Source organism: Artemia sp. Qi Xiang Cuo, chromosome 1 (genome assembly GCF_049724085.1).
Source record: "Artemia sp. Qi Xiang Cuo chromosome 1, ASM4972408v1, whole genome shotgun sequence".
NCBI lineage: Eukaryota > Metazoa > Arthropoda > Branchiopoda > Anostraca > Artemiidae > Artemia > Artemia sp. Qi Xiang Cuo.
In genome coordinates this window covers 24,953,509-25,240,481 of record NC_142794.1, presented here as the reverse complement: position 1 = coordinate 25,240,481, position 286,973 = coordinate 24,953,509, and the positions used below count along the sequence as shown (strand labels likewise).

At 35.0% G+C, this 286,973-nt stretch overlaps 5 protein-coding genes across 5 annotated transcripts; 3 read left to right on the top strand and 2 right to left on the bottom strand.

Annotated features, from left to right (window-relative positions):
• Positions 1-27,310: 27,310 nt before the first annotated feature.
• Positions 27,311-49,629, top strand: LOC148956151 (uncharacterized). Its single transcript, XM_089089461.1, has 2 exons — positions 27,311-27,366; positions 49,209-49,629. Exon 2 carries the CDS (start codon positions 49,213-49,215, stop codon positions 49,627-49,629), a length of 417 nt encoding a protein of 138 aa, XP_088945587.1. The 5' UTR covers positions 27,311-27,366; positions 49,209-49,212.
• Positions 49,630-70,274: 20,645 nt separating this feature from the next.
• LOC148956149 (uncharacterized) lies at positions 70,275-154,468 on the bottom strand. The gene is made up of 3 exons (XM_089096109.1): positions 154,356-154,468; positions 82,622-82,736; positions 70,275-71,264 (listed from the first exon to the last, which is right to left on the bottom strand). Exons 1-3 carry the CDS (start codon positions 154,436-154,438, stop codon positions 70,464-70,466), a joined length of 999 nt encoding a protein of 332 aa, XP_088952235.1. The 5' UTR covers positions 154,439-154,468; the 3' UTR covers positions 70,275-70,463.
• Positions 114,143-116,281, top strand: LOC148956150 (uncharacterized). The gene is made up of 2 exons (XM_089094164.1): positions 114,143-114,184; positions 115,564-116,281. Exons 1-2 carry the CDS (start codon positions 114,146-114,148, stop codon positions 115,825-115,827), a joined length of 303 nt encoding a protein of 100 aa, XP_088950290.1. The 5' UTR covers positions 114,143-114,145; the 3' UTR covers positions 115,828-116,281.
• Positions 154,469-159,189: 4,721 nt separating the features above from the next.
• Positions 159,190-285,987, top strand: Ocrl (Oculocerebrorenal syndrome of Lowe). Its single transcript, XM_089095911.1, is given in 16 exon segments — positions 159,190-159,327; positions 171,203-171,378; positions 181,624-181,746; positions 190,433-190,718; positions 199,942-200,112; positions 204,876-205,038; positions 214,052-214,221; positions 221,151-221,372; positions 224,922-225,057; positions 227,197-227,376; positions 246,371-246,467; positions 249,468-249,703; positions 269,226-269,326; positions 269,328-269,431; positions 273,769-274,008; positions 280,982-285,987. Coding segments are annotated over 16 exon segments (2,598 nt in total). The 5' UTR covers positions 159,190-159,280; the 3' UTR covers positions 281,128-285,987.
• Positions 251,985-260,520, bottom strand: LOC148956148 (uncharacterized). Its single transcript, XM_089095978.1, has 3 exons — positions 260,467-260,520; positions 253,696-254,060; positions 251,985-252,229 (listed from the first exon to the last, which is right to left on the bottom strand). The coding sequence occupies exons 2-3, from the start codon at positions 254,058-254,060 to the stop codon at positions 252,031-252,033; spliced, it is 564 nt and encodes a 187-aa protein (XP_088952104.1). The 5' UTR covers positions 260,467-260,520; the 3' UTR covers positions 251,985-252,030.
• Positions 285,988-286,973: the final 986 nt, after the last annotated feature.

Here is a 286,973-nt window from a genome sequence, read left to right as displayed (position 1 = left end):
CACGTAACCAGGGCCTTCGTAATTGGAACCTTCTTTTTTTGGGATATTTTTGGGAAGAAATTTACCTTATAATTTTTGTCTTCTTATGTTTTTATAAAAGTTCTCTTAGCCATAATTAGTACCATGCTGATGCACATCGAAGCTGAAGCATTACTAGTAAGTAGACATCTCAGTTTAAGTAACTGGTCGAGTTTTGCACTTGTATACTTTCGCAAAAGCTGGAAAAATATTTGGTCGTCATAATATCTGGGGCCACATAAGATTCATGTACCAACTTCAGTGTATGTTAAACCGAACTATATCTACTTCGTGAAATTGATTAATGTCTAGAATGTATTATGTAGCCTAATAGGAACAATAATAATAGAAAAACAAAATTATATTGGGCTGTCAATTTCCTGTGGCCACTCAAGACTCATGTAGCTCGATTCGAGTGTTTGTGAAATGGAACTAAGTCTGCTATGTGATGCTGAATGGTGTCTAGAAGATAAAATAGAATATATAGAAATAAAACTAAAAGAAATATTGACCATAGTGGGCAGTTATCTTAGCTGGGCCACTCAAGGTTTACCTGTATGTAGCTCGATTTGAGTGTTTTTGAAATTCAAATTTAATGATGCTTACTTCCGCATGTAGTAATACAGAACCCAATAAGTCTTTTTAGACGTGTTGTCATGTGGTATACCCTATTTTTTTCAGTATTTTATATACCTCCTTCTGCGATTATTCCCAATGCAATTGCTGCTAGAAATGAAGAAAGCTCTTTGCAACTTTTTCTTGGATGGCTGCATTCCCTGGAATGCTTGTACACCTGAATATTTATCAGACAGTCTTTTAGTTATTCTGTTTTTACCTTCCCCCCCCCCCCATTTCATTTATCTTACTTTCAGGGCTCCTCCAGATCCCAGTTTTTTATTCTTTTGTTTGGTAAAAACTCGTCACTTTCTTATTCATTTGAGGTGAAACGACCCTATCCATAACCCTCTAGTTTTTGGGACATTCCCGTCCCAAAATTCCCGCAACCCTCTAGTTTTACAACTCTCTAGCTATAACCCTCTAGTTTTGAACAAACAGCAATTGCATGAAAATACCCTCAAATTTTCTTGCTTCGTATGCTCTTATCTTCAGGAGTCAAATGTAAGATCAGGTTACCTTTTTTGAAATGTGGAAGAATATCTCTGCTCACTGTGTTCTGCTTCTTATAACTTAATATATTTCCCATACGATTTCTTTTAAGTCCCTTGGGAGATTATTTGAAAGCGTCTCTTGATTAAGGCCGCAACCAATGGAGGCTCTCTTTTGTAAGCCTCCACTTAAAATTAAATACATTTCTGGTTATTTAGCGGCTTTAAATGAACTGTGCACTTTCTGGTTAAAAAAAAAAAATATCTAAACCAATTTGATAAAAGCAATTTTTATAGAATAAATAGTAAAATAAAATAGATCAGGGAAACTAGAATTATTTCACAATTAACTTGAATAAAATGCTGCACACATAAATACAATTAGATGTTTTATGTATAGGGATTTATACACCAATTTTTTTTTTAGTAAGTCGAGCTTGGATAACGAGAACAAAGCAAAAACAAAGAGAACTGACGAAACAAAAGAAAGGCAAGAATCCCTAAAACCAAAACGGAAGAAAAAGCTGCCTTAGCAATTAACGTGTCGTCAATTGTGATCTCGAAGCCAATTATCATTACAAATAATTCAGTATTTGTTATTTTCGTTTGCAATACATAAAAAATATGTTTCTGGCAATTTAGCGGCTTTAAATGAACTTGAGACTATTTCTATCCTTGAGTTTGTCATAGATAGACATCTCGTAATAAAGATGTGCATGGTCATGAGTTTTAAGAAATTAGTTTGAAATTTTTATTGCACAAATTGTTCTTAAACACAGACAAATTATTACCGAGTAAACTTTGTTTTATTAATTAGTAAGATTAGTTCAACATTAATATAATGGGATAGGCTACGTGCAACAACTTTTTCAGTATATTTTTGGGAAGGAAAAAATCTTGGGTAGGGATTTGTTTAAAAACGATTTCTTGTGTATATTACTTGAAATTAGAAGTCTTCATTATAATATGACCGAAAAAGTATGATGTGTTATTATAGGCTGGATTATTTAATGTATATTTTTAAGTATATTTATCAGAACGAAAAAAATTCGAATAAAGATTAGTAAAAAAAAAATCAAAACAGTGCGATAGTTGTGGCCAAGCACAATTTACGTTTTTGTTTATATTGATATAAACGTTTTCCAGACAAAATTGGATTTTAAAGAGAAACTCAAGAAGCATGTTGAAACCTAAAACGAGCAGAAATAAAGTAATTTAATAAGTCAAACTTCTAACGAACAGGAATTAATATGTATAAACACATCATGCCTAAAAATTACAGATACTACTATAAATGAATAGATGATAAATTACAATTGAAAAATAATCAATTTAGACCTAAAACGAACGAAAATTACCACAAATAAAAGTAGGGCTTCCGCCTTATAAAGATCATATTGTCATCTGTGCTTCCATGCAGAAACCCTACTGGGGCTCGTAAAACTCGATGTTTAGAAGGATCAGAGACAACAAGTGATTAGCCCCCCCCCCTTTCTCTCTGCTGCTTTCGTCCATTTCAACATTTGAGGTTCACTTGGATTTTGCAGTACTCTCTACAAATTTTAATTCGACCTTCGAAGCCCTTTTTGAGATGTTGCAGGTATGCTAATTTGGCACTACATATTTACTCAATTTATAATTCATATTGTCTCAATTTACTCGCGATATAACCATGACTAGATTCAAAGTTCCATAGAGATTCACTGTGAATTTTTTTTAGGCAGATTGAAGACAAATTATTTCTTATCCCCTGTTCCCTACAAACCCTCCGTCAAGTCCAAGTTTGTGGTACAATGCCCAACCCCGACACTCCCAACCGTTCCTGAGGTATTGCGGATACTGTTTTTGAGTGAGCTGGGTAAACATAGTGTCTTCTTATTTACCTAGGTCCCCTTTGCTTAAGTCAAAATTCGAGATCCGGTTGGGCCCTCAATACATTCTGAAAATTTCTACTCATTTCCCAAAGCCATTCCTGAGATAGACACGCTATTTTGATAACTTCGGTGCATATTAAGTTTGTTTATTTACATTGCTAATTTATTGTGTATAGATTCTAGTCCCGGAGGAAGTTGTAGTGTCAAAATTTTTAGGCGGATTGAAAGAAAAACATAATATTAGCCCTCGTCCCTCTGCACTTTCTCCGAAAATTATAGGTCAACTTGGCGCTCCTCAACCATCCGTGAGAGTTTCAATTTTATCCCCAATCCGTTACCAAGATATTGTAGATAAGCTATTTTCATAACTGGTAACACGTAGTGTCTTTTGATTTATTTCTCTGATTAGTGGTGTATGAATTCTAAGGCCTACAAGAACTTATAGTGCTACAACGTTTAGGTAGATTGGAAGCATAAGATTTTAGCCCCAACCATGACCGAATATGCGCACTTGTTCTGCTAAAACCTATCTATGACTACTGGGTAATTTGGAAAATTTAATGCCATTCCCCCTGGGGCTTTGGAGCTCTAGTTAACCCCAGAGGCGTACTAGTTAGAGCTTTTTGACAGTTCTGAATCAAATGGCTATCTCGAAATTTTATCCGACATCGGGGTTACGAGGATGCAAAAAAGAGCACGGAAAGGGGATTGGTTACCCTCTAATCACTTTTGGCCTTGGAAAGAGCACTAGAACTTACTATTTTGGTTCTAATGGGTCCCTTTGCCAGTTCGTAAGACCACACCTTCCATACGAAGTGGCATGGGGGGAAAATAATAGTAATATATGGAAGGCACACAGCTCTTTCCTAAAGCAACGCTATTGCGTTTTCTGATGATGATTAATACTTGTAATTAATTTTATAAATTAAACGACACAGTGTTAACTTCTGGTTTATCGCCTAAGAAACGCAAAAATACTGGGAAAAAAGGTTAAAGCAAAACAAACTAAGCCAAATATACAATGCGAGAAAATAAAAATAAATAGTTTATGACCCTATTTCAGTGACTACTGATCATTGCACTATCTTGAAGAAGCGGATTTAATTTGAAATTGTTTAGCTGTTGTAGCAGTTTCAGGCTCTTCTGATTATTTTACCGTGTTTCTTAACGGTCGTATTTTACCGTGTATTTTAACGGTCTTATGTCAATTTTAAATTTTTAGTCAACATGCCTGAGACTCTAGCCAGGCATGCCTTTCCAAAAATTAACAAACAAGTATGTGTGGTATGTTAGCCGAGTTTGTGGTGAGTGATTTTAAGTGAGTGTTGTCGTGTGTTTGTACGAGGGATTAGTTAGAAGAACTTACAACTTTATGCGTCAATGATTTAACTATTCTATATAGTTCCTCAAGATCAGCCCCATCTGGAGGAAATTGAGGTGTAAAAAGACGTGATCCTTAATGTTAATTACAACAATTTTTGTTGCACAATTTGTGTAGGAAATGGAAATGTTGCAAATTTTTGGGATAAATACCGGACTGATGGACAAGGTTTGACAATTGGCCTAAATAGTAATTGTCATTCTGAATTTAGTCCGAATTAAGTACTAAATTGTTTGTCAGATACTTTTGATTTAAAAGTCGTTGAGTTTCTTTCGAATTGTTAGAGGTAAAAATAACGCCTTTTTTGGGGATCATTTAGAGATTACACTACTGAGGGGTCTTTAGCCCGTTTCTTTTTTTTTATTTGCTCCATGGCTATGATTGAAAACTGTCCAAGCACCGTAGCGATACGGTGCCAAACCACACAATAAATAGGCACGAGGCACTTTTAAGACATGTAACCTCGCCGTAGATTAAAAATCCAAAATAAATCCCCCAGTTGATTATAACAATTTACAAGAAACAACTTTAAAATATATAAATTACAAAAGAAAAAGAACAAATACAAAATACACCATTCAAAACAAAAAATCAAATTTTGTAGAAATAGAAACAACTTTTTGGAGGATTCTGAGCTGAAATGTACAAATATGATGTGTATAATTTACCTATGTATATCAAAACTATGTATTTCTGTTAATCTATAAATTCCTTCATTTATAAACTTATAAGTATTATGTATATATATATATATATATATATATATATATATATATATATATATATATATATATATATATATATATATATATATATATATATATATATATACGGTACATATTTGATTTCAAAATATTGTAAAAATTTTTGAATAATCAGTCATAAATGTATTTATTTACAAATTGTTATGCTATTCTATTTAATAAAGAAGTTTTCAATTTAAGGGAGGGAAATGTAGAATTTGTAGGTTTCCGAATAGAGAATTGAATGAAAACTTGGGTTAAAAGATGCACTATTACAAAACGTATTAGTGTTTTAAGTTGACAGCAGTTTGTTGATAATTGATGCAGCGATATATTTCAAGGGCGAGAGGTACCTATTCAACAATTCATTACTGATAATTCATAACCGGCTGTAAGAGCGAAATTCCTACAGTTAAATTTATTGAACGGTCGTTTTAATTTTGGGACTGCCCTATGCATGTGATGTACATTTGCCGAGTTTCAAAATGACCTTCGCGCCCCTAATCAAATTTTTGTCAATGTCTGAGACTCATAAACGAAAAAGAGCATTGAAAAGACATTATTGATTTCACCATTTGCAGGATCTTATCGAACTTTGTTGTTATATCAAATTTATCAAGTGATTTGGTTTGCTCTTTCCCCGTTCCAAGATTCTATTCCCGTCCCAAAATTCCCGCAACCCTCACCAGAGCTGGATTGATAGAATTAATTTCACGTGATGTCTCTCATATCGATTATGTCACCGTGAAAATTACAGCAGGCATTTTGGGAGGATGAAAGAATTTGGGCCCGTGCTCCTCCTCCTTGATATCTCGACTTTATAATTATTTGGTTCTATAGTATTTTTTTCCATGCAGTTTGTCACAGTGAACTTGTGACACGGCGGTCTCTAAATTTTTCTTTTTTCCTAGGGATTAGCTCAGCCCCTGACACATTTCGCAGGATTCGTTGTTATTCCAAGTTGTATTTTATTATGATTGATATATCTGTTTGAATTTTCTCTTTTTTAACTGTTTCCTTGAGAACAACATTTGGCGGAGATTTTAACACTGGTAAGAAACGGACCAAAAATCGAAACTCATCTCTTTTGTTTTCTTTCTTTGGCAAAAAGTACTTCCAAAAGACAATCGTCAGAGGGAATGGTCAAAATCAATTTAAACATTTTTAAGAAACCCCGCAAATGAATTTAAAATAGCATATTTGTGTAGTCCTTCCCGCCTTTTTTATTGTATTTGTGCTTCTTGCCCTTATTGCCTTTGTTGCCCTTTGTTTCTTGTTTGTTTCCAATTAATTTCATTCTAATATAAATCCATTATTAAATTATACGGCTTATGCAGCTGTGTTGGTTTTTGTCCGTTTTCTTTTATTTTTTAATTTTGGCTCCCTCCAATATTTCGAAAGGCTCTCTTTTAAGTAAATTTCTGTATATGTGACTGACTTATAAGTAGGAATATATGTTACGGTGAATGTCCCAAATCTGGTTACTGTTGACATTCACCGGTGAATGTTCAAAATTCCTTTTTCTCTGCTTCGATTCAATTAGCTTTGCTAGTCAGCTTTTCCAGTCTTATGCAACCTATGATGGTAAAAGTTAAGGTTAGGTTAGATTAGGTTAAGTCAGATTTGGCTAGGTTAAATTTGGTTCTAAGTATCGGAAATGGGTTAAAAACCTAACTTAAGCTAACCTAAACCAACCCAACCTTGTCTAACCTATCCTTCTATCATCATACCTTGCATTAAATTGAAAAAAATAACTGGTAACGGTGGATAAATCCAAGGAGAAAAAAAGGTATTTCGGACATTATACCGGTGAATGTCGACATTAACTATTTTGGGGACATTAATTGTAACATATATACCAGTAAGCCACATCCGGTTTTCCGTTTTCTTAAGGAAAGCTTCGCCAATCCCAATACCATCTACCAACTTATTTAAGAGGAATTTCCCTGGCTGATAAATTGCTAAGTCCAGTGGCATATTTTCGTTAGTAGTGTAAAGACCAACATTACTATCTGGGCTTTCTTTAAACACACAAACAATGACATAATGAGTTCTTTTATTCCTGTTTGTAATTCACGGCTAAACTCTTGCCAGACTTATAAGCAAAAGTAAGGAGAGATAGTTTTGATCTCCAAAAGTTCGAGCAACTTCAAGGAAACACTGACCATTTGCGTGAAGCAGAAAAATTGTTATGTCCCCTTGAGGAATTTTCTGACTTGTGACAAAAGATTGAGTTGCAAAACATCTTTAACTGTCTCTTTTTTCCTACTCTGGATTTGAGGTTCCATCTCGGTAGTGGAGATAACAATTCCTCTTTGCAATTTATCCTGATTCCCATAGAGGGAAATGAAGGGGAAATCCAATTCTTGCAATTTATAGATCAAGTGTGGGGTTATTTGAGAAAACAACTTGTTAGCCATGAAAATGTTCCGGGAAAATCGGTGCACCTATCTGATGACTGCGTTATATCTTATAAGGGATGAAACCAATAAGAAAGACTGTACCGACGCGGGGGGAGGGGGTGTTTTGTATATCTGATAATACCTTCTTTCCTATTGTTATGTCCCCTTGAGGAATTTTCTGACTTGTGACAAAAGATTGAGTTGCAAAACATCTTTAACTGTCTCTTTTTTCCTACTCTGGATTTGAGGTTCCATCTCGGTAGTGGAGATAACAATTCCTCTTTGCAATTTATCCTGATTCCCATAGAGGGAAATGAAGGGGAAATCCAATTCTTGCAATTTATAGATCAAGTGTGGGGTTATTTGAGAAAACAACTTGTTAGCCATGAAAATGTTCCGGGAAAATCGGTGCACCTATCTGATGACTGCGTTATATCTTATAAGGGATGAAACCAATAAGAAAGACTGTACCGACGCGGGGGGAGGGGGTGTTTTGTATATCTGATAATACCTTCTTTCCATTATTTTTAAAGAAGCTGATAGGAGATTGAGAGAGACAGAAAATTGAAGAAACTAAACAAGTTCAACGCACTTCCACGCTTATATGCTCCAGACCAATGAGCCATAATTTACCACTTTTACCATAATCTACCGTGAGCCAATCTTACGTCTAAAAAAGATGTGATATGATAAAGTTGTGTATATATGCTATTCTAAAAGCCCAAAGAGTCCGAGGGCCATGTTGTCACCGTTATATTTGAGAATTTTCAATTCAAACATCTCAATTATTTTCATGAAACTCAAAATAAATAAATACTATTTTCACTTGAAGCTTTCTTTTTTAAGACGTGATTTTTAGTTTTCACTTACTAAGGAGTTTTAAAGATTTTGGGCTTAAAAACTTCGGTTTATGGCTGTGAAGGCTGAAAAATCGATTGGGTATCTAAATCGTCTGCATAGAGTTTATTTAATGCTGATAATGGAATGAGCATCATTGATGAATATTTTAAACATTGTAGGGCCCTAAACACTTCCCTGGGGAACTCCACTCAAAACATGCACAGAGGAAGAAATAATTTGTTTACCAGAGTCATCAAATACTGGACATATTTCGATCGCAAATAAAGAAAATCAAGGATTCAGATTAGGGATTTCTCTTTAAGCTTGACTGCACGTAATTTAATTGCAAGTTGCTGGCGACAAACATTGTCAAAAATTAGTAGCCTTCTTAAGGCTTTGATGGATATTTGTTTTTCTCCCTATCTTACCTATGCAGGGTAAACTTGTGGTACCAGCTTATTTCAGTAAAACCGACGGTGAAACATCCAACAACAGATGTGTTTTTAAAATACAATAAACCCAAGTATGTAAACTATTTATGATTGTACTGCTCAGTAGACGCCTCCCCTAGGCCAATTAACGCGTCCCCAGGTGGCGATAGGGGAACGCCTTACAGATATATAATGTACCTTCAGAGGAAACACAAAACAAGGGCGGGTCTTGTCCCTGGGGGTCCATAAAAGAAATTGGCACACCTTTGCCTGGGGCCGTAAATACAGACTAAGGAGGAAGAAGGCGCCTCATATGTACACTCAAAGGGACCCACCGGTGTGTGCACACTTCCAGTGAATTACAAGCTTTCTCCCAGTAATGGGTTAAATTCCATGGTGATGCAGAACACCATCGTGGGATGATTTAATTGGGAGTTTTAGAAACTCATATCCCAGGGGTAGGAAGCATGAAATTAGGTGATATAGAATTTGTTTACTCAGGCAGGAAGGGGATAAATAGACAGGGAGTAGGGCTCATGATGAATAAGGAAGCAGCTAAGTCTTGTTTAGGCTGGGAAGGTATTAATAATAGAATACTATTGTCCATTTTATGACTAAAAAGTTCAGGGTATCAGTTATAGTAGTATATGCCCTTGTAGAACCGACTGACGGAGACACTAGTGACTCAGATGGATTTCACTTACAGTTACAGGAGCAAATAGACAGGGTCCCAGGTAGAAATATGGTTTATTTGGGGATTTGAACTTCCAGGTCAGTAGAACTAGGGATAGATGGTATCCTAGCCTTAGCCTATGTAAATTTGGTGTAGAAGAAGAAAACAGCGATGGTACAGACTGTTGCAATTTTGTAGGTAAAACTATGTAGTTATAACCTTAGTCATAAAATGGCCCATTAGTTAACATGGCATTCATGTGATAGTAAGACAGGAAATCTTATAGATTTTTTTATTGTAAACCGAAGACTGGCAGGATCTATACAAGATACTACGGTATATAAGAGTGCTGTTATTGATGTTAAAAGTAAAGATCGCCATCTGGTAGTATCTAGGGTTAATTTCATCTCCAGGATAAGAATTTGAGAGAAATGTTCCAGGAACAGTTGAATACTAAATTGGAGAGTTTAAAATTTGACAATGTGGAAGATGGATGGAATAATTTTAGGAAAACAATTTGTCAAGTTTCTGATGGTGTCTTATGAAAGAAAGTTAGAACCACAGTTGGGAATATTAGTGCAAAAGCTTCATGTTTAACAGAGAGGGGAAGGGGCTTGTACAAGAATTATCTGAGTCATAGATCATATTTAAACAAAAGGAATGTAAAGAAAGGGGAGAAAGCATTAAAATATGAACTAAGGAGATGTGAAGTGGAGGCCATGGATAAAATAGCCGAGGTTCTGGAAGTTGCAGCTAGACAGCATAATAGTAAAATATTGTACTGGCATGCTAACATATTGAGAGGTTGTAGTCAATCTGGTCTTGTCCAAGTTAAAGATACGATCGGGGCCACAATTAGTGATTAGGAATCGATTAAAGGTAGATGGGCAGAACATTTTGGGAATGTGCTAAACTGAGATAGAGTTGCAGGAAAAAAATATAGAGGAAAATGAAAAATTTTGTGATACGTTGGTTATGAAGGAAGTTTTGTTTTGTGATGAAAAATTAGCGACAGTACTGAAAGGATTAAAAAAGCGGATAGTGTGTAATAAAAGGATTAAGAAGGTGCGTATAGTGTGGTAAATTAGTTTCTTAAATATGGTGGCTCTGAGGTTAGAAATAAGTTACTGAAGATTATGAATATGATTTTTGAAAAAGGGGAAGTACCTAGCGATTTTAGGAAAACCTTAAGTAAACCATTATATTGAGAAAGATGATAAAAGTGAGTGTGGTAATTATCGAGGTTTTAGTCTGGTCTCTGTAGGTAGCAAATTGCTTAGTAAAATGATACTTTTTAGACTGAGAGATGCTGTAGACAAAGTTTTAAGAGCAGAACAGTGCGGTTTTGGAAAAGGTAGAGGATATGTCGACCAAATTTTCACTCTTTAGCAAAGGTTTTATCGTTGTATGGTATACCAGACAAATACATTAAAGTGATTAGTGCTATGTACGAGAAGAACACTGCTACGGTTAAGGTATAAAAGAAGGTTAGCAGCTGGTTTCGTATTAAATCAGGAGTTAAGCAGGGTTGTATCCCCCTTTATATGGATTATTTTGACGGATTTGTCTTGAAAAGCACAGGAAAGGCACGGAATCAAACGGAGAGGAAAAACTCCCCTGGACTTAGATTATGCTGATGATTTAAGCATCCTAGATGAAAGTGCAAGCAAAATAAATGAACTTTTAGAGGTTTTGCAAGTTCAGGGTGTTAGAATAGATTTCAAAATAAATGTTAAGAAGACTAAGTCACTAAGGTTAGGAACAAGTGAAGATAAAAGGTGACGTCAGTAAAGAAGAGATTGATCAGGTGGACAGCTTCACTTACCTTGGTAGCATTATTAGTAAAGACGGTGGGAGCAGTGAAGGCGTTAAAAGTAGAATAGCCAAGGTTCAGGCTGTTTTTTCACAGTTAAAAAAAGTTTGGAAGAATAAAAAGATAGGTCTGCAAACCAAGATTACAATATTAGAAGCTACAGTTGTGGCAATGGTCAAATATGGCTCTGAAACATGGGCGCTCCAAAATGCAGATGAAGATTTTCTATATGTTTTCCAGAGAAATGGTCTATGGATTGTTCTGGATACCCGGCTTACTGACCATATTTCAGACAGTAGGCTGTATGAAAAGTTTGGTACAATCCCGCTTTGTAGACCTATAGTTAAAGCATGGTTGCGGTGGCTAGTGTACAGTTTGCGGATTACTGTTTACAAAATATAGTAGATTGTCTATTTTGGTCAAGCGTCCAGGGCTTAAGAAAAGCAGGTCGTCCGCGTTTGGGGTGGGAGTGTGTCATAAAGAAATATTTAAAGGAAATGGGTACTTCCTGAGAGGGTATAAAGAGGAAGGTATGGAATAGAATGGGATGGAGGAGGAGCGTGCGTAATTGTGTCGGACTCAGACGGCTTGGTGGTGTGGTGAGTTGTTAGTAGCAGTAGTTTCTGGTACAAAATGGCAAACAACGCCTTTTCATTCTGGTATGATCTCCTAGGAACCGGTGTTTACCCTGCCTTCCCTCCTTGAAAAATACCCTCCGAAAAATACTCCCCGGAAAATCCCCTTCGCGGATAATATCTACTCGGAAAATACCCCTCCCTCCACCGAAAATACCCCCTGGATAATAATCACCCGGAAAATATCCCCCAGGAAAATACCCCTGCGAAAAAAAAACCCTCCCCACCACGGCTGGTTGGACTCCATTCACTTTCGATGTATAAAAAAAGGGGACTAGAACTCTCAATTTCTGATGAAGTAAGCACCCTCTGAAGTTTCTGCGACGATGAGGTTGAGGTAGGGATGGGTAAGGGACAGTCCCCCACCTATAGAGAATAAATTCTGCTCATTTTGGGGTTTATTATTACTCTTTACTTTTATAACAACACCGTAAACCAAAAATATTCCCAGAAATCAAGAAGGATTAACTATTAATTTCACATTTTGATGAGTTTTTTAAAGTTTCTTTACTCCCACCCCCTCCCCAAAAATACCACCCCTACCCCAAACAAAAGTCGTGGTTACGGCTCAGGGGATTATACATCAATTCCTATTTCCACCCTCCTCTCGTCTCTTCCTTAGAATTAATCATGTGTTTATCTGAAGGTTTAATGAGGGCTGGGATGTTTTGGCATAAAAATACACCCTTAAAGGTTTCCTCCTCCCTCCCTAACGACAAAACAATGAGAGAACCCCATTGTAGAGGTTTAAGTGCCTGTTAAGTTTTTTAATTTTTCCACTGCTTACAGATAGTATTTGTTATTGGAAAACATACGGACATTTTCTCGTGTGGAACTTTTCTGCAGGGGGGGGTTGTCTGGGGGAATTTTCAGTTAGAAGAAAATTTTTGGGAAGAATTTGCTTTCAGTGGGGATCAAATTGTCTGGCTAGATTTTCCGTTGAAAAATGTAGGTAATGTCCACAATCGTGCAAGGGTGCAAGGTGACACTTCCCTTCTTATTGTACGAAAATGTTCCTGGTATTTATTTCAACTTTTTAAATAAAAAAAACAAATTTTTTTTAACTGAAAGTAAGGAGCGACATCAAAACTTAAAACGAAGAGAAATTGTTCCGTATATGAAAGGGGCTGTCCCTTCCTCAAAGCCTCACTCTTTACGCTAAAGTTAGACTCTTTCTCACAACTTTTTTTAAAACAATAAAAAACTTTTTTAGAGTTTCGGTTACTATTGAGCCGGGTCGCTCCTTATTTGCAGTTCGTTACCTCGAACTGTTTGATTCTTTATTTAACTAAAGTGATTTGTTTCATAATGGAGTGGTCTATTATTAAGGAGGGGTGGTAGATCTTTTTGTAGGAAGGAGAGTAAAATACAAAAATGAGTACTTTTCAATGGCGTTAGTTTTCTAATAAGAAGGAAGGTGTCACCTTCCAGCATCTTTGTGGACATTAACCACAAGGAAAAGTCCTGCAAGACAATTTAATTCCCGCTGAAAATTTCCCCGGGACAATTCCACCGTAAGGCGAAAATAATTTCAATGATTTAAAGAACATGGAAACTTGAACTTGGAATGTAACGACGTCAAACAATAACTATCGTATCGACATTTTGACTGACGAATTCAGATGACTCGAACTGGATTTATTAGGAGTCTCAGAAACTCATATCCCATGGGTAGGAAGTATGAAATTAGGTTATATAGAATTTGTTTACTCAGGCAGGAAGGATGGGGTACATAGACAGGGAGTAGGACTCGTGATGAATAAGGAAGCTGCCAAGTCTTGCTTAGGCTGGGAAGGTATTAATAATGGAATATTAATCGCTCATTTTATGACTAAAAAGTTCAGGGTATCAGTCATAGTATTATATGCCCCTGTAGGACCGACTGACGGAGATCGTAGTGATTAAGATGAATTTTACTTACTGCTACCGGAGAAAATAAACAGTGCCCGAGGTATAAATCTAGTATTTTTATTGTTAGATTTTAACGCCCAGGTCTGTCGGAATAGGGATAGAGGGTATAATAGCCTAGGTAAAATTGGTGTACGAAATGAAAACAGTAGTGGCTACAGACGTTTGCAAATTTGTAGGTATAACAATTTAGTTATAACCAATACGGTGTTTGGTCATAAAATGGCTCATAAGTTAACATAGTATTCACCTGATGGTAAGACAGCCAACCTTATTGATTATGTTATTGTAAACCCAAGACTGGCAGGATCAATACAAGATACTAGGGTATACAGGAGTGCCGCTATTGATGTTAAAAGTAAAGATCACCATCTAGTAGTGTCAAGGGTTATTTAAAGTTGAAATATCGGAAGGGTAACTACCTCCCGGGAAGTTATGATGTTGGTAGACTCCAGGATAAGAATTTGAGAGACACTTTCCAGGAACAGTTGAATACTAAACTTGAGAGTTTAAAATTTGATAATGTGGAAGATGATTGGAATAAGTTTAGAAAAATAATTTGTAAAGTTGCTGAAGGTGTCTTAGGGAAGACAGCTAGAACTGCAGCTAAGAATATTAGTGAAAAGGCCTTATGTTCGATAGAAAGGAGAAAGGACTTGCACGAGAATTACCTTAGTGATAGATCATATGAAAACAAAAGGAATGTAAAGAAAGTGGAGAAAGTATTAAAATATGAACTAAGGAGGTGTGAAGTAGAGCCCATGGATAAAATTGCCAAGTATCTGGAAGTTGCAGCTAGACGGCATAATAGTAAAATATTGTACTGGCATGTTAACAAATTGAAAGGGAGCAGTCAATACGGACTTGGCACAGTTAAAGATAGGAATGGGGCCGCAATTAGCGATAAGGAAAAAACTGAAGAGAGATGGGCTGAACATTTTGAGAATTTGCTTAATCGAGATAGAGTTGAAGGAAGAGATATAGAGGAAAATAAAAAAGTTTGTGATACATTGGATGTGAAGGAAGATTTGTTTTGTGAGGAGAAATTAGCGATAGTACTAAAAGGACTAAAAAACAATAAGGCTCCAGGTGCTGATAGGGTGGTAAATGAGTTTCTTAAATATGGTGATTCTGAGGTTAGAAATAAGTTACTGAAGTTTATGAATATAATATTTGAAAAGGGGAAGTACCTAATGATTTTAGGAAAAAACCTTAATTAAGCCACTTTATAAGAAAGGTGATAAAAGTTGGTGTGGTAATTATCGAGTGATTAGTCTGGTCTCTGTTAGTAGTAAATTACTTAGTAATATGATACTTTTTAGACTGAGAGATGCCGTAGACAAAGCTTTAAAAGAAGAACAGTGCGGTTTTAGAAAAAGTAGAGGATGTGTCGATCAAATTTTCACTCTTAGGTTAATAATTGAGAAGTGCCTAAGTTTTCAAACATCGTTGGTCCTTAGTTTTATAGATTATGAGCAAGCGTTCGATTCTGTTGATAGAAGAGCTTTAGTAAAGGTTTTATCCTTGTATAGTATACCGGACAAATACATTAAAGTAATTAGTGCTATGCACAAGAATAATACTGCTGCGGTTAAGGTAGGAAATAAGGTAAGTAGCTGGGTTTGTATTAAATCAGCAGTTAAGCAGGGTTGTGTTCTATCCCCCTTTATATGGATTATTTTGGTAGTCTTTGTCGTGAGAAGTACAGGAAAGGCAATGGGAGACCATGGAATAGAATGGGGAGGAAAAATTCTCCTGGGCTTGGATTATGCTGATGTTTTAAGCATCCTAGATGAAAGTGTGAGCAAAATGAATGAAGTTTTGCGAGTTCAGGGTGCTAGAATTGGTTTGAAAATTAATGTTAAGAAGACTAAGTCACTAAGGCTAGGAATAAGTGAAGATGAAAAGGTGACGTTGGGTAATGAAAAGATTGATCAGGTGTACAGCTTCACTTACCTTGGTAGTATTATTAGTAAAGATTGTGGGATCAGTGAAAATGTCAAAAGTAGAATAGCCAAGGCTCAGGGTGTTTTTTCACAGTTAAAAAAAAGTTTGGAAGAAAAGGAAGATAAGTCTGCAATCCAAGATTAGAATATTAGAAGCTACAGTGATGACAGTGATCAAATATGGCTCTGAAGAATGGGCGCTCCGAAAAGCGGATGAAGATTTTCTAGATGTTTTCCAGAGAAATTGCTTAAGGAATGTTCTGGGTACCCGGCTGACTGACCGTATTTCAAACAATAGGCGTTTCGAAAACCGTGGTTCAATACCGCTCACTAGGGCTATAATGAAAGAAAGATTGAGGTGGCTAGGGCACGTTGTGGGGATGAAGGATGACAGATTGCCGAAAATTGTTGTTTTCGGCAAACCGTCTAGGGCTAAACAGAAAGAAAGTCGTCCTCGTCTGGGGTGGGAGGACGTCATAAAGAAAGATTTAAAGGAAATGGGAAGTTCATGAGCGGGTGTAAAAAGGGAGGCTTTGAATAGATTGGGATGGAGGAGGAGCATGCGTAGCTGTGTTGGCCTCAGGCAGCTTGGTGCTGCGGTGAGATGTTAGTAGTAGTAGCAGTATTCTCTCCATATGTAACATTGTGCATCCACAGAGGAAGAAAGACAAACAAGGCTGTATCCAGGGAGGTAGGGGGTTTGACCCCCCCCCCGCGAAATGTTTGTCTGACTGGTAAAAGGTAACACAAATGGAAAAATGGAACTTCGTCGACACCGAAGTTTTTTTTATGTAATCATTGAACTATTTTTAACAAAATGGATATCTCAAAATTTTTATCGGATGCATTTGGGAAAAAAGGCGCGGGGGGGGGTAGTTGCACTCCGATCACTTTTGGCTTTTAAAAAGCGCACTAGATCTCTCGATTTCCATTCAAATGAGCCTCCTCCGAAGTTTATGCGACATTCCTTCCATATGAAGTGCCTCTGGGAATAAATAAATTAATAAATAATAAGACATTGGAGCCGTATGGCCTTTACTTATGGCTTTAGGCAACGCTATAGCGTTGCCTCTGAAACACCTTTTGCCCGCTCTGGTTTGGAATGCAATTTCCACTAAGTTGAACGCATCAGCATAAAACCATAGCTGGTAAATTAAATTTAAAACTAGGCTTAGCCAGATTAGTATGTTTCAATGTTGTAGAATTTAAAACCCACCCTTGCTGGTTTTAAATTCTGGAAATAGGGAGGAAGGGGATGATATTTAGACCCTGGACCACAGGAACAGATCAAGGGGAAGGCGAGAATAAAGTCATCCCCCCTTGCCAAAAAATATAAACTTTATACACTAATTTTACTGGGTTCTTTTCGTATAAAATTAACCGAGCCAAAGCACGTTGCACCCACAATCTTATTTTATGTTTTTATTGTGTATAAACTTACCAAAATATAAAAATTGGCGTTCTAAGCAAAAACATCGTTAATTACTTTCAAAACCTTGAGCTTACCCCTTTCGGATGCAATCCTCTCACCCTCCACCTCAAAAGAAAGAACTTACTTTGGATCAATACCTGCTTGACTTCCCTTTATTTGGAAGAAATTTGCAATGTTACAACTTGAAGGGAAGGTGACAGGTATCTTCTTATTGATGAAAGAGGTCTTCCGAATAGTGTTTTGTTGTTTTTTAATTTTTCTAAATGTTAGAATTTCTTCACGTTGAAATCAAATTCTCTAGGGCCTTGATAACTTTTCTGCTTTAAATCAAAGAAGGTAATTAGTATACCCACAAAAAATATCGCTTAATTAACTCGGAGAAAATTCGGAAAATATAGTAAAACGTGTTCTATCGCAATATCGTGTTTTATTTAACATTATAATTTATCAAATGAAAATCATCTAAAACATAAATTATTCAAGCTGCGTGGTCACACTTTTAACGTCTTATATGTTTTAAATGTTTTTCAAACAATCACAAACCAGGTGCATGCACAGTAAGTAAGGTTTTCATTGCGGAAGCTATGACACAATTTATCATACTCCCTCAGAAATAGTATTTTTTAGCTTTCCTGTTTTAAATTATCCAGAAATATGGTGGATTAATGCAGAACATAATGAAGCTAACTAATTTATGATATTTATGATATTTATTTGCTCATATATGTGGCGTAAAGAGAAGAGTGTCGAGTCGGATTATTATATCGGTATTGTAATTTTTTCTCTATTTACCACAATCATTTTGCGAATCAAAGGCTAATTAGTTACATTTAGCTACAAATATTATTCTCTCCGTTGAAATTTAAACCGTTCTAATGGTTTGCGTTGCGCAGATACCCTTCTCCTGATTTACTGCCTTCGGTCGGGAGTGCAACGCGTGGTTGGGGACAAATCATCCGACGCTTCCCGTGTTTTTGTCTGGGTACCCATTTAGACCTGGGTCGACTCTGACTGCCATTCCAAACCAGCGCCACCCGGACTCGAACCCTTGTTATCAGGATTTCATTTCCAGTGCACTGGCCACCAGGACAGATACGTGGAAACATTAAGTTAAAATTTAATTGACGATATGCCAATCCGTCTCGGTCCAAATAACCGTCTTATTTGCTTATTTTTCAAAAAAAAATTCTGTTTTTGTTTGTTTCTAGCGTTTTGTTAATTTATCTTGTGTTTTGTGTTAATTGTTGTTATGTGTAAACCTCTGGTTAGTTCTTTATTTGCATGCCTTTTATATCGGCAGATGTAATGGTTTACGTAAATTCCAAAGATAGACGATAAACGTTGGTACATGGTCTTTATTAAATAACGTGAGAATACACATAGAGAAAATAAGGTAGCGCAAGAACAACTAGCTACGACGAAGGCGAAAGATGGAATGCCTTTAGAAATGAACCAAGAATGTAACTTTCCTGGAACAGAAGTTCCGGCTATTGGTTGTTCGACCATGCCTGGGAAATGGGCCCTTTCCCACGACTAGCTTTAGTCCCAAGATCCCCCCTGGACCGCTCTCGTTGACACATAAATGCCCAAATAACTAAGAAATGAGATACCCGGAAAAGCTTCTCGAAATGATGTTCTACATGCTTTACATATGTTTTATTTTTTTTTTCTTTTGTATTCCACTTTTTTCCCTTTTGTAAATGGGTAAGAAATAAATTATTATACCCACTGAAGATATCACCTGATTGACCCTGACTCTGCCCTCGACACTGGGGGGCTGAGTCGAACCCGCAGTTATTGTTACCTGAATTTTGGTTAAAATAGCTATCTCAAAATTCTGATCGGATGCATATGGGAAAAAAGGGCATGGGGGGGGGGGGCTAGTTACCCGGTCACTTCTTACTCTTAGAATGGCACTAGAACTTCCGATTTCCCATTGAATGAGCCCCCTCTGAAGTTTAGACGAAGTTTATCCCCTCTTCCCCTATGAAGTTTATCACTCCTTCCATATGAAGTGCCTTTGGGGAAAAAATCAATAATAATAAAATATTGAAGCTTTATGGGTTTTAATCTAGAACATGTTATAGAGTTGCCTCTGATTATTTTTAGGGATAAATGTGCCACTGCAAGAATTTTTTCTGAATATGACAGGTTGTAAAATTAGCCTTTTCATACTCCTAAACCGATTGGTCAATTTAGAATTAAATCTTAAACCAAAAATTCTTTCTAATGGGGAATATTACGCTAAGTATTATTAATCTTTGGATTTTTGTCCGATGGATCATATTAAGGTCCGATGGATCAAATAGGCCGAGCAGCAATTTGTAGTTGGTGTTTAGTTCTCAGGGAATTAAAAATATCGGTAATTTTCTTGTTCTTCACGCCTTTCTCTGTGAATCTTTGAAAAAAATAACTAAAAATAATTCCCATCGTGTTTTATTTTTGTTGCTTAGGTACCGCATGTTTGCGATTGTTTGAAACTACTGTTATAGACAATTAACCGTAACGTTTCTTGGTAATTAGAGCAAAGCTTATTTCCTTGATAAAAAGCCACGTGCCATACAGTTTTTGTCTTTCTGCCAACCACTTTGTATAGAAGGTGTAGTCGTAGAAACATCTAAAGGGGTTCTTTCGATCGGAAACTGAAAGTTCTAGTGATCTTTTTAAGGGGCAAAAGCGATAGAAGGCCAATAAGCCAGAACTCTTTTGTCCTGTTTTATCCTCATCAAACCCATCCCCCCATGGTATCAGATTAAAATGTTGATGCAGTCATTTTGCGCAGGAGCGTCGAAAGGCCTAATAAGTATGCCTTTGGGAGTTGACCTACCCCACAGTCCCTTCTCAATAAATTATGCATCTTTTTCAGTAAATAACGTATATGAGACGTTGTTCACAAAAAAGTTTAATAGAAAAGGACGACTGTGTTCATACTTGGCTGTCAGACCAGCTTGGAACTCTAAGGAACCATTCCTAAGGCTGTTATTTTCCAGAGTTACCCAAGAGTACATCCATGCAACGACAGTTACACCTTATTAAATAAAAGGACGTTATGTGTACCCGAGTTTGTAAGGAACGCTATCTACGGTGTCTTGGGAATGGCTTGAGAGATCAAGTTCAAAATTTCAGAGGTTGTGAGAGCTAGGAGGAGGATATGGTATCTTAAATTTTGAATTGAAGGACGGTCAGAGGAGTGCTAATTAGTTTTGTCTCAAATCTGCCTACAATTTTTGGCACTATAGCCACTGTGGAACTAAAATCTATTCCTGGTGAAGTAGCCAACTGAAACTTTTGGGGGTGTTTGGGGCCAGTTGGACTTTGAATTTTGACTTGAGGAAAGAGGAAGACGTGAACCCAAAGCTAGTGTGTGTATTTAGAATTCAGATTATGAAAAAGGCAATTCTACGATATCTCGGGAACGGGTTAGGGAGAGGGGCTTAGTTGTAACATTTAGAGGGCAGGAGGAAGTAGGCTGTAAATTTTTTGTTTAGGGGGTGAGGACCCTACCTAAAAATCTTGCACTATTAACCCCACTGGAAGTTTGAATTGATTAGTAGTGTAGGCATAAGGATAGGTACGAGGGTGGTACCCATATAGCTATAACAGTTTCAAGCAGACAATCTCCCCTTATAGCTATAACATTTTCAAGCAGACAGTCCCACCATATAGCTATAACAGTTACAAGCAGAGTGTCTCCCGTCATACAAGCAAACAGTACAATTACCGGATTCAACTACCATGAAAATTCGTGTTGATCTCTGTTCAAAGTGCGTGATGTTTCTGTTAAAAGTCGTGCGTGTTTTTCATGGTAGTGATTCGTTTCCTTTGTACTGTAGTAGTTTCCTATCTGCCTGCTACCTTTAATTGTTAGGTGTGGTTGATTTATGTTTAACCTTGAACACGGATATAAAAACTCTGACAATTTGTTATTTCCTCAGTTCAGAATTGCCATTTGAAATATAATGATGGATTCTAACAAGAGGAATATTGCTGAAAGCTAAACGCAAGAAGTAAGTTATTCTTTTAAATTCCGAATGGGTAAAAAAATTATCTCTAATACAATATTACTGGCGGTTTGTACAGACCCTATTATAGATAACAGATTCTTAAATATTTTTTGATCCTGGATCTCCAGAGGTCGGTAAAGAGCACTATCAAAACAAGAAAAAAAGTATGTAAACACTGCATTTAAATGGCTTGCGAGCTCAGCAAATGAGGTAAATCATACCTATTTTTTATTCCGGCCCAAAGTTCCCCACCCTCCACTATGCCACAATCGTCCACTCCCCACTCCACCACCATCAACCCCCTCCCTCCCCCCCCCCCCAACATTATTTTTTTAACTTTTTTTGTACATCTCTTAGAATGTCATGAAACACACTTAAAACACAAAAAATTCATATTTAATATTTTCCAAATTCAAAATGGGAATGATATAGATCTTTCGTTGAAATGCAAGAGTTGGAATATTTCAGTAGTGTTTTGTCATGGTTTACCTTGCCACAGTTACATTCTCTTGATTTTTCAAAGTTCATTTTGAATTTCTTTCATTGAAATGCAACAGTTGGAATATTTTAGTAGTGTCTTCTTATGGTTTACCATCTAACAGTTATAATCTCTTTATTTTTCAAAGTTCATTTTTGGATTTCTTTCGTTGAAATGCAAGAGTTTGAATATTCCAGTAGTGTTTTGTCATGGTTTACCATGTCACAGTTACATTCTCTTGATTTTTTAAATTTCATTTTGAATTTCTTTCATTGAAATGCAAGAGTTGGAATATTTAAGTAGTGTTTTGTCGTGGTTTACCTTGTCACAGTTACATTATCATGATTTTTCAAAGTTCATTTTGAATTTCTTTCCTTGAAATGCAAGAGTTTGAATATTTAAGTAGTGTATTTTAATGATTTACCTTGTCACATTTACATTTTCTTGATTTTTCAAAGTTTATTTTGGATTTCTTTGGTCGTAATGCAATAGTTGGAATATTTCAGAAGTGTTTTGTCTTGTTTTACCTTGTCACAGTTACATTTTCTTGATTTTTTTAAGTTCATTTTGAATTTCTTTCGTGAAATGCAAGAGTTGGAATATTTCAGTAGTGTTTTGTCGTGGTTTACCTTGTCACAGTGACATTCTCTTGATTTTTCAAAGTTCATCTTGAATTTCTTTCGTTGAAATGCAAGAGTTGGAATATTTCAGTAGTGTTTTGTTGTGCTTTACCTTGTCACAGTTACATTCTCTTGATTTTTCAAAGTTCAGTTTGGATTTCTTTCGTAAAATGCAAGAGTTGGAATATTTCAGTAGAGTTTTGTCATGGTTTACCATTTCACAGTTACATTCTCCTGATTTTTCAAAGTTCATTTTGAATTTTTTTCGTGAAATGCAAGAGTTGGAATATTTTAGTAGTGTTTTGTCATGGTTTACCTTGTCACAGTTACATTCTCTTGATTTTTCAAAGTTCATTTTGGATTTCTTTCATTGAAATGCATGAGTTGGAATATTTCAGTAGTGTTTTGTCATGGTTTACCTTGTCACAGTTACATTCTCTTGATTCTTTCAAAGTTCATTTTGGATTTCTTTCCTTGAAATGCAAGAGTTGGAACACACACACACAAACATACACACATGTTACCAAATTCCACATTATTGCACAGAAATACCAAAACCATAGGTTAGGTTAGCCTATGTACGCGCGCGTACATAGGCTAACCTAACCTATGGTTTTGGTATTTCTGTGCAATAATATGGAATTTGGTAACATGTGTGTATGTTTGTGTGTTTGTGTGTGTGTTCCAACTGCTTGCATTTCAAGATAATGAAATCCAAAATGAACTTTGAAAAATCAAAAGAATGTAACTGTGATAAGGTAAACCATGACAATACACTACTGAAATATTCCAACTCATGCATTTCAATGAAAGAAATCCAAAATGAACTTTGAAAAATCAAGAGAATGTAACTGTGACAAGGTAAACCATGACAAAATACTACTAAAATTTTCCAACTCTTCCATTTCACGAAAGAAATTCAAAATGAACTTTGAAAAATCAAGAGAATGTAACTGTGAAATGGTAAACCATGACAAAACACTACAAAAATATTCCAACTCTTGCATTTTACGAAAGAAATCCAAAATGAAATTTAAAAAATCAAGAGAATGTAACTGTGACAAGGTAAACCACAGCAAAACATTACTGAAATATTACTACTCTTACATTTCTACAAAAGAAATTCAAGATGAACTTCGAAAAATCAAGAGAATGTAACTCTGACAATGTAAACCACAACAAAGCACTACTTAAATATTCAAACACTTGCATTTCACGAAATAAATTCAAAATGAACTTTGAAAAAATCAAGAGAATGTAACTGTGACAAGGTAAACCACGACAAAAACACTACTGAAATATTCCAACTCTTGCATTTTAACGAAAGAAATCCAAAATGAGCTTTGAAAAATCAAGAGAATGTAACTGTGACAACGTAAACCACGACAAGACACTACTAAAATATTCCAACTCTTGCATTTCAATGAAAGAAATTCAAAATGAACTTTTAAAAATCATGAGAATGTAACTGTGACATGGTAAACCATGACAAAACACTACTGAAATATTCCAACTCTTGCATTTCAATGAAAGAAATTCAAAATGAACTTTGAAAAATCAAGAGAATGTAACTGTGACAAGGTAAACCACGACAAAACACTACTGAAATAATCCATCTCTTGCATTTCAATGAAAGAAATTCAAAATGAACTTTGAAAAATCAAGAGAATGTAACTGTGACAAGGTAAACCATGACAAAACACTACTAAAATATTCCAACTCTTGCATTTCACGAAAGAAATTCAAAATGAACTTTAAAAAATCAAGAGAATTTAACTGTGAAATGGTAAACCATGACAAAACACTACTGAAATATTTCAACTCTTGCATTTTACGAAAGAAATCCAAAATAACTTTGAAAAATCAAGAGAATGTAACTGTGACAAGGTAAAGCACGACAAAACACTACTGAAATATTCCAACTCTTGCATTTCAATGAAAGAAATTTAAAATGAACTTTGAAAAAATCAAGAGAATGTAACTGTGACATGGTAAACCATGACAAAACACTACTGAAATATTCCAACTGCTGCATTTCAACGAAAGAAATCCAAAATGAACTTTGAAAAATCAAGAGAATGTAACTGTGAGATGGAAACCACGAAAAAACACTACTGACATATTCTATATCGTGCATTTCAATTAAAGAAATTCAAAATGAACTTTGAAAAATCAAGAGAATGTAACTGTGGCAAGGCAAACCGTGTCAAAAAACTACTGAAATATTCCAAGTCTTGCATTTCAATGAAATAACTATATCATTCCCATTTTGAATTTGGAAAATATTAAATATGAATTTTTTGTGTTTTAGGTGTGTTTCATAACATTCTAAGAGATGAAAAAAAAAGTTCAAAAAAAAATTGGGGGGGGTGTGGGGTGGAGGGGGGTGGGGGTGGGGGTGGACGATTTTGGCATAGTGGAGGGTGGGGAACTTTGGGCCGGAATAAAAAATAGGTATGATTTACCTCATGTGCTAAGCTCGCAAGCCATTTAAATGCAGTGTTTACATACTTTTTTTTGTTTTGATACTGCTCTTTACCGACTTCTGGAGATCCAGGTTCAAAAAATATTTAACAATCTGTTAACTATAATGGGATCTGTATAAACCACCCGATAAATTTTATTAGAATTAATTTCTTTACCCACTAAGAATTTAAAAGAATAATTTACTTCTTGCGTGTAGCTTTTGTCAATATTCCTTTTGTTTGAATGCATCATTATATTTCAAATGCCAATTCTGAACTGAGGAAATAGCAAATTGTCAGAGTTTTTATATCCGTGTTCAAGGTTAAACATAAATCAACCACACCTAACAATTAAAGGTAGCAGACAGATAGGAAATTACTACAGCACAAAGGAAACGAATCACTACCATGAAAAATACGCACGACTTTTAACAGAAACATCACGCACTTTGAACAGAGATCAACACGAATTTTCCTGGTAGTTGAATCCGGTCATTGTACTGTCTGCTTGTATGACGGGAGACAGTCTGCTTGTAACTGTTATAGCTATATGGTGGGACTGTCTGCTTGAAACTGTTATATCTATAAGGGGAGACTGTCTGCTTGAAACTGTTATAGCTATATGGGTACCACCCTCGTACCTATCATTATACCTACACTACTACTTTGATTCATGTTTAAGTAGTTAAGTAAATCTAAAGACAGTGGGTGTATCGATCTTATCAAAGTAACATATCAGCAGTATCTAAGTGGGCGGTTGGTAAACGCCTAGTCTGATACTATTTTTCATTTTAATTTCTTGTTATTTTGGATTCCATTTCTCCATTCATAGTCCAATCTGTTCGTTTTGAGTTGGAATTATTATATGACGTTATTTTGGCTTCTTCTATGCTTTAGTATGGGTCTTGCCATGTCTTCAAATTTTTTGAAAAACTTTTATAATTCAAATAAAAATCAAATGACCTTTTTTGTATTCAACCATGTATAAACTACATATGGCACGTTTGTTGTTGTTTTACACTTCTTTTAATTCATCAAAATAAAAAAAGATAGGTAAGTGACATGGAGAAGAAGGTAAAAGTTATAAAATCTACAGGACTTGCCCCCTAGTTCCCCGTGCAGGCTTACTTGGTTTATCTATCAAATTCGAACGCACTTGTAGAGCCAAAGCTGATTCGACTGAATGCTGTAGAGATCTGAAGGATTGTTCCCACCTAAGAGCATTTGGCCTAAATCCACTCTCTGGTAATTCAGCCCTCTTGCAGGAAATATTTACATTGGTGTTCTGTTTCGCGCACCAAATCGGGGACGGCCAGGCTTTTGAACCTGGGTCATCTAGTATCTCATGATTTCTCTATAGTGTATTGTATTCTTCATATAACCTGTTCTTATCTTCATGCAACCCGTTCTTATTTTCATATAACCTGTCCTTATCTTCATATAACCTGGTTTTATTTTCCTCCCTACCCCTCTAAATAAATGGACTCTTCATACCAAGGTGAGCCTTGACAGATTGAAAATAATTCTATTGATACCCTGATGTTAACACTTTTCATTTTGAGACAACTGAGATATTACTATCCTGTCAAAAGATCCTGTAAAGTCCAACCTAGGATACATACATTCATATACAACAGGCATTCATGTACGTGTCTGCTACACAATTACACGGTAAATTGGGTAATAAATGTAAATCGTGTATTGTCCGTTTAGAAGGAAATTATTGTATATGCCGTGCTTTTCCCCTGTAGTCTGAAATACTAAAACTCCTGTGAAGTCCCATCCAGGATACAGACATTCTTGTACGTGTCTGCTACACAATTACACGGTATATTGGGTAATAAATGTAAATCGTGTATTGTCCGTTTAGAAGGAAATTGTTGTATATGACGTGCTTTTCCCCTGTAGTCTGAAATACTAAAACTCCTGTGAAGTCCCATCCAGGATACAGACATTCTTGTACGTGTCTGCTACACAGTTACACGGTAAATTGGGTAATAAATGTAAATCGTGTATTGTCCGTTTAGAAGGAAATCATTGTATATGCCGTGCTTTTCCCCTGTAGTCTGAAATACAAAAACTCCTGTGAAGTCCCATCCAGGATACAGACATTCTTGTACGTGTCTGCTACACAGTTACACGGTATATTGGGTAATAAATGTAAATCGTGTATTGTCCGTCTAGAAAGAAATTGTCGTATATGCCGTATTTTTTTCCCTGTAGTCTGAAATATTAAAACTTTTGTGAAGTCCCATCCAGGATACAGCCATTCATGTTTGCTTGTGTTGGATTCTATAATGTTTTTATCTAACTGTATATCAATATTATCTAATCAAACATGCATTTTAACATTCTGTTTGACATACTGCTTCCTGTAATAATGACCCACTTTTGGTTTGACCTCTAAAATAATTAAGACCACTTTGCTTATCCTGAAAAAAATGATTAATTCAAAAGGACAGGAACTTTTATATTAAACGCTCATCTACTTCTCTATAATACAAAATTAGTTGCGCAACAGTGTTCAATAAGAAGGACTCTATAGGAAAATCGTCCTGTTCATTGTGTCAAACAAGGGATTTTCAGTTTCCTGAGTAGTAAGTTCAATTTAGACCAGGATAGCCCTATACAAAAAAAAGCCCTATACAAAAACTGTACAATATACTATTAAAGCCCTATACAAAAAAAGACAAATACTAAAGAAAAATTACACTCCATTTAACATCCTTCTCATCAATACAAAATTTCTTACTGCCACAATATAACTAGGAGTCTTAGACCTAATTAACTCACAAATCAGCATGTCTTCCCCATTCTGGATAATTGATCCCCTTAAATTAGAGAGTTGCTTACAGCGGAGGAGGAAATAGCCCAACACATAATTATTCTTCCTACATCTCAAGAAACTACACTCGGCCTCCGGACCTTCCCTCATTGTCCTTACCATAAATCCTCAGATATTTCATGGACAATCCCAGCTTAAAATAAAACTCCTGTCCATAATTCTCTTTTACTTCCCTATACAAAGTAAGACTCCGGAGATTTATCCACAGCTGATTGCCATAGTTGCACTTCTTGGTCTTAAAGACTTGCACTAATTTTTTTTTATCTTCTGGCCCTTTTCCTTTCTCCTACGAACTTGAAAATCGATTCTCATCTAATATCCTTTTGATTTGTGCTGTCCATGATGTTTTGTTACACTGAAGGAGATGATCTTCATATGCTGCTCAGGACAGTCTTGTCTGGGGAAGTTTGAGGAGTCTTAACCAAAATTTGGTGACATGGGTGTATCTTTTCAATTTCAGGTTAAATATACCAAGATCACCTTTTAATACTAACGTATGTGTTGTATTCTGTAAGCCAAAAACTTGTTTATAATATTGAAGTTGAGAGGTTTCTAGTTGCTTTGCCGGCTGATACCCCCATATTTCTGATCCGTAATGTAGGATGTTTGCCTCCTTATATTTCAAAAAATGACTTTGAATTAATTTAGTATTGTCATTGAAGAATAGCCTTTTGGTATTTTCATTTTAAAAATCGAAAATACAACAAAATTCCCCCTTAGATTTTTGAAAAATTCGTTTTGCTCCGCCACGTTTCCGTGAATTGACGCCACTGAGCATAATAAGCAGGCAAAGACCAACTATAACAATTTTTTTTTAGTTTCGACCACAAGTAGCCTATCAGAAAAGATAAAACTCAATAAACATCAAACAGTTCGTGGTAACTAACTGTAAGTAAGGAACGACCCGGTTCAGTTGTTACCGAAACTCTAAAAAACGAAATTTTGATATCAATAGATACATCAAAAGAATCGGATTTTAATTTTGATTTCAAATATATAAGTTTCATCAAGTTTACCCCTACTCATCAAAAGTTACGCGCCTGAGAAAATTTTGCTGATTTTCGAAAAAAGGGGGAAAGACCCCTAAAAGTTATAGAACCTTAATGAAAATTACACCATCATATTCAGCGTATCAGAGAAACCCTACTTTAGAGGTTTCAAGCCTCTATCTACAAAAATGTGAAATTTTGCATTTCTTGCCGGAAGAACGATCACGGATGCGTTTTCTGTTGTTTTTTTGTTTTTTTTTTCTTTTTCCCAGAGGTGATCGTATCGACCCAGTTGTTATAAAATATCATGAGAGGGCTCATTGGAACGAAAATTAAAAGTTCTAGTGCCGTTTTTAATTGACAAAACAAATGGAGGGCAGCTAGGCCCCCTCCAACGCTCATTTTTTCCCAAAGTCATCTGATCAAAATTTTGAGATAGCTATTTTGTTCAGCATGGTCGAAAATATTATAACTATGTCTTTTAGGATGACTTAATCCCTCGAAGCCCCCAGGAGGAGGGCTGAAAGGTTGAAATATAGAATTGGTTATTGGGACCCAGCTCAATGGTAACCAAAACTAGAAAACGGTATTTTGATACAAATAGATACATCAAAAAAATCATATTTTAATGCTGATTTCACATATATAAGTTTCATCAAGTTTAATCGTCATATTCCGAATATGATAAATATGATATATTTATCATATTCCGCGTATCAGAGAACCCTACTGTAGAGGTTTCAAGCTCCTATCTATAATTAAATAAAAAAAACAAGTTTTTTTAACTGAAAGTAAGGAGCGACATTAAAACTTAAAACGAACAGAAATTATTCCGTATATGAAAGGGGCTGTCCCCTCCTCAACGCCTCGCTCTTTACGCTAAAGTTTTTTTATTGTTTAAAAAAATAGAGTTGTGAGAAAGTCAAACTTTAGCGTAAAGAGCGAGGCGTTGAGGAGGGGACAGCCCCCTTCATATACGGAATAATTTCTGTTCGTTTTAAGTTTTAACGTCGTTCCTTACTTTCAGTTAAAAAAACTTGTTTTTTTTATTTAATTTTTGAACGTTTTTGAATTAATGCAGGTTTTGATTTTGGCTCACCGTACAAGAATAATTAAAAAAAAATTTGCATATTATATTTGGTTAAATTGCTTTCTCGAAACTTGTTTAATTTTATTTAATAACGTTTTTATTAGTAATAAATATAATTAAATTATAATTAACTAACTTAAAGAAATTCTATATTAATAAATTTTTAAAAATTATATTATTGGGTTCGCCCCCTAGTCAATACCCTGCTCTTTAAACTATAGTTCGAATTTTTTTTCCAGTTCTTTAAAAATGACCTCTTAATCACAATCAGTTGATCAGTTGAAAAACTTGTTTTTTTTTATTTAATTCCTGATCTTTTTCTTTAATAATGCTGGGAAATCCGGCGCCCCCTTCATAGCAATGTCCCTTCCCCCATGAAAACTTCCTTCATGGAAAGATCCTTCCATATAGCCCCCGACCCTCTCCTTCCCCCACCTACCAGAAAAAATCTCCTCTGAAAAAGTCTGTATACTTCCCAATAACCAATACTATATGTTAACATTGAGTAAAGTTCATAACTTTCAGCCCTCCCCCTGGGGACTTTGGGGGATCAAGTCATCCTAAAAGACATTTTTATCATATTTTCGACCATGCTGAACAAAATGGCTATCTCAAAATTTTGATCGGGTGACTTTGGGAAAAAAATGAGCGTGGGAGGGGGCCTAGTTGCCCTCCATTTTTTTTGGTCACTTAAAAAGGGCACTAGAACTTTTAATTTCCGTTACAATGAGCCCTCCCACGATATTCTAGTACCACTGGGTCGATACGATCACCCCTGGGAAAAAAAAAACCAACAAACAAACAAACAAACAAATAAACACGCACCCGTGATCTTTCTTCTTGCAAAAAATACAAAATTCCACATTTTTGCAGATTGGAGGTTTAAACCTCTACAGTAGGGTTCTCTTATACGCTGAATATGATTGTGTGATTTTCATTAAGTTTCTATAACTTTTATGTTGTCTTTCCCCCTTTTTTTTAAAATCAGCAAAATTTTCTCAGGCGCGTAACTTTTGATGGGTAGCACTAAACTTGATGAAAATTATATATTTGAAATCAGCATTAAAATCTGATTCTTTTGATATATCTATTGGTATCAAAAACCCGTTTTCTAGAGTTTCGGTTACCATTGAGCCGGGTCGCTTATTTTTTGCCAGACGAAAGATCACGGGTGCGTGTTTATTTTTTTTTCCCAGGGGTGATCGCATTGACCCAGTGGTCCTAGAATATCGTGGGAGGGCTCATTGGAATGGAAACTAAAAGTTCTAGTGCCCTTTTTAAGTGACCAAAAAATGGGGGGCAACTAGGCCCCCTCCCACGCTCATTGTTTTCCCAAAGTCACCTGATCAAAATTTTGAGATAGCCATTTTATTCAGCATGTTCGAAAATATTATAAGTATGTCTTTTAGGATGACTTAATCCCCCGAAGTTCCCAGGAGGAGGGCTGAAAGTTATGAGTTTTACCCAATGTTAACATATAGTACTGGTTATTGGGAAGTATACAGTACAGACGTCTTCAGGGGAGATTTTTCCTGGTAGTGTGTGGGGGGGGGGGGGCTCGGGCAGGGAAGTACTCAGAGGGGGGGGCCTTCGGGAAAGCCCCCCCTTCCCGAAATCTCACGATTTTTTTCATTTTCCATAATTTTCTGATTTTTCTCACAGAATAATGGGTTTGAAGGATTTGCCCCTCCCCTGAAACAAATTGCCCCCCCCCCCCGAAACAAATTCCTGCGTACGTGCCTGGGGTCGGGGGTTATGTAGGAGGATCTTTCCACGAAGGAAGTTTTCATGGGGGAAGGGACATTGCAATGAAGGGGACGCCGGACATCCCAGCATTATTTAAAAAAAGATCAGAAATTAAATATAAAAAACAAGTTTTTCAACTGCAACAGCAGCAACATCAAAACTTTAAACGAACAGAAAATATTACATATATGATTGGGTTCACCCCTAGTCAATACATCACTCATTAAGCCAGAGATTTTTTAGTACTTTCATAAGAGCTATCTATTCTAATTAACGGCCTTTGTGATTAAGCGGCCATTTTTAAAGAATTGGAACAAAATTTGAACTTTTGCTTAAAGAGCAAGGTATTGACTAGGGGGTGAACCCCCTAATATATGTATTAAAAATATATGAATATAGAAGTTCGTTACGTAAGCTAATTCGTAAGTTACGTATATTTATTACTAATAAAAACGTTCGTAAATAACATGAAACAAGTTTCGAGAAAGCCATTTAACCTAATAAAATTAAATTAATATGAAAATTTTGTTTTAATTATTCATGTACTGTGAGCCAACTGTACTGTGATCAAAACCTGCATTTATTCAAAAACGTTCAAAAATTAAATAAATAAAAAACAAGTTTCTTTAACTGAAAGTAAGGAGCGACATTAAAGCTTAAAACGAAAAGAAATTATTCCATATATGAAAGGGGTTGTCCCCTCCTCAACGCCTTGCTCTTTACGCTAAAGTTTGACTTTCTCACAACTCTATTTTTTTTAAACAATAAAAAACTTTAGCGTAAAGAGCAAGGCGTTGAGGAGGGGACAGCCCCTTTCATATACGGAATAATTTCTGTTCGTTTTAAGTTTTAATGTCGCTCCTTACTTTCAGTTAAAAAAATTAGTTTTTTTTATTTAATCTTAAAAAGAGATCACATGGTTAGGCGCAACTAAATCATTAGCTGTTTTATCTCAAATAATGACAAAATAATTGCTTAGCTAATATGTTTTTTTTTTCAAAGGCATTTCAGTAATTTTAGATAGCTTCGAAGCCAGTGTACTTTTCAAAATATTTTAGGTTTGGCAAGACCCTACCCAAGATTTTTTTCGGGGCGGGGGGTTGGTTGCACAAAAAAAAAATCCAAAATGCATAAAAAATTTGTTTAAATCCATTTTTGTTACGTGTTTACGTGTCAGACAAAAATTTCGGGGGAGGGCAAACCCCCCTGGGTACAGTCTTGTGTTTTAGTATTCATTCGCTTGAACCTTTTACTTTAGCATGGATATTTTCTGAAAACAAAAAATGGCAAAAGACTCTTAGGCTATCCACCACTAAATAGTTTGTTAGAAGGCAATTTAGCCAAGTCCATGCTAAAACGTACTCAAGACCATTTTCCGGGGGTGAATCTCAAACATTTTTATTAGGGGGGGGGAAGAGGGGTCCAGATATGGATATTCAAGGGGCTTGGGGTATATAATAATTTTTTATCCAAATTATTGGGGGGGGGGGTTATGTACATAAGTTTCAAGCTGATCAAACACGGATTTTTTCCCTTTTTTTAATCTTTTTGGACAGTCCTCTTAGAACAGTCAAAATTATTTTCATGTTATTTTCACCTGCGTGAATTTAACACTCGGAGAGTGGATGCACCATCTCTGAATTTCAAAAGTTTTAACTATGATGACTCTTCTTACTAGACAAAATGATCCTTAATATGATCAAGTTTATTCCACGAAAGGACTCACGATGTTTTTTTCGCTAAACTACTGGCCTGCTAAACTATTTCAGTGTTTTGTTTCAGTCACAGTTAATTGTTTCCCCGAAGATTGAATTCAAGTTCGCCGAACCTTAGTACATCACTAGTTACGTCAATAGTGCAGGTTTCAAAAGTCATAACTGCTCTCTCTTTTGGTGCAATCCATGAGACCTGATATATTGATACGAATTATTATACTTTTCTTTCAGCCTGAATCCATAGCTCGGTTTTGATTCTACCTCAGTTTTCCGCATCATATGATGGTGCCTTGAGTAACTAATATTATTATTAATAAGGGCGAACGTGTAAAAATGAGCCAAGGCTCAGGCCTCAAAGGCTACTGCTGCGCTATTGGTGCCCATTTTGGGCGTAGTGTTTTGAGATAGGGCTTGCCTTTCTATTTTTTCCCTTTGCAGAATAGCCTTCCTTGGTAGTGATGTTCACCTTTGTTTTCCGCCATCCTGAGAGCCTGATACATCAGCTTCAGACCGACTTGGGTAGGCAACACTCGTCCCTGAAAAGATGTGGGAGTCACAAACCACTTGCTTGCCTTCAGTGACAACTGAAATTTGATCCTCAGAACCAGAAGCAGCAAGAGGATCTCTTTTTAAGCCTCAATGTTCCTAAAAATGTTTTCTTGTTCCAGGATCAGTGCTTCGTATGTCCAAAGGGGCTGACCCACCAGGGCCTGATTTTTGCATCCCTTACTAGCCTTTTCCATCAAATTAAATTAAAAAAAACAGGTTTTTTTTAACTGAAAGTAAGGAGCAATATTAAACCTTAAAACGAACAGAAATTAATACGTATATTATTGTGCTGCCCCCTCCTCAATATGTCACTCTTTACGCTAGAGTTTGACTTTTTGTTCCAATTATTTAAGAATAACTTTTAGAATAATAAGGTTGTTAAAAGTTCTAAGAAAACCTTAGCGCAAAGAGCGAGGTATTGAGGATAATATACGTAATAATTTCTGTTCGTTTGAAGTTTTAGTCTTGCTCCTTACTTTCAGTGGAAAACTTGTTTTTATTTAGTTAATATGGTCGTTTTTTAAATAATGCCAGGAAAACTGGCTCACTTTACAAGGAAAATTCTCATACCCCATGAAAAATCCTCCCACGTAATTCTCCCATCGGAAAAATCCCTCCGAAAAATATTTGTATACTTCCCAAAAACCAATACTATAATATGTAAACAATGGGCAAAGTTCATAGCTTGCAGCCCTTCCCCGGGGACTGTGGGGGGTCAAGTCATCCTGAAAGACATAGTTACTAAATCTTTCGATTATGCTGAAAAAATTGCTATCTAAAAAAATTTTGAGCAGGTGACTTTTGGGAAAAAGGGTCGTTGGAGAGCGGCTAGTTGCCCTCCGATATTTTTGGCCACTTAAAAAGGGCACTACAACTTTTAACTTCCGATCAAATGAGCCCTCTCTCCAACTTCACTGATTCACTGGTTTGATGCGATCACCCCTGGGAAAAACAAACAAACAAACACGCATCCGTTACTTTAGTAGAAGTGACCCTATTGATCGTGTCAGAACCACGTGGTTCTGTCAGCATTTTTAAAACTCCCACGCGAACACCATATATGGGCATAGAGTCCTTAGGGAGAACACGTGGTTAATGGGGTCAATGACCTCTTTTTCCAAGATCGATTTATTTGATGTTTCTATGTGTAATAGCTCCGGGACGAAGGTTGCACATGCGCATTGAATTCTAACGGGAACAATGTTATTGATCTAGGACTCGAGGGGGAAGTGAATTTCCGAGAAATTGATTGCGTAATCGAAGGGGAAATGAATTTCCGAGAACTTGATTGCGTAATCAAAGTGTGTCAACAACAACAACATCGACCTTGACATTCGCTGAGAGCGTGCACTTACAACAACATCGACCTTGGAACACCTGTGCAGTCGACCTCAATTCACCTATCGTGAATCAATAATTGCCCTTAGAAACAACAAATTAATTTCCCCTTCTTGACAGATCAATCAATCAATGACATCATCTGTCAGACTTTAAAAATTTCCGCCTAGAAACATTTCTTCAGGAATAGATCCATATCATTAATGTCATTGCCTCGGGAACAACTCTTTTGGTCGAACTCCAAAGGATATTAATAACCAAAGGCCATGGAAACAATTAGGCAAGAAACATCTTAGCGATGAATTGTTTTAGCGCACGAGAAGGTTTCCTATTAATTTGAAATGCGTTAGCACAGAGATGCCAATAACAAAGGAACACGCTGAATTTACGTTTAGTGATTATTTGGGCGAAACCGTTTTAGACAGGTTATGGAACTATTTCGGCGAAACAGATAGAGACATTTTAAAAGAAGATTTTTGAAGAGATTTTGGAGGAGGTTTTGAGTGTGGTCGTTATAATACACAAGTTTCATTTGAACAGTGTTGTGAGGTCCTCTAACCCAACCCCAAAGGGTTCAAATCCTCCTACCCCAACCCCAAAGGAAGCCCCCGGTCCTCAAAGCCCCCCAAACTCCCAAAGACCCTCCACCGGTGCCCCCAAAGGCCCACCCAGACCCCCAAATGCCATCCCCAGGCCCCAAATGTCCCCCAGGCTCCCAACTGTCCCCCCGGACACTCAAAGGCCCCCCAAGCTCCCAAAGGGCCACCGGCGCCCCAAAGGCCCACCCAGACCCCCAAAGGCCATCCCCGGGCCCCCCACAGGCCCATCGAGCTCCCGAAGGATCAACGGGATCCCAAAGGCCCTCCACCGGTCCCCAACTGCCCCAAATGCCCTCCCATGGTCCTCAAAGGTCCCCCGGGCTCCCAAAGGGCCACCGGTGCCCCAAAGGCCATCCACCGGTCCCCCGGCGCCCCAAATGCCCACCCACACCCCCAAATGCCAACTCCAGACCCCAAAGCCCCACCCAGTAGTGGTTGGTTTTGGTTTTCCTTGTCACAGTTACATTTTCTTGATTTTTCAAAGTTCATTCTGAATTTATTTCATTGAAATGCAAGAGTTGGAATATTTCAGTAGCGTTCGGTTGTGGTTTAACTTGTCAAAGTTACATTTTCTTGATTTTTCAAAGTTAATTTAGAATTTATTTAGTTGAAATGAAATATTTTTAATATTTAAGCATTTTTTTGTTTTGTTTTAAATTGTAACAGTTAAAATTTCTAGCTTTTTAAAAGTTAATTTTTAATTTCTTTAGTTGAAATGAAAGAGTTGGAATATTTCAGTAGTGTTTGGTCGTGGTTTACCTTGTCACAGTTACATTTTCTTGATTTTTCAAAGTTCATTTTGAATTTCTTTTGTTTAAATGCAAGATTTGGACTATTTCAGTAGCGTTCGGTTGTGGTGTACCTTGTCAAAGTTACATTTTCTTGATTTTTCAACGCTCATTTTGAATTTCCTTTGTTGAAATGCAAGAGTTGGAATATTTCAGTAGTGTTTGGTTGTGGTTTACCTTGTCACAGTTACATTTTCTTGATTTTTCAAAGATCATTTTGAATTTCCTTTGTTGAAATGCAAGAGTTGGACTATTTCAGTAGTGTTTGGTTGTGGTTTACCTTGTCACAGTTAAATTTTCTTGATTTTTCAAAGTTCATTTTGAATTTCTTTAGTTGAAATGTAATAGTTGGAATATTTCAGTAGTGTTTGGTTGTGGTTTACCTTGTCACAGTTACATTTTCTTGATTTTCCATATTTCATTTGAATTTCTTTTGTTGAAATGCAAGAGTTGGACTATTTCAGTAGCGTTCGGTTGTGGTTTACCTTGTCACAGTTACATTTTCTTGATTTTTCAAAGTTCATTTTGAATTTCTTTCGTTGAAAAGCAAGAGTTGGAATATTTCAGTAGTGTTTGCTTGTGGTTTACCTTGTCACAGTTACATTTTCTTGATTTTTCAAAGTTCATTTGAATTTCTTTCGTTGAAATGCAAGAGTTGGAATATTTCAGATGTGTTTGGTTATGGTTTACCTTGTCACAGTTACATTTTCTTGATTTTTCAAAGTTCATTTTGATTTTATTTCGTTGAAATGCAAGAGTTGGAATATTTCAGTAGTGTTTGGTCGTGGTGTACATTGTCACAGTTACCTTTTCTTGATTTTTCAAAGTTCATTTGAATTTCTTTCATTGAAATGCAAGAGTTGGAATATTTCAGTAGTGTCTGCTTATGGTTTACCTTGTCACAGTTACATTTTCATGATTATTCAAATCTCATTTTGAATTTCTTTCGTTGAAATGCAAGAGTTGGAATATTTCAGTAGTGTTTGGTAATGGTTTACCTTGTCACAGTTACATTTTCCTGATTTTTCAAAGTTCATTTTGAATTTCTTTCGTTGAAATGCAAGAGTTGGACTATTTCAGTAGTGTTTGGTTGTGGTTTACCTTGTCACAGTTACATTTTCATGATTTTTCAAAGCTCATTTCGAATTTCTTTCGTTGAAATGCAAGAGTTGGAATATTTCAGTAGTGTTTGGTTATGGTTTACCTTGTCACAGTTACATTTTCTTGATTTTTCAAAGCTCATTTCGAATTTCTTTCATTGAAATGCAAGAGTTGGACTATTTCAGTATCGTTTTTTTGTGGTTGAGCTGTTGAGTGTTATTTGTTCTTGTTTTTAATTTGTTCATGTTGTTTTTCTTTTGTTGAAATGCAAGAGTTGGAATATTTCAGTAGTGTTTGGTTATGGTTTACCTTGTCAAAGTTACATTTTCTTGATTTTTCAAAGTTCATTTTTAATTAATTAGTTTAAATTCAAGAGTTGGAAAAATTAAGTAGTGTTTGGGTATGGTTTACCTTGTCACAGTTAAATTTTCATGATTTTTCAAAGTTCATTTTGAATTTCTTCCGTTGAAATGCAAGAGTTGTAATATTTCAGTAGTGTTTGTTCGTGGTTTAACTTGTCACACTTACATTTTCTTGATTTTTCAAAGTTCATTTTGAATATCTTTTATTGAAATGCAAGAGTTGGAATCTTTCAGTAGTGTTTGGTTATGGTTTACCTTGTCACGGTTACATTTTCATGATTATTCAAAGTTCATTTTGAATTTCTTTCATTGAAATGCAAGAGTTGGACTATTTCAGTTGTGTTTGGTTATGGTTTACCTTGTCACAGTTACATTTTCCTGATTTTTCAAAGATCATATAGAATTTATTTCTTTGAATTGATAGAGTTGGAATATTTCAATAGTGTTTGGTTGTGGTTTACCTTGTCACAGTTACATTTTCATGATTTTTCAAAGCTGATTTTGAATTTCTTTCGTTGAAATGCAAGAGTTGGAATATTTCAGTAGTGTTCGGTTATGGTTTACCTTGTCACAGTTACATTTTCTTGATTTTTCAAAGCTCATTTCGAATTTCTTTCATTGAAATGCAAGAGTTGGAATATTTCAGTAGTGTTCGGTTGTGGTTTAACTTGTCACAGTTACATTTTCCTGATTTTTCAAAGTTCATTTTGAATTTCTTTTGTTGAAATGCAAGAGTTGGAATATTTCAGTAGTGTTTGGTTGTGGTTTACCTTGTCACAGTTACATTTTCTTGATTTTTCAAAGTTCATTTTGAATTTCTTTCGTTGAAATGCAAGAGTTGGAATATTTCAGTAGTGTTTGGCTGTGGTTTACATTGTCACAGTTACATTTTCTTGATTTTTAAAAGTTAATTTTAATTTCTTTCATTTAAATGCAATAGTTGTAATATTTAACAAGTGTTTGTTTGTGGTTTACATTGTAAAAGTTAAAATTTATATATATTTCAAAGTTAATTTTTAATTTATTTCGTTGAAATGAAAGAGTTTGAATATTTCAGTAGTGTTTGTTCGTTGTTTACCTTTTCACAGTTAAAATTTCTTTAAATTTCCAATCTAATTTTTAATTTCTTTAGTTGAAAATCAAGAGTTGTAATATTTAATTAGTTTTTTCTTTTCTTTTACATTTTCACAGTTAAATTTTATTTATTTGTCAAAGTTCAATTGAATTTATTTCGTTGAAATGCAAGAGTTTAAATATTTCAGTAGTGTTTGGTTATGGTTTACCTTGTCACGGTTACATCTTCTTGATTTTTCAAAGTTCATTTTGAATTTCTTTCGTTGAAATGCAAGAGTTGGAATATTTCAGTGGTGTTTGGTTATGGTTTACCTTGTCACAGTTACATTTTCCTGATTTTTCAAAGTTCATTTTTAATTTCTTTCGTTGAAGTGCAAGAGTTGGACTATTTCAGTAGTGTTTGGTTGTGGTTTACCTTGTCACAGGTACATTTTCTTGATTTTTCAAAGTTCATTTTGAATTTCTTTCCTTGAAAAGCAAGACTTGGAATATTTCAGTACTGTTTGGTTGTGGTTTACCTTGTCACAGTTGCATTTTCTTGATTTTTCAAAGTTAATTTTGAATTTCTTTCGTTGAAATGCAAGTTGGAATATTTCAGTAGTGTTTGGTTATGGTTTACCTTGTCACAGTCACATTTTCTTGATTTTTCAAAGTTCATTTTGAATTTCTTTCGTTGAAATGCAAGAGCTGGAATATTTCAGTAGTGTATGGTCGTGGTTTACCTTGTCACAGTTACATTTTCTTGATTTTTCAAAGTTCATTTTGAATTTCTTTCATTGAAATGCAAGAGTTGGAATATTTCAGTAGCGTTTGGATGGGGTTTACCTTGTCAAAGGTACATTTTCTTGACTTTTAAAAGCTCATTTGAATTTATTTAGTTGTAAAGCAAGAGTTTGAATATTTCAGTAGTGTTTACTTGTGGTTTACCTTGTCAAAGTTACATTTTCTTGATTTTTCAAAGTTAATTTTAATTTCTTTAATTGAAATGCAAGAGTTGGAATATTTCAGAAGTGTTTGGTTGTGGTTTACCTTGTCACAGGTACATTTTCTTGATTTTTCAAAGTTCATTTTGAATTTCTTTCTTTGAAATGCAAGAGTTGGAATATTTCAGTAGTGTTTGGTTGTGGTTTACCTTGTCAAAGTTACATTTTCTTGATTTTTCAAAGTTCATTTTAATTTCTTTAGTTGTAATTACATTGTTTGACTATTTAATTATCTTTAGGTTGTGGTTTAACTTTTCAAAGTTACATTTTCTTGATTTTTCAAATTTAATTTTGTTTTTCTATCGTTGACATGCACGAGTTGGAATATTTCAGTAGTGTTTGGTTGTGTTTTACCTTGTCAAAGTTACATTTTCTTGATTTTTCAAAGTTCATTTGAATTTCTTTCGTTGAAAAGCAAGAGTTGGAATATTTCAGTAGTGTTTGGTTGTGGTTTACATTGTCACAGTTACATTTTCTTTATTTGTCAATTTTCATTTGAAGGTGTTTCATGGTAACTCAAAAGTTGGTATAGTTCTGAATTGTGGTGGTGTTTATGTCCTTGCCCAAGTTACATTTTGTTTATTTTCAAATGTCATTTGATTTACGTTAGCTGTAATGATAGATTTGTACTGTTTAAGTAATGGTTCTACTTGGTTTAAAATTTAACATTTAAATTTTCTTTTTTTTTCTAATTTAATTTTGAATTTATTTCATTTAAATGCAAGAGTTGGAATATTTCACTAGTGTTTGGTTTTGGTTTAACTTGTCACAGTTACATTTTCATTATTATTCAAAGCTCATTTTGAATTTATTTAGTTGAAATGCAAGAGTTGGAATATTTCAGTAGTGTTTGCTTATGGTTTACCTTGTCACAAATACATTTTCCTGATTTTTCAAAGATATTTTTTAAGTTAATTCATTGAGAAGCAAGTGTTGGTACATTTATGTGGTTTTTGGTTTTGGTTTACCTTGTCACAGTTAGATGTTCTTGATTTTTCAAAGTTCATTTCTAATTTCTTTCATTGAATTTAACGAGTTGGAAGATTTCAGTGGTGTGTGGTTATGGTTCACCTTATTACAGTTACATTTTCTTTATTTTCAAATTAATTTTGAATTTATTTCATTGAAATGTATGAGTTGGAATATTTCACTAGAGTTTGGTTCTGGTTTACATTGCCACATTTACACACATGTATACACATGTACACACATGTGCTTATCATGAGTGCTCATGATAAGTTAACCTAACCTTTTCTGGTGAGTATGGTTAGGTTAGACTAGATTAAGTTAGGTTAGATTAGGTTAGGTTAGGTTAGCCCATGTACGCTTCACATAGGTTAGCTTAGGTTAGGTGAGAGACAGGCAAAAGTTAGGTGTATGATTAGGTTAGGTTAGGTTAGATTAGGTTAGGTTAAGTTAGGTTAGGCTAGGTTAGCCTACGTACGCGCATGTACGTAGGCTAACCTAGCCTAACCTAACTTAACCTAACCTAACTTAATCTAACCTAACCTAACCTAATCATACACCTAACTTTTTGCCTGTCTCTCACCTAACCTAAGCTAACCTAAGTGAATTGTACATGGGCTAACCTAACCTAACTTAACCTAACCTAACTTCATCTAGTCTAACCTAACCATACTCACCGGAAAAGGTTAGGTTAACTTATCATGAGCACTCATGATAAGCACATGTGTTTACATGTGCATACATGTGTGTAACTGTGGCAAGGTAAACCAGAACCAAACTCTAGTGAAATAGTCCAACTCATGCATGTCAATTAAAGAAATTCAAAAAGAATTTGAAAATCAAGAAAATGTAACTTTGATAAAGTAAACCATAACCAAACACTAGTGAAATATTCAAGATCTTGCATGTCAATGAATGCAATTTAAAATCCACATTTAAAAATCACGAAAATGTAAGTGTGAAAAGGTAAACCATAACCAAACACAACTGAAAGATTCCAACTCTTGCATTTCAACGAAAGAAATTCAAATGAACTTTGAAAAATCAAGAAAATGCAACTGTGACAAGGTAAACCATAAGAAAACACTCCTGAATTTGACAATCTCTGTAATTAAATAGAATTATATCCAAATGAAGTTAGAAAAATCTATATAATACATGTGTGACAAGGTAAACCATAAGTAAACACTATTGAAATATTCCGACTATTGAAATTCTACGACAGATATTCAAAATGAGCTTTGAAAAATCAAGAAAATGTAACTGTGATAAGGTAAACCATAACCAAACACCACTGAAATAGTCCAACTCTTGCATTTCAACGAAAGAAATTCTAAATTAACTTTGAAAAATCAAGAAAATGTAACTGTGACAAGGTATACCATAACCAAACACTACTGAAATATTCCAACTCTTGCATTTAAACGAAAGAAATTCAAAATGAACTTTGAAAAATCAATAAAATGTAACTGTGACAATGTAAACCAAAAGCAAACACTACTGAAATATTCCAACTCTTGCATTTCAAAGAAAGAAATTCAAATGATCTTTGAATAATCATGAAAATGTAACTGTGACAAGGTAAACCACAACCAAAAACTACTGAAATATTCCACCTCTTGCATTTCAAGGAAAGAAATTCAAAATGAACTTTGAAAAATCAAGAAAATGTAACTGTGACAAGGTAAACCACGACCAAACACTACTGAAATATTCCAACTATTTCATTTCAACAAAAGAAATTCAAAATGAACTTTGAAAAAACAAGAAAATTTAACTGTGACAAGTAAAACCAAAACAAAACAGTACGGAAATATTTCACCTCTTGAATTTAAATGAAAGAAATTCAAATGAACTTTGAAAAATCAAGAAAATGTAACTGTGACAAGGTAAAACACAAGCAAACACTACTGAAATAGTCCAACTCTTGCTTTTCAACTAAAGAAATTCAAAATGAACTTTTAAAAAACAAGAAAATTTAACTTTGACAAGGTAAACCACAACCAAACACTACTGAAATATTCCAACTCTTGCATTTCAACGATAGAAATTCAAAATGAACTTTGAAAAATCAAGAAAATGTAACTGTGAAAAGGTAAACCACAACAGACCGCTACTGAAATATTCCAACTTGCATTTCAACGAAAGAAATTCAAATGAACTTTGAAAAATCAAGAAAATGTAACTGTGACAAGGTAAACCACAACCAAACACTACTGAAATATTCCAACTCTTGCATTTCAACGAAAGAAATTCAAAATGAACTTTTAAAAATCAAGAAAATTTAACTGTTACAAGGTAAAACACAACCAAACACTTATGAAATATTCCAACTCTTGCATTTCAACGAATTAAATTCAAATTAACATTGAAAAATCAAGAAAATGTAACATTGACAAGGTAAACCAAAAACAAACACTACTGAAATATTCCAGCTCTTTCTTTTCAAATAAATAAATTCAAAAATGAACTTTGAAAAATCAAGAAAATGTAAATTTGACAAGGTAAACCATAACCAAACACTAGTGAAATATTCTAACTCTTGCATTTCAATGAAAGAAATTCAAAATGAAATTTTAAAAATCAAGAAAATTTATCTGTTACAAGTTAAAACACAATAAAACAATAATTAAATAGAAAAAAACTTGAAATAAAAATAAAGAAATTAAAAAATAACTATGAAAAATCAAGAAACTGTAACTTTGACAAGGAAAACCAAAACCAACCGCTACTGAAATATTCCACCTCTTGCATTTCAACGAAAGAAATTCAAAATGAACTTTGAAAAATCAAGAAAATGTAACTGTTACAAGGTAAACCACTACCATACACTAGTGAAATATTCCATCTCTTGCATTTCAACGAAAGAAATTCAAAATGAACTTTGAAAAATCAAGAAAATGTAACTGTGACAAGGTAAACCAAAACCATACACTACTGAAATATTCCAGCTCTCTCAATTCAACTAAATAAATTCAAAATTAAATATGAAACATCAAGTAACTGCAACTGCGATACGGTAACCAACAACCAAACACTACTGAAATATTCCTAAGTCTTTCTGTTCCAGAACAGAAATTCAAATGAAAATTGACAAATAATGACAATGTAAATTTGACACGGTACTCAACGACCAAACACTACTGAAATAGTCCAACTCTTGCAATTCAACGAAAGAAATTCAAAATGAACTTTGAAAAATCAGGAAAATGTAACTGTGACAAGGTAAACCAGAACCAAACACCACTGAAATATTCCAACTCTTGCATTTCAACGAAAGAAATTCAAAATGAACTTTGAAAAATCAAGAAACTGTAACTGTGATAAGGTAAACAATAACCAAACACTACTTAAATATTCCAACTCTTGCATTTCAAAGAAAGAAATTCAATTGAACTTTGAAAAATCAAGAAAATGTAACTGTGACAAGGTAAACCATAAGCAAACACTACTTAAATATTCCAACTCTTGATTTTCAACGAAAGAAATTCAAAATGATCTTTGAAAAATCATGATAATGTAGCTGTGACAAGGTAAACCACAACCAAACACTACTTAAATAGTCCAACTCTTGCATTTCAATGAAAGAAATTCAAAAATAAATTTTAATTTTAATGAAATTCTAAATGTGACACTGTAAAAAAAAAGAAAACACTACTGAACAATACAATATATTGCATTTAAATTAAATAAATTCAAAATGAACTTTGAAAAATCAAGAAAATTTAACTGTGACAAGGTAAACCACAGCCAAACACTACTGAAATATTCCAACTCTTGCTTTTCAACGAAAGAAATTCAAAATGTACTTTGAAAAATCAAGAAAATGTAACTGTGACAAGGTAAACCACAACCAAAAACTACTGAAATATTCCAACTCTTGCATTTCAACAAAAGAAATTCAAAATGAACTTTGAAAAATCAGGAAAATGTAACAGTGACAAGGTAAACCACAACCAAACACTACTGAAATATTCCAACTCTTGCATTTCAATGAAAGAAATTCGAAATGAGCTTTGAAAAATCAAGAAAATGTAACTGTGACAAGGTAAACCATAACCGAACACTACTGAAATATTCCAACTCTTGCATTTCAACGAAAGAAATTCTAAATGAACTTTGAAAAATCAAGAAAATTGAACTGTGACATGTTAAACCACAACCAATCACTACTGAAATATTCCAACTCTTGCTTTTCAACGAAAGAAATTCACATTGGGCTTTGAGAAATATGGAAATTTTCAATTTGAGAAGGTCAACCACAAGCAAACACTACTGAAATAGTCCAACTCTTGCATTTCAACGAAGGAAATTCAAATGAACTTTGAAAAATCTTGAAAATGTAACTGTGAAAAGGTAAACCATAAGCAAACACTACTGAAATAGTCCAACTCTTGCATTTCAACGAAAGAAATTCAAAATGAACTTTGAAAAATCAAGAAAATGTAACTGTGACAAGTTAAACCACGACCAAACACTACTGAAATATTCCAACTCTTGCATTTCAACGAAAGAAATTCAAAATGAACTTTGAAAAATCATGAAAATTTAACTTTGACAAGGTAAACCACAACCAAACACTACTGAAATAGTCCAACTCTTGCATTTCAACGAAAGAAATTCAAATGAACTTTGAAAAATCAAGAAAATGTAACTGTGACAAGGTAAACCACAACCAAACACTACTGAAATATTCCAACTCTTGCATTTCAACACAGGAAATTCAAAATGAACTTTGAAAAATCAATAAAATGTAACTTTGACAAGGTAAACCACAACCGAACGCTACTGAAATAGTCCAACTCTTGCATTTCAACAAAAGAAATTCAAATGAACTTTGGAAAATCAAGAAAATGTAACTGTGACAAGGTAAACCACAACCAAACACTACTGAAATATTCCAACTATTGCATTTCAACGAAAGAAATTCAAAATGAACTTTGAAAAATCAAGAAAATTTAACTGTGACAAGGTAAACCACAACCAAACACTACTGAAATAGTCCAACTCTTGCATTTCAACAAAGGAAATTCCAAATGAGCTTTGAAAAATCAAGAAGATGTAACTGTGACAAGGTAAACCAAAACCAAACACCACTTAAATATTCCAACTCTTGAATTTCAACAAAGGAAATTCAAAATGAGCTTTTAAAAATAAATAAAATTCAATTTTGAAAATGTAAACAACGAACGAACGCTAATGAAATAGTCAAACTATTTAATTTAAACAAAATAAATTAAAAATGATCTTTGAAAAATCAAGAAAATGTAATTGTGACAAGGTAAACCACGACCAAACACTACTGAAATATTCCAACACTTGCATTACAGCTAAAGAATTTAAATAATAAATTTTAATTATATAGAAAATGTAACTTTGACAAGTTATACCACAAACAAACACTACTGAAATATTCCAACTCTTTCTTTTCAAATAAAGAAATTCAAAATGAACATTGAAAAATCAAGAAAATGTAACTGTGACAAGGTAAACCACAACCGAACTCTACTGAAATATTCCAACTCTTGCATTTCAACGAAAGAAATTCAGAATGAACTTTGAAAAATCAAGAAAATGTAACTGTGACAAGGTAAACCACAACCAACCACTACTGGGTTGGGCTTTGGGGTCCGGAGATGGCATTTGGGGGTCTGGGTGGGCCTTTGGGGCGCCGGGGGACCGGTGGATGGCCTTTGGGGCACCGGTGGCCCTTTGGGAGCCCGGGGGACCTTTGAGGACCATGGGAGGGCATTTGGGGCAGTTGGGGACCGGTGGAGGGCCTTTGGGATCCCGTTGGTCCTTCGGGAGCTCGATGGGCCTTTGGGGACCGGGATGGCCTTTGGAGGTCTAGGTGGGCCTTTGGGGCACCAGTGGCCCTTTGGGAGCTGGGGGCCTTTGAGGGTCCGGGGGGCCAGTTGGGGGCCTGGGGGACATTTGGGGCCTGGGGATGGCCTTTGGGGGTCTGGGTGGGCCTTTGGGGGCACCGGTGGAGGGTCTTTGGGAGTTTGGGGGGCTTTGAGGACCGGGGGCTTCCTTCGGGGTTGGGGTAGGAGGATCGGAACCCTTTGGGGTTGGGTTAGAGGACCTCACAACACTGTTCAAATGAAACTTGTGTATTATAACGACCACACTCAAAACCTCCTCCAAAATCTCTTCAAAAATCTTCTTTTAAAATGTCTCTATCTGTTTCGCCGAAATAGTTCCATAACCTGTCTAAAACGGTTTCGCCCAAATAATCACTAAACGTAAATTCAGCGTGTTCCTTTGTTATTGGCATCTCTGTGCTAACGCATTTCAAATTAATAGGAAACCTTCTCGTGCGCTAAAACAATTCATCGCTAAGATGTTTCTTGCCTAATTGTTTCCATGGCCTTTGGTTATTAATATCCTTTGGAGTTCGACCAAAAGAGTTGTTCCCGAGGCAATGACATTAATGATATGGATCTATTCCTGGAGAAATGTTTCTAGGCGGAAATTTTTAAAGTCTGACAGATGATGTCATTGATTGATTGATCTGTCAAGAAGGGGAAATTAATTTGTTGTTTCTAAGGGGAATTATTGATTCACGATAGGTGAATTGAGGTCGACTGCACAGGTGTTCCAAGGTCGATGTTGTTGTAAGTGCACGCTCTCAGCGAATGTCAAGGTCGATGTTGTTGTTGTTGACACACTTTGATTACGCAATCAAGTTCTCGGAAATTCATTTCCCCTTCGATTACGCAATCAATTTCTCGGAAATTCACTTCCCCCTCGAGTCGTAGATCAATAACATTGTCCCCGTTAGAATTCAATGCGCATGTGCAACCTTCGTCCCGGAGCTATTACACATAGAAACATCAAATAAATCGACCTTGGAAAAAGAGGTCATTGACCCCATTAACCACGTGTTCTCCCTAAGGACTCTATGCCCATATATGGTGTTCGCGTGGGAGTTTTAAAAATGCTGACAGAACCACGTGGTTCTGACACGATCAATAGGGTCACTTCTACTTACTTTTCTGGCAAAAAAAAAAGCAAAATTTCACATTTTTGTAAATAGGAGCTTGAAACCTCTACAGTAGGGTTCTCTGAATCTTATGTTATTTTCATTAAGATTACTTGATGTTTTGGGGGTACTCCCCCCCCTTTCAAAAATTGGGCAAATTTTCTCAGGCTCGAAACTTTTGATAGTTAACATTAAACTTGATGAATTTTATATGTTTTCAGTAAACATCAAAATTCGATTCTTTTCATGTATCTATTGTTATCAAGACTCTGTTTTTTATAGTTTCGGTTACTATTGAGCTGGATCGCTCCTTAATTACAGTTCGTTACCATGAACTGTTGATATTAGCAATACATTCAACAATTGCACTTCCTCATGATTCGACACATGCCAGGACGGCCAGTGGCTAGAAGGTGACTGAAATAAGCAGTAGTAGCCTTTATTCATACTTTCAAGGGCAACACGAGAAGGATGCTACCACTATTCTTGAGCTTTGAGCTAGGAAAAATATCAATGTACAGTCATTACTTCTTTCTACACGAGTTTCAGCTTTTGTGATAAAACTATGACTCAGTTTCGCTATTCTTCGAACAAGTTGGTGAGGTAGTTATATTCTAATTCCCCAATTTTGACACCAAAAGTCTATCCCGTTTACCACAGTATCGAAATCTTTGTGAACATAATATATAATTTAATTGTTTCAGACACAGGTTCAGTTTTACATGGGGAGTGTGAAACATTGATTTTTGCTACAAAACAAATTCCTTAGAGAGAAATTTCTTCCTCCCTATTTACAGGTATATCTTTAACAATTACTTATAATCATCTGAGTATCTGTCAAATATTTTCAGAAGCCACGGTAAGTTTCGCCCTGCCCTTTTTTACCCTCTCTAATCAAATAGTGCTTTTGGCACCCCTTACGAAGAATATTTCTATTTTAACTAATTTTTTTATTTCATATTTTTCCGCTGGAATTCCATTTCATCTCCCTGATAATTCAAAGGCTTTTTCAACCAGCTTCTGAAATAGAAAGTGGGAGTACTGCATAACCCCCTCAGTACACACAAAAAAATTCTACCGAATTCCTTGTCTTTAGTTTTTCCATTCGTATTTTAAAAGAAATTAATTTAATGTATTAATTTTACTTTTTTGTTTAATCAATTCGTATTTTATAGATATAATAACTTAATTTAATATAAACAGTTCTGCTTTTCTTGCGAGATGTTTTGTGTTTAATCGTGTACAAAGATTAATTTTATCATTAACAATATATCATTACCATGGATCCTCATCGAACTTTGTAATTTAGGAAGATGTCCGCTGGAACCATGGAACTGCACGAAGCCGCTGATACCCCAGTCAGCTATATACCGATTATGGTCTTACCACCGTTTATTGACAATAGAAAACCCGCACACATTGTGATACCTCCGATAATGCCATTCTTTGAAAGTGTCGTTCCTTATATCCCACTCCTGATAGTTGGAGCCGCCGTTCTCGCTCTTGTTGTTGCTGGTGCAATTGCTGGAGTTGTTGCAGGATCTGTGAGGGTACTTATTGCCAAAAAAGAGAGAAAAATTGAAAGAAACCTTCGGAAGGAATATTTCAAAAGATATGGACTGTACAATGACATGCCTCTTGATGGAAGGTTTCATAGAGACGTTTTGATGCCCCTGGAAAATGGACAAGCGGAGCGTCTTATTCAACATTTACTTCAAACCATAGATTAATAGTGAGTAAGAAACATTTGTGATTTATTTATGAAAAACTAACTGGATTCAACTACCACTTGTAGTAATTATTTGGTTGTTCAACTACCAGGTGAACTGACCACCATTTCTTGACCATAGCAAACTAGGACTAGTAGTGATATGTCCCATAGTGCCACTTTGAACGATAAATAATAAATTTGTTATGATTTTTGAATGTTGCAATATTTATCTCAAATTTACGTTCAGTAAGCTCAAACCACTTAAATACGAACTTTAGTATGAATTGAATACTATTTGTAAAATATGTACTTAGTTTGTTTTGAGTTAAGACAGTCATACTGCGATCTAAACGGTTTTAATGCGTAACATGTGATTATTTAGAATCTTTTAATTAATAATTCCTAAATGATCATAAGTAGAAAGATTTACAATGTGTCTATATATATGAAGTGGCGGTAAAGGATGTTGGAGCGGTATTCATCAACCTTATGCGTCCTTAATTATGAACTTTGGTGGAAACCAAATCCTATTTCTGAAACATCTATTTATTACACTTCCATTTAGGAGTTCTATATTCAAATATTAACCTCATAGTCGTAATCAGCAACTTCACAAGTCCTTGAATAATAATTTTGATAAGTATGAACACTTTAGACAATATCTCCAAAATCAGTTTTGACTTTTGATTTCTATAAAGTAAACATTAGCCTCAGATTTATAATCAATAATCTCAAACTCCTGAAATACCAGCTTTGGTGAAAATTCAACACTGCTAGTAAAACATTTGCTTAATATATTCTGACTTTAAACAGATTTCATAATTTCAATCAGATGCGTTTGGTGAAAAGAAGGGTTGTCGGGGAGGGAAGGGAACTAAGATATCTAGAACTTCCAATTTTCAACCAAGTGAGCCTCTTCTAAAGTTAAACAACCATCACTTCCATATAAACCTTAAATGCCCCCGCGGCATAACTTACAACCATTGCCCCCAGGCTTTGGTGGTTTGTGTCAACCCCAACAACCTTGTTATATGATCTTTGGACTATTTTGACTGAAATAACTGTCTCAAAATTTCTGTTGGATGCGTTTCTGGGAAATACGATGTGTGTGTGTGGGGGGGGGGAGGGGTAGCTGCCCTCTTATCACTTTGACTCTTTAAAAAGGCACTAAAAATTATGATCACCAATCCAATGAATCCCCTCTGAAGTATGCACGACCACCCCTTTTATAAGAACCTAATATACCCCCAGGGCATAACTTACAACCCTTGCCCTGAGAACTGTGGGTGGTGGTGGTTTCCTCCTCCAAGACATAATTTCCGGACCCTTCAATTACAATGAAAAAAGTTACTATCTCCAAATTTTGATTGGAAGTCTTTGGAGAAATGATGAGCGTGGGGGGGGGGCTGGTTGCTCTAAAATCACTTTTTACTCTTAAAAGGGGTACCATAACTTCCAATTTCAAATCAAATGAGCCCCTACTAAAGTCTATACGACCATTCATTCCAGAAAAACCTTATATGCCCCAAGGGCATGACTTACAACCCTATCCCAAGGGCACCGGGGGCTGTGCCCACCCCAGAGGCATTGTTATATGTTCTTTGGACTACTTAGAGCAAAATCGCTATCTCACACTTTCAATCAGATTCATTTGGTGAAAAGAGGGTCAGTTGGGGGGGTAGGAGGGGGGTAACTGCCCTCTATCACCTTTGAATCTTAAAAGGGAACTGGAACTTCCAATTTCCAACCAAATGAGACTCATTTAAAGTTCATGTAACCAGTCCTTTCATAAAAACCTTAAATGCCACCGGGGCATAACTTACAGCCCTTACCTACGGACTCTGGGGGCTTGTATCAACCCCAAAAGCCTTCTCATATGATATTTGGACTATTTTAAATAAAATGGCTATCTAAAAATTTCTATTAGAAGCATTTCGGGAAAATACGACGTTTGGGAGGGGGAAGTAGCTGTTCTTTGACTCTTAAAAATGGCACTAGAGCTTCTGATTACCAATCCAATGAGCCCCCCTCCGAAGCTTCTACGACAATACTATCTATAAAAACCTTATATGCCCCAAGGGCATAACTTACAACCCTTGTACTGAGGGATGTGGGGGGGGGGTCGTCATCATCAAAGAAATAACTTCTGGACCTTTCAACTACGTTGAATACAATGGCTACATTAAAATTTTGATCGGATGTGTTTCGGGAAATGATGGGCTTGGGGGACCATTTGCCCTTCAATCACTTTTTACTATGAAAAAGGGCATTAATCCTCTGAATTTCCAATCGAATTAGCCCTTTTTGGAGTTTCTAAGACAACACTTTTTATAAGAACCTTATATGCCCCCTGGGCATAACTTACAACCCTTACACTGAGGGCTGTGTCTTGGGGGGGGGGGGTTGTCCTCCCCAAAGACATGATTTCCGGACCTTTCAACTACGTGGGACAAAATTACTAATCTCAAAATTTTGATCGGAAGTGTTTGAAGAAATGATGGACGTGGGGGGGGGGGGTATTTGTTCTTCGATCACTTTTGACTGTCAAAAAGGGCGCTAGCCCTTTCAATTTCCAACCGAATGAGCCCTCTCTGAAGTTTCTATGACAACTCCTTACATACGATGTGCCCTGGTCTAAAAAGATATAATAATAAATAATACATTGTGCCAACATCGTTCTTTACTTAACGCAATAGCGCTCCCTATGATATCCACAAAGACAATAAAATTGACAAACAGATCTTAGTCTAATCCAGGCGATGATACAAAGCGGGTTAGCAGAAATTTTGTTCAAATGGTCATTAAATACGAGTTTTGCATCCTACCTCTCTCAAACCCCTCAAAAGCTTTACAACTGTGTCATATAGATAAAAATCCAGAGGGATATAATATTACCAGTATCTTTGAAAAGATGCAGATAGAAAATTCAATTATTTACTAAATCTTCTACTTGAGTTGCATTATTTTTTTTTGCATCCAACACACAATAATTTCACTTAGAGTATAGTATCAAGAAAACGTGTACCAGAATAATCGCTTTTATTTATGTTTGCATTCTTGACCTTGCTATACAAACTTCCGTCAAAATCACATATTTTGATTCTACCAGAAGGCAGATTCTACCAGCTACTACTAACAACTCATCGTAGCACCAAGTCACCTAAGGCCAACACAGCTACGCACGATCCTCCTCCATCCAATCTATTCAAAGCCTCCCTCTTTTACCCTCCCAGGAAGTTCCCATTTCCGTTAAATCTTTCTTTTATGACATCCTCCCACCCTAACTGCGGATGACCTGCTTATTGTCTAGCCTTGGACGGTTGACCAAAAAGAACAATCTTCGACAATCTGTCATCCTTCATCCGCAGAACGTGTCCAAGCCACCTCAACCTTTCTCTCATTATAGCCCTAAAAAGCGGGATAGAACCACATTTTTCGTCCATCCTACTGCTTGAAATATGGTCAGTCAGCCGGGTACCCGGAACAATCCGTAGGCAATTTCATTGGAAAATATCTAGCAAATCGTAAACCGCTTTTCGTAGCGCCCATGCTTCAGAATCATATTTGACCACTTTACATTTGCGACGGAAACGGAAGTAATTTTTTCTATTGCATAGAACATTATATATATTTTTTAAATTCATGAAACTCGAAAATATATGAAAACATTCTTCCCAATTTAATTAGAATAGATATAAGCTTGGGGTAGATACTCTAGAAAACTGAAGCGCAGTTTCCAAAGTATTTCTGGAAGCGCCCATAGACGGACAATTTATAGGGAAAACTGAAAATATTAAAGAGGGAGAAGAAGGTATTTCTAAAAGGTTTAGATTTTACAGGCAGCTTTTAAATACTTTCCAAATGATTGGCTGTCTCATAATTTCAATTCCATGCAGGCATGGATCCAGAACCTTTATTTAGGCGGGGCGGCCGGGTTAGGAGGGAAAAGTGGGACATCACCTCTCCATCTAGAATTTTGCTCAAAATAGGTGTGTTAAACCCGGATTTACTATCGACGTAACGTAACGCGAGGGGAAGTTGAAACCAAGTGTTGTAATAGGTGTTTGTAAATTTTTGTGATTTCATCTTTTGTCCCTGCATTTAAGATCCATCCCAAATTCCAAAGCTTATATATGCAATATAGTGCACAAAAAAATCCTCATTCTTATGAACACGATAGTGACGTTAATTGGGTAGATTTTTCCTAAAATCCTTAAAAATCTAAAGGAAGAAAATCTTTATCGAGTTCGTTAATGACTAAAATAGGACTAAAATGGTAGAAATAGGAAGGACTTTTTCAGAAGAAGAAAATCCACTATTGCTCCTTTAGTGCAAGGGGTACACCATCCATTTAAATTTTTTAGAATGTTGGAGAGATTTACCTAAAATTTATGTTTGGACACTTTTTCAGTAGAACCACTTCTAAAGTCAGGGGTGGAAAAAAACATTGATTGAAGAAATAAAGAATATTTTGATTAGGCCAAAATCTATGTTTTGAGCTATGGGGCTAAAGGAGAAAAAATATCTCAGCTTCGTTATTTATTAGTAAAAGTGGATCAAACTTGTTTAGTTAAATAAAGTGTACAATTTCTATTTGGGACTATTTTTTACAACTATCTTAAAACTCAATGAGCCCAGTTTGTTTTTAAGCCGGTAAGAAGCAGCTAAATGATGCTAAAAAACTGTTGCTTATATCAATTAGCAAAATGAAGGGAAAGAGAAAGAGATAATGGTAGGCACATGCCGAGATGCGTCAAATTGGCCCGCCTGGGCCCTGGCAGCTTAAGTTAGCCACCGTTACTTTTAAAATGTGCACCTTACTTAAAACAATAGTTTTTCCTACTCCGGCTCCTTATTTACTGCAATCAAATGGCTGAATTCATTATTATTATTTGAAATGTAGGTCCTCCCGTTGGCCAAGCAGAAAAGGATTTTTTTCAGTTTTGTCTCTCTCATACTCACAGCAAATAGTTTATTGGTCAGAAGAATGACCCTGAAACGTTAGAAAATTACTAAGGTCAGTTTGGCCAGTCTTGTTCCTGAAACACTTTACGACGAAAGTTTTGAGAAATAACAGGTAGAGGCTGTTGAAATGTAACTTACTCTGCAGATGTCCACCCCACCCACAAATTGGTAATGCATTTTAAACTAATGTAATTTAAAAATCGTTTTAGAAATTATAGTATAAATAATCAAGAGAAATAAACTATAGATAAATAGTAACTACTTGCTTTACAAAGTAGAGATGAAACTTGAAAAATACTGAAACTCATTCGTCCCATCTCCTATTCCTTTTTCTGAATCCAGAAGTAAACATATAGACAACTATACTTCATTCTTTAATAATGTAAATAAAATGCAACTTACCATGGCAATCTCTCTCTAGCCTGATGTAAAACAAAACAAGATGCACAAACGATTAGCCCTACAGACCTACAGACAATTTGAAGTTTTTTTTCGCTTCTGGGGAGCACTGATAAGTGATACCAACGTTCACATTCTCATAACGAGCCATAACCAGGGTTGTCCCCCGGTGAGGAAAAAATCACTAGGTTTTAGTGATTTCTTGGTTGATTCAGTGATTTTCCTCAATAATCTATTGATTTATGTGGTGATTTAGTGATTTATTTGTTTAGGCAATATAAAAAATAACTAGAAATAGTGATAAATCACTAGACGTGGCAACCCTGGCCTTAACACCGTCCCCGTCCAATCTCCTTGCTCATAGTTTACCCTCCATTGGGTGTTTTCTCACTTCACATAACGTTTATTTTTATAACGTTTCGGTCTTGCGTTCATAACACCGACTTTTTATGAATAATTTTACTGTGTTTGATGAAATTTGAAAACGATGGATATTTTTCAGTTCTTATTTTTCGAATATAAATTCTTAATGCTCGATATTACAATTTAGGAAGGAGTCTTAATAATTTTGTTTGGGGGGGGGGGTGTAGGCAATCGCCCCCGTCAACCCTCCTTTGAGTCCGTGCTTGATTCCATGGCATGTGAAGTATTTGGCCAACATCGTTGTTTATGGCAGAAATTGCCACTATGTTGTGGTGCGGTCTTTTTGTGACTTTAAAAACTGACTAGAGTTATTTCATTTTTGTCCAAATGAGCCCTCTCAGGGTAGTTTGCAAGCTCTAGTTTGATGTGATTGGTCAAACTGGTCATGCTAAAACGTAATTTTCCTGAAGTTTCAAAATGAGAATTGTAAACCTCCAGGCAAGGTCGTATCCAGGCGGGATTCTATTGGTTATCAACCCCCCCCCCCCACCAGAAAAGAAAATTGTCCATCTTATAAAATAGCAACGAAAGTGATTTTTGATAAGTTTTTTGAAGTCTTTTTAGCCCCCCCCTCCCCAAGAAAATACCCCTTCCCCGAACAAAAACCTTAGATACACTCTTGTCTCCAGGTAAGAATCTAGATCAAGAAAAATCCACTAATTCCATGATTCGTTTTCTCTTGCATTTTGGACCTATTTGTGCTGACATCAGTATGAAAAGGGGTACCAGCCCCACGGAAACACCGTGCTGCCATCTACAATTTAGTTTAATGCCGACAGGGGACAATATATGGGCATAGACTCCTTAGGGGAAATGGACTTCCGAGAAATTGATTGCGTAATCGAAGGGGAAGTGGATTTCCCAGAAATTGATTGCGTAATCGAAGGGGAAGTGGATTTCCGAGAAATTGATTGCGTAATCGATTGGGAATTTTATTGATCCAATAACGGGAAACAGGATCACGTGTCTTCTTCTAAGCCAATGAGGGCTGGTTACATACTAGTGGGAGAGGATTGCGGAGAATACAAGGAAAGGAATTTTGCTACAGTTTTTTTTATTAGTCTGTGAATAGAATTTAAAGGAGTGAGAAGAACTGTTTGACTTTACTCATTTGGATATATATTTGTATTGTTGAAGAGAAGAATGTTTACCCTATTAGAAGTTGATAGTGGAGTTGGTAGCAATAATACAAGAGCACCAAACATTGCAGTGGAAATAACGAGAGGATCACGGCTTTGTCTGGAATGGGATGAAGTATATGCAAGATATGTGATATCCTTGAGCAAATTTAAAATGGAGGATCAATTATGTATTGATCTATAACTCGTGATGGGGCACCATATATAGGCATAGACTCCCTAGGGGAAATGGATTTCCGAGAAATTGATTGCGTAACCTAACCTAACCTCATGAGCTTATGACGGGACTCCATATATGGGCATAGAATCCCTAGGGGAAATGGATTTCTGAGAAATTGATTGCGTAACCTAACCTAACCTCCTGAACTCGTGACATGACCACGTGGTAGCACCATATATGGGCATAGACTCCCTAGGGGACATGGATTTCTGAGAAATTGATTTGTTGGTGTTCGTCCAGGAGAATTGTCTAGGGGGCGAAGTTTATTAATGTCTGATGGAGGATGTCAAGGTTGATTGATTTGTTCGTGTTCGTCCAGGAGAATTGTCTCCGGGCGAAGTTTATTAATGTCTGACGGATGATGTCAAGGTCGATTGATTTGTTGGTGTTCGTCCAGGAGAATTGTCTCCGGGCTAAGTTTATTAATGTCTGATGGATGATGTCAAGGTCGATTGATTTACTGGTGTTCGTCCAGGAGAATTGTCTCCGGGCGAAGTTTGCACATCCATATTAACGGTGGGGAGAATGTTTTGATCTTAGAGATGAAGAGATTAACGCGGGAAAGGGTTTCTTAGGAATTTCAAATGTGACAGCGCAGGGATGCCAAAACAAAAGAAACACGCAGAAATTATGTTTAGGGATTATTTGGGCGAAACCGTTCTGAGACATTTTAGAAGATGATTTAAGCGGAACCGTTTGAGGTATTTTAGAAGATGATTTAGAAGATGATTTGAGGGTGAAACTCTGTGGTCGTTATAATACACAAGTTCCATTTGAACAGTGTTGTGAGGTCCTCGACCCCAACACCAAGGACCCCGAAGGGCCCTCCAGTGCCCCTGGGCCCCCAAAGAGCCCTCCAAGTCGCCTTCACTCCCTACTTTCAGTTAAAAAAACTAGTGTTTTTATTTAATATATTAAAGGCCATAACAATATAGGTTCCGCATAAATCCTTTTACAGAATCAATTTAGTGAAATCGCGACATTTTGCTAGAAAAAAAAGTACATAAAAAATTTTCAGCTGAGGGGTTCAAACCCACGACCCCATATGGGGACCAGATCTTAAGTCTGGCGCCTTAACCACTCGGCCAACCTGACATGTTAACAATTCTTGATCCTATTAATATTGTAATTCAGTTTTGTTCATTTTCAATACAACAAAACAAGAAATAGCCTCATGCACTGCCCGTACCTTAATTTCGTCAAAAGCCTGAGGGAGGGGGTAAAGTTGGAGCCAATTTTCCCAAATCAAGTGAAAATAAGTAAAAAATAAAAACATAGTTTTAGCTTGGAGTCTTAGCTTAGAGTTTTTGTTGAAGTTCTAGTTTAGTTTTAGTTAAGAGTTTAGAGTTTTACCTTAGAGTCTTAGCTTAGAGTTTTAGTTTTTGTTGAAGTTTAGTTTAGTTAAGAGTTTAGAGTCTTAGCTTAGAGTTTTAGGCAGAGTTGAAGTTTACTTTAGTTTTAGTTAAGAGTTTTAGCTTAGAGTCTTAGCTTAGATTTTAGTTAGAGTTGAAGTTTAGTTTAGTTTTAGTTAGGAGTTTAGAGTTTTACCTTAGAGTCTTAGCTTAGACTTTTAGTTAGTGTTCTAGTTTAGTTTAGTTTTATTTAAAAGTTTAGAGTTTTACCTTAGGATCTTAGCTTAAAGTTTTAATTATAGTTGAAGCCTAGTATAGTTATAGTCTAGAGTTTAGAGTTTGTAGCCTAGCGCCTTATTTTAAAGTTTTAGTTGTATTTGAAGTTTTGCTTACTATTAGTTAAGATTTTAGATTCGTATACTGGACTCTTAGCTTAGAGTTTTTGTTGAAGTTTTAGTTCAGTTTAATTTTAGTTAAGAGTTTAGAGTTTTAGCTTAGAGTTATAGCTTAGAGATTTTGTCAGAGTTTAAGTTTAGTTTAGTTTTAGTTAAGAGTTTAGTGTTTTTAGCTTAGAGTCTTAACTTAGAGTTTTAGTTAGAGTTGAAGTTTATTTTAGTTATAGTTAAGAGTTTTAGCCTAAAGTCTTAGCTTAGACTTTTACCATAGAGTCTTAGCTTAGAGTTTTACTTAGAGTTGAAGTTTAGTTTAGTTATAGCTAAGAGTTTAGAGTCTTAGCTTAGAGTCTTAGCCTAGAGTTTTTGTTGAAGTTCTATTTTATTTTAGTTTTAGTTAAGAGTTTACAGTTTTAGCTTAGAGTCCTAGCTTAGATTTTTAGTCAGAGTTGAAGTTTAGTTTAGTTAAGAGTTTAGAGTTTTAGCTTAGAGTGTTAGCTTACAATTTTAGCTATATTAGAAGTTTAGTTTAGTTTTAGTTAAGACTTTAGAGTTTTACCTTAGAGTCTTAGCTTAGAGTTTTAGTTAGGGTTCTAGTTTAGTTTAGGTTTAGTTAAGAGTTTAGAGTTTTACATTATGTTCTTAGCTCATCGTTTTAGTTAGAGTTGAAGTTTAGTTTAGTTAGAGTTGAAGTTTAGTTTAGTTATTGTTAAGAGTTTAGAGTTTTTAGCTTAGAGTCTTAGCTTAGAGTTTTTGTTGAAGTTTAGTTTAGTTTTAGTTAAAGGTTTTACCTTAGAGTCTTAGCTTAGAGTTTTAGTCAGAGTTGAAGTTTGCTTTAGTTTTAGTTAAGAGCTTAGAGTCTTAGCTTAGATTTTTAGTTAGAGTTGAAGTTTAGTTTAGTTTTAGTTAGGACTTTAGAGTTTTACCTTAGAGTCTTAGCTTAGAGTTTTAGCTAGAGTTCTAGTTTAGTTTAGTTTTAGTTAAGAATTTAGAGTTTTACCTTAGAGTCTTAGATTAGAGTTTTATATAGAGTTGAAGTTTAGTTTAGTTATAATTAAGAGTTTAGAGTTTTTAGCTTAGAGTCTTAGCTTAGAGTTTTTTTAGAGTTCTTGTTAGTTTAGTTATAGTTAGGAGTTTGGAGTTTAACCTTATACTCTTAGCTTAGAGTTTTAGTTAGAATTGAAGTTTAGTTTAGAGTTTTTAACTTAGATTTTTTGTTTAATTTTTGGATTAGTTTAGATTTAGTTGTTTGTTTCGAGTTTCAGCCCAGAGTGGTAGCTCAAAATCTTAGCTGGAGTTGTCGTTTAGATTATATGTATTTAGTATCTAGTTGGCTTATATTATTGCTCTGTATAAGTGATTGTTCATGAGTTCTAGTTTACTTTTAGTTTAGAGTTTAAATTTTTATCTTAGAGTCTTAGCTTAGAGTTTTAGTTAGAGTTGAAGTTTAGTTTAGTTATAGCTAAGAATTTAGAGTTTTAGCTTAGAGTTTTAGTTAGAGTTGAAGTTTAGTTTAGTTAAGAGTTTAGAGTTTTAACCTAGAGTTTCGTTAGAGTTCTAGTTTAGTTTAGTTGTAGTTAAGAGTTTAGAGTTTTAGCTTAGAGTCTTAGCTTAGAGTTTTTGTTAGAGTTGGAGTTTAGTTTAGTTTTACTTTATAGTTTTAGCTTAGAGTCTTAGCTTAGAGTTTTAGTTAGAGTTGAAGTTTAGTTTAGTTTTGGTTAGGAGTTTTAGCCTGGATTTTTATCTTAGAGTTTTTGTTTGAGTTCTAGTTTAGTTTAGTTTTGGTTAAGAGTTTTAGCCTAGGGTCTTAGCTTAGAGTTTTACTTAGAGTTGAAGTTTAGTTTAGTTATAGTTAAGAGTTTAGAGTTTTTAGCTTAGACTCATAGCTTAGAGATTGAAGTTTAGTTTTAGTTAAGAGTTTTACCTTAGAGTTTTAGCCTAAAGTTTAGTTAGAATTGAAGTTAAGTTTAGTTATAGTTAATAATTTAAGAATTTTAGATTAGAATCTTAGCTTAAAGTTTTAGTCAGAGTTATAGTTTAGTTTACTTTAGTTAACAGTTTAGAGTTTTAGATTGGAGTTTAAAATTAGAGTTTAAGTTAGATTTTTGCCTTATTATAGTTATAGGTAATAGTTTAGACGTTTACTTTAGAGTATTAGATTAAATCTTCATTTAGATTTATAGTTCAGCCTATTTTTATTTAAGAGTTTAGAGCTTTATATTTGAGTCTAAGCTTAGAGTTTTGGTTACAGTTATAGTTTAGTTTAGTTAAGAGTTTAGAGTTTTACCTTAGAGACTTACCTTAGAATTTTAGCTAGGTTTGAAGTTTAGTTTAGTTATAGTTAAGAGTCCAGAGTTGCACCTTAGAGCGTTAGCTTAAGAATTTTTCCTAGAAGTAACAATTTTCTCGTTTACTAAAGCAACTTTTATGTCGGAAGTACCAAATTTTCCTTTCACACTAGCAAATTTTCTCATCAAAGTAACAATTTTTTCCTTAACACTAACAGAGTTTTAGTAACACTAACAATTTTCTCATCGAATCAACAACTTTTTCCTCAATACTAACAAACTTCTACTTAAAAATATCCAATTTTTCGTCACTGATAACACAATTTCTGCTAGAACTAGCAAGTTCTTCAGGAAAGATAACAAATTTTTCTTAGAAGTAGCGAATTTCTTCTAACAGCACCAAGTTTTCCGTCAAAGATAACAAATCTTCTCTTCGAAGTAACAACTTTTTCCTTAATACTAACAAACCTTTACCTAACACACCCCAGTTTCTCTTGGAAGTCACATTTTTCATAAGTGATAACACGTTTTCTGCTTGAGCTTGCAAGTTTTCTCTCAAAGATGCCAATTTTTTTCTTAGAAGTAGCAATTTTCATTATGATGACAAGTTATCTGTTAGAAATAACAAGTTTTAAGTCAAACATACCAAATTTTTCTTGGAATTTGCAATTTTTTCATTGATGATAAACAAAATGTCTGTCAGAAGTAGCAAGTTTTGCTTAACACTAACAAATCTTCGCATCGAAGTAACAACTTTTTTTTAATACTAATAAACTTTTACTTAACACTATCAAATTTCCCTTAGAAGTAACAGGTTTTTAACAAGTTTTCTTTCAAAGTTATCTTTCACTACGTTTAAATTAGGTTCATCTAACCTCCAAAACCATGTGTTAGGTTAAGTATAAATAAATATTAATAAATAAATAAAAACATTTCTCCATATTTAAGTGGTTTCTCTACATTTAAGTTAGGTTCATCTAACCTCCAAAACCATAGGTTAGATTAGGTATGAATAAATATTAATAAATAAATAGAAACATTTCATCATGTTTAAGTTAGGCTAGGTTAGGCTAGCTTATTATGAACGCTCATGATAAGCTAACCTATCCTAACTTAAATATGGTACAAAATTGACCTGGGGGGATTTTTCGGCGAGTATGGTTAGGTTAGGTTAGGCTAGATCAAGTTAGGTTAGGTCAGGCTAGGTTAGGTTAGTTTAGCTAAGTTACGTTACGTTAGCTAAGTTAGGTTAGCTAGTAAACATTTCTCCATATTTAAGTTAGGTTAAGTTAGGTTAGGTTAAATTAGTTTAGGCTAGGCTAACCTACGTACGCGCGTGTACGTAGGCTAACCTAACCTAACTTAACCTAACCTAACTTAATCTAGCCTAACCTAACCTAACTTAAACATGGAGAAATGTTTACTAGCTAACCTAACCTAACTTAGCTAACCTAACCTAACGTAACTTAGCTAACCTAACTTAACCTAACCTATTTCAATCTAGCCTAACCTAACCTTACCATAATCACAGGAAAATCCCCCCAGGTCGACTTTGTACCATGTTTAAGTTAGGTTAGGTTAGCTTATCATGAGCGTTCATGATAAGCTAACCTAATCTAGCCTAACTTAAACATGATGAAATTTTTCTATTTATTTATTAATATTAATCACACCTAACCTAACCTATGGTTTTGGAGGTTAGATGAACCTAGCTTAAATGTAGAGAAACCACTTAAAAATGGAGAAATGTTATATTGATTTATTAATATTTATTTATAATTAACCTAACATATGGTTTTGGAAGTTAGATGAACCTAACTTAAACGTAGTGAAAGCTAACTTTGACAAAAAACTTGTTAAAAACCTGTTACTTCTAAGGTAAATTTGATAGTGTTGCGTAAATGTTTGTTAGTATTAAGAAAAAGTTGTTGCTTCGATGAGAAGATTTGTAAGTGTTAAGCATAACTTGCTACTTCTGACCGAAATTTTTGTTATCATCAATGAAAAAATTGCTAATTCCAAGAAAAATTTGGTATGTTTGACTGAAAAGTTGTTATTTCGGTCAGATAACTTGTCATCACAACGAAAATTGTTATTTTTAATAAAAAAATTGGTATCTCTGAGAGAAAACTGGCTAGTTCAAGCAGAAAACGTGTTATCACTGATGAAAAATGTGACATCCAAGAAAAATTGGGGTGTGTTAAGTAAAAGTTTATTAGTATTAAGAAAAAATTGTTACTTCGAAAAGAAGATCTGTTATCTTTGACGGAAAATTTGGTACTGTTAGAAGAAATTCGCTATTTCTAAGAAAAATTTGTTATCTTTCCTGGACAACTTGCTAGTTCTAGCAGAAATTGTGTTATCAGTGACGAAAAATTGTTACTTTTAAGAAAGAATTGGTATCTTTGACAGAAAACTTGCTACTTCTGACAGAAAACTTGTTATCACAATCAAAAATTGTTATCACTGACGAAAAATTTGGTATCTTTGACATAAAACTTGTTAGTTCTAACAGAAAATTTGTTATCACTGACGAAAAATTGTTACTTCTAAGAGAAATTTGATGGCTGTATTTAAAACTCTTTTAGTGTTAAGGACAATTTTTTACTTTGATAAGAAAATTTGTAAGTGTTAAGGAAAACTTGCTACTTTTGACTGAAAACTTTTTATCATGAATGGAAAAAAATTATGCTTCTAAGAAAAATTGGATATTTTTAAGTAGAAGTTTGTTAGTATTGAGGCAAAAGTTGTTGATTCGATGAGAAAATTTGTTAGTGTTACTAAAACTCTGTTAGTGTCAAGGAAAAAATTATTACTTCGATGAAAAAATTTGTTAGTTTGAAAGGAATAATTGCTACTCCTGAAAGAAAACTTGCTCTCGTAAACGAAAAAATTGTTAATTTTAATAAAATTTCCGAAGCTAAGGCTCTAAGGTAAAACTCCAGACTCTCAACTATGACTAAACTAAAATTCAAACCTAGCTAAAACTCTAAACTCTTAACTAAAACTAAACTAAACTAGAACTCTAACTAAAACTCTAAGCTTAGAAACCAAGATAAAACTCTAAACTCTTAACTAAAAATAAACTAAACTAGAACTCTAAATAAAACTCTAAGCTAAGACTCTAAGGTAAAAGTCTAAACTCTTAACTAAAACTAAACTAAACTAGAACTCTAACTAAAACTCTAAGCTAAGACTCCAAGATAAAACTCTAAACTCTTAAACTAAAACTAAACTAAAGTAGAACTCTAACTTTAACTCTAAGGTAAAATTCTAAACTCTTAACTATAACTAAGCTTAACTTCAACTCTAACTAAAACTTTAGGCTAAAACTCTAAGTTAAAACTCTAAAATTTTAACTAAAACTAAACTAAACTTCAATCTCTAAGCTATGGCTCAAAGCAAAAACCTCTAAACTCTTAACTAAAACTAAACTAAACTTCAACTCTAAGCTAAGACTCTAGGCTAAAACTCTTAACCAAAACTAAACTAATCTAGAACTCTAACTAAAACTCTAAGCTAAAACTCTAAGCTGAAACTCTAAACTCTTAACTATAACTAAACTAAACTTCAACTCTAACTAAAACTTTGGGCTAAAACTCTAATGTAAAACTCTAAACTCTTAACTAAAACTTAACTAAACTTAAACTCTATCAAAAACTCTAAGCTAAAAACTCTAAACTCTTAACTATAACTAAACTTCAACTCTAACTAAACTCTAAGTTAAGACTCTAGGCTAAAACTCTTAACCTAAACTAAACTTCAACTCTAACTAAGACTCTAAGATAAAACTCTAAACTCTTAACTATAACTAAAATAAACTTCAACTATGACTAAAACTCTAAACTGAGACTCTAAGGTATAGCTCTTAACTAAAGCTAAACTAAACTAGAACTCTAACAAAAACTCTAAGCTAAGACTCTAGGCTCTAAACTCTTAACTAAACTAAACTAGAACTCTAACTAAAACTCTAAGCTCAGACTATAGGCTAAGACTCTAAACTCTAAACTATAACTAAAGTAAACTTCAATTCTAACTAAAACTCTAAGCTAAGACTCTAAGCTAAAACTATAAAGTAAAACTAAACTAAACTTCAACTCTAACAAAAACTCTAAACTAAGACTCTAAGCTAAAACTCTAAACTCTTAACAACAACTAAACTAAAATAGAACTCTAACGAAACTCTAGGCTAAAACTCTAAACTCTTAACTATAACTAAACTAAACTTCAACTCTAACTAAAACTCTAATCTAAGACTCTAGGCTAAAAACTCTAAACTCTTAACTATAACTAAATTAAACTAGAACTCTAACAGAAATCTAAGCTAAGACTCTAAGCTAAAACTACACAATCTTAACTAAAACTAAAGTAAACTTCAACTCTAACTAAAACTCTAAGCTAAGACTCTAAGCTAAGACTCTAAAATCTTAACTATAACAAAACTAAACTTCAACAAAAACTAAAACTCTAAGCTAAGACTCTAAGCTAAAACTCTAAACTCTTAACTAAAACTAAACTAGAACTTCAAAAAAAACTCTAAGCTAAGACTCCAAGCTAAAACTATGTTTTTAGTTTTTAGTTTTTACTTATTTTCACTTGATTTGGGAAGATTTGCTGCAACTTTACCCCCCCCCCCAGGCTTTTGACGAAATTAAGCAACTGGCAGCGTATGAGGCTATTTCTTGTTTTGTTAGATTGAAAAGGGACAAAACTGAATTACAATATGAATATGATCAAGAATTGTTTACAAGTCAGGTTGGCCGAGTGGTTAAGGCGCTAGAATTAAGATTTGGTCCCCATACGGGGTCGTGGGTTCGAACCCCACAGCTGACAATTTATTATGTACTTTTTTACTTGCATCATGTCTTGTGATTTCACTAAATAACTTCTGTAAAAGGATTTATGCAGAACCTAAATTGTTAGGCCCTTTAATAGATTATATAAAAAACTAGTTTTTTAACTAAAAGTAAGGAGTGACGGGGGCTCAGGGGGCCCAGGGGCACTTGGGGGCCCTTTCGGGTCTTTGGGGTTGGGGTAGAGAACCTCACACCACTGTTCAAACGGAACTTGTGTATTATAACGACCACAGAGTTTCACCCTCAAATCATCTTCTAAAATCATCTTCTAAAATACCTCAAACGGTTCCGCTTAAATCATCTTCTAAAATGTCTCAGAACGGTTTCGCCCCAATAATCCCTAAACGTAATTTCTATGTGTTCCTTTTGTTTTGGCATCCCTGCGCTGTCACATTTGAAATTCCTAAGAAACCCTTTCCCGTGTTAATCTCTTCATCTCTAAGATCAAAACATTCTCCCCACCGTTAATATGCATGTTCAAACTTCGCCCGGAGACAATTCTCCTGGACGAACACCAACAAATCAATCGACCTTGACATCATCCATCAGACATTAATAAACTTCGCCCGGAGACAATTCTCCTGGACGAACACCAACAAATCAATCAACCTTGACATCATCCGTCAGACATTAATAAACTTCGCCCAAAGACAATTCTCCTGGACGAACACCAACAAATCAATCAACCTTGACATCATCCATCAGACATTAATAAAATTTGCCCTGAGACAATTCTCCTGGACGAACACCAACAAATCAATTTCTCAGAAATCCATGTCCCCTAGGGAGTCTATGCCCATATATGGTGTTACCACGTGGTCATGTCACGAGCTCATGAGGTTAGGTTAGGTTACGCAATCATTTTCTCAGAAATCGATTTCCCCTAGGGAGTCTATGCCCATATATGGTGCCCCGTCACGAGCTGATGAGGTTAGGTTAGGCTACGCAATCAATTTCCCGGAAATCCATTTCCGCTAGGGAGTCTATGCCCATATATGGTGCCCCGTCACGAGTTATAGATCAATACATAATTGATCCTCCATTTTAAATTTGCTCAAGGATATCACATATCTTGCATATACTTCATCCCATTCCAGACAAAGCCGTGATCCTCTCGTGATTTCCACCGCAATGTTTGGTGCTCTTGTATTATTGCTACAAACTCCACTATCAACTTCTAATAGGGTAAACATTCCACTTATCATCAGCACAAATATATCCAAATGAGTAAAGTCAAACTGTTCTTCTCACTCCTTTGAATTCTATTCACAGACTAATAAAAAAACTATAGCAAAAATCCTTTCCTTATATTTTCTGCAATCCTCTCCCGCTAATATGTAATCAGCCCTCTGATTGGCTTAGAAGGAGAAACGTGATACTGTTTCCCTTTATCGGATCAATAAAATTCCCAATCGATTACGCAATCAATTTCTCGGAAATCCACTTCCCCTTCGATTACGCAATCAATTTCTCGAAAATCCACTTCCCCTTCGATTAAGCAATCAATTTCTCGGAAATCTATTTCTCCTAGGGAGTCTATGCCCATATATGGTGCCCTGTCGGCATTAAACTAAATTGTAGATGGCAGCACGGTTTTCTCGTGGGGCTGGTACCCCTTTTCCTACTGACATCACTTCATTGCATCAAAAAATTACACCTTACTGTGACTCAAACCATTTTGTCTCTTAAAACGGGCACTGGACATTTGAACCCTCTCCCAATATTCTATACCACTGCCTCGATACAATTACCGAGAGAAGAAATTATTTACCAAGACCTGTGTCTGAATTTTCTTTTTAGTCCCATAATATATTTTTTTAGATTTGAGTTAATTTTATGTCTTTCGCTAGTCGAAAGTGATAAAAAATGAACGGAAGAAATATTCACGCAATCGTCCAAACACCTAAAACAAGTTGATGATGCTATCTCCCTGTGAACTAATATCCTTAGTAAGAGAAGAGCGTCTTAATCAACTGGAAGAAATATCACGGAACAGCAAGGAAACCCTTTTTATTGTCTTGGCATCAAATCTTTGTTGATGATGCCAAGAAAAATGCCACTTTGAACTGTAAAATACAGCTTCAATTAACACCGAGATGAAAGCCTTCTTTCTAGGGAAATTAATGAACTCAGAAACTAAAGTAACACAGCTCTTATGCAAGAATTATGGGGTAAAAGCAAGCAACAGACACTGCCAGCTAACGCGGATGCAATATCAGGAAACTACAACATAAACCTTTACATTGCTAATTCGAAGGAAAATTCTAATTTGAATTGTATTATGCTGTTTTAGATATCACTGACATAAAATTCTTTTTTTGGAATTTTAAATGTCTATAAAGAATATAACGAAATAAAGAAATTTCTATATAGAAATTTATTTTAGTTATTTCTATAAAGAAATAACGTTTCTGTACTTACGAATGTTAATTTTCGGAGGGATTTTGAAGACCCTAATTTTCTATTGTGAGAAGTCTCCCCAAAAATTTCGGGATAGTGCAGGTACTGCAGCATTTTCTGAAGAGATCTAACATTTCGGCTACAGTAAACCAAAGGCCACGATAGAAATGTATCGAGTAATGGAAACACTGGAAGATGGGTCAGTGTTTTTTTTTTAAAACTACATAAAACCAATCGCTTATACAGGGAATTTTTCATTAGACATTCAGGATACGGTCTAGAATTTTGATACAGAAATTCCAATTTTCGGTTATTTGTTCGAGCGAGAAAAGATGATATATTGAATTCATGAAAAAAGAAGAACTCTAAATTTTCTTAGGAACCGATTAAGATTTGATTTTTCTTCTGAGTAAAAATGAATTTGGCTGGGGTTGGGTTTATATTCCTCTGCATATATCAGAAAACAATCATAAGTCTTACCACAAATCGGTCTCATTATTATTCCTTACGCTGAAAGTCCTGGGGAAAAAATGGATTTAGTTTTAGCTACTTAGCCTGAAAAGCGCGTATTTTTAAAGCTACTTTTACCTCAGAAGCAGGGATTTCTGTGCATAAGAATGAAGGGGAGGGGTAGGGACAATTGAGTTTGTCAAATTATCTTGTGGGGGGAGGGGAGGGACAATTTTGCTATTTATTTCTCAACGAAAATAAAAGAAAGGGATATTTTTAAATAAGAATGCCAAAAATCACATCCTCGAAATCAAGGGGGAGGATACACCCAAGGGGCGTTATTCGTGTCTCTTTGGCAGTTGACACGTTTGCTCTGAAGCCTTTGAAAAATGACAAAAGAGTATTTCAATTGTTGGAACCAGTCAAATGGCAGCATTAAGCCAACAGTTAACCAGTCTCACGGGTCAATTTCGGCGTGATTTTGGAGGGGGTAGTAAATTAGTAAGAACAGAAAAGTCAGGGCAATAGTTTTAAAAGAAACTTACGGAGAATTTGGAAAGAGCTCTGAATTCAAAAGGGTTAGAGGAACGTCTAATATGTAAATATAATTGAAATTTAACTATAGGCTATGCTTATTAATATAATAACATTTAAATATATATAAGTATTAAAATTTAGAAGAAATTTTTAATGAACGGTAAGTATGAAAATAATTTTTGGAATTTTCAGTCAAGTATAATTTTTCATTTTTCAATCGTCCATCATTACTTTGTCTTCTGCTTTGTATTGGGCTGCGATATTTTCTTGCTACGTGTATCCATAATTTTTTTTTGCTAAATACAGCCATAAGAGTACTGACTGATGATCACGCACTTGTCTCAACAAGAAAGCATTGTATTAAGCAAAATTAATACCCCTATAAGGATTTATTATATTTTAAATTTATTTTCAGATATTTTAGTTCTTAAAATCTGCCACCTCACTATTTTTGTATTGTTTTGTAATTTTGGCTTATCATCATAACCCAAAGGATAATTTTATTTCTGAGCCGTTACGTCACTGCCATTACCGTTACCGTTGAATTGTTACCGTTACCACTGAGCCGTTACCGTCGACTTAGAAATATCAAATGTGTCTATCCTTTTTAGATTTCAAAGGCCTCAATGCGTAAAACTGCATTGTCTCCTCGAGCCAAAAGACCAAACAGTATTTACAATTTTTAAACGTAGTTAGGATATATTTTTTTTTACCGTTTATATTTAATCTGTACGGTGAATGTACGATCTATTAAAACGGGTTTCATAGCCACAAAAACAAACAACGGGTGACAGAACGCATTGGACATGTATAATTTGGGCTACATGTTTCGGTCAGACGGTGTTGGGGTAAGGCTAGGCTAGGGTAAATTAGGTTAGGCTACTTTACCCCCACACCCCCTAATGTGTAAATATACAGCCCAAATTAGATTATTATATAAACTCAATTATTGTATTTTCATCATATTTTGGTATATTTCATTAGCATTAACCTAACTTCACTTCTCGAGTGTGTTCTGAATAATACAGGAGTACTAACCGGTACCAATCTGCCAATAAAAAAAAAAAATGAAAAAACAGCTCAACGAATTTATGAGTGTCTAGGGGCTTTGATTCAATTTTTCTTATCATTCTATTTATATTTTATTTTTTTCTCTTGACAAGTTGTAACACATCTGTAATTAAGCTAGGACAAAATTTTCTCTGCCTAGTCACTATTACTTTTCCCTTTTTTCTCTCTCTTTGTATATGTATCTATGTATTATCTATAACACTTCTTATTTAGCAAAATTAATAGAGAAATAAAATATTTCTTTAAAAGTCTAGTTTGTAAAAAGAATTAACCATTAAATTAAAAATAGCGATTGATAGTGTTTTTTAGCCACAGTGACTGCAAACATTTTAATTACAATCACCACACATATTCAGTGACTTTACAAAAGTTCATAGTTTGGCAAGTTGCCAGTATTAACACTCGTTATCATATCATGCTTAGAGCTTTTACTTCTTCGAGATCTCATTTGCCAATTTTGATCAAAGTTAGCTAAAAATTGACAATCACATGCTAGACTAATTGCAAGTAAAACTCCTTTCACAGATGAAATCACTTCAAATATAATCCAAACAGTTGGCAACCTTGTAACAACTGCAACCACTCCAAGAGTATTCACGATACAAACTAAAAGTTGAAGCTTTGAGGCAAGGAAAATATAGAGCCGTGATAAATTCGAGCTTGTTTTGGATATTGTCAAATTTCTAGCTCTCTTGGTTATAACATACGAGTCAATAAGCTCTTTCATAGTCATCATTGTCAATATATAGTTTGGCATAAGAAAAGCAGTAATAATTCCACTTTTGCTGTTTAAGAACCAACACTGTCCTGACTCATTCATAAACTGACCTTTGTGTTTATAAGCTAAGTTTGACTCAAACATTAAGGATACTCCTAGTGTAAGGAGGGGCAAGCCCCAACCAATTCCTACGGATTCTAGGTACTCTCTAGGGGTTTCTCTAGTCTCCATCACTTTCCTTATAATAGGGAGATGCGGAGAGTCTGGGGAAACAAATGATTTTGCATCTAAGGTCAGGATATGTGTGCCAGAACTTGATGCCACTGTGGTCACTGCTTTTTTCAAAGACTTGTGCAGCGTTCGAGCCATCAAGAAGACCCACGCAGTCTCTGCCATTCTTAAATATTGCTCTGCTAGTGCCAAGGCTATGCAGCACTCATTTAACTGAAAAGTAAAAATGAAATGTATTAAATATAAAAATAAACACACTGCAGCTGCACTAAGCTACGCTGAATTTAGATGCTGAAGTAGAACAAATAGACTACGTTTGGGTTTTTGGTGTAGAAACGTTGCACCTTGTTTTTGTTGGAAGTGCTTCTTCATCTTTGCCTAACATAAACTGAGTACGCTTGAATTTGTTCAATAAAAAATAGATCTTTAAATATACACTAAGAAATGGTGGAATATCTAATAATTGTGTTAAAGTATAGGAAAAGTCACAAAAACCTAAATTTAGAGTGGTAAAGGGGCCCTAGACTGTCCCTCTGTGGACGCTCCTTAAACAAGTACTTAAAATATATACCGCTAGACTAGGGTTTCAATGAAATATAGAATATTCTATAATATATTATTCAGTATAAACAAAAGAGGTCATAGCAGTATTGTTTTTAAATTAAATTATATTCAAAGACGAGCATAGATTAATTAAAAAAAAACTAAGTTTTTCCGAGGGAAGTAAAGAGCGAAGTTGAAACTTAAAAAAAAAAACTATTACTTCACAGCCTATCTAACATATATCAATAAAACTAATGCAAATAAATCAACCGATTATATTTCTATAGGTTTGTAGGATTACAAAAAACTAACGCTTTACTGAAAACAAAAAAGCCAAGTATAAAAACAATAATATTGATTTTGAAGTGAAAAGTAAATACGTAGCAGTGGCAGATCCAGGGGGGAGGCAAGGGGGTGCCCCCCTTAGCGTAGTCTAAAGTAGTGTAATTAACTTAATTAACTCAAGTTTGCGTTAATTTAACTTGTTCCTAACGCAAGTTTATCGCATCAACCTATTTTGCACCCCCCCCTAAAAAAAATTTGAATCAAACGATTTTGCCCCCCCCCCTAAAAAAATCTTGGATCCACCCCTGATACGTAGTCTCACACAAACTAATCTATAACGCTTTTCTCTGTCCTACAGGAGTTGTGGTATCAGTAACTTTCAGTATGCAATTAAAATCATCTTAAGAACTTGGCATAAAAATTAGAAGTTTAAAATCATTGCACCGCATATAAAATAATGGATTGATTTATCATTGATTTTAACATCTTGGTCTTATCTAGTATAGCTCAAAATGAAGAACATATCAACTGTAATATGAACTATGGAGATCCGACTATTTCTCTCTATAAAACGGAGAATTTTAAGTTGGGATACAAATTTTAAAGCGAGTCTGTTGTCCTAATAAGATTCCTTCACTTCGAACTTGTCTACAAAATAATCATGAAATGTCCTTTTCAGATCCAAAACAACAGTCAATCATTGAACTGAGCTCATTGTGCAGAAGTGATGCCAAATTAAAAGAAACAAATAAATAAAGCAACAATCGAAAAATATTTTACTTTTAAATTGTTAAAAGTGCCCTTAAAAGGTTTGCTTTTTCCGTACCAAAACTCTCATATTTTTTGTGTTTTCAGTAAAGCGCTAGTTTTCTGTAATTCTACAAACATAGAGAAATATCACCAGTTGATTTATCTGAATTAGGTTTATTGATATATGCTAGATAGGATGTGAATTAATAATTTTTATTCGTTTTAAGTTTCAACTTCGCTCCTTACTTCCCTCGGAAAACTTTGTTTTTTCAAATTATTATAATTAAAATCTATCAGCTATTTCGATGAGCTTTTTCGCTATTACATGGCTGGTTGAGTTTTATGTCTCATTGCTTAAAAATCCTGGTCCCAGTTACTTATTCGAATTGGGGGTAGAAAACTTTAATTGCCAACCGTTGACAATTAGGATTAAAAGGGTTTTCGGTCCCAGCTTGGGTGGCCATGGTATACACTCTGAATGAACAAAGATGTCTGTCCAGGATTAATTCTTTTTAATTGCCCACCAGTAATAGCTACACTGTGGACACTTCAGATTGTATTGGGAGGACGTTTTAAAATGGTTAGATTTTTAGGGAAGTGGCCAAAATTGATAGTCAAAATGGAAAGGAATACAGGAGGAGGGCTATTTGATCCATGAGATTTTTTCAGCTTCATGTGTGCGCTTAAATATCTAGGTCATGACTCTACATACCTTTTTATTTTCAGACATTAAGCTTCAGGGTTACGCATGTAGACATGTACAGAGACTCACTAAACAGTGACATGGAATTCCGTGCAAATAAATTTAAAACAGTTTCATAAAAAAAAAAATATTAAAGAATAATATTAAAACGAGCAGAAATCATCGTGTATATGAGGAGGATTTGCCCCCTCCTCTCTTTATACTGAAGCTTAACTTCTTGTCTTAAGACTTCAAGAACGAAGACAAGTAAATCGAATTGTAGAAAAGTTACGATTACCAATTGATATTTCCACTGCACTCATACATGTAATCAATAGAGCGCTTGTACAACTTTAATGTAAAGAGAGGGGTGGAATCTCCCTCATTCTAAAAATAATTTTGCTCGTTTTAAGTTTTAATGTTGCTTTGTACTTGCATTTGAAGAAAAAAACTTACTACTTAATTGGCTTTATCAATCGTATGTTTTGTATGGACTGGATGCATATTCAAAAACAAATACGTCATCGTGCTATTATTGTTTCTGAAACTGGGAATCTGAAGTTATCCAGTTATCAGAATCTGAAGTTATCTAGAGAATCTGAAGTAACCTAGTTATCAAATAGCTTTAAATTGACTGGCCATCTCAGAATTTTCTCTTGATTGCATTTTCACTTTAAATTTACTCTTTCGGGCAAAAGTTGTCGCAAATCACAAAGAAATGGCAGGAAACGTCACTTTACTGCGGCACGAACTCTTTCTCTGCAGTTTTATAGTATTAGTATTTATGTAAATATTTTAGTATTTTTTGAAGTTTATAGTTTGGGACACTTTTACCCCAAGAAGTATTTAAACATTCCTTACGTCACTGTATTATCACAGTCATCAAATAGACTACAGATTAAATTCTAAACTATTTCCTCATCAGTCCAAGTAGCATTAATCATTGAGTGGTCACTATAAGCAAATTACTGGTATTCAAAACATTACAAATTTCTCATCCTTTCAAAATAAAAACAATTTAAAATTATAGTTTACATCTTTTTGCATAAAACTTGTAAAATAATCAAAATCGTCTAAAAAAAAGGCGCTAGGACTTTTGATTTCTGTTTGAATGAGTTCCCTACAGGGGCGGATTCAGGATTTTTTTTAGGGAGGGGGGGGATGCAAAATAGGTTGATACGATAAACTTGCGTTAGGAGCAAGTTTAATTAACGCAAACTTGAGTTAATTAAGTAAATTACACTACTTTAGACTACACTAGGGGGGGATCCCCTCACCCCCCTGGATTTATTACTGGCTCCTTACCAATATACTAGGATTCCTGGTTGGGTACGGCCGCCCTGAGGGAAAATAAACTCTCTCTTTCTTTGTGTTTGATCAAGGAGTGGTAAAAGGCATTGATATGAATTTACAGTATAGGGACTTAAGTTCTTTAGTTCTAATAGTTCTTTCACACTACGCCGTAAAACCATTCACACTAGCTTAAGTTAAGACTTTATATTATGTTGCGTAATCTTACGAATCAAATTTTGTCGGTAGCTTAGTGAGTGCTAAGTAGACTCGAGCTCCAGTTAGATATTTACACTATGAAGATCTTACAAGATGGGATTTTTATATGAACAATTAATGAATTTTTTAAAAATCACAAAATTTTCCTAGAAAACTTTTCTGGTGGAATTATTTGACTACTCTTTCTAACGTATGCTTAAGAAATAGTGTGACTGGCCACAAATTATGGCGATTGTCGTTACAAACATAAGCCAATGGCATCAAAGCAGACTTTATAACAAAAAAGTAAAGGCAGTGGTCTTTTTTTCTGTGATTTGTGTTTACTATGGATCGAGTAATGTCTGCCTTGTTATATCTAAAATCAGATTAGAAAACATGTGGAATAATTTTTTTTCAGTTTCATAATTCATGGAAGCAGCTTTCATGCTTATTATATGCAGCAGAGCCTAGGCACAAAAAATAATGGAAAAGAAATGTCTATTGCTCATATCTATTGATTTTTCTGCAGACCTACGAAATTTAATGTCTGCTATGGACAAAAGAATGTAGTTACGGCATCTACAAAATACCAACGGAAAAAGCAAAATCCAATTAAAAACACAATATTCACCTTTTCCTTATAACATTTACCCCAAATAACCAGACGATTCTACTACAAATTCTAATTTTTGGTTCGACGTCAACGGGTCGTCATACCCAAATTTTGATACAAAATGATCTGCGCTTTCTTTCGTCTGTGGTATTGGACATTGGCACTTTTTATTACAAGGGTTTTGGAGCAAACCCTTAAAAGAAGAAACATTTTGGGAACCTTACTCGCCGGCAAAATAGAAAAAAGTTTTAAACATCTGCGAAACTCCAATCTTGTAACTGTGAACAAACCCTTGGACCAAACCCTTAAAAGAAGAAAAATTTTGAGAACCTTACTCGCCGGCAAAATAAAAAAAAAGTATTAAACATCTGCGAAACTCCAATCTTGTACCTGTGAACGATTAGGACGAAAAAAGTTACCGGGCTTTTGCGGTCATGTACTTGGACCATGTACAGGGTTTGTCCGAAAAGTAATAGGACTAATTTTCTTTCGCCACAACTGTACTTCGGAGCGTGCGCGCTCCGACTGGATTTGGTAGAATCCTTTCCTAGCTACCAAACGAGCTGCTGGTCAGTTGTCTCCCAGCACCTGAAAAGCCAGGATAAGCATTTTTGCGTGACGTGTTTTCTGTGAGTGGCGCAAGCCGAAAATGCAGCGTTCGCTAGAGCAGAGGTACGCGATTAAATTCTGTGTGAAACTCGGTAAATCTGCGACAGCGATGTTTGATATGATCAAGCAGGCTTACCCAGATGTTGCTCTAGCAAGAAATGCGGTTTCGGTGGTACCAGGCCTTTTGGGAGGATCGGGAAGAGGTCGCCAATGAAGACCGTGCTGGAAGACCTTCAACTTCGACAAAAACCGACAATGTGACTCGTTTGCGCAAAGTTTTGAACTCAAACTGTCAACTAAGTATTCGTTTAATTGTCAAAATGTTAAATTTACCAAAATCTGTCGTTCATGACATTGTGACGGTGCATTTGAACATACGCAAGTTGTGCGCTAAGATGGTCCCAAAAGTCCTCACTGACGACCAGAAATTGCGACGAGTGGAAGTGTGCCAAGAAAATTTGAACATTTGTGAAAGTGCCCCCCAATTTTTGCATAGCGTAATCACAGGTGACGAGTGCTGGATCTTTGATTATGATCCCGAGACAAAGCGGCAATCTTCTGAGTGGCACACGTTGGTGTCTCCTCTCCCAAAAAAGGCAAGAATGAGCAAATCCAAAGAGAAAACGATGCTCATTATCTTTTTTCACATCAAAGGCATCGTCCACCACGAATTTGTTCCTCCTTGACGAACCGTCAACGCCAAGTTTTATGTGGAAGTGCTCAAGAGACTCAAACGAAGGGTCAGTCGGGTCCGACAGACATCGCAGGCGACTGGAATTTGCACCACGACAACACCCTGGTTCATACCGTCTTTCTCGTGAACAGCTACCTGACCAAGGACAGCATCCCAACGCTTCCGCAGCCGCCCTACAGTCTAGATGTGGCCTCCGGACTTTTTTTTGTTTCCTCGCCTGAAAAGGCCGATGAAAGGTAAGTATTTTCAGGCGACAGAGGGGATCCAAGCAGCATGCACCGCGGCTCTCAAAGCTATTCCGGAGAATGCGTACCGTGACGCCTTCAATGCTTGGAAATCATGCTGGCAGCGCTGCATTGACGCAGAAGGAGCCTATTTTGAAAGTTTTTAAAGAATTGTAATGACTGGCTCAATATATGTTTTTAAATCGACTCAGTCCTATTACTTTCCGGACAAACCCTGCACTACTGAATTCAAAACGAAATCTGCAGATTTTTTTCGGTAAACTTCACATGGTTAATGGATTTTAAGAAGGATCTAGAGGGAACACTGGCGTTTTAGCAAGTTCGGAGTTATGTGCAGGCGTTGAAAACTGTAGCAAATAAGAAAGGATAAACTAAAAATGAGGAATCCAGAGATTTGTGTCACCGATCGATAAAACAGAGAGCTCTCACTTAGGACCTGCGTTAACACAGTGTTTTTTGTTGTTGTTATTTTTATTTTATTTTTTTTTGACAGAATACGCCTGCAGTTTGTTTTATTTACATTTATAATAAGGAAAACTTATAACAATAAAAAAACAAAACAAAAAAAACATTAAAATGTAGCATAAAGCATAAAATATACTTTTGAAAAAATAAAAAATAATACAAAAACGGGGGAAAACTTTTGATAGAAACAGTTGGCTATTGTTCCAGTATCAGCAGTATGGTTCGGATTTTTCAGTTTCATACCTCGAAATGGTTCTTCAATGGGAAAACAATAGCAAAGGAAAATAAAAGTTTAAAATATTAACAAAAACAAAATATATAAAATGTAAATAAAAAGAAAAGCGCAGAAAGTTTAGACTTAAACAAAACTTCTACAACAGGAATAAAAGGGATATTGAAGAAACATCTCTTTGTGGCAAAATTCCATTCACACTTGGAGTATTTGTTTTCAACGGGAAAACAAATTCCATACCAGAAATGGATACAAGGGGAACTTAGGCCTTGGAAACTTTGCGGCAAAATTCCGAAAGATTTGACAAAATTAAATATTGAAGTGGAAATTTGAAGAAGTCCTTCCCACATAAAAGAAACTGACATACCGGTACAGTGTACGATACAATCAAAATTTACCTCCATATTAAGAAAATTAAGCTGCTTTATAAGAAATTCTACCCATTTTATATTTGAATTTTTTTCCCTTCGTTTATATTTTAAATAAGATGTGGGAATAATGTTCGAAATTATTTTTCTTCATTTTTTTTCACTAAAATACCTTCATCAATACCAGTGAATTTAGTCAAAATAAAAAAAAACAACATACTAATCTTTAAGCGAAAACTAACAGTAAGTAGTCTAGTCGTTTAGTCAAAGGTTCGTGTAAAATTGGAAAAAAGTGTGAAAGTTGCTCTACAGGGGCAGTTTGATGTGCTTTTTTGAATAACACTGAGACACAAGTGATGTAACCACCTTAAGAGGGGGAAACAGGGGGTAAAATTCACCCAAAAGGGGGAAAAGCAAAAAAACATTCTTTTTCCCTGTATTAGCTTGATATTCCGTGTGTTTGCTTCAGAAATTGAAGCAAAGTAATGGAAAAGGTTCTTGGAGTGTCCCACTATCAAAGGGAGGGGTGGGGGGGATTGAAATCCACCTAACAGGGGGGAAACGGGAAATATTTGTTTTTACCTATTTCAAAAAGGTATTCGGTTTCTTTATTTAATCTTATATAGTCACTAATTTAATGCCATGGTGAAAGTGCTGAGGATGTCCTGGGAGGGGGGAAACAGAGTTAAATATTTCCCCCGGGGGAAATGCTAAAGAAGGGAAATTTCTGATCTGTTATCTCTAAGTTTGTTCTCGCCATTTTAGGGGGCATTCTCAAGATCGAGTGGTACAGTGTTATTTCCTAAATCCTGGATAGGGGAAAGATGGGAAACTGGGGGGGGGCAGGGGAAAATGCCAAACTGAGTTTCTTTTCAATTTTGGCTGCAGCGGTTATGATGACTCTACTGGGAGTAGGTGGCAAACACTGGACAAAGGAAACCGGGGATGACAGCTGTGACACGCGAAACTTGGCCTGCTCCCACCCCCTCCTCGTTTCCACTCCTTTAAGAGTCAAATGCACTACTATAACTTTCGTTTAAAGATATGATTTTAATCACTGAAAGAAGAGATAAAAAAAAGGTGAAAATAAGAAAAAAAAAAAGAAAAGTGGTACGCAGTTGGTGCCCTGGTTTAGCAGCCTATTCGTTGTTGGCGTCAGATCTGTAGCACACTCCATTACAGGCCCACAGATCAGTGCACGGTAGTGAAGTCTTCATGCACTTGCATGGTGGCTTGCAGGTTTTCTTCTAGCCACATTTGACCAGTTCTTTGCACGCCTTGGAAGCCTCGGGTAGCGTCGTCCAGACAGGATGCCACTCATCATTTACGAGCTTCCATCCAAATTCAGAGGAGGAAGGAGGATTCTGAACGGGGTGGGAGCAGTAGCAGTCGACGCAGACGACAAATCCAAGAATGCGTCAGTTGTATTAGGATAACTTCTCCAGATCTCAAAGGCTTTCTTCTTTCCAATGCCAGAAAAGGAAGATACTGTATCGCAGCCTGTAAACGCGTGGAAACCAGGCAAAGATTTTGACTTTTGGGGGCCAAGCGTATGATAAATTTCATGAGCTAAGATGATTCTGTGCTGCTGCTTCACACCAAATTTCACCCAGAGCTCAATAAGTGGGAGGTATGAGCAAGCGGCCACAGCTAGCACGAGCATATCTGTATCAACGGTTCCTATCATAACTTGTAGGTGACCAGACAGGTAACAGTGACAAACGTGGAGGATAATTCGCGTATCTGCCTCTTCATGATCGCAAGGGACCAAATAATCTTGAGCAGCTGACAACGAAGGCAAAACATCTGAATCCTTTGAGCTATAAACTTCTTTTACAAACAAATTCATGCTTGCCAAGCGGTCTGCTAACAGGAAGAACAGTTGCTATTTGTTTCCTTCGGTACGGAGGAAATCAGCCCAGTTTTGAGGGATGGGAGTCGATATTCTTAGGCTGACTTGCTGTCCAAAATCTCTCCCTTCTTTTTCTTCTTTCTTCGAGCTGCTTTTGATGTACCTTTCCCATATAACGACAATGCGACCGACCGTCTCTAGTTGGATATGAATATACGGTAGAAAAACTCTGTCCGAGTAATCTTTGAAAAATTTTCAGGAGCCGGGTGCAAGCATATAAACCAAAGCTGATCCATCGAATACTTTTCCACTAATTCGAGTAATAGTAGTTGGTATGTCCAGCAATTTTTCTAAACAATTTGTAAGGTAAGATTTTGCAGTTTTCCAAAGGGATCTGCTGTCAGACAGTGCAGGGGGAATGGACTGGTTCTCGTGATGGTTCGTCGATATTCTTAGGCTGACTCACTGTCCAAAATCTCTCCCTTCACTTTCTCCTTTCTTAAAGCTGCTTTTGATGTACCTGTCCCATATAACGTCGATCCGACGGACCGTCTCTAGTTGGATATGAATGTACGGTAGAAAAACTGTGTCCGAGTAATCTTTGAAAAATTTTCAGGAGCCAGGTGCAAGCATATGAACCAAGACTGATCCATCGAATACTTTTGCACTGATTCGAGTAATAGTAGTTGGTATGCCCAGCAATGCTTCTAAACAAGTTGTAAGGTAAGATTTTGCAGTTTTCCCAAGGGATCTGCTGTCGGACAGTGCAGGGGGAATGGGCTGGTTCTCGTGCTTAAAAAACTCGTTCATGTTGCCATCGCGAGACTGGCGGACAACGTACAATCTACCAAACAAAGAACAACTGTTTTTCAGACTAGAAATCTCTTTATTCACCTTTGACGGTTTCTTGGCTATCACACTTGTGAATAGTGGCAGGTTATTTTTCTTAATAGCATCTATGACTGGCGTGGAGCATTGTGTCAGTCGCACTTCGGTAAACTTTTTATATTGATCGAGTCCAGTTTTGTATGCTTTCTTGGCACTGTGTAGGCTACTATGTTACTGGGACTCACCGAAAACCTAGATGCCAAGCTTTGATGGATCACATCAGGTCCCGATGTTCAAAGTGCCGTTGAGGAGTATGAAGAGGGAGTTTTGAATTGAAGTTATCAGGTATTTTGCAATAGGTTGCATCAAGACGCTGGGTAATTGTAGACAGAGAAAAGCCAAGACAGATAGTCCAAGTAATTGAGAGGCAAATGTTTAAATGGCTGGGACCTTCATCGTTTCAAGGGTACGAAGGTCGTTTTCTGATTCAGCAAATGGAATGCCCCTTCCATCAATGAATTGATGGAAGTCCTGAACATGGCACATGAATCGTATCTGTAATTTTGGTGTGTCTTTATGATGCTTCAAGTTTTGTTCAGAAGAATGGTTTGTGAAACTTTCTTCATACTCCTCAACGGTACTTTGAAAATCGGGACCTGATGTGATCCATCAAAGCTTGGCATCTAGGTTTTCGGTGAGTCCAATCAAACCGGCTGTTCCTTTCATTTTCTCGTTGATCTGTTCATGCCCATGATCCATTGCCACGGAAGAAAAAAGTGTGTTTTGTCTTTCGAACTGTGTGATAACCTATGGGTACCTGAACTGCATTACAGTATTTCCTTAGCCCAAAAGGAGCCAGGTCAATAAGGCGTATTATCGACCTGAACTGGAGTAAGCAACGCTCGTTATCAGTAAAGAACCTAACTTACACAACTAGGATCGCCGTTAATATGGACTTTCAAATGTCAAAAGTACTAAGCACAAACTCTATGGAAGTATAATTTTTCAGCACAGATAGCGCCAAGCTTTTTCTTCAAGATGAGGTCAATGAGTCACAGAACCCCTATCCGAGTAAATTGATAAAATAACAATAAAGTCAATCTATACAGGGTAAAGACTTAGCTTTTCATCGTATAATCCGGTTCACATTTGTTTACGTACTAAACGATGAATCATCGCCGACTCAGTTTTTCGGTTCATCGACTCTTGCACCGAGGGCTACTGACTTCAGAAATATGGGTGAACGGAGAAACAGCAGTAATGTTTCTGGCATTGACAGTAATTCTTTTGGAATTTTTAAGGATACTGGAAATATTTTGTAAGGAAAAGATAAAAATCGAAGCCATTCGTGACCATTTTCGCCCCTTTGACCCCCCCCCCACCCGTAAGTTACTACGGCACTGCGGGAACTTTCCATTACTTTCTTCTTTTTTCCTATTCTAATATCCGAGAATAAAAACCGAATGTCGAGTTAAAAATTTCAAAATCAAGCATTTCTCATTTCCCCCTGCTGATTCAATTTCGCCCCCGCCCCCCCCAGGGTGTTGGAAAAATCCAAAGACTTTTTCTCTTCAGTTTATAATCTAATAACGAATATAATCACCAAATATTAAGCTGAAAAAGACAAAAAGATACTTTTTCGCATTTCCCCCTTTGGGTGAATTTTACCTAATGTTTTTCCCCCTTAGGATGGTCAGATCAATTGTGTTCCAGTCTCATTCGAAAGAACACATCAAACTGCATATGTGGACCAAGTTTTATACTTTTTTCCAAATTTGCACGAACAATCCTGTTTTACAGACTAAGTGACTAGAATAAAGTAGCGTGGTCCATCGACTCCGATTACCCAGAACAACTGTGAAAGTAGTCCATTTACAGCGTACATTTAACCAGAATTCTTTTGAAACCAGAATTACCTGTAAGTATCCTGCTCCACCGACACCAATTACATAGAACAATTGTGAAAGGAGTGCAGCTCCGAAAAAGTTCAGAATTGTGTTGCCTGTCACATCTTGACCATCAGAGAACAAACTGAAAAAGAAAACTATTTAAAACGGTTCTTTTATATTACTATTTCCTGCAAAAAATGATAAGATTATAAATACTTCTTAATATACACGCCTTGGTTCTGAAGCGAAAAATTAAATTTTTTAGACAAATTTTGTAAATTTTTAGACAAATTTTTAGACTGCTTGATTTTGTAATCCCTTAAAAACACATAGTTATTGGACTTCTCATCTATAATGAACTATCTAAAAATTTTGAGATAAGTTTTCTTAGGCTTGTTGCTTCGTATGGGTAAAATTAAACTTGATGAATCTTACATATCTGTTACATTTTTGGAACCTACATATTTGGAGCTTTCAACTATAATGAACAAAATGGCTATCTACAAACTTTGAGATAAGTTTTATTAGGCTTGTTACTTCGTATGGGTTAAATTAAACTTGATGAATCTTACATATCTGGAACATTTTTGGAACCTACATATTTGGAGCTTTCAACTATAATGAACAAAATGGCTATCTAAAAATTTTGAGATAAGTTTTATTAGGCTTGTTGCTTCGTATGGGTTAAATTAAACTTGATGAATCTTACATATCTGGAACATTTTTGGAACCTACATATTTGGAGCTTTCAACTATAATGAAGAAAATAGCTATCTAAATATTTATATCGGATGAATTTTGGGGAAAAGGGTGAGGAAGGGGGGGGGGGTATTAGCCTTCTAATTTTTTTGGTCACTTAAAATTGGGACTAGTACTTTTAATTTCCGGTCAAATGAGCCGTCTCCCAATCCATTAGGATCGTTGGTTCGATACGATCATTCCTGGGGGAAAAAAAGAAAAAACTAACAAACAAATAAACCCGTATCTTTCTTTAGCTAAATAAAACAACAAATTTCCCCATTTTTAAGGATGGGAGCTTGAAAACTCTACAATAGGGATGTCTGATACACTAAATCTGACGATACAATTTTCATTAAGGTTCCTTGACTTTTAGCTGGTGTTTCCCCCTATTTCAAGAATCAGGCAAGTTATTTTAAGCTTGTAGTTTTTGATGGGTAATATTAAGCTTAATGGATTTAACATATTAGGAACCAGTATAAAAAGCCTATTCTTTCGATATATCTATTCCTATCAAAATTCTGTTTTTTTTTAGCGTTGATCACTATTGGGCCAATTCACTCCTTACTTGAAGTTCGTTGCCAGGGATTGTTTGATATATTGTTACCAGAACTCGTTTTTTCTTACAATTTTTGATTACTATTAGCATTTGTTGCTCCTTCCCCACATTTCTTATCGCGAACTGTAAATATATAAAAAACAAATATAGAATGTAATATTTCCAATCAAACGTCGATAAAACTGCGATAAGTCCTTGGCAACACTTACCTCCCCCTATCGGGATGTTCCCTGACAGCCAACATGAATACCCTCTACCTATTTATATTTTTGTCTGCGAGCATATGAACATAATAGTCTTTTTGGCTACTTAAAAAGAGCACTAGCATTTTTCATCGGTAGTAAGCTTGTATGAGATTTGACGGGTGACTGCGTAATTTGTCTTATCTCTAGCATGTACATGAATACGCTACAGTTACACGTGCACATTGCAAAAAAGCGAGCAAATCTTTTATACCTATAAAGTGGTCAAACATGTTTTGAGAGTATAGTCGAGATTGTATAACACAACCAGACTGGATATTGCTATATATTTCAAACTTACATGGAATTACACAAGAATATGCACTACAGTTTCACGTGCACATTTTAAAAAGCTGGCAAACCTATAAAGTGGTCAAACATGTTTTGAGAGTATAATTGCGATTATATAACACAACCAGAGTGGTTTTTGAGGCAACATCCGTTTTTTAGGGCCAATCAGTGACAGCGGAGGTTGCTCCATATACGATAACTTGATTGGTGATTGGATACAAATAAAAAGGAGTGATTTTCATTCGTCCTTGACATTTTTTATATGATAGCCATGCATTACGATTAAATTTCCATAATGTTTTAACATACCAAGGATAATACATTAAATATTATTGACTTTGAAGCTATGGCTACTTCGATTTATAATGTGAGTACAGTTTAGTAAATTTTCTTAATTTATTTCCAAATAAAATCATTTTACCATTCCTCCAGTAAATTCACATTTTAGGGGGCATAGCCCTCCCTCCAAGACTACACACTCTACAATATGATGATCAAAGTCGCTAGAAAGCCTAAAATACGCTCTTTTTACCATTATGTAACTCACATCTCCCCCCACCCCTCTGTTTACAAGTTTAATTCATTAGAAATAATTCTTTTCGTTCAAAAAATTTCATTTTCCCCTTCATTTTTTAAAATGCGTTTTCTTTATCGGCTTAAATAGAACCATCTGTGTTTATAATCCATGTTACAAAAAGGGTCAGTTTTGGAACCAGACTTCACACGCTTCTCTTATCGCCATGGATTAATGCCACATGTGATTAAGGACACATTGAAAAAGAAATTCTTTTTTGATTAAATTAGACGCAATTAAATCTTTTGAAATGCAACGTACAAGTGATGTTCGAGCTATGTTGTAAATTGAAAATAGGGTATAACTTTATCGTATACTAAAAAGTGGATATTAAAATCGTTAAATAGAGAATACAATACTAAACTCAGAATTGATATACAACCAAATCGTATTCAAAGTATTTTCTTGGGAAGAAATTTAAGTTTTGTATTAATTTTGGATTTTAGCTCGTCTTTAACAAACTTAGTCATAGCTTGTTTAAACTGTGAAAAAAAAATAAATAGAGCGATACAAATATCAGAATCGACTCTAGAGGACAAATTATATTATGGGAAGATGTTTTTGAAATTCCCCTTCCCCCCAAACTCAAAATTTTCCAAAATTTTACTTTAAAAGCTTTTTTAAATATTTCTAAAGCACTAATTGATAGAGTGCTACAAATATCAGAATTGACTTCAGAGGATAATTTATATTATGGGAAGATGTTTTTGAAATCCCCCTTCCCCCCAAACTCAAAATTTTACTTTAGAAGCTTTTTTAAGTATTTCTAAAGCGCTAAGACATAGAGCGTTACAAACATCAGAATCAACGTTAGAGGGAAATTTATCTGTAAAAGAGGAGTCATTATTTCCATACTAAATTTTTCTTCTTTTTTAAGGAGGAGGATTCCTACAATTACTCTCCCCCTGAAAAGAGAGCAAGATGGAACGATGCCACATTGATGCAAGCTGCAAGGCCTTCCATCATAAGATATGCATGTTCCATTACACATGCTCTGGACCAGTCAATGACCACACAACTTTTAAATCCAGGAGCCTCTCACGCCAGTGTCAGCTCTGCGCAAACCTCTATGCAACCTGGCAGAAAATTGAAAAGAGAGTGGATGGTTTCTCATAATGCATCAGTCCCGTCTACTCAAGATCGTGAGGTCACCCCCTTCATGTTTTGCCAGGAGCTTCAGGCATACAAATGCAGTCTGAATTTGGAAATGTGAGTATTTTACCCCTACCTTCTATCTTATTACAGAAATATCTACCTATTTCCGTCTAACTTTATTTTTAGTCGTTTCTTTTCGCCATTTTTTTTCAATACACTAAGAGTGTGTCTCAGAGATATTAAAATATAAATCCCCCGCCCCAACCATTGTTTTAAATTTTTCTGCTCCCCTCAGAGATAGCTGAATACAATGTAATTTTTTTTATTGTGAAAGAAAGCACTCTTTTGCTTCTTTCTGAACTTTCTGGGGGCGGGGGGGGTGGAGACAAGTATTTACTTAAATAAGGCTAGGAGGGGGAAATTGAGTTTTGAGGATGGGGTGAAAAATGGCACTTATTTAATATCAGGCTAAACATCTGACTTGAAATGCTTCAGCATAAATAGGGGATTGCGTCTTTCTGAACTTTCTGGGGAGGGGTGGAGGCAAGTATTTAGTTTAGATAATGCTAGGAGGAATTAAGTGTTGTGGGTAGGGTGGAAAAGTGAAAATGGTTTTTTAACTTTATAAAATTGTTGTTATTTCACATAGAAAATAAACCTTTTTTTCTATAGATTAATGAATTAGCAGCGCCATCTTCGTCAGATCATGAAGCATCCACTTTTAGTGGACCTGAACCAATCCTCGCACCACCAATGGAGCTTAGAGATGAGCCTACATTAGTTCTAGAAAATATGGAGTGGCATAGGGGTTTTCTAAAAGATTGTTTTGGGGACATGGCCAGCCTTGACGATTTAACTTGTGACATTGACATGGTGGAGGACCCGGAATGGACAGATAGATTTATGCCAGAGCATTTAGGCGTTCTTAGTAGTAGTACTGCATCTGAACCAGGTCCTCATAAAGAAATTCCGTCACAGGACAATACAGGCTGGCGTGATCAGCTATCCCCAAACACCCTGGAATACATACTAACAGGCTTAGAGGATTTCATGCCACCTCCATCCTATGCAATTGAACAGACTGGGGGTGGTTCTATTGACAATTCTATGTCACCCCCCACCATTCTGGTTAATGATACAACTAGTAGTAGTAGTAATAACAATATAGCAACATCACCAGTATCCGCACTTCCAGATTTTTTTCTTTCCAACTCTGCCTTGCACCATACAAAGGTCTACAGTGCCAAATTCGGTGACCCCTTTAACTCTTTAGTGTCAGGGGATATAATAACAGATCCCCTGGCCATTACACATTTATATACTAATAAAATTCGAGCCATTCTTGAACAACAGATGGGGGTGTGGGCTGTGGGGGTCAGTTTAAAAGCATCAATAGCACTAAAAATATTTTTTTAATGAAAATGCGAGCGAGCTGTATTCGAAATACTTGCACACAGAGATGCTGGCAATTCGCCCGCATTTATCAAATTATGAGGAGGTTTTTCTAAATTGGGTTAAAAGCATTCAAACTAAGTGGGAAAATTATAACGAGGGGGGTAGTGGGTCGGTGGTTTTATTTATTGAAAGTTTAAACGTTAATATTTGCAGATTTAAAAGGAATTTTATTTTAAGAGGGGGAGCGGGGTATATTGAATTAAAATATCATTCAGATTTAGAGGGATGTCAGGGAATACAACGAATCTGTTTCGATACGAGGCTACAGTGTTTCAAGTATGCATTTTAATTGCTGCATACAGACCCCTGCGCGATAATGCATCTAAGAAAAAGTTGGATAAATTAGCATTTAATGGTAGGGAGGGTTTAAAGTTCCCCATAGATTTTAATTGTTTAAATGATCAATTTTCCGTGACACTCAAAGGAATAGATATTTTCAAGCGGGCTAATGCATATTTAAAGGTTGGTGTCCCAGTGTTACAGTATGAAACCGAATTTGAGGAGGACCACCGTTCCGATAAGAAGGGCGTATTATTTCCAGTTAGGGCTCCTTCAATTGAATCAGTGGAACATTGGGTGTGGCTTCTATACAAGCCACCCACAGAGCCTGATTCAATTGGACATTTTATTCCAATTACTGATATTAGTAGGGTTTTGGGGGAGGGTAAAAAGTGGGGTGGTGTGTGTTATTACTGTCCAACATGCCTCTCAAGATTTTGCTCTGATTTAAAGTTAAATCATCACATGAAACACTTTAAATGACAAGAACACCATCCCGTCGAAATGGTATGTAGAGATAGAGAGATATCACGTTTTGAGAATTTCTAAAAGAAGTATTCGCAGGGCAATAAGATTGCTTTAGCTTGCCAAATGAAACTGACAGACATGTACTATTCGTCAAATCCAAATCGTTTGAAAATAGATGAAGCCATAGGGGTCTCTTACGTTCCCACGCAGCGAGATTCCAATAATACCATGCAAGTGCTGGATGTAGTTGAGATGTTGGGTGACGGTGAAGACTGCATGAGCTCGGCATTGGTCAGTCTAATCAAAACAGTGAACAGTGCAAGTTCTTGCCTTCGTTACACAAACTATCCTATGCTCCTATCACCAGATGACAGATTGGCCATTAAAAATCGTAAAATATGTTGGGTTTGCAAGGGGGAATTTGATGATTGTGTTGGGACGGGAGGGAGGAGAAAAGTGATTGACCATGATCATTTATAGCAGGAAATTGCCCCGGATGGAGTAACTTTGGAGAAGTAGCACATTAGTCGTGCAATTTAAACGTGAGACAACAATATTTAGTTTCGGTTTTTATACACAATTCGAATTACGACCTAAAGCTTGTTCTACCGGTGTCGGCCCGTATTGTCAAGGGTGGAGTTGTAGATGACACATGGATAGATGGTTCTTTTTCATATAATATCATACCCAAATCATCAGAGAAGCTACTGCTGCTAGAATTCATGTGGAAAACAGTTGACAAGGGTAACACGTGCCTGAATAAAATCTGTTTCTTAGACTCATTCAGTTTCTTCCCCAAATCCTTCTGTCAATTGATTCAGGTACAGAAAAGTGACAATTTTGATAGCTTCCTCCTCCTCAAACAGCGCTTCCCCGATGATGAAATGTATGATATATTAACGTGTAAGGGTATATATCCATATGATTATTACAACTCTGGCTCGAGGCTAGATGAGGTGTCATTACCGCCCATTGAATCTTTTTACAATTCTCTTACTGAGAGTAAGTGCACCACTAGCGAGATACAAATTTGCTAAGAGGGTTTGGGCAAAAGGTGGATGTAAAAATGGGTGGGATTATTGTAAACTATACTTGGCCAGTGACGTACTCACTCTTCTGGACATTGTGTGCAAAAATACGGATAGCGTCCCCCTCCTCAAACAGCGCTTCCCCGATGATGAAATGTATGATTTATTAACGTGTAAGGGTATATATACATATGATTATTACAACTCTGGATCGAGGCTAGATGAGTTGTCATTACCGCCCATTAAAGCTTTTTACAATTCTCTCACTGAGAGTGAGTGCACAACTAGCGACTACGAATTTGCTAAGAGCGTTTGGGCAAAGGGCGGATGTAGAAATGGGTGGGATTATTGTAAACTATACTTGGCCAGTGACGTACTCACTCTTTTGGACATTGTGTGCAAGAATACGGATAAAATCTCTGGGGAATTTGGGTTGTATTTAGTTTATTATTTTTCCACTTCTCATCTGGTGATGGACTTGATACTTAAAATCAGCAAAGAGGAAATAGGTCTGATCACCGACGTAGATCAGCATCTGTTTGTAGAGAGATCAATGAGGTGTGGGTATGTTTTTCACGGGAACCGTATCATGAAAACTGATCTGACCGGACAGCCCACCGATGAAAAGTCGGACGCAGTTTTTTTGAATATGAAGTCTCTTTACCCATCGGCAATGTCTCACTACTGTTTGCCGTGTGGCAATTTTAAATGGCTTGGCAATCCGTGTGCTTCGAATTTCCCCGACATTGCTAGTGTTGAGGAGAATGGGGCACAGGGATGGTTTTTTGAAATTGACGGTGAAATATCCATGGAAATCCATGACTCGGTAAAAGACTTTGTTTTTCCGTACATAAATAGAATAGTGGGTAGGGACTCTCTGAGCCCCTACAATGTATCTTTAGTAGAGGATTGGAGTATACACTGGATACCTTCAAAACAAAAACTAATTGCTGACCACAACCCGAAACAGAATATCATTGATCATCACGTGCTATTGAAATAGATGGTGTCCAACGGTTTCAAGGTCACAAAGATTTAAAGAGCCCTCCAATTTGATCAAAAGCCTTACATGAAGACGTTTATTGACACCTTTGTCAGTAAGCGTTCACAAGCGAAAACGAAAGTTGAAAAAGAAGTCTATAAACTCATTTTGAACTCAGCTTTCGGTAAATTATGCGAGAGCATACGAAACAGAAGTCGATGTTACATTGTAACCAATCCCAAAGATTGTGCTCAAATCATTGCAGATCCAAACTTCACATCGTTCACAATCATAGACTCTGATATGGTGCTCCTACATCGCAAGAAAAGAAACATTGTTTTAAATAAAAATATTGCAGGCGGGAGTGCAATAACTGAAATATCTAAGAAGCTATGTTTTCATTTTATTATAATGTATGCAAGGTACAGTGGCCGATTGAGGGACAACTTCATGTGTACTACGGAGACACTGATTCACTCCTGTTAAAAGTCAAAACTGAAAATCTATAGAATGATTTGGAAAATAGCGAGTATATTAACTCACGAATAGACTACACTAATTGGGATGAATCCCGCTACCCAGAGCTAGTGAAACCCCAGGCCCCAAATCAATTGTTAATGCTAAAATCTGAAACGGGTAGCAATCTGATATCCAGTTGTGTGTTTCCTGGACCGAAGGTATACTGTGTGGAAACGCACAAAAAGGATATCAAACAAGTTTGAAAGGGGGTACCTACACAATTTGTAAAAAATAATTTCGACATGAGTGCGTATAGAAACTGTGTGGAACGTAGTTTAGTCCCGAGAGCGAAAGTCATGGCGATTCGTTCTTTACAATTTAAAAAATACACCGTTAGAGTTGAGAAAAGCGCCATTTCGGCTATATCGGACAAAGTATATGTACTTGAGGATGGTGTGAAGGTAATACCACACGGTCATTATTTAAATTCAGACCTAGTTGAATTTATAGAGTAAATAAAACAACTCGGTCTACAAAAATTAACTTAAATTCATAAAAAAAAGTACAAATTGGGTGGGAGGGTTTTTTTTGGGTAATGGGTATTTTTAAATTCTTTTTTTTCTTTATCACAAACAATTTTCAATGTTTGTTCAAGGAGATCAATTTCTTTTATTTAATGCCCCCCTCCGCTCCCCCCGGCCCGCCGTAGCGGGCCCCGCGTCCCGGCCAGCGGCGCTGCGCTTCCCGGCCCGCCACAGCGGCTGCCCCCCAGGGGGGGGGACCCCATTTCAAATTTAAAATGCTGTAAATAAAAGTGATATTATTATTTTAAGTGTGTGTGCATATTCTAATAAATGATGAATTTTTATAAATAAATAAAAAAAAAGTGTATTTATTAAAGTGCTTTTTTTTCTAGTGTTTATGTAAATGTTGTATTTTTTATTATAAATAAATTAAAAAAAAGAGTATTTTTTCATGTTTAATTTGCTTTTTTCATGTTCAATGTAGTATTTTTTAAGTGTTGTTACTTTTATGTGTATAATAAAAGAAAATATGATTCTTTATTCGTCTTCTTCTCATTATTCTTGAACGGAGTAGTAGTAATAGGGAAATTATTTAGTCATTAGACAGCCATAGTCTACAGTTAGTTGTCTAGGTGAACTGTTGAAGGGTTTTCAATTAAATTTATTAAAATTTAAAACAAAATTCAGATCGTTTCTGTGTGGACCGTCAATCTCAGGCAAAACAACACTCTCAACTAAAATCTGGCTGAATCTATTGAACAACGGTCCCAGGAAATGCTACAACTGTTCACTGTTTGCTCTCATCATGAACAAATTTCCGTTACTCTGGTTCTGCACAATCTCTATCATCAGAGCAAATGTATGCGAACACTTGCATTGCACTGTATCTACTATATCATCTACAGAGTTGCTCGTTATTCTAGCTCGCTAATAACTTTCAATAAACAAATATACCCCGGCGCCCCTAAATTTCTGCTCTCAGCATACAATCAGGCAACTAATAAACCCTACGGCTATATCCTATTGGTTCTTAATCAAAATACACCCGAGGATATGCGTGTAGATATTTTTGAAAATGAAATTACAGTATATCTCCCCGTGAACAGCAAAAAAGGCTATTAGTTGCTATCATGACACTGAAGAAACAACATGAAAATAGACATTTATTTTCAGTTCTAAGCAGTTCAAAACCCCCGCTTAGAAAAGCCAGACTCAAACATGTTATTGATAGTTATTTCATTGATATAATATCTGGACTTTGTTTAAATTTAATTGTGTTCAATGTTGAACTGAATGAAGTATCTGAGAAGAGGGAAAAGAAGCATTTTTTCATTGCACATAAAGTGTCCTGTTAAAAGAATGGAAATAATTTTAAAAGGAAACGTCTTCTTCAAGCGGGCAGTAGCTTTTTCACGCTTTTACTGACGATAATTGAAGGACTTGTAAACAGTTTTCTCTAGAGAATGGCGAAACCCTATAAATTGACTCCAATAGAACTCGCTTTCTCACCCGTGGAAAACTTTGAGGGCAATCTGAGTAAATTCCTTAACAACGAGAATATTGAGGATGATAAAAAACTGCTTTTACATCAAGATAAACTTCGCCGAGTGGACAAACAAAAGCCCTATCTTGCGAAGGCCAGTGGTATTCTGCTGGAGTGGTATTCTGCTGGTATTCTCCTCAGGATTCTGCTGGAACAAAATTAAAGACGGAATATTTGGATTCATTTGTGTCAAAAATTGGAAATCTAATGCCCCACTAATATCGTGAACAAAGTAAACGACTCCTAACTTATCTCATGGAAAGTGGTCAAGATCATATTCAAGTTGATGGCAATGGGAAAGGGATTATAATTCAGGGCAAGATCAATAATCTACTTGATTTTATCTATGATATGGTTACAAATCGTAAAGGACTATTATCATTTGACGCTCATCTATATAACTTTCTAAATACATTAAACTTCCCCAAAAGCCTTATTAGCAATAGACAAATTCAAAAAAAATTAAATGAACATGCACCATCATCATCAACAACACCATTAAAATATGAAGAGGAAGAAGAAGAAGAAGATTTTAAATCAATCTTGAAAATACTAGCACACCTAGTGGAAACTTGACAATGGTGGTGAGGAGCAGGAGCAAACCATTGATAGCTAGACAAAAGCGAAAACGTATCAAGTCACCATCAACCCCATCATCAACCATAACTAGTACACAAAAGGGTAGCGGACGTTACACTACGTGTTTACGTTCAAATTGTCTGAAGTTCTGAAAAGTGTCTATGGAAATATAGGTGAAGCGGGTAAATATTGGTGCAGCTCCCAAACTAATTTTTCCAAAGCCATTCGTGCTTACACAAATGCGTACATGGCTATCCAAAAAATGAATCCAGTTACAAGGTGCATAGAAATCATAGACTTCGTGCTAATAATTATCGAAAAACTAAAGCCTTCTTCCCATTGCATATAATGCAAGCAGATCTCCTAACTCTAAATGAGATTCAAAGACGTCACAATACACAGTACAAGTACATTCTACTTGCAATCAGTGTTTATAGTCGTTATGCATATGTAACTCCATTGCGGTCAAAGAGAGGCGTTGAAGTTGCTCAGGCCGTTGAAAGTATTCTCGAACAGGATTCGTATAAAAAAATTCAAACAGATCGCGGTAGGGAATTTGTTAATATCCATGTTGAAAAAATACTAGCGAAATATAATACACTGCTCTATGATAGTCATAGTCCTATAAAGGCTGCATTGGCCGAACGATTAAAAAGAACTATTCGACTTTTAATTTCAAGATATTGTACATTGAAAAATACACTTGTTTTTAGTCATGATTTAGATAAAATCATGTTGATTTATAATCAACGACCTATCGATCGTTATCGAAATCAACACGAACGGAAGTTTATAATTTTGATGCTGATACAATTGAAACTTCTCTTAAACTATATTGCAGTGAATCGATTGTCAAGAAGAAGAAAAAATTCAATGTTGGTGATACTGTTTGAATTAATAGAACAACTAATGTTTTTGAAAAGGGGAATTACTTATGGTCCACAGAACTTTTTAAAGTAGCAAAAATCCTAGACACTAAACCTATAACTTATCGTTTGCACGATACCAAAGATGAAGAGATTCTCGGTGGCTTTTATGACTATGAACTACAAAAAGTTAAAAATAATAGTGAAATATGTCAAATTGAAAAGATATTAAAGACTCTTACTCGCAGGGGAAAGAAACAGTTACTTATTCGTTGGCTAGGATACAACTCTGATTTTGATTCTTGGAACGGTGTTGAAGATATTGACAATGCCCAATGATTTTTATGTAACATTTATGTACAACGTCTCCGATCCTCTCTACAATGACTTGAATAAACAAATGATTTTTGGACAAAACTCTCCCCCGCCATCAAATTCGATGATGGTGTGTATGAAGTGGCTCTTGTTGACTGTATTCTCAAAAATACCTATGACATCCTGAGAAAGGATCGTGTGTATGATATAAAAGTTATACCATTCGATTGGTCACTCTTTGTCGAGTATGAATGGGTTGAAGCACTTAAATCTAGCGATATCCAAATGTCAAATTGAAATATATTGAATACGATAATATGACAGATTTGTGTCTTACAATCAATAGAAAAATCTCATATCGCAGGAATAGTACATTCCATTTTAATTATTCATTGGAACACGATAGGATTTACATTACCTCACCTGTTGACACTGAAATAATTATTCTCAATGATAATCTGAGAGACGTTCTTGGCTTTAAACAGAATATGATCAATGGGGAAAACGCTGGCACCGTTTACGGGATGGATCAAGTTATTTTTGCTGATTATCCACCTGGTTTTGCCTCGAAATCTTGCATATTTCTCTATGCATCCTTTGTGGAAACATCGAGAGTTGGTAATTCAAATGTCCCCCTCCTTCGTGTTCTTGAACGAAAAAAAACTCATGAACTTCTTCATCACTATAATATAAAGCATATTCAGTATGTTCCTGTAAACACTTCGTATTTGGAACTCTGACAGTTAATACTAAGAAGTGAATTAGGTGATCCTCAAGCAATAACAAAAGGTTAGCAGTGACTACATGTCATTTTCGACCCATTGTCGGCCACACCAGCACCTAAAATGAACAATAGAAGAATTCCATTTGTCTGTCCAGATATCGATTGCCATGTTGGTGCTCTGAGTCTACGTCAAATATGTAATGGATTGGACAACTACAAGGGGCGTACTTCAATGTCTGGCTATGGTCTTGGTAGCTGGCTTGCTAGGCTATTTCGTTCTGCACTACCCCTTGCCCGAAAATATCTTGTACCTGCTGCATCAAATTTCGCAGCCTCAACACTACAGGACTGGGGGTTGAGCAAGAATTTCAAGGAGAGTGTTAAGGAAAATATTAGATCTTCAGCAAGAGCCGTTGGTGAGGAATTAAAATCTCAGCAAAATGGAAAGTGCTTGAAAAGGATGCTTGCGCGCCATTCGCTCATCAGTCTCTATCCAACTAGGAAGTAAATAACAACACCAAGCACTTTAATAAAGAAAACAAGGAAGACAAATAAGCAGAAGAAGAAAAAGAAAAAGATTTTTCCACGCAAGGAAGGTTCTTTCCATTAATTTAATTTATCTCCCACCCAGGGAATCTAATCCGTTAGTTATTTCCTAATTGAATCTATTCAATGCTGAAAATATTGATGTCAGTGTCAAGTATGGCTACTATGAACAATTTCATCCCCAGCAACCCCTCTCGGAAAACATACATTTTCAAATATTTTCCAATGAAGACTATTTCATTGATTTGTCATCAACATTTATTGATTTAAATGTTGAGGTGAAAAAAAAGTCAGATAATACAGCTCCAACTGTCGCCGATGGTCTCTCCTACGAAAACTGTATTCTAGACAATCTGTTCAAACAAATTAATGTATTTATTAATGGTACATTGGTGAGCACTAGCAATAATTTATCCAACTATGCAAGCTACATAAAATTTATGATGATGACAGCAAAGGCATACAAGGAGTTGAGAGGACAATCATTGGGCTATGAATATCGATCAGGTGTTGATACTGACGGCGAGTTGACTACTGCAGTGAGCCAGGAGTATCATCTGGTTGGAAAATTAAATCATGAAATATTCAATATATCCCAATGGTTACCCCCCAATGTCAAAATTGACATAAAGTTACAACTGGCCCCATCGAATTTCATTTTGAGAAAAACACTTCCTGCAGCACACGATGCAAATGTTATTATCACATCGGCAATTCTCCACGTTCAAAAACAACAGGTTATGAGCTCTGTTGTTTGGCAGTGGAAAAGCTAAGAGCCAATGCCAACAACATTAAACTTCTTGTCCCCCATACAATCACCAATCAACGTCACATTGCCACCGGCTCTCGTAGCTGTTCATCGATTCATCATTTATCAATGCAGAAATCCCATCAAAATTGGATTTGGCCTTTTTGAAGAGTGGCAGTGCCGTTGGGTCCTGGACTGAATCCCCCCACGATTTTAATTTTTTTGGTCTATCTAGCCTTGCGTGCAAAGTGAATGGTATCCCACTATACACTCTATCATTTGACAAAAAATCCAATAGAACTCTGTACAAGTTGACCATGCAATCCCTAGATCTTGACTCTCAACTATTTGAAAATGGAATAACCGATTCAATGTTTTCAAAAAATCATGGGGTAAATGTTTTGGACTTGTCGGGGACTCAGGATATGAGCATAGTAAGAACAGGGAATGTACGTTTAGAGTGTACATTTGCCGATGCTTTGACTGAGAGTATCACGCTAATATAATTGAGTCAATTGGAAACCTATTGGGAAATCACACCCGACGGCAGTGTTCTACTAGACCTAGCACCATGAACACAAACCAAATAATCAACGTATTTAGTATGGATTCATACATGTCCCAGTACAAGTCCTATTGCATACCATCGGACTTCATTGAAAAAATTGCAAGTTTTACCAATACCCTAATCATTGTTAATAGCAGTCCATCAACTTTTAAGACAGGCCATTGGCTATGCATCTTTCAAACAGCGAAGAATATTGAATTTTTTGATCCTCTTGGCCTATCGTATAAATTCTACACTCCATACTGAATGACTTTCTAGTGTAAAATATACTTACAAGCGTGTTTAATTTTGATTTTAGTGCCCTACGAATAAAACTTTCTAAAAATGTATGTGAATTTGTTTATTAATAAATGAAAAAAATGTATACACATGATAAAAAACGACTTTTCTACCCTTTAGATTCCATCTTCGACTAGGTATAGGTATTTGTCGACAACAACTAATACAGGTAGATTTTCTTAATTCACAATATACTGATCCTGATGTGCTGCAATGTCAGGGTCACATTTTCTACAGTAGAGTGTAACTTCGCTCTTGTCATATCTCTTTGTATAGTCAATGTTACTATTCTCATTCATTCTATAGAATTCACATGTTTCAATTTGTTTATTTGAAGCAATGTCACAAACAGTGTCCTCAAGTGGCGAATCACATTCCTTCACAGCCAAATAAAAATCAGTGGGCTTATAATCGTAGTAGTCATTGTTTTCACAACGATGACGTAGAAACCATATTCTTTTGTTATTCCAACAGTTGAATCGCTGACCCGTATCCTCCTCTCAGAACAATCTAAAACCACGACGATACCAATCTCGTAGCAATGAACTAAAATCACGCTTAGGATTCTTTCCAATCATACCGGGATATGTATTCTCCCACTGATTACATTTATCATAATGGCAATTCGAGCATAGGTGACCTCTAGGATAAGAGTCACACACTTCTTCAAGACAGGAATTACAACCTTTAATTTGTATAGCATATCCTTTATGCGATTTACACAGGTTGCATAATCTACACTTTTCATCATTTTCATCAATCATTGTGCAATTCTCACATGATGACCAGCTGCCCAGTGTGTACATACATAGTGGACATGCATGGAACATTTTTTCATGTGTTGACACTCTCACTGCCACAATGAAACTGAGCTAGCAACAACAACAAATTGAGTGGGATAGAGAGAGAGAGAGAAAGAGGAGTAAATCATCCTTGAACACCATCTTTCTCATGAAAAAAAGTCCTAAATTTCTAAACTAGTGTTTAAAAGCATATCCACAATATCATTTTGCCGTGTCATGATTAATATATCAATAAATTTTGTAAATGCATTTGGACCACGACGTAGAAGCTTCATGCAGTAGTCTAATGATGGAGAATCAGCTCTCATTATATCGACAATTATTTCTTGAGAAAATATCTTCCTTTGAATAGATAATTCCATAAAATCATCATCTAGAATCAAACATTTTTCCATAGGCACTAGATTCCCCATGATTCACTCTTTATCAAATCTATCCATTTTTTTTAGTCCTAACACTCTCACAACCAACTTCAGACTAACCAGAATTTTTTTTTCTACTCTAAAAAATATACGCTAGTCTACTATAGAAAGAAAAATACCTTTGATTTAGAAACAATCGTATTGAGCATAATTACAACAATAATATTCACTGATGCATTTTGTTCTCATCAATATATTTCACTAGTGCATCTAATGCTGCCTGCAGTCTATTTATATGCACAATATTCAGTTTCGCAGCAAAACATAATTGCTCCTCCAGCTTAAATTTGCTTAATGATATCACGTATCTATCATACATATCGTCCCATTCAAGGCATAGTCTACAGCCTCCGGTTTTTCCACAGCCACATTTGGTACTTGTATATCTTTGCTGCTGCTGCCGGCTCCACCATCAATCTCCAATAGTGTAAATGCTCCACACATTTCCTCTACTAATATCCTCTCAAATAAACTATTCTCTCTGAATTCAATTCTCTTACTAATATGAATTGCAATGAAAATCAGTCCTTTTATTTGAATTCAATCACCAATCACAGTTATCGTAAATAGAGTAACCTCCGCTCTCCCTGATTGACCCTAAAAAATGGCTGTTGCCTCAAAAACCAGTCTGGTTGTGTTATACATCCATAAGCATAGTTTCAAAACGTGTTGGGTCACTTTATAGGTATAAAAGATTTGCTCGATTTTTTGCAATGTGCACGTGTAACTGTACCGTATATTCATGTACATGCTAGAGATAAGAAAAATTATGCAGGCACCCGTGAAATCTCATACAAGCTTACTACTTTCATCTCCGCTAGAATCAGCCCTCTCTCGATTTTCTACGACTTTTGGTTCGATAGTGTACCTCTGAAAAAACGACAACAAATAAACATACGGCCACAACTTTGTTTTTGAACTGCTTAGATTTTACAAGGATCTTTTACCGTCTTGGGTGTGTTTTCCCCCCCCCTTTTTTTTAGAAAATCAGGTGACTTTTATTCAGGCTTTTAGTTTTTGATGTGAAGTTTCAAACTTCATGAACCTTAATTATTTGGAATCACTATAAAAAAATCAATTCTTTTCATGCAAGTGTTCTTATCTCCCGATCCAATATTTTGTCTATCTATTAAATCTTTATCTTCAAAATTACAGCCCAGCCCCCCTCCCTTCCCTCCCCTCCAATGCCTCGAAGTAACCCTCTTCTACATATAAAATTTGCCGATTTTGTTCGTGCATTATTTTTTGTGCTTATGAATTGATGTTAAATTTAGCCAGCAAAGGCAACGTAATACAAATAAAACAATTTCGTTTAGGAATTCTGGAGAATTCCTCCAGTGTAAAATTTTCTCTGGAAAGCTCATCCCCGGAAACTTTGTTCCCTGTGAAAAATCATCACCTTGTAAAATCCCCAAAGCGGAAAATTCCCCCCCCACTCCACAAAAAAGGTGATACACTTCCCAATAACAAATGCAGCATATAAATAATGGTTAAATTTTGCAATTTACAGCCCTTTCCCTAGGGGCTGTAGGGGGTCACCCCGAAGGCATAGTTATTGAACTTTTCAACAATTAACAGAAAAATGGCAGACGAATTTGGGAAAAAGAGGCGTGGGAGGGGGGCTAGCTGTCGACCAATATTTTTAGTCACTTAGTAAAGGCACTAGAACTTTGTTTTCCGATCGATTGAGCCCTCTCCCAATCTTCTAGGATAATTTGTTTGATAAGATCGCCCCTGGGGAACACAAACAAAAAAACACCCAAAAACAAACAAATAAACCCGCACCGGGGATCTTTCTTCTGGCCAAAAATAAAGAATTCCATATTTTTATATTTAGGACCTTGAAACCTCGCCAGTAGGGCTCTATTATATGCTGAATCTGATGGTAAAATTTTCATGTAGATCGCTCGATGTTTTGGGGGTGTTTCCTCCCTTTTTGAAAAACAGGCAAATTTTTCAGGCTCACAACTTTTGATTGGCAATACTAAACTTAATGAATTTCATATATCTCGAATCAGCTTCAATTCTTTTTATGTATATACTGTTATCAAAATTCTATTTTTTAGAGTTTCGGTTACTATTGAATCGTGTCGCTCATTACTTGCAGATCGTTACCACGAACTGTTTGATCTATGAGATTTTATGAATTCTTCTATGAGACCATACTTCCCAATTGGATATTGACATTTTCAATTAGTTATATAAGGTTCAAATAATTTTAATAATAGACAAAACTTTAAGCGCAAACATATCATAACATTCCAAGCACACACTTCAGGTTTTTATCATCTTCCGGGATGATAAGGAGAATTCTTGGAATTACCTTTATTTGTTTGTGAAATATGCCTTTGGATACAAGCGGCGAGGCGAAGAATACCCATCACGTGATAACTGATATAAAAGTTTGATGGTGTGTTAGTTAGTATCTCAGTTCCATAGAGACACTTGATTAGTTTACATTTTTTCAAGTTGGAAAAAACCTTCAAATATTTAAAAAACGAGTGGTTTTACAATTGCAGCTTGATGGAGTTGACAGTGAGGATATGAAGACAAAAGCTCTCAATGCAGCTATTGAAATTGGAAAGGATTGCCGACTAACATTTGAGTTGGATGAGATGTTTGGTAGATATGTTATATCATTGAGTAAATTTAAGTCCGAAGAACAATTATGTTTCGCCGCTAAAGTAAATATAATGCATAAATTGACACTACAACATGGATTGAAAGCAATCATGAAGCACATTGAGGAAAATGGATTGACTTACCTCATGAGAAAAGAGTGAAAATATATTCTTTTATTATGTTTTTGACAATACAAATTTTATTATAATGATTTGTTTTGGGTTAGATATTTTAGTTGATCGCTTACTCTTCTCTCTCTAAGGCAACCTATAGGCGATGAGAGTTTGCACAAAGTAGAAACTTGCAAATATTAGTTTAGTCTATAATCGGTAGTGGTAGTGTCAAGAACAAAAATGGATGGACTTGGAAAAGTGTTTGAATCTAAATGATTAATTTCAGATGTTAACTGTACAAAATAAGATATTCTCTAAAAAAGCACTTGAAATTATCACGGAAGATGATTCTCCATCTTTGGACTACTGTATGGGGCTTTTACGTTGCGGTCCAAATGCATTTACTCAGTTTGTTGATACATTACTTGAAACAAAACAAAAAAATATTGTTATTTTGCTTTTAAACACTACTTAGAAATTTGTTTAAGACGGACATTTTGTAAGAAAACAAGAAATAAGTCGAATAGGTTTTGTGATATTACTCGATTACTCTTCCTTCTCCTAGAAGATATTCTTTTAATCGATCGTGATTCAGTTTTTTTTTGTAGGGAGACGGACAACATTGAAATAATGTTCTACATATATTCAACATGTTTATATACAATGGGCAACTGGTCTTCATGTGAGAACTGCACTAAAGTTGATGACTATAATGAAAAGTGTAGCTTATGCAATCCATGTAAATTGCATAGAGGATGTGCTATACAAATTAAGGATTGCAATTCCTGTTTTGAAGAGGCTTGTGACTCTCACCCTAAGGGATATCTATGCTCTAATTGTCCCTATGATAAGTATGATCAATGGGAAAGTGCTTACCCTGGCATAATTGGGAAAAACCCTAAACGTGATTTCAGTTTATTTATAAGGGATTTGTATTGTCGTGAATTTAAATTGTTTTGGGAAAAAGAATTCGGAGCACGTTTCAATTATAAAAACATCAAGAGATTATGTTTTCTACGTCATTGTTGTTAGGACAATGGTATTTATGATTATAAACCTACTGATTTTCATTTGGCTGTTACAGAAAGTTATTCTTCATATGAGAATATCGTGTGCGACATTACTTCAAATAGTCAGACGGAAAAATGTGAATTTTACAATATGAATAATAATAGTATCATTGACTTCACAAATAGATTTAATAAAAATGAAGTTACATTATATATTGAAAAATTTTACCCTGACTTTGCACGCCAGGATTAGTACAAGTTGAATCCCGATCTGTCACCACTAATCGTTGTCGACGACGATGAACTAAATGCCAAAGAAGAATAAGAAATCTAACCGATGAAAACAAAAGACTTTTTATAGTAAATACATAATATATATATATATATATATATATATATATATATATATATATATATATATATATATATATATATATATATATTATTATTAAAAAAAAATTTACAAACATTATTAAAAAATTATATTCTTAGGGCAATAAAACTATATTATACAGGTAGGAGATGATATTTTTGATATTTTCTACTATGAAGTCATTCAATCGAGAATTGTATACATAAATGTCAAGAAATTCACTGTAAGTATAGTCACGACATCGAAAAAGCAAATACAGTAATTCATGAAAATCACAGCTTTTGGTTGATAAATCTTGTACTCTTCCGATTTTGAATAATTGTTTTCCCACTTCTTTCAAGGAAGTTTTTGATGAGAGGTGTGTAGAACGCATATGGTAGACTAAGAGGATCAAAAAATTCTATATTTTTCGCTTTCTGAAAAATACATAGATAATGCCCCATCTGCACAGTCGATGGATTACTATTAACAATGATAATGATATTGTTAGTAATATCAATATGTTCAAGGAAATCCAAGGGTATGGAATAGGATTTAAATTCGGACATGTATTGATCCAAGTTAAATACATCAATTATTTGATTGGTTCATGGTAAAAGGTCTAATAGAAAACTCCCGTTCCGGGTAATTTCCCAATAGGTTTCAAATTGATTAAGTAAGATTAATGTTACACTCCCCATCAATGACTTGGAAAAGGTACACTCTAAACTTATAGTGCCCGCTCGGAAAATACTCATATCTTGAGCACCAGACAGATCATAAACAATGATACCGTGACTTTTTGCGAACATTGCTTCGGCTATACCATTTCCATATAGTTTTTTACTTTTTGTGATCAGTGAGTTTTACATTGACTGATATCTCCCAGTAGGCCTTATGTTTGTTGACTCGTCGAAGTGCATTTTGAAGCAACTTAATTTTTCATCGTCGGCTATAGTCTCATTGTTAATGCATTTTTTAAGGTTGTCCTCAAAATCTTCCTTCTGCGAAAGGGCGACTTCAATTGGAGTCAATTTGTATAGTTTTGCCATCAAAACTGTTTCTAAGTCCTGCAATCATCGGAAGTAAAAGTATAAAGAAGTTACGACCCACTTGAAGAAGTTGTTTTCTTTTAAAAGCGTTTCCTTTATTTTGCTTCCTTCTGCTAGGGCATGTACAAGTAAACGATGTTGCTTTGTCTGCTGCTTAACGCCTTCTGACAGTTGGACATTGCCTTCAGTAAAATTTAAACAAAGTTCTGTTATGAGATCAATCAATTGTCTATCATTACCATGTTTGAGTATGGCCTTCCTGACCCGTGGTTTTGAATTACCTAGGACGGTGAATAATTTTGGTGTTCATGTAGTTTCTTCAGTGTCCTGATTGCAACTAATGATCTTTTTTGCTGTTCACCGGTGGATATACGATAACTTCATTGCCAAAAATCAGTGACTACACGTCAATCCTGCGGTGTGTTCTGATACAGGTCCAGTATAATGTAACCATAGGGCTTATTGGTAGCCTGATTGTATGCCGAGAGTAGAAGTCTGGGTTCACCCGGATACACTTGTCTTTTTAAAGTTATTAGAGAGCTGGAATAACAAACAATCCTGTAGATGATGTAGTAGATACAATTCAAAGCAAGTGTTCTCATACACTTGCTCTGATGAAAGATAGTATGTAGAGATAGGGTTAAGGAAATCCGTTGATGATGAGATCAGAACTTGAACAATTTTAGTATCTCCTGAGATCCTTCTTAAATGGATTCAGCTAAATCATCAATAATCAACCAAGAGTTTGGCTCATTACTATTAAAAATTTAAAGTCCCTCTATGATGTTCGTGTCTGGGGCAATAGTTTATATTTTTTTCGTATGATTATTGCCAAACACTGTACCAATAGTAAATATTTTTTGTATGTTCGAAAAATATTTTATTTAAATTTTGAATTATTTTCGTTAAAAGTGTCGTTTTGCCAGAGAGTGATGGTCCACAAAGAAAGGACCGGAATGGAGTTTTAAATTTATTCATAGTCCCTTGCATCAATGTCAAAATACAACTGACTGTAGAATGCATCTGTCCCTTGAATAGATAATGATAATTCCCTAATATGATTCGAGAACAATAAATTTTCAAAGAATAATACATGTTTAAAAAAAATAAAAGGGACTACAAAAAATAAATTCAAAACAATAATACATGTTTTTTATTTACCATAAAAAGGTACTATACAAAGAAGTACTTATAATACTTAGAAAGAGGCCCCTGGAAGGACACGGCAGTCACCGGTGGCGGCCCACCAGAGGCCTCCACAACTATAATTATCCATAATTATCAGGGGACTCCACAAATCCATCATCAAGAAAAAAAAATCTTCAAATGCAAATTCATCCCGTCGTCTTTTCGGGTGATTTATATCAGTATACAATGTCTTTTATTGCTATAAGTATATTTAGTGTCATTTTAAGACACGAAAAAAAGTTGAAAATTTTCAGTTCAATTAAAAAAACTAAGTAAAAAAACGTCACTACGAACATTTTTTCTTATAGAAAAAATCACGACTGACATATTTATATCATCCTCATTTTGTACTTTTAAAATATCACAGGTTTTTTTCTGTAAGTATGATTTTAAGACATGAAAATAAATTGAGAAATTTTAGTCCAATAAAAAATAGGCCAAAAACAAATATCACTACGACCATTATTTTTGTAATAGAAGAAATTACGACTGACATATTTATATCACCCTCATTTTTCACTTCTAAAATATCACAGGTGGTTATTTTTGCTATAAGTATATTTGATGTGATTATAAGACATGGAAAAATCTGAAAAAAACAATCTATGTAAAAAAAAGTACCCCCACCCTTGAAAAGTTAACCCCCAACCCAAACCCCTTTCCCTCTGAGGGTTATAGAGCCCTGTCATGTTCATTACGATGCTATGTCCTTTTCTCGTTCACAGCCAGAAATAAAATTAATGGGGGAATGGACCCTGTCAGACTCCTAATACATGTTCTACTATTATTCATGTTAAGGCTAGGGTTCAATAATAGCCCATGGACCGAATAAAAAAGTATAAGAATAACTAGTAGGGAGATTTCTTTTTAAAACTAATGATTACATATAATGTCCAAAAACATAAAATTCAGCAAATGCTCTTCTTAGCCATCCCCCTGAAAAGTCCAGGTTCATATATTTTACAGACTGAATTCAGTAGCTCAATAAAGGCTAGTAAGTCGCGGTGATTTTAAAACCATACATACAATTCACTAACTAAAGGGGATAGTAAATGTCATTTGATAAATCGAAACTGAGTAAAAAAAAGTTCCCATGCGCTAAGCATACAATGAAGTATATCACTTACCTCGTGTTTATTGCACTCCTCATCACGATTCCTTTTATTGGACATGTTGATGGATATACTTCGTTTCATCTACTGAATATAAGCTAGACGAGCATTCTTTTATATTAAAATCTTTGGCTCAGATTACTATGCGCCCCGTTAAAGTAATATCATTGTTACAGAAAAAATACATTTTACAAGAATTCCTTATCAAAGTGGAAGTTGAGATAAGATTGTATATGCGCTTGTAGGTTGGGATAGGGCCCCCGTTGAATAGATTGGAGAGTTTCGTCGGAGAATAAATGTTTCCGAAAAAATGTTAGATCTTGTTGAGGGACTAGCATCTCCAATAGCAACTGGCCACTCGGAATGTTATGATATTTGTGCGCTCAGAATGATAAACTATTGTGGGGTACTGGGTGCTCGGAATAACAGGGGTACTGGGCGCTCGGACGCATTAATACAATACGACTAACATTTTCCTGACTCTCTATCCTAAGTCATAATGAATCAAAATATTAATAAAGCAACTACTTAAGACAGAAATTTATTTAAATAAACTAAACATAATTTATAAGGAAATAAATTTGAGACTTATGTTGCCCGTATCTATTTGTGACGTCTGATAACAGTTCTAAACTGTTTATAGTCTTTGATAGGCCTGACACCTGAATCTGGGCTACAATTTTTTCTCTGTTACATCTTTTTCAAACTTCTGTTTCAACATCAAATCTTCATACGCGTACAGACTTGGTCTGTCATAATTTTCTAAGTCCCATAGAAAAGCTAGGCACTTTTAGAAAACAATTTTTCTGAAATTTCCTATTTTCATTCCAATAAGAATATCCTTCTCCTTTTGATGATTGAGAAATAATAGGGAGCATTGGGAAATAAGAACATTAAATATTTCTTTATAATCCCGTCTTCCAGGAGATTCGCTCCATTTCATCTTCTTTGCAGTTCTTCTTTCCTTTTAATGATATTCTTACAGTTCAGTTGTTAGCTCTTAAGGATCTTATTAATTTAGAAATGGAAAAAAAGTATAGAGAGAAAAATATACAAAGTATTTTTTTCACCTATATTATAGGTTTCTTAACCGCTGCCTGAACTTTTAAACCTCTCACTGCTATAGTTAGATATACTTGTGCAAAGGATTGGACTAAGAAGGGAGCCACAGATCCAAAAACTCTCAAGGCTTCATAAATATTTACTTTGTTTGAAAGGGATAGAAATGAGGAATCAATCTGTCATGACCTCCACTAACGTTTTTGCCATTTTTTGGTCGGAATTTTTGGGGACTTTTTATCTCATAAAAATTTTGCTTTTGGCTTTGGTTTTTATGATAAAGTTTTTATGATAACCGTGGTCATACAAAAAAAAATCAACCTTGGCACAAGGTTCAAAAAAAATCAACCTTGAAACACAACAAAACACTAAACAGAAGAAAGCTTGCCGAGATATAATAAATAAACACAAAGTTTCTTCAAATCGAACAGTTCGTGTTAACGAACAGTAAGTAAGAAGCGACTCGAGACTCTAAAAAAACAGAATTTTAATATCAATAGATAAATCAAAAGAATTGTTTTTTTGTGCTGATTTCAAATATATAAAATTCAGAAAGACAGTGATGTCTTTCGTTTCTTATCTGAGTAGAGACTGATGAGTGATGAGGTGTTCCTCGACCATTTTAAATCTTTTCCACTTTGTCGTGATTTCAATAACTCACCAAGGGATCGTGCGCTGGACCTGAGATATTGTGAAACACTTTTTTTTAAATCTATACCAAACCCCCTCCCAGAAACTAGCCCCTCCCAGGTACCTTTTTCTCCAACGTCGTCCGATCAAGATTTTGAGATAACCAATTTATTCAGCAGAGTTGAATGATCCAAGATCTATGCCTTTAGAGATAACACGACCTCCCCCCTGCCCGTGGGGAAAGGGTTGTAAGTTATGAAACTTGCCCATTGATTGAGTATAGTATTTGTTATTGGGAAGCATAGAGATGTTTCTCGAAGGGGGGGGATTTTTGGCTTGCGGCGAGAATTTACTGGAATCATTTTGCATGGGGAGGAAACATCTGAGGGTAAACTTTCTAGGGGAAATTTTTACAGTGGGGGGTATTTGAAAGAATTCCTACACATAATTCTTTTATTTGTCTTACTTTCTCGTTGACAGCTGAATTTTGCCCGTTGAAATGTTCTGGGCTAAATTTTCAATGGGTTTGGATTTCCGAGAAAAACTTCCACGGAAATTTCCGAAGTGATTGGAAAAACGATTAGAATTTAAAGTCTTTTTCAAATGAAAGTATGCTAAGGAGAATTTTCTAGGCTGAATCGTCCGTAAGAAATTTTACGAGGGGGGATATTCAGTGAGGATGGAATAGTCCTGAGGGAATTTTAAGGGAGGGTATACTTACGTGGGAGGAACTTTCCACAGAGTAGTTCCCCATGAGGGAAGGGAATTTGTCTTGGAGGATAAGTCATATTTACCTGTATTATTTGAAGAACGATAAGCAATAAAATAAAACAAGTTTTTCAACTGAAAGTAAGGATTGGCATTAAAACTCAAAACAAACAGAAATTATTCCATATATGAAGGGGGTTGCTCCCCCTCCTCAATATCTTGATCTTTACGCTAATGTTTAACTGTGTGTCCATTTTATTTAAGAAAGAGTCCTGAAACACAAGTAATTAGAATTATTTTAGTACAGTCTATTTATTATTAGTTTTATTTTGTTTGGAATACGGAGGTGACCTGGACCCTGGACCTCTTTTCCCTCCTTTTAACAACTCCTGTTAACATCCCTACATCCTAACCATGCCTCTTCCCAGATGTGGATGTTGCTAAAGGAGAGTTTTAGCAAAAGATCCTCTAGCTGCAACAGTTTTGGACCATCTAAAACCATTCTTGTATTTTAACAACAACATGAAACGTAAGTAGATTCCATATCAGAGTGGATGGTCCAAATGAAAATGGATGGTCCAGAGTGGATGGTCCAAATAGTAATGAAAAAACAAACCATCTCAAATAAATAGATTAGTCATTTCTTCGGACTAAAATTAAAAACTTTGGAATTTAACCCGTTCTCCGCAGCAGAATGTTTTTTTAAGCATTCAATATGCTTAAAAAAAATAGTTTTTTATTGTTTTCAAAATAAAGTTGTGAGACAGAGTCAAATTTTAGCGTAAAGAGCGATGCGCTGAGGAAGGGACAGTCCCTTTCTTATACGGAATAATTTCTGTTCGTTTTAAGTTTTAATGTCACTCCTTACTTTTAGTTTGAAAAAAAAAATTGTTTAATTACTGACCGTTTTTGAATTAATGCAGCTTTGATTTAGGCTCACCGTACATGAATAATTAAAAGAAAATTTGTATATGAGTTTTACTTTTTTTTGGCTAAATGGCTTTCTCGAATTTTTGACCTAACGTAACTTACAAATTAACTTAAATAACGAACTTCTGTATTCATATATTGTTATTACGTATATTAGGGGATGCGCCCCCTAGTCAATACCTCGTTCTTTACGTTAAAGTTCAAATTATGTTCCAATTCTTTAAAAAGGACCTCTAAATCACAGAGGCCGTTAATTATAATAAATAGCTCTGATGAAAATACAAAAAAAAAACTTAAGCGTAAAAAGCGACGTAATGACAAGGGGGTGAACCTAATCATATACGTAATAATTTCTGTTGGTTTTAAGTTTTAATGTTGCTCCTTACTTTCAGTTGAAGAAATTGTCTTTTTTTTAATTTAATTTCTGATCATTTTTTTTTAAATACTGCTGGGAAATCCGGTGCCCCCTTCGCAGCAGTGTCCCTTCTCCCGTGAAAACTTCCACAATGGGAAGATCCTCCCACGTAACAACCGACCGCCCCCCCCCAAAAATTCCAGAAAAAATCCCCCTGGAAAGTTCTGTATACTTCCCAATAACCAATACTATATGTAAACATTGGGGAAAGTTCATAGCTTTCAGACCTCCCGGGGACTGTGGGGGATTAAGTCACCCTCAAAGACATGGTTATTTCATTTTTCGAACACGCTGAACAAAATGGCTATCTCAAAATTTTAATCGGGTGACTTGGAGAAAAATGAGCGTGGGAGGGGGCCTATTTGCCATCCATTTTTTGATAACCTAAAAAGGGCACTAGAACTTTTAATTTCCGTTAGAATGAGCCCTCCCATGATTTTCTAAGACCACTTGGTTAATACGATTACCCCTGGGAAAGAAAAACAAAAAAACAACAACAAACAAACACGCATCCGTGATGTTTCTTCTGGCAAAAAATACCGTTTTAAACATTCAGTATGCTTAAAAAAAAGAAAAAATTATTGTTTCAAAAATGAAGTTGTGAGACAGAGTCAAATTTTAGCGTAAAAAGCGAGGCGTTGAGGAAGGGACAGTCCCTTTCTTATACGGAATAATTTCTGTTTGTTTTAAGTTTTAATGTCACTCCTTCCTTTCAGTTAAAAAAAACTTTTTTGTTTAATTTCTGAACCTTTTTGAATTAATTTCTGAACCTTTGCAGCTTTGGTTTATGCTCAGCGTACCTGAATAATTAAAACGAAATTTCCTTATTAATTTTACTTTTTTTTGGCTAAATGGCTTTCTCAAAATTTTGATCTGACATAACTTACGAATTAACTTACGTAACGAACTTCTATGTTCGTAAGTTTTTATTACGCATATTAGGGGATGCGCCCCCTAGTCAATACCTCTTTAACCTAGTCAACCCTTACGTTAAAGTTCAAATATTGTTCCAATTCCTTAAGAATGACCCCTTAATCACAAAATCCGTTAATAAGAATAAATAGCTCTGATGAAAGTACAAAAAAAAACTTTAGCGTAAAGAGTGAGGTACTGACTAGGGGACGAACCCAAACATACACGTAATAATTTCTGTTGGTTTTAAGTTTTAATATTGCTCCTTACTTTCAGTTGAAGAAAATATTTTTTTAAATTTAATTTCTGATCTTTTTTTTAAATAATTCTGGGAAATCCGGCACCCTCTTCATAGCAGTGTCCCTTCCCCCGTGAAAACTTCCTCAATGGAAAGATCCTGTCACGTGAACCCGATCGATCCTCACCCTAAATTCCAGAAAAAATCCCCCTGAAAAGTTCTGTATACTTTCCAATAAGCAATACTATATGTAAACATTGGGCAAAGTTCATAACTTTCAGCCCTCCCCCCGGGGACTGTGGGAGATTAAGTCACCCTCAAAGACATAGTTATTGTATTTTTCGAACATGCTGAACACAATGGCTATCTTGAAATTTTGATCGGGTGACTTGGAGAAAAATGAACGAGGGAGGAGGCCTATTTACCTTTCATTTTTTGGTCATTTAAAAAGAGCACTAGAACTTTGAATTTCCTTTCGAATAAGCCCTCCCGTGGTTTTCTAGAACCACTTGGTCGATACGATCATCCCTGGAAAAAAAAAAACAACGAATAAACACTCATCTGTGATCTTTCTTCTGGCAAAAAATACAAAATTCCACATTTTTGCAGATAGGAGCTTGTAACTTTTGTGGTAGGGTTCTCTGATGCGCTGAATCTGATGGTGTGATTTTCATGAGGGTTCTATGACTTTTAGACGGTGCCCCTCCCCCCTTTTTCAAAAGTAAGGTAAATTTTCCCAGGCGCGTAACTTTTGATGGGTAAAACTAAAATTGATGAAACTTTTGTATTTGAAATCAGCATAAAAATCTGATTTTTTTGATGCATCGATTGGTTTCGAAATATCGTTTTTTAGAGTTTCGGTTACTATTGAGCCGGGTTGCTCCTTACTTACAACTCGTTACCACGAACTGTTTGATTTAGCTGAACCTACTCATTTTCAAGTTAGATTGTGTTCAAATACATTTATCATGGTCCTATCCACGTGATCGGGTTTGCAGCCTCTTGGATACTAACACGGATTTGTCAGGCTGGAACCCGACATTAAATTATAATCTTAAACATATCCTGTCAATGCTCGGTAATCCTGGGAATCGCGGAGGAAACAAGAGCGGCATTAGAAGTGCACAAACACAAACAACAGCAAAGAAAATTAATCTAGGCCACTTTGATATGAAGAACAAGGTTATGTCCAGTGAGGAGTTTTTATGATGACTGTCTTAAAAAAAAGTTCTCATTCCAGGTAACTTCTTGTATCTCATATAAAGAAAAGGGGGCGTGGCCTTCGTAATTACATATGACCACATCAAAAGCCTGGAAACCAGTTAGCTACCCTTTCATTGGGTCCTTGTCAATATCTAGCTGACCCTAGTCATTTTAAAATTCGATTGGGTACAAATATATTTGTCCTCGTTTCATCCGTCTGTTGGGTTTGCAACATCCCGGATACTAGTGATGATTTGTCCGGTTGAAAACAACTTAAATGTTGATGTTGTATTTGAATCTGTCGAAGTATTCACAACCGATAAGAGAAATAGTTTGACAATTATTTTGCACTGTTTTCTATTTTTGTTAACATGGTGAAACTTTATTAAATTCTTAACCCATATTTGTTCTAACCGTAATATCTCTTTCTCTTTTATTTGAGCACTAGGAAATATTTGGATCTTAGGGAATTTTTCATTTCGAATTGTATATTATTGATAAGGAATGTCTGACGTAAGATACGAATATTAATGAAATAATATGCCACTGTAAAACTCCGTCGGGAGAGAACATTTTAGATTGTTGGTCCATGGAAGAGGCTCCCATCCGAAGGCGTGGACACCCCTAGGGGAAAAAAATTACAATACTGGTTTAGATGGATGATAACTGCAACAAATCGATATTTATATATATTGATAAAAAAATCGTTCCAAAAACGAAATTCTTGAAAGAAAAGTAAAGAGGCAAATTAGACTTAAGACGAACAAAAATAAATTCTATAATAATTTAAACTCAAAACGAGCAGAAATTCCTCTTAAAGATTAAATAAAACCCAAAATGAACAGAAATTAAATCAACAATCATAGCAAACAAACATACAAAAGCCATTTATATAATGAAAAAATAAATTTTAAAACGAGTAAAGCTTAAATTTAATATTCAAATCAAATTTTAAACTAACAAAAGACACGAAAACAAGAGTTTGGCTGCTGCCCCCTTCCCCCTCCCCTAACTGTAAAAGTCTAAAACATACTACGTCATTTAAGTTTTATTGAAAGCTATGTACCTATGTCTTGTGCAGTCCTTGGAAAGAACTAATAAATTAAACTAAATATTTGATGTATGATGATATTCACTGCAGAAAGCACACCAATTCGAAATTTTATTTAACTGTAATTTTATTCTCAGTGTTGTAAGTCCGAAAGAAAATATTTGTAGTACATTTAGTTTTCAGTAAAAACGCAAATTACGCAGTAGGCTTTAGACTTTTGCAGTTAGGGAAGCGGGAAGGACGTAATAGACAAACTTCTTGTTTATAGTAATTTTTTTTCGTTTGAAGCTCGATTTGCATATTCAATTTAAGTATTACTTGTTTTGAGATTTATTTATTCATTTATAATAGCACCTGTTGTATGTTTGTTTACTACTATTGGTTATTTAATGTCTGTTCGTTTTGAGTTTTATTTCTTCTTTAATAGTAATTTCTGGTTGTTTTGAGTTTGAATTATTATAGGAGGTTAGTTCTGGGGGTCTTAAGTTTAAAAATAGTTTTACTTTTCTTTAAAAAACTTCTTTTTCGGAAGTTTTGTTTAATTAATTTTTGTTCGTTTTTAATTGGTTATTTAGTTCACTACAGTAGAGGGAGGGGTGATATTTCTAACTGGAATGACGTCAGACCAGTTTTTACAACCACACGCCCATCTCTAGGTTAATCAGAGAGCTATAATACTAACCGAAGTGACATCAGACCTGACTTCCAGGAATTTTAGCATGGATTTGAGTAAATAGCCTATGATGGAAATCAAATTACGTGATTCTGTTTAGATACGGTTTCATCTTGGGACATTGAGTAAGTGGATTATACTTTTTGCTTACTGTAACAGTTCCTTTTAATCTATTAAACAATAAACACCAAATAATATGGAGAATATTGAAGATATTATTAACCAATTGTATACCGTGAGTTTATTTTTTAAATAATTAATTGAGATATTTCGGTACTGTTGCATTATATGGAGACTTCTTAAAAAGTCAAGTTTAATTAATAAAATAAAAAATGGCATGAATAATGGTTTAGAAACAAATTCTGGGGATATATATATATATATATATATATATATATATATATATATATATATATATATATATATATATATATATATATATATATATATATATATATATATATATATATATATATATATATACATATATATATATATATATATATATATATATTTGCACATTGTGGGAGGTGGGAGGGTAAAGCATAGCTTATATTAAATGCAACCATGGTAGCATTTTTCTTTGAAAATATTAATTTATTTGGGGTTTATCAGATAATTTATATAAGTATCTGATTATAAGCCTATATGTTGGAACTGTGTTATCAAGCCTTTATATCTACATACCCCTTGTTTCAAGAGTTTATAACATTTTGATGGTTATATTAAGGACCCTTAGCCTATCTAGCTAGCTAACAATGAAATATATCCCTTTTAATTCTAGGCTATAGCCTTTTCTGTTTTTAAAACATATTTCTATAATATCTACAGGATTTTATGCTATATTAAGGCTTCTTTTTTGTTTCATTCTGTTCTAAAAGGCTTTTCTGAAGGAAATTAGGTACTTGTGCATTATATCCGACACACGAAACAAGTCAAGTTTGATTAATGCTAATGAAATAAAAAGGCTGAAAATATAGTAGTTTAGAAACAAATTTGGGATATATATTTACACATTCGGGATGATAGGTGAAGCTTAGCATATATTCTAAGTTTCGCCTAATTATAGTGATTCAATGTTGTTGAATTTAAAACCAGCCATTGCCCATATGAAACCTGTTTACATTCTAGAAATTAAGCCAAAGACATTTGCCCCTATTGTGATAATAACTCTCTGGCCTGGTTTAACATCCCGTTTCCACATTTTTTGCAGATTCCATCCAAAATTTATTTGAACTGTTAATGAATGTATTACATAAATATGTTATAAATATGTGTTAAAATGATAGGGAGTGGGGAGTGGTTTTTTTCAACGATAAAAATATTTAGCTAAACTAGCATCCTTTTGATTATAAATATAGTGTAAGAATATAGTGTATAGTGTATATCCCCTCACCCAATATAGTGTAATCCCCCCACCCCACAAAGTGTAAGCAAAAGGAATTTTATATCATTTTCGTGTCAAAATATTCAAATAAATACCGTATTTTTGGCTATGCATGATGCTTATTGAGACAGGAAGGTCAAATTTTTAGGGAAGGGACATAATGCTTGTTGAAATTATGATTTTTAAGAATTGTTTATTTGGAAACTAAAATATAATTTATATTTAAGGGACCTGTGGCAAAGAACCCAAAGCTAACAACTTCCGCTCATAAAAACCAAATGGAGACACTGCCCATAAGACCAACGGTTATAATGTACGCAGGTTCGAGCACACAAGACGGGAATGCACAATGTGTGCAAGAACTTACCAGTACTTCTGTGCCGACTTCACAAATCAAGCATGTACAACATAACCTTCTGTGTTATGAACCATCAATGCAAAGCGAAAATAAAAGTTACATTTTATCTTTTCGCTTCTTCCCGTTTTCTTAATTATTACTTTTTTTAATTTTATTTTCTTACATAAAAAAAAACTTTCGCTTTTCTCCATTTTCTTGATTATTATTTTTTAGTTATTTTTCTTACATAAAGAAAAAAAGCTTTAACTTCTCCCCGTTTTCTTGATTATTACTAAACAACAATTATGTGTTTGTGTGGGGATGCTATGACATCTACACCCCATTGAACATAGCTCGTAAGTTATGCAATTTGCAATAGTTTTAAGAATATATTTTATTACAGTGGGAAAGGTGATGTGGTAGAGGGGGCAAATAAGATCCTGGGTTTTCCAGAGTATTAAGATGAAACTTTCAGGGAATTTTGGACAAAATTAGAGCTTACTATGGTCATTTAGGTTGTAAATATGATATAACTGTAATACATAGGGGGTATTAAATTCAAACTTTCAGGATATATATAGAGTGGTTAGGGGGACAGTGAACTAACCAAATGACACTATACGCGCAAAGATAGTTATATTGCTACTGCTTCTGCTGCTACTACTGCTAGAACTACTACTACTACTACTACTACTAAGCGTGTTTTTTTATTATAGTGCATATGTTTTAAATGATATGAAAATATAGTTCGCTAATAATCCAATTTTAGACTCTTTTAAAAATAGGGTTATTTAGACACTTTGAAAATAAGCTATTTTCGTTATAATTTAGAACGGATGACATGTCGTCACTACCTTCTCCCCCACCTCAAATATAAAGCCAAGGACTACACGACCTCATTGACGAGACATCTTTAATTGAACCGCCAATGGAGTTTCGCGACAATCAGGTCACTGAAAATCCAGATATCAAAAAAGTGATCTTGAAGGTTACAGTAAATTCTTAGAGACGTGTTTTTGTGATGGTAGTGATAATTTAGACGATATACATTCTAACATTATTGATGACCCTGAATGGTCAGAAAACTTTTTAAGACAATATTTACAGTGATGTACACTCTAGCAAAGTTGAACAAAGCAAAGAAGTAGTTCAGTTCAACCAGATGAAGGTGCGTTAGAGGGTCCTAACACCACAAGGATTTTAGATAATTTTACAAGTGAGTTAAATAAGATCCCTCCCCCCACAGATTTGATTGACATAACCCCATTTCAACCAAATTTATTTGAAGAAGAAAATAAATTTGGTTGCCCTGATTCACATAGTCCTAACATACTAGAGGCTATGTTAAGCGAACTGGGGGATTTCACTCCACACACCAACCCTAATGCTGAGGTTGAACAGAATGGTGGGGGAGGTGATGGTAGTGGTGACGATGATATATAATTGTCACTAACACTACCCGAATTTCAGCTAACAAATTCAATCTTGAATACGATAGATGTTTTCACAGCGATATTTGGCGATCCTTTTAATACACTCACGGCGGGGAATATTGTGACTGACCCAATAAATATTATACATACATACGCGGAGAAGATTCGAGCGCTTCTTGAAAACCAAATTTGAGCGTTGGGGGTGAGACAGCATAAAGGCCTCAATAGCTTTAAAGATATTCTATTTAAATGAAAATCACAGTGAATTCTACTATCATTATGTTCACACTGAAATAATAGTTCTTCACCCACATTTGGGAATGAGAATGTTTTCATGGAATGGGTGGGCAATGTTGTTACTCATTTGGACAATTATAATGAGAAGGGTAGTGGTTCTGTGGTCTTATTTGTTGAAAATTTAAGTGTAAATATATGTAAATTAAAAAACGATTTTATTTTAAGAAGGGGCATTGGGATGAGGGTATTTTTTAAAATATAGTCCCGATTTAGAAAGGTGCAAGGGCGTGCAAAGAATTGGTTTCGAAACAGGCAAAAAGTGTTTAATGTACGCATTTCTTACGGTGGCTTTCCAACCTTTACAAGATAAAGCGACTAAGAGAAATTTGGAACATTGGGCCGTACTTGGGAAAGAGGGGTCAGATTTCCCCTGAGTAGATTTCACTTGCTTAACAGACAAATTTCCTGTAACACTCAAAGGAATAGACATTTTTGAACGGGCAAACGCTCATTTAAAGATTCGTGTTACAATGCTACAATATGAAACGGAATTTGAAGGGGGAGTGCGTACTAATACAAAGGGGGTGATATTTCCAGTAAGAGCTCCGCCGATTGAATCAGTGAAGCACTGGGTTAGGCTGTTGTACACACCACCTACTGAACCAGATTCAATTGAACATTTTAATCCAATAACGGATATTAGTAGAGTTCTGAGAAGGGGTAAGAATCTAGGGGTACGTTATTATTGTCCAATCTGTTTTTCCCAAATTTGTAGTGATTTAAAGCTACAGAATGACAGGAAACACTGCAAACGACACGGTTATCAATCTTTGGAGACAGTTGCCGGTGACCGGGTAAATTTACTGTTTGGAAATTTCTAGAATACACTTATACAGAGTGATAAAACTAGTTTAGACTGTGAGGCTAAGCTCACAGATTTGAGCGATCCACAAAATTTGAATCGCATCAGAGAACATCAATCTATTGCAGTCTCATACGCCCACTCCCTAAAAGACTTCAGTAACACTATGCGCCTGTTAGAAATAGTTAAGACATTGGACGAGAATGATTGTATGGTCACAGCATTGACAAAATTAATCGTCACAGTGAATAAGACAATCTCCCGGTTGCGGCACACACATTATCCCATGATTCCATCGCAAGAGGATCGCTTGGCAATTAAAAATAAGAAAATATCTTGGGTATGTAAGGGGGAATTTGAAGAAGGGACCAAGGAGAAAGAGACTAGGGGAAAGTAGACTAAGGGGGAAGGGGACAGTCCGAAACCACGATCATTTATGGCAGGAAATATTATCAAGAGATAACAACTTTCGTGGCGTAGCACATCAATTGTGCAATGTAAATTTAAGTCAACAGTACTTTATACCGGTTTTCATCCACAATTCAAATTTTGATTTGAAAAATATTTTACCTGCATTGGCACGTATGCACAGGGAGAGAGTTGCAGAAAGCCCCTGGGTAGATAACACATTTACATATAATATTATACCCAAATCAGCTGAGAAGTTGTTGCTTTTAGAATTCAAGTGGCAAACATTGGATAATGGGCATACTTGTTCGATTAAAATCGGTTTTTTAAATTCATACAGTTTTTTCCCAAATCTCTTAGCCAATTAATCCCAGTGCAGAAAAGTTACAATTTTGATAGTTTTCCTCTGCTTAAACAACGCTTTCCTGACAATGAAACATATGATTTACTAACTTGTAAAGGCATATATGCATATGATTGTTACAACTCTATCGCAAGGCTAAGTGAGGAGAAACTTCCCCCCATTGAATTATTCTATAATTAACTTACCGATAATAAGTGCACTGTCGATGACGTTGAATTTGCAAAGAGGGTATGGGTTAAGGAGAACTGTAAAAATGGATGAGACTATTTTAAAATATACTTGGCAAGTGGTTTGTTAACTCTTTTAGATATTGTCTGCAAGAACACAGACCAAATCTATTCGGAATTCAGCTTGGACATTGGCTATTGTTTTTCAACACCACGCTTGGTGATGGATTTAATTCTAAAAATCAATAGGGAAGAAATAGGTTTATCACCGATGTGGATCAACACTTATATGTAGAAAGATCTATGAGTGGGGATATGTTTTTCAAGGGTTCCACGTTGTGACAACTGATCCAACTGGACAGAACTCTATCAATGGTGTAAAGCCAAATGCTGTTTTTCTAGACATGAATTCTCTCTACCCTTCGGCAATTTCTCACTACAGTTTACCATGTGGCAATTACAAAGGGCTTGAAAATTCTTTTGCCATAGATTTCCCCAATATTCAACCTGTCGATAAAAATGGTCCCTTAGGATGGTGTGTTGAAATTGACGGCCACTTACCAATGGAGCTCCACGACTCCGTAAAGGATTTTGTTTTTCCTTGTGTAAATAGACCTGTGATCAAGGACCCTTTGATTCCATACAATTTGTCTTTGTTCGAAGATATGGGTTTGCATTGGACGACCTCCAAGCAAAAACTAATTGCAGATCTGGAACCGAAATAGAATGTCGTTGTTCACATTGTACTATTGCAGTGGATGGTGACCAATGGTTTCAGGGTTACAAAGATACACAGAGTCCTGCAATTCGATCAGAAACCCTATTTAAAAACTTTTATTGACAAATTTGTTAGTAAATGTTCACAGGCAAAAAGTAGAGTTGAAAAAGAAATCTATAAACTTATTTTAAATTCAGCCTTTGGGAAAATGTGTGAAAGCGTGCGAAACAGGTCTCGTTGTGACTTCGTAGCTTGCCCCCAGGAATGCGCCCTAATTGTTGGCGACCCCAACTTTACAACATTCACTGTCATAGACTCAAATATGGTTCTTCTAGACAAAAAAAGAGACATTTCGTTGTTAATAAAAATATCATCGGGGGGGGGGGAGGAGTTCAGTAGTGGAAATTTCCAAAAAACTCATTTTGCCATTCTTTTACAACGTATGTAAGGCACAACGGTCAAGGGAGGGGGAAATCTAAGTGTACTATCGAGATACAGATTCACTCCTATTAAAATTTAAAACAGAGTATTTATTGAAAGTTTTAGAAAATGGTGCACACATTAGCTCTCGTATGGATTTTACGAATTGGGATGGGAGCATCTATCCTGAGTTGGTGAAACGCCAAGCCCCCAATCAACTGTTAACGTTTAAATCTGAGACGGGGAGCGATTTAATATCCAATGGGTTGTTTCCCGGTCCGAAAGTATACTGTGTGGAAATACACAATAAGGATACAAAAAAAAACATGCAAAGGGGTACCTAAACACTTTTTAAAAAATAATTTTGACATGAATGTCTACAGAAACTGTGTGGAAAGTAGTTTAGTCCCAAGAGCAAAAGTAATAGCATTTCGTTCTCTACAGTTTAAGAACTATACTGTTAGAGTAGACAAAAAATTCCATGCCTTGCATTTCCGATAAGGTCTATGTACGTGAGGAAGGTGTAAGGGTACTCCCAGATGGTCACTACCGTATTTCAGATCGAGTTGAATGTATGGAGTATAGAAAACAACTCGGTCTGGATAAATTAACTTAAATAAAAAAATACCACTACTTGGTGGGTGTACGGGACGGACAACAATTTCCCTATAATATACATTCCATTTGTTAATATCGTCATCATCATCATCAGCAGCAGCATAATTTAACTTTTGTTATTGGATACAAGACAGAGTTTTTTTTCCGGGCCCGCCGAAGCAGGCCAACCCCCGGGCTTTCCAGCCCGGCCACCGGGAGTTGGGAGGTCCAATCCCAGCCCGGCCGGCCACCGGGTAGAGGTTGGGGGTGAGGGGTCCAACCCCGGCCCGGCCTGGCCTCCGTCCCCGGGGGATTCTCATCTTTTAATTGTCGTAAATATTTTATATTCTATTCTCTTAGCATATAAATGTGCAACTGTGCTACTGATATTATTTGTATGAAATATTTAAAATACTTGTTGTTGTTGTAAAAAAAAGTGTTGCCAATAAAAGAAAAATATAATTCTTAATCTGTTTTCTTCTGTTCTCTTGCTATTGTCTTTGTTGATTGTTGTACAAAAGTGTTGCTAATAAAAGAAAATATGATTCTTAATTTGATGTTGTTTTTTGTTGTTGTTGCTATTGAATATCGTACTAGGTAGACTGCTTTAGGCTAGGGGGAAATAATTATTATTTATTCATTAGACAAGTATGGTTTACAGTTAGTTGTAGTCCAACTGCATCAACAGCAGTATGTATCAATTTGAAACACCATTCAGATCATTTCTCTGTAATTCGTCAATGTCGGGGAAAACGAAACTTTTAGCTAAAATAATTAAAAATTGTAATAAAATGTTTTTGGAAAAACAGAAAAAAATTTACTTTTTTGATATTATTTGGCAGGAGTCATATGATCAAATAAAAACTATTGTTGCTGGTACAGCTATGCCAATACAATTCATACGAGTACTTGATGTTTTCAATAGTATTGAGCTAAACTCTTGGCTGATTATTGATGATTTAGCTGAATCCATTGAACAATGGTCTCAGGAAATGCTACATCTGTTTACTGTTCGCTCACATCATGAACACATTTCCAAAACCCTAGTTCTACACAATCTGTTTCATCAGAGCAAGTATATGAGAACCCTCGCCTTTAACTGCACCTACTATATTATCTACCGGGAGGTTCGTGATTCAAGTTCTCTAATGACTCTCAATAACAAATATATCCCGGTGCTCCAAAATTTCTACTTTCAGCGTACAGTCAGGCAACAAATAAACCCTACGACTAAATTCTACTGGATCTTAGTCAGAATACATCCGAGAATTTGCGTGTAGATATTTTCGACAATGAAATTACAGTATATCTTACGTTGAACAGTAGAAAAGGCTATTAGTTGCCATTATGACACTGAAGAAACAATACGAAAATAGATACTTATTTTCCGTTCTAAGCACTTCAAAACCACCACTTAGGAAGGTCATACTCATACATGATGTTGACAAAGAATTTATTAATCTAATATCCGAAAGTTTTTTTAATTTAACCGAGGGCAATGTGTAGTATCCAGAAGGTATTAGACAACAGACAAAGCAACATTGTTCCACTGAACGTGCCTTGGCTTGCAAAAACAAAGGAAAAATTTTTTAAAGAGAATGTCTTCTTCAAGCAGGCGGTAGCTTTTTTACACTTTTACTGCCAATAATCGTAGGACTTGTAAACAGTTTTCTCTAGATGGCTAAACCCTACAAATTGACCTCAATAGAACTCTTCCTTTCACCAATTGAACACTTTGAGGACAATCTAAGCAAAATCATTAATGATGAAAATATAGCCGATGATAAAAAGCTAGTTTGACTTCGAGATGCACTTCGTCGCCTGGACAAACATAAACCCTATCGTGAGAGACCCCTAAATGAAAGTGTCATTGATCCACCCCCCAAAAAAAACATCTCTTCAAGATTCTACAAACACAACAACAACACTAGAATCAAAGGAGGAGGAATTGAATTCAATAGTGAAAACTATTGGAAACCTACTGCCACACAAACATCGTGAACAGAGTAAAAGAGTATTAACATATGTCATGTTGGAAAGTGATTATCGTCAAGTTCAAGTTGACAGCATAGGGAAACGAATTATAATTCAGGTAAAAAGTTATATTCTACTTTATTTCATTTGTGATATTGTTACAAATCGTAAAAAACTTTTATCATTTGACAATAATCTATACAACTTTCTAAATACATCCAACTTCCCCAAAAGTCTTATTGGCAATAAGCAAATTCTAAAGAAATCAAAGGAATATAGTAGTGCTGCCAGTCCTCTAACAGCAACATCTATAACAACACCATTTAAAAAAGAAGAATAAGAAGAATGAGATTTTAAATCAATCTTGGAAAATACTAGCACTCCTAGCAGTAGCAGCAGCAATGATTTGATAACACCAACGGTGGCTGCTAGGCAAAAGCGAAGACGAATTGATATCGATTCACCTTCACAAGCACCATCCCCCAGTGTGCAAAGAGGACATGACACTGCATGTTTGCGTTCAAATTGGATAAAATTTAAAAACATGTGTATGAAAATATTGGTGAAATGGGAAGTCTAGGCTTCCCCACAAGACTTTCTAAAGTCACCGTTGTCAGTGGTGGTGTCAACACTTTAAAAAATCTAGAAAATGAGCCGAGTTACACTCTACATCGAAATCATAGGATTCGTTGCAAACAATATCGAGAAACTAATACCTTTTCCCACTGCATATAATGTGAGCAGATCTTTTAACTCTAGATGAGACGACTTCAAAGACGACACAATACACCCTACAAATACATTCTAGGGAAAATCAGTGTTTTTAGTCTCTATGCATATGCTATTCCATTTAGATCAAACGGAGGCGTTGAAATTGCTCAGACTTTAGAAAGTATTCTTGAACAAGATTGATATAGAAAAATTCAAATTGATCGTGGTAGCGAATTTGTTATCCCACATGTGGAAAAGGTTCTATTGGAATATAATACAAAGCACTATCATTGTTATAGTCCAATAAAGGCTGCATTGGCTAAACGATTGATAAGAACGATTCGACTTCTAATTTCGAGATATTGTACACTGAAACATATTGCTGCTTTTATTCATGATTTAGATAAAATCATGCAAATATATAATCAGCGCCCTCATCGATCTCTGTCCAATTTTATCCCTCAGGAAGTTCATCACAGTAGTTTATTTCACACTTTTCTTAAACAATATTCCAGTGGAAAAAAAAATTTTGTGAAGAAAAAATTCAGTGTTAGCGATACTGTTCAAATTAATAGAACTGCTAATATTTTTGAAAAGTGGAATTATTTATGGTCCACTGAATTTTTAAAGTGTCAAAAATTCTAGACACCAAACCCATAACATATCGTCTGCGAGACACCAAATATGATGCGATTCTCGGCGGTTTTTATGATTATGAACTACAAAAAGTTAGAAACAGTAGTGAAATTTATCAAATTGAAAATATATTTAAGAGTCGTACTCGCAGGGACAAGAGACAGTTGCTTGTTTGTTGACTAGGATACAACTCTGATTTTGCTTCTTGGTTTGCAGTTGAAGACATTAACAATCCCAATGATTTCTATGTGACATTCATGTCCAAAGTACCTGATCCACTCTACAATAATTTCAATAAAACAAGTGATTTTTGGACGAAAATCTCTCCCACCATCAAATTCGACGGCGCGTATGAAGTGGCTCATGTCGAATGTATTCTCAAAAATACTTATTATATCCTGAGAAAAGATCAAGATCACATATATGATATAAAAATTAGACCCCATGATTGGCCACCACCCATTAGCGATCAACATAAAATTCAAAAGATCAATTGGATGGAATATCCATATAATGTATTACTATACAAGGAACTCACTTGTATATATGATTTGTGCCGTACCAAAATAAAAGAATTTCCGCTCGTAAAAAGGAGCCTTTCATTCCAACTATTCAAAAGAAGAGGGCAATATCTAAATTAGTTCACACATTGCCAATGAAAAGGTTATTCTAAATGATAATCTAAAAGATGTTCTTGGCTTTAAACTCAATATAATCAATGGTAAAAGTGCCGGAAACACTAATGTTATTTTTGCCTGCCTGCCTGCCTTCTCCTCGGACACTAGCATATTTCTTTATGCTTCATTTGTTGAGAAATCCAGAGTTGGCAATAGTAATTCTCCCCTCCTACGAGTTCTTGAACGAAAAACCAGTCAAGATCATATTCATCATTACAATATAAAGCATCTTCGCTATATCCCTGTAAACGCTTCCTATTTGGAACTCTGTCAGTTAACACTAAGAACTGAATCAGCTGATCTTCTAGCAATATCAAAAGGTTTGGCTGTGATTACATGTCATTTTCGACCGATCGTTGTCGGTGCCCAATAACAAGATGTCTGATAGAAAAGTGGTATTTGTTTGTCCTGATATCGACTGCTGTGTTGCTATTCTTGATCCAAGACAACAGGACAATGGAATGGACTATTACAAAGGTCGTTCATCAATGTCTGGATATCGTCTTGGCAGTTGGTTTTCTAAGCTGTTTCGCTCTGCACTACCTCTGGCTAAAAGTTATATTTTCTAAAAGTTAAAAGTTATAACATCATTTGTCGGATATGTCAGATAAAATTGATAGAATCTAAGTATCAGAGTGAATAAATGCATTATCAACATTCTTTGTCGGGTATGTCGAATAATATTGACAAAATCTAAGTATCAGAGTCATTAAATTCTATATCAACATCCTTTTCTCGGATACATGGGATAAAATTGACAAAATCTATGTGTCAGAGTGAATAATTTTTTTAACAACACCTTTTGTGAGATAGGCCTACATCGAATATAATTGACAAAATCTAAGTATCAGAGTGAATAAATTCTTTATCAACACCCTTTGTCCGGTATATCGAATAAAACTGACAAAATCTAAGTATCAGATTGATTAAATTCTATATCAACATCCCTTTTTCGAATACATGGGATAAAATTGACCAAATCTAATTTGCAGAGTGAATAATTTTTTTACCAATATCTTTTGTCACATGAAAAGAAAACAATTTACAAAATGTAAATATCAGAGTGAGTATATTTTTTTTATCAGCATCCTTTGTCAGATACATCAAAAATAATTGAAAAATTTAGGTATAAGATTAAACAAATCCTTTATCAGCATCCTTTGTCGGATATGTCGGATAAAATTGACACAAAACAAGTGTCAGGGTGAATAAATTTTTTCATCAACATCCTCTGTCAGATACATCGGATAAAATTGACAAAATCTAAGTATCAGATTGAATAAATGCTTTATCTACATCATTTGTCAAATATCTTGGATAAAATTCACACAATCTAAGTATCAGAATGAATAAATGTATTATCAACATCCTTTGTCGGATATGTCGGATAAAATTTATAAAATCTAAGTATCAGATTGAATAAATGCTTTATCTACATCATTTGTCGGATATCTCAGATAAAATTGACAAATTCTAATTATCATATTAATTAAATTCTATATAAACATCTCTTTCTGGCATACATGGGATAAAATTAACAAAATCTAAGCATCAGCGTAAATAAATGCTTTATCAATATCCTTTAAATGCATTATCAACATCATTTGTCGGGTATATCGGATAAAATTGAAAAAAATCTAAGTATCAGATTGATTAAATTCTATATCAACACCCCTTTCTCGAATAAATTGGAAAAAATTAACAAAATCTAAGTATCATAGTGAATAATTTTTTATAAACATCTTTTGTCAGATACAACGAACATAATTGAAAAAATCTAGATATCAGAGTGAATAAATGCTTTATCAGCATCCTTTGTCGGATATGTTGGGTAAAATTGACAAAATCTAAGTGTCGGAGTAAATGATTTTTTTTATCAAAAAAAAACATCCGACATATCCAACAAAGGATGCTGACAAAGCATTTATTCACTCTGATACTTATATTTTGTCAATTATATTTGATGTATCTGACAAATGATGTTGATAAAAGAAAATATATTCACTCTGATATTTAGTTTTTGTAAATTATTTTCATTTTATCTGAAAAGATATTGGTAGAAAAAATTTATTCACTCTGGCCCTTATATTTTGTTTATTTTAGCCCACGTATTTGAGAAAGGGATGTTGATATAGAATTTAATAAAGATAACACATATATTTTTTCAATTTTATGTGATATACCGGACAAAGGATGTTAATAAAGCATTTATTCACTCTGATACTTAGACTTTGTCAATTATATTCGATGTTTCTGGCAAAAGATGTTGATAAAAAAATTATTCACTCTGACACATAGATTTGTCAATATTTATGGCATGCATCCGAGAAAAGGATGTTGATATAGAATTTAATCACTCTGATACTTAGATTTTATCAATTTTATCCGACATATCTGACAAATGATGTTGATAAAGCATTTATTCAATCTGTTACTTTGATTTTGTCAATTTTATCCGATGTATCTGACAGAGGATGTTCATAAGAAAAATTATTCACTCTAACACTTAGATTTTGTCAACTTTATCCGACATATCCGACAAAGGATGTTAGTAAAGCATTTATTCACTCTGACACTTATATTTTGTCAATTATATTTACTGTATCTGACAAAAGATGTTGATAAAAATAATTTATTCACTCTAACACTTAGATTTTGTCAATTTTATCACATGTATTCGAGAAATTGATGTTCATATAGTTTTTAATCAATCTGATACTTAGATTTTGTCATTTTTATCCGATATACCCGACAAATGATGTTGATACTGCGTTAAAAGGATGTTAATAAAGCATCTATTCACTCTGATACTTAGATTTTGTCAATTTTATCCCATGTATACGAGAAAGAGATGTTGATATAGAATTTAATCACTCTTATACTTAGATTTTGTCAATTTTATCCGACATATCCGACAAAGGATGTTGATAATGAATTTATTCAATCTGATACTTAGATTTTGTTAATTTTATCTGACATATCCGACAAATGATGTTGATAAGGCATTTATTCAACCGGATACTTAGATTTTGTCAATTTTAACCGATGTATATGACTGAGGATGTTGATAAAAAAGATTTACTCACTATAACACTTAGATTTTTTCAATTTTATCCGACATTTCCGACAAAGGATGCTGATGAAGCATTTAATCACTGTGATACTTAGATTTTGTCAATTATATTTGATGTATCTGACAAAATATTTTGATAAGAAAAATTATTCACTCTTACACTTAGATTTTGTCAATTTTACCCAACATATCCGACAAAGGATGCTGATAAAGCATTTATTCACTCTGATATATCGATTTTTTCAATTATATTCGTTGTATCTGACAAAAGATGTTTATAAAAAATTATTCACTCTGATACGTAAATTATTCAATTGTATTTGATGTATCTGACAAATGATGTTGACAAAAGAAAGTATATTCACTCTGATATTTAGATTTTATAAATTGTATTCGTTGTATTTGACAAAAGATGTTGATAGAAAAAATTTATTCACTCTGACCCTTAGATTTTGTCAATTTTAGCCCATGTATTGGAGAGAGGGATGCTGATATATAATTTAATAAATCTAACGCTTAGATTTTGTCAATTTTATCTGATGTACCCGACAAAGGATGTTGATAAAGCATTTATTCACTCTGATACTTAGATTTTGTCAATTATATTCGATGTATCTGACAAAAGATGTTGATAAAAAAATTATTCACTCTGACACATAGATTTGTCAATATTTATGGCATGCATCCGAGAAAAGGATGTTGATATAGAATTTAATGACTCTGATACTTAGATTTTTTCAATTTTATCCAACATATCTGGCAAATGATGTTGATAAAGAATCATTCAATCTGTTACTTTGATTTTATCAATTTTATCCGATGTATCTGACAGAGGATGTTCATAAAAAAAAAATTATTCACTCTGACACTTAGATTTTGTCAATTTTATCCGACATGCCCGACAAACGAAGCTGATAAAGCATTTATTCACTCTATAGATTTTATATTTGATAAAGCATTTATTCACTCTATATTTAGATTTTGTCAATTATATTCGTTGTATCTGACAAAAGATGTTGACAAAAATAATTTATTCACTCTGACATATAGATTTTGTCAATTTTAACCCATTAATTCGAGAAAAGGATGTTGATATAGAATTTAATCAATCTTATACTTAGATTTTGTCAATTTTATCCGATATACACGACAAATGATGTTGATAATGCATTTAAAGGATGTTGATAAAGTGTTTATTCACTCTGAGACTTAGATTTTTTTCAATTTTATCCCATGTTCAGAGAAAGAGATGTTCATATAGAATTTAATCAATCTGATACTTAGATTTTGTCAATTGTATCTGACATATCCGACAAAGCATGTTAATAATGAATTTATTCACTCTGATACTTAGATTTTGTCAATTTTATTCGAGATATCCGACAATTGATGCTGATAAGGCATTTATTCAATCTGATACTTAGATTTCGTCAATTTTATCCGATGTATCTGACAGAGGATGTTGATAAAAAATTTATTCACTCTGACACTTATATTTTGTCAATTTTATCCGACATATCGGACAAAGGATGCTGATAAAGCATTTATTCACTCTGATACTTAGATTTTGTCAACTACATTTGATGTATCTGACAAAATATGTTGATAAAAAAATTATTCACTCTGACACTTAGATTTTTTCAATTTTATCCAACATATCCAACAAAGGATGCTGATAAAGCACAAAGGATGTTGATAATGAATTTATTCACTCTGAAACTTAAATTTTGTCAATTTTATCCGAGATGTCCGAAAAATGATGTAGACTAAGCATCTATTCAATCTGATACTTAGATTTTGTCAATTTTATCCGATGTGTCTGAAAGAGGATGTTGATGAAAAAATTTATCCACGCTAACACTTAGTTTTTGTCAATTTTATCCTACATCTCCGACAAAGGATGTTGATAATGAATTTATTCACACTGAAACTTAGATTTTGTCAATTTTATCCAATGTATCTGACAGAAGATGTTCGTGAAAAAAGATTATTCACTCTAACACTTATATTTTGTCAATTTTATACGACATATCGACAAATGATGCTGATAAAGCTTTTATTCATTCTGATACTTAGATTTTTTCAATTATATTTGATGTATCTGACAAAAGATGTTGATAAAAAGAATTTATTCGGTCTAACATTGAGGTTTTTTCAATTTTATCTAACATATCTGGCAGAGGCTGGTGAAAAAGTCTTTATTCGCTCTGATATTTAGATTTTATCAATTATATTCGTTGTATCTGACGAAAGATGTTGATAAAAAAATTTATTCATTCTGACACTTAGATTTTGTCAATTTTATCCCATGTAATCGAGAAAAGGATGCAGATATAGAATTTAATCAATCTGATACTTAGATTTAGTCAATTTTATCCGATATACACGACAAATGATGTTGATAATGCATTTAAAGGATGTTGATAAAGCATTTATTCACGCTGATACTTAGATTTTTTCAATTTTATCCCATGTATCAGAGAAAGAGATGTTGATATAGAATTTAGTCACTCTGATACTTATATTTTGTCACTTTTATCCGACTTATCCGACAAAGGATGTTGATATAGAATTTAATCACTCTGATACTTAGATTTTATCAATTTTATCTGACATATCCGACAAATGATGTTGATAAAGCGTTTATTTAATCTGTTACTTTGATTTTGTCAATTTTATCATATCTATCTGACTCAGGATGTTGACGAAAACAATTTATTTACTCCAACCCTTATATTTTGTCAACGTTATCAAACATACCCGACAAAGGATGCTAGTAAAGCATTTATTAATTCTTCTATATATATTTTGTGAATTACATTTTAAGTATCTGACAAAAGATGTTGATAAAAAAAATGTATTCACTCTGACACTTAGATTTTTTCAATTTTATACAACATATCTGACAAAGGATGCTGATAAAGCATTTATTCACTCTGATATTTAGATTTTATCAATTATATTCGTTTTATCTGACGAAAGATGTTGGTAAAAAATATATTCACTTTGGCACTTAGATTTGTTTCAATTTTAACCCATGTATTCGAGAAAAGGATGTTGATATAAAATTTAATCAATCTGATACTTAGATTTTGTCAATTTTATCCGATATACACGACAAAAGATGTTGATAATGCATTTAAAGGATGTAGATAAAGCATTTACTCACTCTGATACTTAGACTTTGTGAATTATATTTGATGTATCTGACAAAAGATGTTGATAAAAAATTATTTACTCTGACACATACATTTTGTCAATATTTATCCCATGTATCAGAGAAAGAGATGTTGATATAGAATTTAATTACTCTGATACTTAGATTTTGTCAATTTTATCCGACATACCCAACAAAGGATGTTGATAGATAATTTATTCACTCTGATACTTAGATTTTGTCAATTTTATCCGACATACCCGACAAATAATGTTGTTAAAGCATTTATTCAGTCTGATACTTAGATTTTTTCAATTTTATCCGATGTATCTGACAGAAGATGTTCATAAGAAAAATTATTCACTCTAACACTTAGATTTTGTCAATTTTATCCGACATGCCCGACAGACGAAGCTGATAAAGCATTTATTCACTCTGATATTCAGATTTTGTCAATTATATTCGTTGTATCTGACAAAAGATGTTGACAAAAATAATTTATTCACTCTGACATATAGATTTTGTCAATTTTAACCCATTAATTCGAGAAAAGGATGTTGATATAGAATTTAATCAATCTTATACTTAGATTTTGTCAATTTTATCCGATATACACGACAAATGATGTTGATAATGCATTTAAAGGATGTTGATAAAGTGTTTATTCACTCTGAGACTTAGATTTTTTTCAATTTTATCCCATGTTCAGAGAAAGAGATGTTCATATAGAATTTAATCACTCTGATACTTATATTTTGTCATTTTTATCCGATATATCCGACAAAGGATTTTGATGATTAATTTATTAACTCTGAAACTTAGATTTTGTCATTTTTGTTCGACATATCCAACAAAAGATGTTGATAAAGCATTTATTCAATCTGATACTTAGATTTCGTCAATTTTATCTGATATATCTGACTGAGGATGTTGATAAACAAAATTTATTCACTCTAACACTTAGATTTTGTCAATTGTATCCGACATATTGGACAAAGGGTGCTATTAAAGCATTTATTCACTCTGATACTTAGATTTTGTCAACTACATTTGATGTATCTGACAAAATATGTTGATAAAAAAATTATTCACTCTGACACTTAGATTTTTTCAATTTTATCCAACATATCCAACAAAGGATGCTGATAAAGCACAAAGGATGTTGATAATGAATTTATTCACTCTGAAACTTAAATTTTGTCAATTTTATCCGAGATGTCCGAAAAATGATGTAGACTAAGCATCTATTCAATCTGATACTTAGATTTTGTCAATTTTATCCGATGTGTCTGAAAGAGGATGTTGATGAAAAAATTTATCCACGCTAACACTTAGATTTGGTCAATTTTATCCGAAATCCCGACAAAGGATGTTGATAATGAATTTATTCACACTGAAACTTAGATTTTGTCAATTTCATCCGAGATATCCGCCAAATGATGTTGATGAAGCATTTATTCGATCTGATATTTATATTTTGTCATTTTTATCCGATGTATCTGACAGAGGATGTTGATGATAAAAATTATCTACTCTAACACTTAATTTTTGTCAATTTTATCCGACATATCCGACAAAGGATGCTGATAAAGTACTTATTCACTCTTATATTTAGATTTTGTCAATTATATTCGTTGTATCTGACAAAATATGTTTATAAAAAAATTTATTCACTCGGACACTTAGATTTTTCAGTTTTATCCCATGTATTCGAGAAAGGGGCGTTGATATAGAATTTAATCAATCTGATACTTAGATTATGTCAATTTTATCCGATATATCCAACAAATGATGTTGATAATGTATTTAGAGGATATTGATAAAACATTTATTAACTCTGATTCTCAGATTTTGTCAATTTTATCCCATGTATCCCAGAAAGAGATGGTGATATAGAATTTAATCCCTCTGATACTTTGATTTTATCAATTTTATGCGAAATATCCGACAAAGGATGTTGATAATAAATTTATTCACTCTGATTCTTAGATTTTGTCAATTTTATCCGAGATATCCGACAAATGATTTAGATAAAGCATTTATTCAATATGATACTTAGATTTTGTCAATTTTTTCAGACATATCTGACAAAGGATGTTGATAATGAATTTATTCACTCTGATACTTATATTTTGTCAATTTTATCCAAGATATCTGACAAATGATTTAGATAAAGCATTTATTCAATCTGATATTTAGATTTTGTCAATTATATTCGTGGTATCTGAAAAAAGATGTTGATAAAAATAAATTTATTCGCTCTGTCGCTTAAATTTTGTCAAATGTATCCCATGTATTCGAGAAAGGGATGTTGATATAGAATTTAATCAATCTGATACTTGATTTTCGCAATGTTATCTGATATAGCCGACAAAGGATGTTGATACAGGATTTATTCACTCTGATACTTAGATTTTGTCAATTACATTTGATGTATCTGACAAAATATGTTGGTAAAAAAATTATTCACTCTGACACATAGATTTTTGTCAATTTTATCCCATGTATCCGAGAAAAGGATGTTGGTATAGAATTTAATGACTCTGATACTTAGATTTTGTCAATTTTATTCAAAATATCCGACAAAGGATGTTGATAATGCATTTATTCACTCTGATACTTATATTTTGTAAATTTTATCCGACATATCTGACAAATATTTTGGTAAAGCATTTATGCCATCTGTTTCTTAGATCTTGTCAATTTTATCCGACATATTCGACAAAGGATTTTGATAATGAATTTATTCACTCTGAAACTTAGATTTTGTCAATTTTATCCGAGATATCTCACGAATGATGTAGACATAGCATCTATTCAATCTGATACTTAGATTTTGTCAATTTTATCCGATGTATCTGAGAGAGGATGCTGATGAAAAAATTTATCCACTCTAACACTTAGTTTTTGTCAATTTTATCCTACATATCCGACAAAGGATGTTGATAATGAATTTATTCACTCTGAAACTTAGATTTTGTCAATTTTATCCAAGATATCGGACAAATGATTTAGATAAAGCATTTATTCAATCTGATATTTAGATTTTGTCAATTTTATCTGATGTATCTGACAAAGGATTTTGATTAAAAAATTTATCCACTCTAGCACTTAGTTTTTGTCAATTTTATCCGACATATCTGACAAAGGATGCTGATAAAGCATTTTTTCACTCTGATACTTAAATTTTGTCAATTATATTAGATGTATCTGACAAAGGATGTTGATTAAAAAAATATATATTCACTCTGATATTTAGATTTTGTCAATTGTATTCGTTGTATGTGACGAAAGATATTGATAAAAAAATTATTCACTCTGACACTTAAATTTTGTCAATTTTATTCCATGTATTCGAGAAAGGGATGTTGATATAGAATTTAATCAATCTGATACTTGATTTTGTCAATTTTATCCGATATACCCGACAAAGGATGTTGATAAAGCATTTATTCACTCTGATACTTAGACTTAGTCAATTATATTCGATGTATATGACAAAAGATGTTGGTAAAAAATTAATTCACTCTGACACTTATATTTTGTCAATTTTATCCCATGTATCCGAGAAAAGGATGTTGGTATAGAATTTAATGACTCTGATACTTAGATTTTGTCAATTTTATTCAAAATATCCGACAAAGGATGTTGATAATGCATTTATTCACTCTGATATTTATACTTTGTAAATTTTATCCGACATATCTGACAAATGATTTTGATAAAGCATTTATGCAATCTGTTTCTTTTGATTTTGTCAATTTTATCCGATTTATCTGACAGAGGATGTTCACAAAAAAAGTTATTAACTCTAACACTTAGATTTTGTCAATTTTATCCGACATATCCGACAAAGGATGCTGATAAAGCATTTCTTCACTCTGATACTTAGATTGTGTCAATTATATTTAATATATCTGACAAAAGATGTTGTTAAAAATAATTTATTCACACTGACACTTACATTTTGGCAATTTTATCCAACATATCCGACAGAAGATGCTGATAAAGCTTTTATTCACTCTGATATTTAGATTTTGTCAATTATATTCGTTGTATCTGACAAAAGATGTTGATAAAAAAATTTATTCACTCTGACACCTAGATTTTGTCTATTTTATCCCATGTATTCGAGAAAAGGATGTTGATATAGAATTTATTCAATCTGATACTTAGATTGTGTCAATTTTATCCGACATATCCGACAAATGTTGTTGATAATGCATTTAAAGGATGTTGATAAAGCTTTTATTCACTCTGATAGTGAGATTTTGTCAATTTTATCCCATGTATCCCAGAGAGAGATGTTGATATAGAATTTAATCACTCTGATACTTATATTTTGTCAATTTTATCCGACATATCCGACAAATGATGTTGATAAAGCATTTATTCAATCTGATACTTGGATTTTGTCAATTTTATCCGATGTATCTTATTGAGGATTTTGATGGAAAAAAACTTATTCACCATAACACTTAGATTTTGTCAACTTTATCCGACATATCTGACAAAGGATGCTGATAAAGCATTTATTCACTCTGATACTTAGATTTGTCAATTATATTTGATTTATCTGACAAAATATGTCGATAAAAGAAATTGATTCACTCCGACACTTAGATTTTGTAAATTTTATCCAACATATCCGAAAAAGAATGCTGATAAAGCATTTATTTACACTGATATTTAGATTTTGTCAATTATATTCATTGTATTTAACAAAAGATGTTAATAAAGAAATTTGTTCATTCTGACACTTAGATATTGTCAATTTTATCCCATGAATCAGAGAATGGGATGTCGAAATAGAATTTAATCAATCTGATACTTAAATTTTGTCAATTTTATCCGATATATCCGACAAATGATATTGATAATTGATTTAAAGGATATTGATGAAGTATTTATTCACTCTGATACACAGATATTGTCAATTTTATCCCATGTATTCGAAAAAGGGGTGTTGATATAGAATTTAATCAATCTGATACTTAGATTTTTCAATTTTATCCGATATATCCGACAAATGATATTGATAATTGATTTAAAGGATATTGATGAAGTATTTATTCACTCTGATACTTAGATTTTGTCAATTTTATCTGATATATCCGACAAAGGATGTTGATAATGAATTTATTCACTCTGATACTTAGATATTGTCAATTTTATCCGAGATATCCGACAAATGATGTAGATAAAGTATTGATTCAATTTGATACTTAGATTTTGTCAATTTTCTCCGACGTACCCGACTAAAGATGTTGATAAAGAATTTATTGGCTTTGATACTTAGATTTTGTGAATGTTATCCGATGTATCCAACAAAGGATGTTGATAAAGAATTTATTCAGTCTGATACTTAGATTTTGACAATGTTATCCGACATATCTGACAAAGGATGCTGATTAAGAATTTATTTAATCTGATACATTGATTTCGTCAATTTTCTCTAACGTACCCGACAAAAGATGTTGATAAAGAATTTATTCATTCTAACACATAGATTTTGTCGTTGTTATCCAACGTATCCGACAAATGATGTCGATAAAAAAAAGTTGAATAATTTCGAAGTCCAAAAAAAATTTAGTTCATTAAAAAAAGTGCTACTTAAAACAATATTTTTCTAATAGCAAAAGTCACGAGCAACATCTTTATATCATTCTTATTTTGAATTTTGAAAATATTAAATGTGATTTTTTATGTTTTATGTATGTTACGTCATTCTAAGAGATGTAAAAAAAAGTTGTAAGAATATATCATGTTAAAAAATCATAAAAAATAAGTTGAAAAAAAACTTCAAAAAAAGTATAAGGAAAGTATAAAGAATAGGGGGGAGGGGGGGGGGGGGCAAATAAGTTGGAGGGAGGGGCCCCTTGCAGGTTGGGGATATGGGACCCTTGGAGGTTGAGGTCCCTGGTGGTTAGGGTCATTGGTGCTTATGATATTTGACGGTTCATATTCATATACACCTCACCACTTGATTTGCAAGGATTTCTAAGGGTTGTTCTGAATTTCAATATTAAAATTCTTTTCTTGACATCGACATCTCTATTATTATCAACTTTTTAGTATACTATAACGTTATACCATATTTTATATTGACAACACTGTTCAAACGGTACTTGTGCATTATAAATTCAAATTCAAATTAATTAATTTATTTAACATAAAAAAATACAAACAAATTTACAGCGGCCATCTATAAAAACCCGAAGATTTGTTTACGATGGCTGCAAATCCATTATTATAAAGCTCTACATCCACATAAAAACTATCTCTTTACGGGGAAAAATCAGCACTTGAACTGAATCAACATAAAGAACATCTCCTACTCTAAAAGGATTACACTCTAGAAATCGCAAGTGAGAAATATCAAACATCATCCTTAAAACATACACTCGAAAAAAAAAAAAAAAAGAAAAAAAAAAAAGAGATACATCTAACTAAATCAACTATGACAAAATCAATAAGTATAAGCTAGGCTATAGAGCCGACTCCGTGTGCTTTGGCTGAGTAATTTCACGAAAATGCGACCAATATCTGTCCAAAGAATTTTCAAACCAAACATTAATCAAATTCAAAAATCTAATCATTCAGATTATAACCCAAAAGGTAACGCTTCAATCTACTCTTGAGCTGGCCTACATTATCAACTTGTCTAATAGCATCCGGGAGGGAATTCCACACCCCCGGTCCCGCAAAATGAGGCAGAAATGCAGCACGTTGAGTATTCCGGAGCTCCGATGCAAGGTCATTCGCATTTCTAGTCTCATAACAGTGATAAGATGAGTTAGCTTTAAAAATTTCCCAAAATACCTCCGGTGAACACTTATTCAAACACTTATTATACAGAACTCATCGGTGATATAAAGCTTAGTCACCTCACAGGGCCACTTTATCATTGTTAACCATTCCCGTAGATTGATGCTATTCCAAATTTATAATAAATTGACTATGAGTTAACAACCCCTTCAGGGCTACCTTAACTATGATATTTGACGGTTCACATTCATATACACCTCACCACTTGATTTGCAAGGATTTCTAAGGGTTGTTCTGAATTTCAATATTAAAATTCTTTTCTTGACATCGACATCTCTATTATTATCAACTTTTTAGTATACTATAACGTTATACCATATTTTATATTGACAACACTGTTCAAACGGTACTTGTGCATTATACAGAACTCATCGGTGATATAAAGCTTAGTCACCTCACAGGGCCACTTTATCATCGTTAACCATTCCCGTAGATTGATGCTATTGCAAATTTATAATAAAATGACTATGAGTTAACAACCCCTTCAGGGCTACCTTAACTGGTAACCAGTTTAACCCTTTTTTTACCACCTTCATACAATCCGATCACTAATTAGGATCATTCTCAACCCTATCATTCAATCCACAATTAAGATCGTTCATAAAGTCCAATTCGCAAATGCTATACCTTTTTCACAAATATAGTTATTTTCTAGGTAAATGTTACAAATTTTCATCATTCATAGTTCTGTAATTATTCCATGATGCATTCTTAACCAAACCGATGAAATGCCTTTAAGCTAGAGGTTATCAAACTCTTTGACAGGTTTTGTTCATTCAACTTTATACGCTTCGGTGGTTCCTATACGTCTCTGCAAACTATAATAGAGGCTGACCAAGATAAAGGTCGTTCAACCTCAAGCGTGCCGTAGCGGATGACCTAGATAAAGTTCATTCAACTTGATACGCTTCAGTGGTTCCTAGTGTTTCCATAGAAGTATAATAGAGAATGACTTAGATAAAGATCGTTCAAGCTCAAGAGTGCCCTAGGGAATGACCTTGATAAAGTTCATTCAACTTGATACGCTTCGGTGGTTCCTATACGTCTCTGCAAAGTATAATAGAGTCTGACCTAGATAAAGATCGTTCAACCTCAAGAGTGCCCTAGAGGATGACCTAGATAAAGTTCATTCAACTTGATACGTTTTAGTGGTTCCTATACGTCTCTGCAGAGTATAATAGAGGCTGACCTAGATATAGGTCGTTCAACCTCAAGAGTGCCCTAGAAATGACCTAGATAAAGTTCATTCAACTTGATACGCTACAGTGGTTCCTATGGCCTCTATAGAAGTATAATAGAGAATGACCTAGATAAAGTTCGTTCAACCTCAAGAGTGCCCTAGGGAATGACCTTGATAAAGTTCATTCAACTTGATACGCTTCACTGGTTCCTATACTTCCCCGCAAAATGGAACCTCAATAGAGAATGACCAAGATAAAGGTCGTTCAACCTCAAGAGTGCCCTAGGGAATGGCCTTGATAAAGTTCATTCAACTTGATATGCTTCAGTGGTTCCTATATGTCCCGGCAAAGTATAAGGTCACATTCTAGTCACTCCGGTTAGAAATAGCACCCCTCCCTCTACTCACTATAGCCTGTACTTCAGGGGGGGGGGGTATTTACATTAATTATCTCATTCACACAGAAGTACCTAATTGATTTTTTTTTTACTTTTCTTCGAAAAACCTCTTTTTCGGAAAGTTTACTTTTCATTAATTTCTGTTCCTTTTTTTGCCAAAATATTAGTTTTGGTTACTGTAATGCATATTTCCCCAGTTTTTCATGTCTTTAGCGCAAGAATTAAAATATATAATCCTAATTTAATAGCTGTGATGATTGGCTATTGATTTATTTCAATACCGGCCTTAACATTCTCTGGAACTTTCAACTAAATACCATCAGCCGTTCCTGGGATATTTCCGATACGTCCATCTGACCCTTAGCCGCTCCTAATATGGATTTAAGTTTAATATGGCTCTTTACTTTTCTTTGATAAACATCTTTTTCGGGAAGTTTTTTTTAATTAATTTCCATTGGTTTTGATTACCAAAGTTTCAAATTTTTCAATATTTCCTTATCAAAGTTTCATCAAAGTGTCAAGACATCAAAGTGATGTTTTTCAGCATTAAAGTTTCAAAGTTTAACATCCCCTTCAAAATTCCCCGAAAGTAGTCTCGAGTAGATAAAGTAGCAGTTGCAAGCAGTCACGATCGCAGGTTGTCGCATTTGGAAGTAGTTACAGTTTCAGTCGCAGCCGATTTCATTTGCAGCCCAAGTAATAGCAGTAGTGGTACTAGACCTGAAAATTTCATGTTAATACCTTTACCCGTTCCTAAGATATTGCAGACATGCATTTTTGACATCTTGGAAGCAGATAGCTTCTTCTAATTTAGCTCAACATTTCCCAAGATTTTGCTTCAATACCCTTAGCCTTTGTGGACACAACCAGGGTCAAATATTCCCGTCTTTCCCGATAATAAATCCTGCACGTTAAAAATGGACAAAGTGCAAAATTTACATTTCTTGCCCAGGAGGCATTGTGGGTATGGGATCCCCAGAGACGTAGAAATTTGACATTGTCACTATTCCTAAGAAAATGCCTTTTTTTGCTATTAGTGTTAAGAGGAGGATCCGAAAGTACAAAAGAGGAAGGGGAGTGGCCCCTTGTTCCATTTTCAACATCCCTCTCAAGATGCCTTTAAATTTTCAACTTAATAACTATAGCCGTTCGTTGTGTCCTTTTGACAACCCTACTGCATAAAGCGTTCTTTGATTTTGTTTGACATCTCCCTCAGCAGTGTTTAAAAATTTTACCTAATATTCTTAGCCTTTCTATTTACTTATTCATTTATATTCTAAACAGTCACTACAAAAAAGCAAGAAGACGGAGTACAAAATAATACAAACGAAAGAAGAGAAAAGAAAGAAAAATTGCAGGACAAATATTTAAAGAAACTACATCGACACTACTACCACAGGAGGGACAACTACTCGTGAAACAGCATTGCGTTACAATTATCGATCTGATTTTGAACGACCTGACATGATTTGTAACTTTATAACGAAGGCAAATGCATAAATTACATTTCTCCCTTTCTCAATAGCCAGCCTTGTATATAAACAACGGGCAACTTATATAACTCATACCTTTTTCTCCAGGTGCTGTGGAGGTTGCCTCACTTACCTCATCCCTGGAGGTAAAGTTATTTGACTTTTCGACTATTTTGATCAGATATCATTGAGAGGAGGGCAGCTAAAAAGGGAATTGGACTGGTTGCCAATTGATCCCCTTTTAACGTCCTCTTCAAAATGCCCTGAAATTTTAAACTTAATACCCTCAGATGTCCCTGTAATATTGCAAATACAGCTCTTTTAATAAGCAGGATGTAGCCTACATAGTATCTTTAAATTTAGTTTAACATGCCCCTTAACATTCACCAAGGTTTCACCTAAATACCTTTAGCCTTTTCGAACACACATAAAATTAAAAATTCCCTCTTTTCCTAATGATAAATCCTGCATGTAAAAAAGGTCAAATTGCATGCTTTACAATCCTTGCGATGGGAATCTGGGAGTATTACATCACCTGGGGCGTCATTACTGAACCTTTTGCTGTTTTGAACAAAATCGCTTTTTCAAAATTTTTATCAGTGATGAGGGAAGGAAGCATCTGAAAAGGGCAAGGGGGCTGGTTGCTTTTTAATAGCTCTTCAATATCTGCCTCAATATCCCCTGAAATGTTAAACTTAATACCATCTGTCGTTCCTTAGTTATTGGTTATACATCCATCTGATAACACTAGCAGGTACCCAGTGTGTTTTATTATGTTTTGCATCCCGTTCCAAACCCTGGGAGGTCCTGTCATCCCCATAGGCATAAGCATTCGAGCTTCTGACTATTTAGAACAAGGTAACTATTTCTAAATTTTCATCAAATATTTTTGGAGGGAGTGCAACTAAAAAGGGTGAAGGAAGGGGCCGATGGCCCTCCGAAAACTTTTAATATCCCTCTTAACATGTCCTGAAAGTTTCAACCTAATACCCTCAATATTGCAGATGCTCCTTTTCGATGAATTGGATGCACATATTGCCAATTGATTTAGCTTAACATACTCATCAATACCCTCTAAAGTTTTATCTTATTACCCTTAGCCTTTTCGGATGAAATATGAAATATCTTCCTTTTTGCTAATGATAAATTTTGCATGTAAACAATGGACAAATTGTATAATTTAGGCTGCAATCCTTATCTCGGGGCTATGGGGGTTATGGCATCCCTGGGAGTATAGCTATTAAGTCTTTCGACTAGTTTGAACAAAACGAATATTAAAAATTTTCCATTCGTTTTGAGCAGATGGGGGCAACTAAAAAGGGTAAGGTGAGGGGCTGGCTGTCCTCCAATCTCTTCAACATCACCTTAACATACCTTGAAAGTTTAAGCTTAATTCCCTCAGTTGTTCTTTAGATATTATTAGTATTCCCTTTTCACAACCAAAACGCACACAGTGTGTTTTGATTGTGTTTGGCATATCTCTCAATATTTCCTTAAAGTTTCACATTAATACCCTAAGCCCTTTTTGGAAACCCGGGATCGAACATGCCCTCTTGTCAAATAAATTTTCTTATATGTTATCAATAAGCAGCTTGCATAACTTATAGCCCATACCTCGGATTCGGGGGAGTGTCAACCCCAGAGGCATAATTATTTAACCTTTGGACTATTTTGAGAAAAATTGCAATCTTCAAATTTACATCTGACGCGTTTGAGGGAAAAGGGCATGGAAGGAGGGGAGACTGATTGCATTCCGATCTTTTTTTATTCTAAAAAGAGCACTAAACTTTTTATTTTCAATCGAATGACCCTCCTCCAAAGTTTACACGACCATCCCTTCAATAAAAATCTGTTATGTTAAAAATAAGCAACTTACATAAGTTACAGCCCTTGACCCTGGACTAGGGGATCAACCCTGGAAAAATTGTTATTTGACCCTCCGACGGTTTTGAACAAAACGGCTATCTCAAAATGTTGATCGGATGTGTTTTGGGAGAAAGGGCATGGGGGAAGGGTGGAGGTGTCGTGGCTTGTTGCCCTCCAGTCATTTTCTACTCTTAAAAAGGGAACTAGAACTTTCAATTTCTAATCAAATGAGCCTCTTCCATAATTTATACGACTACCTATTCCACAAGAACCTTACCTATTAACAATGGACGGCTTACATAGCTTACAGCCCTTGCCCCGCGGGCTTGGGAGTGTCAAATCCGGAAGTAGTTATTTTTGACTTTTTGACTATTTTGAATAAAATAGATATCTAAGAATGCTTATTGGATGCATTCGGAGAAAAAGGCCATGTGGGGGAGGGGGGCTTCCGATCACTTCGGACTCTTAAAAAGGGAACTAGAACTTTCAATTTCTAATCAAATGAGCCTCTTCCATAATTTATACGACTACCTATTCCACAAGAACCTTACCTATTAACAATGGACGGCTTACATAGCTTACAGCCCTTGCCCCGCGGGCTTGGGAGTGTCAAATCCGGAAGTAGTTATTTTTGACTTTTTGACTATTTTGAATAAAATAGATATCTAAGAATGCTTATTGGATGCATTCGGAGAAAAAGGCCATGTGGGGGAGGGGGCTTCCGATCACTTCGGACTCTTAAAAAGGGAACTAGAACTTTCTATTTTGTTTTGCCAAATGTATTAAATAAAACCAGGTATGCGACAAGTCGGTTCCCAAATTTAAGCACTATAAGCCATATAGAAATATCAAACAGTTCGTGGTAACAAACTGTAAGTAGGGAGCGACTCGGCCGAAAAATTAACCCAACCTCTAAAAAACGCCTTTGCGCTTCAAATTGGTTCTTTATATTGATTCAAAATATATAAGATTCAGTAAATTTATTGTTACCCATCCAAAGCTACGAGACTGTAAAAATTCTCCTGATTTTCAAAAAAGGGGCAAATAAACCCAAAAAGTCAAACGATCTTTATGAAGATCATCCCAACAGGCCCAGTATATCAGAAAACCTAACTCTATAGGTTTTAAGCTTTTATCAATGAAACTATTAAAATTTTGTAAGTTTGTCTGAAGAAAAATCCCGGATGCGTTTCTATTTGTTATATTTTTTTTCCGGTACTTTTGTCTTATAGCCACCCCACTCAAGATCTTGTATTGCGGAAATGACACAATATCCGGTTTTCGTGGTCTTTATACCAGACGATATTAGCTTCAGCTCGGTGGGAAACTACATCCTATATTTTAATTAAATATTTAGTTGGTATTTTGGTTAGGTTAGGTTATATTAGGTTAGTTTAGGCTACGTATTCAATGTAATGCGTTCTGGACGGCCCCCTCCCCATAATTCTTTGTTGTAGTTTTCATAATTTTATTGATAAAGTATTAAATTTTCATCCTATTTTGTTTTATTTCATTAGCATTAACCAAACTTCACTTTTCGACAGAATTGAGTGTGGTGGCTATAAGACACAAGTATCTTTTTCCTAAGGGTGAACTTACCGAAATATTGGGCCTAGAAGATCGAGATAGTGCTCATTCGAACCAAAATTAAAAGTTCTAGTGTCATTTTTAAATGATCAAAAAGATTGGAAGGCTACTAACCCCTATCCCACGGCCCTAAGTTAAAAAAGACGTCCGATCGAAATTTTGAGATAGTCATTTGGCGCAACATAGTTGAAAAGCCCAATAACTCTGCCTCAGAAGGTAACATGACAACCCATGACCCCGGGATATGGGATGTAAGCTATGCAGTTTGATTGAGGAGTGGGTATCCCCACTCATATACGTAATAATTTCGGTTCATTTAAATTTTAATGTTTCTCCTCGCTTTCAGTTTATAAAACTTTTTTTTAAATCATATCCCAACAGAATTCATCGACGAGAATTTATTTTTAAAGTTTAAAAGAGGTTCAAAAGACTTCAATACGGATATCGCCAAAATTAAAGGCATTGTGAGCTTTTGAGTACTGACACCAAAGCAAACAGAATAAAATGCAACCACGTGAGCTTGAAAAATATACCACTATATTTTTTTATCTTTTGGAAAGCAGCGATACGCTGAGGTTTATTAACTTTCAATTTCTGTTGCAATTTTTCGAAACTACCCATTCTTATCATCTATGCCGATAGTATTTGGCTAGCTGAGTTTATACCTAGGCATTTAGGACCTTACTTTAGATAAAAAAAAATGAAACGAAAAGTAAATAACCCTGTTTACCGTACAAAATAGCCCTTTTCCGTCTGCTTTGACGGACTGATTCGTTTTTTACGTATCTTGATACATCCTATATTAATACACATGGTACAGTCCCAAACTTGACTGAAATCCGGTGGAAAAAGTTTTTGAGATGCCAGTGTTTAAACATTGCCTTGTTCATAAGTTTCCAAAATACGTCCATTTTCATTTAATACGAACATTGTCCGGAGAAGAAACTTATCCTATTAAATTCATGTTGGCTCCAGGAGACATCCGTTCTTGACTTAATAAAGAGGATTTATAATACTTAGGCTGGGGGAAACTCCCTCTACTGTTTCATTAAAAGCACCTTTAGTGTTAAAACCAAGTTGTGAATTTTTAATGTTTTTTTTTCTTTTAAACATATCGAACAAAGTATGTGAAAGACATCACTTATGTAGCCATCAAGACGGCTTATACCCCCCTCCCCCCAACAAAATAATTGTAAACAATTAGAAAAAATTCGTATTCTTTTTCATGTAACGGCTGTGAATTGACATTCAAAACTCTTAGAAACCCATTTTTCCTTACAAGTTCGCCAATTAAAAATTCGTATTCTTTTTCATGTAACGGCTGTGAATTGACATTAAAAACTCTCAGAAACCCATTTTTCCTTACAAGTTCGCCATTTGGGGGGGGGGGATGGTAGCAAGAAGTTTTAATTATAATCTTTGTGTAAAAGGCAACGTTACGCTAACAGAGTTGTGACGCTAATATTTTCCTGAACAAATTAGTTCTCCTACACACTCTCAATACGCTTCTTATTACTTGGGAGTCTGTTGAACGGAGCTGTCCCTCTTTGAGAAGAATAAAACATGATTGAGAAATAAAATGACAGAAGATATCCTCACTGAAACTGCCCTTACTTTGTCTAGCAAAACAAACAAAAATTCATAAGAAAATCTGGCAATCTACCCAGTTCTCCATCCAAAGATCCTGCATCCACCAGGGTTAAAAACATCGGGGGAAAGAATACAGAATGTACTTATAAAACCTAAAAAGGCTGCTTGGATCTTGAATTCGAAGCATAACCTTAGTCAACAACAATTTAAGGAAAATATGGTTAGACTATGTTGTATTTCTGGTTGCTGTTGAGTTTTTCTAATCTTTTAATTCCATTTTGGGTACAGTCAGAATAGTAAGTAAGTAAGTTTTATTGCACTAAAAGCCCTAGGGCCATGGTAATGCAAAACAAAAAGGAAATTCTCTTTAGAATTCTCTTTAGAATTCTCTTTAGTATATACTTCTCTTTAGAAGTATATACGTCAGATCTGACGTATATACTTCTGCTGACATATTTCAAGGTTGCATGTAAAAATAAAACGCAGGATGATATTTTGTAGTATAAACATTATAAAGATGTACTTACTTCTTCAGTACGTGCAGCCAAAAAGCTCTATTTTTTGCGTCGAATTGATGAGTGTAAGGGGAACTTGAAAGGTCTGGATTGTAGTTAATGGAGCTCTGTCCCGCAAGAAACTCAAACAGTCCCCCGATGTCATTACAGGAAAGCTGATGGATCTTTTGTGGGTAAAAATTGTTTCAGCAAATACCTTCAATTCGTATTTCACAACTCTTCCTTCGGTTCCCATTCAAACTAAGAGTAGATTAAGTAGTTTTCCCATAGCAGAAAAGTCATTTCTCCTTTCCTCTTGCCGTGATATTGAAATTTATAGCATTATTTCTCAGCTTCCAAGTAGCCGTTCAGTTGATGGTTTTGGTTTGAGCAATAATGTTCTTGAAAAAATTGGCTAGTTTGTTTCTAATCCTATATCACACAAAACTAACCTCTCTCTTTCTTCTGGTGTTTTCCCTCATTTATCTAAAGTTGCTAGTGCTGTACCTTTGCATAAAAAAGGTGATTCATCTCTAATTTCAAACTGTAGACTCATTTCTCTTCTTCCTGTCATTTCTAAGGTTTTTGAAAATGGTAGTGTATCGTAGACTCTCTTCCTTTGTATTTAGTACTAATACGACTGCAGGAAATTCTCTCATAACTAACCGTCAGTATGGTTTTCGTCCCGCTTTCTCTACCTTGTATGCGCTTTCAGATGCAACAAAGTTTGTGCGTGTTAATCTGGACAAGGGATTGTGTGTTTTGGGTCTATTTCTTGACTTTTCAAAGGCCTTTGATATGGTTGACCACTCTGTTCTTTTGTCCAAACTATCTTTATTTGGAGTGCATGGAGTCCCACTAGAATGGTTAAGGTCTTATCGGTCAGGGAGGTCTCAGTATGTTTCGGTTAATGATACTCCTTCCACCCCTTTGTCTATATTGAAGGGTGTCCCACAAGGCTCTGTGCTTGGACGACTTTTGTTCTTAATTTTCATTAATGACCTTGTTGATGGTCTTCATCCCCTTGTCCACCCTATTTTCTTTGCTGACGACAGTAACTTTTTCATTGCTGCAGTGGACCTGCCATCTGCCACTTCCCTAGCTCAAGGTCTTCTTGATAAAGTAAAAGATTGGTGCTGGTCAAATGGTATGACTCTCAACAGCCGTAAAAGTGCTATTGTACACTTCAGGACCCCTTATCGTATGAGAAACGTAAGGGAGCCAATCATCCTTACTTATGGGAATGATGTTATACCGCAAACTGCTATGGTGAAATTTATTGTTATGTATCTTGACTGTTTTTTGTCTTTTAAACCTCATATAACTCACACCCGTTCCCTCATCCTCCGCCAGTCTTCAATGTTGTACCGGGCTAACTCATTTCTTCCCCCAGTTGTTATGCTTTCTCTTTATTATGCTTTCATTTTTCCTTACATTTCTTATTGCTGCTCTGTCTGGGGTAATACTAATAAATCTCTTCTCTGCTCACTTCAAAGAGCCCAAAATAGGGCAGTGAAGGCTACTTTTCTTTTCCCTTGGCTTTACCCTTCCTCTGATCTTTATAATGATATTGGAATAGCTCCGCTGGATCGTATTGTGGGTAAAATTAATCTTTATTTAGTACATTCTGCTTTTCTAGGTACACTTCCGCCGCCTCTGCAGCAGTTTTTTTCACGGACAGGCTCAGGTAGGTACTCTATTATTTTACGTAGTTCTTCTCGTAGACTTATTTTACCCAAACGATCATCTACAGCAGCCCAAATGTATCCTGTTTATAAATCAATTCTATTAGGGAATTCCATCCCTCGGGATGTCCCTCTATTTCTGTTTGCAAAGGCAGTTTTATGTCGGGTCTTTCCAGTTCAGTAATTTTTCTCTCCTTTGTTTATTTTCCCTGTTTTCTCTTTTCCTATTGTCTCTCCTTTTTGGTATTTTTTCCCAACTGATATCTCCTGTCTTTCCTGTTTCTCTACTTTTTTTGGTTTCTATTTGTCGTTATTATAATATATTTCTTTTACTGTATGCTAGTGTTTATTCTCTTTCATCTTTATTTCATATGTATTGTTTGATTTAGGGTATTATTTGTGGTTCTCTTAGTGCTTTATTATTGTGTTGTAATGTCCACAACAAGCCAAGCTTCTTGTGTTGAATAACTTTTTTACGTTTGTAATAGTGTTTTAGTATTAATAAAATGATTGATTGACTGAATTGTACTGTTGATGATGTTTCGTTACAATTAATGAGGAGAGTCTAATGTACAGCTCGGGCATGTCTAGTCTGGGGAAGTTTTAGGATTTTGAACCAAAAACTCCTTTACAATGTTGAAGCTGAAGAGTTTCCAGTCCCTTTGCCGACCATAATCCTGAATCATAGTAAACATTTATTCTGTTTTGCTAAGGTAGTTATTAGCACATTGCTGAAGTCGTGAAAAAAAATTCTTTAGTTTTACCGATTCTTGTGCTTTGTCAATAATAATAATTCAGTGCAACATTAGTCTAAGATTTTGGGATCAATTTAGCCTCTTTGGGGCAGGAGAAAGGTGGTCTTCAAGTTCATTTCATCAACAAATTAACTAAAAGCGGACATTTAATTCTAATGTTGGGGGAAAAAAAAGTTAGGATTACATATGCACCTCTCTAGAATCTATGCCTGATCTGAGCTCTGTTAGGAGTGGGATAAACCTTTATTTTAGGGTATTTGTAGCTTAAATTTAATTTTTAACATCAGTTCTTACATTTAATTTTTGTAGTTCTTAACAGGAACAAAAACGTAATTCGATTTTTATTTATTTTTTTTATTGAAGAAAGCTTTCATAAAGTTAATTTTTTGGAAAAGGGATTAATAGTCTTACAAATTACAAATTCCTTTATTAATACAAATTTCTACATTAATATTAATATAAACATTATGTACTAACATGTTAGTATTACATATTAGTGATAATGAGCCAAATTACAAACCACTTTTGTCTGAAAAATTGACCTAAAACTTCAACAGAGGAGGTAAAATCTTGCTTAGACCATTATAGGATAGAAACATTTCTTAGGGAGGATTTAAAACTATTTCTTCTAAGAATACGCATGACGGTCCTTATAATTTTCGGTTGAACTCAGACACAAGTCTCAATAAGATTCATTCTTAATTTCCAGCTCTAGTCAGTTACCATTGCTTCTAAACAGGTTTTTGAAACTACCGAGGTTTGATGTTATTAGTGTAATCAAGGAAAATAAACACGAAAAAGGAAAAGGCAATAACTATCAAGGAAAATAAACACACAATTATGCTGGGTCGTTTTTTTATATGTATTTTTGTTACTTTTGTACGAGTTGGACATATTTCCTTTTTTTTGGGGGGGGGGGGTGTAACGTCCGTTCCATGAATGTGTTACAATTCTGTGAATGCCCATTACAATTTACCAATAATCTTCCTTGAGCTCCTTCCGTGTGACCCCGTGACAATCTTTCTCAAAGATTCTCCAGAGGTTTATTTAAAGACGAGCACTATTCTTATGCCTCCTTATGCATCAAAACTGCTTTACTTTTGCTATAAATATTGCTTGTTAATTTATTTTCATTGCAGTATCAAACAGTTCGTGGTACCGAACTGTAAGTAAGGAGCCATGCGGCTCAATAGTAACCAAACTCTAAGAAACAGAGTCTTGATAACAATAGATATGCTTGCATCAAAATAATTGAATGTTGATGCTTATACAGAATATGTAAAACTCGCCAAATTTAATGGACCCATTAAAAGTTACGAGCCTTAGAAATTTTGCCAAATTTTGGAAAAAAGCGGGAAGCACCCCCAAAACATCAGGTGATCTTAATGAAAATAATTCCATCAGATTCAACCCACCAGAGAACCCTACTGTACAGTTTTAAAGCTCATATGTACAAAAATGTGGAATTTTGCAATTTTTTTTTGCCAGAAGAAAGATCACAGATGCGTGTTTATTTGTTTGTTTTTTTTGTTTGTTTTTTTCAGGGGTGATCATTTCAAACCAGTGATTGTAAATGATCAGGAGAGGGCTCATTTGATCGGAAATCAAAAGCTATAGTGCCCCCTTAAGTGTCCCCAAATATTGGAGGGCAGCTAGCCCCCTCCCACGCTCAGTTTTTGCCCAAGCTCACCCGATCAAAACTTTGAGATAGCCATTTTGTTCAGTATAGTCAAAGAATCTAGTATCTATGTCTTCGAGGATAACTTATCCCCCACAGTCCCCGGGGGAAGGGCTGCAAGTTATGAACTTAGCCCATTGTTTACATATAGTGTTCGTTTTTGGGAAGTATACCGACATTTTCGTGGGGAGTGGGAGTATTTTTCCATGGAGGTATTTTTCATGAAGGAAGGGAATTTTCCATGGAGGGGGAGCCGGATTTCCCAACAATATTTAAAAAACGATCAAAAATTAAATAAAAAACAAGTTTTTCAATTGAAAGTAAGGAGCAACATTAAAACTTAAAACGAACAGAAATTATTACATATATGAGGGGGGTCGCCCCCTCGTCAATACCTCGCTCTTTACACTAAATATTTTTTTAAGTACTTTTAAAAGAGCTATTTATTCTAATTAAACAGCCTTTGTGATTCAGGAGTCATTCTTAAAGAATTGGGACAAAACTCGAAATTTAGCGTAAAGAGCGAGGTATTTACGAGGGTACCCCCCTCACATAAGTAATAATTTCTGTTCGTTTTAAATTTTAGTGTTGCTCCTTACTTTCAGTTGAAAAAACTTCTTCTTTTTTTTTTAATAATCGGTGAAGATTTTCGCACCACCAGGAACAATGGGCGTAAGTGGATACCTAATTTAGAAGTGGTGCTAAAACTAAAAGCTATATTCAAAAGGGGGAAGAGGTTTCTTCACATTTCATAATTTATATGCTGTATAAAAACGTCACAGAAACTTCAACAATTACACCAATAGGTTTTGAAAGTAGAAGATTTTCATTTTTTGATTACTTCTTTCGTCGAAAGCAAAATTGACTATTAAGACAGCAGAATTTTATTTTGTAGCGCATAGAAGGGGCTTCAACCGCCCAAAACAACTCCACATTATTATTACGTTTGTTTGTTCCCACTCCAGGGAACAAACATATTGGATTTAGAGAGCATAAAAGGCAGACATGTCTTGAATGTTAAAAACATTTGAACAAACAAAAACTTTTCAAAGTAACAATCTCGGAATGTTAAAGGCCATGAGCAAAAAATAAAACTTTTCGTTGCCAATAATCTAATATAGTAGATCTAATATCGCGATTCGGTCTCCCTGATTTACGGGAAAAAGTGACTGTGCTTGCGGGAAAGTCGTTGCTGTCTGCATGTATTACTACGCACCATAACTTACGTCGTTTTATGTAAATAATTGTTAAGTGTGCGAGTTTGCTTTTTTTTTTCTTTTTTTTTGTTCTTGATGTACTCCGCTTCTTTTTTATAGTGGGTAATAAATAAATTATTATTGTTATTATAACAATGAGGCTAATAAGAGTTGAATATTTATTTTCATTGCGATGGTATTCCAGTTTTCCCTGGGGGACAAACTGTCCAGACTTTTCTGGGAGGGGGAAACAAAGCAGAAAGTTTCAAATTGTACCTATTTAAAAAAACTTGTGCTAGTATTTCTTTTTCATTCGTATAATTTCTAGAAATAATTGTATCAAACCCGCCTTCTCGAAATACAAACGGGTCGCTTATTCTAAAAGGGAAAATTAAGAGGTAGCAAAATGCACTAGCTGTGGCTTTGACGAACCTCGAACCAACTGAAGTTTGTGAAGGTGGGTAAAGGGGAGCAAAAACTCTAGTAGGATTTTAGCTCTATTCTATTCTCTTTTTTTTAATTTGGTCCCCAGGCGTGGAAAATATGAGAATTTTTTTCCTGCGTTTTTCCTCATCGGAGGCAAGCATGAAGCGACTATAGTAAACAAAATATGTTTGCTCTGATGACTTTATATTTTTGGTTCTCGGGGATATGGAGGAGGTAGAAGTAGCACATAAGCGGATATTTGTTCCTGGTTTTCTTTCATTTATACTATGAATTTGTTCCAAGTAAAACGGTTTGTAAAAGCAATGATTTCATCGGTATCAAACTATCATGAAATAAACAGTCAGCATCCCAGATTTTAAAACTTTTTAAATTTCCTGGGTGTCGAAGCTAGCAATCTGAAACCCTGAATTTTATATCCATCACAGGAGGGAGATTTCAAGGGGGAATCTTCAGAGGAGGGAATATTCCGGGAGAGAATTTTCCGGGGGGAAACGCCGGCCTCCCGATAAAACCTAGAGTAATGAATATCCAAATGAGTTAGCCCTTATATTTCCCATAAGGGAATCCTTGATTGAAATAATAGAATAAACTGTGATGGAAAGGATACACAATATCCTGGTCAGCTTGAGCGCCATACGGTGTTTTCACTGTCCCAAAATGTACCCAAAAGAGAATTGGGCTCTCCAAAATCTCCCCGAAAACTAATGTCTGTAAATACACGATTACTAATGCAAAACGGAGATTATTAATTTTCGGTACTGGAAAATCCGGAGAAATTCGGGGAAACCCTAATTATTCGGGTATAGTTGAAGCAATGATATCATTAAACAATGTTGTAACACACTGATGAGTCTACCCAATAAATTCTGAATATTTTCCTTGTAATTGACATCATCTTGAATATCCCGTAGATTGTAAATCCTCGTATTATCCAATCAATTTTTACACTAGCCCGTAGATTTGTTTTTAGGTGAATGATACTTATAAGTTAGTAGCACCAGCGATTATACGGTACTTTCTTTTCTACGAAATAAATATAGGCTACGGAATAAACAAAACAGTTTTCCAAAGAAACTTCTAATTATATGCTGTTATATGACTGCTTATTTAGTTATTATTTATGACTTTAGGCACAGATATTAAAAGCTCCAGGGAGTTTTCGGTCCTTTGCAATATAGTCACTGGTAATTGTAAAATTAAACGAAACACACCCAAGAAGTGAAGTTAGGTTAATCCTAATGAAATATTACCTTCATATAACCTTTAGTTTATAAGACAACATAATTTGGGTTATATATTTGCACACTAGGGGGGGGGGGGGTAAAGTATTGAGACTGCGCCCCTAGTCAACACCCCCCTCCCCTAATGTGCAATTATATCGCACAAATTATATAAGTCCAATGTATTCTATCACCCGTCACTTGTCTTTGTGGCTATGAAACCGGTTTTCTGATATCTAACCGAAGCATAATTCTTGAGTGTGTTTCGTTTAATTAACAAGTACCTGGTTACTTTTCACTATTTGCAAGACGACAATCATGTTCTCTATTTACTAATCTCAATACTTCGACGCGTTTTTGCTTTGATCCCATCGGTTATCGGGCTTTCTAACCTACAAGCTAGAAGGGCTTCCTTTTTTTGACCCACCCTTCTTTTGTAACTAATCCTCAGGTCGAGCCGGATAAGCAATCTATTGAGGATAGTAACGTAGAGGATAAATTTATTAATTCGGTTAGTTCCAGATGTGATTTTGACCTTCAATTTTTAACATGTATTTTTTATTAGCTTTTTCAAAATATGAGCTAGTTAAGCATCGAGTGCTTCCACTATCTCCGAATTTTTAGAATTGTCCCCAAATTTCACGGAAAGAAAGTGTGGTTCTCGGAAATCTTAACTTTTACAAAGATACAAACATCAAGATGAAATGCACATCCTAAATTTCTATAAGATTATTTTTTGTGAATATCTCGAAGAACAAAATATTTTCCGGGGCAAACTCAGGGAAACCCTGAAAAACTCAGAAGTAGTAGTTGCACTGTAAACAACACACGACTCGTTTAGAGTTGACCCACCTGTGTAAGATTAATGCGACTGAAATTCCAACAATTGAACAACTACCAATGACAAGTAGAAACACTGTTTGGACACTATCCATGTTTTAATTATTCTTCCTACATGTCACCCCGATTCCGTCCATAGAACTGTTTAAAAGCTCAAAGCATTTGTTTCTCTTTATATAATCCGTTCTCCTGATCAGTAATATCCGTGATTTTGCGTAGAAAAATAATGTGAAATTACAGCTTGATCGATGGGTTTACCTAAATGTATATTTTTGCAATTTTACTGTCTTCCAAAATTTGGAAAGTTAAGAAATACCTTGTTTAAAAAAAAACTGGTGCATTCTGGAACTGTATCATGCGAGTATCTCTCTTAAGTATTAAATTAAAAAAATAAAAGTTTTTCTTTCCAAACGAAATTAAAGAGTGATGTTAATACTTAAAACGAATAATTATTATTGCGTATATGCCCACCACCTCTTCTCAACCCCCAACTATTTACGGTAAAATCTTTAAGTCATATACTAAAAATATTCGTGAGTTTGTGTGACCAATTCATGTGCACGAGACAAATGGTTTGAATTAAAATCAAGTTGCCATCAAGCCATGGCTAATTGGAGAAAAAGCCAAGACAGATAGTCTGAGTGAGAGTCAAAGCTGGCCTAAGGCTTTTTTCACGATTGTACAAAAATGATGTCCGTTTCACTTGTTGATAGATAGTCTATCATCCATCCATCATAGGGCAGAACTAAAGTAGATAGTCATAGAACAAAGGGATGATCGAGATTTTTGGGTTGACTCACGATCGACAATTTCCAATGGACTTGTATGCAAACCGGTGACTGAATTTGCTTGGACTCACAGGCGAACAAGTGACCTAGTCCTAATAGACTTGCCCGCTTAGATTCTCTGGCGGAATACCGTGTTATAGGATTAACACACGACCGACAAGTCCCCTGGACATGCAGGTAAACGGGCAGACATCTGAACTTAAAATTGTTCTGTTCAAAGTGAATGCATATTAGAGCCTTTCCATTCATGAAAAATTGCAAGAATATTTTCTGTTTTATTCTAACCACTTTTGCTCTACAGCAGTCAGGGGACAAAAAGTCAAACTCTAGCTCAAAGAATTTCCAATAAGGTTTTATTGTGCTTTGAAAATACTTCTTATTCTGGATGCACGGCCCTTTTGATGGGCAGTCATTCTCGAAGAAATAGGACAGAAAGTTAAACTTTAGCGTAAAAAGCGGGGGATGAGGATGGGACAGCCCATCTCATATGAGAAACAAATTTCTGTGAGTTTTAGTATCACCAGGACCGAATTTAAATCTTTGGTGCCCCTAGGTCCAAGCGTTTTGGCGTCCCTAGGCCAAAGCAATTTTGTTCGGGGAGACACCGATATTTCCCGGAAAATTCGGGGATAGCGGAAGCCCTGAACAGAAGGCAACTGATGAGTGGTGAGCCAAAAGTAATGCAAGCGAGAGGTGATACCGAGCTCTTAGCTGCCATTCTTGGGAGACATCTTGACAGTTTATAAGCGACTATGGAATTCCTGTGTAGTTTAAAAAAATCACTTTTCTGTGAATAGGCAACACAGCAACAAAGTGCACCTGGCACTTTGGACGATGAATCACATCAGTTCAGTTCTTGTTTAGAAAAAAATCACTTAGTAGTTTTTTTTGCACCCCTCGGCATTGTGAGCCCCTAGGCCCGGGCCTACTGGCCCTCTGCGTAAATCCTGGCCTGAATATCACCCTTGAATTTCATTTTATTTTTTTTATTTTTAGTAGCACATTCAAGGTTGGGTGAGAACTACTGCCCATATCAAACCTGACTATTATCAAAATTTGACTTTTGCACAGCAGTGCTTAAAAAAAAGTCATTTAATGTGTCTGCCCATATATATATATATATATATATATATATATATATATATATATATATATATATATATATATATATATATATATATATATATATATATATATATATATATATATATATATATATATATATATATATATATATATATATATATATATATATATATATATATATATATATATATATATATATATATATATATATATATATATATATATATATATATATATATATATATATATATATATATATATATATATATATATCGATAAATAAAAGTTCAAATAGGGATAAAATCCTTGTAATAGACAGTGATGATGATAACAGTGATAGAAATTCACAAAATACCAGATATTTCGGTCACATATACAGTGACCGTCCTTGTATATGTGACCGAAATATCTGGTATTTTGTGAATTTCTATCACTGTTATCATCATCACTGTCTATTAAAAGGATTTTATCCCTATTTGAACTTTTATTTATCGTCATGGAAAGGCAGTGTGGTCTCCGAAATTATCTATATATATATATATATGGGCAGACACATTAAATGACTTTTTTTTTTTAGAAGCACTGCTGTGCAAAAGTCAAATTTTGATAATAGTCAGGTTTGATAGGGCGGATATATATATATATATATATATATATATATATATATATATATATATATATATATATATATATATATATATATATATATATATATATGTATATATATAATAAAGTCAATATGCAGGGATTACAAATTCTAATAAAATCATTCCATTTGTCATTGTCTAAGAACCTTGACAGAAGGCTTTCAGCCACCCATCCGCTGTTGGAAAAGAACTCTAAAGTATAACGTGAAGGCCGCAGTGAAGTCTGTTTTTATTCGTTAATTGCCAACTAATAGTGGCATGAATTTTGCAGTATTTATCAAGCTTTTTTATAACTTGTCAGCGTTCTGCCATTTCCTGCCATAAAGCATCAATTTCTTCTCAAAGAGGATCAAATTGCTCGTAAATACAAATTAAAAGATAGCTGATTTATTTTTCTTAGCCTATAAACCTCTGCGTAAAAAAAAGAAGATAATCACCTTTTTTTAGGGTTAACATCCATATCTTTATCTATTTATAACTTTGTTCTGCCAAGGCTATCAGGCTGCCATCGGATCTCAGAGACCCTGTCTTGATAACTCTATCGTAAAGGGTATATGGCACCTTCTCGAGTGGGATACGAGACATCAATTCCATCAGAAATGAAAGTCGAAGGCAAAGATGAAAGGATAGGAGCAATACATAACTTAAAAATAGTTGGAGAAAGCACACCACCTTGACGGACCCCACACCGAAAAAACACCTTTGAATCAGAAACTACTCCATTACATTTTACCCGAATAAAAGAGTTAGAATACCAGTACCGTAACAAAACAACAATAGAAAGGTTAATATTATTGGAAAAAAGTGAATAGAGTGCATGTGAGTGGACTATACTATCGAAAGCTTTCGAAAGATCAAGAGCACAGATATGAAGAGAAGATTTATTATTAACAGATTGCAACAGGAGGGAAGCTAGAACACGAAGTGGCGTCCTGACATCCCAGCCTTTTTTGAAAGCCAAATTGGTTTTCACCAAAATTAACACTTTCTGAAATGAAAGGGAGAAGAATATATTCAAAAATTTTGCTAAGATTGCACGAAACAGTAATTGGTCGATAAGAACTACACTCTGACGAAGTTTTTCCACGCTTCAAAACCGAGGTGACTGTGCCACAGAGAAAACTGTTGGGAACCATAGAAGTAGATGAACACGTATGAAACAATAGATAAAGGTAATCTATAAGACTTGAGCAAGCTACTTTCAAATGAGGAGAATAAATTCTGTCTTGACCAGCAGAGCTAGGATTTAATGTTCTTAACTGCTTAAACAATGTCAACAGTGGGAACCGCTTATGCATTACTCTGAGAAATACGACTAGGCAAACACGACTCAAGAAGATTACTAAAAAGCTTTTCAACTTCCCGGTTCGCCTTGCCGAAAATATCATTATAATACGATACCCAAGTATGAACTGCTATAGGACTTTCAGAAAAATCACTACTAAGCTTATCCAAATTCAGAACATGAGACCACTCCTTTCTCGACGCAGGAAAATCAAAACCAGATACCCTAGATTGCCGTAAACGTTTTTTATAAGCACGCTTGGTACTTTGCTTCAGATCAAAGACAACTCCTCGATTCGGCCTCGATTGGTATGTGTAAGCTACTTATAATTTGTTGGTCAGTTCAACTAAAGTCAACTAACTTAGATTATTTAAGTTACCCATACAATTTCGATTAAGTCAACTACAATCAACTACCATAGTTCAGGGTCAAAAGCACTTCATGTCCATATTATACAAGTGTACAACGAAATAATTTTAAGCAGTACAAATAAAAGTGGTACCTAACAATATATGTTTTTCTTCCGCGACGAAGTAAAAGCCCATGTTTTAAAACATTCGGATTTGTGACAAACTAGATATAAAAGTGCTGTTCCACTAACTCTCAATATCGTAACTTCGTAAATCTAGATTGTAAATGTGAAACTCTTGCTGGAAACTTAACTTTGGGGCTCTTGATTCTTGGGCCAAGTAACTGTTCTACATTTTTAATAGTTTTTTCTTTTTAAGTATTAACAATTGACTGATTGATTGACTGATGATTGAAGTAAAGAAAATAGCCTTTAGTAACCGTAAAATCTGGTGCTTCTGCTCGTGTTCACTCATGCTCCTCCAAAATATTTCCATGAGCGTTGCCTGTTGAATATTTTTGTAGAGCTAAATAGAAAATTAATGAATATTGAAATGCATTTTTGGATTATAAGAAAATATTCCATTATGTTTTGTCTACGGCACACATCTGTGGAAAGTTTGGCCAAGGTACAAAAAAATCTTTCTCATATACAGAATTACAGCAACGCTGTTGGAAATCGCCAAGATTCAAAATAACCCCACCTTCTAATTTGATAGAACTTCATTGAATGTCACACTAAGTTATTTTAAATCAATATCATATGTTGCTATTTTTGAGGAAATGGAAGTAAAAAGCCTTTTTGGTTCAAATATTGAAGTAATTGCTAAGTAAGTAGACTAGGCCTTTATAATTTAAGGCTGATAAAAACTCAACCTTGCTCCAAGGGTAGGCTGGTGGAATTCCTGTCTCCGTACTTAAAAGATAATATAAAAAATTATGGCCTCTTCCAGTTCTAGATAAAACTCATTTCTTTAAATTTTGGAGGTGTTTGCCATGACTTTATTATTTGTATGCTAGCCTAACCTAAGCTGTGTTCATTTCTGATAATAGGCCTAGCCTATGGTAATTTGGTGTTTGTCTTCCATTAATTAGCTTGGTAGAAAACAAACAGACCACTCAATGCATCCCTTATAGACTCTCCAAGCATAGGCTATTAATTGTTTCTTTTTCAAATTTCATTAGGCTAGCCTATAATCACATCTTCTAGCATATGCAGTTATTGGAAGAAACTGTAGATATTGCCAGGAAGTTTTGACAAAATTATGTTGCACAGTTTGCTTGTAGATCATTACTTCATAGCCTATATATAGGCCTACAGGATGGTTTACTATCAAAAACACTTCATCAGTAAGGAATGTTGGAGGCTTAAACCCTGATTGATGCTGCTTGCTTTTCCAACTGTGTCTTTCATGGCTCATTCTTCCAGTTTCAGCCAACACCAATCTTGAAGCTGTTAACTGATTTGCCAGACACAGAAGATTTGCTTTGTGAATTTCATAATGGAATAATGTGGTTGATGAAGAAGTTGATCCTCTCTTACTTTCTACAGAAATCTTGATGTAACTTCTTGGGATTACATCATATTCTAGTGTATTCACTTTGACCAAGAATGGGCTTGATTATGTCAGTACTCATCATCCTGAATGCTAGGATGATGCCTCGTCTCTTTTTATAACATTTTAAGGCTAGGAGACCAAGTTTTTCTAATCATTGCTCATAGAGGATGTGCCTTTTGGCAAAAGGAAGCTTGGTACTCTACACCAAGGCCACCCATATGGTGGCAGAATGATTCTGCCTTATACTTTTGTTTTGGGATTTCTATTATACAGCATTGGAAGTGCTGATAAGACCTGCTGAGCCCCCCCTAAAATTCATCTTATGGGCACCCACACCCTGCACTAGACCTTCCCAAGTGAAAATGTCACACTTGAAGTTCAGGTTTGCAATCAACTTACCAGACTCAATATGAGGACAAACAAGGGTTGTGTAGAGGTTCTTGATGACTCTAGGGTTAGAACTTGTCTTTGAATGCTTGAGTTCTTTTTATTTAATCTAAAAAAGATCTGTCTTTTTTCCTTGCATTCTTCTTTCTTTCATATTCTTATTTGAGTGATTAAGACAGTTTCTAAACATCAGAGGGACAGGGCTGTATCTATGATTTTTGTTTTAGGGGGGTTACCAAAATTTTTTTAGGGGGAGGGCTTCAAGTAAGATTAGGGAAAACCCACCTAAGCAGCCCTGGGGGGCGGGGGAGGCAAAAGACACATGCAGTTATGAACTGCTTGGACCAGTCTTGCCACATTCTTGTTGCAGCATTGTGCAATATCTTACTTTCTTCATCTCAAAAGGACCATTGTTTCTTTTTGCCATGTCCTCTCTGTCTTTCACATGTTGTGATTCATTTTTAGCAGTTTCTCTGTTGTTTCTTGTATATTATTGCCCAATAGTAGGTTTTCCATTTGATTGATACTTGTACTGCTTTATTGCATTTTAATCCTCAGCTCAAAGAGATAGCATTTTATTTATTTATTATTATTTTTTTTTACTCCAAGATGTTAGAATTTTCAACATCACAGAGAAGCAAAAGAACAGGAGTAAAACACCAAAATCCCTCAGATTCTGCTGGAAAATTGCAAGGGTAAGGAATTGCACAAGATCACTGACAAACTAACTATTTACTTTTTCATGACTTCTAAATTCTACTTTAAGGTTGCCAAGTGGAAACCTGATTATCTAGTCTAGTATCTGCATTTTCTTAAGACTTAAATTCATGTCTTACACCCTTGAAGCCATAAGAACCCAGCTTCAGAATTAAAATGTAGAAAATCCAATTCAAATTCAAGCTGCTCTACTCCCAGCCTTTTATTTTGGTCAGGACATTTTGTCATCCCATCCTCTCTCCCAGTTAAAAAGGGAAAACACTAGTTACATCCCTGAACAGTGACATACCCAGGATCGCACTTGGGGAGGGGGGGGCATCAGTCCACCTATAAGAGAGCCATGAAAGTAAGATGTGTATTGATGATGAATCAATCAATAAATATATATTTATAGACAAATAACAAATGAGGTAAAAAAGACTATTGCTAATGTTATGACTGGTAAACTTAGCATGTGTGAGTTGACAATGCAAAGAGAAAATTAATTTTACAGCATTGTTAAAAGTAGAGAAGAACAGAAGAGAGGATACAGAAAAGAGAGCTAGAGAGAATTGGAAAGGAAAGAAGAGGTGAATTCTGGAGTTCTAGTGAAAGGAGGGATGCTTTTCCCACCATCTCTTTCATTTTCCCCTCTTCCTTTAGAGAACACAACAAAAATAAACTTAGAAAAAAAGGCTTGAAGCAATAGAAATATCCATTCTAGGCAAGAAGATGGTTTGAAAATCATGTTTTTCTTGCACATGGTGGCCAAAACTTCAAAAATATGTGTTGCTTAAAGTGTGCTATTCCTTACTTTTGCCTCTTAGACATCTATTTTAGGGAAGCAAATGACTTTAAAACTAATATTGTGCCATGTAAGTTTAAATTTTTAAACAAGATGATATTAGGAAACATCACTTTTTTGCTTTACTAATAAATTAAGTGGGTAAATAGTCTGAATGAACTATCTTCCAAATTGATCAGTATTTTCTGGAGCAAAGTACTTTACAATTTTGGAATTTATCAGTAAAACATCCATTTTCTTCTCGTCTCTTCAAATATCCTTGCTAGAAAGAAAATAATCTTAAAACAGGAATACAAATATTATTTTGTGAAACCACCAAACTTTTATAATTTAGTATTAAGAGTTGTCACTTTCTGACTTATAAGTGACTAAAACTGCAAAGCACAAAAATTTAGCATGAAAAAGTATTTTTTTTCTCATTTCCTTGCAGGATTCTTTCTTTCATATTATTGTTTGGATGATTAAGTTCAGTGGAGTAAATTGAGAAAAATCTTGAGGGGGGGGGGGAAACTTCAAAAATTCTTGCTAAATTGCAGTGGAAAGTTATGCACATTTTCTATCTAAAAGTATATTTCTTGTAACATTTACAACTTAGATACAATGGCAGATCCAGGATTTAAGGAAGGAAGGGGAGGGGGGCAGCTTGGCTATGAAAAAAAACCCAACTAAAATCTTGTCTCAAGTGCTTATAGTTGTAGTCTAGGGTGTCTACCCTTTTTCTTGGGATTTGACTACAAAAATTTGCCAAAAATCAAAAACATGCAGACAATATTAAATTGAAAAAAAGGTTAGAGTGGCAAAAACTTTTTATAGATGATGAGAGGATAATTTGAAAAATGTGTTTTGTGCCATGAAGCAGCAGAAATTTTAGAAATTTATCTCTGAAAAGTGTAATGCTGCTTGTATTTGCATCTTTTAAACACTTATTTTAAAGTATGTAAAACTTACAAATGAAAATTGTGTTGCAAAGGGTCTAAGATTTTTAAAATCCAGGATTAAGGAATTTCGTTTTGTTTATTTGCTTCAAAACAAAATGAGTAAATGGCGTAGGTAAGGTTTGGAGTCACACTAACTACACGTGAGAAGGACAAAAAAAACGAGGTATTTTCAAATATCTCTCAAACAATATCTTAGAGAAATATCCACCAATTATATAAAATTCTTGAAAAGGATGTTTTGTTTGTCCTTGAATGGCCTAGAACAATAATTTATGGTGTAAAGTGCCATAAAGGTTTGGGAACTAACACTAAGACCTTTTCTTTGGATTTAACTCTCACAAACATTTGTCAGGAAATAATTAATCTCAAAAGCTGTACTTTGCTGTAAAGCAATGCAAATTCTCAAATTTTGCATTGAGAAGAGTCTTTTTTCCTTGGATTTTTTTTCTACTATATATCCTTGTTTGAGTATATAATATGGCTTCAGAAAATTAGGTTGAGGGGAAACCAAAGTCAGGGGGGGGAGCAAACATTGTCTGGGAGGCAACTGCCCCCTGCCCCATAGTAATTTACATCCCTAATTAAGATGCCTTCCAAACATCATAGGGGAGGTTTCCAGTTTTAAATTATCCCTAGTACAACCTTGCAATTTGACAGTCTCTCATATTGGTACAAAATTTACACTATTCTTGGCAATACTAAAAAAAGCCACAGCAGCTTAAACATGTTTTTGAATTTGACAAGTACAAAAAGATGGGAAAGAAGCCTGAAAGATTCAGATAACTCTGGGTTAAGGACCAATGGAAAGCAGCCCTAATGTGCTAGAGGAATGGTGACTGGCTTTACCAGAACTGTGAACTATATAACTGAATAACGCAAATTTCGGTGGTTTTCCTACTAAATTGATTTGCATTGCTGTCACTGTCAGCAACCTCATCAGGGTCTCTTAGGATATTTTATAACTAACTTATTTATTTTCTTTTTATAGTCATAATATTGTACTATTTGTATATATATATTTATTTCTTGCATACAGTGTATTCCCTTCTCATTCCGTTTCCAGTGCTCCATTGGTTTTTTTTCGTTTTTGTGATGGGTTTTATAATAAATAAAAATTATATAAACATTACAAATTGAAAATCATTTGGGGTTTAAATAAGACAAGAGCAAGAAATCCAGCATTTTTATTCAATTTATGATAAACTTCAGTTACATAAACTGAATTGGAAGTACTCTTTGTTAAAATCTGCCAAGATTGCCTCATGCCAATGTCTGACCATTTTAGTCATTGAAGCCCTGCCTCATGGACTGCTTTGATTGACAATTGCCTGGGTTCAAAACCCGTCAGTGTATTTGGTTCTGGCTAAAGCTGGCACTAAAGAACCATCTTTTTTTAGGATTTGTCTTACATTTATTACCTTAATTTGCACTTCAAAGTGAAATTAAGGTCCATGCTATATCTGTTCTGCTCTGTGTCAATGATTGTAATTTGGAATGTCACTGTGTTATGGGCCCAGTGACATTGTATTAGTTGGCAGCTGAGAGGGATGGACTGTCCAACTTGTATTTCCATGGCTTGTTGTTCCATTCTTTTTCAAGTCTTGGCTTGTAGGAGTCACTAGTGGGTGCAGTCATGGTTTCTTCTTGAAGGTTGTTTCAGTTGTTGGAAATACACTTGGCAAAAAAAGTTTTGGCGCATTCTGGTCTTCACTCTTTGCTTTGCTAGCTTTTGCGAGTGTCCTCTAGTGTTGTGTTGACCTATATTTTTTGTGAGGAGGGTGTTGTTTGGTTGACTATTATATTTGTAGGTCAGTATCAGGTCACATATGTGATGTCTGAAGACCACCATTGGTAGTTTTAGGTGCTCCAGTCTACTATCATATGGTATATTTTGTAGACCCATGATGCATTAGGTGGCATGTCTTCAAACTCCTTCAGTTATTCTGGTGTCTTGCTTGTAGAAGGGGAGGTCAGACATGTTCCAAAATCCAAGAAAAGCCTAGCAATAGCCTTGTGAAGTCTCAGGAAGACTGTACAGGAGTGGCTGGTGATAATGTGTTTCAGCAGGCCTAGACTCAAGTTAGCTTTTGACACCACTTGTTGCCAATGCCTGTGGAACTTCAGTTGCTCATCAACAAGTACTCCCAAGTCTTGTTCTTCATGTCTGGTTTGTAGCTGAATATCAGACTGCAAGTTCTGGTCATGCATGGTATACTGATGGTCAGGAATTTTTATTGCCAAAATGGAGGACACTGTATTTATTGATGCTGAAGTCAAGCAGCCATTCACTGGTCCACTTCTGGATTCTCTGGAGGTCTGATTGCAGGCTTTGTTGAATGGCTGGTCCAAAAAGCTTGAAGTCATCAGCGTAAGCATGATGTTATTTGTGGCTTCTGTTGTCATATCATTTATGTAAATGAGGAAGATGGTGTGGCCTAGGACTGTACCCTGAGGAACTCCACTGACAACATCACATGGTTTGGAGAAGACTTTATCACTGTAATTGGTTTGGGGAAAGTTGATGCCTGGATGGCTTTTCAACTATCCAAGACAAGATCAGATCATGAAGGGACTCAGAGAAATGGTTAGGGGAGCTTCTGTCCATCTGGAAAGGGTCACATGGGAAGCCTTCTCTCCAGTGAAGGGTGGGGAAGTTTAAGTCACCAGCTATCAGTAAATTCCCTTTGAAGCTCGTAGTTGCGTTAAAAAAAATACTTGTAATCACTCGTTGTTGGTGTTTCTTACTTTGTCTGGCTGTTGGGCTTGTCAATGTGGTCGTCTAGTGAGGCAAAGGTTGCTGCAGCCATTGTTGAGTTTGCAGTCCAAAAAATTTCACAGTTCATTTCAAATTTGAATAAATCAGCACTAGAAACAGTTGATTGTCTTTCAAAAGATATAACACTAATAGAGACTTGTAGAGACTAATGATACTTGTTGTGATTTCTACTGTTGCTTCTCTTCTAACCACAGATTTCGTTTATGATTTGATTTGAACGTCCCTGTTGCTTTTCTTCTAACTGCACATTTCTTTGTCCATTATATTCATTTGGTATTTGCTGTGATGCTGTTGTTGTATGTTTTCTAGCTGCAGATCTCGTTGTGCTTTATTTTCGTGCATGTTTATCTCAGACATTTTCCCATGCCCTTTGCCTTAGCTGTTCAGATTCATTCAAAAATCATGCGCAATTTTGTATGATGTCATGAATACAGTACCAAAAAACTTCTTTCCCAGCTTTTCCCCAGTTGTTGTATTTTTGCTTAAATTGCATTGTTATATAATTCAGTAACAACCAGGAATGTTCCAGTGCCTTTGCTCTCTGGAAATCTAAATTATGCATTGGCATAATTATCATTTTATTCTTTAGTTTCAAGTCATAGGGTTGCAAATCAGCAATTTTAGTTGGATTCAGATTCAGTGGAAATAATTCTGGCATAAATTTTATTGTTCCATCCTGGTTATCCTTTACAGATGCTAAAATAACATTTTCTGTATCCCATTGTAATTTCTGAAATATCTAAGTTACGCAATATCATAATTTTCATGTTATTCTTTAGTTTTGAGTCACATTTTTGTTTGCAATTCAATCTGATTTTCCATATTTCTTGTTCCGTGTCTTTTTCTTTTGGCTTTTCAGTCATTTTGTGTAATTTTACATTTGTTAATGATACTGAAAATCACTTCCTCCTTCCTGTTTATCCTTCACAGACTCACATATGCTAATTTAACACGCTCCTTCTTTCCATTGTAAATTTGCTTTGTCTTCTAACCACAGGTTTCGTTGTGCAACTTTTTTGCTTGCAATTTAGTGTGATTTTTGCTGCTTCTTGTTCCCTGCCTTTTTCTTTAGCTGCTCAAAGTAATTTGTCATCTTGCATAATTTCTCATGCAGCATATAAACTAAAAACGAAACCACCACTCCTGAGGGAAAAATGATGTAATTTTGCCCTTGAAATGTATATAAATGTGATGTCACTGATATGATCCATCTTGATCGTTTTTTTTCGGCCAAAAAATCTCAGGGTGCCAATTTTCAAAAAAGAAAAAGAAATCAAAGTCATTTTCAAGAAAAAATTTAAACATGCATAAATACACAGTTGCTCATCTAAAGAGAGCATCACTTTTTTTAACTTTTTTAGGACATGTTGCTTTTTCACTGAATTTGTCACTAAAGTCACTTTTTTGTTCATGTTTGGAGTTATTTTTCAGCAATTTAGGGAACTAACAGAATGTTGGACAGTCAAGCTCCTAGAAAAGGTAAGTTCACTCTTGATAAATAATCCTCCCATAGCTGCTCATAGACCTCTGTTCACTGAGCTTCCACCCAAATTGGTTGCTTAAAAGAGAAGTTTAAAAGTTGCCTAAAAAAGAGAAGATTGAAGTTCTTAAGTTATGTTTCCAGTACCTGCTTATCTTTTTGTGTTTGGCTGTTGCCTGTAGAGGGTATAAATTAAAATCCAATATTTTAAAGGACGTCAAAACATAAGAAGAAATAAGTGTCTTTCATTGAATTGATGAGTTTATACTAATTTATGACCATGTCAAACGAATGGAGACGAGCCGCATCCTGAAAATTGCCCTTGAAGGATCCCTCCATAGCCTTTGTCCACAAGGCAGACCACGAAGACGATGGATGGAGAATTTCCACTTCGACAACGTCAAAATAGCCCAGTTGTCACATATCGCACAAGATAGAGCAATGTACTGAACCCTTACGCATGAGCTAGCAAGAGGAGTGGCCCCAAAGCGTCCCACGAGGATGGCCGGGACCTAAGTAAGTAAGTACTTGTTTGCATAAATATATGAGATGGTGAGAAGGCTTTCTAAATCCAATCTAACACCTGTTCTTTTTTCAGCCGAAATGGATCAACTTCAGCCAAAAACAAGTCTCAAGCTGGAAATGCTGTAGCAGAGAAGAAGATTGAGATGTTCTGCATGAGAGATGTGGCTTCAAAGGCAGAAAGAAAACGAGTCTTGGGGACCATAGCCAGTTTTTCTGCTGCATCTTCATGTGAAGGTGTTGCAAATGTCTTTTGAATTATGTTCCCGGGTGCTGTCCCAGAAGGCTTCTAGTTAAATGCCAAAAAAATGACATACTTGATGACAGAGGCAATTTTTTTTGTTTTTTTAGGGAAACTTTGGTTGAAGAGCAATGCTCCAGCTTTCAATAAGAACGTTTGGTCAAATGTTGACTTGAAAAAGCGGTATTGAAAAGGTCTTTTTAAATATCGGTACCTGCAACATCCACACAGTGCATAAGGCATCCCAAAGAGGACTAAAGGAACTCAGAGAGGAATGTTCTGATATGATAATTGCTGTTTACCATTTCTTCAGCGCATGGCCTGCTTGTTGTAACAATTTTAGCCAGAGATAACTAAAAGTTTAAGACAACTAAAAGTCTGCTACATAAGTTCCAAAAGCACGTCCCATTAGGGGGCTTACCATAGGAGAAGCTGCAAACCGCTTGATCAAGCAATGGCCTGCTCTGGTTGAATATTTTCTGGAATTTGCACCAAAGAAAAAGAGATTAAAACATTTTATTTGAAATCTGAAGTATTTGAAAATTGTCAGTTGGCTATGAAAGCCAACAGTGAAAACTGAAATTGAGTTTGTTTTGAGTTCTGTAAATATCTTCACTGTATTCACTGGAGTGTTTCAACAACATGAGTCGTTGATTCATATGTTGAATTTTGAGTTGCGTTGCTTATGCACAATTCTTCTCGGACAGATTTTATGTGTCGATGATGTTAACCATCACCTTGCCGTGGGGTTTGAAAGCTCTAAATAGTGCTGCAGAAGCATATCTTGAGCAACCTTTGGGTAATGAGCGGATCTCATGGCAGCTCTTGCTTCTTCCAAAGCAACTCAGAAAGATAGGGAATTTTTTTTTCCTAGGAGTTAGAAAGCACGTCAAAGATGCTGTACAGTATTTGTTGGCAAAATGCCCTGTGAACAACAAGTTTTTCCGAAGTCTTAGCTGCTTCAGCTTTCCCAAGCAGCCGATGGGTTGTTAGGGATGTTCTATACGTCGCAAGAAAACTTGAGACAAACATAGAGAAAGTCTAGGGAGAATGGCTATTGTTATAGTTGGACCCTGTGTCACCACCCATGAACAGTACAATAATCGATAGTTATTGGTAAATGATCCTAGAACTGAAGGCACCAGGTGGTGATGTGAAATATCTGGCCTTGGGTCGAGTAGTTAGAGTAGCTCTTTTGCTCTGCCATGGAAGTGTAGACGTGGAGTGAGGATTTCTCGCTCAGCTCTGTTAATGACTAGCATGTAAGTCTCTACAGAGGAGTGACCCTAAATGCTAAAGCTTTTGTTGCTGGTACTCTGTGCAACTATGAGAACAAACCCGAGCTTGTGCCAATCACAAAGAAGCTGCTGTGTTTGGCCAGATCAGCTAGAGCTAGCTATGAACTTTACCTTATTATATGAAAACAGGATGAATTGGAAGAAGAAAAGCTTGAAGCTGAAAAGAAAGATACTGAACTGGCAGTTCTGGACCTGGTCGAGAGGAAGCAGCAACTAGTAGAGCGAGAGTCAGACGTTTTACGAAAAAAAGATATGGCTAAACAGAAGAAAGAAATCGATGATACTCTTCTGAAAGAAGCAGGGAAATGTCTGAAGAAAGTAGAAGAAGAGAAGGACTTCTTGAACACCGGTCTGACTCAAAGCATGCTGGAAGCAGCACTAAAAGCTTGTTCCGTAGAAAGGGAAAGGGCAAATGATGCTGAATCTGTGGAAGTGTTTGTTTTGAAGAGAAAATCAGAACTGATCGATCACCTTTCAAAAAAGCCTAAGAAGTGATGACGCTAATAACATTAAATGTAATTCTACCAGTGATTTGTTCCACTTACTGACGGACTCCAACCATACGGTTTATCCCTGTTCGTAAATATTCAAAAGTTCTGCTTTAAAAGGGTTGTTTGTTCCTTGAATCGAAGTTGTGCTTTTGTCATAGTTCTCTTTTTGTATGAGCAAATAAATTCATTGAAGATAAAATAATACTTTAAGTTAAGATAGCTGACGCAATTTGCCTGTCTTCTTGCACAATTTCCTAAGTCTTAGGATTAAAAGAGTAGATATATGAGGTCGAAGCACCTTTCTAGAAAATAGTATAGACTATGAATTCATTCCTGAAAGTCTTCAAACGCAACTATTTTCCAAAATAACAATATAACAATAACTATTTCTGAAAATATTTTCCAAAGTAACTATTAAAATAACTATTTTCCAAATAAAAATAAATATTTTTCAAAATAACAATAAGCCTCTTGTCTAGAATCTTACCCATTTTGGGCTTTTAGGCTTGAATTCAGGCTTTCATCAATAAGACAACTTCTCAGTTTGCTCTTGATAAGATTAATTCTTGAAAAATATTGTTTGCATGAATGTGTATATCCAAAAAAGCAAATTTTCAGGGTTGTTCATAAGCGTCAGGAATACTATTTCAGAGATTGAATATGCTCATGTTCTTCTCAAGATTCTTAAAGCAGACCAATTGTGTCTCAAAGCTACCAATAAAAAAAAAAAAAAAAAAAGGATACAATTGGAATACTTAAAATGGTTGTTATGAAATAGTTGTTGTCAACTCTGAATCACTTTTTGAATCACTTTCTTGTCATTTTAATTCAGATTCAAAAGACTCAGAAAGTATGGAACATTTCACTTCCAAAATCTTAAAGGAAAAAAGGATAATCTGCTTTTGAATGAACTTATTTTGGTGCTTTTATGATATAGCCCCGACCTCTCAAGTTGTTCATCCTACAATTGACACATTGTAGAACCGTTTTTTTCGTTAGTTTCTTTACAAGACTAAGAGAAGTGACTGAATAGATGGGAAATACATAATTTGGGATACATATTTATACATTAGGGGGGGTTGAGGTAAACTATTTGGACAGTGTGAAGTTAGAAAACAATTCTTACTGCATAACATGCAGAATAATTGTACCTAACACATTAGGCATGCAGGCCCACTATACTTTACCCCCCCCCCTCTCCTAATGTGCAAATATCTGGCCCAAATTTATTTGCAAAGTATTATATTTTTATCATACTTATGTATATTTCATTAGGATTGAGCGTCAGAGAAACAGGTTCTACTAAGATGAAGAAGTACTCTTATTTCTTTTTACATCTACTCTGCTCCAAAGTTGGGTTTCCTTTTCCTTGTAGTTCACAATGAAGCTGATATATGTGAAATATAATGTTCACCATGAAACCAAATTTTGTATTCACTGATCATTTCTCATTTTTTTTCTTATAGCCATGACATTTGGGTCAAATTTTAATGTTGTGTATTTATTTTCTAGGTTAGGTACATGTCTTGTTGGTAGTCAATTGTATGGATCCCCGAGGAGTTTAGTGCTTTTGAAGAATGGAAAAACACATTCTCTAGCCATCATTGCTTATGATGATACACTTCTTGATCCAGTCCCGTTTTTAGAACGAGTCTTTCCTGTTACTAGAAGCCTTGTTTGTGAAATTAGTAAGTAAATGATAATTTACCACTCTTAATTAAATTTGCCTAAGTACCTGCTGTTTTGATTTTGCAGTTTTCCAGCTTCCATGAAGGCTCAGACGGAATTGAAAATGTACCAAAAAATCCTACTTTAATTGGCCTTAATTCTAAGACGTTTAATTGGTTATAGCCAATTTTAATTGGTTATAGCTGTATACTGAGAGAGAAGGCTACATCGAAATTTTGGCCCAGAGGCTTCTTTAAAATTGAGATTATCAACCTCCCCCATTTCTCTGTCTGTTGGATGCAGTGGCGTCAATTCATTAATATCTAGGGGGGTATTTTTCAATGAAAATACAAGTCAAATGGGTATTTTTCAACATCTAGGAGGATACAGCCCTCTCTCCCCCCCATTGAACCACTGCTCTAAGGGGTTGCCCCTGTAAGCACCTTTCAAATATAAATTTTCTCGATATAGGACTGCGCATTCATCACCCTAATTTAATATACCTTCTAGGGATTTTGTTTAAAAAAAATCCTTGTTAAAAGTGTAAAAAAGCAAAGATTCTACAAAACAAAAAGATAGAACATCACAGGAAAAATTATTAGTGAGAGCATAATTACTTTGACAGGCCCAATAGCAGATTAACATGGGATTTCTACTGGCCCATAGGGGGTGTACATGTGGAGCTCCTAGTCCCTCGCACCTGGTCGTTACGGTCACCTGTTTCTAGTAACCTGGTCACCTGGTTTGCTGGCAAGATTCTCGGAATTCCAGGTGTTATAACGCAATATAATTAATCGGAGTGTGGTCCGGATAAAAGACAAGTAGTAATAATAGGGAACTAACAAGGGAAATCAGATAAGTAGAGCTTCTAGTCCCTCGCACCTGGGAAATGCGGTCGGCTGGCAAGCTTCCGACAATACCCATAGGAAAAATAGTATTGGATTTCCGTGACACCCCTAGGAAAATAGCATAGGATTTTAAAGACATGCCCTCTGACATCACGACATGCCCTCCCTTTTCCCATAGGATTTTAAAGACATGCCCTCTGACGCCACAACATCCCTGGCAAGATTCTTACGGGAGAAAAAAGAACCCCTAAAAAAAGAGCCAGATCAAGACAAAAAGTACACCATTAGAACCGCCTTGTCCGAAACCCCTATGTAGGAAACTTTCTGTCCCTTGGCTTGAACAGCAAGGGAAATATATTGGCTTGAAAATCAAGAAAAGTGGCAGCATTCTGCCTAAACGGCATCTTATTTTTTATTTTTTTTCCACAGATAGCTTGGCACTGGAACATCGTAGACAGTTGTTTAATAGCTGATTTTAAAGGAAATTAATGGGTTTCAAAATAATTTGTAATTAAAACAAATTATTTTTAAAAAGGAATAAATTTTTTACGAAAAACTGCATATTTCATGTTAAAGATTGATCAATGACGTCATAATTGTCGGATGTATCCAGGTCGTCTCATATTATTTTAATTCAGTAAAAGCCATAGGCTTTTTCGTGCTTTTAATTTTATCATACTGAGATCACTTGACTCTTTGCATCCTTTTATATTGATGCTGGACGTCATAATATATAAAGGCGTCATAATATATATACATACGTTATACAAAACAAAGAAGATTATTCTATTGAACATCCCTTGTTATAAAATCATGATGACGTCACTGACAAAATTCTACTTACGCCCGTATAAAAATGTGAACTGATGCAACCTGATATATTCTGTCAGGATCAGATCAGCGTTGCCAACGCTTTGAGATAAAATGTACCAGTTTTCCGACCAATGTTATACCACAAAAGATTAATTTGTACCATCTGAGCAGTAGTTTAAAAATTTGCCGTTCGCGTCGCTTTGCGGCAGTTATGTTCAATTGATTTCGTTGAAAACTGAGAAAACGTTCTAGGGCAAGGGCAGTATTTAAAAAGAGTTCAGCGTGTCAACATCAAAATAGATACTTACACATTATTTGATAATGAAAGTGTTAGTGAGATGGAGCCTAGAGTGCCCAAAGTAGCAGTGGAAATTACAAGGGGTTGCCGACTAACCCTAGAATGGGACAAGATGTATGCAGGATATGTTATATCATTAAGCAAATTCAAGTGGGAAGAACAGTTATGCTTTGCGACTATAGTGCATATACAGAAATTTAAGACGGATTAAATGCGTTAGCGAAATATATTGAAGAGAACAATATATAAAAAACGGTTTGTTACTGGCGAGATTCTTTTAGTCTGTATTTGGTAGTGAGAGTGTTAAAACGGATAGATTTGAGAACGAGAATATCTTTCGTAATGTGGTAAAATTGGAAAAGTGCTTAATTTTAGATAATGACTTTCTAGAATTATCTCTTCAACGCAAAATATTTTCGCGAGAGACACAATGGGAACTGATTCCCCATCTTTGGACTTTTGCATGAAACTTTGTCGTGTGGTTCAGCTGCTTTTACTCAATTTATGGATATATTAATCGAGACAAAACAAAATGGTATTGTGGTTTTGCTTTTATCCACTACTTAAACGGCCATTTTGTAAGAAATCATGTCTAAACATGTTTGTGATGTCAGTTTTCCTAGAAGACATTTTTTATTGATCGTGAGTCAGTTTCTTTTTGGAAGTGAGACAGTCAACATCGAAAATGTTTTATACATATCCATTATGCTTGTATATTTTGGGCTGCTGGTCATCCTGTGAGAATTGTACTTTTGCTGATGAATATAATGAAATGTGTAGATTATGCAATCCATGTAAATTGCATAAAGGATATGCTGTGCAAATTAAATACTATAATTACAGTTTTGAAGAGATTTGCGACTCTCATAATAGATGATTCTTATTGTCCAATTGTCACTATGATAAATGTTATTAATGGAAAAATACTTACCCTGGCATGATTGCGAAAAAGCTTAAAGGTGAGCTCAGTTTGTGTTTAAGTGACTGGTATTGTCATGGCTTTAAATTATTTTGGGAAGAATACCCTGGTCTATGGTTCAACTGTGGGAACAATACAAGAGTTTGGTTACTACGACATCATTGTGCAGATACTGGCTGCTTTGATTACAAACCAATGGACTTTTATTGGCTTTTACAAAAAGTTATTCTTCATATGAGAATTTTGTGTGTGACATTGTATTAAATAATCAAATTGAAACACATGAATTTTATAATATGAATCAAAATAGTATTATTGACTTTACAAAGAGATATAATAAAAATGAAGGTACATTATATTGTTGGATATGCGACACCGATTTTGCATGCCAAAATGAGTACAGGTTGAATCCTGACGAGCTGCTATCACGTATCGGTTCTAATGATTGGTAGAAGAACAAATCTAAAAGAACACAGTGTTTTGTACATACAAGTTTTATTTATAAACAAATTTACGTACATTTTTAAAATATTTCACCCTTAGGGCATTAAGATTTATATTGTACAGGTAGGATAGAGTATTTTCAACTAGAAAGGTGTTCAATCGAGGATTGTCGCCATAAATATTGAGGAAATGACTGTAAGTATGTCCGCAACATCGGAAGATAAAATATATTAGTGCATGGGTGCATATGGTAGGCCAAGAGGATCAAATAATTTTATATTCTTTGTTGTTCGAAACATGTATAACTAATGTCCCGTGTTTAGAGTTGATGGGCTGCTATTAACAACGATAATGGTATTGTCAACATGTTGAATATGCTCCAGGAAATCCGAAGGTAATGCAATAGGATTTATATTTGGACATGTATGGATCCAAATCGAATACATTGATTATTTGATTCGTGTTCATGGCGCCAAGTCTAAAAGAACACTGACGTCAGGGGTAACTTCCCAATAGGTTTCAAATTGATTGAGTGAGATTAATGCAATACTTTCCTCCAAATGCACATTACCCGTTCGGACGATACTTGTATCTTGAGTACCGGACAAATCCAATATAATGATACCGTGAGTTTTCGCAAACAATTCTTCGGTTATACCATTTTTGAATAATTGTGAATCTCGATCTAGGGATTGTATTGTCAGTTCATATAGGGTCCTATAGGATTTATCGAAGGATAAGTTGTAGAGCGGAATTCCATTTATTACATACAAGCGATGAAAGTCCAAGCAGTTCAAATTTATGCGGGGAATTTTACCATGATCCTACGGCGCTTACACTTTTTACAAAGGCCAATGCAAGTTTTGAAGGAATTTTGCCATTGATAAATGATGAATCTGTATAGGTACGCGTAGCCGTAGTAATGTGGCGTTGATTCGTGATTGTATGAGGAACGAGCAACTTTATATTATTTCCAGAGGCTCTTAAATTTTTCAATTGCCAAGGCAACAGAACTCATAAATTGCTGTTTTCGTACATGAAGTATTGCCGATGTGAGTGACTGTTACATCGGGTGCAGTGCCAAGCGCTTTTTGCAAAATATAATTGGATGGCCCGAGTTTTAAATTTTTTCTGCATCATCTACATTTTCTGCGTTGAAAAGATTTAGAGATGAGCTGACTGAAGGATGAGATTCTTTATGTGGTAGATATGCCAATTTCTAGGAAAAGAAATCCTTTTTTAATCTTTTTACTTTCTTTTTTTGATACTTTACGCTTCCGGGCTGGGTTGAGACTAATGAATGATGAGGTTTTGCGCACCCTTTCTAAACCTTTTCCACTGTGTCGAGATTTCAATCGTTCGCCAAGGGATCGCGCTCTGGACCTGAGACTTTGTGAAATACTTTCTTTAAAATCCTTCCCAGAGCCCCAATCATGTTGTGTAGAGGACTCAAAATCCACGGCAACCGTTGCATTATATTTTTAGCCAGGGGTAGTGCAGAATAAAACAGCTTAGCAAATCAATTGCCGAGACCGTAACTGGACATTTACGAATGACCCCTGTAATAGTCCATTCCATGACCCAACTGTCGTGGTCCAAGAGTAGCAACATAGCAATCAATATCAGGAGAAACAACATTTGTTCTATTAGCCATCTCACTGAATGGGTCGAAAAAGACATGTAATTACGGCCAAACCCTTTGTTATCTCTAGAGGATCAACCAATTATCTTTTTAATGTTAACTGACAGAGCTCCAAATACGAAGTGTTTACAGGAATGAATTAAAGGTGCTTTATATTGTAGTGATGTATGTGCTCATTACAGGTTTTTCATTAAAGAACAGGTAGGAGGGGGACATTGGCATTACCGATGCTTGATCTCTCAACAAACGATGCTTAAAGAAATATACAACTATCCGAGGAGAATGCGGGTGGGTAGTCAGCAAAAATGACACGATCTATGCCACTAGCGCTTCCAGCACTTTTACCATTGATTATATTATGTTTAAAACCAAGAACATCTCTTAGATTATCGTTGAGAATAACATTTTCGTTTTCAATGGGTGAACTAATGTAGATCTTGCCCTCATCCATTGAATAGTTGAATTGAAAGGCACCTGTTTTACGATATGCAATTTTTTTGTTGATAGCACGACACAAATCATTCATACTACCAAACTCCTTGTATGATAATGTGACAAAGGGATATTCATAAGAATTGATCTTTTCAATTATATGTTGATCGTTAACGATTGGCCAATCATGTGGTCTTGCTTTTGATATCATATGTACGATCCTTTCTTAGGATATCATCAGATACTAATGTAAATGAATAAATAAATCTTAAAACGAGTGAAACTTAAATTGAATATGCAAATCAAGCTTGAAACGAACAAAAATCACTACAAACAAGAGTTTGGGTATCGCCTCCTTTTCAAACAGTTCGTGGTAACGAACTGTAAGTAAGGAGTGACCCGGCTCAATGGTAACCGAAACTCTAGAAAACGGTATTTTGATACAAATAGATACATTAAAAGAATCAGATTTCAATGTTGATTTCCAATATATAAATTTAATCAAGTTTAATTCTACCCATCAACAGTTTCGCGCCTGAGAAAAATTGCCTTATGTTCGAAAAAAGGGAGAAAAACCCCCTAAAATTCCTAGAACCTTAATGAAAATCACACCATCATATTCCGTGTATCAGAGAACCCTACTGTAGAGGTTTCAAGCTCCTATCTACAAAAATGTGGAATTTTGCATTTTTTGCCAGAAGATAGATCACGGGTGCGTGTTTATTTGTTTTTTTTTTGTTTTTTTTCCCAGGGGTGATCGTATCGACCCAGTGGTCCTAGAAAATCGTGGGAGGGCTCATAAGAATGGAAATTAAAAGTTCTAGTGCCCTTTACAAGTGACCAAAAAAAATGGAGGGCAACTAGGCCCCCTCCCACGCTCATTTTTTCCCCAAAGTCACCTGATCAAAATTTTGAGATAGCCATTTTGTTCAACATGGTCGGAAATATGATAAATATGTCTTTTAGGATGACTTAATCCCCCGAAGTTCCCGGAGGGAGGGCTGAAAGTTATGAACTTTACCCAATGTCAAGGAGGCACACTTGTGCCTCTATAAAGAGGCGACCCACCACAATGTTAAGCGATTTCAGGTCCTAGAGGTCGCAGAGAGACGGCGGTAATCGCATTTTGTTGCCCAAGCTCAAACTAAGAAACTTGCAAAATTTCATCCTCCTCCGACTTTATCTTCATGGGGTAAACTGGGCCGGAAGTTTGGACCCTCCCACCACAGCCCCCCGTTAACGTTGTCCGATCGGGCTTAAATTTACATCTCAAGCTTTCCTAGGGCCCGGGAGCTTATCCTCGAAATTTCGGCTCAATCCGATAACCCCTTCCCTGTTTTCAAAAAACCAAATATAGCCACTTAAAATTCATCATCATTTCTTTTTTTTCTTATCCACGCATACAAGCCACAGTTGGCAACTGATCCGGATGAATGAGGACTCATTCGAAGCAGAATTCGACCTGTTAGGGCCATTTGATATTTTCACACCGAAAAAATTATCCCCCGAATTTACATTTACGAAAAACCTCGTTTTCCTACAATAGCCCATGTTAATTTTTCCCACCACAACCCCCCTTTAACGTTGTCTGATCGGGCTGAAATTTAGAGAATAAGTTTTTCTGGAGCCTGGAAGCTTATCCTCGAAATTTCAGCTCAATCTGATTACTCCTTCCCTGTTTTTCAAAAACCAAATATCAAGTTTTGTGGGAATTTGCTTGCGTCAAAAATAGATTCCATTTACTAAAAAAAAATTACAATTGTATCTCTTTAGTCCAGCGGTTGATACTCCAGACTGTCAGGCGGAAAACCCGGGTTCGATTCACCGTCAGAGCAAATTTTTTATTTACTGAATTTAAACTTTAAAAAAGAAACTCAGTTTCTTTTTTAAATTATTTGAAAAAAATTACGTTTTCTAAAGAGTTAAAGAGGCTGAGTTACAAGGTCGACCCTTAAAACGTACAGGGATTAGGAGGCACAGTTGGGGGGCTGTTAAAGAGGCTGAGTCACAAGTTCGAACCTTAAAACGTACAGGGATTAGGAGGCACCCTGTACGACGTGATTTGAGTATTCAGGAATTAAAAGCCTTAACACAAGAATGTTGAAGAGTGGGGGGTTTGGGTGGCGGTAGCCCCCCAACTTTAACTCCTGACACGCTCAGCTAACAGTTAGTCAAGCAATAATAAGTAATAAACTGTACAAAAACGTGCAGAAATTATTTGAAAAAAACTGCGTTTTCTAAAGAGTTAAAGAGGCTGAGTTACAAGGTCGAACCTTAAAACGTACAGGGATTAGGAGGCACAGTTGGGGGGCTGCCGCCCCCAAACCCCCGCTTTCGCAGCCTTTAAATAAAAAAAAATTCCTTTAAACTGAAAGTAAGGAGCGACATTAAATCTTAAAACGAACAGAAATTATTCCGTATATGAAAGGGGCTGTGCCCTCCTCAACGCCTCTTTACGCTAAAGTTTTTATTGTTTAAAAAAAAGAGTTGTGAGAAAGTCAAACTTTAGCGTAAAGAGCGAGGCGTTGAGGAGGGCACAGCCCCTTTCATATACGGAATAATTTCTGTTCGTTTTAATATTTAATGTCGCTCCTTACTTTCAGTTTAAAATTTTTTTTTATTTAAAGGCTGCGAAAGCGGGGGGTTTGGGGGCGGCAGCCCCCCAACTGTGCCTCCTAATCCCTGTACGTTTTAAGGTTCGACCTTGTAACTCAGACTCTTTAACTCTTTAGAAAACGTAGTTTTTTTTAAATAATTAACATATAGTATTGGTTATTGGGAAGTATACAGACGTTTTCAAGGGAGATTTCTCCTGGTAGTGGGGGGGGGAGGGGTGGTTCGGAGGTTATTTGGGAGGATTTTTCCATGAAGGAAGTTTTCATGGGGGAAGGCATTGCTATGAAGGGGACGCCGGACTTCCCAGCATTATTTAAAAAAAGATCAGAAATTAAATATAAAAAAACCAGTTTTTCAACTGCAACAGTAGCAACATCAAAACTTTAAACGAACAGAAAATATTACATATATGATTGGGTTCACCCCCTAGTCAATACCTCGCTCTTTAAGCCAAAGATTTTTTAGTACTTTCATAAGAGCTATTTATTCTAATTAACGGCCTTTGTGATTAAGCGGTCATTTTCAAAGAATTGGAACAAAATTCGAACTTTCGCTTAAAGATCAAGGTATTGACTGGGGTGCGAATCCCTTAATATACGTATTAAAAATATATGAGTACAGAAGTGCGTTGCATATGTTAATTCGTAAGTTACGTACATTTATTACTAATAAAGACGTTAGTAAATAATATTAAACAAGTTTCGAGAAAGCCATTTAACAAATAAAAGTAAAATTAATATGAAAATTTTGTTTTAATTATTCATGTACGGTGAGCCAAGATCAAAACCTGCATTTATTCAAAAACGTTCAAAAATTAAATAAAAAAAGCAAGTTTTTTTTAACTGAAAGTAAGGAGTGACATTAAAACTTAAAACAAACTGAAATTATTCCGTATTTGAAAGGGGCTGTCCCCTCCTCAACGCCTCGCTCTTTACGCTAAAGTTTGACTTTCTCACAACTCTATTTTTTTTTTAAACAATGAAAAACTTTAGCGTAAAGAGCGAGGCGTTGAGGAGGGGACAGCCACTTTCATATACGGAATAATTTCTGTTCGTTTTAATTTTTAATGTCGCTCCTTACTTTCAGTTAAAAAAACTTTTTTTATTTATTTAATCTCTCTGTAAAAGTCTAAAACCTACTACGTCATGGCGCTTTACTGAAAATGAATTGTATTACTCATATTTTTTTGTACTTAATATTGAAAATAAACATTCAAATTAGAGTAAAATTTTGAACTGACGAGCTTTCAGCAATTAATATCATTATACATCACATATTCAGTTTAATTTATTAGTTCTTTCTAAAATTGTTCAAGACCCATAAAAATGTCCCCTTCCTTAACTGTAAAAACTGAAAACGAATTATATTACAAATATTTTCTTTTTCAGTTCGAGGTGGGGGCAACCCCCCTCATATAAGTAATACTTTCTGTTCGTTTTAAGTTTTATTGCTGCTTCTTACTTTCAGACGAAAAAACCTTTTTTATTTAATTAAAACTAGGAGAGCAGAAGAATAACATCCGAAAGTAGGACAGGGGAGATAAACGTTAATCAAACCGTTAAATAAATGTTAAACGGTAAATCAACGTCGATGTCACTTTTTTTTATCCTACTTTTCTTTTTATACTTTTTATACCGTTTCTTTTTTATTTTGTTGTAGCAAACTATTCCCTAGGCGCAAATAAGCTTTAGGTCCTCTAGCCAGGCCCGGATCGAATAGATCGGAATATAGATGGAATGGGTCGGATCGAATAGACCCGATTGGATTTTCTTGCCTTGCCCTCTACATATTAAATATCTAAATAAAATATAGCTGCATAGTTGTTTACGTACGTATAGGTATGTAGGGCAAAATCTTCATAATATAGGACTATCCATATTGAGTTCAATAAAATTAACAGGAATTTTGGCGGGTATCAGTTTTCCATAATATAAAATATATATTATAGGATAGTAAACACATTAATAAATATGATCCAGCAATGCAAACTTAAAATAAATATATTTTTAATTATTTGAAGAATTCACAATTTATCTCTTATCGTAAAAAAAAAAATGGCAAAATTTCATTTAAATTTCAAAACCTGTTTTTTTATTCATTTCGATGGTAACGCGGGGCCCTTTCAAATGCGGGGCCTGATTGGGCTCAATCGCTCCAATCGCCCTTTATCCGGCACTGCCTCTAGGATATTTGATTAGCTACGCTTAATCTCTTCTAGTTTACCGGTGGTTTTAGTCTTAAATTTATTTTTAGGAGCAAACGAAGAAGATAAACTTGAATTAGCTGTTGTGCAAAACGATTTTCAGTTTGTATATGCTCTGCAGTCTGGTGATGGGACAAACCAATTTGCTGGAAAATTGTTTCAAGCAATTGAAGGTTTGTTTAGGATCTTTTTCAAATTCTTTTCTGAACCTAGCCACTGCATGATAATTATTAACTTTAAAAAACGATAAAAATAACTACACAACAAAAACGATAAAAAAAACAACTTACATAACTACACCTGCAAGATTTTTTTTTTTACAAAGTTATTTCGATGAGAAGGGTATATTTGTTTCCGATTTTTCTTCATTACAGTTTCAGCATCAACTTCAGCTTTAGTTACTTTTAATCGTAGTGAGTTTGATATATCTAATTTATCTATGTTCTTAGTATTAATGTAAACCATAGCCGAAATTGCGGCCTCAGATAGATATGAGGTAGTAAAGAGGAGGAGGACATACATAGCATCATTAAACAACCATAGCCGTAAATCTGGCTTAACATACATATGAGCTAGTCAAGAGGAGGAGGACTTTCATAGCATCATTAAACAACCATAGCCGTCAATCTGGCCTAACATACATATGAGCTAGTCAATAGGAGGAGGACTTTCATAGCATCATTAAACAACCATAGCCGTCAATCTGGCCTAACATACATATGAGCTAGTCAAGAGGAGGAGGACTTTCATAGCATCATCAGACACCCATAGCCGTAAATCTGGCCTAACATACATTTGAGCTAGTTAATAGGAGGAAGACTTTCATAGCATCATTAAAGAACCATAGCCGTAAATCTGGCATAACATACATATGAGCTGGTAAAGAGGAGGAGGACTTTCATAGGATCATTAAACAACCATAGCCGTAAATCTGGCCTAACATACATATGAGCTAGGACTTTCATAGCATCATTAAACAACCATAGCCGTAAATCTGGCCTAACATACAAATGAGCTAGTCAAGAGGAGGAGGACTTTCATAGCATCATTAAACAACCATAGCAGTAAATCTGTCCTAACATAAATATGATCTATGTATGTACGATAAACATTTGAAAACCAAATAATTATATCCGGCCTAAAATACATCTGAGATAGTAAATAGTTGGTGTACTATCATGGGCTCAGTAATCAACCATAGCCGACAATCTGTCCTAACATACATATGAGCTAGTACTTTCATCGCATCATTAAACAACCATAGCCGTCAATCTGTCCTAACATACAAATGAGCTAGTCAAGAGGAGGAGGACTTTCATAGCATCATTAAACAACCATAGCCGTAAATCTGGCCTAACATACATATGAGCTAGGACTTTCATAGCATCATTAAAGAACCATAGCCGTAAATCTGGCCTAACATACATATGAGCTAGTCAAGAGGAGGAGGACTTTCATAGCATCATTAAACAACCATAGCCGTAAATCTGGCCTAACATACATATGAGCTAGGACTTTCATAGCATCATTAAACAGCCATAGCCGTAAATCTGGCCTAACACACATATGAGCTAGGACTTTCATAGCATCATTAAACAACCATAGCCGTAAATCTGGCCTAACATACATATGAGCTAGGACTTTCATAGCATCATTAAAAAACCATAGCCGTAAATCTGGCCTAACACACAAATGACCTAGTCAAGAGGAGTAGGACTTTCATAGCATCATTAAACACCCATAGCCGTAAATCTGGCCTAACATACATATGAGCTAGTTAATAGGAGGAAGACTTTCATAGCATCATTAAACAACCATAGCCGTAAATCTGGCATAACATACAAATGAGCTGGTAAAGAGGAGGAGGACTTTCATAGCATCATTAAACAACCATAGCCGTAAATCTGGCCTAACATACATATGAGCTAGGACTTTCATAGCATCATTAAACAACCATAGCCGTAAATCTGGCCTAACATACAAATGAGCTAGTCAAGAGGAGGAGGACTTTCAAAGCATCAGCAAACAACCATAGCCGTAAATCTGGCCTAACATACATATGAGCTAGGACTTTCATAGCATCATTAAAGAACCATAGCCGTCAATCTGGCCTAACATACAAATGAGCTAGACAAGAGGAGGAGGACTTTCATAGCATCATCAAACAACCAAAGCCGTAAATCTGGCCTAACATACATATGAGCTAGGACTTTCATAGCATCATTAAAGAACCATAGCCGTCAATCTGGCCTAACATACATATGAGCTAGTCAAGAGGAGGAGGACTTTCATAGCATCATTAAACAACCATAGCCGTAAATCTGGCCTAACAAACATATGAGCTAGTACTTTCATAGAATCTTTAAAAAACCATAGCCGTAAATCTGGCCTAACATACATATGACCTAGTCAAGAGGTGGAGGACTTTCATAGCATCATATAACAACCATAGCCGTCAATCTGTCCTAACAAACATATGAGCTAGTAAAGAGGAGCAGGACTTTCATAGCATCATTAGACAAACATAGCCGTAAATCTGGCCTAACACACATATGAGTTAGTCAAGAGGAGGAGTACTTTCATAGCATCATTAAACAACCATAGCCATAAATCTGGCCTAACACACATATGACCTAGTCAAGAGGAGGAGGACTTACATAGCATCATTAAACAACCATAGCCGTCAATCTGGCCTAACATACATATGAGCTAGTCAAGAGGAGGAGGACTTTCATATCATCATTAAACAACCATAGCCGTAAATCTGGCCTAACATACATATGAGCTAGGACTTTCATTGCATCATTAAACAGCCATAGCCGTAAATCTGGCCTAACATACATATGAGCTAGTCAAGAGGAGGAGGACTTTCATAGCATCATTAAACAACCATAGCCGTAAATCTGTCCTAACATACATATGAGCTAGTCAAGAGGAGTAGGACTTTCATATCATCATTTTCCAACCATAGCCGTAAATCTTGCCTAACACACATCTGAGTTAGTAAATAGGAGGAGGACTTTCATAGCATCATTAGACAACCATAGCCATAAATCTGGCCTAACACACATATGAGCTAGTCAAGAGGAGGAGGACTTTCATAGCATCATTAAACAACCATAGCCGTCAATCTGGCCTAACATACATATGAGCTAGTCAAGAGGAGGAGGACTTTCATAGCATCATTAAACAACCATAGCCGTAAATCTGGCCTAACATACATATGAGCTAGTCAAGAGGAGGAGGACTTTCATAGCATCATTAGACAACCATAGCCGCAAATCTGGCCTAACACACAAATGACCTAGTCAAGAGGAGGAGGACTTTCATAGCATCATTAAACAACCATAGCCGTCAATCTGGCCTAACATACATATGAGCTAGTCAAGAGGAGGAGGACTTTCATAGCATCATTATACAACCATAGCCTTTAAATCTGGCCTAACATACAAATGAGCTAGTCAAGAGGAGGAAGACTTACATAGCATCATTAAACAACCATAGCCGTAAATCTGGCCTAACATACATATGAGCTAGTCAAGAGGAGGAGGACTTTCATAGCAACATTAGACAACCATAGCCGCAAATCTGGCCTAACACACATATGACCTAGTCAAGAGGAGGAAGACTTACATAGCATCATTAAACAACCATAGAAGTCAATCTGGCCTAACATACATATGAGCTAGTCAAGAGGAGGAGGACTTTCATAGCATCATTAAACAACCATAGCCGTAAATCTGGCCTAACATACATATGAGCTAGTCAAGAGGAGGAGGACTTTCATAGCTTCATCAAACAGGCAAGGATAATTATCAGCAACTGAGAGCAAGAATTTCCATAACTGTTTACGATTAAAGCTATTCTTCAGTTACGTAACTTCTGATAAATCAATGAGTTCTTCACTGGCTTTTGTTGACATACTAGTTGGTAATTCGTCTTTATATGGGATACAAATCCAACTCAACGAATCAGGCTTTTTCATTTCTTCCCCAGAATAGTCGTCAAAATTAGTTTTTAGCACTGATTTTACACACTCCTTCATCTTAGGCTGTACTTGGTTTTCAACAATAAAATTTTCAAGTGTTTCAAAACAATCATAGTTGCCATTATTAATGCAACTTTTCCACAGAATAAGTTTTTTCATGAAGGTTCGAACTTTATCGTGAACTGCAGAAATGGGTGATCCATTTGAACCTTGCAAATACAAATTGAGTTCGTTTAATTTAGGAAAAAATATCCGCCAAATAAGCGAGCTTGAGAAAAAATTTGTCATCCAGTAGATGTTTAATATATTCAGTTTTTTCTTCCAAGTAAATTGTAACTTCATTACGCAATTCCACTAATCGTGTCAGTACTTTTCACCTGGATAACCAGCGAGCTTCTGTTTGCAGAAGAAGAGATGTGTCGCGGCTACTCATTTCCTCACACAGTTTTTGAAATAAGCCAGCTTGTAAGGGTTTTCTTTTGATATTATTTACAATTTTCACAACTGTATCAAGTACCGTTTTGAAATCATCGGGCGATGTCTTGGAAACCAGTGCATCTCTATGAAGACTACAGTGTGTCCACAAAGCACACGGACTTTTTTCAAGAACTCTCGTAACCACACTGCTATTTTTCCCGCACATAGCCCGCGCACCGTCAGTGCATATACCGACACAGTTCTTCCACTGTAAAGGAGGCCCGATACGGTCAATCATTTTGATCAAAAGCTTCCGTCAATCGATTGACGTATGATTCAACCGACACTTCAATCAACCCTTCAATCTTTTCCAAAGCTAATTTCAAGTTTAATTTTAACTCCGGTCAGATTTTTAGTCTCAGTTCAGAGTCGGGCAGTGAAGTGCCTACAGTGTGTGAAATGCAGTCTAATACCGATTTGGCTTTTCTTAAATGTACTTTGGTTGCATCAAACGAAAACAAAAAGAATGCAATGTCATTGTAGTATCATAGGGAAGGTTGTGATATGTCATCTGCTGACGCTCCAGGTATCTTTTTCTGCTTGATCGCCTTGTACTCGAGGTTGAAATTTGTTCTTAAAAAATTAATTTTCTTTTTTAGTTCGAGAACTGTATAATCTGTTTCAAAGTCTTTACCACTCGCAATATCCTGTCAAATACCGCACTTTTCTTATTTCGATTATAATACTCTCTACTTTTAACTTTCCATTACTCAGGGTTATCCCGGTATAACTCTATTAATAAGCAGATACGCTCGCGTTCCGCATTTTGCTTACTTCCGATGTGTCTTAGATTATTGTTGGCGCGTGACTGACGCAATATTTGAACAAAACTTGTCTATACGGTCAATCACCCTCGTCTACCGATTGAGTCATTCAAACTTTCTATCAATCACCGTCAACGCTTGACTCAAACGTCAAACAGGTTCCTAGACGGTCAATCATGCTTGAATTAATCGATTGATGGAAGCTTTTGATCAAAATGATTGACCGTCTAGGGCCTCCTTAAAGCTTTTTTTTTTATATATGAATCAGTTGTAATAAAAATTATCTCAGCAGTTCCACGACTGATTGGCTTAAAGAACAAGATCTCTTCATGCACACCGCTCTGCCATATATAATACACAAAAAACAGCAGTTGAGATAGGTTTTGCACGTCGGGTAGGCTCAAAGACAGAAAAAGGTGGGTCCCAAGATTGGAAATTTTTCCGCGGAGGGGGAGGGGTATTTTCCGGGAGAGGGCAAACGCCTAGAATTGTCTTAACTTCAGGAACAATAGTTTTTTTTCTTATTGTTCATTTAGATCTACTTTTCTTAGACTGCATGTTTTAAAAACACAATTCGAATGATTGAAATAGGATTTTAAGCCATACCAGTATTTTTTTCTAAATTTGAGACTCATTTTTTAAATTCCTTAAAACTTTATAAACCAGGATATAGCAAAGATACGAAGCACAAAACACTTTGCTTCGGATTCATTTGTGTTGTAAATTTGTTTCTGAAAACTTCGCTTTTAATTCAAAATTATTATCCAGGCTCATCTAAGATCATTGCCCTTTGGACTAAGTGAGGGTTGAGGTAGATGCATCAAAAGACCTTCTTGGGCCATAATTTAGGTCGTGGCCCATTCCTGGAAGTTTCATTCACCTAACTCAACTACTTTTATAGCAAATAGCCCATCATCTAGAACTCTACTGATTTTTTTTCTTCTTTTTTTTTTTTTTTTTATTTTACATCAAGTATTTCAAAAAGGTAAAAAACTCGTTGAAAAATTTATATTTTCTTGGAGAAATTCAATTCCATTTAAAATATAGCAAATGAGTTCTGAGACTACACTGGCTATACATGACGTACGACAGAAAACAAAGGACGAAAAAAAAGAACAAGATAAAGAAAAGAATGATAAGAAAGAGACACAACCAAGCGAGGTGGATTTTTGGCCAGACCAAAAAGTTTCGCATTTTCTTTTTTTTGATAATTTTTTTTTATTGATTTAAAATTATTCTTGAATGGTTTTGTCTTTTCTTAATCTTTTTTTTCCATTCTTTTATTTTTGTCGGGTATAAGAATTTAGTATTCAAACATGCGCTATGAAACGTTCTCCAACAATAAGATTCTGTTTTTATTATCAATCCCAGCCACGAGTAAGTTGAATTTATAAAAGGTATCTTAATTTTCCAAAGTATTTTGCTATTTGGGCGCCAGTAAAAACCAAGTATTTGTACAATACCAACTATTGCCAGCGGACGTGTATGCTAGACAAACTTCAAGGTGCTTCCCTGCAATCATGTGAAGGGCTAGATTTCCTTTGAAGAGATAAATACCGTATTAGATGATGCTCAATTTCCTGGAGAGAAAATTAATCTATAGAATGGGGATGTTTACTTTGGTCACGTAATGTAATGAAGAGACGCTTATCCTTATTTTTGACCTCTTTTGGTGTTTCATTTCATATACATGAATGAAAATTAGGGTTTTTAATTAGACTAGTCTGCAAAAAATGAATTTTACTCTTTTATTATTTAGTTCTTTTATTGTTATTATTATTACTCTTTACTATTACTCTTTTATTGATTTATTTCTTTATTCAAGAATGGGCGAATCTAAATAAGAAATAAAAAAAGATGTCTTGTCTTTAATGGTGATAAAAAGAAAGAAAAAGATTCTCTTTAAAATCAAAACCCTGGAAAAGAAACGACATGATCTGTGCCTCCGTTTTGGTGATAATGCGAGAACCAACATCCGAACTGTTCCGCCTTCCCATAATCCTGAACGGAAGCCTCTCCCAAGAGAGGCAAAAAATCCCATCCCCATTCTAGAACCTGTAAAAACTAAAGCAAAAAGATATTTAGATAGGTTTATACCAACCTTCACTAAAATCCTTAACACCTCCAATACCTCTTAATGAATCACTTTTTTTAACTCTTTTGAGACCTTTTTTTTTATGACTTATTTTATTCTATGCCGTTTTATGACTAAATTTTTACCTCTAATTTTACCTGTTTGATATGACATTATTCTAGTCACTTTAATATTTTCTTATTTGTTTAATTTCTATTGATTTATATTATGTCTGATTATATTTCTTAATTGTTTTTTGTCCCTTAACATAATGTAATTGATGTTATTGTGTTTGATTGTGTTTACTTCATTTTTTTTTACAATAAATTTTATTAGGAGATATATCACTTTTGAAAAGTTTTAAAAATAAATCATTATTTTATATTCTATTCTTTTATCGCACTTATTCAGCACTTATATTTTTATTTTTACTATTCACAGATAAACGAATCAAAATAAACCCTTCCGTGCTGGAGAAAAAACTATGAGAATTTACGATCGCGCGAAAGTCCGCATAACTACTTTGGACTTGCATATTAAATCAAATATCTAATTAAAACTATCATAGATAAATGAAAATAAATAACCTATAAAATAAAATGAAAACAAGTGAATTAAAAATAATAATAGATGAATTAAATTTGAATAAGAATAAAAATATCAGATCCTGTCTCCATCACCCATCAGTACTTAACTCCCCTCCCCACCCTGCCTCTTAACCCCACCTCATTCCCTGCCAGCTCTTACCTCTCCAGCCCTCTCTTCCTTCCTGCCCACAAGCTATTTAAGGTTTGATTGAATGAATTATTTTGAGTCTCTTCAAGAAGCCTTATAGAGTTTTCAATTTAGCTGCTCATGGTGATAAATGTTAAGAGATGAGCGACCTTCGTTCCTAGTAAGCGTTCATAGATCTCCAATCACTCGATAAATGTAAAGATAAAAAAAGAAAATTTGTATTAGCACACATGAGTTTTCGTAATTTACAAAAGAAAGTCATACCATCAAACTGAGCAGGTCCGAGGACTGAACTTCCTGTGATTTGCCTAAAAATTTCTTATTTATGTAGAATGTTTTGATTTGTATTGCCTTCGCCGGCTGCTGTCTAGTGAAAGGCCAATTTTGGGAGGCCAAGCAAAATGGGCCTTGAATAGTCTTCACCTCGTTCTGACGGATTTCGGGGGTTTGGTCCTGCCAAACGGAACCCTCACTCTCCTGTTTTTCTTGCATTGTTCACATACATTACAAATTTCTTAAAAGAACGATATTTTTTTCTTAAGTAACGGCTGTAACTGTTTAAAAAGGACAAGGTGAATTTTTCATCTTAATCCAGTATAAATTTTTTTTTCATAATTTCACTTTTATTAAACTCCAGCTACTTTTTCCACTCGAAACGCCAGTTCGGCAAATTTTGGCTCGTGATAGCTATTTGAAAGAAATTTCTTATCATATTTATTGAATATCAATTTTCTGTCTGAACATAAATTCATTTTAATTTTTTCTAGTCAATTTTTTTCACCTTGAGCTTTGATGAAAGTGAAAATTTTTCTTCTCTCTAGAAAGTACCAACTTATCTCTGACTGCTGAGGATTTCAATTGGGCAGTCACTCTAAAACCTAAAATAACGATGGACCTATCAGTTTTTGTTACTTCCACGACACTGAAAAATGGATGTGCTGAGGAAACTATTGACGCGCTCGAAGAGGCAGTTGACGCGCTATCAATCCAAGGAGATGTGATGGAAACCACTTCTTATCCCACGGCAGCTGCTGAGCCAAGAGAGACGTTAGTTACTCAACAAATGTCTCTGAGAAAGAAAGACTTCACAAACACTATACGGCTCAAGTACAATATTTCTTATATTTTACTGTTTGATTCTTGTCTATCTTGTTATTTTATTTTGTCAAAAATTGCATTTCATTTTTGTGCTATCAAGATGAATTTATAAGAAACACAAGGGTATGAGCAGTAGTTTTAAATGAATCATTAAACATCTCTCTAGAACCTTCACTGCTGAGACACATAACTGCTACCCATAAAAAAATATCATCGTTTTTCAGGATGGGTAGGGGGAGGGGATAAATGCCTCAAGTTTTGACCATGGTAATTCCGCTGGTGGACTTTTAAGTATGAAAGAAAGAAAGAAGCATAATAGAATAAAAGACAGAAGTAAAATAAAAGAAGAGGAAGTAGTTAAAGATGCCTAAGAAATAATTGACTATTAGTATTGAAAGTCTATTTTTGTTTTTTGAATTTAAACTGTCCGCAGTGATTTTGTTTTAATATGTATATTTTTTCGGTCATGGAAAAATAAGGATTTCTGAAAACGTTTTATTTTAAAATTAGCTGCTCGTATAGGAATAATGAAAATTTTCAGGAAGTTGATAACGTTTCTACCGAAATTTATAGTCATATTATCTTTTAATTGTTTAATTTTTTTTCAATCTAATTTTTTCTTTTTTGTGTTATTTTTTTTACCATTTCTTAATAAAGCTGAATCTCTTTCTTGAGTAAGTCAGCATATAATTCCACTATTTTTCCTGAAAAAGTTTCCTTAAAGATCTCGCCGTAATTTTCCCTGTTACTAAAATAATACCAGAGACGCTCCACTGTTCAAAATTGAAAGGCATGAACTTGGAATTAGATTACTTACAAATTTTTGTGTCAGAATTTTTTTGTACTAGCTTGGGAACAGTGATTGCCGACGACATTCTGAAGCCCTGCTGAAATGAAATTCTGAGAGGGATTAGAAAGCTGTCAGCCTTCTAAATCCCTTTCTAATATTCTTAAAGAATACAACGGAAGTTTGGAAGACATTTTGTTGAACTTTCAAGTTTCATTTTTTTTTTGTGTCAACCATTATGTTTGCTACCATTTGAATTTTGTATTTGTATCATAGGAAGCGCGCTAGCGCTGCCTAAGTAAAGAACGATGTGGGCACAATGTTTTTTTTTCTTCTTCTTCAGTCAGGCACTTCTAATCGAAGGAGTGGTCGTAGAAACTTCGAAAAGGGCTCATTCGATTGGAAATTGAGAGTTCTAGTGCCCTTTTTAATAGTCGAAAGTGATTGGAGGGCAACTAGCCCCCCCCCCCCCATACCCATCATTCCCCCAAACACATCCAGTCAAAATTTTGAGACAGCCATTTTGTTCAGCGTAGTTGATTTCCAGATAGAAAATATGTTTTGGAGGAGACACTCCCCCACAACCCTCAGGACAAGGGTTTTAAGTTATACCCTGGGGGCAAATCAGGTTTTTATAGAAGGCGTTGTCGTAGAAACTTCAAAACAGGCTCATTCGATTGGAAATTCGAAGGGATAGTACCCTTTATAATAGTCGAAAGTGATTGGAGGGCAACTTGCCCCCCCCCCCCACCCACGCCCATCATTCCCCCAAACACATCCAATCAAAATTTTGAGATAGTCATTTTGTTCAGCGCAAGTGATTTCCAAATAGAAAATATGTTTTTGAGGAGGACAGTCCCCCACAATCCTCAGGGTAAGGGTTTTAAGTTATGCCCTAGGGGCATATAAGGTTTTATAGAAGACTTTGTCGTAGAAACTTCAAAAAAGGCTCATTCAATTGGAAATTAAAAGCCATTTTGTTCAGCGTAGTTGATTTCCAGATCGAAAATATGTTTTTGAGGAGGAAACTCCCCCGCAACCCTTGGGGCAAGGGTTTTAAGTTATGCCCTGAGGGCATATAAGAATGATGTTGGCACAATGTACTATTTTTTATTTTTTTTTTTCCGTTAGAGATGGGCACTTCGTATGGAAGGAGACGTCGTAGAAACTTCAAAAGGGGCTAATTCGATTGGAAATTGAGAGTTCTAGTGCCCTTTTTAATAGTCGAAAGGGATCGGAGGGCAACTAGCCCCCCCCATGACCATCATTCCCCCAAACGCATCCAATCAAAATTTTGAGATACCCTTTTTGTTCAGCGTAGTTAATTTCCAGATAGAAAATATATTTTTGAGGAGGACACTCCTCCACAATCCTCAGGGCAAGAGTTTTAAGTTATGCCCTGGGGGCATATAAGGTTTCTTATAGAAGGCGTTTTCGTAGAAACTTCAAAACAGGCTCATTCGATTGGAAATTCGAAGGGCTAGTGCCCTTTTTAATAGTCAAAAGTGATTGGAGGGTAACTAGCCCCCCCCCCGCCCCCACGCCCATTATTCCCCCAAACACATCCAATAAAAACTTTGAGATAGCTATTGTTCAGCGTAGTTGATTTCCAGATAGAAAATATATTTTTGAGGAGGACACTCCCCCACAACCCTCAGGGCAAGGATTATAGGTTATGCCCTGGGAGTATATAAAGTTTTTATTGAAATCTTTGTCGTAGAAACTTGAAAAAGGGCTCATTCGATTTGAAATTCAAAGGGATTGTACCCTTTTTAATAGTCGAAAGGGATTTGAGGGCAACTGACCCCCCTCTCACACCCACCTATTCCCCAAACATATCCAATCAAAATTTTTAGATAGCCATTTTATTCAATGTAGTTGAAATTTTTGGAAATTAGGTCTTTAAGAATGACAACCCCTCCCCCCACAGCCCTTAGGGTTGTAAGTTATGCCCTGGGGCATATCAAGTTTTATTGAAAGTGTTGTCGTAGAAACTTCAAAAGGGCTCATCCAATTGGAAATTGAAAGGGCTAGTGCCTTTTTTAATAGTTGAAAGTGATTGGATAGTGACTAACGCCCCACTCACGCCCACCATTTTCCAAAACACATCCAATAAAAATTTTGAGATATCAATTTTGTTCAACGTAGTTGAACGTTCTGGAAATCAGGTCTTTTAGGATGATAACCTCCCTCAGACCCTCAGTTCAAGGGTTGTAAGTTATGCCCTGGGGGCAAATAAGGTTTGCATAGAAAGTTGTTGTATAAATAATAGGCAGCACGATCGCGCTGCCTAAGTAAAGAACGGGAACACTCGAGAAAAAGACAAGAAACGGGGACTAATTAAAGAGGAGGACACACCCCACATCCCTCAGGGCAAGGGTTTTAAGTTATACCCCGGTGTCAAATAAGAATGATGTTGGCACAATGTATTATTTATTAATTTTTTTCCTTTAGAGCAGGGCACTTCGTATCGAAGAAGTTGTCGTAGAAACTTCGGAAAGCGCTCATTCAATTGGAAATTGAAGTGGCTTGTGCCCTTTTTAATAGTTGAAAGTGATTGGAAGGCGACTAACACCCCTCTCATGCCCACCATTTCCCCAAACACACACAATCAAAATTTTGAGATAGCCATGTTGTTTAACGTAGTTAAAAGTTCTGGAAATTTGGTCTTAGAGGATGACAACCACTCTAATAGATCTTAGGGTACGGGTTGTAATTTATGTCCTGGGGGCATATAAGGTGTTTATAGAAAGCATTGTCGTTTCAAAAAGGGTTCGTGCGTTTGACAATCGAAAGGCCTAGTGCCCTTTTTAAACTCGAAAGTAACTAGAAGGCTTGATATTTTTATAGTAAAGATCGATGTGGGTATAATGTATTATTTTTTGTTGCTGTTTTTGTTGTTTAGACCACGGCACTTCGTATTGAAGGAATTGTCGTGGGAATTTTGAAAAGGACTATTTTGATTGAAAATAGATAGGTTTGATGCCCTTTTTAATGGTCAATAGTGGTTTGTGGTTAATTAAAACCCCTTCCACCCCCACCGAACCAAGTTAACCTAACGTAACCCGTGACTGAAAAGCAAATAAATAAAAAAAGCGTAAGTGAATACAAGTGATCGAAGAAATTAAAAACATTTTTTTGCGAATGGTATCAAGTTTTCCATTTCAGGTCAACTAGAGCAGGTATGAAACTAAATTAAACAGTTAGTTGCGCCTTATGTTGCGCCAACATAAGTTGGTAGCAAAATCCCTATGCCTTCCCAAGGCCGGAACAAAATTTGCACTTTACTGAAAATATATAAATGTTTTTACTTTTATAACTTTAATAAATCAAAGAATATTAACATTTGATCACTAAATATCAGTACATGTATATTAAACTGACAATGCACATTCATTTGTATTTTTTCAGTAAAGTGCAAATTTTGTTCTGGCCTTGGGAAGGCATAGGGGTTTTGCGCACAACTTATGTTAATTTCTGCTCCTTTTGAGTTTTAATCGGTTATTTATTGTAATTTCTGTTCGTTTTGGGTTTGATTTATTTATCGATGCTGATTTGTGGTAGTTTCACGCTTGGTAGATTATTTGATTTTATTTTTGCTAATTTTTTGTTTAGTGGAGTTCTTTACTTTTCTTTGAAAAACTTATTTTGTGGAAAAAGTTTTTAAAATTAAATTTACTATAAGATTAAAGATCATTTAATGTGACTGTGCGTTATAAAACGTAGCGAACGCAGTGTTTTAATGTTTAAAGAATATATTTTTGCATATCTTTTATTCTTTTTATCTTATTTTTTACTCCTGCGTAAAATCACATGGCTCTATCTAAATGGTCATTAAACATTTGCCTCTCAATTACTTGGACTACCTGTCTTGGCTTTTCTCTGTCTACAATTAGCCATGTCTTGATGCAACCTACTGCAAAATACTTGATAACTTCAATTCAAATCATAACTTCGAAAACTTGATAACTTCGATCTCTATGGCGATATTTTACTACCCTTGGCTTAATACGATTAGAAACAAGAAGAAAAAGGCGTACGAAACCGAGGCACTACCCATGTTGTGACAACATTTGTACATAACAGTGTTTTATGAGTTTCTTTTCGAGATTTTTGGCAGGGATAGATTTTATATATATATATATATATATATATATATATATATATATATATATATATATATATATATATATATATATATATATATATATATATATATATATATATATATATATATATATATATATATATATATATATATATATATATATATATATATATATATAATATTATATATTATATTATTTTATTTTATATATTTATTTATATATATGTTATTTTTTTCATATATAGATTATAAATAGTTTTTAATCGGTTGGCTATTTCAGAATTTTCACTAACAGGTATTTTGAACCTCTCTGGCTGGCCAAAGTCGTTGTTTTGTGGTAGAAATGGCACTTTGCTGCCGCACGATCTCTTTTGTTGTTAAAAATTGCTTGAGGACTTTTAATTATATCGTAATAATCTATTGCCTCTGATTCGATACGATCACCCCTGGGAAAAAAGCGGGAGAAACAGCCGTGCTACTATAACATGCCAAAACTTGATTTCTTACAGAACAGTGTTTTTTCATTATTATGAAATTAATTCCAACTATCTGCCTGTTTGTCGTATTGGCTTGGTAAACAGTGGTATAAGTAGGAATAGCTCGCCGGAACGAGGCTGATAGATCTAGTTGTGAGAACTGCCATGGGCCTACACAAATCTCTTGCTGAAACGTTTTAAAGTTACCTGATTGATGCTACAATTTGCTCTGGAAATCCTATTTTAGTTCTTCTGGAGTGGTATCAGCAGCGTTTTAGGAGCTCTTGCAAAAAGCGGGCATCACATATACGGCAATAGCCCTAATTCATGACCTATGTTGATGGATAATTGAGTAAGAGGGTAGCTGGTTCTTAGAAAGGAAAACCACACTCCGCTTCCTCGTGCAGGAACGTCGGGCACTGTCGAGATGTGTGTTCCAAAACAGACCGAGGAGAGATGGATTCCCAAGAGACAAAGTTTGACAACTCTCTTGATAAAGTTAGGATGTCGACACGAGATCTTCGATTGGGTGTTTATTAGCTCCTAGGGTACATGGAATTACCCTAATGTCATGGGTATAGACAAGGAAAAGTCCAAGAATACAACCCTCAGCAACCATAGCGTTTACTCAATACTAACTGGTAGTTAACCTATAGGGATGAACGTATTGACTGCTGCTTGGACAGTTATATTGTCATAATATGTTTGTGGAGGGCTAATGATATTTTTCCTTTTGCAGTTAATGTACACAAGAAAATGGGTGGGTCCAAGGATACTCCTCTGATGAACCCTAGCCTTTACTATGCACTCGTTAGAAGTAAACCCATCGCGAAGTACACAGAGTGTGTGGTTTCTTTGAAAAGTCCCAAGAACATTCAGTAGGCCACCAGCAATTACTTGTGCTTGGAGTTGATCTAACAGTCCCTTACGCCAGACTTTATCGAATGTTTTGTAATAACCAAAGACAGCATCCTATTATGGTATCATTGGGTCAAAAGTTCAACCTGCTCCTGATGCTGGGTATTCAGGCCGTCAAGTGTCATAGCATACAGCACATTTTTTTCCTCTAGTATGGACTTCCCCAATTACTCTGATATTTTGTTTTTCTACACCATTGGTTTTGGGATCAAATCAGTCCCATATCATTTGGGTCCTCTTCATTTTATTATAATTGCATCCTTAACCGAGAATTTTCTTAGAAAAAAATTAGATACCAAATTTTAGAATGTATTGTAATATTTTATTGTTAGAATTTGTTTGAGCTTGAGAATTTAAGTATAGATAATTACAAGAAACTACTAAGGCTTGAAGCTCCATGAATGAACAAACTGAGGCCGTATTTTTGGTTTAGTCGGGAAATTTTTATGTTAGCCTATCCCCCCCCCTTCCCAGATACACCCACATCAACTCTATGTTGAAGAATTTTTTTGGGGGGATTCGAAATGAAACTCGGAAAAAATAAACTATATAAAGGAAAGAAAATCTGGGGAAAATAATAACAATCTTATTTGTTTGTTTGGTGTGTGTGTGTGGCCCCCTCTTAGAAAATGATTATATTATAGTCTTACAAAAGTTTAATTAAACAAGTTTCAAAATTTACTTGACACTTGTCATCTCAGTCTAAGGATAGTGATATATTTCTTGGGAGTGACATTTTCTCTTCCATTTTTTCTGATAATCCTTCCCCCTTGAAATCAACATTCCATGAAATCTTTATAAGGCATTTTTCAGCTCTAGATCCCGCGTAATTTCTTTATTATCACACCGTCAGCCATTGCGTCTCAAATTTATTTACTAATGAGTGATACAGAGCCGGAATCTGATGGTCTTTTAGCTGAGTATTGCTTCTTCGGACTCCCAAATTAATTGAATTTTCTGCAATTTTATTCCAGGCTTTTATCGCCAAGTAATGCGTACCCAAACATTATATGAGGGTTTAATAATTTTTTTCCCAAAAAGAATAAATATTCCAATTTCTGCGATTCATATCGCCCAATAACAGTATGTTCTGTTTTATGTAAACTGTTTCAAAGGATCCTTCAACCTGAAATTAGTCTAATTAGGCTTTGGAGAATTAGGCCTCAGTGTCCAATCTGCAAACGCAACTTTTTTAGGTTTTCCTTGAAGGGCAAAATCTATTATCAAAGAAAAATCTATGTTTTTGCTATTGACAAATCGAAGGCTTTTGATTCTGTTTCGCATCCTCATGCCATCTTATCTCTTGTGAGGATTGGAGGAAACAATTTTATATGTGCTTGCCCTTTTGAAAATGCATCAGGGTGCATCAGTCCGCGCAGAGCTTGGAGGCCACACCAGTATCACATTTTTATTCGTCGTAGAATAAAACAGGGTTCTGTTTAGAGTCCTGCCAATATTAACAGTGCTATTTGAGTCACTACACGTCACATTCCGCCTTACCTTATTAGGCCCTACATAGATGCAAGTCACGTTTTCTAAACCGATGACATGACGTCCAAACCGATGACCTTATGTCCGACGATCTTCAGCCACTACAGACTGCTCTGAATACTATTTACTTTATATTACAGGAGATTGGACTTTCAGTGGCCCCTTCGAAACTGAATTCCTTGTTTTTGGCTCCCAACAACCTCCAAATGTAATTATTTATGTTGGCCAAAATCTCAGCTTCCGCTTCCCTCAAGTATCTTGGTCTTCCGTTTGGTATATATATTAAAGTCACAAGGATACTTATTATAAATGCTCCGAAGGAAAAACTGAGAAAATCTTACATTTACTTGCTAGAGCTAAGGGACAACTTGATAAAAGAACATTGGATAGGTTTTATAATTCATTTTTTTTGTGCCCCATGTATTTTTTCTTACACCGATTTTACGATTTTTTTCTGCGAACGAACGGAGTCAAATCTGTTCTGTCTTTTTTCCATTTTGCTAATATTTTCTTTAGTTTCCTATTTGGACTAGAAACAGTTATATTTCTATGCGCTATGGAGTTTTCAAAATCTATGAAAAGATGGATGAGCTATCGATTAGATTCCGTAAGCGGTCTGATAAAACAGTTGACATTCCTCTGAGTTGCATTAAGCCAAGTTGAAATAATTTTTATATTTTCTAATTTGAGTGAAATTATTTTTTCTTTTGGTTCATGTTTTAGTTCGTGTAGGCCAAGTTAAAGTAATTGCTATGTTTTGTATTATGAGTGAAATTATTATTTTCCTTTTTATTCTTGTTTTTGCCAGGTGTGAATGTTACTGTTGTAATTGAGTAGTTCTTTTCCTTGTTTTTTGTGCGTATCTGTGTGTGTGTGTCTCCTTTGCTTAGTGTCTATTTCTTTTTATTTACTCTTCTAGCGTACATTTTTGTGTAAAGAGGGTGCAAATAAGTTATTATTATTACTATAGGACACATCTGACTTTCAGTTGTCTACTAATCCTCTGTCTGGGAGTTACAATTTTAGTGTTTATTATTTCAAATAAAAGCGTAGTAAAGACTTGTATCTGAATCAACATGGGGATAAAACTAGTTTTATGAAATACCAGTGACATTATTTTATGATGCGAAATTATTATTTATTATTATGGTCTTGCTAAAGATATAGGCGTAAATAAATTTAGAGTTGGAGATGGTTGATCTTAGCTTATAAGATGAAATCTTGCTCCAAGTCTACCAGCTTTTAACATTATCTTAACCCCCTTATTTTAACATTATCATTATCATATTTCTTAATTTATTTTAGACTAAAAAAACGAACTTTTAATTAATATTTTTGCCCTGAGAAGATTTTGTACTGACATCGAGCACGCAAGCGGGGAGAGGGGGGAGATTTAAATTTTCCCTGCTCGGAAGAGTTTTATTATTTTCCTGTAATTTACTACATTTCCAGACTATTTGTTGGAACATATAATGTTAACGGGAAATCACCCACAACCTCACTATCTGATTGGCTTGCCTGTGATGATGAGCCTCCAGATATGTATGCCATTGGCTTTCAAGAGCTGGATTTGAGCAAAGAGGCCTATGTCTTCATGGATACACCAAAAGAGGAAGAGTGGTTGTAAGTATTATTAATCAGGGTTGTTGACATTAGATATAAGGTGCTTGGGATATATTAGGGAGCGTAGGCGAAGAATGTGGCATGTTTGTGGTATCCCTACCTGTGGCTAATGATGGAAGCATACTTGGGACCCAAGTTTGAAGCATTTTAATAAAGATGGTAATTAATACTTTATGAGTATTATTACTAATAAATATTATTATTAATAACATGTATATTATTATACTGTCATTATTTTTTACTATTATTAATATTATTATATATATTATCAAGTGACCATAATGACCGTGATCAAGTCGCGGTCACTATATCAAGTAATCGCAGTCACAGTCATAAGTAGTAGCAGTAACAGTCGTAAGTAGCTGCAAACGCAATAAGTTGTTTTAGTCTCAGTCGCATTTAGTTCCAATCACAGTTCCGAATAGTCACAATCACTGTCAATAATAGTTAGAGTCACAGCCACAAGTAATCGAAGTCGCAGTTAGTTGCGGTTGCGAGTAGTTACAAATGGAAGTAGTCACAGTTGCCGCAACGAGTTTAGGTACAAACGGAAGTAGTCACGGTTGTAAATAGTCACAGTTGCTACATCGAGTTTAGTTACAAACGAAAATAGTCACGGTTGTAAATAGTCACAGTTGCCACATCGAGTTTAGTTACAAACGAAAGTAGTCACGGTTGTAAATAGTCACAGTTGCCTCATCGAGTTTAGGTACAAAGGATTAAGTGGTTAAATCATTAGCGTCAAAATACATAAAATATGAATAAATGAAAGGTCGTATTCTTTTTAGTTTCTCTCCTCATAACCGTAGTACCTAATAGTAAAGAAACCGTACATTCTGGAATAAACTGTCAAATAAACAACACAACATCTTTGATACTTGATAGGCTAATCCCAAGAGCGAAGACACAAAAATTAAATTTATTTTCATAGCTTTCAACACCGAATGGGCAATAATGAAGAAACTTAAGAAGAGTCACGGTCTTTCCTCGAGAAACCTAATATTCTATATCTACTACTATTCTATTAGACTTCGATATTTATTTCAAGGACGAGGGTAATACAAGAGATGAAGCTAAACAAGGCAATATAAAAAAAAACAAATGGTACTGAGGTGTAACTTAGAAATGTGCAAAAGAAGCGTTTTCCAAAAGAGGTAAGTGAAATCTGAAAGGTCATAGGCAATGGGGTCAAGGCTGTGAATAAAACATAGCCTTGAGAATGGTCCTTTTTTAATAAAGACAGTATCCAGGGAGAGGTCAGGGGGCTTGACCCCCCCCCCAAAAAAATGTTTGTCCGACTTGTAAAAAGGTAATAAAGATGAATACAAAAAAAACTTTTTGACGCGTTTTTACAGTTTTTTTTTGTAAAAACCCCCGTAAAAACCTGGATATGGCCCTGCTTGACTATGACTGCAATTATTCCCCTTAACAATTTCCACTCGAAAGCTGCGGTCTTCAACTTTCATATATATTAATAGTCGCCAAACGTAGATTTAAAATGAAAATCTTATTGTTTTTCTTTCGAATCTAGGACCGCAATGGAGTTGCTGAGATATCTGCATGGAAAGCCCCGAACCGCTTTCCCATGTTATATTGCTTCCACTTCCAATTTAAAACATCTGGGGGAAAAACCTCCGAACTTTTGATGAGAAAATACAAAATTTTGGTAGAAAAATTGGGGATGAAAAATAGAGATTTTCTAAGCTATGCCCGTCGAAGGTACCTTTAATGAAAAGGAACAATACAGACCTTTAGGGGTGTCATTTGGGGGGGGGGGACAAGGAGGGTAGTTACTGCCAATAATGTTAAAAAATTATTATATATCCCATGCCCCTTGACTATCCAGATATATACCCCTTTTGCCCCCTCCCCCTCAATAAAAATTCAACAGATTCGCCCCTGCAGATCTTACAATTTATGTGGTTTCTGATAATATATTCAAAATTTTAGATAATCGTAAGAGACTGCGAGGGACAAAATTGCTCACAGGGAGGAAGGAGATTTCTCTCTTAAAAAACTCGTAAAATTGTAGCAATTTTTCTCTCATATCCCATAAAAATTGAGCCTGTCTCTTAAGCAATGAAAACTCTAACCTGTGTTAAGCAAATATTTGGTAAACAAGAGTGGATTCTGGTGTTTAAGAATGTAAAATACACTACCCCATATATTTTTTCACAAGCGACAAGTCCTTCAGTTTTTTGCTAGTTCCACAGTTTTTTGCAACATCTATCCATTATCCATGGATGGTAGTTCTTCTATAATGGATGATTGATTCTACTGATCAGTTTTGCTAAAGAGTTTTAGCTATTTTTTCGCGACATGAAACAGCCCAGCTGTCATTGTTCTTAAGAATTTCCAGTGTTATTTCGAGATTTCATAGTATAGAAATAGCCCAGGCCGTATCCAGGGTGGGGGGATAACCGGGTTTGAACCCCCTTGAAATTTTTGTCCGAAGCGTTTTTTTCAAGTGTTGTTTTACCCCCCACCCCGAACAAAATCCTGGATATGCCCGTGGGAATAGATAGTCTATTGGATAATTCCTTCGTGGTCAACTTCTACCGTCAAATGTCTACTCTACCAAAGTTTCTGCTCCAATTTTTTTTGAAGGTCTGAAAAAAAGATCTTGTTAATATCTACCGACATTTACCGTACACATAGGAAAACGCGAATTTAAGGTGCTATTTGCTGAATTTTTGCTTTATGTTTTTGCTTTATTTAAAATAAAATCGCAGACCAGACGCTCTATCAACCTTCTTGTATTCGTCCCAGACAACACAAGGAAGATTATCAAAAAAGTTAGTTAGCAAGGCTGTTTCCAGGGGAGGGGGTTTGAACCCCCTTAAAAATTTTTCTGTCTCGTAAAAACGTAACAAAAATGCATTTAAACAAATTCTCGGTGTCTTTGTATTTGTTTGGTACCCCCCCCCCTTCCACCCCCTGAAAAAATCCTGGATATTGCCTTGTAAGTTAGCCAGACATGAGGGATTTACTGAATACCATACTACCAGTAAAGGAGCACAGAAGTCTGTTCTTCTGTTCTAAAAAAAAACTTTACGAAATGCATTAAAAATTTGCTTATATGCTCCTCCCTTCCGCCCCCCGAAAGAATCCTGGATATAGCCTTGTAAGTTAGTCAGACATGAGGGATTTACTGAATACCATACTACCAGTAAAGGAGCACAGAAGTCTGTTCTTCTGTCCTAAAAAAAAAACTTCACAAAATGCATTAAAAATTTGCTTATATGCTCCTCCCTTCCGCCCCCCGAAAGCATCCCGGATATAGCCTTGTAAGTTAGCCAGACATGAGGGATTCACTGAATACTATACTGCCGATAAAGGAGCTGAGAAGTCTGTTCTTCTGTCCTCAAATTTTTTTTTACGGAATGTATTAAAAATTTGCTTATATGCCCCTCCCTTCCGCCCCCGAAAAAATCCTGGATATGGCCTTGTAAGTTAGCCAGACATGAGGGATTTACTGAATACCATACTACCAGTAAAGGAGCACAGAAGTCTGTTCTTCTGTCCTAAAAAAAAAACTTCACAAAATGCATTAAAAATTTGCTTATATGCTCCTCCCTTCCGCCCCCCGAAAGCATCCCGGATATAGCCTTGTAAGTTAGCCAGACATGAGGGATTCACTGAATACTATACTGCCGATAAAGGAGCTGAGAAGTCTGTTCTTCTGTCCTCAAATTTTTTTTTACGGAATGTATTGAAAATTTGCTTATATGCCCCTCCCTTCCGCCCCCGAAAAAATCCTGGATATGGCCTTGTAAGTTAGCCAGACATGAGGGATTTACTGAATACCATACTGCCAGTAAAGGAGCACAGAAGTCTGTCCTTCTGTCCTAAAAAAAAACTTTACGAAATGCATTGAAAATTTGCTTATATGCCCCTCCTTTCCCCCCCCCCCCCCCCCTGAAATAATCCTGGATATGGCCTTGTAAGTTAGCCAGGCATGAGGGATTTACTGAATACCATACTGCCAGTAAAGGAGCACAGAAGTCTGTTCCTTGAGATTATCCATTTATTGAGGTGTAAGAGTTTGATTTGGCATGGTCACCCCGAATTCTAAGACCTGCTTGACCTTCCTTGATTGAGGAGAGGGAAAAGTAAAGAACACTCATAAAACTCCTTTGAGGTCAAAAGAGGTATGACTCGGATTCCAGGTGATGATTTTTAGAAGAACAAGAAGAACTGTTCGTCTATAAAACAGTATTAAACCAAGAACAAAATGGTATTCCAATATTCTTATGTATTTTTATTAGCGGGATCATATAACGCTACCGAACCATGCAATATTAAATTGAATAAAGCTTATATTTATAATAAGAAGTAAATACTAGGCTGAATCTGTCTTTAAATTTGTTCAGAGAATATTTGTAGACTGTGTCCTCTGATCAACTTGAATTAGCTAATCAATTAGTTAAAAGTGTGTTTTTTTTCTTTTTAAAACCTGCTACTAATGTTTAAAAGCCAGCTGAGAAGTATATTAATTAAAACAAGTTTCTAGAACACACCTATAATTAAATGGCAGACTCATAGTTGGAAACGGAATTCAGATTGTTCTTCTTTTTTTTTGTACGCGCATAATAGCATTATGAATTTTGGCAATCTCTCTCCCTCTCTCTCCATCCCCCTTCCTTTCCTTATATCTACATATCCTCACTCCCCTCTATCTCTCCTTCTCTCTTTGTGTTTCTCTCTCTCTCTCTCACACTCTCTCCCGTTCTTTCTTTTATTGAAGATTTGTTATTCTCCAGGAGAGCAGTATTAAGAGGAATTCATCCCAAGGCCAAATATAGGAAAGTGAAATTAATTCGTCTCGTTGGGATCATGCTTATAGTTCTAGTCCAAGAAAGGTTTGCTGCTTACATTCGAGGAGTTTCAGCAGAGACAGTTGGAACAGGTTTTCTGGGGAAAATGGTAAGATATTTGTTTATTAATGGTGTTTTTACTTCATTTTCGTCCGTTTTTTTGTTCCCCTTTTCTATTGAAAAAAGTTTTATCACAGTATGGATTAGGACGAAAGAAGCCAATTTAGTTGGAGTATTTAATTGAATTGGCTCATTTAATTGGTAGAATTGAATTGACGCCTTTAACTAGCACAGAGAGACATTTAATTGGCATAATTAAAATATCGGTGGTTAAGACAATCCGTTTTTTTGTAAAAACCATAAGAAACTGTGGTACATGCCGACAGACGATGTATCCAATAAAATAGCTAGTAACGGAACGAACGTACTCAGGATTTAATTTTGAGGGGGGATTAAGGGTTAGGGTAGGGGTACTATCTATGGAAAATACATTTAGCCGTAATAAACCAAAAATCTTGAATTTCTATGGAATTTTTTTATATTTATTTTTTATCTGAACAGTGGGGGGGGGGGGTAAAATTTGTGACCCATTCTTTAAGGTGTGGCTGCAGTCGTGATCCTGAGCCTGAAAATTTATTGCTACCATTTATCTTCTACCTACCTAAAATATTAAGAAATGGTAAGGAGATGTTTCAAAATCTGACAATGGGAAATAGATACTGCCTTGTATTTTGTCCCTACTCTAAGAGCTATTCGTGATACTTTTCTGACCAAAATAGCGCGGTCTTACAGCGAAACACCCGTTGATGTTTAGTAGGCTGTAGCATTTTGATGGATAGCTTTTTATGCCACACTACTGTTTCATTTATTATTAAAACGAGACAAAAGTATGATTTTTTATTTAGAATAAGTTTATTTAACAAACAAATTACATGAATAAATAATTTTCTAAACTGGCCGACGGGGAGCAGGGCTCGATGTGTCGGCCAAAAACATAAAAAAAATAAAAAAAATATGCCGAAATAACAAATAAAGCATGTCAATAATGAAAAAAAAGAAGACACACATGGTAGGAGATAACAGAGGAGGCCACCCCAGCGCAGGAACACCACAACAATGATAACTGATATAAATCTTAATTAAGATAGTGAATATCCGTAAGCAAATTTACTTTATTTATTCTATATTTCCTCTATTTTGCTTTACTTTATTTTGCTTTATTATTCTATTTTTTTGTTTATTCCTAATAGAAGCCCAAATGTTTCGGTTTTGCATCTGGGAGCCTCTAACAACGAAAAAAAGAGCAAAAAAAAAAATAGATTAAACATTTTTCACATACTAGAAAGTAAAATACAGAAGAAAGGAAGACAAAATGAAAAACAAAAATAAGGGATATACAAAAAATTAAGAAAGTCCAAGAAATTAACGTCTGATAAACTTAAGTAGTTGTTTTCAAACAAAATCCAGGTTGATGATAAAAACTCATACTTATCATTATGTTTGCAGATGCTAGGAAATAACATAAAAAAAACAAAAAAACAACGAACGCTGTATGAATTTTTTAAAGTGTTTGTTGAAAAGAAACATAAAAAACAAGATGAAAAATCATGTCTGATCAACTAAGTTGCGGTTTTCAAGCAAAATCCAATTTGATGATGTAAAAACACACTTATCATCATATTTGCACATGCTTGGAATAAACATAAAAAGTCAAACAACAACAAACGATGCAAGAATTTTTCACAGCATTTGTTGAAAAGAAATAAAAAATGATGAAAATTCATGTCCGATCAGTAAAGTTGTTGTGTTCAAACAAAATCTGAGGAGTGATGATATAAACAGAACAAATGTAGACAAATTGTTGTATACTATAGTATATGTCCATAAGGCACCGTATCTTATGATATGAGATTATCTGATAAACTAAGCAGACACCATATTGAATTTTGTTCAAAAACTACAACTGTAGCTAGTCAGCAGTGATTTGTTTCGCTTTTTCCTCTTTTTTTTTAGTTCTTGCAAAAACCAATAAACGCTTTTTTTTATGTTATTCCCTAGCATGTGTTTACAATTTAGTTTATTTTTTTTTCTATTTTTCGTTTTTTTTAACTGTTAATTAAAGATTTTACGCCTTTACTAAATATTAAATAAAAAAAAAAAAGTTTTTTAAACTGAAAGTAAGGAGCGACATTAAAACTTAAAACGAACAGAAATTATTCCGTATATGAAAGGGGCTGTCCCCTCTTTAACGCCTCGCTCTTTACGCTAAAGTTTTTTATTGTTTTAAAAAATAAAGTTGTGAGACAGAGTCAAACTTTAGCGTAAAGAGCGAGGCGTTGAGGAGGGGACAGCCCCTTTCATATACGGAATAATTTCTGTTCGTTTTAAGTTTTAATGTCGCTCCTTACTTTCAGTTTAAAAAACTTTTTTTGTTTTATTTAATTTCTGATCGTTTTTTAGTTAATGCAGCTTTTATTTGCATAAAAATTTTACTTTTCTTTTGCTAAATGGATGTCTTTACAAATTAACTTACGTAACTAACTTCTATATTCATATATTTTTCTTCTGGCAAAAAATACAAAGTAGCAGATTTTTGCAGAAATGAGCTTGAAATCTATGTAATAGGGTTTTCTGTGACGATGAATCTCAAGGTGTGATTTTCAATGAAATTCTTTCACTAGTAGGGGACATTTACCCCTTCTTGAAAAATTCGAGTAAATTTTCTCGGGCTCGTAGCCATTGATGAGTAATACTAAACTTAATAAAATTTATATATTTAGAATCAGTATTATAAACACATTCTTTTGATACATTTATTGACATCAAAATTCTGTTTTTAAAAGTTTCGATTACTATTGAGCCGTATCGCTTGTTTTTTTATTGTTTTTTTTTTATTACGTATATGTTATTACGTATATGAGGGGATTCTCCCCTTAGTCAATACCACGCTCTTTACGTTAAAAGTTAAAAAAAAATTTGATTCACAAACCCCTGAATCACAAAGGCCGTTTAATTAGAATAGATAGCTCTTTTGAAAGCACTAAAAAAAAAACTGTAGCGTAAAGAGCGAGGTATTGACTTGGGGAGAACCCCCTCACATACGTTATAATTTCTGTTCGTTTTAAGTTCTAATATTCCTTCTTACATTTCAGTTGAAATGTAATTAGTCCTTATATGAAAGGAGCTCTCCCCTCCTCACCGCCTCGAACTTTACGAAAAAGTTTTTTATTTTTTTTAAAAATAAATTTTTTTTAAAGAGTAAAAATTTATAGTAAAGAGCGTGGCTTTGAGGTGGGGCCAGCCCCAAACCCCTGAATCACAAAGGCCGTTTAATTAGAATAGATAGCTCTTTTGAAAGCACAAAAAAAAATTGTAGCGTAAAGAGCGAGGTATTGACTTGGGGGAGAACCCCTCACATACGTTATAATTTCTGTTCGTTTTAAGTTCTAATATTCCTTCGTACATTTCAGTTGAAATGTAATTATTCCGTATATGAAATGGGCTGTCCCCTCCTCAACGCCTCGCTCTTTACGCTAAAGTTTTTTATTGTTTTAAAAAATAAAGTTGTGAGACAGAGTCAAACTTTAGCGTAAAGAGCGAGGCGTTGAGGAGGGGACAGCCCATTTCATATAAGGAATAATTTCTGTTAGTTTTAAGTTTTAATGTCGCTCCTTGCTTTCAGTTTAAAAAACTTGTTTTTTTTATTTAATTTCTGATCGTTTTTTAGTTAATGCAGCTTTTATTTGCATAAAAATTTTACTTTTCTTTTGCTAAATGGATGTCTTTACAAATTAAGTTACGTAACTAACTTCTATATTCGTATATTTTTCTTCTGGCAAAAAATACAAAGTTGCAGATTTTTGCAGATATGAGCTTGAAACCTATGTAAAAGGGTTTTCTGATACGCTGAATCTGACGGTGTGATTTTCATCAAAATTCTTTCACTTGTAGGGGATGTTTCCCCCTCTTTAAAAAATCGAGTAAATTTTCTCAGGCTCGTAGCCTTTGATGAGTAATACTAAACTTAATAAAATTTATATATTTAGAATCAGCATTATAAACACATTCTTTTGATACATTTATTGACATCAAAATTCCGTTTTTAAAAGTTTCGATTACTATTGAGCCGTATCGCTTGTTTTTTTATTGTTTTTTTTATTACGTATATGTTATTACGTATATGAGGGGGTTCTCCCTTAGTCAATACCACGCTCTTTACGTTAAAAGTTAAAAAAAATTTCATTCACAAACCACTGAATCACAAAGGCCGTTTAATTAGAATAGATAGCTCTTTTGAAAGCACTAAAAAAACTGTAGCGTAACGCGCGAGGTATTGACTTGGGGGATACCCCCCTCACATACGTTATAACTTCTGTTAGTTTTAAGTTATAATAGTCTTTCTTACATTTCAGTTGAAAAAACTTTTTTTTTATTTAATTTCTCCTCATTTTTTAAATAATTCTTGGATATATGACACCCCCTTTATAGAACTATCCCTTATCCCAAAGAAACATCCTCAACGGAAATAGTCTCCAGAGTTACCCCGCCGCTAGCCCCCCCCCCCCCTCCAGAAAAAATCCTTCCTGAAAATGGTTGTATACTTCCCAATAACCAATAAATAATGCTGGAAAGTCCGGCGCCCCCTTCATGGCAATTTCCCTTCCCCCATGAAAAATTCCTTCATGAACAGATCCTCCAACATAACCACCGACCCACCCATCCCACCCACAACCAGAAAAAAAACCTCCTGAAAACTTCTGTATACTTCCCAATAACCAATACTATATGTTAACATTGGGTAAAGTTCATAACTTTTAGCCCTCCCTCTGGGAACTTCGGGGGATTAAGTCATCCTAAAAGACATATTTATCATATTTTCGACCATGCTGAACAAAATGGCTATCTCAAAATTTTGATCGGGTGACTTTGGGAAAAAAATAAGCGTGGGAGGGGGCCTAGTTGCCCTTCATGTTTTTTGGTCACCTAAAAAGGGAACTATAACTTTTAATTTCCGTTCCAATGAGCCCTCTCGCGATATTCTCGGACCACTGGGTCGATACGATTACCCCTGGGAAAAAAAAATCCAAAAAAACAAACAAACAAACAAATAAACACGCATCCGTGATCTTTCTTCTGGCAAAAATGTAAAATTCCACATTTTTGTAGATAGGAGCTTGAAACCTCTACAGTAGGGTTCTCTGATACACTGAATATGATGGTGTGATTTTCCTTAAGGTTCTATAACTTTTAGGGGTCTTTCCCCCTTTTTTGAAAATCAGCCAAATTTTCTCAGGCGCGTAACTTTTGATGGGTAGCACTAAACTTGATGAAAGTTATATATTTGAAATCAGCATTGAAATCTTATTCTTTTGATATATCTATTGGTATCAAAATACCCGTTTTCTAGAGTTTCGGTTACCATTGAGCCGGGTCGCTCCTTACTTACAGTTCGTTACCACGAACTGTTTGATTATTTCATTTTATCTATTTATGATTCCTAGTATGTTTTAATTGCTTAATTTAGTTTTTTTATTTCTTGTTTTTTTTACTGTTTCTTAAGATTTTACATCTTTACTAAATTTAATTTAATTTCATCTATTTACGATTTATTGTGAAGCGTTTGGTAATGAAATATAACTAAGTTTCATAGCACTATGTTGGCTTTATGTTAACTATATTGACTTTAACTAATACTTTTAGCGATGGCTTCAAATGAGATTATATGATAAACTAAAGTCGTCACCATATCAGACTTAGTTTAAAAACTACCGTTTTAGTTAATCAGACGTGAAGTTCTTTCGTTTTTTCTTTCTGTTTTTATTTCTGCTCTTTTATTTTTATTTCTGCTCTTTTATTGTTATTTCTGCTCTTTTATTTTTATTTCTGCTCTTTTATTTTTATTTCTGCTCTTTTATTTCTATTTCTGCTCTTTTATTTTTATTTCTGCTCTTTTAAAAACAACAAACACTGTAGAAAAATCTTTCTGTGTTTTTAGTTGTGTCATCTTTATTACATTTTGATCGTTATTACATTTTGATTCGTTTCAATCGTTTACGATTCATTGTGCTAATTTCCCTACTTCAATGTAACTAATTTTATGTTACTAATTTAACGTAACTAATTAATTTTACCAACTAATGCAGCTATCTAATGTAACTAATTTAACGGAAATAATTAAAAATGTAGCTAATTTTACAGAAACTTTTGTAATAGAAACTGTATTTATTTTTAACAGTGTGCTTTAATTTTAAAAACATCAACGAAAAAGGAAACCTCAGCACTAAAAGATTTTGTTTTTAATTGTTATTTTTTTTCTATGTTATAGTTATAAAAAATGTTTATAATATATATCGTTTTCAGCAAAGTGTAAATGACGCAATATGCTATAGAGCTTTTACAGTTAGAATAGGGGGAGGGGGTAGTAGCCATATTCCTGTTTGTAGTAATTTTGTATTATCTTTTTTAAGTTTAATCCGAGCATTCAGTTAATTTTTACTTGTTCTTGGTTTATTTATTCACCTTTATTAGTATGTGTTAATTTTATGTTTGAAATGATTTTTTATTTTTTTTATTTTTTTTTTTTTTTTCATTTATTCTTTGAAACCATTGAGCCGGGTCGCTCCTTACTTACAGTTCGTTACCACGAACTGTTTGATTATTTTATTTTATCTATTTATGATTCCTAGTATGTTTTAATTGCTTAATTTAGTTTTTTTATTTCTTGTTTTTTTTACTGTTTCTTAAGATTTCACATCTTTACTAAATTTAATTTAATTTAATCTATTTACGATTTATTGTGAAGCGTTTGGTAATGAAATATAACTAAGTTTCATAGCACTATGTTGGCTTTATGTTAACTATATTGACTTTAACTAATACTTTTAGCGATGGCTTCAAATGAGATTATATGATAAACTAAAGTCGTCACCATATCGGACTTAGTTTAAAAACTACCGTTTTAGTTAATCAGACGTGAAGTTCTTTCGTTTTTTCTTTCTGTTTTTATTTCTGCTCTTTTATTTTTATTTCTGCTCTTTTATTGTTATTTCTGCTCTTTTATTTTTATTTCTGCTCTTTTATTTTTATTTCTGCTCTTTTATTTCTATTTCTGCTCTTTTATTTTTATTTCTGCTCTTTTAAAAACAACAAACACTGTAGAAAAATCTTTCTGTGTTTTTAGTTGTGTCATCTTTATTACATTTTGATCGTTATTACATTTTGATTCGTTTCAATCGTTTACGATTCATTGTGCTAATTTCCCTACTTCAATGTAACTAATTTTATGTTACTAATTTAACGTAACTAATTAATTTTACCAACTAATGCAGCTATCTAATGTAACTAATTTAACGGAAATAATTAAAAATGTAACTAATTTTACAGAAACTTTTGTAATAGAAACTGTATTTATTTTTAACAGTGTGCTTTAATTTTAAAAATATCAACGAAAAAGGAAACCTCAGCACTAAAAGATTTTGTTTTTAATTGTTATTTTTTTTTCTATGTTATAGTTATAAAAAATGTTTATAATATATATCGTTTTCAGCAAAGTGTAAATGACGCAATATGCTATAGAGCTTTTACAGTTAGAATAGGGGGAGGGGGTAGTAGCCATATTCCTGTTTGTAGTAATTTTGTATTATCTTTTTTAAGTTTAATCCGAGCATTCAGTTAATTTTTACTTGTTCTTGGTTTATTTATTCACCTTTATTAGTATGTGTTAATTTTATGTTTGAAATGATTTTTTATTTATTATTATTATTTTTTTTTGTTTCATTTATTCTTTGAAAGTAATTTCTGCTCGTTTTAAGTTTGAATTATTGTAGGAGTTTATTGCTACCCGTCACCCGTCTCTTTGACGATCTGAAGAGGCTTGTCAAAAGAGGTGACAACCTCTTTACTTTTCCCTGAAAACTTCTTTTTCGCAAAGATTAAAAAAATCAGTTTCTTTTCGTTTTTTTATTGCCAAAGTTTTATTATTGGTTAATTTAATGAATATTTCACCAGCTTTTCAGGTTTTCGGTTTAAAAATTATAAAATCTGATTCAAATATAAACTCAAAGTTAGATGATGTAGTCTGGGCATTGGCTTTGATTGCATTCAATATAGTTATTGTATAAATTACTTTCAAATTGAAATCAAGGTTTGGAACAGTTCTAAAACTAAGATCTTGTATGTATATCTATATATATATCTTCTTGCTAGGTGTGGTGTGTAAAAAAATATCATTCTGACAATCTGGTTGCATATAGTGTCTGTTTGTTGAGGTCAACTTCGACCTCAAATTACCTTGGAAATTCAAAGTTAATATCCTAGCCGTTTTTGAGATACTTCACATATCCCCTTTTGGCAACCGAGATGCAAATAGTGTCTTCTGATTGAATTCAACGTTTCTCAACATTCCCTGGAAATTCAAAGATAATATTCTAATTGTTTTTTAGATATTTCACATTCGCCCTCTTGGTAACAGGGATGCAAACAGTGTCTTGCTTTATTTCAACATCCCTCTTTATATTCAAAAAAGTTTCAATTAAATGTCATCAGTCGCTTCTGAGATATTGCTGACATGTATTATTGATAACCGGAATGCATACAGTGTCTTTTGATTAAATTTAACATCCCCCTCAATATTATCTGAAAGTTTCTAATTTATTGCCCTTAACTATGAGATATTACACACGTTATAATAACAAACTAATTGTACATACTATCTTCCGATTTTTTTCAGCATCCCTTTCAACATTTCCTGAAGTTTCAACTAAATGCCGTTAGCCCTTCCTGAGATGTTGTAGATACACCCTTTTAACAACAGGGGTGTTTCTTGTGCTTTTTCCCTAAGTTTAATAGTCCTCTTAATATTCTCTGAAAGTTTCAATATAATACCTTTAAGTGTTTCTGAGACATTGCAGAGATGCCATTTTATCACCTTGGATGCATATATTGTCTTTTGATTCAACAGTTCAACTAAATCCCAATCGACGTTTCTTGAAACTTTAGCTATTTATCGTCATTAAAAATATTGGTCTTTGCTCAATAGTACTTAAATTTCAAAATAAAAATATCGATAATGCTCAGTATGGCAACAGAGTAGTTTCAAATTCGCTTTTTATTTTTTGTTTTAGGGTAACAAAGGTGGTGTCAGTGTGCGTTTTGAGCTACATAGCACATCAGTGTGCATAGTTAACTGTCATTTAGCTGCCCACATTGAAGAATGTGAACGTAGAAATCAAGATTATCACGATATTTGTACGAGAATGTCGTTTCCGCCAGCTAAGACCATCAAGGATCACGAGTAAGTTTTAAGGCAAATTTAATTGAATTTGAAACGTCGGTGCTTTGAAATTTTAAAGAAAATATGCCAGATGTTTACCAGAGGAAGATTTAAGGGATAATTTTTGGTTCTTGAATGAATGGCCATATATAAAATAGTAAGTTCAAAGAAAATGCGGTTCGATCTCATTCTCTAGGGCTATAATGTAACAAGGGCTATGATGGATTGGTCCTGTTTTTTCGAGGAAGGATGATAAATTGCTAAAAATTGAATTTCTGGCAACCCTGCTGTGGCTAAACGAAAAGCAGGATGTCCTTGAATGAGTTAAGAAGACATCGTAAGAAGAGCTTTAAAGGAGGTAGGAATATTATGGGAGAGAGTAATGAGTTAAGCTACGAACAGGCTGGGGTGGGGAAGAAATGTTGACTTGGTGCTATGGCGAATAACTCAATTGGGCCAGTCGTACGGACCGCATTGAGTAAAAACAGTCTGAAATAGCTGCAAAGACTAATACCAAATATTTTTTTTTTAAACGGGACGTTAGAGTTATGTGTTAAGTTATGTGTTAAGTAGTTCTGTCTTATGTGTCATAAAAAGAGATTTAAATGGGTTAAGAACTTCATGCGAGGGAGTGAAGAGTTTAGCTATGTGCAGAATGGGGTGGAGAAGTAGCATGCTCTATTGTGTTGGCCCCAGGTGACTTGATGCTGCGATGAATAACTCAATTGGACTAATCGGATGGAGCGTATGGAGTAATTACAGTCTGAAATAGCTACAAAATCAATTTGTTTTTAAATAATTTTTTTTTAATGATTTGAATTCAATTGGGGTTAGCCCAAAAACGTACGTACAGCTAAATTAGCCAAAATTTACTGGTATATTTAATTAGCAGTATGTACTGAGGGTTTCTTGTCCCATTGCCGCAACTTATCCTTGTTAAGTGAATCATCCTATATATAAATTGTAGTAATTAGTGTCGTAATTAGTAATTAGTACCCAAAAGCAGACGAAGTGAAAAATAAAGGGCTATATTCTGAAAATAATGGTCATACTTATCACTTATCATACAAAACATAAGTTAATTGTCCGACTTTCAATGCTACATGAAAATTGTAATGACAAAAAGCAGGTTGCATATTTTCCAAGATGATTTCATTATCTCCTAGAATGACGTACTATGTATAAAAACAAAAACTCAGCCATTTAGCTTCGTATTTTTGATAAACTCCATCAGTCATTTCGACTGATTGGAAATTTTATTGGATATTCAAATTTCCAAATTTCCTGAAAAATTGGAAAACTAGTGGACATATAGCTAAAACAAAGCAGACTTCTTCTAAGAAATTTTAAACCACTTGCTTTTTTGTGTCGAGTTTCTAGCAGACTTTAAATTTTCAAAAGTCAAGGATTCCCCAAACTCTAAGATTTATAAAGCTTCTTGCGCCTGAGACTTAGTACCCGTGTTCGGGTACTTACACCCTCCCCCTTCTGCCACTGTTTCTGTTTTTATTAAGTGACTGGCATTGGGAACGTTATTGGCTCTATTGGAAACGTTAAAGCGACAGTTCAACCGTTAAATTTATGGAAACAATGTGACAATTTTGGCTACGTCAATAATCGTAAAACGGCTTTATCAAAGAAAATTAGAAGAGTGATATTACAATGTGAAGCGAAATAAATTCTTGTAACAAGTCAAGCTTAAAAATACGAAAAATTACTATAAATAAATGAAACGTATAACGAAAAATTACCACTAATAAAAACGGGCCTATCACCCCTCAAAATTCTTAAATATTGGATTATCATTTGTGCTTTACTGAAAACGATGCGTATCATAGTGAATCCAGATAAATAATTACGTTCAACTTGAAACTGATAGATTTTAGCGTTCCCGTTTGTAAGAGTTCATCAAGGAGCAGTTTTGTCACCCATTATATTCAAATGCGTATTAGCTCAAAGCCTCAAAGGTCTCTCCCAGTCTCTATGTTTTATGGTGAAGTCGGTATATCATATATCGCATATGCCGACGACGTTCTTCTATTAAGCCGTAGCCGTAAAAGTCTAATTGAACATTTTTCCATACTTAAGTTGCGTCTTATTTATGTTGGTCTGTCAATTAACCTTTCTAAATGTTATTTTATATGGTTTAATAGTAGTTACAAAGTGGCCGCCTTAGATCTGGAAAATGCTTCTATTCCTTGCTCTATCCCAGTTAATTAGCTGGGAATTTTGTTCGGCTGTTCTCTTCCTTCTACACGTTCAATCATAGGCAGCGCAATCGCGCTGCCTAAGTAAAGAACGATGTTGGCACAATGTATTATTCATTTTTTTGTTTTTTTTTCCATACCAGGGCACTTCGTATCGAAGGAGTTGTCGTAGAAACTTCGGAAAGGGCTCATTCGATTGGAAGTTGTAGTGGCTTTTGTCCTTTTTAATAGTCGAAAATGACCGGAAGGCAACTGAAACCCCATGCACGCCCACTATTTATCGAAACACATCCAATAAAAACTTTGAGATATCCATTTTTTTAAGCGTAGTTGATTTACATATAGAAAATATGTTTTTGAGGAGGACACTCCCCCACAACCCTCAGGGCAAGGGTATTAAGTTATGGCCTGGGGCATATAAGAACAGTGTTGGCACAATGTATTATCTATTATTTTTTGCTTTAGACCAGGGCTCTTCGTATCGAAGAAGTTGTCGTAGAAACTTCGAAAAGGGCTCATTCAATTGGGAATTGGAGTGGCTTGTGCCCTTTTTAATAGTCGAAAGTGATTGGAAGGCAACTAACACCCCTTCCACGCCCACCATTTCCCAAAATACATCCAATCAAAATTTTTAGATTGCCATTTTGTTCAGCGTAGTTGATTTACAGATATAAATTATTTTTTTGAGGAGGACACTCCCCCCCTCAGCCCTCAGGGCAAGGGTTTTAAGTTATGCCTTTGGGGCATATAAGGTTTTTATAGAAAGTGTTGTCGTAGAAACTTCAAATAAAAGGCTCATTCGATTTGGAAATTCAAAGGGCTAGTGCCCTTTTTAATAGTTAAAAGTGATGGGAGGGCAACTAACCCCCCTCTCACGCCCATTTTTTCCCCAAACACCTCGAATCCAAATTTTAAGATAGCCGTTCTTTTAACGTAGTTGATAGTTTTGGACATTAGATCTTTGAGGATGACACCCCCCCCACAGCCCTTAAGGCCCGGGGTGTAAGATATGGTCTGGGGGATTATGAGGCTTTTTTATAAAGCGTTGTCGTACAAACTTCAAAAACGGCTCATTCGATTAGAAATTGAAATGGCTAGTGTCCTTTTTAATAGTCGTATGTAATTAGAAGGCAACTAACACCCCTTCCACGTCCATGATTTCCCCGAACACATCCAATCAAAATTTTGAGATAGCCATTTTGTTCCACGCAGTTTAAAGTTCAAGAAATTATACCTTTGAGCAGGACACTCCCCCCACAGTCTTCAGGGGAAGGGTTATAAGTTATGCCCTAGGGGCATATAAGGCTTTTATTGAAATATTTGTCGTAAAAACGTCAAAAAGGGCTCATTCGATTGGAAATTCAAAGGGCTAGTGCCCTTTTTAATAGTCGAAAGTCATTTGAGTGCAACTAACCCCCCTCTTACGCCCACCTTTTCCCCAAACACATACAATAAAAAAATTTTGATAGCCATTTTATTCAACGTAGTTGAAAGTTTTGGAAATTAGGTCTTTAAGGACGACAACCCCTCCCCACTACAGCCCTCAAGGCAAGTGTTGCAAGTTATGCCCTGGGGGCTTATAAGGTTTTTTTTTATAGAAAGCAATGTTGTAGAAACTTTAAAAAGGGCTCATTCAATTGGAAATTGAAAGGGCTAGTGCCCTTTTTAATATTCGAAAGTCATTGAAGGGTAACTAAACCCCCTCTCGCGCCCACCGTTTTCCAAAACACATCCAATCAGAATTTTGAGATATCCATGTTGTTCAACGCAGCTGAAAGCTATGGAAATTAGGTCTTTTATGATTCTAACTCCCTCAGACCCCTCGGGGAAGGGGTGTAAGTTAATCCTTGGGGTTATATAAGTTTTTACCGAAAGTTTTTGTAGAAATTTCAAAAAGGGCTCATTTGATTCAAAATTGAAATTGCCCTTTTTAATAGCCGAAAGTGAGTGGAGAGTAATTAACCCCCCTCTCACGTCCACCCTTTCCCCAAAAATATTCAATCAAAGCTTAGAGATAGCCATTTTGTTCAGTGTAGTTGAAAGTTCTGGAAATTATGTATTTAAGGATGACAAACCCCCCAGAGCCCCCAGGGCAAAGGTTGTAAGTTATGCCCTGGGGGCATATAAGGTTTTTATAAATAGAGCTGTCATAAAAACTTCAAAAGGGGCTCATTCAATTGAGAGGGCTAGTGTCCTTTTTAATAGTCAAAAGTGATTGGAGGGTAACTAACCCCCCTCTCACGCTTACCATTCCCCCAAACACAGCCAATCAAAATTTTCAGATAGCCATTTTGTTCAACGTAGCAGAAAGTTCTGGAAATTATGTCTTTGAGGATGAAAGCCCCCCCCCCCTGTCCTCAGGGCAAGGGTTATAAGTTATGCCCTGGGAGCATATAAGGTTTTTATTGAAAGCGTTGTCGTAGAAACTTCAATAGGGCTTATTGGATTGGAAATTGAAAGGGCTAGTGCTTTTTTTAATAGTTGAAAGTGATTGGAGAGCGACTAATGCCCCTCTCACGCCCACCATTTCGCCAAACACATCCAATGAAAATGATGAGATAGCCATTTTGTTTAACGTAGTTGAAAGTTCTGGAAATTAGGTCTTAGAGGATGACAACCACCCTAACAGCCCCTAGGGTAAGGTTTGTAATTTATGCCCTGGGGGCATATAAGGTGTTTTATAGAAAGCGTTGTCGTAGAAACTCAAAAAGGTCACATTCGATTGGAAATCGAAGGTCTAGTGCCCTTTTTAATAGTCGAAAGTGACGAGAAGGCTTGACATTTTTAGAGTAAAGGTCGATGTGGGTATAATTTATTATATTTTGTTGTTGTTGTTGTTTAGATCAGGGCACTTCGTATCGAAGGAGTTGTCGTAGGAACTTCGAAAAGGGCTCATTCGATTGAAAATAGAAAGGGATGATGCCCGTTTTAATAGTCGAAAGGGATTGGAGGGTAACTAATCCTCCTCCCACGCCCACCCTCCCATTTGCCCATTATTTTTAAAAAATAAATTTTTTATTAAGATTAAATCAAAATTCACTATGTTAATGCTAATTCCCAATAACGCATCTCAGCAGTATCCCAAGAACGACTGAAGGTATTATTTTCAAACTTTCGGGGCTACCTCTCCACTTAAAATTTAACCAAATCAAAATATTCATGTGTATCCAAGCTATCAAAGAAAGTAAACAGTTTTCTTTGCGAATGGTATCAAGTTTTCCATTTCAGATTAACTAGAGGAGGTATGAAACTAAATTAAATACTACTATTTGTGTCCAAATTTTTAAAAGGGTGTACGTTGTTAAAAATTGCTGAAGTTTTTTCTCCATCATACGAATAGCAGGCCAAGCTATAAATTCTTAAAAAAACCGAAAAGATTTAAAGTATTATTTTCTTTTTCCCTGAAAAAACTATGTCAATATAAAACGAACAGAAAATTAATTAAAAAAAACTTTTTCCACAAAAAAAGTTTTTCAAAGAAAAGTAAAGAACTCGATTAAACAAAAAATGAGCAAAATAAAATCAAATTATCTACCAAGCGTGAAACTACCACAAATCATTATCGATAAATAAATGATATCCAAAAAGAGCTGAAATTACAATAAATAACTGAGTCAAAATCAAAACGAGCAGAAATTAACATGAATAGGGAACAAAATTCCTATGCCTTCTTAAGGTCAGGACGTAATTTGTACTTTACTGAAAAAAATTAAAATGAATGTGCATTGTCAGTTTAATATACATATATTGATATTTAGTAATGAAAATGTTAATATTTTTTGATTTATTAAAGTTATAAAGTAAAAATATTTGTTTTTTTCTGTTGTTTTTTTTTTCAGTTGTTTTGTTATTTTTGCTTTCTGTGGGTGATAAATTCTGCTTACACACATACATCATTACGTTATACTATTATTCGTAGCTGATGCATAACCCCCCCCCCCCCCTCCTAAAATTTCCCTGCCCTAAAACGTGTTTAATTCCATTTAAGGTGCTCAATTAGGTGCACAATTTTCTTATGAAACAAGAAGCTGTACAAGAAATCTGGTTCTATCCTACTTTCTAAGACAACAATGAAAGAAAGTAATGATAGGTCATATTTTATGGATAAACAATGGTAGCTTGTCGAACGTATCTAGGGCTATACGAAAAGCAGGGGGTCCCTGAACATGCAGAGAAGAGGTCATAAGAAAGAATTTAAGTGATATTGGAACTCCATGGAAGGGAGTCAAGTGTGAAGGTTTGAACAGACTGGGTTGGAGTGTGCAATGCATCAGGCGATTTGGTGCTCTAACGAGTAGTCATAAATAGTAGTAACAGTAGCAAAATATATGAGATCTCTAATCAGCATTCTAAATGCTGATGAGATGTAGTATCCGATTCACAGTAATTGAGCTCACTTTTTTTCTTAAAATAAGTGCAGCCCGGCTACACTACGTCTTCCCCTGGAATATATTTTACGCAAATATATAAATCTATAACTACTTCGTATTTTTTTTTTTCTAGGAATTTAATAGGAATTGCCAAGGTTTAAAGCTCTTTGTAATCAGATTATGTCAGCTTAGAATTTTTTGCTTGTTCCTGCCACTGCGAAAGATAGTTTATGAGAACAACAGTAAAGCCACTTTCTAAAGAATCAAGGGTCGTGGAAACCAGGTTTAGGAAAATGGTTCTTAATATTTTTTTTAGCTTAGCATTTTTATTATTTTTACTTTTATTTCCATGCCTTATGTATCAATTTTGCAGTCTAGTTTTTTGGTTTGGAGACTTAAACTACCGGCTATCTGGGATTGAAGGACTGGCGGCAAAGAATTTACTAGACGTTGCCAACTATAAAGACCTGATCATGTTCGACCAGCTGCGGGAGCAACAACGAATAAAACGAGCGTTCTATGGTTATCAGGAGGGCATTCCCAATTTCCGGCCAACGTACAAGTATGATACCGGAACCGATAACTGGGATTCAAGGTATTTACTCTTTGAATTGTTTTTTATTCAGTTTATTTAATTATTTAAATTGAAATTTAAAATTATGTGATCCATTATTATTCGAGTTATTTTTTATTATTCCATTAAATTATATTTTTGTTTTACATACAATCTAATATAATCTTAATTATCTTCTATATCTGGATAACTATTTAAAGTTATTAAAACTTACAAAATTTTAATCATTAAAATTTAAGTTTATTTAATAGTTTAAAACTTTTTAATTTTTTTACATCTCTTCAATATTTAAAAAATTATAATGTGCCTTTCTCTTCTCTCATAAGTTAGTAAGTCAACTATTAACGTATATAGTTTTCAATTAAAACTGGTATGTGTAGCCTCAGCTTCATTTCGGACACGTGAAGCAGAAGTAATTTAATGTTTTCCATCCTCTGGTTGTAGGTCTCCAGCGATTATTTCGTTATCTGGTATCAGGTGAGTGTGCATCTGAACTCGTCTTTTGTGCTAAATAATAGGCTTAGTGAAAGTCCTTTCTGAAATATTGCTCTGTTTTGTGTTTTTACTCATTGACTGAGAATTATCCTTTTGTTGTTTTGTTCGTTGTCGTTTTCCGCTATTCTTTGTCGTTTGTTACTTTTTTTTATTGTATTTCTTCTTCGCTTTCCATGTGGAATTTGAAATAGAGAAACTTCTGTGAATAGCCCCCAATAGAGCCCCATTTTGCACAAAGAATGCTGGGCATCAAGGCCGTATCCAGGGGAGGATGGGGTATTTAACCCCCTCCCCCCCCTGAAATGTATGTCCGACTTGTAAAAACGTAGCATAAATCGGCGTAAACAAAATTTTGATGCCTTTTAATTTCTTTTTTTTTGTAAAACCCTCCCCCCCCCCAAAAAAAAAGTCCTGGATACGTTTTTGCATGACGATAAATTAAATCAATAATATTAATTGATTTTAATTGGAATTAATAATTGGTATAATTATGAATATGAACATAATAAATGGTATTGATAAATTATCTACGGTATTATCGTGAAATGTCGCTTATTATGGTAATTCTGATTAAGCAACATAAGTGGGGAAGCAAGCATGGGCGTAGGGAGGGGGGGGGCAGGGGGCAGCTGCCCCCCCCCCTAGACTTTCAAATTTACATTAAATATGGCTGAAAAAGCAGATGGTTGGAAAATCAGTTGATAAAAGGACTTCCATCACACTATTGACTGCCCCCCCTAGACAATATGATGCCTACGCCCATGGAAGCAAGTTGTTTTCCTATTGCCTTTAAAAAAAAACACTAAATAAATGTAGACCTCTCGCGAGTAATCTCGTATCACCTTTGAAGATGCGTTATAGTTATTTTAAGTTATTATTTGCTAGGTCAACGTGTAATTATAGAACTTCTGGAATAAGTTCGTTCTGTACGAAGTTCTCGTCAAACTCTGCATCGTTGTTATTTATGTTTATATAAGTATTAAGACTGTGTACTTACTGAGGTTGATGAACATCCGTGAAAAATTTGATACACCATGACAACTTATTCGTAAGTGCAAGAAGCGATTTAATTGAAAAAAGTAAAAAAAAAATTGTCAAAGATACTGAAATTATGCTTAGGTTGTCGAAGAGACTATATAAAGTTCTATGAGTATTTGAAGTTATTTTGTCTCTAAAATAAATTTTTCTCCTTCGAAGCTAGGGTGTTTTTCGTATGACAAATCGACATATTCAAGTCACAAATTATCACATATATAATATTAATTGATTAAAATATAAATGGCATCAAACTAAAATTTCTGACAACCCTTCAAAAAATAAGAATTTATACCTTCGAAGCTAAGGTGTTCCACATATGGCAAATTGTTACAGATTCGCAAAATCAAAACATCGAAATTGAAAATGTTTCAAGACACATTTTAATCTGGAAAAAAAACTAGGGTTACCTCTTGCCCCTGGAAAGTCAAGACCTATTTATCCGCGTTGGAAAACCAGTTCAGCCTAGTTTAGAAAAACTTTAACTCTACGATGTCAAGGAAATTTCTGCGCAATGACAACTTTAGTAATTATTTTCTGTTGTATGGTTCATTTGCGGATATATAAGATGCATTTCGTATGGCTTACTTTTCATGGCATTATAATAAAAAATATAATAAACATAAAAATTGCAAATTCTAGAAAAAAAAAAACGGAACTTCTTTTTCGAAATCAGGAATGCCTGCATCACCTCCCAAAATTTGGTTGTCGAACGGATAATATACGATTCTACCAGTATTCGAAGTTATTTGATTTCTAAAAAGTTAAGCTTCGAAGCTAGGGCATTTTTCTTTGATAAAATGTAGGGAATTCGCAGAATCCAAATCTGAAAATAGAAAAAGGCACAGAAGGACTTTTATTTCTGTAAAATTAATGTAGGCTCTATTGTTTAGAAGATCAAGACATTTGTATCTGCTATAGGAAAAATTTTACCTTGTCTAGAAAAAAAGTTACGTTTAGGATATCAAAAAAATGTGATGCATTGTGACAACTTTGGAAATTATTTTTTTAAGTGAACGAAGCGATTTAGTTAATGTCATCTTGCTTAATTTTCATAGTATTACTCACTAAAATAAAAGAGGCATCAAAAAAAAAAAAAAAAACCTTTCCATAGATTTAGAATTTTTTTGAGATATTTTTGTTGAACAATCGACAAAAAATAAAGATGCCCGGCTCCATATTTGGAAAATAACTTTTTTTGTTGTATCTTCACTGAAAAAAAAAATCAAAAACATCCTTGCCCTCTCACACTCCCCTCCCCCTAAATTGGCCTAAATTGGCCTCACCTTTATATTAATGAAACAGACACTTGAAAAAGAGCAATAAAAAGGTTTTTGACTATAGCAACATAAAAAGGGGTAGAAAAAAGTACAAAACGAAAAAATAAAGGAAACACACAACTAGCTGAGAAAGATTAAAAAATAATCGATTTTTACCTTAGTATTTTTTTTTTAGCTAGTTTTAATTTCTTTAGCTAGCTAGTTTTATATATTTTTGAGCTTCAGTTCCAGTGAACAAGGATCACATAGGATTTTTTTTAACTTTGTTCACAATAAACATAAAATATTTTTCTATGTGTTGGTTGTTTACTATATTTAGAACAATTTCAACACCACAGTGATTTCAACATTTCAGTGATTACAAAACACATAATAATATGTAATTGAACAAATAACTCTGAGCAAATAGTCAGAGCGAACTACTCGCTTAGGGCAAAACGAAAAAAAAACTTTGAAATTATCAAGACAAATAATGGTTTGGTAAAGAAAAACTTCTTGCGAATATTTTAAAGCTCATGAAAAATATTATATTATCGTTAAATCATTATATTATACATTATATTATTATATAGATTTATATTGGGTTTATCTATATTTGTTTATCCTATTTAATGTTCCTATATTTTTTATAATGTTTGACCATATTTGACCATTTTGATCGTATTTATGTTCCCACGTTCCCATATTATGTTCCCATATACCATTTTGATCATATTTATGTTCTCGCGTTCCCATATTATGTTCCCATATTTTGTATCAGTGAGAAAAATCGAGCACCTGCTTGGACCGACCGAATTCTGTGGAAAGCAGATGATGTTGACCAAATAGTCTACAGGAGTCATCCTTCCCTCAGAATAAGTGATCATAAGCCAGTTAGCAGCCTCTTTGAAATTCCGGTAAGAACTTCTTTAGACGCATTTATAGAAATTGGTTCGAATTATATCAGTACATGACTGGTTTAGTTTTAAAATCGATTAGGACACGTTCTGCAGATGAAGGTTGACAAATTGCCATAGATCGTTCTTGTCAGCCAGCCATCTTAGGCCAAACGAAAAGCAAGTCGTCCCCGCATGGGGCGGGAGGAGGTCGTAAGGAAGGACATTAGGGGAATTTGAATTTCTTGGGAGAAAGCAAAGAGGGAGACTCTGAATAGATTGGGACGGATGAGGGACTCTGTTGGCCTTCGGCAGCACGGTGCTATCGTAAGTTGATAGTAGTAATAGTAGCAGTCGTGGTAGTAGTATTAACCTAACAACGGAGAAAATTTGTAAATATGATATATAAGGTAAATAAAGGTAAATAACATTGCTTTGGACTTCGCAGTCCCTACTGATGGTGCTGATCTCTGTTTCATGGCCTTTCATCCAGGAAGTGCAATGGGGGGGGGGCGGTTGTGGGCAAGCCATCCTATTCTTTCGCACACCCTTCCTGTTCACCTTCCCCAGATTTCTCCAGGCACCCATTTAGAGGTGGGCTGACTCTGGCTGAGCTTACAGAGTCACGCCACTGACCCCCGTTCCAAACCAAATAACCTGCAACCCCAGGGCTCGAACCCCTGTCCTAATGTACAAAAGATTTTAAGTCTAGCATGCTAATCACTCGGCTAGGAGGTCATTTGAGTTTATATAGAGAAGAATGGAGCAAAAAGACTAAGAAAAGAAAGATGAAGTAGGAAGATTAAAGTAGAAGAAGACCAAATAATTAAATAATGAATAGAAGAAGAAAGAGGAAAATCAGACAGAACAAAACTCCATAAAAGTAAAAGATTATTTTACATATTCTCAATAAGAATTCTGTATCCTCAATATCGAGAATATTTTTGGAGAAGTTGATTTTGCTAAAATGCCTACTAGGAAAATTATTGAACTTTCCTCACTTTTCTGTTACTTTCTGCTGTCAATCACATTGTGTTTCACTCTGCATCAATCTTTGTGTCCATCATTTTGTGTTGCTTCTTATTATGAATTTCCTCATCAGGATATCAAGCTAAGAGGCAATGAAGACTTTGTCGCTAAAAAAAATGACATTGCAAGGTTATTAATGGTCTTAACTGGTGCATGGAGGGAGGGGTGAGTAATACGACCTTTCTCCCGAGACTGACTCTAGAGACCTCGGAGAGTTTGAAAAATAGATGTTAATTTTTTTTTCTTACCCCCTCCCCCCAGAAATATCCCCTGGTCGATAAATAAAATACGGGGAAATCGATTGGGTATTTTTCTTTTCTGGGATGCTGAAAAATAGAGTTAAATTCTCCAATTTTGACAAGAATTTGGTTGAACTTTTTCTTTTTCGCCGACAAGAATCTTGATAAATACGGGTATGGATACGGGTATTTTTTTTTATATCTTTTATATCAGACTTAAATTTTAGACATGATAGTAGTGAAATGGTAAAATTACAACACTTTTGAAATCAAGGCAACCTGAAGTTTTGTCAATATTTGAAGAAGGGAAACTGTATAGTTACAGTTTATAAATATAAAAAAGTGTGCAGTTATACAGAAAGAATTCTATATATAAGAAAAGAAAAAGCCATGCTTTAAATTTTACTGAAGTTACCCAGTCTCCATCGGCTCTTTTATGCTGTATTTTAAGAGAGAAAATAGAATAGATATCTATCTATTCTCCATCACACTCTGTCAAGTAGTCCTCCTTTTTTCACAGTACTTTTATTTAGTAACTCTACAAACTAAATTTTCTACATTTTTTTTTTTTTAATGAACTCCGTTAATTTTTCTTACATGTTGTTTTTTTGACGGGCTGCATTTTACATACTCTAAAATTTTCTACCAAATTTGATAAGTCTATTATTTTTTTTTACTTAAATTTACACTAGATTATTAATTACAAAGCAGATTTTTAAGTTTATAGGACGGGTAGTGCTTTTCACCGTGGGTCTGCAACTAGCTAAATTATTTCCTGTTTACATTAACGAGAAACTATAAAATATAGACTAGAGTAGACTGCAAATTAGGTGCCCTTTTTTAGTTTAGCCCATTTTTCTTATTCTTAGCCCTTTTCAATTCCTACTTTTAGATTGCAGTTATAGACATTGTAAAATATAAGAAAATTTATGAAGAAATTATGAAGCATTTGGACCGACTTGAAAATGATTATTTGCCTCAGATAGCAGTTACTAGGACAGATATCGATTTCGGAACAGTGCGTTTCCTCGAAAATAAATCGAACTTTTTAACGATCTCAAACACCGGACAGGTTAGTATTTGTTCTTGTTGTTCTTGTGATTTCATCAAAATGTTGGTGTCTTCAGTTAATATTATCTGAAAGTATATATTATCCTACCTCTGAAATTATATACAAGGGCTTGTGGTTTTTTCACTAAATGCCCGACGTAGAATCTTCCATACTAGCATAACTTCTTTACGTTGCGTTAAGTAATCTTACGGAGCAAATTTTGTCCGTAACATAGGTAATGACAAGGAGATTTAATCTTTACATAAAATTTTATTTACTAAAGTTTGCGTTATAGAAAAGTCAGTGTAACAGCCACTAAACGAAATTTCCGGATGAGTAATTAATACATTTTTAAAATAATTTTATAAAATTTTCTTCGAAAGCCTTTCACGGTTGCCTTTCAGCCAGAGGTTGAATCCTCATATCTATTCCACATTTTTAATTTTTGAATTGTTTGCTTATGATGATTGTGGTGATTTTAGAAGATGATTATGATGGTTCTATAGATTTTTCGCTAGTCTAATGTGAAAAGACTTGTATACGTGTATTGGGTTACACTTCATGTAAAGTAACTTACCCACTCAGCATACCGTCCGCTTAGTGATATGTTTACACATAGCTTGGATAGTATTTACGAAAGCAGATCAAGTCACGAGTTTCGTAATTTCTATACAAGCTAGGTGCCGGTATATAAATTTCCGTCGTTGGTTGGGTTGAACCCATATCCGCCTAAAATCTATGCAATTATCTTTACCACTGAGCAAGCAATGACGGCCCCTCAACAGATTCTTCCTTGTAATCTCATGTTTTGTTTAACTTTTTTACTTACAACTATAAATCAAAATAAATCGAATGGACGAGAATTTTTAGTGATATGGAGAAAAATCAATATAAATACACAATATACCTGTTCTTACTTGTGCTTTTTATGGCACCAGATGCGGACACCTTATCCAGTATCTAGAAGACTCCGTATGATCAACCTCCATTTTTCGCAATCTTGTGACAGCTTCTCGGCAAAATGGATCCTGGAGCTACCCCATCTTCTACCAAGCTTAAGGAAGCTACCAATGGGCTCGAGGTTGTTTATGGCAATCGCTCCCCAATTCTTCAGTTGACTGCTTGGTCGCCTAGGCCAGTCTGGCAAAGGAGCAGCTGGAAGCACTTGCTGGATGATGAGGTTGTTGGATCTGGTTGTTTTCTCTGTTTGACAATCCTGGTGATGGGCCACAGCAGTGATGGTGTACATCAACATTAGAGAATTTTTCGGAGTATGGTATCTTCAGGATTTTTCGTAAACAGTGGCGGTCAAAGACTTCCATAACATAGAGATTAGATGCCTTAAATAGTCAAGACTCGACTGTATAGACGAAAATAGACATAACAGCCGTTTTGTTGACAAAAATTGTCTATTTATGCTGAGATACCGCTAGTTCCAGAAATGGTGATGGAGATGTGAGATAATGGTTTGGAATATGTTGGTTATTGTCTGAACGGCAAGGTCACAGCCCTCATGAGAGTCAATCAATAAGCCAAGGTAAGTGAAGCAGTCAACTTCTTCTAATTTTTATTCCGTAAAGTACAGTCTGGTATTTGTGCTGTATGTTTAGGTCCATGACTATAGTTTCGGACGTGTTGATCTTCATACTCAGCAGCTGAAGGAAATGTGCTATTATATTCAGCATTTCTTGAGCAGTTGCGGGATCAGCAGCAAGAGTAACACTGTTGTCACCGTAATTCAGGTCGGACACATTGTTGCACAGTCCAGTAACTGTACCTTCAAACTAGAGTCCCTTTTCAAGAATTTTGTCTATATAGTAGTTAAGAAAAACCTTGGGCAATATGCCTCCTTTTTTTGCACCACTTTCCACATTGAAGGGCTCAGTTTCCTCATCCAGTACTCTTAAAGTCGATTTGCAATGCTGATTTGTAAGGCTTCTGCATTTTTACGAATCCAACCAGCATACAATCCCTTACCATCATTTCCAGAGGTCTTCGTGGGTCAATAGTAACAGAATAAAAAAAAGTGTTAATTTGAGGGATGCTATATCGTTCGCACTGTTGGAGAATAAGAGGAGGATCTAGTCATTGCACCCCCTCCCTCTTGAAAGTCCACCCTGGTTTCCATGTGACCACTCATCCCTCGCTGCCTCGAACCTTCTGAGCAAAATTAATCGCAAATATTTTTGTAAACCTAATATATATGTTAAATAAACTAAATAAATGTCCCTGTTTATTTAACTCAATTAAATTTGTTAATAATCAGTAAAAGAGTGGTTCCCTTCTTTTCTCAAAAAGTTTCTCCGCGGCTTTTACGCAAAGTAGATTAGACCAGTTTATAAATATTTGACAGCCCAATGAGAATAATTACGTTGGAACTGAAGTAGACTTTAAAATTGCTCTCAAAAAGATAATAATAAAATAAAACTGTAAACGATTTTCACAACAAGCAAAGTGTTTAGTAAGGATAATGAAACAAATATTCTAACTGAATCGTAATAAAACCGATAGGGCAAATTGAATAAACTGGTTTACGAGGCATTCTGTAATCTGCCATGGTAATTTCAGTCTATTTTCCATAGAACAATGGTTTAGATGTGAGTTTTTTTCCTTTTATTTTATAATCTTTTGCTTTATCTTTTTTTTATCTTAAATTGTAGTTTTTGTTTCTTTTTTTTTCATTCTTTTCTTTCTATTTAAAAAGATTTGTTGATGTGAAAATGAAATATCTGATTATTGGGGTGTAAGGTACGGGGGTCACCACTCATTGGTGCAAAAATGGTGCAAAAATGTTGCTATGCCACTTACTCGAGGGGGAGAACCACTTGTCGGCCCAAATTATAGTGGGATTCCCGCGCTTACCCCAATGGTTCCGTATCTATCGGGTATGTCAGTGCCCGATTTACAATATACCCTACCTTAGGGTACGATAACGTGATCGAATGGTCCCAGGGGCCACTTTAAGGCCAAGGGTTACCGGTAATATTTCTAACTATCTCTTTGGACTCTACCTAGGCTAAAAAGTCAAAGATTATATAGTATAAAAAATCTTACTGTATTCAGTCACGGTACAAAAGGAATTAACTAAATCACACTTCCAATTTTCCCCCAGTCCGCTCAGCCGGCCGCGTGCCGGCGATGGGTGGTGGGTAAATTTTTCCAGCCAATCCAAAAGCTTACTAATTACTGGTCAATCATCCCTAACTGCGCACTTAATGCCTCGTGGTCCTTGTAACCAACTACGCAATTAGAGAAGGACAGAAAATGGCGCCACCAAAATTAAAGGAAAATTAATAATTATTACTCGGGGAAGAGAATAATTAAGGGACCAAAAGAAAAGAATCTGGGAAGGACATTTATCTAAACAAACTGGGACCAAGGGTTCCAACACCTCCCTCCTAAGATAAATGGCCTGCATCCCCGGTGGATTGGCTGAAAACTCAGACCTAAAATAAATAACATTAAACTCAAAATCACCAAACTTGTATCTTCTCTTCTTTCTTCCACCAGTGCTTGCACTTCCACCGCTTGGCTCAGGATTCGTCGCCATCCACACGTCTCTACCGTAGAACCACCATGGTCTAATCGTATAGCATCTGCATTAGGTTTTGAAAGTTGAAGTCCCCAAGATTCGTAAAAATTCATTGTGCGCAGCACAATCAAAAACAAAAATTTTCTCGCTCTCAGGAATTTATATTTGAGAGGAGCAGAGAATCAGTTCCTGGCACTTTCGATGATGCCAGCCATCATAAAAAATTTTGCTGCACTAGCCTCTTAATTTCCATCTGTGGAAACAACCCCAAATCTCAATCAAAAAATAACTTGTCCCTTGGCATAATTTCAAACAATCCAAGGCCGAAAATACACAGGCCTCTGAAAACGATAGGGGTACAGGGAAATAAAGTAAAATTTTTGAGCGAACCATGAATCGCTTTTTTCTGGGTCCCATCTCCTAAAATAATCGAATGAATAATGCTTGGCGATTAGGGATGAAAATAATATTGAAGACTGGAAAGACAAGGCTTCCGTAAAGGGATCACAAATTGTCTGCCAGTTGTGCATTGAGGAAAAGGGCTATCTTTCACGTCTTCCCGCAGGGGATCTTCTCCAAGAAATTCCTCCCCCTCATAAAGGAACAAACCCTCTTTTGAGTTGATCAGACCAATATCAGATTCCTTCCCAAATTTCTTCCATCCAACCCAAAATTCAGTACCCTTCAATCTTTCCGTAACCCGTTGTTGACTGGTTGATTCTGTCATGATTATCTGTAGTTTCTCTTAATATGTCGTGGGTCTTCTCCCTCCTAGGTTTTTTCGTCTTATTGTAATGTTTTAATTTTTCCAGTGGATTTTGGACCTCTTTGTCCCCCCTATTATTTATGTTATCAAGGCACAGCCCATCCAGCATTTGTTTATTTTTCGCCACTGCAGGCTGAATCTCAAAATTTTGTCTCTTTTGTACACTTCTCTTTTCATCTCTACTTTTCTCAATTTTGTCATTCGTGCAAAATAATAAATCATCGTTAAATCTGATTTGGACTCCAGTGTCGTTATCTTTGACTGCATTTCTTTATTGTAGTTCCGTCTTGCATATTTTTTCTCTCTTTTAGTCTTCTTTACTTTTCTGCGGAATTTGTTTCTGCGGAGAAACAAATATTTCGTCATCAAATGGGAACTGAACTCCGACATTTGGTTTTTCATATTGTACTAAAATTTCTCGAACTCTACGAGGAAAAGCGCGTACAATAAATTTCGTCTCCTTATTCTGTGGTACAATCAGCGCTTCGTTTTGGCCTGTACTTGTTAGCGTCTCATATTCATTAAAAGTGTTTTCTAGTTTTCCAGTTTCTGGAAATTTTCCAGAAAAAATCATTCTCGCGCGTCTTATTTTCAATATTTTGTGGTCTTTTTACTTCTGCATCCCATTTTTGTGGATTATCAACATTTTGAACACGAGTATCAAGCATTTTGTTTTTCCGACAGGGGGCGTCGCCTCCCAATTTGTTTTATGTGCCGGTTCACCTCCCCCGTAGCCAACGAAGTTATATATTTTTTCATCTTAGTGTAATTTTCCCACTGTTAAAGAAGTCGCTTTTAACGATAGGAGATTTCCGATATCACCAAAGTCTCCTCTTACTAAAACATCCACTGCTAGCGTAGGTACTAAGCCTACTTTTATCGTTTTTTTTTGGATTGTACCGTCGTTCTTTGCAATTTCTATTCTAACCCAAGCAGACGGGCATGGGTGCTTGTCTCCATAATAACATAATGTTGTAAATTTATTTTTATGGTCTATCTCTCTTCTATTAATTAGGTCAGTTCGCACATAAGTTTGATCACTGCAAGAATCAATTGCTATTTCAACTGATTCCCCGTTCAATTTTCCGTATATCTTATGCGACTCTGCAAATACGTAATTTTTTCCCCTATTATGGGTCATGGCCCAGGCTGTCGTTTTATGTGGTTTTTGGTCATATTTACTGGGGCAGTTTCTTGCAAAATGCCCCATGGTACCACAGTTATAGCAAGTTAATTCTCCTTGCGCTGTGTTATAGTGCCTATTTTTGTTATACTCTTTATATTGAAATATGTCTGTCTCCTCAATTTCCTCCCTTATTTCGGTCCATCTTTTTGCCATTTTCGCCATTTCTTCGCTTGTTTTTGTGTTCTTTTCTTTTAAATATATTTTCAATTCTCTGTGGGTATTTTCTAAAAATTGTTCCATTACTGTTTTATCTATCACTTCCGTCAATTTTTTTTCATCTCTTCCGGGTCTTCATATATTTTATAATTTTCTAAGTCTAGCCATTTTAAACACATATCTGTCAATTTGTACCCGAATTCTCTATATGTTTCGTTTTCTCGTTTTCTTTTGCTTCTAAATCTTCTTTGAAAGTGGTCGGGAGAGAGTTGAAACTTTTCAAAAATGGCTTGTTTTAGTCTTTCAAAATCTTTTGAGTAGTGCATTGGTAATGCTTTATGTGCAATTTTTGCTTTGTAGTTAAGGAGGGGCTGTATTCTTGTCACCCAATTTTCTCTTGGCAATCCACTCAATTCTGCTGTTTTTTCAAAATTGTATATGTATAAATGTACATCTTCATTTTCTTTCATTGGTTGAAGGTTTACTGCCTGCATTACCTCTACTGTAGACGATTTCTGATGCTCCTGGGAATTTTTCCCTGCAACTATTTGCATTAGTTCTCTTCTATCCTCTTTATCTGCCTCCTCCTTTTTTTCTTTGGCTACCCTCTCTCTCTCTCTCTTTCTTTTCTATCTTCCTCCTCCTTTCGTTCTCTGGCTATTCTCTCCTTCTCCATGACATTTAATAGTTGTTGCGTCATATCTATTTGAGTACTTTTTCTTGAGCCCCTGCTGGAAATTGAGCTTCTACTACTCCTGCTAATTGGCCTACTATGATTCTCACTGTCTTTATATTCTCTTAATTCGTTTTCTGAGTCTGTTCGTTCTATAATATTTTCTCTTACCCGCAACTCCCCTACATTTTGTACCTTCTCTGAAGGGTGAGTTGGTTTTGTTTTACCCGTACTTTCATGTACTGATTTTTCTTCATGTATTATCGCCACTGTTTCTTTTGTCCGGGTTTCTCTATTTGGGAATAATTCTTTCTGAATCTGCCTTAAACTCTTTTCCTCTTCCATGGTTTGTACCAGAGATCGCTCTATTACTGATTTTGTTTCGAAGATTTCCCCTTCACACGTCCTAGAAATGTCTATTTCACCTGTTGAGCGATATATGGTTCTATCTGATGGTATTTTTCTTAGGGTAATTCCAGCGGGAGTCACATACAATTGTGTTTCTGAATTCTATTTTTGTTTTACTGCAGTAGATCTTGTCTGAAATCTCTGTTTGTCCGCCATTATTTCAAGGTTTGCTTAACGTCTTCCGTCCAAATGAAAATCCTTTTACCAATGTCTTCTTTTAACTTTTCGTGAAAAATTTTTGCGTTTTAATTTGCCGATTCTACGTGGGCACCGCAGCCTCCTTTATCTCACAAGTTAATTATTTGCGTGGTATATTGATTCTTCAATTTTATTACTTATTTTTGTCTATTTACCAGGCACAGCCCAGATAATTAATATAATTTTATTAGTGTAATCACCATAGGCTAGTCTTTAGGCTAACTCAACTTGTCTCTTCGAAAACGCGGAATTCTTTTACTATCAGGTTTACTGATAGGACCTTTTCTTGCTGCCACCACTTATTGGTAGGTTACAATGCCACCAGTATTGGGGGTGTAAGGTACGGGGGTCACCACTTACTGGTGCAAAATTGGCGCAAAAATGTTGCTATGCCACTTACTCGAGGGGGAGAACCCCTTGTCAGTGCCCAATTTAAAATATACCCTGCCTTAGGGTACGATAACGTGATCGAATGGTTCCAGGGGCCACTTTAAGGCCAAGGGTTACCGGTAATATTTCTAACTATCTCCTTGGACTCTGCCTAGGCTAAAAAGTCAAAGATTATATATGATAAAAAATCTTACTGTTTTCAGTCACGGTACAAAAGGAACTAACTAAATCACACTTCCAATTTTCCCCCAGTCCGCTATGCCGGCCGCGTGCCTGCGATGGGTGGTGGGTGAATTTTTCCAGCCAATCCAAAGGCTTACTAATTACTGGTCAATCATCCCTAAGTGCGCACTTAATGCCCCGTGGTCTGTGTAACCAACTACGCAATTAGAGAAGGACAGAAAATGGCGCCACCAAAATTAAAGGAAAATTAATAATTATTACTTGGGGAAGAGAATAATTAAGGGACCAAAAGAAAAGAATCTGGGTAGGACATTTATCTAAACAAACTGGGACCAAGGGTTCCAACACTGATGTATAGTGTATATTGGTATATTTGATGTATGCTCGTCTTTTCTTTTCATTTGGGTTTAAATGGAAATGTAATCTGGTCTAAGTAATTATTTTAAAACTGTTCACTCGAATTGAAAACGAATAAAATGACGTCTCCATGCTTCATTCCTGTCAATACTAAGAGCTATCAAGTTATTTTTAAAAGGATAACTTCTGAAGAAATTTTGTCTTGTTAAAAAAAAGTAATAAATAAATTTTGTTATAAATATCAGAAATGTGTTAAAAACCTAAGCTAACCAAACCTAATAAAACCTGACCTGTCATCATCAAACATTACATTAAACTGAAAAAATTTACTGACAACGCTGACTAAATACAAGGAAAAAAAGATATTTCGGACATTCATGGTATCATATATATATATATATATATATATATATATATATATATATATATATATATATATATATATATATATTTCCTGAAAGTTTTACTCACCTGGATTTATTTCTTTCTTTAAGATAAAAAAAAAGTTTGCTGAGAAAGTGATTATCTATTCCATAGGATTTTAAGCTGAGGATAAAAAGCATTTTTCAAACATAAATAAATTAAATTTGAAAAGTCTTTGTCTCAGTTGAATGTCTTTGAGCTTTGAATGGAAATGTCAAAATGCATTATCTGCAGTATTACTTTTTTCCTCATAAAATTCAATTCGAAATTGCCCATTCAGCAATAATTTGTATTCAAAGTAAGGAAAAAAATCTCCAATCAAACATCAAAGGATTGACATTTATTTCATTTCTTCCTTGGGGAGTTAAGAGGAAATAAATAAATCTCTCATTTACACCATGTTGCTGGATAATATGGAAATTTGATAGCGTTAAGCGGAAACTCAGAGGAAGCCCTAACGAAGTCATTAAAAAGTCCCTTTTCTGTTTGCCAAATAATATAATTTCTTTCTGGGAAAGACAAGAGGGTAAATAATACTGGGAGTTAATTCCTGGTGGAAATAAAATTGACCTGAACGATAAAAGACAAAAACTATGTGTATCATTTTTCCAGGTCTTCATTTTCCTGGCCTAAACACAAGGAAAAAAAAGTGATGCAGTAAAAAAAAAAATCGGAGATAGTGTTTGAATTTAGTATAAAAAATTATAAAATCCCCTTTTTCTATCATAATAAATTTTTTGCTAAAATCACTTTTTTTCTCCATAAAAGAGACGTCTGCTCCTTGTCTTATCTTCAATTTGATAGCCATAGCCGCAATTGGCCACCGTTTGTTTTTAAAAATTAACGTTTTCGTTGGACAGGCGAAATGTTTGTTTGATTTTTTTTTTACATATCCTCATAATATATTTGCGTCTCTTTACTTTATATTTCTTTTTTCTTATGAAAGTTCGAACGTGACTAAACTTCAAAAGAGATGTACACAAATGGGCATGTTATTTTACAACAGGAATCGAAATTTATATTCTTTCTTATTCTATATTATGAATTTATTCAGAACCTTTATTAAAATTATTTCAGATCATTATATACTGGAAAAGATTGTATTAAAGAAATCTGTTATCAGTTTACATCGACTCGGTATGGCGCTGGTTCTAAGCGATGAAACCTCCCTCCTTATATAGGGAAGCTCGCTCTAAGCATGAAATGCTTAGAGCCTAACTCTTAGCTCCCTTAGAAAATTATAATCAAAGTTAAACACTTTTGTGAGTTAGATACCAAAATCTGCAATCCTTATAAATTATTTGGTATCTTTCAGACTGGTGACAGAGAAGAGTTGTGTTTTGTAATGGGGATTAACCTTTTCTTTTGGAGCTTTTAATGATCAAAGAATTAATTTGTTCCAAGAGTTAGTATTTTCCATGAGATTTAATGCTCTTTTGACATTGACTAATGTGATTCCCAAGGTTGAACATTTTTTTAAAACTTAAATTAAAAGCCCAATTCGTTAGACTAAGGGTATTCTTTTGATTACTTTAATCCTATTTTATTCCACCTGATTTAGCTGTTGAGATATTTAGGAGTCTGTTTTTACCGAATTGCGTTATATCCTTTTACACTCGGATTGAGATACTACAATAATTGTCAGTTTACCTTTGTCAACTTGGACATAGATTACAGCATATTCTGTTTATTACTTCAGTTCGCTTTCTTTCATCCTATTCAAATCTCGAGACACTTGGAAGTCTCAATTTTTACCTGATTGCTCTGCAACCCTTTCTTTTATCGGATTCAAACAGATTGACATACATACGATAATTGTGAAACCTAAACTTTTGTCAAAGATAAGGAGTCAACCATAATGTGTTATGTCCATTTTTAGTCTCAGATTCAAACGGATTGAGATACGACGGATTGAAAATAATAATTAAAAGATCTAAACTTTCGTCAATCACGCCATAGTCTACAGCAAGTTCTGTCGATTACTTCAGTCTGTTTTCTTCCATCCTTTTCGACTCTCAAGATACCTGGAAGTTTCTGTTCTTACTAGATTATATTTTATCACCTTTTTTTGCTCTTGGATTGAGATGCATGCAATAATTATGAGACCTAACTTCTGTCAACCATGCCATAGCCTACAGCATATTCTGTCGATTACTTCAGTCGGTTTTCTTCCATCTTATTCGCCTCTGGGGATACATGGAGGGTTCTGTTTTTACCAGATTTCGTTGTATACTTTTTTTCTCTGGGATTAAAATACATACATTAATTATGAGACCTAAACATTTTTCAACCACGCCATAGCCTACTGCATATTCTGTCCATTACTTCAGTATATTTTTATCCACCTGATCTAGCTCTCGAGATTTTAAGAAGTTTCTGTTTTCAACATTGTTTAATATTCTTTTTTACCTCGCACAAATAGTTTGGAAATGGAATTTGTAATATCAAATGAAACTTTGACAATCTAATATCATTTTTATTTCATTTTGCTTATTCAAAAACAATGATTACACAAATTGGCTTTTTGTAGACTTAACGAAAAATGTTTGTTTGAACCTGTGGTTTGGATGCCTTATAATATGTTTAAGTCAATATATTTTTCCTTACGTCTCTTTTTTACTTATCTATTTCTCTTTTTTTTTTACCAAAAGGCGGAAGCTCTTAAACTACAAATAAGATGTATACAATAATTGTGAGTTTTGAACTATAGCCTTCAGTATGCTCTTTTGGTTACCTTGCTGCTCTCTTTTGGATATTTAACTTTCTGGATATTTAGAAGTTTGTGTTTTACCAAATTACATTATATCTCTCAGAGAAATAGGCTGGTCGGAAAATAGAGCTTGCGATATCGTTTGAAATGCTTACGTTTTAATGCTTTTACTGTCGGTTTGTTTGTTCAAGAATAAAGTTTATAGACTACAATTAAACTTTTGTGTTGGTTTCATAAGCAGCGCGCTAGCGATGCCTAAGTAAAGAATGATGTGGCCACAATGTTTTTTTGTTTTTTTTCGACAGGCACTTCGTATCGAAGGAGTTGTCGTAGAAACTTCGAAAAGAGCTCATTCGATTGGAAATTGGGGTGGCTAGTGCCTTTTTTAATAGTCAATAGTGATTGGAGGGCAACTAGCCCCCCCCCCCCCGCCCATCATTCTCCCAAACAAATCCAATCAAAATTTTGAGATAACCATTTTGTTCAGCGTAGTTGATATCCAGATAGAAGATATCTTTTTGAGAAGGACACTCCCCCATAGCCTTCGGGGCAAGGGTATTAAGTTATGTCTTGAGGCCATGTAAGGTTTTTTATAGAGGATGCTGTCATAGAAACTTCAAAACAGGCTTTATTTATTTGAAATTTCAAGGGCTCGTACCCCTTTCAATAGTCGAAAGAGATTAGAGAGCACCTAGCCCCCCCCCACGCTACTCCTTCCACTCCCCACATCACATCCAAATTTGGTGATAATCATTGTGTTCAGGGTAGTTAATTTCCACATAACAAATATGTTTTTGAGGAGGACACTCCCCCACAGCCCTCAGGGCAAGGGTTTTAAGTTATGCCCTGGGGGCATATAAGTTTTTTATAGAAAGCGTTGTCGTAGAAACTTCAAAAAAGGCACGTTAGATTGGAAATTCAAAGGGCTAGTGCCCTTTTTAATAGTCGAAAGTGATTGGAGGGCAACTAGCCCCCCCTCCCCCCGCCCATCATATCCCCAAACAAATCCAGTCAAAATTTTGACATAGCCATTTTGCTCAGCGTAGTTGATTTCCTCATAGAAAATATGTTTTTGAGGGGGACACTCCCCCACAAGCCTCGGGGCAAGGGTTTTAAGTTATACCCAGAGGGTATATATGAACGATGTTGGTGCAATGTACTATTTATTATTTTTTTCCTTTAGTTATGGGCACTTTATATGGAAGGGGTCGTCGTAGAAACTTCAAAAGGGGCTCATTCGATTAAAATTGAGAGTTATAGTGCCCTTTTTAAACGTCGAAAGGGATTGGAAGGCAAATAGACCCCCCCACGGCCATCATTCCCCCAAACACATCCACTCAAAATTTTGAGATTGCCATTTTGTTCAGCGTACTTGATTTCCACATAGCAAATATCTTTTTCAGGAGGACAATCCCCCACAACCCTCAAGGCAAAGGTTGTAGGTTATGCCCTGGGGGCATATAAGGTTTTTATAGAAGGCGTTGTCGTAGAAACTTCAAAAAAGGCTCATTCGATTGGAAATTCAAAGGGTTAGTGCCCTTTTTAATAGTCGAAAGTGATTGGAGGGCAGCTAGCCCCCCCCCACCCACCCCAAGCCTATCATTTCCCCAAACAAATCCAATCAAAATTTTGAGATAGCCATTTTGCTCAGCGTAGTTGATTTCCTCATAGAAAATATGTTTTTCAGGAGGACACTCCCCCACAAGCCTCGGGGCAAGGGTTTTAAGTTATGCCCTGAGGTTATATAAGAACGATGTTGGCACAATGTACTATTTATTATTTTTTTTTCCTTTAGAGCTGGGCACATCATATTGAAGGGGTAGTAGTATAAACTTCAAAGGGGGCTCAATTGCTAAAAATTGAGAGTTCTAGTGCCCTTTTTAAAAGTCGAAAGTGATCGGAGGGCAACTAGCCCCCCCTCCCACGCCCTTTATTCTCCCACACACATCCAAACAAAATTGTTAGATAGCCATTTCGTTCAGTGTAGCTGATTTACAGATAGGAAATATGTTTTTGAGGGGGACACTCCCCAACAACCCTCAGGACAAGGGTTTAAATTATGCCCTCGAGGCATAAATGGCTCTTAAAGAAGGTGTTGTTGTAGAAACTTCAAAAAAGACTCATTCGATTGGAAATTCGAAGGGCTAGTACCCTTTTTTAATAGTCGAAAGTGATTGGAGGGCAACTAGCCCCCCCCCCCATGGCCATCATTCCCCCAAATACGTCCAATCAAAATTTTGAGATCGCCATTTTGTTCAGCGTAGTTGTTTTCCACATAGAAAATATGTTTTTGAAGAAGACACTCCCTCAAAACCCTCGAGGCAAGAGTTTTAAGTTATACCCTAGGGGCATATAAGGTTTTTTTATAGAAGGTGTTGTTGTTGAAACTTCAAAAAAGGCTCATTCGATTGGAAATTCAAAGGGCTAGTGCCCTTTTTAAAAGTCGAAAGGGATTAGAGGGCACCTAGCCCCCCCCACACCCAACATTTCCCCAAACACAAAACACATCCAATCAAAATTCTGAGATAGCCATTTTGTTCAGCGTAGTTGATTTCCAGATAGAAAATATGTTTTTGAGGAGGACACTCTCCCACAACCCTCGGGGCAAGGGTTTTAAGTTGTGCCCTGAGGGCATATAAGAACGATGGTGGCACAATGTACTATTTATTATGTTTTTCCTTTAGAGCTGGGCACTTCATATGGAAGGGGTCGTCGTATAAACTTCAAAAAGGGCTCATTCGATTAAAATTGAGAGTTCTAGTGCCCTTTTTAATATTTGAAAGTGATTGGAGGGCAACTAGCCCCCCCCCCCCCACGCTCATCATTTCCCCAAACACATCCAATCAAAATTTTGAGATAGCCATTTTGTTGAGCGTAGTTGATTTCCACATAGAAAATATGTTTTTGAGGAGGACACTCCCCCACAACCCTCAGGGCAAGGGTTTTAAGTTATGCCCTGGGAGCATATAAGGTTTTTATAGTAGGTGTTGTCGTAGAAACTTCAGAAAAGGCTCATTGATTGGAAATTCAAAGGGCTAGTGCCTTTTTTAATAGTCGAAAGTGATTGGAAAGCAACTCTCCCCCCCCCACGCCCATCATTTCCCCAAACACATTCAATCAAAATTTTGAGATAGCCATTTTGTTCAGCGTAGTTGATTTCCAGATAGAAAATATGTTTTTGACGAGGACACTCCCCCACAGCCCTCGGGGCAAGGGTTTTAAGTTTTGCCCTGGGGGGCATATAAGGTTTTAAAAGAAGGTGTTGTCGTAGAAACTTCAAAAAAGCTCATTCGATTGGAAATTCAAAGGGCTAGTGCCCTTTTTAAAATTCGAAAGTGATTGAAGGGTAAGTAGCCCCCCCCCCACGCCCATCATTTCCCCAAAAACATCCAATCAGAATTTTTAGATAACTATTTTGTCCAGCATAGTAGATTTCCAGATAGAAATATATTTTTGAGGAGGAAACTCCTCCATAACCCTCAGGGCAAGGGTTGTAAGATATGCCCTGGGGGCTTACAAGGTTTTTATAGAAGGCATTGTCGTAGAAACTTAAAAAAAGGCTCATTCGATTGGAAATTCAAAGGGCTAGTGCCCTTTTTAATAGTCGAAAGTGATTGGAGGTCAATTAGCCCCCTCCCCACGCCCATCATTCCCCCAAACACATCCAATCAAAAGTTTGAGATAGCCATTTTGTTCAGCGTAGTTGATTTCCAGATAGTAGATATGTTTTTGAGAAGGGTTTTAAGTTTTGCCCTGGGGGCATATAAGGTTTTTATAAAAGGTGTTGTCGTAGAAACTTCAAAAAAAGCTCATTCGATTGGAAATTCAAAGGGCCAGTGCCCTTTTTAATTGTCGAAAGTGTTTGGATCGCAAATAGCCCCCCCCCCCTCCTACGCCCATCGTTCCCCAAAACACATCCAATCAAAATTTTGAGAGAGCCATTTTGTTCAGAGTAGTTGATTTCCAGATAGAAAATATGTTTTTGAGGGGGACAGTCCCTCACAACCCTCAGGGCAAGGGTTATAAGTTATGCTCTGGGGGCATATAAGGTTCTTATTGAAATCTTTGGCGTAGAAACTTGAAAAAGGGCTCATTCGATTTGAAACTCAAAGGGCTAGTACCCTTTTTAATAGTCGAAAGTGATTAGTGATATATTTTGTTGTTGTTTAGACCAGTGCACTTCGTATCGAAGGAGATGTCGTGGGAACTTCGAAAAGGGCTCATTCGATAGATAATAGAAAGGGCTGATGCCCTTTTTACTAGTCGAAAGTGATTGGAGGGCAACTAATCCCCCTTCCACGCCCCCCTCCCACGCCCACTCTCCCATTTGCCCATTATGTTTAAAAACTAAATTGTGCCTTAAGATTAAATCAAAATGCACTATTATAATGCTAATTCCCAATAAGGCATCTCAGCAGTATCCCAAGAATGACTGAGGGTATTATGTTCAAACTTTCGGGGCTACTTCTGCCCTTAAAATTTAACAAAATCAAAATAGCGTATTTTTATCTAAGCTATCAAAAAAAAGTAAACAGATTTTTTACAAATGGTATCAAGTTTTCTATTTCAGGTCAACTAGAGGAGATATGAAACTAAATTAAGCAGTACTATTTGTGTCCAGATTTATAAAAGGGTGTATGTTGTTAAAAATTGCTGAAAATTTTTCTCCAGTATATAAATAGCAGGCCAAACTATAAAGTCTTAAAAACCATGAAAAGATTTAAAGTATTATTTTCTTTTTCCCTGAAAAGACTATGTCAATATAAAACGAACATAAATTAATTAAAAAACTTTTCCCACAAAATAAGATTATCAAAGAAAAGTAAATAACTCCATTAAACAAAAAATGTGCAAAATAAAATCAAATAATCTACCAAGCTTGAGACTACCACAAATCAGCATCGATAAATAAACGAAACCCAGAAGGAACAGAAATTACAATAAATAACCGAGTCAGACTCAAAACGAGCAGAAATTAACATAAGTTGGGCGCGAAACCCATATGCCTTCCCAAGGCCAGAACAAAATTTGCACTTTACTGAAAAAAATATAAATGTTTTTATTTTTATAACTTTAATAAATCTAATAATATTAACATTTTTATTACTGAATATCAGTATATGTATATTAAACTGACAATGCATATTCATTTGTATTTTTTTGAGGTAAGTGCAAATTTTGTTCTGGTCTTGGCCAGGAAAAAAACACGGAGAAACAAAAATGAAACAAATACATAAAAAAAAACATCTTCAACATAATACATCCCCACCTTTAAGAGACTCAATACAAGAGAGAAAAAAAAACAACTATCTACCTCAAAAATCCCCAACATCACAAACTAGGCAGAGGGCTATTATGCATCAATGAATTAAAATTCTTTCAAATTGTATTTTTGAAACCAAGCCACAAGAGATGCTTCGCACAAGTCAAACACCCCTCACAAAAAACATTTCTAACCCGTCCAGAGTCGTCCGTCCCATTAATAATAAAAAAGTAGAATTTCAGAAGGTGTTCTGTTAAAAAGAACAAATTTTAAAGAAGATATTTAAATTAATATACCAATTGAAGAAATTTCAAGTTTTTCGGCTTTTGTCATAGACCATTTGCTCGAACAAGAAAGCTATTCTTTCGTTAAAAAACTGATTCTTTTCAACTGATGTTACGCACTCCATTCCCCAACTATTTCTGTGAGAGAAAGAAAAGAATTTGATAAAAGTGACTAGGTAATCTGAATGAACGATTTGGTAAATTTAAAACAATATAATTTGATAAAACGTAAACTTCTAAACGTATCTTGAAAGCTAAATAAGATGAAAAAAACAAAAAGATGAAAAAAAACAAAAACAGGTTGAAGTAATCAGAAGATTATGTTGTAGGCTATAGCATGGTATACAAAAGTTTAGATCTCACAAATGTGCCTTTCTTTTGTGTTTTAATAAGAAAAAGCCCCGTCCCAAAATATTGACGGGGCAGATATGTTGAAGTGTTTTTTGTTGTGAATTTATTGATTGAGTAGATTCATAGATTGATTGAATCTATTCTAAATTGATATTATATTCTAGACTACGATTGATAAATTGATTCTAGACTAGAATAGATTGATTGATAGTTTTATCGTAGTCTAGTGTATATCTACGGAAAAAGTCATGGAATCGAGTCCCACTTATGGAAGATTTTTAATAACGAACTGTAATTATTCCTATGAAGGTGAAATACCTAATTATAGATTCAGGGTTGTCCGACAGCTCACATTTTTTTTGTACGATTCCTCGCTTTCGTCGACAATATTTCGCCATCTTCCATTTACTGAAAAAAGTAAACGTTATCGAGAATTCTTGATATGGTATCTGTCTAATTCACTCACATAAAATTCCACCCCACGGATAGTTTCCACCAGAAAATCCCCCCCCTCCCACGTATAAATCGAAACAGCCAAAAGGGAAAGTATGACAAATAAAAAGAATGAAGAAGGCCTATAAAATTTAACAACTTACCTTTTTCCGAAAAGGAATTTTGGAGTATTCTACCTATATTTTAAATGTAGGTAGAATATACAAAACATTCTATAGCATTTTTTTTTTTAATTTTACTTCATTTTTCATTTTTGGAAATAATCAAATAATTTGCTTGTTTATTTGAAACAAAAATGTGTGAATTTTGAATTTTGAAATTTTTGAAAATTTTGAATTTTCTTCGTTCTAACTCTATGGTATTTAAATTATATTAAAAAATAAATAAATAAAAGAACTCCCCGTGACAGGAAAACCCTCTGATATACGCCTAGTGGACACTTTCTCAATTGCAATGTGTGAACTGGTATCATATCCTATAGATGTCGGTGCTATACCAAGTCAATGGGAAGTAATTACTCGTACTTCTTAGTCCAGTCTGTAGTCTGTATCGCTTAACACTTCCATTGCAGGGTAATCTTCTACAGATGCCACTAATTTTTTATCTCTAAATTAGTTTTTTTTAACCTGTATCTTACCCTGCTATGATAATTCACCCCCTAACCCCCAAGACCATGAAAAAGGGAACTAAAAGAAATAAAACTGTAAGATATTATGCACCTTATATTCTACCTGTATAAGTAGGCAGAATATTCCAGAATCCCTTCTTTTTTCATTTGTCTTACTTTCCCTTTGGCAGCTCCATTTTGTGCGTGGGGTAAATTTTCCGGGGAGTCATTGAACTAGGGGGGGAGAAATTGTCTATAAATCAATGACTGATTTTTGTTCTTCATCTTAGCAAATATACTTTTAAAGCACCATGGACACAAAAATGAAAAAAATCTGGCCCATCTCTGGCCCAAAAAACTAGACCCATCTTAGGTTTATTCATGCGTGGAAATTGGAATTTTCTAAAAAAATTCTTTGGTTGTTTCAAAATTGTGAGGTTATTATGGGCAGTGTCATATTTCATTAGTGTTGCCACCTTGAACCATAATTATGGATACGCAAAACTAATTACAGTTAAATGCTTTTTGTCCCTAAAAATAAAAACATTAATAATCTGTGTACTCCTGTATGTTCAAAAGGCAATAAGGAGGCTACTTCAGATAACTTATTGACGAAATTCTTATTTACGTATATTTCTCCTTTTCCAAAAATAAAAAAACAAACATTATTTTGTGCTTTTCTCAAAAACTTGAAAAATACAGATGACAGCCAATTTATTTTTCCCTGTAGTGTCGGATGCTAAATTCACTGAAAAAAGTCTTTAAATTATTTTTCTTAGTCTTTAAGTTATTAGGATAGTTTATTCCGAGTCAGGTTTTAGAAGGTATGATACTTAGATTCCCTTGAAAGAGTTATCTCCCTATAGCTTTCTGATAATGTTTTAGCAGGGCTCTGATGTTCTTGCCCAGACCTTTCTATAGCTTTCTATAGCTTTCTGATAATGTTTTAGCAGGGCTCTGATGTTCTTGCCAAGACCTTTCTATAGCTTTCTATAGCTTTCTGATAATGTTTTAGCAGGGCTCTGATGTTCTTGCCCAGACCTTGTCACAATTATCATAAAATTTTGGTTTCTAGGTTCCTGTGCAGTACAAATTTATCAACAAGCTGAGAGAGGAAAGCTATAGTAAGCCTTGGCTAATTGTTGAGCCGCATACGGGATTTCTCATGCCAGGTTATTATTTATAATAATTAGTTATTATTACATCTAGGTAATTATCCTGGAAACTCACGAAGTTACATTTTCAGTTTTTTTTTGTGTGTGTAGTAAAAACCTTATTATTAGGCATTCTAAGACTAATTCGGCCTTAATCTACTGACTCCATTTTTTTCCTTTTTTTTGGGGGGGGGGGGATGGGCTCCAATAGTTAATGAAGGGTCTAAATCCCCCAAAAAATTAATAAGTAATCATGGGAGACGGGTGTTTGGATTGTATATTTCGTATAATTTGTAATATGGTTTTGGTTTTATCGATTAGATTTTCTTCTATTTACGTGTGTGTGTGTGAGTGTATTGGGGGGGGGGGGGGTTGGAAGGAACTCCTAAAAGACAAAAAAAAGTATGTGATTGTGTTGTGTGGCGTTGTTTTAACATTCGCTCGGAAATAATAAAAATATATAATATAAAATAATAATATAAAATATAAGATAATAATATAATATAAATATAATATAAATAAAATATAAAATAATAATAATATAATATTAAAGTAATAAAAATATATATAAGACGTATTTTCGGCGTAATACCTTACATTAGGTATTTATTCTTTTTTTCCCCAAGACCACACCGCCTTTCTATGAAGAACAAATAAATGTTCAAATGGGGATTATTCCCTTTATTAGATAGTAAAACAGATGCAAAGTCTGGAAATTTTGATCACATATGCAACGATCGTCATCAGCAGAAACATTAAAGCATTGTAATTAAAAACTTACGTATTACGTATGGAAGGAACTCCTAAAAGACAAAAAAAAGTATGTGATTGTGTTGTGTGGCGTTGTTTTAACATTCGCTCGGAAATAATAAAAATATATAATATAAAATAATAATATAAAATATAAGATAATAATATAATATAAATATAATAAATATAATACAATAATATATATAATATAATATAAATATAATATAAATAAAATATAAAATAATAATAATATAATATTAAAGTAATAAAAATATATATAAGACGTATTTTCGGCGTAATACCTTACATTAGGTATTTATTCTTTTTTTCCCCAAGACCACACCGCCTTTCTATGAAGAACAAATAAATGTTCAAATGGGGATAATTCTATTTATTAGATAGTAAAACAGATGCAAAGTCTGGAAATTTTGATCACATATGCAACGATCGTCATCAGCAGAAACATTAAAGCATTGTAATTAAAAACTTACGTATTTTTACAAAAAAAAAAAATTACTTCCGGCTCATTCCCTAGATTTGTATGAGAGTTCAATAACAGGGTTCATCCAAAGTCTTGAATTGTATATTATCTTCTTTCATATTGCCTAAATACAAGTTGAATTTCTAATGAAGGTGACAAAATCTTGTTCGTCTTCTAATTGCAAAAGAAATGTTATTGAATTTATAGTTTTATAATTGATTGGTCACATCTCCCCATATATACGGCCATTAATATTGCCATCTCCCCATAAATACGTTAGTTTTAATTTTGAAGGTTTTATGTTCGTAATATGTGTAAGGTTTGGTGGGTTTTAAACCTTGAAGTGGGTTTAAATCAATCGAGCAGATTTTCTGCCGTCTTTCAAAGCTAATTTGTAAATAATCAAGGGAATAACTAATAATAAAGGCAAAAAATAATTTTATCAGAACCTACTTATTTAAAGTATTAATAAAAACTTACAAAGTACTTATAAAAGAATAAATTAGTCTAATTTCTTCATCACAGCTGTTCAGGTGTAAAAGTCCGTGACTCACGACGTTTTGCCATTTTAGGACTTCAAATCACCATATCAGAAATACTCGTAATTTTTCTTCTTTTTCAAATTTAACAAAGGCTTTTTGAATACTCTAATTACCGCTTTCTTTTGAAAAACCAAAATAAAAAAAAACTGATTTTATGTGGGGAGAATGATGTCAAGTCCGAAGGGATGAAAAGAAAGATTTTGCTATTTATGTATTCAACCTGAAAACACTGTTTAAGCCCATTAAGTAGATTATTTTTTTTATTATTAAATGTATTATTATTACATATCTAGCAAATCTTCTTCCGTCTTTCGGAGCGCCCTTGCTTCAGAACCATATTTGACCACTATCGAATATGGTGCTGCGGTGAGTTGTTAGTAGAAGTAGTAGTAGTAGATGTATTATTATTATTATTTTCATTATTAATTTTCAAAATTACTTTGTGGTGGGGTTCTGTGATGGCAAACCCCAAAATCTGTTGCCATTAAATTCAGCTATTGTGCATGGAAGACGTAGAAAATCGCTGTTTTTGGCAAAAACATTTTGCTATCAATCGTATATATACTAAACAACTTTGCTTTATATCTACTGATTTTAGATCTATTGCGGATGAGTCGCAACTGAAGGTAAAACTACATCTTTTGTAAATTGAAAATAGGTTTAAATTTGTTTTATATGCGAAAAACTAAATATTAATTCTAAAATCCTTGGCCTTTAGATTTGACGATTGTGCCTAGAAGAATCAGAAATTTGCTGTTTTTAGCGAAGATTTTTGTTATCAATTGCGCAATGCTAATTTTTCTTTAGTTTTATATCATTGGTTTTTCATTATTTTCATTAAAGTTAAGCTATTTGTAATGTGAAAAACCAATTTGTGATTGGACTGCATGGAAAGACTGAATTAAACAGTCCGTGGTAAGGAGTAAAACGTGTTCTTATGCTAACACATATTTAGTTGTAAGTATATAAAATATATTAAAATGTAATAAAGGTTAAATAAGAAATGTAAACTAAAGACGTATAAACTGAAAAATAAATGGGAATTAAATTTTAAATTTCAAACTCAAAACTATTGCGAGAAGTGCCAGTGGATTCTAGAAGATCAAAAATTTATTTTGGAGAATTATAGCTAAAAGTCTTCAATAATGATAAAAAAAACGTCTTGTTTTTGTTTTACGCGAAAAAAATGTGTTCCCTCCTCCTTGCCTCTTAAGAACAAACTCCTTAAAGTATTCCTTATTTCAGGAGATAAAGCAGAAATTCAGCTTGAGATTTATGTCGATAAAAGGACGGCTGGTAAATTATCAACGGGCCAAGATACACTCCAGGATATCCTGGTTTTACATCTCGAAGGTGGCAAAGATCTATTCATCAGTGTAATCGGATCCTACGAGCCTAGCTGTTTTGGCTCCTCCATCGGTGCCCTAGTCCGACTTCCGCAACCGATCCGGGATTACTCTGCTGAAGAGGTTTTAATTCTGGTATGTAAAAGGGTTTCTGAATTAAGTAGTGGGTAGATGCTTGATCCCCCCTCCCCCGAACTGTTTGTCCCACTCTAAAAAATTATTCAAAATGAATATAAACAAATTTTTAATGCGTTTTTTAAAGTTTTTCTGTACCCCCCCCCCCCTTCCCCCTCCCCGAAAAAATTCTGGATACGACCCTGGTTTGAACCCATGGTAATTATAGTGTTCAAGTACGGCTCTGAAATTGGGTGAAACGCTTTGAAAGACACTTTGAAGATTTGTTTATAGTTTTCCGAAGAAATTATCTAAGGGAAATTTTAGGTACCGTTTTACTGACCGTACATCGAACAGTAAGCTGTATCACAAAAATTGGTTCAATCGCTTTTTTAGGGATATAACTAAAGAAAAGCTACGATGTTTACATCAGGTTTTATTGATACAGGATGATGATAGGTTATCAAAGGTTGTCCTTATTGGCCGTCATAAGAAAGTATTTAAAGGGAATGGGAGTTTTTTGGTGGGGTTAAATATAAAGCTGTGAATAGATTGGAGTGGATGAGGAGCATCCGCAGCAGTATTGGCCCCAGGTGTTGCGTCGAATTATTAGTAGTAGCAGGGCATTTCAGATTTCGCAAAATGTTTTCAAACATACCGTACGGTTCGTGGCAACGACCTGAAAGTAGAGGGACCTTGCTAATAATAATTGAACCTCTAATAGAATCGCTGAGGGTTTTTTTTTATCATATATTGAGGAAAAGTTTCTGTTTAATTTCTTTTCCTTGCTTCATGTATGCATACCCGTCTGATTGACCGTATTTCAAACAGTAGGCTGTACGAAAAATGTGGTTCAATCCCACTTTCTAGGGCTATAATGAAAGAAAGATGTTGAGATGGCTAGGGCACGTTTTGCGGATAAAGGATGACAAATTGCCGACGATTTGCCTTTCCGGCCAACCGTCTAGGACTGAACAGAAAGCAGGTGATCCTCGTCTGGGGTGGGAGGACGTCATAAAGAAAGACTTAAAGGAAATGTGAACTTCCTGGGAGGATCTAAAAAGGGAGGCTTTGAATAGATTGGGATGGAGAAGAAGCGTGCTTAGCTGTGTTGGCCTCAGGCAGCTTGATGCTGCGGTTAGTAGTAGTAGTAGTAGTTTGTATGTACTTAGTGTAAAGTAAAGATTTGCATATTAGCTTCACTTACTTTTTTTTATTAATTTTTTTTTCCGCCAGCATATAAGAATTGTTGAATTTTTCAACGAATTGAAATTTCCAACAAGTTCTGAATTAATGAACTCAAACTATTTTATAGTTAAGAACGAAATAGATCATTCTATGAATGTGTACACGTACACATACCTTACGGCTTGTGGCAACAACCTGAAAGTAGAGCGACCCGCACTAATCCTAACTGAAACTCTAAAAAAAAAGCCTCAAAGAGATGTTTTCAATATGCTTAAAGGTTCATGAAGACTTAAGTCGCCTATCAAAAGTTACGTGCCTAACATAATTCACCTAATTTTTAAAAAAGGGGAAAGTATGCCAAAGAAGTAGTTTTCTTGATAAAAATTACACCATAGAATAACTCATTTCGGAGACATTGCTAACTCATAACTCATTGCTACAACGTTTCATTTTAAAAACTCATCAGAAACGAATACGTGGTTTAGGCTAATAGCAACCAAATTTTGATAGCAGTAGACCTTTGGTTGGTCACAACTAACTCAGTAGTTCCACCGAGGAGGTTTCAACTCTAGTATGTAAAAGGATAATTTTATAAAAATGTTTGATTTAACATTTCTGAGCTACGAATTTGATCAAAATCGAAGCATAAGCATGCGAAATAAAGTATCTATATATTCTACTGGTGATCACAGCGAAATAGTTGTAAAAAAAAAGAGAAATAAAGCTCCTTACCGATTTCTTTTAATCGAGTGATCTTATTAAGTAGTAAAAAAGATCACCCCTCAACACAAAAGCCACTTTCCACAAACTTAGTGGTGGTAATCAAACATTGATTTGATATAAGCAACGAAGTCTGAGATATTTTGGCTTACAATACGAAAGAGCCTACTAAAAATTAAAAGGTTCCCAAAGCTGTAGTGAGTCCCATTCTTAAGCATATTGCTATGCTGTCTATAATATACTACACTTTCTGAAAATAAATCAAATGAAGATAAAAACTTTTTTTTTTACATGAAAGCAAAGAGTGATGTTTTTTCAATAGAAAGACCATTCCACTTAGCTAAAGGGGACTACCACTTAGGTGTTGGCAGTAATTAACGAAATAGAATGATTTTAAGTGATTTTTAATAAATAGAATAAATAAACAAAACTTGATTAAATCAACAGGCATTAATGGCAGTAGCACTGATTGGAGTACAGTTGACTGTCAGTGATTTTGTGGGGGCATTTGCAGTTAGTGTTGAAATGGCAGTGATTATTTTCACAGCGGAGTCAAAGATGTTGATGAATCGTCCCTCCATCTCTGTCTCATGGCAAGCTCGATCATTCTCCATTGATGAAACAACTTCGTCTCCAGACCTGTATTGTAAATCATTGTTAGTAAATTTATCGTCTGTCATTTATAATGCGGAACATCATTTGTAAGCTGGGGAAAACAGGCATGAAAAAGGAACCTGGCAAAAAAGGAACCCTCCCCCCCCCCAGAGAAAATTGGAAGCCAAGCCAAATTGTCCCTGGAAGTTTTGAATTGATCCCAAGACGTAAAACAAAATAGGGTTGACTTTCTAAAGCAAAAACTTTGATGCTCAGTTTCAAAGAGAACCCCCTCCCTCCCACCCTTAATCAAAATCTTTATTTGTCTGCACCTTTAGAATAGTCTGATACCTATTTCTTATGTGGAAATGCAACTTTTACCTAAAAATTAATATGTTCTATGAAGTACCAATGCCTAATAACTGGTTCGCACTCATGACCTTAAGATCGGGAGTCAAAATAATGGGATTTTGTCTAGTTGTACTGACACTGTCAGTTATATGTAGCAGATTCCGTAAGATGATTACTTTTTAATTTTAGATTTGAGTGAATTTTTTAGAAAAACGTCCTACATTATAAGTTTTTACACGATGCAAAATGTGTTCCAATAACAATTCATTTACCGTCTGTTGATAATTTCTCAGACTATGCCTTTTTATTTTAAAAAATTGCAATTTTGATGTTCAACATTGATAATAATGGGCTAATTTGAATAAGTAATTTGTTAAAATCTCAGCCAAAAAAAGGTTAATTATCATTAGCTTGACTTTTCCCTGGTAATTATCAACTATCTGGTAATTATTGGTAATTATCGTCTTCCAAAATCTCACACCTTTGCTGGTTGGTTCTCAACTTTATAACGATGAGCCACTCCCAGAAACAGAACAGCTGAGTTGTGTGTAGTTGTGTGCAGTTGTGTAGAATCCTTCTAGCATTGTGTGGCAAAATTGAACTAATATATATTATAAATTTGTACAATAGCAAATTTGAGAAGGTTTACTATTTTCGTGTATATTTCTTCATATCAGTCTTATTTCTTTTGAATTCTTCATGTCAAAATAGTCTACGGGTGTGGAACAGTGGGCTTGGTATTTTTTACAAGAGGCGTTTGAGGCTCCACGGGGATTTCAGACTGTTCAAGTGCTTAATAGGCATAAACTCATATTCATTGAATTGTTAATAGTTTCTAATTTACTCATTTTTATTGCTGAGGACAACCGGACGGTAGGTCAATTCTTGCCCCCCCCCCAGATATTTGGAAGTCTATGATCAATGCTTCCACCGTCCCTGAATGTTCTTTGTCTTCTCCAGAATTTTCCAGAGAGAAAATCAGGTTCTCCGAAATCTCCTTGAAAACTAACGTTAACGAAAATTAACGGTTTATATTTCTCGTTAACGCATGTGTATTTACGAATTTAATTTTCGGGGAGAATTTTTTTTTTCGGTGAAGTCCCGAAGAATCCGGGAAGGTGGAAACACTGTCTTTGATCTAAACAGTAAAAATGACTAACCCATCAGCTTCTTCAGAGCTGTTCATTTCTGGCAGTTTTGAGGTCTCAATTGCAGTTGCAGCAAGGGGGGTTTCTTCAAGCAAAGCTCTTAGTTGTTCGTCAGCTGGATCTTCGAAGGCCCAGCGTCTTCTTCTGCAATTTCCAGGTGCAGCAACATCAGTAGTGACAGTTAGTAAGGTACCAATAGTGAGAGAAATCAATGGCTGGACGGTGAAGCAGAATGGAGTTGAAGTTACAGTAGTAGTTGTGGAGACAATTGATACACCAGTAATGGTAGGTCTATTCACTACTGGTAGAAAAATAAAACGGGCTTCCTTTGCGCAGGCCACTATGACGGACATTGTCAAGCAAAGTAGTTTAAGCATCTGGAAAAAAAGCATTACAGTATATCGTACTTAATATAATTTAGTATTGGTGAGATACAGCCTACCAATCTGAAATTATGATATAATGCTATGGAGTGGGTCGCAGAACAGCGTCCTCGTTTAGCTGAGATCAGATCAGTTAGTGGGTTTTTGGAAGCTCACTGAGTTTTTTTTTCTTTTTTTTCTTGGCAAGCCGATATATTTCATTATAGAGATTGTATGCAGTCAATAGGTTTCATTAAAAGGTGAATATTTTAATATGCAGTTCAATAAGTACACCCAGGTTTGTCTCAGGGATTGAGTTGGAACTTCCAGGTTTTTCTTTTCTTAGTTTATCTTTTTGGAGGTTAGGAGCAAGAGGGCTTAGAATTTTGGGTAATGGATAATGACCAGTAATTGTTTTTTCTCGTCCTCAAAAATATATTTTTTATATATTCCTGTTGCTAAACAAGCTACAGTTAGATAGAGGGGAGGATTATCCCTTTTTTGCAGGGGTAAGGGACAAGACAACTTCTTATCATGTGTTGGGGGGTGGGAGGATTTTGTATTAAATCTGACGAATTTTATGTGTATGCCCTGCTTTATTTCACGGCTTGTTAATTGAGTTGAAACTTCCCAGAACCATTTTTTCTTTCTTTGAAGGTTGGGGGGAGGTGACTGAGAGTTTGGGGTAAAGGAGCAGGCTTTTCTCTTTTGGTCTTCACAACGCAGTATACGTTAATGTTCTATGTTAAATTTATTTTGCTACGATTACAAACGGTATCGTTAGTGTAAAATCTCGTGTTTTAGTTATAAATATAATTCGTTTTTTTTTTTTTTAACTTTAAAAAGTATAATGGGATAATTCAAAAGGCCGTATGTCCCTCTGTTACTGATGTGATAGAGTTTTTTGATAGTTACACCCAGTTTTATCTCATGGCTCAGGGATTGAGTTATAGTTACCAGGTTTTTCTTTTTCAGAGGGGGGGGGGGTTCAAAAGGGGCTTTGAATTTTGGGTCAATGGGATATTTTTTTTTCTCTGGTCTTCAGAACAGTATAAGCTTTTTTTTTCTTTTTTTTTTTTTTTAAAAGCTCTTTAGCTGGAAGGGAAGATCATCAGTTTTTTTAGGGTGGGGTTGAGGACAAAACAACTTCACGTCTTGTGTTTAGGTGGGAATTTTTCATTAAAATATGACGAATTTGATTTGTAATTTGGAAATTATACCATGCTTCGTTTCACGGCTTGTGAATCGAGTTGGAAATTTCGCGAAAATATTTTATTCTTCAAGGGTGGTGGAGGGGAGGTGACTGAGAGTTTTGAGCAAAGAAGTAGGTTTTTTCTCTTGTTCTCACCAAGCAGTACACATTAATATTCTAAGTTAAATTTGTTTTGCTACGATAATAAATGGTATTGTAAGTGTAAAATCTCATATTTGAGTTATATATACCATCCATTATCCTTTTTTTCTTTTTTTTTGCTCTAGAAAGCGCAATGCCCAGAGGATAGTTCAAAAGGTGGTATGCGCTTCTGTTAGGCTACTGATATAATAGAGATCTGTTGATCATACACTCAGATTACAAGAAAATAACATTATAAAATTCTTGTTACCTCAATATTAGATTTGGCTTGAAAATTTTGGAAGAATAAGGGGCGGGTGCTAATCAAGATTTTGCACTGGGCGCAAGAGAGGCCGAAACTGTCACTGAATGATATCAGATTTGTTTTTATGTAGAGCTAATTGTGTTTTATTTTAAAAAAAATTGTATGCATATATATATATATATATATATATATATATATATATATATATATATATATATATATATATATATATATATATATATATATATATATATATATATATATATATATATATATATATATATATATATATATATATATATATATATATATATATATATATATATATATATATATATATATATATATATATATATATATATATATATATATATATATATATATATATATATATATATACATATATATATACATATATATATATACTTGATTTATAATTAAATTTGTATATCAGTTATATTTAATTTTTGAAATTAAATAAACCCAAGACAAATTTTACGGCTAGAACATAACATAGGAAATCGATTTTTCCTTAAAGAAATAGTTGTTACCTTGTCATTATTTGTCCGAAATTGTCAAATTTTATTGCAAGTATGATTTTCGGAGAACCAGACTTTTTGAAAAAAAATGTAGCAAAATTAAAATTTGATTTGCTGAATTGGTTGAAGTTCTTCTGAACCTGACGGTAGTAACTAGAAATACCAATAACGCTGAAATTGGTTTTTTGTTCGCTCGAATGAAAAAGATGACAAGTTGAGACGTGGTTTAAATGGGTCATCTGACTTTTGAAAAAAATATATAGCAATGAAAAAAAATGTATACATCATAAGTTGACGTGATGAACTAGTAGAAGCTCTACTCAACATATAAATTCCAAAAACGCTGCAAATGAATTGAAGATGGTGAAAATTAAAAACATGACAACAAGTTCAGACGTGGCTTAAGCGGGGTCAACTGACTCCTGTCGGACAGTACATGTCTGTGCACTTTTTTCTTTTTTTCCTGACGCGATCCTTTTTTCTTTTCGTTTTTTTTGCCAAACCCGGTTTTCAACCCAATATTTTATATCAATTTGTATTTGTTCAGTTTGAGGAAGTAACAGAAAACATTGTTATCCTACAGTTGAAAGTGATTCTTCTTTTAAAATTATTTTGACTTTACTGGAGGTGTCTACGCAGTTCTATTCCCTTATCGAGCAGAAACATAAGAAGATTAACTAGTTAGTGATCAAGTAAAATATTTCAATTTTTATTACAATGAAGAAGTTCAAAATGCCTTCTTTTTTCTGCCTTTGTCTACTCAATGGGGCTCCGTTGCTGATTCACAAAACTATTTTGGCCGCTCCTCAAACTTTTTTGGGGACATTAGTACCTCCTATGTAGAGGTAATAGAATTTCAGCTTCATCTTATTTGAATAAATCAAAAACAAGTTTTTTAAATGATAGTAAGGAGCGACATCAAAATTTCAAACGAACTGACAATATTATGTGCAAGAGTAGTCCTCGACCCCCCCCCCCCCCGCAAGATTTCATCCTCAACCCCATGCGAGAGTTCATCCTCAACCCCCCGCGAGAGTACATTCTCAACCCGCTGCGTTTTACGCCAAAGTTTTGAAGTGCTTTAAAAATGCTTCTTATTTCGATCAAACGGCCCTTTTGTTAGAGTAGTCGTTCCTACAGAATTGGGACAAAAAGTCAAACTTTAGCGTAGAGAGTGGGGGATTGAGGAGGAGGCAGCCCGTCTTTTATACGAAATAATTTCTGTTCGTTTTGATCTCACTCCTTACTTTCATTTGAAAAAAAAACTTCTTGTTTATTTACTTTCGGATCGTTTCAAATCATGCCCATGCTTATCCAAGATATGATTGGGCTTCCACACACAAACCCACTTTAGTTTGCTTTTAGATTGTATATATCAATGCCTTTAAATTGGTTGGTAGCGTCCTAGATTGATGTTAAATTAAAAAAAAAAAATTTCGTTTTAACTGAAAGTAAGGAGCAACATTAATACACAAAATGGGCAGAAGTTATTCCATCTATGAAGGGGTCGCCCCCTCCTGAATACCTTGCTCCTCACGCTAAACTTTTTAGCACTAAAAAAACAGCTTCCTATTCTAATTAAACTGCCCGTGTGTTTTAGGACCTGTTCTTAAAAAATTGGGACAAACAGTCAAACTTTAGTGTAAACAGCAAGGTATTGAGGAGGGGGGTAACCCCTTCATATAAGGGATAATTTGTGTTTGTTTTGAGTTTTAATGTTGCTCCTAACTTTCAGTAATATTTTTATTGTTTATTTAATTCCTGATCGTTTTTCAAATAATGCTAGTAAATCTTGCTCACCCTCCATGAAAAATCCCCCCCTCACGAGAAACTCCTTCGTGGAAATTTCGTCCCGCGCAAAACACTCCCCCCTTCCTAAAATTCCCTCCGGACAGTTCCATCCTCGCTGAAGATCCCCCTCGTAAAATTTCTTGAAGTCGATTCAGCCTGAAAAGACTTTAATTTCTAAACATATGAATGTAATAATGAGGGAGCTGTTATCCCACAGTGCCTATATCCAGGCTTAATTGAACTGAATGTAAATTAGAACTGTATATAATTCTATCAAACATCAAGTGAATCAACTTGGTTAAATGAAACTTGAAAATAAGTTTCTGTATTGATCGTTCGTTTAATATAGTATATCAATAGAATATACTATATTGATATGTAATAAATTTCAATAATTTTAAGTCGATTTGTTATTCCAGAATTTCCAATCGATAGCATCTTTGCCCTTTTTGGGTCAGAATATAAATCGTTGCCATTAAATGGCAGAAAACACTCCTTTGTTGGAGCACAATCTCTTTGTTTACTTGAAAACGACGCTAGAACTATTGATATTTTTTCTCGGTTGAGCTCTCTCCCGATTTTCTAGGACCATTACTTCGGTACCAAAACCTATGGGAATAGAACATAAAAAGAAATAATTATGCTTGTGTGATCTTCCTTCTTGAAGAAAGGGAAATTCCACATTCATGACAATTGAAATTCTCGGTTGAGCTCTCTCCCGATTTTCTAGAACCATTCGATCGGTACCATAACCCATGGGAATAGAACATAAAAAGAAATAATTATGCTTGTGTGATCTTCCTTCTTGAAGAAAGGGAAATTCCACATTCATGACAATTGAAATTCTCGGTTGAGCTCTCTCCCGATTTTCTAGAACAATTCGATCGGTACCATAACCCATGGGAATAGAACATAAAAAGAAATAATTATGCTTGTGTGATCTTCCTTCTTGAAGAAAGGGAAATTCTACATTCATGACAATTGAAATTTGAAGCCTCCACAATTTTGTATTAAAATTGATGGTGTAATTCTCATTGAGATCATTTCGCCTTGGGGTTGTTTTTCTCCTTTTCCAAAAATCGGGCAAATTTTATCAGGCTTGTAACTTTTGACTATTAACTTTAAACTTTTTGAATTTTATATATTTGGTATCGCCATCAAAAGTAGATTCTCTTCATGTATATAGTATTATCAAAACTTGTGTCTTGAGTTTCGGGTACTATTAGCACAGGTCGTTCCTTACAGCTCGTTACTATGGACTGTTTCATAAAGCAAAGGTTGGAAAATTGAGGATTATAAATTGTTATTGTATATTTTTAAACTACATTTTCAAGACCAGTTTACGAGTCAAAGAAATATTCTTGAGTTTTTTTTTCTTAGAAATAGTCTTTTTACTTGCATTTTTACGTCCAATTACTATGCGGCGAAATATATATAAATTTTTTTGGTACTCCTGTACTAAACGGACTATTTTATATGCTGCAATGGAAACCAGTCACGAAAAACCCGTTTTTGACGGGATAATTCGACATCGCTATAGAGGAATACAATGTATAGCGTGGTTTTCATTGCGTATACGTTATTTAAACTGCTGTTTTTTTGGGATATAGGGTGGGGGGAAGGTACCTAGGTTTGGTTAGGTTACGTAATAATATATGCTATGCTTAACCCCCCCCCCCCTAATGTGCAAATATATAGCCCAAATTTGTTTCTAAACTATTATATATTCATCCTATTTTATTTCATTAGCATTAACCAAACTAACAGTATATTAAAAAGAGTCCTTTTAGTACAGGAGTACCATTTTTTTTTGGGGGGGGGGTTGAGATGTTCAAGCCCAGTATCTTTCCTCACCCCTGAATATGACCCTGCAAGGTACATTGTATATTCGCTGGTAAATATAAAAGGAAATATTAATTATCCCAATAAACAGACTGCTGGTACAATTTCAGTATTTACTATGAAGTATTCAAGAAATGGTTAACATTAAAAAAGTATCTTTTTTCTTCTGATGTCAGCTCAGGAGTCTTCTGCTTTACATTTGCATCGAAATTTCTCAGTAAATTTCTCAGAAAATTTAAATGGAACTATTATCGCTTTTGCTGAAGAATTTTCTCAGAAAAGGCGTAAATGGATAACGGATAATATTTCCGCAAAACTACCCCAGCTAAGTCCATGGAATGGTCTGAACTGTCTTTTAAGTTTGGCTCGCAGCCATAAAAGGAGAAGTGACACAGTGCATCTGTCGTTTATGAGAACCTATTTTATACAATATTTTCTCACCAGAATTGCACGGATTTGTTGTAAATAACAGAAAAGAAAATAGATTTTCTAAACTAGTAAATGAGAAAATTATCTCGTAATCTAGTAACTATTAAATGTTCCAGTTGTAGCCGAGGGAGCAAGATTTTTCATTGTTCCTTTTTCAAAAATTGAGAGTCTTTTTTTAAAGTCGCTTCTATAAACTAAACCAAAATGAAGTTTTATTCTGACCTCTTACTGACTTGTATACACTTCCAGCTAATATCTTAAATCCACTGATGCTTAACGGACACTATTCCAATTTTCTGATAGTCTTTGCTTTTATTCACGACGATTATCAGCACGGGGTATTTTGGGCATTAGTCTGGATTTAGGTAGCTTATGACACACTACCCTGATCATTAACCCTCATACTGATTTGGGTTAAAGTTATTTAAAGTCACACAGCAGTATTCGCTAATATATGTAATAAGGTGAACAACAAATTTGACAATTTCTTTACTGACTCAGCTACGATGGTTTTATGTGGGCTAATATTTTTAATTGGAACCAATATTTTTTTCATTGGTATACTAGATGACAGCGAATGATATAATTTTCGAGGGTGGAGGGACTCTGCGTTCGAAATTTCAATTATTTACTATAATTGGAATTATGGAGTCCCAATTACCACAATATCGTAAATATTTCACCAATTTTAAGCAAAATCCAGACCAAATTTCAAAATAGAGAGAGTATACAGATAATCTGCTGAGGTAATATTTATTTTTATTTCCTTAAGAATAAGTAAAATAAAAAGTAAGTAAATAATATGGCGAGATAAGCATACAAAGAAATATATTTTTTCTCACAGTTACAAATGCTAATAAGGTAAAAAAAAGTAAAGAACTCGGCATTGGACTTTGCAGTCCCTAATAGTGATGTCGATCTCCGTTTCAGGACCCTTCAACCAGAAATGGTGAATTGGCGGCCAGCCATCCTGTACTTTCGCACATCCTTCTTGTTTACCTTCCCCATAATTCTCCAGGTACCCATTTAAAGCAAAAGGGAAGCAAAGGGAAGAATATGATTACCACTAGCCCAAATAAATCCTTAAATTTCCAGTAAAAGCTTTGGAAGCTCAAATCTAGGGGAATAGCAACCAAAAAGGTCTGCTATTTATCTATTGCTGTATGCTAAAAATTATGTACGGTAGCCCAGGATGAAAATTTTTCACCTTTTGTACCATTAAGCATACGAATTTATTATTATATACTTCAAAGAAAACATTTTCCTGCAATGAGAAAGGGATCTATCACCCCGCAGCACTTATATTCAGGTTTATTCGAACTGAATTGAGACTAAATATTAATGTATAGCCCCCCCCCCAAGCCAATGCGAATAACAACCAAAACTAGTTCTCGGCTATTTAGCTATTATTACAGGGTAAAAGTTATCTGGCTTAAAACTTCAAAAAACCTTGAGTTTATAAACACCAATGGCATCACTGTTGATTCCAGGGTAAAAATCTCGCAGACGGGTGGATAGTCTCGCACATTATCCACCTGTTACTACCACTTTTAATGCAACCTTAAGCTTCAACACGCCGATCCTGGTGGTACCAGTTTTAGAATGTCTGGCACATTGTGGGTAACAGAAATTGATATTAATGGTCCACACTTTGCATTTTTGTTGGAGTGAAGGGTCTTGAGGAAGGTGTAACGGATTGGAAGTTATAACCGAGGGAAAATGTTCCTTTGCCTCCAAAGTAGAAACTGTGCAGTTTTCGCTACTGGAGAACACCAAACCTCAGGGGCTAATATCCGTAAGAACCTGTCCTGTGTGATAATATCTTTAGTAACAGTGCTACTTAAAGTTATCATGGTTGCAGCAGTAGCTGCAACCTAGTAAAGAGCGAACCACAGCCCTTAGTAACCAAACGTTAAAAACACGCTTACAAATAAACTGCCTAGGGAAAAAAAATTGTCATCTAACACTGATTCAGGAATGGTAACTATTATTTCGGTCCGTCTTAAATATAAAAGTTTATTGTGAAGACATTCATGGTGATTTTGAAAAAAAGACTGAACCCCCTCAAAGTGGCGTCAGGTCAAAATGAAAAGTATACCATTTGAATGAGTATGGTCGAAAACCTATTGCAAATAAATTACAGTCCCCTACCATAAACAACAAGGAAGATCACTTTTTTGCATGGGTAGCACTGAACAGGCACTGATCATGGGTAGCACTTTTGCAGGGCTAATGGGTCAACGAAAAATCACAGAGAGATGCTTAGCGCCTCATTCAAAAGCTATTTTTCATATCTACGTGCTTTTTATAAATTCCACCATCTGCAAATGCCATATGACATTAAAAATGACATTTTTTTTTGCCATTTCTCAAAAGGTGAGGCTAGCGGGCTACTAGAACATCGTAGCCAGATTTTTAATACCTCATATGCAAGATATTGCTCATATCTACGTTTTTATTACAAATTTTACCATCTGTAAGTTCTAAATGGCACTAGAAACAGCACTTTTGGGTGCCATGTCTCTAGTGGAAAAGCTGGGCCTTGTGGGCTACCGGAACTTTTTTGAGTGACGTTTAATGGCTCATTCGAAAGCTATTGTTCATGTACGCGATTTTTATCAATTATACCATCCGTATGTGCAATATAGCACTAAAAACAACACTTTTGGTGTCACTCCTTAAGTGGAAAATCTTGGAAGTATAAAACGGTATCATTGTAATAATTATGGTCCAAACTCTTAACTCGAGGTTTGCAAGAACACCTCTCGTATGGTTCTCCTCCAATTCCCCTTAACAAGCTACGCAATTATGGTCCTACAACAACCAGTAGATTAAATTAGATTATTAGAGCCGTGGTCCTGTTCGTATTGCGTTGGTCTTCAAATCAGAGTGTCAAGTGTTCGATTCCTGCTTGGCTATTTTGTTCTGTCACGATTTTGTCCCTTCTGGATGATTTTTTTTTTAGACAATTATCTTTTTTTGTAAATGTGATGCACTTATTTTTTAAACTTGTCTTGGATTTGAAAGGGAATAGAGGTCATCCAGTTCATGGTTTGCAACTACATTCTTACTAGATCACTAAAACCATACCCCAGCCAGTGGCGTAATTTCGTCAAAATCCTGGGGGGAGCTGGAGCTATTTTTCCAAATCAAGTGAAAATGACAGAGAAAACTGAAAAATGAGCCATATAGTAATAAAAATGATAAAGATGTACTAAAGAAACCTGACGTGTTCCTATGAACGCTTGATTTATACAAGCTTATCTTACTTTTGACAAGATTTTTAGAGAAACTAAGTTTCAGCTCAGGGGCAAACTGGGGTCTAGGGGGGAAACTGAGGTCAGGCAGGGGCAGTTGCCCCCTCTTCCCCATTGCAAATTAAATAATTGCGTCCTTTTCCTACCTCTTGCCACTTAGGGGTTGGAAAAGTGTAGTCATGTGGTTCTGGAACCATTCAAAGTTGTATATTACAAGAAGGATTATTTGTTGTTACATTTACTTATTCAAATTGTTTACTTATTTTTACTATTTAATAGCGATGATAAAACTATTTGTAATGTATAGCTTATAAAGAAATCTTAGTAATAAAAACCTATTTGCATTATTTTTCTGTGATATTTTTTAGTTGTCAGGTTGCATTCCAACTTTTTTTTGTTTATTGTTATTCTGCACCTGTATGTCTAAAGTTTTTTGGTGTTTAACAGGGGGGGGGGGGGGGAATGCTTAGTGAAATAAGTTAAAGATATGAAAATTTTGATAATATTTGGAAAAACTTGAAAATATTCTTTTGAAAAATAGTTACTTCTAGAACACCATGGAGATCGATGCGCGATAAGGATCTTAGAAATTATCTCTTAATGTGTAGTCCAATTTTAATTTAGAGGAGCACATGTTTTATTGCCTGCTCTGCATGTCATTAAACTTATTTATACCCGAAACCCGAAACCCGAAACAATGTCGGTTCCAATGTTGGACTAATCAGCTAGTTCCATATTACACTCCTGTTCTCTGTGCCTAAACATATATTGTTTTGTAAAGTATGTAAAATACGTTTTGAAGGAATACTCAGCTAGTTCCAGCTAAATGTGGTTCATATTTCTGATAGTAATTTTACACTTCTTGATGATAGTTTATCATTCTAGGGCAAAACTAAGGCAGATAGTGACACAATAAGGGTAATTTAGATAGTTTATCAGTTCTGTGAGCCACTTGAAAGCAATTGGAGACCAAAAATGGTTCAAAGATTTATGACTAACCATGTCCACAGAATTTACAAGCGAGTGGGCGAATGAGATTTGCAATTAACAACCTTTTAATTAAAAACGGCCAAAGATTAATGGAAAAAACAGATTTTTCTGAGAAAAGTAAAGAGTGAAGTCGGTATCGGGTGGATTGGTACCGCGCGTATCGGTTTCGCGTGTATTGGTATCGTTTTTTTTTTCAATCATGGTTTTGTGCCCTCCATATGATTTTTTTTTTTAAACGAGAAAAGATTAATTTTAAAAACAAAGGTGTTCTGGGGAAGTAAAGAGTGAAGTTGAAACTTAAAACGAACATAAATTTGAAACTTGAAAATTAAAACGGGGGGAGGTAGGGGGATTGAACATCCCCCCCCCCCAAAAAAAAAAATGTTTGTCTGACTCGTAAAAACGTAACAACAATTGACATAAACAAATTTTGTATGCGACGCTGCGACACAGTCTACGTAATATATATATATATATGTATATATGTATATATATATATATATATATATATATATATATATATATATATATATATATATATATATATATATATATATATATATATATATATATATATATCAGTAGAGCTAGTGCAAATAAACTTACTGGTAATATTTCCCTATGTTTGAAGGATTATAGAAAACTAGTACTTTACTGAAAACACAAAAGAATATAGAATCTTTGGTACAGTAAAAGTAAACCATTTAAGGATGCTTTTAACAGTATAAAAATAAAGCATTTTAGGATTGTTGCTTAATTTTTTTCGTTTAATTTGGCATTACTTCTTCAAAATGAGCTCAGTCCAATGATTGATTGTCGTTTTGGATCTGAAAAAGAGCTTTATATTTTTTTGGAGACAAGTTCGAAGTAAACCAATCTTGTTAGTGTTAGGACTTATCATTTGGTTTAGAATTTACATCATAACTTAAAATTCTGCTTTGCATGAAATAGCCAGATTTCCAGACTTCATATTACAGTTTATTGTCCTTCATTTCAAGTAATACTAGGTAAGGCCAAGATGTTATCTGATAATTCAATGCATTATCTTTGTATGATGTTTAATAAATGTGCACTTCTGAAGATAATGTTTATTTTTATGCCTAAGTTTTTAGAGTTATTTCAATTGTATACTGAAAGTTACTGATATTGCAGCTTATATAAGACTATGAAAAGCGTTATAGATTAGTTTGCTGTTGTGAGGCTATGTTCTCACTTTTGACTTCTCAATCAATATTCTTGTTTTTATATTTGGCTTTTGTGTTTTTAATAAAGCGCTAGTTTTCTATAATCCTACAAACATAGGGAAATATCATCATTTGGTTAATTTGCACTATTTTTACCGATATATAATCGGTAGGCTGCGGAGTAATAATTTATGTTCCTTTTATGTTTCAACTTCGCTCTCTACGTAACAGTTGGCTGAAAAAGACTGGACAAGGGATGTGAACAAGAGTTTGGGACTGAAGATTGAAGTCACCATTTAATTCAGGTATAGGTGGTATCCACCTTCTAATCAGGCTCCATTACTTTGCCTTCTCTATGCAACAAAAGTAGTCTTTTCCCGAATGTGCCACAGCCTGTTGCATATATATGGGTGTCCACTTGTCGCTTATCAATTACACTAGTAATATTGTTAACCTATGCATATGTGTTTCAAGGATTGAAGATAATTAGTGTATTTTTGTGATGAATATGATGAAGCTGGGTTAGTTTTTGATGCTGCTAAAAGTGAAGTAGCCTAGCTGTTTTCCGTAGCAAGGCGAAAGGTTCGACCGCAATTAAAGGGTTCCTCCAATCAGCTCGAACCAACAGTAATGCGAGTTCGGATCTTCTCTGTTGAAATCTTTTACAGCACAACTAGGCCGGTATTATTGTAGTCAAGCCGAGTACTTCTCTTCTGCTTCTTCCTCGCGCGCAGACATCTCCTACATGCCTTGGACTACCAATTGCTTCCAATATGAAATCTACTTGCTAAGCTTACGGAATGTCCCATAAAGTACATTGAGTGCTGTTACCTTATGCTTAGAAGCATTTGTATAACCGCCGTAACCTCAGAACGGTTTATTGTGTGTACGTTATCTGCGGGTTCCGCAACTCTGCGTTTTGGTCTCTTTTTACCGAAACAAATAAGTTTTCTTCCGCCTGGTTTACTGCAAATATGCCAATTATCTTTTAAATGTTCCACTACCATAAGGAAATTCGACAATAGCCATCCAATGAAAGTCGTTGAGCGAGATGCCCGATTTTGGAATATAAGTTAGCCTATTCTTGGTTCACATATATGGTCGCAATAGAGTAATATATGCTTGTTGCGATACAGTTCACGAACATACAGTTCACTTTCACCTATCGTAGCTTTTTTTTAACTAAAGCAAAAGGCATATAAAAAATATGTATATATATATATATATATATATATATATATATATATATATATATATATATATATATATATATATATATATATATATATATATATATATACATATCTGTTTATATAGATAATTAGATAGAACAGAAATATTAATTTCTGTTTATATATTATATATATGTTACATAGCTGCTCGGATTCATTCAGTATGTCGTGTGATTCGCTTGACATTGTAATTTTGATGTCTTCTAATCGCAGATTCCGTTGTGCAACCTTTCTGTTTGCGATTCAATGTTGTTCTCGCTTTCGCTTGCTCCGTGCCTTTTTGCTTTGCTCCGAGTCATTGATCATCTTAAATAATTTCGCTTGCGTCTACAACTTGTGTCTCACTTCGATTGATCATGCTCGTTGTCACACGCCTTCCAACCGCAGGTTTTGTTCTGCATCATTTTCGTTTACGATTCGATGTGATCCTCAATGGCACGTGTATTTTAACTGCAGATTTTTTTTTCCATCGTTTTCATTTTGAGTCGTTGTGATGCTTGTTGTCGAATGTCTTCTAAACGCAGATTTTGTTGGGCTTCATTTAATCCCCAAACGACTCAAAAAAAAAAAAAAAAAAAAAAAAAAAAAAAAAAAAAAATGGAGCGGCTCAAAAAAATACTGGGCCTTTTTCATGAAAAATACATGCATAAATACATACATAATCATTAATCGCTTAAAGATGGTAGATATCTTATATTTTCAAACCAGCAACTGTGGATGTATTTATTTATTTATGTATGCATTTTTTCTCGAAAACGGCTTCATATTTTTTTCCTTATTTTTTTAATTGGCATCCTGGGATTTTCTGGCCTAAAACAAACAATCTGGAAAGGTCACTAGTTTGATAAAATTTATTTAGAGCCTTATTACGAATAATCTTGTGAGTGACGTCATATATATATATATATATATATATATATATATATATATATATATATATATATATATATATATATATATATATATATACATTTAAAAAGTATAATTTTTGTTCATTTTCTCCAAAGCAGCGGTCGTATCGTTTTTAGTATCTATGACGCATGCAAAATTAAAAAGGATGACAAACTGCTCTGAACAGCTAAAGAAAAAGGCACGGAACAAGAAACAACAAAAATAACTTGATTGCTAAACAAAAATGTTGCACAACGGAATTTGTGGTTAGAAGACAAAGAAAAATTACAATGCAATGAAGGAGCGTGTTACTTAAGCTTGTGTTAGTCTGTGAAGGATATAATGGAAGTAGGAATTGAGTTCACGCCATAATCGCTTAATTCGGTTGAAATCGCTGATTTTTCACCCTTAAAATGAAGAAATGCTATTTTAGCGTCTGCAAAGATACATAGGAAGGAGAAAATAAATTCACTTAATTTATTTAATTAGGCCTATGCTTAATTCGATTGAAATTGCTGATTTTTCACTTTAAAATGAAGAAGTGCTATTTTAGCGTCTACAAAGACACACAACAAGGAGAAAATAAATTCACGTAAGGATTTATTAAGCGCCCTAGAATGAAATGAAGTTATTTTGGTGTTTGTGAAGGACAAACAGGAAAGAGAAATTAAGTTCAGAGCAGAAAAAGATAATTCGAGTTATATCACATTTATATACACTTAAAGAACAAAACTCACATTATTTTCTCCCTAGGGATGGACGGATCTTTTTTATAATATATAATAAATGCAAAATTAAAAAAGATGGCAAACGACTCCGAACTGCTAAAGAAAAAGGCATGTAACAAGAAACAGCAAAAATCACATTGATTTGCAATTTGAAATGGTGTAAAACGAAATCTGCGGTTACAGGACAAAGAAAAATTACAATGGACTGAAGGAGCGTGTTAGTTTAACTTGCGTGAGTCTGTGAAGGGTAAACATGACGGTGGAATTAGTTTTTAGTAACTGTAACACAGGCAAAATTAGATAATATGACAAATTACTCAAAACAGCTAATGAAAATGGCATGGAAGAAGAAACAGCAAAAATCACATTGAATTGCAAACGATAATTTGACTTAAAACTAAAGAATAAAATTATAATTGTGCTGCGTAATATTTCAAAAATTACAATGGAATAATGAACATGTTATATTGGCGTCTGTAAAGGATAAACAGGAAATATATATATATATATATATATATATATATATATATATATATATATATATATATATATATATATATATATATATATATATATATATATACACACACACATATATATATATATATATGTGTATATATACATATATATATGTATATATATATATATATATACGTATCATTTGTGAGATTTTATTAAAAATTTAATTTGAAACTATAGGAAAAACGTCACTACCATGGTGAAGTCGATGAATGGCACGAAAACAACCGGAAAAGTATTTTGGCCGTACCCAAAGAAATGTGGTTCCTTTTAGATGAACTTTCGAAAGGGAACGGATAAAGAGAACTTGTTTGAACTTCCTGGCCTTGGTGCAGAGATTAGTACGATTCGGGATATACTTGATACTTCAATGCCTGAGAATCTACGTAAGTTGAATGCTTGAAACTTTTTCATATTTTGTTCGACTTATTCGATTTTACGTGCTGTTAAAAAAAAAAAACAAAAAAAAGGCATTTTTTTTTAATTTCCTGGTCTCGGTAAAGAATTTGCTACGATTTGAGCTATACTTAACATTTCAGCGTCGAGATTATACGTAAATCAGAAACTTAAATTTTCTTTTCATATTTTGATTCATTTATTTAATTTTACTGGCTGTTAAAAACATTGCAAAACTTATTTAAAATCATTAGTCTGGATACAGAAATTATAAATATTTTAGGCAACTGTATATTTCAACGCCTGATAATATAAGCGAGTTATCTTCTAAAATATTCTTTTCATATCTTTTAGGTTTGTCTAAGTTTTCTTGTTTTTTTCCGCATTGTGAATTATAATGTTTTGTACGTGTTCGGTTATTCGTGCTTAACTCGGTACATGGTTTAACCCCCCCCCCCTTGATTCCTAGTTCTTACTAAAGCTAAACAGAACATTCATTTCATTCATCAAGTTCTGTTTGTCATAGTTGTTCGGTTTCTTGTTGTCTTTGTTCAGTAGTATGCACTCGAAAACTTAACTTTCGATGTCCTGTTGATTAATTTTTCGATATTTTGATTTGTAACAAATTATGGTACTATTACTATGTTTAGTAATATTTTACCAAATATAATTGAATTCTCTCCTGCTCTCGTTTAATTTTATTTCCAAACAAATTTCCCTTTTTCACATTTTTTGTTTTATGTATCTATTCAATAAAAAAACAACAATTTTTTCAACTGAAAGTAAGGATCAATATTAAAACTTGAAGCGAACACAAATTATTCCTTATATGAGGAGGGGGGTCGCCCACTCCTCAATAGCTTGCTCTTTACGCTGAGGATTTTCAGAAATTTAAAAAAAGCTGGTTGTTCTAATTAAACCGCCGGGCTTTGTGGTGCAGGAGCCGTTCTTAAAAGGATTGGGACAAAATGTCAAACTTTACCGCAAAGAGGGAGGTATTGAGGAGTTGGTAACCCGCCTCATATACTGAATAATTCCTGTTCGTTTAAAGTTTTAATGATGCTCCTTGAGCTACTTTCACTTGAAAAAACTTGTTTTTTATTGTTTGATTTGTGACTGTTTTTCAAATCATGCCAGTAATTCCCCCTCCTTTTCCCTCCCGTGTAATATGTTTCCTGAAAAATATTCCCGTAAAGTTTCCTCACTATGGAAAATTCTCCTTGTGGAAAACCCTCCCCCCTTCTCCGCAGAAAATTACCCCGAAAATTTTTCGTATATTTCCCAATAACAAATATTAGGCCCATACATGAACAGCGTTGGCAAATTGCATAATTTCAGCCCTTTCTCCAGGGACTATGGAAGGTCATGCCATTACCAAAAGCATAGTTATTGGACCTTTCAACTTAAAGTGTTCTCGAAGTGTTGTGTTGTTATCTTAAAGTGTTAAAGTGTTGATCGAATGTCTTGGGGTAAAAATTGGCGTGAGGTGGGGGGGGGAGGTGCAAACCCATTTCATTTGTCACTTAAAAAGGACAGTATAGCTTGATTTTCGTTCGAATGAGCTCTCTCCCGATATTCTAAGACTATTGGTTAAATACGATCGCCCGTGGAAAAAAACGCATCCGTCATCTTTCTTCTACAGTAAAATATAAATTCACTGATATGCTGAATCTGACGGCGTGATTTTTCGGTAAGGTCGCTTGACTTTTTGGGGATGCTTCCCCACTTCTTCAAATATCAGGCAAATTTTCTTATGGCTAAATTTTTTATGGCTAAAATTAAACTTAATAAACTTTATATATTTGGAGTCAGTATTAAAATCCAATTGTTTTGATATATCCAATGTTATCGAAACTCCCTTTTTAGAGTTTCGGTTACTATTGGGCCGAGTTGCTCATTACTCACAGTTCATTACCATGAGCTGTTTGATTGAGGGATTTTTTTTTAGAGTTTCCGTCCTCTCTTCATGCGAATTAAATGTGGGAGGAGGAGTTTATTTTTGTCTTTTGCATAGTGGGAGAAAATTAATTTGCAACAGCCTTTGTTTTAAATTGATTGACAATAAGGAAATGTAACAATTTTGTTATCCGGGTAGATGCCATTGGTGACATTTTTAGTTTCAGCTTTTGACTAAATAAACTTCGTAATTGCTAACGTTTGTTGTCTGGCTTCCAGAAAAATCATTATTTGCATAATTTGGGAGACCAATTGAACTACCAGTTTTAGGTAATACTATTGATGAATAGCTCACCAAAAACCCCATTGGTCAATGATAGAATTAAAATATGTGCCAATAAACGTGGAATGCTTAGCCTTATCTGCTGAAGAATTTTTACCTGAAAATTCAAATTCATCCACAGAAAAACTATGTTTATTCTTTGCATTTCATTTTTTTTAAATATCTCGCGGCCCAATCTTTAATGTAAGTGAACTGTAAGTGAAAAATGTAAGTGAACTTTTTGCGAGTTGCTCTTTGCCTGGAACGAAAGGAGATTTCAGTTGCATATTAACGGTCGAAACAACTCCAGAGCCGATAATACTAAAATAGTCGGCAAAAGCATTTAAAATATTTTCTGTTCTTTAATTCTTTCCCTTTTTTCGAGGTTATCTGTGGTAGTACTTGTGCAACTTATGAGGACGTATTTTTATATTTATCATTTCTCATGTCTTTCTCATATCAGATGTATATTCCAAATATATATCATTATGTTTCCTCTTGTGTTCCTGAGTCACTTATTCTTATAATTTAATTTAGCTTATTCCTGTAAACTCTGTATTCTTCAAACGACTCAGGTAACTGCAGTTTTAATTATTTCCTTAAAAAAATTTTTTTATGATTTTCAAAATACCTTTTATTCTGCATTGATTTTCTTCGCAATTTTTCCGTGAGAAACTCTTGTCGCAGTAGCTATATCTCGCAGTCTAACCATTCTATCAATAAAACCCAAAAATCACTCACGTCATCTGGGATATGAAAAGAAATACAAAAGTGGTTAACAACTAAAAGGCGAAGGACTTAATAATGAGTTAGTTCGTGTTGCTGTTTTAAATTATTCATTGTTGGAACACAAATTTAATTTTTTACTATTTTTTTATAAAAATAAATTTCGGAATCTTGGATATGAAAATTAATACAAAACTTGTTACCAAGTAAATGGCGAAGGACTTAATAATGAGTTCGTTCATGTCGCTTTTTTAAATTATTCATTGTTGGACCTCGATGTTATTTATTACCATTTTTAGATCCAGAAGAACACTCACCTGGAAATCATCTGACATACCCAACAAAATTGCTGACTTCTACAACATCAAATAAATCAGGGAAAAAATATGCTATACAATAACGTAGCTGGATTAGCAGTAACTCTAGTTGGCAGAGAAGTCCATGGTAAAAGACCAAAGCATAACACTATACTTACAAGCCCCTTATTATACCCAAAATGGGGATTTGTATCTCACATGGGAAAATCTCGCCTGATAGAGGAAGTTACAACCGTCGAGGCTTATGTAAACTTTACCATAGTTTTTGTTCTCCTACAATTCTTTTTCTTTCCGGTTTGTAGCCTCTATTGCGAAAAAAAGACCGTCTTCAGCTAAGCAGAAGCTATTTAAATATTGTAAATTCCAGCTATAATATATTTAAGGATGGTACATAAATCACAAGATTATTTCTCATTTTGAACTTATCGACCCTATAGTGCTGCTTGACAACATCGCTAAGGATCTGAGGACCAATATTCCAAAGAAGATATGTGCCAGTGATTCTCTCACTTATTTTTTTCCATATCAGTGATTCAGTGGATATTGTTACGTTATTTATGTTGTGTTTTCCTTTTTATTTCCTTGTGAATTATATATATATATATATATATATATATATATATATATATATATATATATATATATATATATATATATATATATATATATATATATATACTATTTGGAATGTGTTTGGAGACGACGGGCACCCCCTCCCCGCCTATCCTGAAGAGAGAAGCTTGAATGTTAAGCGAGCGACATGGGCTAATATATATATATATATATATATATATATATATATATATATATATATATATATATATATATATATATATATATATATATATATATATATAATATATTTACTCCGCATTTATTTATTATATTTTGGGTTACAAATAAACTTACTTACCTACTTACTTACTTACTAGATAAAAGTTAAAATCACCAGGTTAAGTTAAAAGTTAGAATCTCGGTAAAATCCCAATTGTGAATAAGCTTGTACAAGGACCAGTCGTTTCAGTCAAAGCGCGCACTGAGATTGATTCGCCAATTTATTATTTAGCGGGATCGATTCATTCAGTGGGTGAAGCATTATTAGTCTTTTTGGACGCCTTGCCAGAACCAGTCATTCCAGTTAGAATGTACGCCGAAGCAATGGAAGCTAGTGCTACGTATCTAGACGTCAAAAAAGTAGTTGCCAGACTACCGGGCTTGCATCGAAGGGTGTTTCATCACCTTGTAGCCTTTTTAAGGGAGTTGCTAGTTCATTCCTTGAAGAATAAGCTGGAAGCCCGATCTCTTGGTGAGTGTCATACCCCTATAGTTGGTTAATGATATAATAGAATAAATAGTGAAATATACAAAAATAGAATCCCCTTTTGTATTTGAAAAATGAAACGGAGCGAAAAGTAAAATATGTCCCTTGTGAATTCTGCCAGAAATGAAAGCAAATTAGTATATTCCTCTGACTGCCTTGAGAAACTTGAAAAAGGTGTGTTTGATTAAATTGGAAGACATAAATTACATGGAAACCTCCATATTGTATTTTTTTGTAGGTTAGGTATTTTCGACGTATGTTTTATTCATTACTTTCAAGTTTCGTAAATTTTTAGTAGGTTTTCGAAAATAGCTGTTTTGACAGGTCTTTTTCATTTTTTTTTTTTTTTACTATCTTTACCTTCAAGACCTGGCAAAAACGATTAGTAGCAAAGTACATCTTTCTGAATATTTCTGCAAGTGAGAATAAGGGTTGAAAATACAGAACCATACACAATATTTGAAAAAAGACTAAATCAATCGATTGATCATTAAACTAATGATAACTGTCCCCTCCTCAATACCTCGCTCTTTACGCTAAAGTTTTTTATTGTTTTAAAAATAAAGTCGTGTGACAGATACAAACTTTAGCGTAAAGAGCGAGGTATTGAGGAGGGGGACATATACAAACTTTAGCGTAAAGAGCGAGGTATTGAGGAGGGGACAGCCCCTTTCACATACGGAGTAATTTATGTTCGTTTTAAGTTTTAATGTCGCTCCTTACTTTCAGTTAAAAAAAAACTTGTTTTTTTATTTAATTTATGAACGTTTTTTAATTAATGCAGCTTTGATTTTGGCTCACCATACATGAATAATTAAAAAGAAATTTGCATATTAATTTTACTTTTTTGGCCAAATGGCTTTCTCGAAATTTTGTTCTGACGTAACTTACGAATTAACTTACGTAACGAACTTCTATATTCGTATATTTTATTACGTATATTTGGGAGTTTGCCCCCTAGTCGATACCTTGCTCTTTACGCTAAAGTTTGAGTTTTGTTCGAATCACAAACCCCATAATCACAAAGGCCGGTTAATTAGAATAGATAGCTCTTTTCGAAACTACTAAAAAAACTTTAGCGGAAAGGGGAGGTATTGACTTGGGGGCGAACCCCCTCATATACGTAATAATTTCTGTTTGTTTTAAGTTTTAATGTTGCTCCTTACTTTCAGTTGAAAAAACTAGTTTTTTTATTTAATTTCTGATCGTTTTTTTTTAATTGCTGGGAAATCCGGCGCCCCTTCATAGAAATGTCCCTTCCCGAAAGGAAACATCCTCCATAGATGGATCCTCCCCTGTAACCCCCTCCTCTGACACCCCCCCCCATCAGAAAAAAATCCCTCCTGAAACGTCTTTATACTTCTCATTAACCAATACTGTATGTAAACAATGGGCAAAGCTCATAACTTCCAGCCCTTCCCTCGGGTGGGGGATTAAGTCATCCTCAAAGACATATTTATTAGATTTTCGGCTATGCTGAACAAAATGGCTATCTCAAAATTTTGTTTGGGTTACTTTGGGAAAAAATGAGCGTGGGACGGGGCCAAGTTGCCCTCCAATTTTTTTGGTCACTTTAAAAGGGCACTAGAACTTTTAATTTCCGTTCAAATGAGCCCTCTTACGATATTCGAGGACTAGGGATCGATACGATCACCACTGGGGAAATAAAAACAAAAAATAACAAACACGCATCCGTGATCTTTCTTCTGACAAAAAAAATCCACATTTTTGCAGATAGGAGCTTGAAACTTCCGCAGATAGATTTGAAAGATAAATTTGGCAGATAGATTTGAAATCAGCATAAAAATCTGATTCTATTGTTGTATCTATGGGCATCAAAATTCCGATTTTTAGAGTTTCGGTTACTATTGAGCCGGGTCGCTCCTTACTTACAGTTCGTTACCACGAACTGTTTGATATTGAAAGGGCCCTGATTTTAATCTTGCTGTACACTTTTTTCTTATTATATTGAAGCTTTTTTAAAATCTTTTAAATCCAAATGGAGACATCTATTCAAGGCAGTTAACTCCTAAGATTGTTTTTTTTTCTAAGTAACAAGGAGTAGGTTTAATTTTCTAGAGGGGCTTGTTTGTAATCCTATTAGGCATTTTTTTCTAATTATTGTGAAGTTATTTTAAAATCTCTGAAATCTAAAGGACAAGTATATTGGAGTCACTTTTCTCCCCTGAAATGTCATATTTGTTTTTAAATAACAGGGAGGAGCAAGGCCGAACCCGGGGTAAGGGTGTTACCGAGTTTGACCTCTCTACCCCAATATTTTTGTCGGACTCGTAAAACAAAAAAAGCAAAAACGATGTGTACAAACAAATTATTGGTGTGTTTAGTAAAGGGTTTTTGTCCCCCTCCACAAACAAAAACCCTGGATGTGAACTTGGGGGGGAGGGGAGGTTTAGTTCTTTTTAGAGGGGCCCTACCAATCTTGCTGGCCACTTTTTTTTAATTATGTTGGAGTTATTTCAAAATCTCTCAAATCAAGAAGACTCGTGCATTGGTGATTTCTCCTTCCTTGGTGGGATGTAATATTATGATGGTTTCATAATTTTCAAACGATTCTATTCAATTAATTTTAATTACCTGTTTTGATGAATTAGCCTATTTTAGAAACAGTGGTCGTTTTCATCCAACTATTTTATGTGGAAATGAAACTTTCTAAAAAATAAAGTCCATGGACAATTTAAACCAGTTTGAATATAAAATTCTGGAAAACAGATTTGGTGAGTCGATAGAGCATGTTTAGACTAAGGTGGAGACCCCTTCAGTGTAAACATTAGTTTGACAGAATGTCTAAAGCTCCACAACCATAATACCTCTATGCTGCAATTTCTGAAAATGTTCTTTTGTACATAATGCTTTTTGATTTTAAGACTGACAAAGAACTTGACTTTCCATTCTCCTAATCTATTTTCCTTATTGATAGATTGTCAGATTGTTTATAATTTGCAATTCATCATATATTACAAATAAGTTGGGGTAATGACAATTTCAAGCTTATATCACAGAGAAACAGAGGGACTAGTTTAAAAAATCTTGTGAATCAAAAACATATCGTTATTTTTATTAGCCTAAAATATCACAGAGCCTAGACAGATACAATTAAGCTTTTTATTTTTGTGGTTTTAACTTTCGTCCATAAAGTTTTAAAAAATGGACCAATTTGTCTTTCCAGAAACTAGGACTAACATGATTCATTCACATAATACGTCACAGTTGTAAGCCAATGAAATCGAAGCCTACCTTTTACCGTGCGGAATTATAGGAAAGTAATATCTGCTTTTCTCTTTACTTGCATTTTATCATACTTGCATTTCATGTCAGCCCCCACTGAAACCTCAAAATCTTTCCATTTTTCTGTTAATTTTTGACATTTTGATAAAATTCATTTATTTTTCTATCGGGTTAATGTACAATAATGTAATAATGTACATTTTTTTTTGTCTCCCTGTTCCTCCTGGCCATTGAACCTTATAGGGGAGACTATGTTGAACTTTGTTTTTGTTGTAAATTTATTGTTGATTAAACGAATTCTGAACTTTGATGAATATAATAATCATGTTAATATAACAAAATGATAATGCAGTAATTATGATAAAATATATAAATAATGTTATCTTTACTAAGTACTAGTTATTTGTAATTCGTATTTTATGGTCATTAATTTTTTTTATGTGTTATGTGATTGTAATAGGCGCATGTGCGTTTTAAATACTAGTAATTAAGGATCAAATTGATGTGTGGTTGACTACATAAAAACAATTTTACAGAGAAAAACCATAAAAATATCATTTTAATTAACCATTTTTATTTGGTTAATTTTAAGAGATTGGAGCATCGTTTATACTGGTCATGTATAGCTTTCTGTATCAAATATTTTTATTATCGTTATTATTTTATTTTTTCAAAATATCTTTTACGGAACTTTTGCTCTAGTAACGGCAGTTCAATCTGGCCCTTCTATCGGAAAATGCTGCTTAGCACCTTTTGAAATGCCGCAGCTGATTTGTAACCCGAAAAATAGACGCATTTTAAATAAAATAGTAGAAGCACTATTTTTATTCCTTCTCCTATAAGGTATGGAAACTTTAGGGGGTAAGTTTTTGCTTAAACTAAAACCTTCTAGTCGCGTTAAAAACTACTGGCTCTTGATTTAGCACCAAAGCCTAATCGAATAATCATAGATTCAGTTTAGCTGCAGTTCACTTGATATTTGTGGCAGTACTCAAGCATTTCAGCTCTCCCTGGCGTCCAGTAGCATAGTCATTGTGGTAAGCCAAGAATTTCGGCCGTTCGTAAGTGGCTCGATCACTTCGAGCCAGGACGTGGGTCTAGGTCTTCCTTGATGCAGGCGAGCCACGTTTTCTTCTGTCCTCTATGGTGCTTTTTCCATACCGGAAGAGGCGTACATCTGAGGGCTTTATTGACAAAGGTGTGCTGTGGGCGGCGAAGTGCATGGCCAAATCATAACGTTGATTGTGACTTTTGCGGAGTTCATCACTGCTAACGCGGTCACTTAGTTTGATGCAAAGGATTCTCCTTAAACATGAATTGTCGAATGCGTTGAAGGCTTGAATGTCCGAAGTTTTCAAAACCCATGTTTCACAGCCATATAGTAGGATAGAACGAGCAAGGGCGTGACATATCCTGACTCTTGTCATCAAAAGGACTCTTCTGGTTCCATAGGGAGTGGTTTAGCTGGGTGGAGACTCTAGTTACTGAAGCAGTTGTCGACTGAATTTCTTATGTTCATCCTCCTACTTTTTTTATTGGGTCTACCAGAAAGCCTAGGTACTTGAATTCAGGTATCTCGTCAATGGGCGACTGTTCTACTAAGATTGGGGGGTCTTGAGATGATATACCAAACACTATGCCTTTTCTCTTCGAGGAGCTTATCTTCAGGCCCACCAGAGAGGATTACTCAGCTACTTTCGATAGCATGGATAGCGCTTCTGAACGAGATTCAGCTAATAAGCTAATATCGTTGGCGTAGTCCAGATCGGTGACGCAATATTGGGGCTTACTTCAGCGCCTGAGAAGGTCATCATTGCTTTGGTCATAATTCAGTCAGTTACGAGATTGAATAAGACGGGAGACAATATACATCCCTGTCGGCCACCAAAATCAATTTGGAAGATCGAGGAGAGCTCCCCACCGATCTAAATTTGGGCTCGCGTGCGCTGGTAGTATGCTTGAATAAGTCTGACTATCTTGTCTGGTACTCCATCTTCCGTCGTGCCCTTCCAGATTCCATCCCTTAGAACAAAGTCAATAGCTGTTATAAAATCTATAAATAGAGAAACTATCGGTTTCTGTTGTTTTGCTGTGTGTTCAAGCGTTTGTCTTAAGACGAATATCTGGTTGATTGTTTCCATGTCTGGGCCGAATCCTGCTTGATTGGGCCTTGTCTTGAGGTTTTGCTGGACAAGAAAGCGTTGATGTTATACTAGGGCGAATATTTTAGCATCTATGCAGATGAAGGAGATAATTGCTGTATTTTGTCTTTAGCTCTTTTTTGATGACCGGAAGGATGATATTCTCCCCAATCTTGTGGAACCATCTTTTTTCCCATATAGGACAGGCTAGTATATGAAGCCTGCTGACAAGTGCTGTTCGTCCATACTTGTAAAGTTCACCCGGGATAGTATCCGTACCAAGGGCTTTATTACTTTTCAAGCGATTGATCGCTTGTCGAACTTCATTTAACTTGAAGCGAGTCACGTTCACGTCTTGTAGATACTGCTGGGTGAGTTTGGTTCCTGCAGGTCATCAGGGTTGCGGTTTGGGTTGTGGCTACACTGATTATGATCCGTTGCTGTGGAGAGTTGGTGCTCGCTAAGTAGTTTGTCGAAGTGTTCCTTCCAGTGATGGATTATTTCGGATTTGTTTGAGAGTCACCCTCTGCCGTTTTCATCTTTGACGGAGGTACTAGTAAGTTTAAGTGATTTACTTCTAATTGATTTTAGGAGAAGATACATCTTCCTGGTGCCGGATCTGGAGGCTGCGGCTTCCATTTCTTTGGCAATTTTCTCCCAGTACTGGTTCCTATGATCCTTAGCCGATTGGTGACATTCTTTTCTCATGCGCTTAAACAACTCCGATTTTCTCTCTTAAATCTGTTGCTTGCGCTCAGCCATCTGGACTGTGCGTGTTGACATCCATTTTTTGGATAGTCTTTTGCGGTATCCTACCGTAGCTTCTGCAGCCTTGTGAATTGCATTGCGTATGGTCAGCCACTCTTCATCCAAGCTCTGGGTTTGCTTGTCGGTCGTTTGCACTCAAAGAGCTGCTAAGCGATTAGAAATATCTAAGCTGAATGCCTGTTGTATATTAGGATCATCGAAGCGATTGGTGTCAAATCTTCGTGGAAATTTCTTCTTGGGGTTTGCTGGTAGTGCAACTTTAGATCTTACGTGACGAGGAGGTATTTCGACCCATGTTTTGACCCAGTATCTGCTCCAATGTACGATCAACTGTTCGTGGCCATTGATTTCCAACAGCGGGACATACAATTTAAACAATCGGGATTTTCGCTCCAACGAGCAATTGTTTACCCAGCTACTATTTAATTACCTATTATCCTTTGAATTACCTCATTGTCTTGTTAATCACTATACCCAATGACTCACTATGTACAAAAATGGAAAAAAAGTTGAAAAAAGGCTTTTTAGAACAACTATTTTTAATTTCAAAGAAAGTAGTTGAGTAATGTAAAAGAAGTTTTTGAAAACCAACTCAAATATAAACTTTGAAATTTCTGAAAATTTTAATCGCTAAGGTCAAGTAGTTTTTCTCAAATTTATAATAAAAAAAAATCTGGAAAATGGCTACTTACCCTATGTTGTCTTGTTCGGAAAGTGATTCTACCCTACTATGTAATTATCTACTAAAATTTTGTATTAACTTTCGCACACTTATTTCGCTCTAATTGTCTTTTTCTTTTCAGCCACAATATTTGGTAGTGTTTTACTTCGAGATGGACTTCATCATCACAAAACCACGACGGCAGCTTACTATCAATCAGTAGAGAAGAAGAAAGCGGCTTTCCTGCTCCACTTTCTTACTGCCCCACATTGGGACTGGACTGAGTAGTCAGGCAAATTAACTTCGCTATTTAAATTTTAAATTTAAGAATAGTTCTTACCACAGACAAATTGTATGTAATACAGACGTCCAACAGGAAAATTTTATGGTACCAATCAATCTGGTGCTTGTGCTCGTCTATCCTCAGTTTCTCACGAGGAGCAATCCTGAGGAGCCTGGACGCCATGAAGAACATCCTGAGGAGCCTGGATACCCGATTTTTTTTTTAACAGTGTAAGATAGGGCACATATACATCTGTATCATATACTCTTTGTCCGTGACCTTTACCCTTGGTTTGCGCTGTTAGATGTTTTCGCTCTCTTTTTCTTGTGTTATGGAGCAAAATGGCTCTTGCCTAAAAATAGCCAAAATGTAGCTGTTTGGATTTCACCTGCCAGTTGCATGCGTTAAAATACAATAGGCAAAACAATACATTGGATTAGGTATTAAGGGAAATGAAGTCTAATAATCACTCTATTAGATAGGTCATATTTGCACGGGTGCAAGCGTTGAGTGACTTGAGGGCGAGAATTAACCTCAAAACACTGTTGAAGGAGTGGGCTATATCTTTCCTAAAAAGCTTGATAGAATTTAACCAAATCTGTAAAATATTCCTTTTGAGTTTACTCAGACTTGGTTAAATTAAATATGACAAGCCCCAGCACTCTTCTTAAAAACAAAACTTTGCGCCTATTTGTTTATGAATTTCACCGTTAAGACGGTAGGATACTATATCATAAATCAAACCCATTTGTCTGAACTTCAGCATCTTATCATCTTCAGCATCTGATCATCATCAGTTAAAATATTTCAACACAGCCGATGGACCCTCGATACGCATGTGAAATCACATAAGCATCCGTTTTGTGCAAACAAATCTGGTGTGCAATCTATCTGTGTGGCAGTAAGAAACTTAGTTATTGTTGCATGCAGGTCCAACTTTTTAGAGGAGGGGGACAAGGGATACTTTTTAGGCCGTGATCTTTTTTTTCCGGCAACGGTTTTTGGATCAATCGCATGGGAGTTCTCCTGTATTTAGGTAGCCCTTAGGTCTCATCTTGTAATTGTCGTCCGAAGTAGGTCATCTTTCGGAACGATTTTGAGCTATTACCATAATCTGGTATACGTTTTCACGAAATTTTTATTATTGGGACCAGATTCAGTTTGATTTTACGTATCGGTACACGAAAATCATACGGTAATACAAGTTGGTAATTGACATTGTTTGATAATGCGTATCGACTGGATATCGATACTCAGTAATTCAAATTGAGTACTGCCTGAATTTAGAATTTATCATCTATGCTCGGCACGATACCATGCATATCGATACTCAGCGGTACCGTATCGGTAGATGAAAGATATCGACACTATACAGAAATATTACTCTTTATCTTGCATTTTCTGAAAATACGGTTGCTTTATTTACCAAGACCATTTTGCGAAGGAGTTGAACTTGATTCCGGAATGCGGTCACATCTGAGATGCAACCTACGACGTCAAAAAGATTCAAAACGATTAAATGTCTTTTCTAGAGATTCCACTCTCTTTAGGGCATTTTAAAGTATATATGACTCAACTACATTATTTAGTTTAAATCTCCTTAAATCCGGGTTGCAGCGTTCCATTTTCAGGGAATACGAAGTAAAAATAATACGTGTTGTTTTTTACCAGGCGATTGATTTATTATCATTGAAATACTTGTTTAATTTTTCTTAGAAACAAACTATATGAAAATATAAATTAATAATGGGTATAACTTTTAATAAAGATAGTGAAAACAAAATGTATACTAATAAAAGCCCAAGTGTTTATAAAAACCTTTAAAGGGTTTTTAAAGGGTTTTTCTGTTTTTAGCATAATCGAGGAAGTCTAGGCTAGCCTGTTTACTACAATAGAATTAATAGTTATGTATTTTTGGGCAAGTTTTTTTTTTCTTCTTTTCTGTCAATATTGAGTTCGAATTTGTGGGTGAGAAGTTTTCAGTCATCTTACTATTTAGGATAGTTGCTTTGATCAACTAACTTAACTATTTGATCTATACTTGCTTTCAAGACACATTCAAAGAGAAACAGAGTGGTTACTTCATATATTTTTTGTATTAAGGTGTGCTGTAGTTATATTGGTTCATTTTTGTGATGTATCCTTGAAAGCCTATCGTGTTATCTCTTATCTTTGGAGAGGAAAATAGCCACACCTTTTTTTAACCCGGTTGGCTAATGCCGACTGACCAATCTAGGCATACAAGGAAACGCAGTATATGGATGGACAAATAGCTCCGCCTTTTTAAAACCTGATTGGTTCTTTTGTGAGAAATGTTAAACGACTGTAAAGTAAAAAAAAGTGATTTAGTCAATTCACATTCTCTTATCTTTGAAGAGAAAATTAGGAACGCCTTTTTAAAACAGGGTTAACTAATGCCGAGTAACTAGACATATAAGAAAAACGCAATACTTGAAGAGACAAATAGCTCCGCTCTTTTAACACCCGATTGATGCTTTTGTGAAAAACACTAAGCGAGTAAAACGTACGAAAAGTTTTTGAGTCACAATATTTTGCACAAGTGAACTCTCTGTTTCTCTTCGGTGTATCCCTTCATGCCTAAGTCAAATATTGCCATTACTCAAATAAAATAGGAATAGTGCTGCAGTGAATTTAAGTTATTCCAGTATCTTCTTTTGTTCTTGGCTGTTATTGTTTTTGATTTGAGGTAAAAGAAGCGGGGATATATTTTGAATTCAATGGCTGTTTTTTTTATAATATTTTGATGTTTACATTTTCCATTTAAATTGCTTATTGTTTTCATAAAATAGTGAAGCTATATTTGTGGTTGGTTTAAATTGTTCCAATATCTATTTTAATTTTGATTCTTTGCGGTTTGAACTTGAAAAAAGAAGAGATGGAAACGATTATTTGCTTTTGTGGAGTTTCAGAGAACCATGCCATTGTAAAGAACATACAGATGATGAAAAGGCATTATGAGATGCGAAACACAAAGAAATAAGTTGATCCCGACCTGCCATCTAACTTTAACTACTATTATACATCTTTGCCTTGCAATGGATTTAATTTACAGATGGTCAGAGAGTAGATTCTTCTGGTTTTACAGTTTGATCCAGTGATCTCTCTCTCTCTCTCACTTTTTCTCTCCATTCCATAATCGAAGCTAGTAGTAAATTAGCCAATCATTTACTACTGTATTATACCTGAATAGTTAATGATGATAAATATTCCAAGCTTCAACTTCTAGAAACTACCGTTGGACAGAGAATTCTCGTGTTTGGCTTTCAGTGAGACTCACTTCACTGTATAGCTGCGTTGGAGACACATGTGGAAAATGTAGGTTCCTATTAACAATAAATAAGGTTTTATTCTGGATTCTATTACAGAGAAAGGGGCAAGTCTGTCAAGACTCAAAAGTACCCGCGAATTATGGGATGAAAATATGGAATTTTATGGGTGAAAAAATTTTGTACGGGAGGCTAAAAGGAGGAATATGGAAAGGCTAAAAACATGCATTAATTAAAATGTGAAACAAAACAAAAGTTGATAATTATCCTAAATAAAGAGAAAACCATTAGCAAGAAATCAGTGTCGTAGTCAGGGTTCCACATTTTTTCCTCCTCCGTAATGTAGGCCATGATTTATTTAATATCTTTTTTTGTCGACAAATTTGATCTTGAAAATGTTAATATTATAAAATGGTTTTGTAATTATGCGATGTTCGTATTGTTTAAGGTTTCGTTAACGCAGTATTAAGGTGCTGGATTTTGTCCTGTAGTGTGTCTCACATCCAAACTTTGACAAAGTTGAGGTTAGTTTAAAGATGGATTCCGATAACTGTCGACCTCAACATTGAGTCCTTTTAGACTCATTATTCGCCACGTAGATTGATAGTTACCAGATCCTGCCATTAAATTGAGTTGAGCATTGTTGAATGCTAAAATCTCTGATCTTTGGACTGTTTCCCAACTCTAATAACTTAAGTATGTAAACATTTAATATGACAGATAACATTTAATAGGTTAACCATTTAATATGTAAGGTCAACTTAAAGTAGAATTTGTTTTCCATTGATCTTGTCCTAATTTTTTGTACTTGTCATTTTTGAAAAACGTTAATTTTGACCGGTATTTTAAAGAATTGCTTCAGAATGGGGTGACTGGAATGCTGCCAAATTTACTTTTAATAAAGTAAATCAGGGTATTTCCTTTGTGTGTCTATAAAAAAAAATATTGGTTATTGTTAATTAATAATTATTTGGACTATATTTTCCATTTAGCTCCAAGTTGAATATTAAGTGACAAGTATGCTTGAGTTTCAAATGCTTTACCATTTGTAGGATGTCTGTTCAAAACATAAGGTGTCTCTACACGGAGTACCATATATGATTACCATGTTATCCCGTCGATACCATGTAGGGATCCATCCGGAAGGGGCATTTGGTGTCATAACGGGAAGCATTTCTATGTAAATTCTAATGCGGGATTTCTAATCCTTAAAGATGATTCTGATTTCCTCGTTAAGTTTTCTTAGAGTGATTTTATAGCGCAGGATGCTACGTATGGATGCTAATTATGTTGAATTCTATTTTCTAATATTACCTAAAATTCATCTTGGCCTGACTTTCTAACATGGGATATCTACTAAATAAGATACCATTTATGCGGAAATTTTAATTTCCAATATCATCTAGAATTTTTTGGAATGACTCGACGAAGATTATTTTTTAGTTAGTTGTTCTGCTGTCGAGCTATTGGATTTTCAATGAAAAGTGTCATTTTATCTGTACCCTTTGAAGTATTTTTAATTTTTTCTTTACTATTACTTGTTAACTATTGTTTGTTATGGATTAAAATATGTTTGTTTTTGTGATACTGTTTATTAATTTTATTTTCGCCTTGTTTTAGAATATTTTCAGAAGCTTTAGGATATATACCACAATTCTGCACTACTAGTACTACTACTAACAACTCACTGCAGCACCAAGCAGCCTGAGGTCAACACAGCTCTGCACAATCCTCCTCCATCCCAATCTATTCAACGCCTCCCTCTTTAAACCCTTCCAAGAAGTATCCATTTCCCTTAAGAATTTGCTTATGACTTCGTCCTGCCACAGCCCCGGACGACCTGCTTTTTGTTTGGCCCTAAACAGTTGGCCGAAAAGGACAGTCTTTGGCAATCTGTCATCCTTCTTCCGCAGAACATGCCCTAGCCATCTCAACCTTTATGTCATTTTAGCCCGAGAAAGTGGGATTGAACCCCATTTTTCGTACAGCTTACTGTTTGAGATACGGTCAGTCTGTCTGGTACTGAAAATGGTCCGTAGGCAATTTCTTTAGAAAACATCTAGTAAATCTTCTTCCGTTTTAGGGAGCGCCCATGCTTTAGGATCTCACTTTACCATTCTAGCTTCCAAAATTCTAATCGTGGTTTGCAGACTTATTTTCTTCCTATTTTTCCAAACTTTTTTCAGCTGTGAAAAAACAGCGTCAGCTTTGGCTATTCTACTTTTAACTTCTTCACTGCACCCATCGTTTTTTTTACTAATTAGAAAGCCTCAGTAGCGGATCAAGGAGAGGGGCAAGGGGGCCCCCCCCCCCTAACATAGTCTAAAGTAGTGTAATTTACTTAATTAACGCAAGTTTGCATTAATTAAACTTACTCCTAACGCAAGTTTACCGAATCGACCTGTTTTGCGCGCCCCCCCCTAAAAAAATCCTGGATCTGCCACTGGAAAGCTTAGGTAAGTGAAGCTATCCACTTGATCAATCTTCTCATAACCCAATATCACCTTTCTAGCCTTAGTGACTTAGTCCTCTTAATATTAATTTTTAAACCTGTTCTCGCACCC

What these genes read in the sequence shown, in the direction of transcription:
- LOC148956150 (XM_089094164.1), top strand. Translation starts at nt 114,146, where the DNA reads ATGGAGAATATTGAAGATATTATTAACCAATTGTATACC. An exon ending in TTATTAACCAATTGTATACC is followed by an intron (nt 114,185 to 115,563) that starts GTGAGTTTATTT and finishes TTTATATTTAAG; the next exon opens with GGACCTGTGGCAAAGAACCC.
- LOC148956149 (XM_089096109.1), bottom strand. Translation starts at nt 154,438, where the DNA reads ATGGATAGTGTCCAAACAGTGTTTCTACTTGTCATTGGTAGTTGTTCA. An exon ending in GTCGCATTAATCTTACACAG is followed by an intron (nt 82,737 to 154,355) that starts GTGGGTCAACTC and finishes TTTCTTTTTCAG; the next exon opens with TTTGTTCTCTGATGGTCAAG. An exon ending in GTGGAGCAGGATACTTACAG is followed by an intron (nt 71,265 to 82,621) that starts GTAATTCTGGTT and finishes TTTACTTTTCAG; the next exon opens with TTAAATGAGTGCTGCATAGC.
- LOC148956151 (XM_089089461.1), top strand. Translation starts at nt 49,213, where the DNA reads ATGTCCGCTGGAACCATGGAACTGCACGAAGCCGCTGATACCCCAGTC.
- LOC148956148 (XM_089095978.1), bottom strand. Translation starts at nt 254,060, where the DNA reads ATGCTTAAACTACTTTGCTTGACAATGTCCGTCATAGTGGCCTGCGCA. An exon ending in AGCTCTGAAGAAGCTGATGG is followed by an intron (nt 252,230 to 253,695) that starts GTTAGTCATTTT and finishes TTTACAATACAG; the next exon opens with GTCTGGAGACGAAGTTGTTT.